Source organism: Epinephelus lanceolatus, chromosome 6, assembly GCF_041903045.1.
Source record: "Epinephelus lanceolatus isolate andai-2023 chromosome 6, ASM4190304v1, whole genome shotgun sequence".
NCBI classification, from domain to species: domain Eukaryota; kingdom Metazoa; phylum Chordata; class Actinopteri; order Perciformes; family Serranidae; genus Epinephelus; species Epinephelus lanceolatus.
Genome location: NC_135739.1, coordinates 662,770 through 920,000, shown reverse-complemented (window position 1 = coordinate 920,000; position 257,231 = coordinate 662,770). Strand labels below are relative to the sequence as shown.

At 43.2% G+C, this 257,231-nt stretch overlaps 8 protein-coding genes across 14 annotated transcripts in view; 3 read left to right on the top strand and 5 right to left on the bottom strand.

The window, feature by feature from the left end:
- efna2b (ephrin-A2b) overlaps positions 1–9,177 on the bottom strand; it is a 134,193-nt gene extending 125,016 nt beyond the window's left edge. The window contains exon 1 of the mRNA XM_033622794.2: positions 8,373–9,177. Within this exon, the coding sequence (XP_033478685.1) occupies positions 8,373–8,536 (164 nt within the window). The 5' untranslated portion in view covers positions 8,537–9,177. The remainder of the gene's footprint in view (positions 1–8,372) is intronic.
- Positions 9,178–35,908: 26,731 nt separating this feature from the next.
- On the bottom strand, positions 35,909–70,604 carry ptbp1b (polypyrimidine tract binding protein 1b). 3 transcript variants are annotated; one of them, XM_033621480.2, is made up of 15 exons: positions 70,514–70,604; positions 62,819–62,852; positions 52,143–52,203; positions 48,744–48,916; positions 48,520–48,666; positions 47,571–47,699; positions 47,286–47,396; positions 47,015–47,192; positions 46,849–46,926; positions 45,933–46,075; positions 43,774–43,807; positions 39,798–39,890; positions 38,119–38,335; positions 37,915–37,992; positions 35,909–36,789 (listed from the first exon to the last, which is right to left on the bottom strand). In XM_033621480.2, the coding sequence occupies exons 1-15, from the start codon at positions 70,519–70,521 to the stop codon at positions 36,657–36,659; spliced, it is 1,617 nt and encodes a 538-aa protein (XP_033477371.1). In that variant the 5' UTR covers positions 70,522–70,604; the 3' UTR covers positions 35,909–36,656. The 3 variants fall into 3 exon arrangements, with proteins under 3 accessions (XP_033477371.1, XP_033477372.1, XP_033477373.1); XM_033621481.2 differs by having other exon boundaries at positions 62,819–62,849; positions 70,514–70,573; XM_033621482.2 differs by lacking the exon at positions 62,819–62,852 and having other exon boundaries at positions 70,514–70,584.
- A 12,006-nt stretch (positions 70,605–82,610) lies between these two features.
- stil (STIL centriolar assembly protein) lies at positions 82,611–99,671 on the top strand. 3 transcript variants are annotated; one of them, XR_004501392.2, is made up of 16 exons: positions 82,611–83,001; positions 86,398–86,505; positions 86,744–86,859; positions 86,942–87,129; positions 87,213–87,460; positions 91,677–91,760; positions 91,999–92,085; positions 92,163–92,316; positions 92,394–92,497; positions 93,138–93,246; positions 93,565–94,476; positions 94,649–94,748; positions 96,554–96,779; positions 96,952–97,042; positions 97,473–97,815; positions 98,106–98,228. XR_004501392.2 is itself a non-coding variant. In XM_033620751.2 (16 exons), the coding sequence occupies exons 1-16, from the start codon at positions 82,823–82,825 to the stop codon at positions 98,662–98,664; spliced, it is 3,531 nt and encodes a 1,176-aa protein (XP_033476642.2). In that variant the 5' UTR covers positions 82,612–82,822; the 3' UTR covers positions 98,665–99,671. The 3 variants fall into 3 exon arrangements, 2 of the variants coding, with proteins under 2 accessions (XP_033476642.2, XP_033476641.2); XM_033620751.2 differs by having other exon boundaries at positions 82,612–83,001; positions 92,397–92,497; positions 97,473–97,741; positions 98,106–99,671; XM_033620750.2 differs by having other exon boundaries at positions 82,613–83,001; positions 97,473–97,741; positions 98,106–99,671.
- Positions 99,672–101,330: 1,659 nt separating this feature from the next.
- serpinc1 (serpin peptidase inhibitor, clade C (antithrombin), member 1) lies at positions 101,331–124,362 on the top strand. The gene is made up of 8 exons (XM_033620767.2): positions 101,331–101,488; positions 104,782–105,148; positions 105,447–105,662; positions 105,746–105,883; positions 106,987–107,205; positions 108,345–108,519; positions 109,478–109,542; positions 122,668–124,362. Exons 2-8 carry the CDS (start codon positions 104,783–104,785, stop codon positions 122,842–122,844), a joined length of 1,356 nt encoding a protein of 451 aa, XP_033476658.1. The 5' UTR covers positions 101,331–101,488; position 104,782; the 3' UTR covers positions 122,845–124,362.
- Positions 124,363–126,095: 1,733 nt separating this feature from the next.
- On the bottom strand, positions 126,096–145,775 carry zbtb37 (zinc finger and BTB domain containing 37). Of its 2 annotated transcripts, none has more exons than XM_033621741.2 (5): positions 145,082–145,775; positions 144,191–144,683; positions 136,851–137,798; positions 136,664–136,763; positions 126,096–134,022 (listed from the first exon to the last, which is right to left on the bottom strand). In XM_033621741.2, exons 3-5 carry the CDS (start codon positions 137,777–137,779, stop codon positions 133,504–133,506), a joined length of 1,548 nt encoding a protein of 515 aa, XP_033477632.2. In that variant the 5' UTR covers positions 137,780–137,798; positions 144,191–144,683; positions 145,082–145,775; the 3' UTR covers positions 126,096–133,503. The 2 variants fall into 2 exon arrangements, with proteins under 2 accessions (XP_033477632.2, XP_033477631.2); XM_033621740.2 differs by having other exon boundaries at positions 144,191–144,704; positions 145,082–145,219.
- A 14,792-nt stretch (positions 145,776–160,567) lies between these two features.
- Positions 160,568–167,995, bottom strand: s1pr1 (sphingosine-1-phosphate receptor 1). Its single transcript, XM_033621089.2, has 2 exons — positions 167,909–167,995; positions 160,568–166,340 (listed from the first exon to the last, which is right to left on the bottom strand). The coding sequence occupies exon 2, from the start codon at positions 166,216–166,218 to the stop codon at positions 165,097–165,099; it is 1,122 nt and encodes a 373-aa protein (XP_033476980.1). The 5' UTR covers positions 166,219–166,340; positions 167,909–167,995; the 3' UTR covers positions 160,568–165,096.
- A 35,746-nt stretch (positions 167,996–203,741) lies between these two features.
- On the top strand, positions 203,742–223,032 carry dph5 (diphthamide biosynthesis 5). Its single transcript, XM_033621866.2, has 7 exons — positions 203,742–204,035; positions 208,440–208,564; positions 209,959–210,067; positions 215,527–215,647; positions 221,131–221,170; positions 221,471–221,577; positions 222,381–223,032. The coding sequence occupies exons 1-7, from the start codon at positions 203,901–203,903 to the stop codon at positions 222,611–222,613; spliced, it is 870 nt and encodes a 289-aa protein (XP_033477757.1). The 5' UTR covers positions 203,742–203,900; the 3' UTR covers positions 222,614–223,032.
- slc30a7 (solute carrier family 30 member 7) lies at positions 223,024–238,421 on the bottom strand. 2 transcript variants are annotated; one of them, XM_078168420.1, is made up of 11 exons: positions 238,245–238,421; positions 237,855–237,956; positions 236,001–236,109; positions 231,200–231,287; positions 230,974–231,103; positions 228,718–228,996; positions 228,338–228,385; positions 227,481–227,616; positions 224,230–224,320; positions 223,961–224,110; positions 223,024–223,523 (listed from the first exon to the last, which is right to left on the bottom strand). In XM_078168420.1, the coding sequence occupies exons 3-11, from the start codon at positions 236,084–236,086 to the stop codon at positions 223,476–223,478; spliced, it is 1,056 nt and encodes a 351-aa protein (XP_078024546.1). In that variant the 5' UTR covers positions 236,087–236,109; positions 237,855–237,956; positions 238,245–238,421; the 3' UTR covers positions 223,024–223,475. The 2 variants fall into 2 exon arrangements, with proteins under 2 accessions (XP_078024546.1, XP_078024545.1); XM_078168419.1 differs by having other exon boundaries at positions 236,001–236,114; positions 238,245–238,417.
- Positions 238,422–257,231: the final 18,810 nt, after the last annotated feature.

Genomic DNA, 257,231 nt, shown 5'->3' with positions numbered 1-257,231 from the left:
CAATACTACAAGAAATACTACAGGAAATATTACAAGAAATACTACAGGACATATTACAGGAAATACTATGGGAAATACTACAGGAAATATTACAAGAAATATTACAGGAAATACTTCAAGAAATATTACAAGAAATACTACAGGAAATACTACAAGAAATATTACAAGAAATACTACAGGAAATATTACAGGAAATACTACAGGAAATATTACAAGAAATACTACAGGAAATACTACAGGAAATATTACAAGAAATACTACATGAAATACTACAGGAAATATTACAAGAAATACTACAGGAAATACTACAGGAAATATTACAAGAAATACTACATGAAATATTACAGGAAATACTACAGGAAATATTACAGGAAATACTACAAGAAATACTACGGGAAATACTACACGAAATATTACGGGAAATACTACACGAAATATTACAGGAAATACTACATGAAATATTACGGGAAATACTACACGAAATATCACAGGAAATCTTACAAGAAATACTACGAGAAATACTACAGGAAATATTACAGGAAATACTACGGGAAATATTACAAGAAATACTTCAAGAAATATTACAGGAAATATTACAAGAAATACTACAGGAAATACTACAGGAAATATTACGGGAAATACTACACAAAATATTACAGGAAATACTACATGAAATATTACAGGAAATACTACAGGAAATACTACACAAAATATTACAGGAAATACTACAGGAAATATTACGGGAAATACTACATGAAATATTACAAGAAATACTACACAAAATATTACAGGAAATACTGCAGGAAATACTACGGGAAATAATACAGGAAATACTACAGGAAATATTACGGGAAATAATACAGGAAATACTTCAAAGACCGCTGCAGGAGTATTATAGGCGCACACACAGGGATACTGTTGGAATATTACAGAAAACACTGCATGATTATTTCAGGAATGCTACAGAAATACTGCAGGAATACACACAGGAATACTGCCTAAAATACTGTGAATGCTGCAAAGAACACTGCAGGAATATTATAGGCACACACACAGGGATACTGTAGAAATACTACAGAAACACCACAAAAATATCACAGGAATACTATGAATAATATTGAAGGAATACTGCAGGAATGTTACAAAAATGACTGCAGGAAATCTTCAGGAATCCACAGTGGGAATACTGCAGAAGGAACTTCATCAATACAGCAGAAAACTATACTATAATAGCACAGAAACAACAGTAGGAATACTGCAGAAAAACACGGACCAGGAAGCTGTAAACTCACACAAGGCAGGCCACACACACACACACACACACACACACAAAGTAGTTTTCTCCGAGGACTGAAACGTGTTTTTGTTCTCTAACTTTAATTTCTCCGGTTTATTTCCTTCCTACTGTGAGACCGCCAAAATAAAACCACAAAACCAGCAAACACTTCAGACTCCTGTTGGACCGTTCAGACAGCAGACAGCCAATCAGAGGACAGAGATCAGAGTTCAGTCAGAACTGACACTGAAATATGACCAAAAACCACAGAAGAAGAGAAGACAGTGATCAGAGGTCAGAGGTCACAGGGCTGTAGGGGAGACCGGGGTCAGATGGAACAGGAAGTACATGTTTAAAACTCTGTGTTTTTATATAAACGTCTGCCGCGTGTTTCAGATTCATACGACGGGTTTTTAATAAAATGAGTTTAGATTCAGACGGAGTCACAGAGTGAAGATCTGAGTCAGGACTGAACTGAAGACTTTTGTGTTGTGGACGTTTGAGGACGTCCTGTTGGACGCTGTCTGACATTTTACAGACCAAACATCTGACTGATGCTTCGAGGAAATCATCAACAATCAAAATGATGGTTAGTCACGACCTGGAACAGGTTAAAGCTCCATGTTTTGGTTTGGTTCATTATCATTATTATTCTTTATTTTATTCTATTTTTTTAAATTAAAGTATCTGCAGCAGGTTTCTGTCCAACACACTGCAGCTGTGAAAAACTGCTTCGAATAAACAGATGAACGTCTGAGTTTTTGTGTCTGAGCGAGCGTGACTGTAAAATATAAAATGTCTTGAGCTGTATTTCTTTTATTTGGAGTGAGGAAGACTGCGGCTCATCATCTCTCTGATTAAACATTAAAGATCTGAAACGGTGAAGACTCAACTGCTTTTATTCTGAAGGTCAGACGAGGACGTTAAAGGCGGTCACATCACAGTGTGACATCATCCTGACAGGTGTTTCTGTTATTTCGGTCACATCGCTGAGGCTGGACTAAATAATAGAAACACCTGTCAATAATCTCACAGTTCCATCACGAACTGAAAATGAAACGGAGGATTATTGTTGGATTGATTCAGATGAATGTTCCTAATAAACTGAACACTGAGCGACTTTCAAAATAAAAAACAGAAACAACAAAAAATCCACACGAACAAATAAATAAATCATTATTATTATTATTATTATTATTATTATTATTATTATTATAATTATCATTATTTACAGTTATTTCACTGATTTTCTAAATGAGCAAAATGAGGCTGAAAAATATCTCTGAACTGATCTGTGATCACAGCACAGAAAATAATATGAATAATACAATAAGAATACTGTAGGAACACACACACACACACACACACACACACACACTGATACTGTAGGAACACACACACACACACTGATACTGTAGGTATATTACAGAAAATAACTGGAGAGAATATTAATAATTATAATTATGATTATAAAGTAGAGCACAAACATACTGCAGGAATATTAAAGGACTAACACAGAAAACATGACAGAGATCTTCAGATGAGGCGGAACGAGTCTGTTTCCTGTCGAATGTTCAACATGTGAAGGAAAGAAGAGATTTATTATTCTGTCCTTTAAAAACTCATTGAGTCAAACTGAAGTTTGAAACTGACGTGACATTAAATCACATGTGAACGATGTAAAGAGGAAATGTTTACAGTTATTATTTTCAGGCATGAAAACTGTTTTGTTGTTCAGGTTTCAGCTGACGAGTCAAGAGAAGAACAATTTTTCAGGTTGTATCGTCGACTCAAGGCCAAAACCAAAAAACTGATTTTTGTGGTTTGATGGAGAAACTGAGTGTTGGTCTGTGATCCAGCCACAGATACAGTCAGAGACACGCCGCTGACAAACGTCGACAGAGTCTCTAAAAGATACTGAAGATCCCTCCAAACACACAGTGACGACACTGAGCTCAAGCACCAGCAGCCTCCGAAAAGGACAGTACCAGGAAGTACCACACAGTACCAGGAAGTACCACACAGTACCAGGAAGTACCACACGGAACCAGGAAGTACCACACAGTACCAGGAAGTACCACACAGTACCAGGAAGTACCACACGGAACCAGGAAGTACCACACAGTACCAGGAAGTACCACACGGAACCAGGAAGTACCACACAGTACCAGGAAGTACCACACAGTACCAGGAAGTACCACACGGAACCAGGAAGTACCACACAGTACATGGAAGTACCACACGGAACCAGGAAGTTCCACACGGAACCAGTAGGAAGTGCCACACAGAACCAGGAAGTACCACACAGTACCAGGAAATACCACACAGTACCTGGAAGTACCACACGGAACCAGGAAGTACCACACAGTACCAGGAAGTACCACGCAGTACCAGGAAATACCACACAGAACCAGGAAGTACCACACAGTACCAGGAAGTACCACACAGTACCTGGAAGTATTACACAGAACCAGGATGTACCACAGAGAACCAGGAAGTATTACACAGTACCAGGAAATACCATACAGTACCAGGAAGTACCACACAGTACTTGGGTATTGAAACACAATGAGGTTATATCAGGTCACAGAAAGTTTCACCAGTTTTCACTAATTGTTCTCAGCGTGTCTCACTTTCACATGAGGAACCACCTGCATGTGTTTCACACGTTCTGTCAGAGGAACCACACTCACAACAGCTGACCCACAAGACCGAGGTCAGAAGACACCAAACCTCACCTGAAATATTACAGGAAATACTACAAGAAATACTACAAGAAATATTACAGGAAACACTACAAGAAATATTACAGGAAATACTATGGGAAATACTACAGGAAATACTACAGGAAATACTATGGGAAATACTACAAGAAATACTACGGGAAATAGTACAGGAAATACTATGGGAAATACTACAGGAAATACCATGGGAAATACTACAGGAAATACTACAAGAAATGTTACAGGAAATACTATGGGAAATACTACAGGAAATACTACGGGAAATACTATGGGAAATACTACGGGAAATAGTACAGGAAATACTATGGGAAATACTACAAGAAATACTACGGGAAATAGTACAGGAAATACTATGGGAAATACTACAGGAAATATTACAGGCAATACTACAAGTAATATTACAGGAAATACTTCAAGAAATATTACAGGAAATACTACAAGAAATACTACAAGAAATATTACAGGAAACACTACAAGAAATATTACAGGAAATACTATGGGAAATACTACAGGAAATACTATGGGAAATACTACAAGAAATACTACGGGAAATAGTACAGGAAATACTATGGGAAATACTACAGGAAATACCATGGGAAATACTACAGGAAATACTACAAGAAATGTTACAGGAAATACTATGGGAAATACTACAGGAAATACTACGGGAAATACTATGGGAAATACTACAAGAAATACTACGGGAAATAGTACAGGAAATACTATGGGAAATACTACAAGAAATACTACGGGAAATAGTACAGGAAATACTATGGGAAATACTACAGGAAATATTACAGGCAATACTACAAGTAATATTACAGGAAATACTTCAAGAAATATTACAGGAAATACTACGGGAAATATTACAGGCAATACTACAAGAAATACTACAGGAAATATTACAAGAAATACTACAGGACATATTACAGGAAATACTATGGGAAATACTACAGGAAATATTACAAGAAATATTACAGGAAATACTTCAAGAAATATTACAAGAAATACTACAGGAAATACTACAAGAAATATTACAAGAAATACTACAGGAAATATTACAGGAAATACTACAGGAAATATTACAAGAAATACTACAGGAAATACTACAGGAAATATTACAAGAAATACTACATGAAATACTACAGGAAATATTACAAGAAATACTACAGGAAATACTACAGGAAATATTACAAGAAATACTACATGAAATATTACAGGAAATACTACAGGAAATATTACAGGAAATACTACAAGAAATACTACGGGAAATACTACACGAAATATTACGGGAAATACTACACGAAATATTACAGGAAATACTACATGAAATATTACGGGAAATACTACACGAAATATCACAGGAAATCTTACAAGAAATACTACGAGAAATACTACAGGAAATATTACAGGAAATACTACGGGAAATATTACAAGAAATACTTCAAGAAATATTACAGGAAATATTACAAGAAATACTACAGGAAATACTACAGGAAATATTACGGGAAATACTACACAAAATATTACAGGAAATACTACATGAAATATTACAGGAAATACTACAGGAAATACTACACAAAATATTACAGGAAATACTACAGGAAATATTACGGGAAATACTACATGAAATATTACAAGAAATACTACACAAAATATTACAGGAAATACTGCAGGAAATACTACGGGAAATAATACAGGAAATACTACAGGAAATATTACGGGAAATAATACAGGAAATACTTCAAAGACCGCTGCAGGAGTATTATAGGCGCACACACAGGGATACTGTTGGAATATTACAGAAAACACTGCATGATTATTTCAGGAATGCTACAGAAATACTGCAGGAATACACACAGGAATACTGCCTAAAATACTGTGAATGCTGCAAAGAACACTGCAGGAATATTATAGGCACACACACAGGGATACTGTAGAAATACTACAGAAACACCACAAAAATATCACAGGAATACTATGAATAATATGAAGGAATACTGCAGGAATGTTACAAAAATGACTGCAGGAAATCTTCAGGAATCCACAGTGGGAATACTGCAGAAGGAACTTCATCAATACAGCAGAAAACTATACTATAATAGCACAGAAACAACAGTAGGAATACTGCAGAAAAACACGGACCAGGAAGCTGTAAACTCACACAAGGCAGGCCACACACACACACACACACACACACACAAAGTAGTTTTCTCCGAGGACTGAAACGTGTTTTTGTTCTCTAACTTTAATTTCTCCGGTTTATTTCCTTCCTACTGTGAGACCGCCAAAATAAAACCACAAAACCAGCAAACACTTCAGACTCCTGTTGGACCGTTCAGACAGCAGACAGCCAATCAGAGGACAGAGATCAGAGTTCAGTCAGAACTGACACTGAAATATGACCAAAAACCACAGAAGAAGAGAAGACAGTGATCAGAGGTCAGAGGTCACAGGGCTGTAGGGGAGACCGGGGTCAGATGGAACAGGAAGTACATGTTTAAAACTCTGTGTTTTTATATAAACGTCTGCCGCGTGTTTCAGATTCATACGACGGGTTTTTAATAAAATGAGTTTAGATTCAGACGGAGTCACAGAGTGAAGATCTGAGTCAGGACTGTTTTTACTGTAACACACTTCCTGTTAACTTCAAATCATTTCGTGTATAGAGAAAAGAAATGAAATGATCAATATCAGTTTAAATCATTCAATAATCATTTTAATTGTCTGAACTTTTACAGTGTCTTCGTTCATCGTTTTTGTTGTTATGAAATGATTTTAGTCGAGTTTTCAGACCAAAGCTTCCGACGCACTTTGTTTATTTATAGATTATTGTCATTTATCAGGGACGGTTGGTTATTTACTGGGGGGGGGGGGGGGGGGGAGGGGTAAAGATTTAATTTGTATTTTTTAATTTATTTTACGGCCAACTTTTAAAGAAAACGCAGTTGAATATTTTCGTTAAAAATCACCAAAGTTACATCATTTATCGACCAGAAACTGTAAAAAACAGAAACTATTGTTGGATTTTAAAATTCCTGACGGTCCTTCGACACATCGTGTCTCATGAACACTTCCATCAGAAAAAATAAAAAGTCTGATCTGAAAATACGTCATCGAAATCACTTTATTTTATGTCTCTTTTAAGATTCGGCCAAAAAATAAACTGCTTGCATGACGACAGTGAAAAACTGACTTTTTTTTTAACGTCAGGAAACGTCAAAGGGTTAGTTTTAAAAATCTAATAACTGGTTCATGGTGGAGGTAGGGTCAGTCAGGGAGCGTCACACCGCAGCACGGGAGCGTCACACCGCAGCACGCCACTTTCTCTGATAAATTAAGAACAGTCCCTAACCTGTCCCAAAGAAATTATTCATTTAGTCAATATTAGAAAACTGTTGAAAATGTTCATCTTGACGTCTCTAAATGTTTTTACTTTTTAAATGACTTCAACAATTAACGACTCATTGAAATTATTTTTGTTGTTAATTGAACTGAATGTTATTCTACAGAATTATTTAATTAATTTGTCACAAAAAAAAAATCAGATTTTTAAAATGACCTTTTTGTCTGAACACTTTGACATTTGAAAGTTTTTGACTGAATAAAATCAATACGTGGGAGATTTTATCTGTTTTTATTTTTATTATATTAATATGACCAATATTGTCAGTCTGTACAGAGTGAGTCCAGAGGGGCCTCAGAGGGGCCTCAGAGGGGCCCGGGGTCACTTTAGCATCAAGGGGGAAGTACATATATGAAACCAGATGTTGGGAGTCGTCCCAAAGAAAATCTGGAGCATCAAACATTTAATTTTCTTCATTGTGGTGAATAGTTTTGCAGCAGTTTAAGACGTCTCATATTTTCACTGAGCACATGCACAAATGCACATGTTGTAAATAGTGACGGGGACGTGTCCCCTGCGTCCCCCCAGAGTCTCCACCTCGGCCCGATGACTCCGACTGATGGTTCAGTTTGTATCTTCGTTACTGAGCTGTTTAACTCTCATTAATCTGGATTATAATCTCACATCAGAGTCGTTAACTCTTTGATTCTGCAGCTGCTTCATCCTGATGATGTTTTTTATTTACAGATGATTTTTTTATGGCTGAAAGATAAAACTGTTTAATTTGACTCTTTTCTTCAGTTTGATTAAAACATTGAGAATAAAAACAGAGCTGAGGTCAGATCAACAAACTGTGTTTGTGGATGAAGAGAAAAAAGAACATCTGGTTCGTGAACTAAAGTTTTGGGGATTAAAGGAGCATTTCACAGTTTTCTGCTCTGCTCCAACTGCTCCCGGTCTCCCCTGTCCCCGGTCGGTCTCACACCGGCCCGGGTCTGGGTCTCACCTGGGGTTGGAGCTGTTCCAGTAGACCGCGTACCGGTCGGAGATGAGTCGGTCGTCGGTGACGGCGGAGCAGAGCCGGAGCAGGAGGCCGAGCAGCAGCGGCAGCAGCGGTCGCCCGGAGCGCTCCATGTGCGGCGGAGCGGCGCGCTGCGTCCCGCCGAACATCCGCGTCTCTTGTCTTCAGCTGTGAGCGCGTGCAGACCCGCAGGGACCGGAACCAGAACACATCAAAGACTCCGAGGCTCACTGACGATGATCTGATCAGATCAATAATCAATACTCATTCTCTGACTGGTGATCAATAATCCATCCGACTGCTTCTTCACCTTAAAACCGGCGCGTGGGTCCCGATCCGGCTCCGGGACCAACTGTCCAAAAGTTTCATGTTTTCTGTGAACCGTCGGAACCGGATCAGAGCCGCTGCAGGCCCGCGTGCGCGCACACCGCCGCTCCGTCCATGTGCGTCCTGATAAGAGTAACCGGTCCAGCGGAGTCCGGATCAGGGTCCCGGAGCTCTTGGTCCGGGTTCAGGTCTTCTTTGTGTCTCTTATGTAACAGCTGCACTTTCAGAGTTTCACACAGACCCGCGGCCCCGCAGCAGGACCGGCTCGGTCTCTGATCCCGCTCTGCCCGGGTCCCTCCTTTCTGCTCCCGGACCCAAACTTTCCGCTCCGCCGCTGCAGAACCAAGCCGAGCCGAGCCGAGCCGGACCGGGTCGGACCAGAAATCAGGACAAAGAAGAAGAAAGTTTGTTGCAGCTGCAGAAGGAGCGTTTGTCTCGGTCACCGGCCCCGTCCTCACTGCTGCTCCCGGTGCGTCCCGCGGGGGGCGGAGCTTCACACACGGTGCCCCCCCCCCCCCCCCCCCCCCCCCCCCCTCTCTCTCTCTCTCTCTCTCTCTCTTTACTACATGGCCAAAAGTATGTGGACACACCCCGGTGCTCATCAACCTGCTGCATGCAGACCGTGACTGTGAGGAGAGGATCAGGTCTGGGATCTGGTCTGGGATCAGGTCTGGGATCAGGTCTGGGATGGTTGAGGTCAGACCAGTAACACTCCTCCACATCACATCATTCTGCTTTGTGTTGAAACAGGTGATGTCCAGGTGTCCCTGTAAACCACCACAGTCAACTCTTTTTACTGTCCTCACTTTATACAGTTTTATTTAGGAACGTGCACACACACACACACACACACACACACACACACACAGAGCAGAAGCTTCAGAGTCTCCCCCTTCACTGTCCTCAGTGTTTAAACATTCAAAGTGTGACATGTATCCAGAATGCTTTGTGTCCCACAGTGGTGACTATAGAGGTACTTTGACTTTAGCTGAGACTTGATGTGTGTGAGGACGCAGCGGCTGCAGGGCGACACAGAGACAGAAAATGATCCCTGTGTTTATTCTGCAGTGCAGTGAGCGCCCCCCACAGGCTGCACCGCTCATCACACCCACAGCGTCCTGCATGTGTCACATTAAAAGCAGCGACGGGCGGACAGGTTCTGTCACACGATCGATTCCTTTGAACTGATTTGTGTTAAGTTATCAAACACTTGGAGTTTGATACTTTTTGCAGAACGGTGTGACAGCCTGTGACAGTGCAGACATGTCCGACACACAAAACCTCTCCTGAATGCATCATCATGATGAGTTTATGTTAATGAAGATAAATGTTTTTATTTTAATGCACCGATTAGAGTCCATGTCATCTCCATTATAATGAACACGCTGAAGTCGGAAGAACATAGATTCCAGGAGCACCTGAATGCACCTTTGGCCTTGACTGACAGAGGTTTCGACTTGAGTCTGATTCAGTCGGTCCTTCACTCAGTGTCTCGACTGCACTACGTTACGGCACGTTGGGGACTGAAGAGCACTCAGACGCTGGACAGGCTTCACACCACACACTGAAAACACTTGTTCAAAAAGACTTGTTGGTTCATTTTCACCCATCACTGATTACAGCCCACAGAGGATTCAGACTGCACCCATAAAATAAGACAAAGTAAACCTTCCTCTGTCTCTTCTCCTCCTCGTCCCTGAGGGAGCTGCTGTACAAGTCAGTACGAGTGCTCGTCAGTCCCACTGTGGTTAGTCTCAGTGGGTGATCTTGGTGGCTGACTGCCAACAGTGGTTCATTTCTAAACTAATTCACCTTTAATTGATCAAACCCTGCTTTGTTTTTAACAGATACGTAAATGAACATTTAATGATCATTTGCTAAAGTGTCCGTGTGGAGCTCTGGTACCTGTCGCTCTGTGCACGTCTGTAACGTCACTATAACAACCAGACCAAGATAAATGTGTTGCTTCAACAACAGTGTTGAAGATGCAGCCAGAACAGAAAGAGATGGTTCCTGTAACCAGCGCTACAGTTTCCATCAGCGACCTACAGAGAGGAATATAATGTCTGACACCAGATCGTCCCCTCCGTCTCTTACTGAATCAACACAGGACAGATTTGTCTCATATTGTCATGCACACTTCTCTAACATATACACTCTGCTCTCACATGTTCACATAAGGAATAATTAAACCCACAGAGTTTGGAGAGCAGAGAAGATTTCAGTCAGAATCTAGTGAAGAGAATGAGAGCTACAGTGACAGGTGTGTCCCTAAACATCAGGACATGATAACTGTTCCTCCAGGTGCTCTGACATGTTCTCCCTGTGTCAGCGTGGGTTTCTCCAGGTGCTCCGACATGTTCTCCCTGTGTCAGCGTGGGTTTCCTCCAGGTGCTCTGACATGTTCTCCCTGTGTCAGCGTGGGTTTCCTCCAGGTGCTCTGACATGTTCTCCCTGTGTCAGCGTGGGTTTCCTCCAGGTGCTCTGACATGTTCTCCCCGTGTCAGCGTGGGTTTCCTCCAGGTGCTCCGACATGTTCTCCCTGTGTCAGCGTGGGTTTCCTCCAGGTGCTCTGACATGTTCTCCCTGTGTCAGCGTGGGTTTCCTCCAGGTGCTCTGACATGTTCTCCCTGTGTCAGCGTGGGTTTCCTCCAGGTGCTCTGACATGTTCTCCCTGTGTCAGCGTGGGTTTCCTCCAGGTGCTCCGACATGTTCTCCCCGTGTCAGTGTGGGTTTCCTCCAGGTGCTCCGACATGTTCTCCCTGTGTCAGCGTGGGTTTCCTCCAGGTGCTCTGACATGTTCTCCCTGTGTCAGCGTGGGTTTCCTCCAGGTGCTCTGACATGTTCTCCCTGTGTCAGCGTGGGTTTCCTCCAGGTGCTCTGACATGTTCTCCCTGTGTCAGCGTGGGTTTCCTCCAGGTGCTCCGACATGTTCTCCCTGTGTCAGCGTGGGTTTCCTCCAGGTGCTCTGACATGTTCTCCCTGTGTCAGCGTGGGTTTCCTCCAGGTGCTCTGACATGTTCTCCCTGTGTCAGCGTGGGTTTCCTCCAGGTGCTCTGACATGTTCTCCCTGTGTCAGCGTGGGTTTCCTCCAGGTGCTCTGACATGTTCTCCCTGTGTCAGCGTGGGTTTCCTCCAGGTGCTCCGACATGTTCTCCTGTGTCAGCGTGGGTTTCCTCCAGGTGCTCTGACATGTTCTCCCTGTGTCAGCGTGGGTTTCCTCCAGGTGCTCTGACATGTTCTCCCCGTGTCAGCGTGGGTTTCCTCCAGGTGCTCCGACATGTTCTCCCCGTGTCAGCGTGGGTTTCCTCCAGGTGCTCTGACATGTTCTCCCTGTGTCAGCGTGGGTTTCCTCCAGGTGCTCTGACATGTTCTCCCTGTGTCAGCGTGGGTTTCCTCCAGGTGCTCTGACATGTTCTCCCTGTGTCAGCGTGGGTTTCCTCCAGGTGCTCCGACATGTTCTCCCCGTGTCAGTGTGGGTTTCCTCCAGGTGCTCCGACATGTTCTCCCTGTGTCAGCGTGGGTTTCCTCCAGGTGCTCTGACATGTTCTCCCTGTGTCAGCGTGGGTTTCCTCCAGGTGCTCTGACATGTTCTCCCTGTGTCAGCGTGGGTTTCCTCCAGGTGCTCTGACATGTTCTCCCTGTGTCAGCGTGGGTTTCCTCCAGGTGCTCTGACATGTTCTCCCTGTGTCAGTGTGGGTTTCCTCCAGGTGCTCCAGCTTCCTCCCACAGTCCAAAGACATGCAGGTTAACTGGTGACTCTAAATTGTCCGTAGGTGTGAATGTGTGTGTGAATGGTTGTCTGTCTCTATGTGTCAGTCCTGTGATAGTCTGGCGACCTGTCCAACCCTGCCTCTCGCCCAGTGTCAGCTGGGATAGGCTCCGCCCCCCTGTGACCCCAACAGGATAAGTGGTTACAGCAAATGAGGGAGTAAATGTTTGTTGTAAACCAGCTCCGACTCCACAAAATTATAACAATATGTTAATGTAGCAAGGGGAGCCAATCACTAACACGCTTGGTCAAAAATGAAACCAACCAGCGCTTTGAGCTGGCGGTCAGAGATGACCGAGGTATAATCATGTTATCCTGTCTGATGTGTAACAGACGGGGTGTTCCACAGTCACTTTATGAAAGAGGGTTAGCATATCATTATTTACTGCTGATATTGGAAAACACTTGTTCTGACTCGTCACACCTATATGAGGAATAAGGTGTCCTTAAATGCAGCTCTTGAAGTATCATCGTATTTGATGAAGCTGACGTTGTTGAATGATTCTTGTATTTTTTGTTTCGTACCCAGATGATGTCGACATGACTCAGCTGAATAAATGTTTCCTTTGAGCCACTTAAAGGCTTTTACTGTGAAATATCTCCACAGGAAGTGTTACATTAATTAGCAGAATAGAGAACAGATCATGACGGGTTGTACTGATGAATCTCAGACACACCTGCTCGATGTTTCTCACCTGTTGTTTCAGACTTGATCTGAATAATAATATAAATGTATCTGCAGCAGTATGACTGTGATGTGTGTGTGTGTTACAGTGCAGCTGTTACAGTCCGTGATGCAGTGAGGAGTCTCCTCCTCTCGTCCAGTGATTCAGCACACATAAATATTTCAGTGTCGGGGGTGGGGGGTGGGGTGGGGGGGATGAATCTTTAATTCTTGCTTTTAAAACTGGCTCACAGATTAATGGAGCTGCACGATTAAACTTTCAGAGGCTCCATGAATAAATGCAGAGAGCACAGTGACCACGGAGACTGACAGTCACAGGTTCAAACATTACATCATCTGTTCTTATTACAGCTGGACCAAACACCTGGAGCAGGTAACACCTGAACACGTTCACTGTCCATCAGCTTGTTTTCCTGATTGTCTTCAATGTCTCTGTGAAGTGCTTTAAGGATTGTTGTTGTTGTTGTTGTTGTCATTAATGTTGGTGAAGAACAGTTTCATAGCAGAAACTTCCTGGCTGAAAAATTAACCTGCAGTTCCTCTAATGTCCACTGGAGGCTGGCTCCAGGAGTGAGTCAGTCCCCACAGACACATGTATAATAATAATATATATATATATATATATATTTACTTTATTAATCCCCCTGAGGGGAAATTCAATGTTTTCACTCTTGCTTGTCAATTACACACAGGTCCGAAAACACACATGCACAAACTGGACCTATACATGCACAAAGTGGAGAGATGTCAGAGTGGGCTGCCCATGACAGGCGCTCCGGGCAGTTGGGGGGTTCAGTGCCTTGCTCAGGGGCACCTCGGCAGTGCCTGGGAGGTGAACTGGCACCTCTCCAGCCACCAGTCCACGCTCCATATTTTGGTCCGGACAGGGACTCCAACAGGCGACCCTCCGGTTCCCAACCCAAGTCCCTATGGACTGAGCTACTGCCGCCCCAATAATAATAACAATAATAATGATGATAATAATAATAATAGTAATTATAATGATGATGATAATAATTTTTGATCACAAAGTAGTCAAGCTTTCACAAACCAATTTTGAAGGCCATCAGATTAAAACTGTCGGAGGAGTCTGTTAAAATACAACACGTGGGGAAACGTAACAGGTCCAAGAGACTGGTTTTTGCACCTGGACATGATACACGTGTACTGATTTTTCTGCATTTCGTGGACGGTTAGCATTTTTGCCAATCAGATGTGAATTTACACAGCAACTGAAGTTTACACAAAAATGGCGCGTTTTCAAGTATGTTAAAACCCCCAAAAAGGTGATTTACTTCAAGGAAAAATAATGAAATCATATTAATGCCTTCAGCACTCAGGTCGGTGCTCGGGCCCTGATAATAATAATATTATTAATAATATTAACAATAATAATAATAATATATTTATTTATGAAGTGCCTCTCAGAACAGAGTTACACAGTTATTTACATGTCAATAATTAAAACAGACCAGACGTATAAAAACACTTTGAATGAACTCACAGCTCCAGTAGCATCAGGAGCAGCTCTCTGATTAAAGTCTGTGTTAGGAAGAGATTTAAAAGACATCACTGACTCGGCTGACCTGATTAACTCGGGCAGATTGTTCGGGAGCCTCGTGGGAACACTGGTAGAATGTAGAAATTAACATGTTTACAAACTGGTACAAAAAACTGTTTTGGTCTCTGCAGTTAATTCCAACATTCGTCTTGTGTCAGCTGTTCCCTCCTCCCCTCTGTTTCTTGTGGTTCATTGTTGGTGTTTCTCGGAGTCCAGGACCCTTCCTTGGGAGGATGAGTCCTCCCAAGGTCCTCCAGAGTCCTTCCTCTCATTCAGTGAACACATTGGATCAGACTAACGAGTGTCCCCAGGTGTGTGTGTGTGTGTGTGTCATTAACCCTCAGACTGAGGAGGTTTCAGGTACTGTGATCAGTTTAACACTCTCTAATGTTGTTGGATAGTTGGAACACATGTGTCAGTGTTTTCAGTCATGTGACCTTTAGGGAGAATATGTTTCTGGATCATAAATGGTTCAAAGGTTCAGAGGTGACTAACATGGCTGCCGTCAGGCTTGCACGCAGTCAGGCAGGTACTGCATGCTCGCCTCAAAAAACCAACCAAAGCCGTCGAGAAACCTCCAATTTCACCACCAAAGTGCTGCTTAACTGGGTTCGTGATCCTATATCTGCTTCTCTGTACGGTACGTCCCTGGTTTATGACAAAAAACTGTGAACAAGTCTACCGCGCAGCTAAAGGGAGCCAGCACCTCTTGCTTTCTCGACTCATGGACAAAGGCCGAACCGGGCCACAAACACATCACGAACAAACAAACACTCCCAGACGTCTCTTGGGACTCATCCACCTCACAGTTATCCTGCTTTTGGCTGGTGACATTGAAACGAACCCTGGACCGCTATCTATGAACACACACAGCCTCGATACTACCAATTTAGCAACGCAACAGCGAACGTGGCTACCAACACAGCTAACTGCCTTACCGCAGCTAACCTGGCCTCCACCTCCAATGCTGCGACAGCTCTCACCGCATCCAACGTGGCCACCTCAGCCGACAATCTGGCCGCTACATACCAACCTGTTTCTCTCGAGCAACAGCACAGCAGCAGCGGCGGGCCCTCCAGCGGGTCCGTGCCTATGGCTTCATGCCCAGCAGCTGGATGCTATCCCCAACCTGGTGCTCCCGGGCAGCAACACGGCGGCGGCGGGCCTTCCAGCGGGTCCGTGCCTATGGCTTCATGCCCAGCAGCTGGATGCTATCCCCAACCTGGTGCTCCCGGGCAGCAACACGGCGGCGGCGGCGGCGGCAGCAGCGGGCCTTCCAGCGGGTCCGTGCCTACAGCTTCATGCCCAGCAGCTGGATGCTATCTCCAACCTGGTGCTCCCGGGCAGCAATGCTGCGGCGGCGACGGCGGCGGCCCCTCCAGCGGATCAGCGCCTACGGCCTCATGCCCAGCAGCTGGACGAACACATTGACCTGTTGCCCTCAGGCGCCACTACAACAGCGGTCCAACCAACGGTCCTGAGGCAACGGCGAAAGGTCCTGCAGCTGGACTCACCGCACTCAATTGATGCACAGACTAGTACAGGTCTGACACACTCATTAGGGCAGGTCACCCCTCAAGCTAAGAACAGCGGGGGTAAGTGTAAAGCTCTTCATAGAAACCCAGTAATGAAAAAATATCGGTCCTTTAAATTATTCCAAACATTAAATCAGGCAAAGATAATATGGGACCCACAATATAAAAGAAAGGGACTACCTGGAGGTCACTTAAATGTAAGGAGCTTGACCCCCAAAAGAGAACAACTGGAGCACTTAATGCTTAATTCCAATATCGATTTTTTGGGCTTGTCAGAAACATGGCTGTCACATTCTTCACCTGAAGCAGTTATTACAATGCCTGGTTACAACGTTTTCAGGAGGGACAGAGTTCAGGGAAAAGGTGGGGGGGTCCTCGTGTATGTGAAAAGCCACCTGAAATGCAATAGCTTAGAGTGGCCGAACACTATCAAATTAGAATGTGTTGGAGTTAATATCTCACTCTCTGTGAACATGTCCTTAACTGTGATCTGTATATACCAAAAACCTACAGCTAAAATAGACTTTTATGAACAACTTAAAGCACTTCTTAACCTATGTGACCAAAAAAATGAGATCATTTTAATCGGTGATTTTAACATAAACTGGGACGACAATAAGGATAGGAAAAACTTGAAATCCATTGCAGATCACTTCAGCCTTACTCAATTAATAGACAAACCTACAAGAGTCACCAACCGGTCACAAACCAGAATTGATCTATTATTTACAAACAGACCTGAAAGAATCACCCATACCCATAATTTTCTGACAGGATTATCAGACCACAATGCAATTTTTTTCACAAGAAAACTCACCAAACAGCGTTTCTCAAACTCATTTAAAACTAGATCTGATACTATGCCACACAATGTAATCCCAAAGAGCCAACAGCAGAATCTAGAAACGGCATTAAAGGAACTTGATTGGAATGACATCTTCTCCTCCGATGATATAAATTACAACAGTGAGAGTTTTTTAACAAAAATTAAAACAGTTATGGGGACTTTCTCCAGAAAAGGGAGCCAAAGAAAAAAAAAAAACAACCTTCCTTGGCTAAATTCAGACTGCTTACAACTAATGAAAGTTAGGGACTACCTTCTTAAATCGGCATTGAAATCGGGTCTGACTATAGACAGACAAAAATTCACATCAGAAAGAAATAAGGTGACTCAGACATTACGTAAGGCTAAAGCTGATTTCTTCATGACTATCATTGAAGGTGCGAAAGGGAATAGTAAAAAAAATTGGCATAATATTAATAAACTAACTGGCAAACAGACCAAAAAAGACAACAAAGAGCTGGAACTTAATATTAACAACAAGTTGGTGAAAAATCCTGTTATCCTTGCTACTGAGTTAAACAACTATTTTATTAATTCTGTACATGAGATATCGCAATTGTTCAATCCACCTGACTACGACTATACTCCTATCAACCCCACACAACCCATCTTCAAGATAAAGGAGATATCTGAAACTGAAGTAGCCAATATCATTGGATCCCTCAACAGCTCTAAAGCCAAGGATATCTATGATCTTGACACCAACTTCTTAAAAGCACACAAGGACGCTCTGATACCACCGATTACACATCTGATAAATCAGTCAATCAAGCTTTCTGTTGTCCCAACTGCTTGGAAAATAGGTGTAGTTAATCCAATTTTTAAATCTGGAGATATAACTGACAAAAATAACTACAAACCAATCACCATTCTACCAATTGTTTCTAAAATATTAGAAAAATGGGTAGTAACATTATTAACTGAGCATTTGAACAAGGGCTATACCCCCTTGCATCCCATGCAATTTGGTTTCCGTGCCCACCACTCAACAGAGTCGGCCATCACTGTGTTTTTAGAGAAAACCAAAAACTTTCTGGATAAAAATGGTTGTGTTGGTGCTGTGTTTTCAGATTTGAAAAAGGCATTTGACACCGTTGACCACAATATTCTCTTAACCAAACTTACCCACTATAACTTCTCGGAACAAGCCATCAAGTGGATGAAATCTTATCTATTAAGCAGAACACAGTGTGTCAAGGTCAACGGAGTCAAATCACCATACCTGGAGTGTCCAGTGGGGGTCCCACAAGGCTCCATGCTCGGTCCAATTTTATTTTCGCTCTACATCAACGATTTACCGTTAGTATGCAAAAACATTCACATACAGATGTACGCGGATGATGCTGTAATTCTCACATCTGCAAAAAAAAACCAAGAAGCCGCCCTTATCCTCACGTCAGCGTTGTCCGATATCCAGAATTGGCTCACGAATTCATGTCTCCTTTTAAATACCAAAAAAACTGTTTGTATGATGTTTTCCAAACAGTCAGTGAAGGTCACACAATCAAATGTATTCCTGAGAGGAGAGGAACTTGAGTTAGTAAAAGAATTCCAGTACCTTGGTGTTGTTCTTGATCCTACTCTCTCTTTTAAAAATCATGTTAAAAAGATTTCAAAAACAATCAAATTCAATCTACTTAACTTCAAGCAGATTAGGCCATCGATGACAGTTAACGCGGCCAGAATGTTTATGCATGCAATGATTTTTTCCCACATTGAATATTGTTTTACAAACTGGTCTCTCACTGGAACAACTACAATTAAACCAATAGAATCATTATATAAAAGGGCCCTAAAAATCCTTGACAGAAAACCGATCTCTCACCACCACTGCCATATCCTTGAGAAGTACAACCTCTTGAGTTTTGAAAATTTTAAAGTTCTTAAGTACGCCTGTATTATTTACAAAACACTGAATGGACTTGCACCTCCTTCATTAAAAGAATATATAAAACTTAAAGTTAGCAGTGGCAGAACCACCAGAGCCTATTCCAGGGGAGATTGCGAAGTACCTTACAGACACACGACTTTTGGACAATCTGTTATGTCGGTTAAGGGCAGTAACATCTGGAACAACATACCATGTACAATAAGAGAATGCCCTACCTATAGCACCTTTAAGGCCCACCTCAAAAACTGGCTCAAAACAAACCAACACTGTACTCATGGCTAGGCGGACCTCTCGCAGAGCCCGATACATATACGTATGTGCCGTGCTCTGTGACTGTCCGCCGTGCTTTGCACTGTCTTTGTTGTTGTTATTGTTGTTGTGCAGTGCATGCCTACATATACGTATGTATGCATGCACTGCACTATACTGCACTGTGATGTATTATCTTTGTGTACCTAAATTGTGAATGGGACTTTTCATCTGCTGCTAAGTATCCGATGTCTTGGTCCACTCTAAGCGGCAGGAGTGGGCCACCACATGTGGATCTATTTAACTATCATGCACTTGCACTTTAACAACTGGCACTTTACACCCGGCACTTTATAGAATCCACACCGCACTTTATGTCTATGTATGAATGGGTATTTTAATGTGAACTCCTTGTGTACTGTTATTATTATTACTCCTTCTTTTTTTCTTGTCTACCTCCTATGTGTCTGTCTGTCTATTACCTGCCAAGGGACTACGGATGTAAATTAGCAGGTTTGCTAACTCCGACACATTTACACGTGTACTCACATACTGATGTTCATTAATGTGTACTGTCCCTTTCAAATAAATAAATTAAAAAAAAAAAAAAAAAATTAAACTTATATAAACTTCTGTGTCACTCAGCGCTCCATCTCTGCTGTAAAACTTTTATGTTTCATCTAAATCATGTGATTTAATAACCCTCATCCTGTGGCAGTGGACACATTGGAGAGTGTAAATGAGATTTCTGTCTGATAAACTCAGGTGGAATCATTAATCCAAATCTAAATCCTGCCAAGCTCTGCTGGCGCAGCTTTCATTGAAGAGGTCCCGCAAATCGTGTGCAAAGCACTGTGGGGATTTTATACCCGCTGAGGACCCACACATGGATCCTTGGGATTTCTCTGAAAGAAGGACTCAGTCCTCAGAGACATTCTGAAGAATCCTTGACATTGGAACAGTCCTTCGGTGGGTCGGTGACGGAGCGTCCTTGAAATTCAACCGTTTGAGGACATGTTTATATTTATATTTATGTTTATATTTATATTTATATTTATGTTTGTGTTCATATTTATATTTATGTTTATATGTATATTTATATTTATGTTTATATTTATATGTATATTGATGTTTATATTTATGTTCATGTTTATGTTTATATTTATGTTTATGTTGATATTTATATTTATGTTTATATTATGTTTATGTTTATGTTTATATTTACGTTTGTATTATGTTTCTGTTTATGCTTATGTTTATATTTATGTTCATGTGTATATTTATGTTGATGTTTATATTTATGTTTATATTTATGTTTATGTTGATGTTTGTTTATGTTTATATTTATGTTTATGTTGATGTTTATGTTTATATTTATGTTTATATTTATGTTTATGTTCATATTTATATTTATGTTTATGTTCATATGTATATTTATATTTATGTTTATATTTATATGTATATCGATGTTTATATTTATGTTCATGTTTATGTTTATATTTATGTTTATGTTGATATTTATATTTATGTTTATGTTTATATTTACGTTTGTATTATGTTTATGTTTGTATTTATGTTTATGTTTATATTATGTTCATGTTTATATTTATATTATGTTTATATTATGTTTCTGTTTATGCTTATGTTTATATTTATATTTATGTTCATGTGTATATTTATATTTATGTTTATATTGATGTTTGTTTATGTTTATATTTATGTTTATGTTGATGTTTATGTTTAGATTTAGATTTATAGTTGTATTTATGTTTATATTTATGTTTATATGTATATTTATGTTTATGTTTATGTTTATGTTTATATTTATGTTTATATTTAGATTTTAGTTGCATTTATGTTTATGTTTATGCTTATGTTTATATTTATATTTATGTTTATGTTTATACTTATGTTTATATTTATATTTATGTTTATGTTGATGTTTATATTTATGTTTAGATTTAGATTTATGGTTGTATTTATGTTTATATTTATGTTTATAGTTATGTGTATATTTATCTTTATATTTATATGTATATTTATGTTTATGTTTATATTATGTTTATATGTATATTTAAATTTGTTTTATTTATGTTTATATTTATTTTTATGTTCATGTTTATGTTTATATTTATGTTGATGTTTATATTTATGTCTATGTTGATGTTTATATTTATATTATGTTTATGTTTATATTTCTTTTTATGTTCATGTTTATGTTTATATTTATCTTTATATTTATGTTTATGTTTATATTTATGTTTATGTTTATGCTTATGTTTATATTTATATTTATGTTTATATCTATGTTTATATTTATGTTTAGATTTATGGTTATTGCGAGGAGTTACGAGGCGTTAGGAGGAGTTAGGGGGAATTAGGAGGAGTTAGCAGGAGGACTCCAGCGGTCATCAGGCAGACTTTCAATCTCAACAAAAAAGTCCTCAACAGACATGATGTAAAACAGTTTAACAGTCTGACAGCTCCTCCTCCTCTCCTGCTCCTCCTCTTCCTCCTCCTCCTCCTCCTCCTCCTCCTTCTGCTCCTGCTCCTCCTCCTCCTCCTCCTCCTTCTGCTCCTGCTCCTGCTCCTCCTCCTCCTCCTCCTCCTCCTCCTCCTCCTGCTTCTGCTCCTCCTCCTGCTGTCAGTGTCCTGCTACTGCTGAGCATGGTTCAGTGAAGCTGTTGGACTCCTGGAGGAGAAATAAAATCTGAATGAGTTTCCAACAGAAATCTTCGTCTCACTGAGCTGCTGCTCCACTGAATGAAGTACAGTCCAGACAGGAAGTCATAATGAGTCCACTGGAGAACAGGTGATGACGATGATGATGATGATGATGATGATGATGATGATGATGACCTGAACACTGTACACAGGTTGGAATCTCATCATCAAAGAGTTGAGGACGTTTGTGTCGCTGGGAAAAAAGACGTACACATAGACGTTATGATGCAGCTCCCCACAAAACAGTTCTCAGAAGTTTCTGCAGCAGTAGCGTCTGAACCAGAACCAGGACCAGGACCAGAACCAGGACCAGGACCAGGACCAGAATCAGGACCAGGACCAGGACCAGGACCAGGTCCAGAATCAGGACCAGGACCAGGACCAGAACCAGGACCAGGACCAGGACCAGAATCAGGACCAGGACCAGGACCAGGACCAGAACCAGGACCAGGTCCAGAATCAGGACCAGGACCAGGACCAGAATCAGGACCAGGACCAGGACCAGGACCAGAACCAGGACCAGGACCAGAATCAGGACCAGGACCAGGACCAGAATCAGGACCAGGACCAGGACCAGGACCAGGTCCAGAATCAGGACCAGGACCAGGACCAGGACCAGAACCAGGACCAGGACCAGGACCAGAATCAGGACCAGGACCAGGACCAGAACCAGGACCAGGTCCAGAATCAGGACCAGGACCAGGACCAGAATCAGGACCAGGACCAGGACCAGAACCAGGACCAGGACCAGAATCAGGACCAGGACCAGGACCAGGACCAGGTCCAGAATCAGGACCAGGACCAGGACCAGGACCAGAACCAGGACCAGGACCAGGACCAGAATCAGGACCAGGACCAGGACCAGGACCAGAACCAGGACCAGGTCCAGAATCAGGACCAGGACCAGGACCAGAATCAGGACCAGGACCAGGACCAGGACCAGAACCAGGACCAGGACCAGAATCAGGACCAGGACCAGGACCAGAATCAGGACCAGGACCAGGACCAGGACCAGGACCAGGTCCAGAATCAGGACCAGGACCAGGACCAGAACCAGGACCAGGACCAGGACCAGAATCAGGACCAGGACCAGGACCAGGACCAGAACCAGGACCAGGTCCAGAATCAGGACCAGGACCAGGACCAGAATCAGGACCAGGACCAGGACCAGAACCAGAACCAGGACCAGGACCAGAATCAGGACCAGGACCAGGACCAGGACCAGAACCAGGACCAGGACCAGGACCAGAATCAGGACAAGGACCAGGACCAGGACCAGAATCAGGACCAGGACCAGGCTGGAGCTGTTGGACATATTTATGTGTGACGGAGCTTCACTGTGACCAATCAGATCACCAGAATCCACACATTCCCTCTCAGAGGTCAGAGGTCAGTCTGTATGCTGACTTCAGTCTGACAGGTGAACTCATCCTGTGGACCAATCAGAAGCCGTCCTGTCACCTCTGAGTGGACAGACGGTCTGGACCCGGTCCAGGTCGCGTCCTCAGATCCAGATCTTTGTTCACCAGTTTCCACTTTAACTCAATCGGAGGTTTGTTTGTGGTTTCGGTTCCACGGAGACGTCAGATCTGAGAGGAGCCCCGCTGCGTCGCAACTTGTGTTTCCTGTTTGTCCTTGCTGAAGGAGACGAAGCGTCTCTGCAGGAGTCCGACAGACAGACGGACGATTTAATGGACTGTCTGCTGATTCGTCCATCAGCCTTTAATTGACCCGCTGGCTGTGTGTGTGTGTGTGTGTGTGTACAGTGTGTGTGTGTGTGTGTGTGTGTGTGTACAGTGTGTGTGTGTGTGTGTGTGTGTGTGTGTACAGTGTGTGTGTACAGTGTGTGTGTGTGTGTGGAGATGTTTCCTGCTCGTGACCAATTAGCGTCATTTCAAAGAGAATTAAAGGGTTAATTATCAGCCGGCGGCTGAAAATGGCCGATTATTTACGTCTCATCTGACGTGGACAGAATTACCTGGCGGCGCCCTGCGGGACGGAGCGGCCCGGGGGGGGGGGGGTCGCTGATGGAGGCCAGTGAACCGAACGTTTGCATAATCCGCCTTTTAGGCAGAAGCTCCGGAGCTGTCAGCCAGATGCAAAGCAGCAGAGGCGGCCGGTTAAATCCATGATGGACCTGTCAGTCGGACGGCCATTAGCCGCACGCTGAGACTCTCCTCTTCTTCTACTCTCTGCCTCTTCTTCTTCTCCCCCTCAAACACGTCAAACACGCGTGACTGCTCGTCGAGCAGCACACGAGACAAACACGCCGTCTCCGGATTAACGGTCTGACAGCCACGTTGTGTTTGTTTGCGGTGGTCACTCGGCGGGAAGCAGCGGAGCGGAGGAGGAGGAAATGTGGAGGAAGAGATTGGCTGGAGGTAGTTAGCTGATATTTGAGGGTGCAGCACGAAGGCGGCGGCTGAATTAGCATTTAAAGTAGTTGCCCACCAGGCATTAGCACACCTTGGTGAGCTCAGCCAATATATTCCCTGCTGGCCTCGCCAAAGTCCCCAAATATCAAAAACATCACTTCACCTCTGAGGAGGAGCACAGTCACATGTTCCACTCAAGTCCAGTCACAACACGCCAGGAAACAGCGCCCAGTAAACAGGAAGCTGCTGTAAAACATCCTTAAATATCATCTAATGATCTGATGATTTATCATCCGCTCTGCAGATGAGACGCGTCTCGGACGCCATCTTTACTGAAAGATGACGACTTCTGTCCAGGTCGTTACTGCACTGTTTTTATTCCTCTTCAGACACGAGAAACAAAAAGTCAAGTGCTTTTTCTATTAACCCTGATCTGATGTCTCAGGGGTCAGAGGTCACACCAAACTGACTTATGATACTTATAATACTGACACCCCCCCCCCCCCCCCCCCCCCACTTCCTGTTAATGCCTTCAGCTCATTTCCAACAGCAGAAGAAGAAGTGACAGCGTGATGGCTGCAGGCGTGATCCTCCTCCTCCTCCTCCTCCATTCTCAGATACTTTAATCACAGCCTGCAGCTGTATCAGAGACGCTGTGGGGAACAGACAAAGGTCGGTACCTGAATGCATCACTGCAGGCTCTGATTAAACCCGACAGGAAACCACAAACAGAACAGGAAGTGGATGAGAGCGGAGGTCAGCAGGTCAAACTGCAGCTCGTCCAACACTCAGCTGTCCTCTGTGACTCTCAGTCTGTTTGAATCTGACAACTTCTACGGAGACACAAGTCCAACAGGACGCGAGAGACTCCATCAGGTTTGTATCTGTCCTCATGTCCTCAGGGTGAAACAGGGAGTTGAATCCGTCCTCGCTGCTCGCTATGCTTTCATGAACGATAGAAAGAAGAAAACTCATTCAGTCAGTGATCTGATGGAAACCTTCAGACGTCTCAACGTAATTCATTCACAGCCTGTGACCCTGAACGCACCCTGAGCTCCACGTTGTCACTCACTGATCATCAGTTTATTGATTCAATCAGGATCAATAAGTGATTCAATGTTCAGAATTATTCTGAGACACAAAGAGCCCGAGAGGAGGAGACGCACCAGAGGGAAGGACAGATGGAAGACAGACAGACAGAAGAGAGGAGGCAAGGAGACATTAGAGGAGAGGAGAGGAGACAAGGAGGGGAGGCGATAGGGGAGAGGAGACATCCGAGGAAAGGAGACAAGGATGGGAGACATTAGAGGAGAGCAGATGTTAGAGGAGAGGGAGGAAAGAAAGAAGACAAAGGAGGTGAAAAAGAAATAAAAAAATCTTCAAGGAGATTAAAACTGAATCAAAGAACTGAGAGAGGAGTCCTCTGAACTGTCCATCATCCTTACAGGAGGAGGAGGAGGAGACAGGGGAGGAGGAGGAGGAGACAAGAAGGAGGGCACTGATGGAAGGGAGAAGACTTTTATTTTGAAGAAATCAGCTGTAGAGGAAGTAATGTTGTAATGAGGTTCAGAGGAGCACGTTGTCACATTCAGTGCTCTGTCGTCTCCGTCTCCTCTGTGGTCGTCTCGTCCGTGTGTCACTGTCCCCGTCATGGAGATCTCGTTTCGTCCCACCAAACTCGTTTGTTTCTTCGCCCAATCAGATTCACAATGCTGATCAAAACAGGAAGTGCTGCAGTCTGAGTCCATCAACGTCTCCACGGCTTCAGAAACCGTAAACGTTTCCATCGGCGCCGGCATTCTCATGTTCAGTTTGTAAACTGCAACATCTTCTTCTGGTTTCCAGCAGATCTTCTTCTTCCTTTGTTTGTGGACACAGCCGTGCTGTTCTATTTCACAAGATGTGTAACAGCGCCCCCTGTCTATAACAGTGAAAACACAGACGGCCAGAAAATCTTGTCATGAGTTAAAGATGTGACATCATTCGTGGGGCGCCAATTTGTAGGATATCATACGCAGCGTTGTGCGAGGATACGTCAGAATCAGACACAAGTTTTCTTCATCCACATGTTTTTATGCAAATTATCCAAAAAATAAAAAGAAATCTCAACATATCAGAAGGAACTTTTGCGTCTTTGGGGACGGGTAAAGTTTGTGTATCGACAAACCAGAACGTGACGATGAAACAGATTCAGTGAATAAATAACGACGTCGTCTTCATCTGCGGATGTTTAACATTTCTGTTGACACGCAGCTGGAACATTAACGTCAACATCAGCTGATCCAACGTGTCTCTGTTATCATACGTCCACTGTTGTCCTTCGTCTGAAGTCTGTCTGGCGCTCTTTTCATGACGTCATCTTGTTGCAACCTCGTCTTCTGCAGCGCCACCTGCTGTTTGTCTCCTTTAAGAGAGTTCTCAGTGTGGCCGCAGACAGAGACAGAATTCATTCACATTTTTCATTCAATGACTTCCTGAAAGTTCAGATAAAATCTGCATCTGGTTTGAACCGAAGCTGGAAACAAAGTTCAGTCTTTAGATTCTCGGCAGAATGTGAAGCTCTCTGATTGAATATCTGTGGGTGAAATGCATCGTGGGAGTCGTAGTTGATCTGTTGTGTGTTTATGTTCAGGTGAACGACAGAAACCTGCTGCTGAACACAGTGTGACTGTTTCTGTTATTCTGTACACACACACACACACACACACGGTCTGTGTTGCAGGATTATGGTAAAACTTTCTGCTTCCTGTTTGACAGCCTGTGAGAGCTGAACCAAGCTGGCGTGCCAGCATTTCTTTTTTTACCCACAATCCCTCTTTGTTCAGCTGCGTGTCAGCGGTCTGCCGTGTTGGGTGGGTCAGAGGTGGGGGGGGGGGGGGGGGGGTGGGGGGGGTAAGAGGACACGGATATGAACTTCCTTCAGTCTGTAAAGCCTCAGATCTTCTCTTGTTCTTCCACAGGACTTAACGCTTCAATTCGTCTTCTTCTGCTTTATTATCTCCATCGCTCCCTCCTCCTCCTCCTCCTGTTCTGTTTTTTTTTTTTTTTTTAATTTTCATTTTTAATCTTGGGAATAATGTTTGGAAATAAATAAATAAACCGGTGGCCTTCCTCTGGAGCCGATACCAACTAGATATAGTTGGGCTCACCTCTAAGCAGAGCGTTGGGTCTGGAACCAAACTCTTGGAGGGGCGCTGGACTCTTCTGGACTTCTCCTCCAGAGTTGTCCAGGGTAAGAGGCGATACTCAGAAGACTCCGGCTGAGCCCCGCTGTGTTCTCCGTGGGGAACAAGACAGTCGCCTTGATACGACTGCCAGTCGCTGAGAGGACTCTGACTGAGACCTTCTTTGAGTCTTTGGGTGGTGTCCTTCAGGGGGTATCAACCAAGGACTCCATAGTTCTTCTGGGGGACTTCAACACTCACATGGACAATGAAGAAACCTGGAGGTGGTGACTGGGAGGAACAGCCTGCTTGACCTAAACTCGAGTGGTGTTTTTTTATTGGACTTCTGTGCTCGTCATGGATCGTAACATCATGTTGGAGCACAGGGAGGGTCATAAGTGTACCTGGTACCAGAACACTCGAGGCCGAAGATCTATGATCAACTTTGTGGTTGTATCATCAGACCTGTGGCCGTGTGTCTTGGACACTCGGGTGAAGAGAGGAGCAGAGCTGTTAACTGATCACCACGTGGTGGTGAGTTGGATCAGATGGCGGGGGAGGCGGCAGGACAGACCTGGTAAACCCAGACGTGTAGTGAGGGTGCACTGGGAACGTCTGGCTGAGGCCCCTGTCCGTGAGCTCTTCAACTCCCTACTCCAGAAGAATTTTTTGTGCATCCCGGGGGGTTGGGGACATGGAGTCTGAGTGGTCCATGTTCAAAGCCTCCATTGTGGAGGCGGCTGCTAAAAGTTGTGGTCAGAAGGTTGTCAATGCCTGTCATGGTGGCAACCTGAGAACCTGCTGGTGGACACCAGCAGTGAGGGAGACCGTCAGGCTGAACGAGGAGGCCTTTCAGGTCTGGCTGGCCCAGGGGTCTCCTGAAGCAGTAGAGAGGTACTGGGTAGCCAGAAGAGCTGCAGCTCTGGTGGTCACCAAAACAAAACCTGGGTGTGGGAGGAGTTCAGTTGGCCTCAAGGAAGCTCTGACAAATCGCTGGACTTATCAGGACGGGGGAGCAGGGCCTGTGTTCAGCAGAGGAGGAGAACTGCTGAGCAGGACTAGGGGTGTTATCGAGCAGTGGAAAGAGCACTTTGAGGAACTCCTATACACAGCCGTCAAGTCCACTGTGGAGGAGACAGAGTCTAAAGAGTCGGGGGAACTCTCGTCCATATCCCTGACAGAGGTCTCTGAGGTAGTCAGAAAGCACCTCAGCACAAGGCTCCATGTGTGGATGAGATTCACCCTGAGAAGCTGAAGGCTCTGGACACTGTTGGGCTGTCTTGGTTGACACAGTGTCTCATGGAGGTCTGGTACAGTGACTGTGGAGCAGACCTGGGTGGTGGTTCCCATTTTTAAAAAAACAGGACCGGAGGGTGTGCTCCAGTTATCGGGGTATCACACTGCTCAGCATCCCTGGCAAAGTTTACTCCAGGGTGCTGGAAAGGAGGCTCCGACTGACTGTTGGACCTCAGATTCAGGAGGAGCAATGTAGATTCTGTCCCAGCTGTGGAACAGTGGAACAGTTTTTTACCTGTGTGGGGCTGCTGGAGGGGTTGTGGGAGTTTGCCCATCCAGTCTACATGAATTTTGTGGATTTGGAGAAAGCTTACAACCACTTCCCCCGAGGAGACCTGTGGGGGGAACTGCAGAAATACGGGGTACCAGGGTCACTGCTACGAGCCATCTGGTACCTGTATCACCAAAGTGAGAGCTGCATCCTCATACTTGGCACAAATTGTTCTCTGATTTCAAAGTGCAGCTGGAGGGTGGAAGGAGTCTGGTTTGGGGACCTCAGATTTGTGTCTCGCTTTTTGCTGAGAGCAATTGTCAGACCATACCCTGGTGCAGAGGGCCCTGGGTTCCTCCTGGTGCAGAGGACCCTGGGTTCCTCCTGGTGCAGAGGGCCCTGGGTTCCTCCTGGTACAGAGGGCCCTGGGTTCCTCCTGATGCAGAGGGCCCTGGGTTCCTCCTGGTACAGAGGGCCCTGGGTTCCTCCTGGTGCAGAGGGCCCTGGGTTCCTCCTGGTACAGAGGGCCCTGGGTTCCTCCTGGTGCAGAGGGCCCTGGGTTCCTCCTGGTGCAGAGGGCCCTGGGTTCCTCCTGATGCAGAGGGCCCTGGGTTCCTCCTGATGCAGAGGGCCCTGGGTTCCTCCTGGTACAGAGGGCCCTGGGTTCCTCCTGGTGCAGTGGGCCCTGGGTTCCTCCTGGTGCAGAGGGCCCTGGGTTCCTCCTGGTACAGAGGGCCCTGGGTTCCTCCTGGTGCAGAGGGCCCTGGGTTCCTCCTGATGCAGAGGGCCCTGGGTTCCTCCTGATGCACAGGGCCCTGGGTTCCTCCTGGTACAGAGGGCCCTGGGTTCCTCCTGGTGCAGTGGGCCCTGGGTTCCTCCTGGTGCAGAGGGCCCTGAGTTCCTCCTGGTGCAGAGGGCCCTGGGTTCCTCCTGGTGCAGTGGGCCCTGGGTTCCTCCTGGTGCACAGGGCCCTGGGTTCCTCCTGGTGCAGAGGGCCCTGGGTTCCTCCTGATGCAGAGGGCCCTGAGTTCCTCCTGGTGCAGAGGGCCCTGGGTTCCTCCTGGTGCAGAGGGCCCTGGGTTCCTCCTGGTGCAGTGGGCCCTGGGTTCCTCCTGGTGCAGTGGGCCCTGGGTTCCTCCTGGTGCAGAGGGCCCTGGGTTCCTCCTGGTGCAGAGGGCCCTGGGTTCCTCCTGGTACAGAGGGCCCTGGGTTCCTCCTGGTGCAGAGGGCCCTGGGTTCCTCCTGGTGCAGTGGGCCCTGAGTTCCTCCTGGTGCAGTGGGCCCTGGGTTCCTCCTGGTGCAGAGGGCCCTGGGTTCCTCCTGGTGCAGAGGGCCCTGGGTTCCTCCTGGTACAGAGGGCCCTGGGTTCCTCCTGGTGCAGTGGGCCCTGGGTTCCTCCTGGTGCAGAGGGCCCTGGGTTCCTCCTGGTGCAGAGGGCCCTGGGTTCCTCCTGGTGCAGGACCAGGCCTCATGTGTCCAGAGTGTAGACAGTTCCTGGATGATGAAGGCAGTGATGTCATTGACTGGCCCTCTCGTCCCCCTGACCTAAATCCAGCTGAGCACCTATGGGACGTTATGTATCAGTGTGTCCACCACAGACTGTCCAGGAGCTCACTGATGTCCTGATCCAGGTCTGGGAGGAGATCCTCCAGGACACCATCCTCCGACTCATCAGGAGCTCAGACGGTGTCAGGAGGTCATACAGGATCAGCCTGTGTGACCTCCTGACACCGTCTGAGCTCCTGGATCAGGACATCAGTGAGCCTGTGGTTTACATGTTTGACTCTGACTTTGACTCCAGTCCTCAGTGGGTCGATGATCTTAGTTGTTACATCACTTTGTTCTCAACTAATTATACAACATACATCAGTAAAGATTTTACACTTCGTTCATCAGGATCTGATGTGAGATTTAAATATTCAATTCAGTTTTTCTGAGCAGTGTGTGTATGTGTGTGTGTGTGTGTTATATGATGTACAAGGTTTTAATATTTCAGTTAAAGCTTGAGTTCATTTGATTTTCTGTGCTGTGAACTTCCTGTTTGTGTTTGCTGCCACCTGCTGGTCATCATCGTCCATCACACTCCTGATCAATACTTCTGATCAGATCTGAGGTCACCGTCCGTCCACCATTTAATCTGTCTCTGCAGTAACACTGTCACTGTGACGTCAACGTGTTTGTTAGATGTTAATATGTGTCAGAGTTTCTAACAGACGCTGCTCCTCATGGACTCTGACTCAAGTACTATTAAAGGGTGGCAGCAGCAGTATCAACAGCAGTAATAACAGCAGTACATCCAACCAACCTCACAACCTCAGACCACGTGTAACCACACCAGCTCAGGACGTCCACATCCAGCGTCTCCACCTGTGACCACCATGACCTCATGTTACAGCAGGATGCTGCACGGCCTCACGCTGCAGGGAGCTGATAACACCCCAGTAGTGTCACATCTCAGCCTGTCTGTTATTGACATGTCCAAACAATGTCAACAAACTTCCAAATAAATGTCAACATATCCGAAAAATATTAATAAAATATCTGGAAAAAATATTATTGAAATGTCCAAAAACAACATTATTAAAATGGCAGAAAAATGTTGATAAAATGGATTTGAACTAATTTGCAACCAGAGTGAGACTCTGAGTTTATCCAGCAAAAAAAGTTTTTATCTTCAACATTTGAAACATGGCGGCAAAAACAAGAGTTGCATTTATATGTTTGTTCAGTGTGAACTCAATAAAATAAAGTTAAAGTATGTTATTACATCTGATCTCAGAGGTGACTGTGACTGTCGGTGGTTGAGCTGGAGCTCATTTTGATCCAATAACTAATGATTCTGTTCATTATTGATCCATCTGCTGATTATCTTTATTTATTGTTAATAATTTCAGCTGGACCTGAACAAACTGATCATAATGAACATTTCATAAACTCTTCATATGTCACAAAGGTCACGTGCCTCTAAACTGAACCCAAGTGAGTTAAAGTACTTTGTTACTTTCCACCACAAAAAAAAAAAAAGTTTATTTTGAAAAGACATGATGCAGCAGGCGTAAAGTGACATGGCGTCCCAGAAGGTCAACAACAGACACCAGAGGACACCTGGTGCGTCATATGTAGACGAGGAGTCCACTGATTGACAAGTTGGGATGAGGACTCGTCGACTCATCTCCATCATGTTATAAAAATATCTGATTGACCAACTTGCATTTAATCGCACATTGAAAACATTTTTTTTTATCTTTTCTAAATTAACCAAGTTTTTAATACTCTGATCAACAAATTGCTGCTTCATGAAAATGCATGTTTATATTATAATGCAAGAGTCCAGATCAACGACACACTGCTCAGAATGTTCTTCAGAATAAACTCACACGTTCAGACTGCTGAAAAAGTGCTGAAAGCAAACCATGACAAGCAACAGACGGACACATGGACCTGAATGTAACACTGACACTATGTAGAGTCCAGTGTCACATCTGTAAAGGTTCAATAAACATCTAAGCAGCTCGTCGCACTCTGGTGGAAACTCAGTCCACATCCTGAAACCATCTGAAGCTCTGAAACTGAATCTGACATGAAGAAGAAACCTTTCTGTGTCCACTTCTGCTGCTTTGATTCTGCTCGCCATCCACAACGTCACTGCTGCATCTCTTCCTGATTTCCCAAAGTACAGGGTGGGCCGAGGGTCATAATTGACCTATGGCTAAGCCCCGCCCTCAAACGCGATGAGCCAATCACAGTGCGTATAGCCATTCCCATACACTGGGACATTCTCTGCCTGGACGTCCATTGAAATGCATTACAGAAAGTCAGTTTGTTGGGTTTTATGAGCTTTTTCTGAGATTTGAAGTTTAAAAATGGTCAAACGGTGTGCATGGGGTACATGCAACTCTGACACAAGGTATCCTGAGAGGCTGGGCGACCAGGTGTATTTTTTACACTTTAAACCACATCTCAAGCGAGAAAAGTGTCTCCTTTGGATAAAGTTGTGTGGTAACGTTAGACCACAACATCAACTCAACGTGAATAAGATTAACAATGATGTCTACATCTGTTCTAAGGTAAGTCAACATTGTGTTTGAGGCAACATATTGTCACTTTGCTGGAAAGAAATATAAAGTTATCTTTAACATCTCTAGCTAACGTTAGCTAAAGTTAGTCTAACGTTAGCTCCTAGCTGCGTTGTTCATCATGTCACCTTGTTTGCTGGGAGTTCATTAGCCTATTTTGTTCTAGTTTTGTACTTTGGTGATCGTACATCATTGTTAGCTGTTGTGCAAAGGGCTCTAGTTAAGCTAACGTTAACTTCTGGAGCTTAGCTTCATTAACTTATCTGTAATGGCAGAGATAACAAAGGTTGGCAAACGTTATGCTGAATGATTCAGTGTAAATACTGCAGCACCAAACTAACGGAGAGACACTCTTGGTAAAGATGGTAAAAAGGCCGTTATCCTTTTCTCATATTCTGAGCCAAAAACCTTAACTTCAGTGGCACTTTAACTTGTTGTCTTTGATGGTGACGGCAACCAGATGCGGTTCACAAGCGTACACTGTGACCTGTAAATTTTGGCTTGTAATTTAAGCTTTTCATCGACCTTCTCAACAATAAAATGATGAATATATCCCTCCAATGCGTAGTTTAGGCCCTTTTGGTTACTTCTCAATGACATCTGATCATTATGTCTCCAAAAATCATCAGTTGCCTCCTGTGAAATGCCGTGTACTGTGACACCTGCCATAGCGCCGCTCACTGAATGTTGATAGTTTGTCCGAGTGAGTGGAGGGGGCGTGGCTTAGCCATTGGTCAATTACAGAAGGTAAATGTGTTTATTGCACATCAAACAAATTTGTGGCATGAACTGGTTATCAACATGTTAACTGTGACAGCCCTGATAAATGTTTTATTTTCACACATAATCTATAAATAAACCATGAAAACAAAATTCAGTTAAATAAGTAAGTCCTTGTTTTATTTGGTATTTTGTCATATTCCAGACAGACAGACGACTCTGCAGTTTGTAGATAAAAAGTGATTTAATGTGTTGTGACACAGACAGTGGAAGGCTCAGGCTCAGGCTCAGAACCGGTCGCTCACTTTGAATCAAAATATACATCAGATAAAAAACCACCAATCAGCTCGCAGACACCAAACTGTGGTATAAAACACATATGTACAGTTCAACCCCCATTCCCCACCCCCACCCCCCACTGACCCTCCACCTCACTGACTGGTCCCAGTCCTGCCTCACCTGACACCTGTCCCACCTGACACTGAAGGTCTGTGATGCATTCAAGTCACCTGGGAAAACCCCTCCCCATGTAAACGTGTGTGTACTTAATGTCATCTGTTGTTCTGATGTCTGAAGAAACTTCTGACAGAATAAACAGCATTCAGCAGGCGTGTTCTCATTGGTCCACATTTATAAACACACCTGGGAGCATGAAGGTCCAATCAGAGCAGAGCGTGTCAATCACATGATAGACAGGAACAAAGAGCTACAGCCTCAGGAGAAACATGATGCTCAGAGAACACACCTCTGTGGTGTCTGAGTACGTGTGCTGTCAGACCTCCATCTGCATCACTTCCTGCTGCGTTCTGATTGGTTGGTCTGAGGGCTGTAGCAGCACAAGGGTGGCTCACTGGTCTCTAAGACTGTAAAATGGACTGCCGATGGTCGTCTGGTCTCACAGTGAGATCTGAAGCGTCCACTGTTTCTCTGACGGTGTTTAACGGACCACAGTCACAGTGTGAACAGGCTTAATAGAAACAGCCGAACCTGTGACGGACAAAGGACGCGAGATCGAGGCTGACCTCCTCTGAACGTCTGCAACGAGTCAGACTCTGAACTGGGTCACAGCAACTGTCTGAAACTCATCTACCAAATCTCCAAGGTGTCTTGAATGCACCACAACAGTAACACACCCCCTCCCGAACCCCCACCCCCCCAGCAGCTCGTTCGGTTCAGACAGTGAAGCTTCGTCGTGTTGAAGTTCAGGCGGACGTCTGAGCAGCCGGAATGTCGACGTAATAAAATTAAGACACACAGATAAACCAAACCAGCAGCGTCTGGTCTCAGCACAGTTGAGACGGCTGCGAGGCGTCTTCTCCGTCCAACCTTCAGAATACAGAGGAGTTGATACCTGATGTGTGACTCAGCGCTACGTTGAAGGCACTCCACGTTACATCTGGTTTTGCGATAGAGACTGAAGTCACACCAGTGGGCTGAATCCAGTGAAGCGGTCGAGAAATTAATAAAAACATTCCCACAGGAAAACACCGTCAGAGCCTAAAGCAGTTCACCATCGTCCAACCTTATGTTTTATTTTAGTCCTTAAACCTTTGAAACCTGAGGCAGGCGGATTTGTTTGCATCTAGAAGGCCGTTTTTGGTTTCAGCTGTAGTGGATCACAAACTTATAAATAAAACCGTTCAGAGAGGCAACGCGACAGATGAGACGATCATGATTCACAAACCCGACAGAACGCGACAGAAACAAAACAACATTCATCTGCGGATTGTAAAGGCGGCACGAGAACTGCCGAGCTCGCAGAGACATTCACAACCAAACAAGTCAAAGTTCAGGAATGATTAAAATATTGCTACAATATCTGATTTGAATAAAACATGATTGCATACATGGAAATAAAGAAATCAAAGGGGAAGAAAAAAGAAGAGCATCTACGGACTAAAGGCCAGCAAACCCGCTAAAACAGAATCTGTTCACATGTTTGACGCTACAGTAACCAGCAGTACAAATAACTAACATAAGGAAAACATCACCAATAAAATACACATAAAATATGGATATATCTGTAATACATCAACAGTAAACCTTTATCAACTGTAAACCTGCTCTTTGCCAATTTACAGAGGCATGATGGGAGATTTCTTTCTTTTTTTTTTTTTTTACATGTCAAAGTCGAGGTCATTCTGACTCCAGCAATAAGGCACAGGGATCATCTGAAGGCCAAACTAAGCCTTTCTTAACGAGGCCTTTCTTAACGAGGCCTGGACTAATTTCTAACAGCTCGAGGGGAAATCCACGACCTCCCAAACCTCGTCAGATCTGATATTTTAAAGACAGAAGTGTTTTTTCAGAGGGGAAACTTCAAAGAAGAGGATTAGGATCACCGGGAAACAAATGTGAACTGAAATCTGAGAATAAAGAAAGAATTCTGAGTTGATTAAGTCAATGTTTGAAAAACTTTCATCAGCGTTGCCGAGACATAAACGTAGAAGGCTGACTTTACCTCTGGGATTAAAGTCAAAAGGCAAGAGCGGCTAAAACATAACTTCAAAACAAGAAAGACACAAATATACCAACAGGATTTTAGTCCAGAATCTGACTATAATCTGTAAAACTCCCAGAATCCTGACAAACTCAGATTACTGACTTTATTCACTAACTTCTGAGACTGAATCCAGAATTCTGACTTCTTCAAGAACTCTGATATTTCTTAAAATGACCCTAATCCTCTTTGAAGGCAAAGAACTTAAAACAAGTTTAAAAAATAATTTAACATCACACCAGACTCCACGGTGGTTTCTGCATCTGCAAACATGCGTTGGAATGATCGGAGTGTAGTGGACACCATCGAGTCAACAATTCAGATGGTGAAGTCTGAGGCTCAGATGGAGGACTTGGAGAAGGAGACCCGCAGGTGGTGGTTCTCTCCCAGGTCGTGGTTGTGGAACTCGATGAGGGACTCGATGGCCTCCTCCACTGAGCCCATCTGGATCAGAGCCATCTTGTGGTCCTTCCTGAAGGAGAAACCGACAGGTTATCAGACTCTACACAGGAAGTCCACAAGTTTACATGACTTAATGTAGTGAAGGGATGGAGTTTGAGGGCAAAGGTGAAGGCTCTGTCCTGGCATCCAAGTCTTTATATTTTGCCCAGAGGGTTTGGGGCCACGACGGGGGCAAAGCAAAACAGACTTCAGGGTAAAGCCGAAAGCTTTAAGGCAGGCATAGGGGTTTGAAGGCAAGGACGAAGGTTTCGCAGCATGGACAAAAGCTTGGGCACAGATGAAAGTTTCAGGGTAAGAAGGCAACGATAAACGCTTCAGGATAGAACAAGTATAGGGAATTCAGAGCAAGGCTGAAAGCTTAAGAGGAGGAATGACAGCTTCAGGACAATCTCAAAGTTAAGGGTTTTAGGACTTGGACAAAGTCTTCAGGACAAACGTAAAGGCTTTAGGACAAAGATGAAGGAATCAGGAAACGATGAAAGCTTCTGGATAGGACAAATGGCAACGTCAATAACCTAAAGGACAAGGACAAAGGCTGCTGGGCAAGACCATTTGCTGCTGGGTAAGAACAGGGGCTGCAGGGGAGGAACAAGTGTTTTAGGGAATTACAAAGCTTTAAAGCAGGGCAAGCACAGGGATGTCAGGGCAAAGAAAGAAAATCAGGGCAAGGAGAGGAGCTTTATGGCAGGAATAAAGGCTCGGGGTAAGTTCAGGGGCTTCAGGATAAAACAAAGCTTGAGGACACAGCATGAACTAAGCACTGCAGGGCAGGGCAGGGATAAGGGCTATGGGGCAAGGAGATGGCAAGAATAAAGACTTAAGCAAGGTGCAAAGGGAGGGACCCTGGGGCAAGGATAAGGGTAAAAATGAGCACATGGGCTCTAGGATGAGGACATGGGGTTACAAGGTGAGGACCAAAAGTTCAAGGCAAAGACAATGGTTTCAGGGCAGGAGCAAAGGCTTCAGGATGGGACGACCAAGCAAACTTCAGAACAACAAAGGGAATTTTAGAGAAAATGCTTCAGAACAAGGATAGAGTCTCTGGGACAAAGGAGGGCAGTCCAAGAGGACGGGCTTTAATGAATAGGGCAGGCATCAATAAGGTTTTGAGATATGAGATAGGAAATTGACTCACTGGAAGAACTTGAAGGCCTTGACTGTGGCTCCTGAGGAGGAAAACAGCATCTTGAGGTCGTCCTCAACCACAGACGGGCTACAAACACAAAAGGAACATCATCAAAGTAATGTTGCAGGTAGTTTCAGTCTGGTGTGTAAGGAACACCTGAGTTTGTACGACAGGTGTGAAAGACGTTCCTGCTCCTGCAGTCGGAGGACTTACGGTATGTTGGAAAGGTGTAAAGTGGCAGAAGGTGGGAAGATGTTGGAGTAGTTTTTGGAGCCGGGTTTCTTGAAGCGGTGCAGAGGGGAGTTGCTGTAGTCTTTGGTCAGGCCCTGGTCCTCATGGCCTTCACGAGGAAGCTGGACACTGGTGTGTTTGGACGGCGTGATGCGCAGAGGCTTCCCGTGCAGCTGCTGACCGCTCAGGTGGCTCATGGCTGCAAACCAGACAGGTGAAGAAGCTGCTCAAGTTTCTCACTGGATTTTTTTTAGGTTTGTATTTTATTTTTATTCTTTTCCTGTAACAGCTGTTAGCATATTTAGTTTTTGTTTTTTTGTTGTTGCTCTTATTATCTTTACAGCAAACCTTTTATCCACCCTGTTTCCTTTAAAACCAAAACACATAATATTTTAGAAATGAGTCGTAAGCACCTGGAAATTTAACTTGTGCAGTCCTGCAATAAAGTTTCCGACTAAAACTCCTATTAATCATCATTAACTTTTCTCTAAGGGAAGTTTGTACTGTGGGAGCTCAGGATAAGACAGAGTAAAGTTAAAACAAATATCACAGGACCGGGTCGCCAATAATGATTGTTGGCTGTTATCTATGTGAACATCTCAGGATCCAGGCTGTTCTCATGCACTGTTCGAATATCTACGAAAAGTTAATGCACCAGAATTCGTATACGACCCACATATAGGAAGCAGATTGTGGTGGTGGATGGGTCACACACGACTTTCCCCCAGGAGACAGCTGTTCATAGCAAACAAAGGGAACTTTGACTTATTTTAAGGTACATCACCATGTTACGTCAAGTACGTACTGTTATTTCATGCAACCAAGATTCTTTACCTAAACTAAATCTACGTGACTCTTTGTTGAGTACGCAACTTCACATTAAGTGCAGAATTTTCAGTAATATGTATCGAACGATGCTGAAACCTGACCTTTAGAACAGCCTTTTGTTAAGTGCTTAAATTTAAGTGAAGTACGTAAGTTTACATTAAGTACATAATGTATGACACTTAACCAAAACTCTTTACTTAAACTTAATCTACATAACTTTTCGTTGAGTACGTGACTTTATGTCAAGTTCATATTGAAGAATGCCCAAACATAACATTTTTCCTAAGCCTGACCTACACAAACTTTTAAGTACACAATTTTACGTTGAGTACGTAACTTTAAGTTAAGTACAACACGAAAAATGCCCAACCATGATTCTTTTCCTAAACCTAACCTAACCTAAGCCATAGCGGTGTTAATACATTAGATATCATACAAATCGTCGGATGAGGATACGTTTTTTTCTTGTATTTTCTCCTTTTATTTTTACTTGCTAATTTTCTCACTAACTCAAGATCGTCGTCTTCTTTGTTGAGATCACAAATGTATAAAACTAAATATTACAGATATCCAGATAATTACGATAGAAGAACACTAACGAGGGTCTCTTCTGATCAGCGTCTGTACGGTGGAACCTGAACTCATCCGTAGGTCAAAACTTTTTATTTTAGGGAGACTTTTTGGAGTTATTACTGAAACCAAACTGTGGACGTTTCTATCACCATTTACAGAATGATTCTAATAAACTGGGCTCTCAGACCCTCCTGAAAAGTCCAGAGAACGTCCTCTTGGTGGAGACCAGAGGAGCCCACTGAACGTGTGCAGAAGGTTACCTAGCTGAGCCTGTGTGCAGTCAGACATCTGAACCAGAGCGTTCTCCTTCTTGTTGAACAGAATCTTCACTCTCATCACGTCGCCATAAACACCTTAACACACAGCCACAAACAAAGACAAAGGTTAGATTCACACAAACATAATAATCTACACTGTTCAACCCTATAGGAAGTGTTCAACCCTACAGGAAGCTGTGTATGAAACTGGTCGACTGCAGCCTGCCAAGACACTGACCCTTATCTATCTCTACGCTCTGATTAGACTCTGATGTATTAACACAATAAACTGAACTTAAACCCTGGAGGAGGAGCAGCGGTGAGATGCTGCCATCAGCAGGTGGGAACAAAAGCTAACAAATTTGTGAATTTAATTTAGAAGGGAGGAATTTCTGGATGTTATGACATGGGAAATGCAGTGAGGAAATTAAGGGTAAGGGTCAGAGAAAATTAAAATGGCAGATTACACCATGTAGGAGCTATGAATTATGGGAGTGCAGCTGATTTAGCACTGACGACATGCAAACTGAAAAAAACCCGACATGCAAACTCAAAACTTGAAACTGAAATAAGATAAAAACACACAATAAATGCAGCTTGGATCAAAAATCACATAAAATCAGTGTTCAGTTTGTGCTGCTCGCAGCTTCCAAACATGACTTTAAAAACTGTGAGCGGCGAGTCGATCCAAGGTGAAGTGTTGTCAGTGTGTTTCCTGGATTATTATCAGCAACATTCTACTGAATCATTTTCTGACCAGATTCATTTAAATTCAGCCTTAAAAAATAACTTAAGTTAGAGGGATAGTTTGGGGTTTTTGAAGTGGGTTTGTATGAGATACAGCCGCCAGACTCAATAAAGAAAACCAGTGATTTAACATGAGTGAACACAGGAGCTGCTGGGCTACTGCTGCCTCCATCAGTCAGTGTGTTTGTGTCACTGTGTGACTTTGGTGTTTTAAAGGGTTAATTGTATGACTCCGCCCACCAGTCCACCCTGTGGTTGTATGACTCCTCCCACCAGTCCACTCTGTGGTTGTATGACTCCTCCCACCAGTCCACCCTGTGGTTGTATGACTCCGCCCACCAGTCCACCCTGTGGTTGTATGACTCCGCCCACCAGTCCACCATGTGGTTGTATGACTCCGCCCACCAGTCCACCCTGTGGTTGTATGACTCCTCCCACCAGTCCACCCTGTGGTTGTATGACTCCGCCCACCAGTCCACCCTGTGGTTGTATGACTCCTCCCACCAGTCCACCCTGTCGTTGTATGACTCCTCCCACCAGCCCACCCTGTGGTTGTATGACTCCTCCCACCAACCCAACCTGTGGTTGTATGACTCCGCCCACCAGTCCACCCTGTCGTTGTATGACTCCGCCCACCAGTCCACCCTGTGGTTGTATGACTCCGCCCACCAGTCCACCCTGTGGTTGTATGACTCCTCCCACCAGTCCACCCTGTGGTTGTATGGCTCCGCCCACCAGCCCACCCTGTGGTTGTATGACTCCTCCCATCAGTCCACCCTGTGGTTGTATGACTCCGCCCACCAGTCCACCCTGTGGTTGTATGACTCCGCCTACCAGTCCGCCCTGTGGTTGTATGACTCCGCCCACCAGTCCACCCTGTGGTTGTATGACTCCGCCCACCAGTCCAGTGTCTCTGACAGTCTCCATCCATGTCACTGAGTGCGTTAACATGGACAGTTTAATTCCCTTTTCATTCAGAATGAAAGTTCATTCCTATTAAAAGTGATCTTGTAAACACCTAATTCAGAATGAAAATGGCCAATGCGATTGAAAATTCAATCCGATGTAAGGGGCTGGAATATTCTGTTTCTAATTCCGAATGAAAGAATCTCTCTCACTTGTATACATTCATTCCTCCTTAAGTTCATTCCGGTCTTTCTGCGCTTGCTCGTTTCCTTGCTCTTCTGGCGCCATGACGTATACATCGAGTGCACAACTCATTGCACTCACCGATTTCCATTCTCCACAGCACGGTCTTCTATCTCCCTTCTTCGACCTTCTACCTCCCTTCTTCGACCTTCTACCTCCCTTCTCCTCCTCAACAGACGAAGCATTAGCAGAACAAGGTTGTTGTCGTACTGCTGCTTCAAGAATATAAGCAAAACAAGCCCGAAAAAGGCACTAAGAACGGCGTCGTCAAGCATCTTGGTATCCGGAGCGAGGACTACAGTGTTTTCTTCCGGTAAACGTAAACATGTAACATCCGCCCCGCCCCCTATCCAATCAGAAACCTTCCCTGCCCCAAACCTTGTGCAGACCTAAATGAAGGCGATTAAACTGATCTCCGTGTAAACCCTCATTCAGAATGAATATTTCCCATGTAAACTACCTGGAAAGACTTTAATTCAGATTTATTTCATTCTGAATGAGAAGCCATCATGTAACCACACCTAGTGAGAACATGGATGCTTCACACACAGAAGATCTATACAATCAGCACAGTTTCAAGATTAGAGTCACCAATTCAGTATCTGACCAAATGTCTCCCCTTCTGTTCCTGAGATATGACGTTAAAACATGATGATGTCACAGTCAAGCTGACCTTTTACCTTAATTATTTTATCCTGTTAGACATTTGTGTTGAGTTTGGTCAGAATTAGTGAATGAATTCTTCAGTTATGAACAAAAACATGTTTTGTGAGGTCACACTGACCTCTTATCAGTTTATTCTTAAGTCCAGGTGAATGTTTGTGCCAAATCTGAGGAAATTCCCTTAAGGTGTTCTTAAGATATCACATTCACAAGAATGAGATGGATGTACATCTCTATGTCTCTGGCTACAGCTGTCGTCAGTGCAAAGGCAGAACACACTAACTGATGGAGGCAGCAGTCGACCAGCAGCTCCTGCTCACTGATGTTAAATCACTGTTTCTGTCGGTGGAGTCTGACTATGATTAAAGAGATATAACAGCTTAATTTCCTCGTGGAAATTACTGTCAGACATTAAGGTGAAGCTGTGGAAATATTCTCAATATAACGTACACTTAAACTGACTTTGAATTTCAAAGTTCTTACAATACATTGCATGCTGACTGACACCTGCTGTCGGTCACACACTGACTTTAAAACATCTGAACTGTCCCTTTACAAATGACCAAAACTCACATTTCAGTTGAGATCAGTTTTTATTTGTTGCCTGAGTAGAAACAGATTTTAGGGACTCAAGTGAAATGAGCTGCAGATGCATCAAAGTCAAACTTGTTATCAAAGTTAATTTTTTTTCATGTAGGGTTGGCTTCTTGATTTCTTTTTCTGTGTTTAGTTGGAGTTTGTAGGAGAGTGTCCTGTGTTATGTGACAGTTTGAGCATCCTAACCTCCAGACAACCTGGAGCTGGGCAATATGTCCTGGAAATTATATCACAATATTTTTAAGTGACACATTATATGTTTCAGATATTTTTAAATCTCCTTAGAGCACCTGCATTAACGCTCGGACTGGGAGACAGAATCCAACCTAACAATACGTCTGACCAGTTCCCCTCTCACTGATGCTGATGCAGAAAGCTGTACGGATCTTTTTTTTTTTTTTTTTTAATATATATATATATATTACAAGATTTTTGATCAATAATCATCGATAATGTGGATGTTACGACTCAGTGGTTTGAGACAAGCGTTAAATTAAAAGTCTGGTGAGTTGATACATTTACATCAGTTTACTGTAACGCAGCCTTTAACATGAGGGGAAACACACTGATGCCACATTACCATACGACGACGTCCAAAATCTGAGACGATAAATAGTTCCATATCTCAATAAGGATATGTCTTCATATTGCCCCGCCCTGAGACAACCTGTTCACATCTCTTACTGAGGAATCTTGAAGCTGCAGATATTGTGAATGAACTCAAATCAACACGCAGAATCTGATAAACCAGCAGACACTCATCGTTTCATTAAAACCAAACTGAAAAAGTGGAAAAACAACTGAGAATAAAGTGACAACATACCGAAGAGAATAAAGAGGCAGTGGGGCGTAACTCTCTTTAGAGACAGCAGAGAAGGCAGCGGAGGGACAGGACAGGTAAAGGTGGGAGGGCAGGACAGGTGGAGGGTCCGAGGCGTTTCCATGGCAACAAATTAAACAGGGGAAAAAAGACAGGTGAGGGGTCAATCAGAAGGTTAATTACCTTTGGAGAGGAGGAGAACACATGACTGGACAGGTGTGTGTGTGTGTGTGTGTGTGTGTGTAGGCATTATAAACATTACAGGTAAAGACATCAAGTGAGAACAAAATCTGTGACATCAGAGACTCAAACAGCCAATCAAAAAGCAGGATAGAAAATGTTTCTATGACATCACTGCAGGACCTGACCTCTCTATGACCTCTGACCTCTCCTGTTGGTTGTGATGTTGATGATGTAAGAGGGTCATAAAGACGGCGTGAGTCCAAACGTTAGTCTGCAGGAAGTAAACTAAATGATGTTCACTGCAGCACGCCACCGTCATCAGGGCGTGCCGCTGCCATGAGGGGCGGTGCCTCGGCTACAGCGGTGTAGGGTGGGTGGAGCCTGTCAGGTGACATCCACATGAATGTCAGGGCCAGAGGTCAGTGGTCTTAATGTCTGACTGATCGAAGTAAAAGACTCAAACTGTGCAGAATAAATACTGTTTGCTGACACGATGTTTGAAGTCATGTGACTATTATGATGAGTGAAATTCAGATGGAGAGCAGGAAGTGATGAAGTGAACATACAGGAAAGTGACAACATAAAAGTGTTGTGCTGATTTGTCCGGTGTGGACACCATCGTCGTTACAGATGACCTCGTCCTCCAGATCTAATGTTACGAACGTTACATGGCGAGCTGATGAAAGCGTACAATAACCTAGAGGACTTTAACTGTCCGGTTTGATCGACTGAAACAACCGACGTCTTGTTTTTGGTTAGTTAATGTTAGGTAACTTTAGTGTCTATTTTCAGTGTTGGTCATCTTTGTCTCCAGTTGTCTCCATCTGGACAACTCACTCCCCCAATCCTAAATGGATCCCTTACAGACTTGTTGACTCAAGCCCTAAGCCCTTACAGACCTAGGACCAATTCCATTTCTTCCCCTTAGCCCTTGTCTTGGCCCGTCCCCTTAGTTCTACGCGTTCATGTGAGGGGAAATGGTGTCCCAATTCTCCGTCAGGGTAAGAGCTAACCTGACGGAGAACTGGGACACCACTTCCCCTCACATGAACGCGCAGAACCTGTAAGGGCTTAGGGCTTGAGTCAACGAGACTGTAAGGGATCCATTTAGGAGTGGGGGAGTGTCTGTGACATCACATGTGAAGAAGTTATAGCAATGTTTCTGAGAATTTTACAACCCCTCTCTGACACGTGTTTGTATCTATGACATGATCATGTTGTAAGAGATGTTACCAATGAACTAGAACAATGGAAACTATCTGTGTGTGTGTGTGTTTTTCTACCATTCTTACTTTTAGTTTCATTAGGGGCCTCCCTCCCTAGTGTAGTGGTTAGAGCACTCACCCTTCATGCAGAAGGTCCAGGGTTCCAATCGTCAGGTCAAGGGTCAACATCAGTAAAGGCATGTGGTCATGAGTGGTTCCCACCTCCGTTTTAAAGGAACAGTTCACCCCAACAATCTAAAGTAAATATTTCCCCTCCCTCCTGTTGTGTTCTTCGGTGTATACTGACACTACACTCAGCAGCTGTATCACTGCACAGAGCGAAGTGTGTATCCGCTCATGGACGCGAGGCTCGTGACAGCGTGAGGTGTAAACATCAATGGTGTCTTCCTCAGCTGAGCTGTAACGTTAGCTAGCTCAGTGATGCTAGGTGAGCGAACAGGATAATAGTTCCTACATCTAAGTGCTCAAGACAAGGTCTGTGGATTCTGCTGAGTGAGCGGGTCAGAGACACTGATGCAGTGATGACATTTCCCACATGTGATTGGCTGTTTGAATCCTCTGTCGTGTCCTCTGTGGACACGCTGGACAGAATGATTAATAATTATAATAATAATGATAGTAAACGGTGTGCAGAGGAAGTGGAGGAGCTGCTCACAGGTGGAAACAAATCAAACTGTGGACGATGTTCATCTTTAGACAACAATGAGACAAGAAGGAGGACATGATGAGGAGGTGGACAGACTGTCCTCTCACCTCGGGGTTGAGGTTGCTGACCAGCAGGACAGAGACTCCAGCAGACATGGGGGGGAAGCCCAGCCTGGTGGCCCCGGGCAGGGACAGAGAGGCCAGGGCTCCGGGCAGAGTGGGCACCGCCAGGCCTGGATAGTGGGAGGACACTGGGAGAGACGGGAGCAGTGAGACAGGACATGTGGACGACAGTTAATGATCACAGTCTGGATTATTGTAGTGGCGTCTCCGTCTGAGAACACATGCCAACAACAGCGTGCTCAGAGATGTGATTGGCTGAGTGCTGACCATGTGACTGCAGCTCCTCGACAGGAAGTAACTGGATTTAAATGTTTGATAAAATTATATTTCAGACAGTGAAGGAAAACGTTAGCCACACAATAACCAGCTGTACAGCAGTGAGTCAGAAAACAGCAAACATATTGATTATTGATTGACTGATCAGCTCCACCTCTGACAACAGCCAAACTATATCAAACCATCTGTAAACAAACTGTCACACAGCTCGTGCAGAATAATCACAGTCTCATTGATCCAGTCAGACGATCAGGACACACGTGACTTGTACCCTGACGTTAGAGTCTGACTGTGCGAACAGCTAACACGGACACAGCTGACAGGTCTCAGATAATCTCAGTACTTAATCGATTATGGATTATTTCTATTCTACATCTCAGTGACATGTGACACGTGACGTGTGACGAGCTCTTCCTCCTTCACTCATTAAATTTTGTCTACAAATATTCTGTTCAAAGATCCTCAGTCTGGTTCTGCTCATATTTTACAGCTAACAATGATCAAGATTAAATGTGTGAAGCTATCTATCTGACTGTAACCTGGTGAATAAACCTCATGTTGTGTTGGAGCTGCATATGTGACACATCTGCAGCTGTGTGACTGGACGTGGACAGGTGAGACTCACCTGCAGGTTGGAGGGTGAAGGCTGGTGGGAATGTGTGAGTGGCTCCGGTGTACGGACCTGCTGAGATGATACCTGGAGCTGTAGAGAACAGACAACACCTGAGTTACACTTTGAGCTTCACATGAGGTCACATGATCACAACTGTTGGTGGGAGGGGCTGGCGTACTGAAGGCTGTGGCCATGGCCGGGTGCTCCATGGCGGGCTGGCTGTCTCCGGTGGGCAGGTCGGGTCTGGTGAAGTCACGGCTCTTCTCATTGTTGTATTTGACGTTGAGGCTGGTGAGTTTGGAAAAGCTGATCCTCAGAGTGCAGCAGCCGTTATAGATGTTCTGTCCGTCCAGAGCCTGAAGGACAGACAGGCAGACAGAGAGACAGACAGGTCAACAGAGCTCTACAGTATTCAGTATCCGTGGCAACCAGCAAGGTGTGGGGCTCACCAGTTTAGCCGCCTGGGCGGATGCTCCGTCAGGATACTGCAGCAGAGCCTGGAACTGACTGTTCTTGGTGAAGACGATGATCCTCAACACTGTGCCGAACTTTGAGAAGATCTGAGGAGCAGACAGGAAGTGGGTCAGACTATTACAGGAAACGCACGTCTGAGAAATCTGAGTCGTGAGGCGTTCACAGCCAGCTGTCTGAAACAGCAGCAGGTTCAGAGTTCATGATGTCTGTGGATCTATGTGTCTAAATGTTGTTGTTGTTGTTGTTGTTGTTGTGTTTACCTGGCAGAGGGCGTCCAGGGTGACGGGGTACACCAAGTTCTCCACCACCACCCTCAGCACGGTGCTCGGAGCTGCTACAGCCCCGTCAACATGAGACGTAGTGAGGGCCCGAAGAGCCGCCTGGGCCCTCTGACAGAGGAGACATGGAGGATCAGAACATGCTAACAGATGCTAACAGCTAGCAGCAGATAGGCCCTGTACAGATGCTAACAGCAGATAGGCCCTGTACAGATGCTAACAGATGCTAACAGCAGATAGGCCCTGTACAGATGCTAACAGCTGATAGGTGTTGTACAGATGCTAACAGCTGATAGACGCCGTACAGATGCTAACAGCAGATAGGCCCTGTACAGATGCTAACAGATGCTAACAGCAGATAGGCCCTGTACAGATGCTAACAGCAGATAGGCCCTGTACAGATGCTAACAGATGCTAACACCAGATAGGCCCTGTACAGATGCTAACAGCTGATAGGTGCTGTACAGATGCTAACAGCAGATAGGCCCTGTACAGATGCTAACAGCAGATAGGCCCTGTACAGATGCTAACAGATGCTAACAGCTGATAGGTGCTGTACAGATGCCAACAGCTGATAGGCGCTGTACAGATGCTAACAGCAGATAGGCCCTGTACAGATGCTAACAGCAGATAGCATCTGTTAGCATCTGTACGGCACCTAACAGCTGATAGCATCTGTACAGGGCCTATCTGCTGTTAGCATCTGTACAGCGCCTATCTGTACAGCTGATAGGCGCTGTACAGATGCTAACAGCAGATAGGCCCTGTACAGATGCTAACAGCTGATAGGCGCTGTACAGATGCTAACAGATGCTAACAGCTGATAGGTGCTGTACAGATGCTAACAGCTGATAGGCGCTGTACAGATGCTAACAGCAGATAGGCCCTGTACAGATGCTAACAGCTAGCTACAGCACTGAGCAAGCGGTACCTCCTGATTGGGGGAGTTGTCGGTCTTGAGCTCTTTGTGGTTGGAGAACTGGACGTAGACGGGATGGTGTCTGATGATGGGCATCACTGTGGAGTAATAACCCACCATGTTCTGAGCTGCGTCCTCCGTGTTCATCTCTAAGAAGGCCTGACGGGGGACGGGGACACGTCAGTACTACAGTAACAGTACAGATACCACAGAGTAAGAATACTGCGTTCCTGCACCTGGTTTTTGGCTTTGAGCATCAGCAGGTTGGTGACCTCTCCGAAGGGCAGACCGAGGCTGATCACCTCGGCCTCAGTGATGTCGTTGGGAAGCTTGCGGATGTGGATGACCCTGGAAGGCACGCCAGGACCTCTTATGTCACCTTTGAACTTCTTAGTGTCGTTGCCATTGGCTACAGAGGACAGGAAACAATCAGGACAAGTTTATCACACAGAAACCTGAAGCAGCGATGAACTGATCTGTGAGTCGTCTGGTCCTGGTGTTCAGGAGGTTTAAAAAAAAAAGAGATGGGATATGAATTGTTGTATGTCTCAACTCCTAAAACTCTGTGTAAAATATTAAGAAATAAATACATAATAGTAGAATGAATGCCATAAAACTTTTTTAATTATTATTATCCAGTGTTGACACAGATCAAGACACAGGTTAAAGTGCAGCCACACAATGTGGTTAAAAAGTCATTTTAAAGGCTACAGTAGAATGCTTTTTAAACACTGCTCCGTTTCTGTTTCGTGTGCCTGTAGCGTGCGTATGCGTAATGACGTGAGGCGTTACGTGGTATCAAATTGGTCATAGGCTGTACTCACCGACACCCAGTACCGCATTTTAGGCAGTATCGGAGGCATTTCTGATACTGGTATTGGTATCAGTACAACTCTATTCACAACACTGAGTGAGGAACATCAGCTTGACAGTTTCACCTGTGTGAGGTGAGCTGATGAAACGTCTGTGGAGATCTGTTTGTCTCAGTGTTATCTTAGTTTAGTTTCTTTAGTATCTGTGTGAACAGATAACGATCTGTCTGTAAATATTCAGCCACCTTACACAAATACAAAGGACTATTCTGTAAATATAAAACAGATCTGCAAATACACAGAAAACCTGTGAATACATTTTAATAATTCACAAAAAAATAAAATTACGTCTGAATATCTTTCCAACAGATATCTGTGAATCTACATTTGTATTTTTACTGATGAAACGTGAGCAGAATGAATTTTGTTAGAAGGAACTTTACGTATAGTTAAGTATTCATCAATATGTTATCAGCGCCAATCTTTTCGTGTGTACTAACAAAATCTATACCTGCATCTGCTCGTAGCACTCGTGTCAATAAGATACTGCACATAAATGACGCATATCACTGTTAGAAATTGTGCTCTGTTGCGTTCACAACACACAGACACTTCTGATACATCCAAGTTAAACATGACAAAAGATTAGAATAAACAAACGCAGATAAATAAGTTGGTATTTAGCAGATTTAAGCTTCAGATTTCTTAAAAAAAATGAATGAGTTATTTAAATCAACTTAATACAAAACTGGAAAACGCTGTTCTCTGAATGAATAAAATAAACCAACACTCTGCTCCTCTGCGCTCTGTACACATCACAGGCCCAAACTGCACCTCATCTTACTATGTAATGAGGAAAACTGTGTGTGTGTGTTCCATGATTTTCTCCTCACTGACTTGGTCAATCCATGTGAAATTTGGCACAGTGGTAGAGGGTCATGGGAGGATGCCAATGAAGCAATATTACATCAATTGGCCAAAGGGGGGCGCTATAGCAACCGACTGAAATGTCAAACTTTGAATGGGCATATCTCATGCTCAGACATGAAACTTTGCACAGAGATGCCTCTCCTCATGAGGAACACATTTGCCTCAAGAACCCATAACTTCCGCTTATATAGATTTTCCGCCATTTTGAATTTTTTGAAAAACACTTCAAATGGATCTCTTCCTAGGAAGTTTGAGCGATCTGCATGAAACTGGGTGAACATAATCTAGGGACCAATATCTAAAGTTCCCTCTTGGCAAAAGTTGGAAAACTTACTAAAACTGAGCTTCTATAAGGCAATGAATATTGCGGAGGGCGTGGCTCATCACATAAAGGTGTATAACATCTCAAGGGTTTCACCCATCACCACGCAACTTTGTAGGCATATGACCACACATAATCTGAGGGGACCCCTCCATTATTGACCCCATCAAACAAAATGGGGGCGCTAGAGAGCTCATTTCTTATCTAGGCCTAACCGCCATATGGATTTTTACTAAACTTGGTAGATATGTAGAACAGGACGCCTCAAGGTGACTGGAGAAATTTAACTCTAATTGGCAACTGGGTGGCGCTATAACAACAGAAAAATGCTTCAAAATGGCTAAAATGCGACCGATCGCTGTGGCTCCCCCTGTGGACCAATGTTGGTGTTGTTTTCTAATGTTTGGTATGACTAAGTCATGGTATGGTATGCTGTACATAATCACGGAAACTGTCAGTGTGTCATTCTGTCTGTCCCACGTTTTTCTACTCACTGACGTGGTCAATCTATGTGAAACTGCACATAGGCATTGAGGACTGGCATAGGTAGAAGGTGACAAAGCTACCAATGGCTATGGACTAGTTATTGTTTAATTTAATTATGAGAGTTGCGACGTGGGAGACGTAAACATTATTTCAAATTAAGTTTTGGTTTAATAAGACCTGTGGACGTGGGAGAACAATTCTGTGTCTGTCTCGGCTCACAGCGGGCAGCTGGTGAACCTGAACCTGTCAGAGAGTCGGAGGGAGACGTGCGATTATGTTACATGTTGCTAAACTTAACGCTGGGTCACTGCTGACATCAGACTGCCTGTATTAAGATGTCTTAATAGTGGTTTCATTTCACAGCAGAGACAAAGAGAACTGAGGCTCAGGGCAAACACCATGGTTACATGTCTGTTCATGGCGGCAGATGTGGGAGACGTGATGCTGCTCTGCAGGGCGCTTGATGTACATGTGGCTGCCGTAAGGGAAGCTGAAGAGGGAGGGGCAGAGCTCGACTCAGATGCAGCTGTCGGGCAAACAATACACTTTAAACTGAGAAATGATGCCTTGGGCCAAATATAAGAACTGAAATATTAAATTATTAAAAAGAAATAGTCACAGCGCTCCATGTGTTCGCAGGTCGACAGGATGCACCTGTCCACAGTAATGATCACCTCCATATATGGTGGTCACTGGATAGTTATGGGCGGGGCTGTATGATAATTACTGACCAGTGGGAGCGCTGTCAGTTTATGATTGATTGACATTCATGAACAAACACACGTGACTACGATCAAATCTGAGTTTTCCTGCAGCGTTCATGAATCCAGTGTAGGTTTATAGTACCAAGATTTTTTATGTGCAGATCTAAGCACACATTTACTGACACCTCATTACTGAGTCTTTTATGTTGTGGAATCTGTTGGTGTGTTTACAGATCTGTTTTATGTTAGTGGAGAGTGTTTCATATTCACACATTACACATTTACACAGATGTTCAATCTGCAAATACTGAGACAGATGTGTCTCCACAGATGGCACATGTGATACTGCAGATTATTAAAAACCAGAGGAATATATCTGACCTGTGGTGCTCATGATATACGGGCCGTTGGAGACGCTGGAGAAAAGCTCGTCAGATCCTCTCTGAAAGACAACATCAGTTTTACCTCCGCTGTCACTGAACATCTTTACATGATTAATAATCAGACATGTTACCAAACCAGCAGTCAGGAAACAAAAAACAAACTGACAAGACACTTTGCTCTTAAGTGTGGGCGCTAATTAACCAGACGAATAATTAATGTCTTCACTGTTTGATCTGTAACATGTCAGAAAACAGAAAATAAAAACATCTTTAATCAGGTCTGACGTGTGCCGAGTCACTGAAGCCCTGAAAGGGGAGTTTTATGTTGTGCAGAGTTCACACACATTTTCATGGACTGAAGTTCAAAACTTTTCCATGACTTTTCAAGGGTGCATCAGTTTTTCTTTTCCTCACTCACCTGGTGTTTTTTTAAACATATCAAACTTTATTCAGACAGAACATCAGACATGAAGGTGGAGACGGAACATGGAGAGAAACTGAGGAAACATACGTGATGATAAACAAAACGTGGTGCACATGTTTGAGCGTCATTACATCATCAGCTCCAGGAAACAAATTCACTGTTATGTTACATCATGTAGATCCTGATTACTGCAACTATTTCATTACACACAACAAAATTCCAGGACTTTTCCAGGTATTCCATGACTGGTGGAACCCTGTTTGTGCACACAAGATAATGATCCTGTGTGAACAGGACTTTCAGGTCTTTGTAGATGTGTCCTCCCAGAAACAAAGACTTATCATCACCTGAAGACAAACAGCTCTGCCTCAAACAAAACTTCAAACCAGCGAGAAATGAAGATTATTTTCTGTCCTCATCTCAGCCCGATCACCACCTTTTCAACCTGCTGCCCTCTGGAGGGCGCTGCAGCTCCCTGAAAGACTCCAGACTTCTGAACAGCTTTGACCTGAGCGCCATCAGAGAATCAAACTGTAAATAACCACGCTGTAGACATGTGCAGGGACAATATCCTGCGTGCGGTACATCTTGAACGTGACTCGTGTCTTTGTAGTCACCTGACTCGACCGTACAGGTGTGCAGTGACGATAAAGACACTGAACTGAACTGAGTGTTTGTGGTGCTGCCACCAGAGGTCAGTACAGATCCACAGACACATCATGGTGGAACTGTCCTTTACATCCAAGGACACGTCCAACAACAGCACCCCCCACCACCACCACCCCTCAGGCTGCCTGCCTGCTGGGGGCTGAAGGGACGGGTGGTGTTGGGGGTGAATTCCTGAGCCGTGGAGCTCAATGAAAACCAGATGTAGACAAACAGGCTGAGCTTCATTCAGCAGAGTTCTTCTGCTGTTTCTCACTGCAGCAGCAGCAGCAGCATCATTAGAAACACCGATCAGCAGGAACAGCAACAATCCCTGTCATACACACAGTATACTCCATACTACTGCAGCCCAGTACTCTGAATACTCTGTACTCTGCTATGAAAACTGATGGTTATCATACTGTGTACATTTGATTTCCATTTGATTGAAAGAAATGCAACTGGATGAATAATCTCACCTACATGTGGATCTCCTTTCCTCCTTGACTGTCTGTCACATACTTCCATATATAAAAGGGTTATGACAACCATTTAAAGGGTCGTAATACGTGAAACCATGAAACTGTGATATTTTCTAAGACAGTGATCAAACCATGAAAATCTCATACCGCTGCAGTCCTACATGCAGGGTCCGAAATTTACTTCCTGACTCACTGGCCAAATGGACTCATTTTTAAGTAATAAAAAGACAATATTACTTTCAACTGATTATACACTAAAGAAAACACAGTGATTAGATTATATTCACTTTAAATACAACATACTGGAGATTTAATGTTTTTTTGTATGAAAACAAATGTAATAAAGTGAAGTACAAATCCTTTTTTAATAAGATATACCAGCGCATCGTCAACACTGTCATCCAGGTCCCTGAAGTTGGGCTCAGACTACACGAGTTTGAAAGTCATCATAACGAGAAACTTCAAAGTTGTTGTTCTTCCTGATCTTAAACACACACACAAGATCTGAAGATAACGGTGCATCACACACTGCAGGCCATTATAAAGATGATTGTGTCAGAGGGAGCATGAACACAACACCTCATGTAATGTCACAGGAAGCAGACTGACATGTAGGGACAGCTTGCTGCGATGTGAACGTTGATTTGCAGTCGGTAAAAACAAAAACAGAAGCTAAATGCTGGCTGCCATTTTGTTTCTTGTGTTTGTTAATTGGTCCAGAGCGGTGCAGCGCTTTCTGGTAGTTATGGGTTTTCTGTCTCTGTCGCCTCTGCTGCCTCTGCTGCCTCTGTTGTCTCTGTTGTCTCTGTTGTCTCCGTTGTCTCTGTTGTCTATGTTGCCTCTGCTGTCTCTGTCGCCTGTCGTCTCCGTTGTCTATGTCATCTCTGTTGCCTCTGTTGTCTCTGTTCATGTAGGACCTCTTTTAAAATATATTGTCTGTTTACTTCAGAGACAGTTTTTAAACAGACCAAAATACTTCTTACATGGAAAATGAATATCAATCAAAAACTATTCTACTAATCAATGGATCTTTTTTCCTTGTCTGTATTTGTAGTAAAATACATGTTGACATTTGAGGATGGATAATTGACGTTTAGGAGAATGAAATGTGTATTTATGACCTTCTGGACAGACCAATGAACAGAGAAGGTTGTGAACAGACTCAACAGCTGTAACGTATGTATGTGATGTTTTCTGTGTTGCCTCAGTTTGTGTGAGAGGAACCTGAGCAGCAGCTCAGATCTTCTTTCTGCTCCTCACATGAATAATACAGCAGAAACCGGAGTCCTGCTCTCTGTGTGGATCTGATCTGCTGCCTGACAGCTGCTGACCGACACACCGACCAGCTGACTGTCTGCCTCAGGCTGAGGAGGAGGACAAAAGACCTACAGACAGATGGACAGACTGACAGGACTGAAGAGTTCAGTTAATATATGTCTGAGGATCTGCTGTGTCTGTCAGTCTACACACTGCAGCAACATCAGCTCAGTTCTTTCTTTTGCTGCACGATATGAGGAAAATATTTTACTCAGTTTTGTTTTTAAAGCTCAATATCACAGATCACAGTCAGCCTCAGAGGACTTTACAGACACGATGTCCCTCTGCCCTCTGACCCTCACAGCTGATGAGGGAAAACTCCCCAAAAAACCCTTCAGCAGGGAAAAATGGAGGAAAATATGACATAACATTGAATACTGCAGTTACTTACAATAAATAAAGAGGTATTAAAGTGTCCTCGGTCTCTAAGTCTGACCTACACAGCACCTGGACTTACTGAAGATATTTGTATTAACTTTGGTGTTCAGGAGCTGCAACGTTTATCCACAGACAAGTTGAAATCTACAATCTAAAGCAGGATTTATACTTCTACGTCGAATTGACACCACAGCCTGACGTGCACCTCCCCAGAGATGTAACTCCACGTCACAGTGACACAGACCTCCTGTCTGTCTCTGGAAGCTGAAACCATTTCCCTCAGTGGAAACAAAGCTTTGATTTACTTTAATTTCACAGATAAGAAACAATAAATCGTGAAGACAATAAAGCCTCCACACACTGTGTGTGATTTATCCTGGCTGAAATATGAGCAGAGGAAATATCTGCTAGCTGCTAGGCTCATTTATACAATGTAAAATGCCATAGGCTTGTGCTAATAACGTTAGCATGTTGTATTTGTTTGGAAAACGTGTTTAGTATCAGACAGTTGTTTTGTCAGTGAACCTTGTGAGTTGTAATGGAGCTGAATTTTGTAACGTTACCTTTGTTAAATGCTGCTGTTGTCCCTGGTTTCATATAAGTAGAGAGAAGTCTGCTAGACGCTAGGCTAATTTATACAATGTAAAATGCCATAGGCTTGTGCTAATAACGTTAGCATGTTGTATTTGTGGGAAAATGTGTCCAGATAAAGACAAGTGTTTGTCTGTGAATGCTGCGAGTTATAGTGAAGCTGATTTGTATTTGACACTGTCTCTATTAAGCCATGTTTAATGTGTGTTTAATGTGTGCTTAATGTGTGTTTAATGTGTGTTTAATGTGTTTAATGTGTGTTTACTATGTTTAATGTGTGTTTAATGTGTTTAATGTGTGTTTACTATGTTTAATGTGTGTTTAATGTGTGTTTAATGTGTTTAATGTGTGTTTAATGTGCGTTTAATGTGTTTAATGTGTGTATGTGTTTAATGTGTGTTTACTGTGCGTTTAATGTGTTTAATGTGTGTATGTGTTTAATGTGTTTAATGTGTGTTTAATGTGCGTTTAATGTGTTTAATGTGTGTTTAATGTGCGTTTAATGTGTTTAATGTGTGTATGTGTTTAATGTGTGTTTACTGTGCGTTTAATGTGTTTAATGTGTGTATGTGTGTTTACTGTGCGTTTAATGTGTGTATGTGTGTTTAATGTGTGTTTACTGTGCGTCTGTGCATTTAATGTGTTTAATGTGTTTACTGTGCATTTAATGTGTGTTTAATGTGTGTTTTGAATCAACTAAACTTTACAGCACTTCACAGAAACCTCTGCCGCTGACTAGTGTTTTGGAGGTGTAACTGCAGAGTGACACAGACACACCACACAAGTATAAAAAGTCATATTTGCATAGAGCTGACATGCAAGTTTAAATCCAACTTAACACTGGACAACTTTACTTTTATTGTAACTCCAACAGCTGTTCACCTGTCTGCTCTGAGCTCACTGCCATCACTGTCACTGTCTCTCTGTCACTACACAGTTATTCTCTGAAGGAGCTGAACTCTTACACCAGTCATCAAGGCCAGAAGAGGAAAAACAGGATTTTGATGTCACTCCAACAGACGAACCCATTTCTGATAAACAGCAGAAAGCGGATCAGACAAATGCTACACTGCTGAAATAAAAACACTTATTCACAGTCATAGGCTGACAGGAAGTCAGTCAAACTTCAGGGAGATCAATAAAGTGATTGTGAATCAGCTTCAGCTGCTTTGGGTCAAATCAAAGAGATAAACAGGAAATGGTTTTACATGTGGTGTCCACAGACAGTTGCTCTCTCCTTATCCTTCCTCACTGATTCTTCTCTAGTTTGGTCTTCTGCTAGTGTCCTTGGCACTACTGGTAGCATGAGGCGGCACCTGCAGCCCAGTCAGGTTGATACCAGATACCAGGAGACAGGCCGTTACACCAGGAGAGCTGCACAGGGCCGTAGAAGGGCATCAACCCAGCAGCAGGGCCCTGGGTTCCTCCTGGTGCAGTGGGCCCTGGGTTCCTCCTGGTGCAGAGGGCCCTGGGTTCCTCCTGGTGCAGTGGGCCCTGGGTTCCTCCTGGTGCAGAGGGCCCTGGTGCAGAGGGCCCTGGGTTCCTCCTGGTGCAGTGGGCCCTGGGTTCCTCCTGGTGCACGACCCGGTCTCATGAGGAGGAGATCCTCCAGGACTCAGATGTTGAACTCATCAGTTCCTGTTTTAACAGGAAACACATCAGACTGAGGAAGTACTGAAACCAGTTCACTCAGACCTGAACCAGAACCAGCAGCTCCAGCTGACCTTAGACCAGCAGGTTGTCTCTGGTATTTTATCTGAACTGTCCCTTTAACAGGATCTGGCCTGACTGTTGAGGTGGTTTCAGATGACTCGCCTGAGGCCAGAGGAGGAAACAGAGCATCAAAGGTCTTCCTCCTCTTCCTCCTTCATCTCAGCCTCTCTCTGCCTTCATGTGGTTTTGGCTCAGATTCTGGTTTTTGTCCTATAACCAGCAGCTCACATTTCTCTGTTTGGTATGCGTCCGGCGGCGGTAGTCACCACTCTGCTGCCGGACGCATACCAAACAGAGGAATGCGAGCAAAGGCTGCTGGGAGATCAGACACAGAAATATCACTTTGACACTGCAAAGTTTTATTTTCACTTTCTCAGATCCTTCTCTATCTGTCTGCAGAGAACACATGAACACATGAACACCTGACCAGCACCTCTGAGCGCTCCATCAGCTGAATCCATCTGTAACAACAAGTTTAATGTTCATTCATTCAAAGTTTGTGCATGAATCCTGGTGAACACCTGCACCACTCATGTTTGTTAAAACACACTGATCAGACAGACACTCACTGCCTTTATGCAAAATCTCCTTTCACAATAAAAGCCCCATCTGTCCTCCCTACATGAAAATATTTATTGTGAAACTCAGTGTCGAGTCACCAAATCTGCTTCTATGAAAGGTCTGTCTGTATATCTCAGGAACATAAAGACCACGCCCACCACAGGTGATCACAGTGATCAGTGACACCTGAGCAGACCGAATGGTTCAGAGCTCACTGACTCTTATTCTGTTATTTCCCGTTGAAGCCACAGTCTCACAGTTTCTCCTCACACTGCAGGTTTTTATCTTGTTGACCAACAGGAGGGGGAGATTCTGCTCAGGTGTCTTCCTTCCAGAGACCAGCTGACCAACACACACTGCAGCCTCAAACAACTTAACACATCTCTGTGCTGAAGGAAGTGACTCTGCTGAGAAACCCTCAGCGTCTTCACCTGGAGGTGACGGAGCAGCAGAGAGGCTGCTCTGAGCTCTCCACTGATGGAGACGTTAGTCACAGCATAGCAGAGCATGTTGTTCTCACACAGGAGGAGACTGTAAGGTGCCTTCAGACTAATTAATTAGCTCATTAATTAATGCAGTCAACTTTGTAAAATAAAAGGCTGCGGAACATTTATCTTACTTGCCAGTTCTATTTTATCTGGTATTTATCTGTAATAGGACACCAGTTAAAGATTTGATGGTTTAGCACATGGGACCACCCACCAGTCCACCCTGTGGTTGTATGACTCCACCCACCAGTCCACCCTGTGGTTGTATGACTCCGCCCACCAGTCCACCCTGTGGTTGTATGACTCCACCCACCAGCCCACCCTGTGGTTGTATGACTCCGCCCACCAGTCCACCCTGTGGTTGTATGACTCCGCCCACCAGTCCACCCTGTGGTTGTATGACTCCACCCACCAGCCCACCCTGTGGTTGTATGACTCCGCCCACCAGTCCACCCTGTGGTTGTATGACTCCGCCCACCAGTCCACCCTGTGGTTGTATGACTCCGCCCACCAGCCCACCCTGTGGTTGTATGACTCCGCCCACCAGCCCACCCTGTGGTTGTATGACTCCGCCCACCAGTCCACCCTGTGGTTGTATGACTCCGCCCACCAGCCCACCCTGTGGTTGTATGACTCCGCCCACCAGCCCACCCTGTGGTTGTATGACTCCGCCCACCAGCCCACCCTGTGGTTGTATGACTCCACCCACCAGCCCACCCTGTGGTTGTATGACTCCGCCCACCAGTCCACCTTGTGGTTGTATGACTCCGCCCACCAGTCCACCCTGTGGTTGTATGACTCCGCCCACCAGTCCACCCTGTGGTTGTATGACTCCGCCCACCAGTCCACCCTGTGGTTGTATGACTCCACCCACCAGCCCACCCTGTGGTTGTATGACTCCGCCCACCAGTCCACCCTGTGGTTGTATGACTCCGCCCAGCAGTCCACCCTGTGGTTGTATGACTCCGCCCACCAGTCCACTCTGTGGTTGTATGACTCCGCCCACCAGTCCACCCTGTGGTTGTATGACTCCGCCCACCAGTCCACCCTGTGGTTGTATGACTCCGCCCACCAGTCCACCTGTGGTTGTATGACTCCTCCCACCAGTCCACCCTGTGGTTGTATGACTCCGCCCACCAGTCCACCCTGTGGTTGTATGACTCCGCCCACCAGTCCATTGTCTCTGACAGTCTCCATCCATGTCAGTGAAAACATGGATGCTTCACACACAGAAGATCTATACAATCAGCACAGTTTCAAGATTAGAGTCACCAATTCAGTATCTGACCAAATGTCTCCCCTTCTGTTCCTGAGATATGACGTTAAGACATGATGATGTCACAGTCAAGCTGACCTTTGACCTTTTGACCTTCATTATTTTATCCTGTTAGACATTTGTGTCAAGTTTGGTCAGAATTAGTGAATGAATTCTTCAGTTATGTCCGAGCTGTCGCCTAACAGCCATACCAGCTGTTTGAGCGGCCAGAGGGAAACACACATGCACTAACATGCAAACACAGCTGGACCGTCTGAACACAACAAACCACAGAGAAGCTCTGATGACATCACACACAATGGAAGTGACCTCATACTCTGCTCAGGACCACATTAAGCTCAGCCTGCGGCCTCGTGCCTACGACTGGATCACAGCTGTGCTGATATACAGAACTACCGCACGACCTCAGAGTCATGTTGTTCAATGACACACTTGGAGATCAGCTCATTACTAAAAGTGTGTGTCATACAGGTGCTGGTCATATAATTAGAATATCATCAAAAAGTTGATTTATTTCAGTAATTCCATTCAAAAAGTGAAACTTGTATATTATATTCATTCATTACACACAGACTGATATATTTCAAATGTTTTTTTTTTTTAATTTTGATGATTATAACTGACAACTAATGAAAATCCCAAATTCAGTATCTCAGAAAATTAGAATATTACTGAAGACCAATACAAAAAAAGGATTTTTAGAAATGTTGGCCAACTGAAAAGTATGAACATGAAAAGCATGAGCATGTACAGCACTCAATACTTAGTTGGGGCTCCTTTTGCCTGAATTACTGCAACAATGCAGCGTGGCATGGAGTCGATCAGTCTGTGGCACTGCTCAGGTGGTATGAGAGCCCAGGTTGCTCTGATAGTGGCCTTCAGCTCTTCTGCATTGTTGGGTCTGGCGTGTCGCATCTTCCTCTTCACAATACCCCATAGATTTTCTATGGGGTTAAGGTCAGGCGAGTTTGCTGGCCAATCAAGAACAGGGACACCATGGTCCTTAAACCAGGTACTGGTAGCTTTGGCACTGTGTGCAGGTGCCAAGTCCTGTTGGAAAATTAAATCTGCATCTCCATAAAGTTCGTCAGCAGCAGGAAGCATGAAGTGCTCTAAAACTTCCTGGTAGACGGCTGCATTGACCTTGGACCTCAGAAAACACAGTGGACCAACACCAGCAGATGACATGGCACCCCAAACCATCACTGACTGTGGAAATTTTACACTGGACCTCAAGCAACGTGGATTCTGTGCCTCTCCTCTCTTCCTCCAGACTCTGGGACCTTGATTTCCAAAGGAAATGCAAAATTTACTTTCATCAAAGAACATAACTTTGGACCACTCAGCAGCAGTCCAGTCCTTTTTGTCTTTAGCCCAGGCAAGACGCTTCTGATGCTGTCTCTTGTTCAAGAGTGGCTTGACACAAGGAATGCGACAGCTGAAACCCATGTCTTGCATACGTCGGTGCGTGGTGGTTCTTGAAGCACTGACTCCAGCTGCAGTCCATTCTTTGTGAATGTCCCCCACATTTTTGAATGGGTTTTGTTTCACAATCCTCTCCAGGGTGCGGTTATCCCTATTGCTTGTACACTTTTTTCTACCATATCTTTTCCTTCCCTTCGCCTCTCTATTAATGTGCTTGGACACAGAGCTCTGTGAACAGCCAGCCTCTTTAGCAATGACCTTTTGTGTCTTGCCCTCCTTGTGCAAGGTGTCAATGGTCGTCTTTTGGACAACTGTCAAGTCAGCTGTCTTCCCCATGATTGTGTAGCCTACAGAACTACACTGAGAGACCATTTAAAGGCTTTTGCAGGTGTTTTGAGTTAATTAGCTGATTAGAGTGTGGCACCAGGTGTCTTCAATATTGCACCTTTTCACAATATTCTAATTTTCTGAGATACTGAATTTGGGGTTTTCATTAGTTGTCAGTTATAATCATCAAAATTAAAAGAAATAAACACTTGAAATATATCAGTCTGTGTGGAATGAATGTATACATTATACAAGTTTCACTTTTTGAATGGAATTACTGAAATAAATCAACTTTTTCATGATATTCTAATTATATGACCAGCACCTGTATAAAAACTAAAGTGATGGTCAAAGTTGTCACAGTGAAATTTAAGGTGTGCTGATGGATTCACGTCATCAACTCATGCATTGAGTAACATTACAAGTTAACGTTCCACCTTAAAAGTTGCCGGCAGTCGGCCCAGTGAATGAAGTTATCTTTTTCTCTTTCATTTTATAGTTGTAGTTTACTGATGTATGAACAGAGGTTACATAAAACCAGAGTGAGCGTCCTCTACTGACCAATCAGACTGCAGGGTTTCTAGCTCCACCTTTTAGTACCAGATCTGTGTGCTAGGTACCCCAACAGAGGGGGGACCAAACATGGGGACGCTAAGGAACGCTTCTGTTGGGACCATCCACAACTTTGAACTATGAGACCGAACTGAAGCGGGCTGCTCTGTGGAAACGGTGCTGTAGTGAACGGGCTGATCGGTGTGACCTCGGCGGTCTGGTCCTTTAAGACGACAACACGTGTGTTGTTGTTGAATAATCTGATTATGGTCAGACTTGTTGAGGAATGTGACTAAATCACTGCTGCACTTTATAATAACTCTGTAACACACTCCACAATAATTACAGAGAAAAGCTGTGATTGTTCCCAGATGTCTCGTCCTGTCAGACTCTAACGATGTTCAGAGACGTTCACAGCAGAAAACAAACCAACAGTGAGGAAGAGGAAGAGGAGGAGGAGGAGGAGGAGGAGGAGGAGGAAGCAGAGGTGCCTACCTTAGTACCAACTGTTATATCTTGGTGGACACTGCTGTGAAGAGAAGACAGCGTGTTAGAAGCAGCAGGGAGAAAAACTCAAAACAACAAGCCCAAAAAAAGGTTAAAATGAGGTTAAAGCCTGAGGAGACGGAGTGAGGGGCAGAGAGAACCCAGCAGGGAGGACAGGTCAACAGCTGCAAATATCAATTCATCAGCTTAACTTATGTCACTGCCTTTCTTCCTGGATCCCAACCTGCACTCTGGCATGATGCATTCACTGTCATCATGTTAAAAAAATATCTGAGAGGGTGCTGAGCTGTGAGGGGATAAAATTCGCTACTTAAAGCCTCACATGTTTCCATGGAGATTAACTGAAATTCCTGACGATGTGACGGGTTATTTTTGGGATTGATTCCTCAGTGTTGATGTTCAGGGTGTGAGCAGCTGTGTGAGGTGAGAATGAGCAGTTATACACACACACACACACACAGCTGATCACTATCTGTCAATGTTCCCAACAAATGACTCACTGTATGGAAATGTGAAAAACAGGAAATGAAACAGGTGAGGTGAATAAATAAATCAGATGTGTCTGAAACCTGACACACAGGTCGGAGGTACTGATACTTTAACCCTTTCAACTCTGCAGTCAGTCCACCAGTGTCTGCGTTGGTATTTTGGCTTATTGTGATGTCATTTCCTGGACCAATCCTCAAATCTTCATATCCCTAAAATGTGTACAGCCTCAGCTAAATGGTTCTTTAAGTATATAAATAAAAGTACTGAAACTGTGATATTAAAAAGAAATATATCCAAAAATCAGATGTTTGCATCAGATTTTACAAAATAAAAAAAAAAAAACACAAAACATTTGGATCAAAATGATTTTTAAACACAGAAACATGAAGGAAATATTTCTTACCCCTTCAGAGACTGTTTACATTATTCAGTTTATGAGAGCTGTTTCTGGAGCAGAGTGAGGTGTTGTGGTAGATTCATCATTCATTACTCTGACAACACCACCGCACGGTTTCATGCAGTCTTACACTGGAACAAAAACTCAGTTCCAAATAAGAAGCGAATACTTAATGCCAAGAACTGGGTGCCCGTGAACAAATGATCAGTTCTGCTTGTCGGCTCCTGAACATGACATTAAATGAAATAGTGCAAACAAAGGCTTCATATATCTGCAAGGCCGCAGCTCGTCTGGAAACCTTCCAGGTCTGCCAGGAGTCAGGACCTGTTACATCACACATCAACACAACAGCGAGCTGGAGAACCAGCGCACATGATACTGGAATTTTCTGCCAATATCGGCTATGCAGGTAGTTAACAACCGATTTGACCCATAATCAATACTGATAAATATATCTACTTATTTCCCACTGAATTTTAGTGATCGAGTCTCTTCTGTCGTGGAGTTAACATCATAATGAACTTAATGAACATAATGAGGCTTTAACCTCATTGTTTCAAATTAAAAGCCCCTTATAACCTCGGCTGAGAGAATCCCTCCGTCGTGAAAGACGACCGGGGATAATTGGTAAGCACCAGCGTGTAGCGTGTCATGTCTGTCGGCCAAGTCACGGCATGAAAAATCTCCGGAGCACTGTCCGTTCTGGTGCCTTCGGTGCCTTCCGCCATGTTTTAAGAGGCCAAACATTGCAGACTGCGCATGCACGCCTGTGTCTGAGGGACTGCTGCTGCTTTTCCAGGCAAGGAGCAGTATCACCGTGAGTTTTTCAAAGTGCGGTAATCAAACACGGTTTTAATGATGATTACAATTTGAAATGGTAATACTAACCATCGGGAATTTTACCACGGTTTATCATTTTACCGGTAATCGTTGCATCCCTAATGCATACATACTCTTAGCAGCAGATGGAGACATGAAACACTGTTCAGTGTCTAATATTCATTCATTGAGCAAAATATCAAAAAAGCACGTTGGCCGATTCTGATCGTTCATTTTAAAGTCGATACTGATGGCGTGCTGATATCATCATGCATCCCTAGCAAAGTGCAACACATGTGGGAAGTTCATTAGCTGCGAGTCAGGTTGCATGTCAAATCTGACAAGACCTTGTTCAGTCACAGTTATTGTTATTATGCTGAATCTTTATTTGCAGGGAGCTGAACATGGCCCTGAATCCAACTTATTTACTTTATGAATGTTTAGTTAAGACTTACAAGAATAAATGTATTTTTGTCATAAAAACAGTTGACCTCTTTTCCCCCCCAACATGGGAATCAAAACTTGAAATCTATTAGAAACAGAATCAATAAGCAGAATCGGCCTGACTCTATCTTGCATCACATGTAACGTAGTGCAATGACATCATAACAAGCGTACAACCCTTCGCTTTCTGCCGCTTAAAGAGTGAATGTTTTATCTGTTATGGTTTTTATTTTAGACTGATTTATATACACAGGATTGTGCAAATAATGACCTCCCGCTGCCATTACAGTGAGATGCCGGCGTAATTCTGATGAAATACTGTCAAGACATGCAGCAAAGGACCGCAAGCCGGAGTCGAACCCGGGCCGCTGCAGTGAGGGCAGAGCCTCTGTACATGCGTGCAGAACTTTCATTTTGGATCACCACTGAAAAACTGCAGATTCTGTTTGGGCCTGGTTCTCATGTGTTTGCGATGTTAGCGAGGTAGCTAAACAGCTCGTCTGTCACTACAGGCATGTCGCAGACTGAAAGGTTAGCATCAGAGCAAGATGCTGACGTCATCATCTGCAATACCTGCAAAGCAAACATGAGCCAGGGATCCAACAAATCCAGTCATCTGTTCATTTCTAGAAAAGGTTTACGGTGTATAATCACATTAAATACTCTTTATTAATAACGTTGTTTTTAAAGACAGCCCCAAACACGCGACCATGTAGAGACAGAAATGACATGCCATAAAAAATATGTCACCACGTGCGCCGCACAATCATGATTTCAATTTTGACCAAAATAATCGTGATCATGATTTTTTCCATAATCGAGCAGCCCTGCTCAAACCTCACAACTAACCAACATTATTGTGATTACTTCAGGTCAGAGGTGAAACACAAGAGTCACAGCTCAGACTCATCTGTCAGTGTTCATGTCGACTGGCTGCTGCCGACTGACAGATCATTTCTGAGAACTGTTTCCATCACAGCCTTAGCCCCTTTTACAATCTGAAAAGTCGTACCCCCCTACTAGGCACTTTTTTCAGGGAAAGTTTGGGGGTGCTGGAAAGTTTTTTACCCGGGTAATTCCAGTGGAAACACAGAGGTTTTTCAAAATCCCAGGTAAATGATAAAAAGTTCCTGCGATGGAAAAAGGGGCTTTTAAGGAACATTTCAAACACTTGTGTATCACTCTGAACAAACAGTTTCCCATAATGCAACAGGGCAGAGTCCTGTCCTGTGACCCTCAGACTGCTGTGTAACAGGTAAAAATATGTCTATATATAAACTGACAGGTAAAAGTTAACTCCAGGTGGGCGGGCAGCAGGTGAGAACAAAAATCTATTTTTTATTTTTCAGAATGAACCAAAGTAAAAAGATGTGCAGTAATACTGTGACAGTGACACCAGTGTAACCTTTGACCCCGTGGTCACATTGGTCACCGACGTGGAGGACTCCAGCCATGAAACTTTGCAGCCCGAGGGTGAGGTGGCAGCCTACATGGAGTTCAAGACACCCAAGAAGGATCCTTTTTTTTTTGACAGCCCTACTAGAGATGATACACCGACTCATCGTGGTCACTTCCTGTGAACCACCAGCTTCTTACAACGTTACAGAACAGAGCTTTGACAGTAGTTGTTTGTTTCAACTCGTCTCGTCGTGAATCTTTGGTCTGAACTGGACTTAACCCTCCGAGCAGAGGACGAGATCAGCCGCCATATAACAGGGATGCTAAATAATTGTTACTGACATGTGATGTCATTGATATTGTTTATGAAGAGCTGCTGACACGTATGTTATATGTCAAACTAGAGGCCGATGCTGTTGTGGTACGTGTCATGTCTATCACGCCTTTTTTGATTCTGTGATGTCACAGCTGTCTAAAATCACACACTGGAGCCACGTGATGCCGCCGTCATTTGGTTCGTAGCGGCTCTACAGCGCCATCTCTGTGTAAAACGAGCTGTTACTGCCAAAGCAGCCAGGTCCCAAACTGAGTCTGTAAAAATACTGTCATCATTTGTACTGTTCTACAATTATTCCTTTAATATTTCATATGTCAGAGATGAAAACAAAAATTTTAGACTTTTAAAAACCAAAATAACATCTACAAACTGAAAGAGACTCATTTTACAAAGACGTCTGTGATGAGAAGGAACTTCACATTATTAACGCCACAGTCACAGTTATAATACTGTGACACAAAACACCACAGTCCTGCTCAAAATCCTCTTTTAAACAGATCAGACATGTATCTGCAGTCAGATCCATGCAGCGGAGTAAAGGGCACTAACGCAGGATTTATAGTTGTGTGGTAGACCCTATGCACATCACCTACACAGGGTGTGTGCTGAGCCCACTACTCCACACCCTCTACACCTCTGACTGTAGACCTGCCCACACCAGTAACACCATAGTGAAGTTTGCTGACGACACGGTGGTGGTGGGGCTGATCTCAGGTGGAGATGAGTCTGCCTACAGGGACGAGGTCCTGAAATTGTCTGTGTGGTGCTCGGCAAACAACCTGGCTCTGAACACCATAAAGACACAGGAGATCATCCTGGACTTCAGGAAGCGCAGGGCAGATCCGTCCCCCCTCTACATCTATGGCAACTGCGTGGAGAGGGTCCACACCTTCACTTTTCTGGGCACCACGATCTCTGCCGACCTCCCCTGGACTGCAAACACCACGGCTGTCATCAAGAAGGCACAGCAGCATCTGCACAGAGTGCTCAGGTAGAACAACGTCACTGAGAAGTTGCTGGTGGTGACCTCCTGTCGCTCCACCATTGAGAGCATTTTAACATACTGCATCTCAGTATGGTCCACGCACTGCACTGAGACAGACCGGAGGAGGCTCCAGAGAGTGGTCAAGATCGGCTGCCCCCGTCGGTGTCATCCTGATGATTCTGTAGAAGAAGACTATGCGCCATTTTTGATTTGTTCCATTTCCTGTTTTTACAGTAAACATGTGCAAACAGTCTGTCAGAGTCCTGATTGGTCCACACAGTCTGCCGTACACTTCTCAGAGTCGAGAACACATGACCTCATTAATGAAGAGCTCATGTGACCCGACAGCAGCACAGATATCAGGTTAAAAGTTTTCTGCAGAGTAACTCCAGCAGCAGCTCAGTGTTTCTGTCAGGGGTCAGAGCTCTGACGCTTCATTCATCAGCACAGCCATGGTTATTATCAACTTTTTAATATTGTGCTGTTCCTCTGAAACAACATGTTACATCTGTGCTGTATGGAGAGTGTAGGTGATCTGAACTGATGAGTCCATTGTGTCTCTGACAGAAAAATGATCAGCAGCTTCGTTAATAATCAAATAATCAGCACAAACTCAGTGCGAGCTGTGAGAAGAGACGTTGTCATGGCGTTAAGTGAAGTGAACCAACTGACACTGACTCTGTTATTTCTGTTATTAGAGCCATGAAATCAAACAAAACAAAACCAACGTCTCACCGAAGAGAAAAACTCTGGTGAAGTCAGTACACGTACACACGACATGTTCATATACGTGTCACATGTAGGGAAGAACACAGGAACACCGAGCTGGACAAACGTCTTCCACGCTAAGATAACACTTGAATGTAAAACCGGCTGGTCGGGCTGAAGCTGACGGAACTGTACAGACTGTAAACCAGCTGGAAGAGGAGGACGACCCCTCAGGGCACGAATGAGCCCTGACAGAGCACAAATATTCACATCAGGAACTCAAACGTCTCACAGTCTGCAGCTCCTCACTGCAGCCATTACATTTCACACTACAGCCAACTGTACAGCGACTGTTACAGGTCAATAACAACAGATTATAATAATCAGTGGAAGACAAACACGTCTGTTTCTCCTCATGATGCTGTCGACAGAATCATTAAACAGCTGCAGGACAAACAGGTTGGTCTCATGTTTCCTCCCTTTGCTAACAACTCAATGGATTTGAGACCAGTTCTGTCTTTAACTGACCTGCCACCAGTGTTCCCAGTTAGAAATACACCCATCTACATCTATATTATTCAACATTCACAATTCTATTTCAGCTCCATCAACAACTTTAATCTAAAATAACAACATCTGAGCACCAGTTACTTCCCTGTGCTCTCACCACAGACGATGTCACACCAAACTCAATATGAAAAACAACAATTTTATAGCTCTCTCTTCCTAATTCTCAAAACCACAAACCTTAAGGAGCATGACTATTACACTTTAAACTAATCTACTGAAACAGCTCTTTAATTAAGCTCACATGCAACACATTACGATACGTTATTTCTAATAAAAATTTCAGTTTTATGAGTGTTTGGTGCCAAAACCTCGAATTTCACCGTAATCAGCTTCAGTTAGGGCCTCCAGTCTGAGTTACACCACTTGTTCTTTATAACTGAACTCCATATGAAATACCACTCTTAAAAGTTCTCTTCTTGATTCTCACAAACACAAACCTAAACATAACTATTTCACTTCAAACTTATCTACTGGGACAACTCTTTAATTCGGCTCACATGCAACACATGAAGCTCCGTTACTTTTGTTTAAAAAAAGAGTTTCATAAGTGACTTGCTTTGATGCAAAAACTCGAATTCAGCTTCTATCAGCTTCAGTTTCAGGCCTCTAATTACTCCCGTTTGTTATTTAACAAGTAAAACCAAACTCCATTTGAAATACCACCACTTTGAAGTTCTCGTCTTAATTCTCAAAAACACAAATCTGCAGAACATGACTATTATACTTTAACTAATCTACTGGGACACCTCCTACATTCGGCACACATGCAACACATGAAGTCAGCTTTGTAAATAAACACTTCAGTGCAAGTTTCTTATTTCTTGCTAAAAACTTGAATTTAACTGTAATCGGCTCAAATCAAGGCCTTCAGTCTGAGTTTTCCAAACATCTGACCACCAGATACTTCCGTTCGTTCTTAACACCTGAAGTGCATCTGAAACACCGTATTTTTTATGTTTTCATCCAAATCCTCGAAACCACTGATTTATTAAAATAAGACTTTACATCTCAATCGAATCACAGAGGATCAAATTTTAATTCGGCGTACATGCAACACATGAAGCAACATTAATATTAACAAAATCTGAACTTGTATAAAACAGGGACTGTCCGGCAAAACACCACAGTGGGCGTGAGAACATGGTAGAGCTGTGCTCAAGTTCTGCACGTTGCTCAGTGATTCTTCCCAAAACTTATTCACCAACAGGACCTCGGACACACGGACAGGTGTGAGATACGTGTGCTCTCGCAGGTGAACGATGCCACGTTTAAATGTCAGGCTGTGTTCCTGGAGTTAGGTGAGCAGTTGTGCCCGCAGAGAATGGCCCGTTCCCAGGCTAACAGCTAACAGGCTAGCTTCCTGCTACGACCACAAACACAACTTTAGCGACAGTTAAGCGAACGACGAGGCCAGCAGCAGCTCTCCGGAGAAACATTATCGGCCGACATGTTTCTGTTGCTGCTCTAAGGCGCCACTAAAACACACACAAACTGCATTTCATCAGAGTGAACACGTAAAACGATGGAATAACTCACCCGTCCATTGCACAACACGGAACTACGGAGCAACAGGTTCCATACCCCAACCACCGCTGTTATAAACTGACAAAATGGCGTCCGGCTGGAGGAGACCTCTGATTGGTCGGCTGGAGAACATTGTGGGCGTTCCAGGACGGATACGGCCGCTGATTGGCTGGGTGGACAGAGAGCGCAACAACAAAGACCTGAAATTCCTGCGATCAAAGATTGTGTATGAGGAAGATGTCTCTACGGAGGCTCACCTGTGTCAATATTATTTATGTAACCGAGACAACGTGTACCTTAATGTGTTCATGTGTACCTTAATGTGTTCATGTGTGCTTAATGTGTTCATGTGTACCTTAATGTGTTCATGTGTACCTTAATGTGTTCATGTGTGCTTAATGTGTTCATGTGTACCTTAATGTGTTCATGTGTACTATAATGTGTTCATGTGTACTATAATGTGTTCATTTGTACCTTAATGTGTTCATTTGTACCTTAATGTGTTCATGTGTAACTTATTGTGTTCATGTGTACTATAATGTGTTCATGTGTACCTTAATGTGTTCATGTGTAACTTAATGTGTTCATTTGTACCTTAATGTGTTCATGTGTGCTTAATGTGTTCATGTGTACCTTAATGTGTTCAAGTGTACTATAATGTGTTCATGTGTACTATAATGTGTTCATGTGTACCTTAATGTGTTCATGTGTACCTGATTGTGTTCATGTGTACTATAATGTGTTCATGTGTACCTTATTGTGTTCATGTGTACTATAATGTGTTCATGTGTACCTTAATGTGTTCATGTGTAACTTATTGTGTTCATGTGTACCTTAATGTGTTCATGTGTACCTTATTGTGTTCATGTGTACCTTAATGTGTTCATGTGTACCTTATTGTGTTCATGTGTACCTTAATGTGTTCGTGTGTACCTTATTGTGTTCATGTGTACCTTATTGTGTTCATGTGTTCCTTAATGTGTTCATGTGTACCTTAATGTGTTTGTGTGTACCTTAATGTGTTCATGTGTACCTTAATGTGTTCGTGTGTACCTTATTGTGTTCATGTGTACCTTAATGTGTTCATTTGTACCTTAATGTGTTCATGTGTGCTTAATGTGTTCATGTGTACCTTAATGTGTTCAAGTGTACTATAATGTGTTCATGTGTACTATAATGTGTTCATGTGTACCTTAATGTGTTCATGTGTACCTGATTGTGTTCATGTGTACTATAATGTGTTCATGTGTACCTTATTGTGTTCATGTGTACCTTATTGTGTTCATGTGTACTATAATGTGTTCATGTGTACCTTAATGTGTTCATGTGTAACTTATTGTGTTCATGTGTACCTTAATGTGTTCATGTGTACCTTATTGTGTTCATGTGTACCTTAATGTGTTCATGTGTACCTTAATGTGTTCATGTGTACCTTATTGTGTTCATGTGTACCTTAATGTGTTCATGTGTACCTTATTGTGTTCATGTGTACCTTAATGTGTTCATGTGTACCTTATTGTGTTCATGTGTACCTTATTGTGTTCATGTGTTCCTTAATGTGTTCATGTGTACCTTAATGTGTTCATGTGTACCTTAATGTGTTCATGTGTACCTTAATGTGTTCGTGTGTACCTTATTGTGTTCATGTGTACCTTAATGTGTTCATGTGTACCTTAATGTGTTCATGTGTACCTTATTGTGTTCATGTGTACCTTAATGTGTTCATGTGTACCTTAATGTGTTCATGTGTACCTTAATGTGTACCTTAATGTGTTCATGTGTACCTTAATGTGTTCATGTGTACCTTAATGTGTACCTTAATGTGTTCATGTGTACCTTAATGTGTTCGTGTGTACCTTAATGTGTTCATGTGTACCTTAATGTGTTCATGTGTACCTTAATGTGTTCGTGTGTACCTTAATGTGTTCGTGTGTACCTTAATGTGTTCGTGTGTACCTTAATGTGTTCGTGTGTTCCTTAATGTGTTCATGTGTACCTTAATGTGTTCGTGTGTACCTTAATGTGTTCGTGTGTACCTTAATGTGTTCGTGTGTTCCTTAATGTGTTCATGTGTACCTTAATGTGTTCGTGTGTTCCTTAATGTGTTCATGTGTACCTTAATGTGTTCGTGTGTACCTTAATGTGTTCGTGTGTACCTTAATGTGTTCATGTGTACCTTAATGTGTTCGTGTGTACCTTAATGTGTTCATGTGTACCTTAATGTGTTCATGTGTACCTTGATGTGTTCATGTGTACCTTAATGTGTTCATGTGTACCTTAATGTGTTCATGTGTACCTTAATGTGTTCGTGTGTACCTTAATGTGTTCGTGTGTACCTTAATATGTTCGTGTGTACCTTAATGTGTTCATGTGTAATCTGGAAATTTTAAACTTTCTCTAAGAAAGCAAAATACCTTATAAAACGGACCTGCACACACACACACACACACACACACACACAAATTCCAAACATTAAAATAACAGGCAAACAAAGAAAACTTACCGAGTGCTCACAGGTGAGAGGTAGTGGACTCCAGGTGAGTTCCAGGTGCTCTTTAAGTTGAAAATAGTCAATTGTAGAAAAAAAGCACAAAGCTTGCTTCAGGCACACCGACAGAGCGTGACGCCCTGACGAAGACCCTGCGTGGTCGAAACCGGTCGGCATTTCCTAGTTATTTTATATTGACATGTCCTAATCAATAAAGGCATTTTATAATATCCTTGGCTCTGTCGGTGTGCCTGAAGCAAGCTTTGTGCTTTTTTTCTACAATTAAAATAACAGGACTCAGCTGTCGACAAACACATTTATTTATTTTTTAAAGAATGAATTTTTTTAATAAAGACTAGTGTGTATGAAATGCAAATCTGTGAGCCCACACTTTACACACAAATTAAAACTGGATTCACAAATATCTCTTCCAAAGATGTAAATGTTAGAAAAATATTTACAAATGCTTTTAAGTTATTTGTAAATTAATCAAACATATTAACCTTTTTTATTTGTGATTTTAGTTTATTTGCAGACCTCTGTTTTAAATTTGCAAAATAGTTTCTGATATCTGTAAATACACAAACAAATACATCTAATTGATTTATAAATAAATGAAAAGCATTTGTGAATATTTTCGTAACGATTACAGATATTTGTGAATCCAGTTTTTATTTCTGAATATCAATCAATTATACAATAAAATACTTTGTTTATAAATTTGTTTCATCTTTAAATGATTTAAAGCCAAAAAACATTTTTTATCCATTTTTCAATTTTAAACCTAAAAATATTGTTTAAATGTTGAGTTTCTTTCAAGTTGTTTCCGGAGTCACAAAAATAAAAAAGAACCAGAAAAAATTTGTTTGTTTGTTTATTTGTTTGTTTGTTTTTAAATACTTGATCACTTTAGTTCAGTTCTGTTGTACACTCTGTGGCCCCTGTACGCTCTGTGGCCCCTGTACGCTCTGTGGCCCCTGTACGCTCTGTGGCCCCTGTATGCTCTGTGGCCCCTGTACGCTCTGTGGCCCCTGTATGCTCTGTGGCCCCTGTATGCTCTGTGGCCCCTGTACGCTCTGTGGCCCCTGTACGCTCTGTGGCCCCTGTATGCTCTGTGGCCCCTGTACGCTCTGTGGCCCCTGTATGCTCTGTGGCCCCTGTACGCTCTGTGGCCCCTGTATGCTCTGTGGCCCCTGTACGCTCTGTGGCCCCTGTATGCTCTGTGGCCCCTGTATGCTCTGTGGCCCCTGTACGCTCTGTGGCCCCTGTATGCTCTGTGGCCCCTGTATGCTCTGTGGCCCCTGTACGCTCTGTGGCCCCTGTACGCTCTGTGGCCCCTGTATGCTCTGTGGCCCCTGTACGCTCTGTGGCCCCTGTATGCTCTGTGGCCCCTGTACGCTCTGTGGCCCCTGTATGCTCTGTGGCCCCTGTACGCTCTGTGGCCCCTGTATGCTCTGTGGCCCCTGTATGCTCTGTGGCCCCTGTACGCTCTGTGGCTCCTGTATGCTCTGTGGCCCCTGTACGCTCTGTGGCCCCTGTGCGCTCTGTGGCCCCTGTATGCTCTGCAGTCAGTAACTTTCAGATGAGTTCTGATGAGCTGTTTGGGCTCAGAGGAAACATCAGCTGATCTGTTCCACATGCAGGACGATGAGTTTGATTATTAGGACTCGTCTGTCCCCTGAGGCTGCAGCAGAGACGAGTCCCACTGTGTCCTGAGGCTGCAGCAGAGACGAGTCCCACTGTGTCCTGAGGCTGCAGCAGAGACGAGTCCCACTGTGTCATGAGGCTGCAGCAGAGACGAGTCCCACTGTGTCCTGAGGCTGCAGCAGAGACGAGTCCCACTGTGTTCTGAGGCTGCAGCAGAGACGAGTCCCACTGTGTCCCGAGGCTGCAGCAGAGACGAGTCCCACTGTGGCCCGAAGCTGCAGCAGAGACGAGTCCCACTGTGTCCTGAGGCTGCAGCAGAGACGAGTCCCACTGTGGCCCGAAGCTGCAGCAGAGACGAGTCCCACTGTGTCCCGAGGCTGCAGCCAAGACGAGTCCCACTGTGTCCCGAGGCTGCAGCACAGATGAGTCCCACTGTGTCCCGAAGCTGCAGCAGAGACGAGTCCCACTGTGTCCCGAAGCTGCAGCAGAGATGAGTCCCACTGTGTCCCCAGGCTGCAGCAGAGACGAGTCCCACTGTGTCATGAGGCTGCAGCAGAGACGAGTCCCACTGTGTCCCGAGGCTGCAGCAGAGACGAGTCCCACTGTGTCCCGAGGCTGCAGCAGAGACGAGTCCCACTGTGTCCTGAAGCTGCAGCAGAGACGAGTCCCACTGTGTCCCGAGGCTGCAGCAGAGACGAGTCCCACTGTGTTCTGAGGCTAAGCAGAGACGAGTCCCACTGTGTCCCGAAGCTGCAGCAGAGACGAGTCCCACTGTGTCCCGAAGCTGCAGCAGAGACGAGTCCCACTGTGTCCCGAAGCTGCAGCAGAGACGAGTCCCACTGTGTCCCGAGGCTGCAGCAGAGACGAGTCCCACTGTGTCCCGAAGCTGCAGCAGAGACGAGTCCCACTGTGTCCCGAAGCTGCAGCAGAGATGAGTCCCACTGTGTCCAGAGGCTGCAGCAGAGACGAGTCCCACTGTGTCCCGAAGCTGCAGCAGAGACGAGTCCCACTGTGTCCCGAGGCTGCAGCAGAGACGAGTCCCACTGTGTCCCGAGGCTGCAGCAGAGACGAGTCCCACTGTGTCCCGAAGCTGCAGCAGAGACGAGTCCCACTGTGTCATGAGGCTGCAGCAGAGACGAGTCCCACTGTGTCCTGAAGCTGCAGCAGAGACGAGTCCCACTGTGTCCTGAGGCTGCAGCAGAGACGAGTCCCACTGTGTCCCGAGGCTGCAGCAGAGACGAGTCCCACTGTGTCCCGAGGCTGCAGCAGAGACGAGTCCCACTGTGTCCAGAGGCTGCAGCAGAGACAAGTCCCACTGTGTCCCGAGGCTGCAGCAGAGACGAGTCCCACTGTGTCCTGAGGCTAAGCAGAGACGAGTCCCACTGTGTCCCGAAGCTGCAGCAGAGACGAGTCCCACTGTGTCCTGAAGCTGCAGCAGAGACGAGTCCCACTGTGTCCCGAAGCTGCAGCAGAGATGAGTCCCACTGTGTCCTGAGGCTGCAGCAGAGACGAGTCCCACTGTGTCCCGAGGCTGCAGCAGAGACGAGTCCCACTGTGTCCCGAGGCTGCAGCAGAGACGAGTCCCACTGTGTCCTGAGGCTAAGCAGAGACGAGTCCCACTGTGTCCTTTCATCTCTGGACTTCAGCATTCAGAGGAAAAAGAGACATTTGTCTCCTGTGAACTTTAAACCACATCAGTCAGCCGTCCGTCCACTCTGTCCTGTGACTGCAGCTGCTCACAGGCTGTCAGCACGTCGGCTCGTCTCCGTCAGACCTCTGCTGCTGGACTCAACCTGGGACTGTTCATGCACAGGGGACGCTGTGCAGGGGACACTGTGCATGGGACAGTGTGGACAGTGGGGACAGTATGGAGGGGACAGGGTGGACAGAGTGGAGGGGACAGTGAGGACAGTGGACAGTGAGGACAGTAGACAGTGTGTGAGCAGCAGGCAGGTCTCAGCCCATCTGTCTGGACTCAGTGTCCAATAACAGGCTGATAAATAATTTGTCCACTCGCTGCTCTTCAGGAGACGACTGTGTGTTGGAACAAGAGACGGCTGCTTACACATAAATAATTCACACACACACACACACACACACACACACTCGCTGTGATCATTAACATACATCAACTCATCTGAAGAGTTAAAGTTCTGGGTCGTGTTCACAAAGCTTCCTCGAGTTGCTCCGAGCGATGAAATTCTAAGAAACTTCTAAGAATTGTGCCTTTTTTTTAGAGTTTCCCCTTAAAGTTAAGACTTAAAGTTAAGACTTTAAGTTAAGATTTAAAGTTAGGACTTAGAGTTTCGCCTGAAAGTTAAGACTTGAAGTTAAGACTTAGAGTTTCCCCTTACAGTTAAGATTTAAAGTTAAGACTTAGAGTTTTCCCTTAAAGTTAAGATTTAAAGTTAGGACTTAGAGTTAAGACTTAGAGTTTCCCCTTACAGTTAAGACTTAGAGTTTTCCCTTAAAGTTAAGACTTGAAGTTAGGACTTAAAGTTAAGACTTAGAGTTTCCCCTTACAGTTAAGACTTAAAGTTAAGACTTAGAGTTTTCCCTTAAAGTTAAGACTTGAAGTTAGGACTTAGAGTTAAGACTTAGAGTTTCCCCTTACAGTTAAGACTTAAAGTTAAGACTTAGAGTTTTCCCTTAAAGTTAAGACTTGAAGTTAGGACTTAAAGTTAAGACTTAGAGTTTCCCCTTACAGTTAAGACTTAAAGTTAAGACTTAGAGTTTTCCCTTAAAGTTAAGACTTGAAGTTAGGACTTAGAGTTAAGACTTAGAGTTTCCCCTTACAGTTAAGACTTAAAGTTAAGACTTTAAGTTAAGATTTAAAGTTAAGACTTAGAATTTCCCCTTAAAGTTAAGACTTAAAGCCCCTACAAGGAACTTTCATTTTGAGTTGATTTTGGCGACCCTGTGGACAAAAGCAGTAGTGTTTTGCCGGAATGAAGCCTACATTTCCCATGAGCTCTAGCGCGTATTGTCGTAAAGACACTTACCTGGCTCGCGCATGTGTTTGTTTTGGGGATGAATGAAACAACAAGACGGGAAAACTTTGCCCTCGCTCCTATCGGGGATCCCAGCTCACCTCTGCCGCGCCCCAGCTCCACCTCTCTGGCGTAAGCGCCACCGCCGCCGCCGGGGTAAACGCAGCGGTTGGCTGGTAAGGCTGAAGGCCTGTTTGGCGAGCACTTCCACAGCTTCTTGGACTGAGAATGGAGCGGTGCCTCGCCTCTTTATTTCTCGGCACTCGCTGGACCCTGTTGACGCCTGGCTGGTACCTGCCGTCGGCCCGGATGAGGTGTTCCAGCCCTGCAGCCCCTGCTCTCCTCGTCCCCGAGACCTGCAGCCTCTGTGTGTGGCTCCCCGGACAGCTAACGCCGTGGACCCGCCGGCTCCTGCCAGGATTGGGCTGGTAAATGCTAGATCGCTAGCAAACAAAACGTTTATCCTGAAGGATTTCCTGACTTCCTGAGGATTGGATTTTCTCTGTGTGACTGAGACGTGGCTGACTGTTGGTGAGTCCAGTGCTTTCACAGAACTTTTACCCGATGATTGCTGCTATTTTAACTCCCCGCGGACGTCGGGTCGAGGAGGAGGAATAGCGACTATTTATAAGAGTCACTATAAATGTAAGCAGCTAGGTAAGATGACGTGTGCCGTCTGAGTGCCGTAAATCGTTTCGTCCTGGAAGCGACCTGGGGCGGACCCGGAGACAGTTTCCCAAAGGTATGGATATACACTATATAGAAATAGCTTATCTTCACACAGATGGTCTCATTTGCTGTTGTAGGTCACGCACAGACATCAGCAGAAACCAGAGACTTTTGCATATCCAGTTAAAAGTTCCTTGTAGCGGCTTTAAAGTTAGGACTTTAACTTAAGATTTAATGTTAGGGCTTAGAGTTAAGACTTAGAGTTTCCCCTTAAAGTTAAGACTTTAAGTTAAGATTTAAAGTTACAGTTTTTCTCGATTGCTTAGACACATTTCTCGAAACTAAGCTCCATTCCTCAAAAACCTAAACACAAATCCAAAACTGCACACTAAACTTCCCAAACGTCAAACTTCCAGGTCAAAACCAAACGTTGCCTTCACACATCACACAGTAGTCCAGAAAAACACACACATTACAACATAGTCTTAGACACTGCGGAGATCAATTCATAACACTGCCACAAAAACCTAAAATAAATAATGTTGCTTCTGGTTCTCCCCCACAAAAATATAAATACAGAAAATGGCAAAATAAAATGGCAAATACAGAAAATATTTCACTCTTGTACAGCATCGCGTCTCTGGTCTGGGTCAGGCCAGAGAACCTCATCCTCATCACATGCTCCACCAGGTGGTCGTCTCTCAGTTCTGCAAGAACAGAAGTAGGATGGGATACTGTAACTGTAAACCATCCTTTTACTGTAACAAAATGGGAGCCTACAGTAATTCCACATTACATACTGTAACTGAGATGCATACAGAATGATATAGCAAACAGCTACAATAAATATTGTGACGAGCGGCAGGTTCAAGTTCATCAACACCGGATTTCTTATAACTCACAGCTCCTTTTTATTGGTCGTTCCTGAACATCAACAGAGCATGGCATCCTGCAACTGACGTGAAGCCGTCTTAACACATACCCCGAGACTCGAGGGAACAAAACTCTTCTGCATGAGACTCACACACTGGCAGATTGAACACTGAAAAGAACATGCACTATCAGAGCGCACGAAACACATAACAACACACACTTCTCCTGAACACAGTGCATTCTGGGTAGTGCCCTTAAGGGACCATTCATCATTTTACAGTTCATTTATCACAGTCACAGCCCCAGTCGCTACAATATATACACGCTGTACAGTAGTGTAAGAGCTCAGGGTACAGCAATCTAAAGTAGAGTACAGTAGTGTAAGAGCTCAGGGTACAGCAATCTAAAGTAGAGTACAGTAGAGAGCAGGATGTACATAAAACACTTACTTGTTTTCCTGCCTGAAGGTCCGTATGATGAGGCAGCAGTGAAGCGGCTAAGGTTTGGCTGCACTCGTTGCCCAGCCTCCCTCATTGTCAGGCCATGCACAAGGACATGGTCGACAAGAGTGGCACGAATTTCATCACTCACTACTTGTCTCCTCGGCCTCGGCCTCCCTCTTCCTCCTCTTCCTCTTCCTCCTCTTCTTTGACCTCTTCCTCTTTCTTGCCGTCCAGGATCCATTGTTCTAAAAAGTGAACTGACCCAGGACCCTTTTAGACGTGTACTGGACGTTCTGATTGGTGTGTGAACAATTTTGTCTCCTAGTGTTTTCATTCAGGTAATTGTGTGCTAACTGGGTTCAGCCTTTGCTGACTGAGTGAACAATATCGAATGCTTGTGCTTTCTGAATGAACACAAGGTGCAGGCAATGATAATTAAGGGGATTTGAATGTACAGTTTTGCACTAAAGGTTAAACTAATTTGAAGTTTCCCCTTAAAGTTAAGACTTAAAGTTAGGACTTTAAGTTAAGATTTAAAGTTAGGACTTTAAGTTAAGACTTAAAGTTAGGACTTTAAGTTAAGATTTAAAGTTAAGACTTAGAGTTAAGACTTAAAGTTAGGACTTTAAGTTAAAACTTAAAGTTAGGACTTTAAGTTAAGATTTAAAGTTAAGACTTAGAGTTAAGACTTAAATTTAGGACTTTAAGTTAAGATTTAAAGTTAGGACTTTAAGTTAAGTTAAGACTTAGAGTTTCCCCTTAAAGTTAAGAGTTAAAGTTAAGAGTTAAAGTTAAGGCTTAAAGTTAAGGGGTGGTCCTGGTAAAGATAAAAGTCGTCCACAGAGCGTGTCAGACCTGATAAGAGGAGACAAAGTGTTGGGAGCAGGAGGAGGAGTTTAAGAGTTTCTGAATCAGAGGAGAAAATGGTGGAAACACAAAGAGGTCAGAGAAATATTCTCCAAACACTGGACGACAGAGGAAATGAGACGCTGCAGATCAGATGATGTCATCAGGGATACACACACATTTCCCAGCTGACTCTGTAACGTCAGAAACAAAATGATGACATCATCACTGAGGTATGTGAGGTCAGAGCAGCAGTGATGAGTTGAGTCTGTCTCAACCTTCATCAGCAGTGATCACACTAACACTGACACTGTCACAGTCTGCAGTTCATCTCATGTCCACTGGGTGTCCTCACACCTTACAGGCTCACAGAGGGGCGTGTCTCTGACAACCAATCACATCACACCTAACAACAGGGTCGACCACACCTCCTCACTGAGGTCACAGTTTCTGTCCCTTCATGACTCACAGAACTTTCCTGAATCACTCCTGACCTCTGACCTCTGACCTCTGACTGCTGGCTAAAGGGTTTTAGGCTGAGTTAAGGAGCTCTGTGAGACACTTCTCAGGCTCTTTGTGTAAACGGCTCCTGACGTTACAAAAACCTTCTGATAAAATCACAGAGCAGTGATGACGATGAATTTTTCTCTGCAGCTGAACCATTTAGTCCCAGAAACAGTCAGCGTAGAGTGAAGCTGCTCTGAGGTCGAGACAGAAATGAACTTTCTCTCAGATTTGTGACGTGTGACTGATGAACGATGATGTCATCACAGCAGACAGTTTACTTTAAGCCCTGTTGTTTATAAATTTATAACAGTTTAATTTTACTGGTTGTTTATTTTCAGTCTGCCTTATGATTTTGTCTCATGAGTTTATTCATTGGTTCATTAGTGAATCACATGTTCATCAGTCTAATGTGATTTGTTTGTTGCTGATGTTGAGGTTAGCTGTCGTCATGACGACACTCAAACAGCTCACTGTCCCCAAACTGTCAGACTCTGTAACCTGAGCTGACACAATCGTGATAACACAGCTGGTTTCTGCAGCTCAGACTCTGCAGGATCACCTCAGTCTGATCCCGTCACACAGGCTGTTACTGTCTCTGCGTCACTGTGACTGTGTGAGCACGTCTGAGTGCACAGAGCTCAAACTACAGCTCGTCCAGCTAAACTCCAAACCAGAGCACATTCTCTTCATGGGCTCCCTGTGAACTGATGTTTAGATATGACTGATGACCTGTACGACTCGCTCTGGACTCACACCTGAGGACATGTCACATCTTCTGACTCCGTATGTGTCTCCATGTGACCTGAGGTCCAGGCTGAACACAGAGGAACAACCAGACTGGCTCCTCTTTTGTCCCTCTGAACAACACACTTTATATATGTGCATTCAACTCAACTTTATTCATACAAACACGCAGCCCAGAGTGCTTCACATGGCGACACACAGACACAGTTTAAAAGAGAACACAAACAAATATACATAAAGCTTTGAGCAACTACACAATGACAACAAATTAAAAAACAGCAAACAGAACAATCTAATAACAAACATGATCAAAGGTCCTTTAAATAAAGAGAAAGGAGGGATTCACAGAGTTTTGGGCCCGACTGACGTTTATCTGTGAGTCACTTGTTGAAATGTGTTTGTTTACAGAGGTGTTCTCGTTGTCACGTGGAGCTCCTTCTGTCCACTCTGTCTGTCACTTTTCATTGTGGTAAAGAACTTTCTAACTTGGTTTTGCAAAGTGCTGAATAAATAAAGTTTATTATTACAATCACAATAATAATATAGATACTTTATGAATCCTGAGGGGCATGAGGACACCAGTAGCTTATTACACAATGTGTACACAAACACAGCAACACATCTGGATAGAGAAAGTTAGTGTAAGAATAAAGACACACAGCAGGACGATGACGACAGAGAGCCGTCACCACAGTACATGTGATGACGTGCTGACAGCGCAGGTGTTGTGACGTAATGTGAATAAGAAATACTTGGCTATGACACAACCTGTGTGACCTGAGGGGGCGGTGTCGAGCTTCAGTCCGTTTAATCTGCTGCTGACGTCACGAGCAGGACCAGAAAAAGACAGGAGCGGAAGCGGCACGCCATTGGTCAGAACCGCTCCGGCGGAGCTTCCTTATTGGCTGGTGGAGTCGCCCCGCCACTGAGTGTAGAAACAGCGCCATAATTAAACAGCTTGTTGTTTTGTGCCGAATCAAACTTTCACAGATCGGCTGAACTGAAGTTAACTCAGAGTTTGTGACTTCATTTAACGTTCCGTTACCGACCGAGAGGCGCGAGCTCAGTTCCGTATGTGACGCTAACGGAGCTAACGGAGGGAGCCGATCCTCTGATGCTAACCAGGCTAACGTTAGCAGGTGTTAGCAAGTCACCGCGGTGTTTCCGGCGTTTAGTGACCGTTAACAGTTCCAGTGTGCCGGCCGCAGCAGGGATGAGCTGCCCGGTGAAGTTCCAGGCTCTACCGACCGGAGTGTTTGACACGGTCTTTACACCGGAGAACGTGAGAGGAAGGTGAGTTCATGTTTGCACACGTCACGGTCCAGGTGAGCTACACCTGCTGCTAATGTACCGTTACCGGACAGTGAGAGTCAGATCCACATCCTTCACCTCAGTAACAACTCTCATACTGCAGCACGAAATACTCCATTACAAATACAAGAGCTGCAGGAAACACGTTACTCAAGTTACAGTACCGAAGTCTGAACATCAGGGGCGTTTCTATGGTCGGAGGAGACTGGGGCCCCAGCCCTGAGCTCTGTAGGGGGGCCAGCCTTGAGCTCTGTAGGGGGGCCAGCCTTGAGCTCTGTAGGGGGCCCCAGCCCTGAGCTCTGTAGGGGGGCCAGCCCTGAGCTCTGTAGGGGGGCCAGCCCTGAGCTCTGTAGGGGGGCCAGCCCTGAGCTCTGTAGGGGGCCCCAGCCCTGAGCTCTGTAGGGGGGCCAGCCCTGAGCTCTGTAGGGGGCCCCAGCCCTGAGCTCTGTAGGGGGGCCAGTCCTGAGCTCTGTAGGGGGCCCCAGCCCTGAGCTCTGTAGGGGGCCCCAGCCCTGAGCTCTGTAGGGGGCCCCAGCCCTGAGCTCTGTAGGGGGCCCCAGCCCTGAGCTCTGTAGTGGGGACCAGCCCTGAGCTCTGTAGGGGGGCCCCAGCCCTGAGCTCTGTAGGGGGGCCAGTCCTGAGCTCTGTAGGGGGCCCCAGCCCTGAGCTCTGTAGGGGGCCCCAGCCCTGAGCTCTGTAGGGGGGCCAGCCCTGAGCTCTGTAGGGGGCCCCAGCCCTGAGCTCTGTAGGGGGCCCAGCCCTGAGCTCTGTAGGGGGGCCAGCCCTGAGCTCTGTAGTGGGGACCAGCCCTGAGCTCTGTAGTGGGGACCAGCCCTGAGCTCTGTAGGGGGGCCCCAGCCCTGAGCTCTGTAGGGGGGCCCCAGCCCTGAGCTCTGTAGGGGGGCCAGCCCTGAGCTCTGTAGGGGGGCCCCAGCCCTGAGCTCTGTAGGGGGGCCAGCCCTGAGCTCTGTAGGGGGCCCCAGCCCTGAGCTCTGTAGGGGGCCCAGCCCTGAGCTCTGTAGGGGGGCCAGCCCTGAGCTCTGTAGGGGGCCCCAGCCCTGAGCTCTGTAGGGGGGCCAGCCCTGAGCTCTGTAGGGGGCCCCAGCCCTGAGCTCTGTAGGGGGGCCAGCCCTGAGCTCTGTAGGGGGCCCCAGCCCTGAGCTCTGTAGTGGGGCCTCAGGGGATCCTACCCCAGGAAATTATTGATGAACAAGCAGTGCTTTGATGCATTTTTTACTCACTCTGGCGTCTGATTAACCTTAAAATGTTTTTTTTTCCAGATTAATTGCAAATTGTGATGTTAAAATATGAGTAGTTGTTCGGCCCTGATCACACAGACTGTGTTTTAATAATAGTTTTTAATGAGAATAAAACTTTGCTCCCTGTCTTTGCTTCACGCCTCATGTCTCTGGGCGCATGGTGTTTTGCGGGAACGCTCTGAATTCCCTGAGTTGAAAAAACTTCAACTCAGAGTGGCGCCTCACGCTGGGGCTGGGTGATATGGCCCTGAAATAATATCATGATATTTCATGGTATTTTTGCGAAAACAATATTCTTGACAATATGACAAATTAGTAAATAAATATTAAAGTATTACTTTAAGAAAATAGAAGCTCAACAAAATCAGTGATGCAGAGGAGAAACTGGTGGTAGTGGTTGCTGGATACCCAGAGCTATACGACTTTACAAAGCACAGTTAGCACCATGTCAATAGAAAACAGCAGATAAGTGCAGTACTGTGAACGTCCATGATGGAGGAGAAGCTCCTGGACCAACTGGTGGTACTCCCCATGATCCAGCCTCTTTTTTAGGGTCTCATGTACCCACACAGATCTCTGTTTATCTGCTGACAGCCTCTCACCCTCAACCAGAGCTACAGACAGCACCCTCTGCCTCAACATGGCAGCAGCTACACACTGATTACTGCAGGATACACAAACTGTAGACTGATCAGGTTGAGGCGGCAGTAGCTCAGTCCATAGGGACTTGGGTTGGGAACCGGAGGGTCGCCTGTTCGAGTCCCCGTACGGACCAATATATGGAGCATGGACTGGCGGCTGGAGAGGTGCCAGTTCACCTCCTGGGCACTGCCGAGGTGCCCTTGAGCAAGGCCCCGAACCCCCCAACCGCTCGGGGCGCCTCACCAAGGGTAGCCCCCTCACTCTGAGAACTCTCCACTTTGTGCATGTATAGGTCCTGTTTGTGCATGTGTGTGTGTTCGGACCTGTGTATTAATGACAAGCAAGAGTGAAAACATTGAATTTCCCCTCAGGGGGATTAATAAAGTAAATAAAGTAAAGTAAATAAAGTGATGAGGTGGTTGCCTGGCAACAATAAAAAGTCGCAGCAAGTGTTTTTTTAAAAAAAATTTATTAGTGGCATTTAATTTAAAAAAAAAAAAAAAAAAAAAGGCAGTGTGGTGCACCTCGCTGTAACTCTCTGTGTGATCAGGCCTAAACTGCTGGATTTGCTTCACTCACCAGCCCAAAAGAACAATGGTGATCTGATGAGGGCGAGAGACACTGGACTCCAGCAGCCACAGTGGTGGGTGGACAACACTGGTTAGGGACAAAACACAACATCTGAGGACGTGTTTTTGGGGCTCTGGGAAACACTGATGCTCATGTGTTACCATTTCCTGTCATTTTACAGAGAAACAACTGATCAGCTGATTGAGAAAGGAAACCGATGAATGGCGATCAAAATAAAAGCCAGAGAGAGAGAGAGAGACCCCATTAAAGTCAAAGTTAGAGGAGAAGCAGTGAACACAGTAGAGACAGTGAAGCTCAGTGTGCAGTTGACACAGTTGGTGTTCATCAGTTCGTTGATACAAACAGCTGCTGCTCCATCAGTTAATCTGATATTTGATGGTTGGAGTCATTCTTTAACTCAAATGTTCAGTTTCAGCCTCTGAATTGGTTTTTTCTTTGGTGTGATTGGCTGAACTGTGAATCACACCACTGTCACTGTTTGTACTTTGTTTTTGTTGTATTTCAGTTTATAGACTTTATTTATGTTTAATCAGATCTTATTTGTGTCCGTGTGCTGCTGCAGCGACTGAATTCATCTGATCTTAGAGTGAATATCTGAAGTTTGGAGAGCAGTCTCGTCTCATTACTTTATCTCCATCACATGTGAAAAATAAACGGAAGTGTGGAAGTCACTCTGTTAGCGAGCTGTTTAAGGATGAAGCTGAGACTCGGATATCTTTAGGATGTTTGTGATGTTGGTTTGAATAAACGAGTGACGTCACCTGTAGGAAGGTGTGATGATTCGTTAGTATCTGTTTGACAGTAGGTTGATCAGAAGGTGACTGAGCTGATGAGGAGAACAAGTTTGGAAATAAAGAGAAGTAAAAGAACCTCTTTTGTTGTTCAGAGCCTCGATGAACTCCATCACTCCGCTCAGTTTCCCCAAATCCAGATTGGCTCTGTGGGACGGCAGCCCTGCTGGAGAGAAGCTCCGCCTCCAGCTCTGCGCTCACAGGTAAACACACACACACACACACACACACACAGATTCACTGATGGGCTCTGCTGTCGCCGACACTCATCCAACAGGCTGAATCAGCTGTTTCATGTGATGACGAGTCAGGACCCTGATGTCTGAAATATGATCTGTGTGTTGGAGCGTCACTGTGCATCATTAATAACAGTGTGTTACAGCTTCTTTACCACAGTGTGTGTGTGTGTGTGTGTGTGTGTGTGTGTGTGTGTGTGTGTAGGAAGCCTCGCCTGGTGCTGTCAGAAAAAACTCTGCGTCTGGCTCAGCGTCACGCCCGTCACAGCAACAAGCCCCGCCTCCTGTGTTTTCTCCTGGGATCAGTGTGTGTCGATGCAGGTAAGAGTTCCCCTGTGTCTCAGCCTCAGCTCTGATTGGTCCAGTTCCACGCAGTAGGATGATTATGACCTCTTGTGTCCAGATGAGGAGGGCATCACTGTGACTCTGGACCGCTTTGATCCGGGTCGGGACCAGGGCGGAGCCTCAGGCAGGGTCCCCTCTGCTCTGCTGCCTGGAGACGTCCTGGTGCCCTGTTTGTTCTCCACACAGACTGAGGCTGCGTCTGACACTGTCGTCCAATCAGAGGCTGAGCTACATCACTGCTTCAAGGTGAGTTAGACACCCACAGCGCAGAGGTCAGAGGTCGGCGTCCTGTCTGTCTGTCTGTCTGACTTTCTGTCTGTCTGTCTCAGGCGTTGCAGCAGTGTGTGAGCAACAGACAGACTCTGGGACTATCTCAGCTGATGGAGGTCAGAGGTCATGTGATCGTGTCTCACCAGTCTGACACTGCGACATTCGTCCTCAGCTGGTCGGCTGTCTGTCCATCTGTCAGCGTGGATGTTCAGCCGGTCCGGGCCGTTCCCATCATCCCCACCGCTCTGCTGAGGAGTCTGACCAGCATCCACCGGCCGCTGCCGCACGCCACCAATCGACAGAGAGGGTAAGAGCCACATCGTCTCAGACACAGTCTCTGCAGCTCCTTAAAATGTCTCAAATTGAATTTTAAATATTAGGTCTTAACGTCATTAGTGTGAGGACGGACGCATCACTGATGTTACTGCGTCCCTGCTCAGTGATGATGATGATGATGATGATGATGATGATGACGTGCTGAAGGATTTTAGACTCCTTCCTGGATGGAAATGATAATCGTCTTGAGGAAGAAGCCTCCACCTCTTCCTCCAGCGTTTGTTCTTTAGTCAGAAGGTTTAATGTCGACACCATTTTATGGAAATGTTTTATTCTTTTTTTTATTGAGTTTGTTTGAACTTTTTGTTTTTTATCTGCTGGTTTGAGTCTGAAAAAGGACGGTGTTGGAGGTCATAGTGAGACCTGTTACCACCTGTTTTCATTCATCCATTCGGCTCCACCCAAAAAATATCATCTGAAGGTTGTTGTGTGTCATCGTGTCACTATACGCACCATTACAGGCCCAGCAGGGTGTCGGTGATCGGCACATCTGGGACTGTGTGTTGTCATGTTCAGTGTGTTTCCATTTACACACCTACAGCGCATCCTGTTCCGCTTCTGCGGCCTGAGGCTGTATGAAGACAGCGGCATCAGGAGCTGACCTCCGGTTTGTTTTTTCCTCCTCCTGGTGATCGGCACGTCTGGGCGATGTTATGGGCCTTTTCCACTGTCACTTTTGATCGTGCCGACTCAAGCCATGTTACGCTAATTTACGCTTCCATTATCAGTTAAGACACGCCGTTTCACGCCGAGCTGTGCCAGAGATGGACCATTTCCAGCGTAGGTCCAAAAGCCAGGCCGCCTGCCTTCAAGCAGGTAACAGTGATATCTCACTGACCACAGCCAACCCCCGACCCTGCTTATGAAACAAGCCGTGTGTGTTGTGTGTGTCTGCAGCAGACCAGAGAGACAGGTGTCTATAAAAGTCTGTGTGTGTTCAGCTCTCAGTGCGTCTGCAGCTTCTGACTGAAGCTCTGTGGTTTGAAGTTTAGGTTCTCTCCTGCTTCCTGTTTTTACTTTAGAGATCTGATTTATTTCACTGTTTCATGTTCGCTATCAGCTGTGTGAGAAGTTGTGTGAAGTTGCTGCTCAAAAACTCAACATTTCCTTATTTTGCTGCTTTACAATAAAAGTTTTTCCATAACAAAATAAATTGGGGCTTTTATTGTGAAGAATTTTTTTATTTATTTATTTTTTTATTTTTATGTACTTTATTAATCCCCCTGAGGGGAAATTCAATTTTTCACTCTGTTTGTCAATTACACACAGGTCTGAACACACACATGCACAAACAGGACCTATACATGCACTAAGTGGAGAGATGTCAGAGTGAGGGGGCTGCCCATGACAGGCGCTCTGAGCGGTTGGGGGATTCAGTGCCTTGCTCAGGGGCACCTCGGCAGTGCCCAGGAGGTGAACTGGCACCTCTCCAGCCACCAGTCCACGCTCCATATTTTGGTCCGGACGGGGACTCGAACAGGCGACCCTCCGGTTCCCAACCCAAGTCCCTATGGACTGAGCTACTGCCGCCTCAATGTACAGGAAATGAAATGTGTGAATTAGCAAAACTTTATCAGCAGCTTTCTTCAATAAAGACAAGTCTAAAAATACGGCAGGAAGAGTAAAAGCAGAAACAGCCACAGTGAGATGATGATGATGATGATGATGATGATGAAGAGCTGCAGACAAACAGCTCACCTCCAACAGGTAGACTTCTTTTACCTGCTGTGATGGAAAAACACCTGCAGCAACAATAACAGGGACTGTAGCTGTGGATCAGCCCGTTGCTGTTAACACTATGGGCCTGAACGACGCATAGTGCGTCCAAATTCACACCTGTTCTTCTCTCTGGATTTTCTCCACAACCGTGCGTCATAGTGAGAAGCCACGCATATCACGTGAAACAGCGGAACCGCACCTTTGGTAGTTGGTAGTCCAATGTTTTCACGAGGAAAAACAATGATAAATTTACACTAAAATTATGTATAACAGAGCTTTCATACAGCTTTGCACACACATTACTGTTGGATGGATTACTCATGAATGCAGGCTCACACAGAAATGCCACGCATATCACATGAAAGCGCAGGAGCAGAGCTTTCCAATGATAATTGTCTACAAAATAAAAACCTGACGAATTTCTTTACAATCCATGATACAGATCTTGTTATCAGTCACTTCATATAGTGAGGAATAATATCATTACTATTTTTCTATGATCTTAGATGTAAATATTGCATGTTTCTTTCAGATAAAACACATTTTTGACTTGTGAATAAGTCAATGGAATTTCTTGCAATAATGAAAAAATACTGGCAATCATGTCCGCCTGGCACAACCCACATGTTTTGGACAGCTGTGAAGTGACAGAATGTCCCAGCATCATGGTTCTTATATTGCCAGATTCCAGAGAGTCTCCCCTCTTCAGATATGGCAGAATATGTCAACTTCCAACTTGCTATGGTGAGATACATGTAAAAATGTAACAATTTAGTTACAGATTTATTTTTTCATTCAAATTTCAATTTTATTTATAAAGCCCAATATCACAAATCACAATTTGCCTCACAGGGCTTTACAGCATACGACATCCCTCTGTCCTTATGACCCTCACAGCTGATCAGGAAAAACTCCCCAAAAAAACCCTTTAACGGGGAAAAAACGGTAGAAACCTCAGGAAGAGCAACTGAGGAGGGATCCCTCTTCCAGGACGGACAGACGTGCAATAGATGTCGTACAGAACAGATCAGCATAATAAATTAACAGTAATCCGTATGACACAATGAGACAGAGAGAGAGAGACAGAGAGAGAGAGATGCAGGTAATGACAGTAGGTTACAACAACATTATTGAAAGTAATAATATTATAGTTATAGTTCTGGCTACTGTGGTACAATATGTTGAAAGTATGTATTAATATCTGGCAGTATACATGTGTGACAATAGTCATGTGTATAATAACAGTAGAAGTATGACTAATGACTAATGATGGCAGCAGCAGCAGGAGGCATCTGGCAGGACCACGGCAGCAGCACAACCACACACGTCACGCTGTCCAGGCACCGCTGTGATATGAGTTAATCTGAGAGACAGTGGAGCACAAAGGCTCATTGATATAAAAATGAATATAAAATACAGGCACATAGAAGGACATGGATGCAGCTGTAGGAGATGTAATGGTGGCAAATCTGGTTAGCCCAGACTGTCCTGAAAATAACAAGATGTAGCATGTGCATATAGCCTTTATAATGACTGTGATATGAGCTTAAAAGTAAAGGCAGGAAAATAACCCCAAAAAAGACACCTTCAGCAGGTAGATCTGTTGTCATGGAAATGTAAATCCCTGCCGCGCTGGGCTGACGGCCTAAAGTCAGTTTTAAAGTTGTGTGTCAGGTCAATGCTGAGCCTATGCCTCTGTGAGCAGTTATACCTGTGCGATGGTGTGTCTGTGTCACTCTGCAGTTACACCTCCAAAACACTAGTTGGTGGTGGGGTTTCACACTTGTCTTTATCTGGACACATTTTCCCCACAAATACAACATGCTAACGTTATTAGCACAAGCCTATGGCATTTTACATTGTATAAATGAGCCTAGCAGCTAACAGAGATTTCCTCTGCTCATATTTCAGCCAGGATAAATCACACACAGTGTGTGGAGGCTTTATTGTCTTCACGATTTATTGTTTCTTATCTGTGAAATTAAAGTAAATCAAAGCTTTGTTTCCACTGAGGGAAATGGTTTCAGCTCACAGAGACAGACAGGAGGTCTGTGTCACTGTGACACTGTGGAGTTACATCTCTGGGGAGGTGCACGTCAGGCTGTGGTGTAGATTCAATGCAGAAGTATAAATCCCTCTTCAACCAAACCAAGCCAGCCCATGACTGTCAAAAAGGGGTGTCAGTATATGTTGGATGTGTTTCCACTCACATCTCCTACAGCTGCAGAGCGGCGCAGACGCACAGTCCTGTTCTTATACATAACTCTCTGTGGTGCTGCTGGAGCTGACAGACAGGTGTCTTCAGCTCTAGTGTTTTCCTCTGCGCTCGTCACAGTGACGACTGGCACGCCATTCTGTTTGTTGAGAAGGTTTTGAAACATGAAACATAAGAGTCTGCAGCTGCAGACGACCTGTCAGAGGCGAGTTGTTCTGTCACATGACGTGGATCATTGTGTTTGTGTCTATAGGTTTCTCACCATGGATCAGAGCAGGAAACTGCTGCTGCTGCTGGAGTCTGATCCCAAAGCCTCCAACCTGCCGCTGGTCGGACTGTGAGTAACTGATCCTGTCTCCGTCCCTCAGTCTGATTTATTAAATATTACACTCATCAATCAACCAGAGTCGGCTCAGATGAGACGTTTGACACACGTACAGTTCAGTGTGACTTTTAATCAGTAATAAGATGGGTTATTATGGAAATGTATGAATACAATCTGAACTGCTCTTTAAATGTACCAAAACACTGATGTTTAACCTGCGTGGTTAACTGTACTTCCTGTCATGTGACAGCTGGCTGAGTGGGGTCACACACGTCCACAACCCTCAGGTGTGGGTCTGGTGTCTGAGGTTCCTGTTTAGCTCCGCCCTCCAGGACAGGTGAGTTTACCTGATGAGTTCACGTCAGTAGATGTTGAGTTGTTGTGGAGTCACTGAGTGTTCCTCTGCTGTTTCAGAGTTCTGTCAGAGAGCCGCTGTTTCCTCCTCGTCCTGTTTGGCTCCACCCACAGAGCTCCTCAGTTCTTCCAGTGTCGAGGACCAGGACCAGGACCAGGACCTCAGCTGGACTACCAGCTGCTGACGGCCTCCCACAGTGTCACACTGTACCAGGTAACAACACACCTGAGCCCTCAGCAGGTTCCTCTGAGAGGCGGCGGGGCTGATTGTTGATGACTGTGGACCTCCAGCAGGTGGCGTCGGTGGAGGGTCGGACTCTGCAGTGTGAGCTGGACTCAGAGGATCACAGCAGACAGATGGACATCTTCAGAGACGCTCTGACCTCCTTCAACAGGTACCACTGTTTAAAGGAACAGTACAACATTTACTGAGCTCTGCTGTCTACAAAGCTTCGTTCCCACCAGCAGTAAGCCTTCAGACATGGTACCTAGACCCTCGGTGTGTTCAGACAGTCCTCTTAAATGTGGGCGGGGTTGTTGTCACTCACTGCTCCGTCCAGCACTCACTGTATTTCCTCATCAGCGGTGACACAGATGGAAGTCTGCACCTGGTTTATCGTCCACAGAACGAGGCTGCTGTTGGGTCAGGACAGCGCCGCTAACAGTAACTGCTGAATGAGCAGCTGTGTTAGCGACTTCCCGCCAGACGCAGCTGGTCCGCATCGCAGAGCATAAGGCTAACTGAGCGGTGGAGAGCAGAGGGCGGGGCCTAACACACATGTTGTATCTTCATGTCTCTGAGTGTTCACAGACCATCACTCCACTCTGACATCATCATTTATAACTTTCAGTTATTTATGCAGATAAAATAAGTTGTGAAAAAAACTCTCCACAACTTCTGAGATTTTAGTTTCTGTTCTGGCTGTTGAGTGTCTCAGTGGACCGACGGTCCCTGAAGGCATCACTGTGGACTCTGACATCAGAGGACATGTTGGACGCAGCTGTTTGGTCTGAACTGGTCCTCTCTGTCCACAGAGCCGTCCCTCCAGCTGTCGGTCTGTCTGTCAGCGATCAGGACTCCGGAGTCGAGGACGAAGATGTGTCTCCACGACCGTCCCCGAGTCCCCACCCCCCTGCTCAGCAGGTCAGACGTGCATCCATCACATCACTGCAGTTGTCATGACAACAGGATCACTGACACATATCCCTGCAAACAGTGTGAATGTGAAGCTCTCTGATTGGCTGTCTGTTGGTGAAATGCACTCTGGGAGTCGTAGTTGACTTCTTCAGGATTCTTTTTAGCAAAGAAACATGTTTTAACGTTTTGTTCTGATGATTCGACTCGAGTGTTTCATGTCCATCTGTGACATCACCACAGTGTCACAGCAGACAGCCAATAAGCAGCAGGACAGTCGAGCTCCTGATTCATGTATTGATCAATCGATTGATTATTGTGTCTCAGGTTCGGAGGGTTCAGCCGTCTGTTCCTGAACTCTCTCTGCTGATTGACGGCAGCTTCGCCTCCAATCACAGCGGCTGGCAGGACCCTGGCTCCGCCCACAGGCCTCCTCCTGCTCCTCCTGCCGCTGACAGGAAGTCTGCTCCTCCAACCGGAAATACCTCTGCCTCCTCCTCAGCTCCCAGACCTGCTGCTCCTCCTCACCTCCACAGCACCCCCAACTCCAACGTGCAGCAGCCCTGCACCTGCTGCTCCACCCAGACCTACAACTGCACCTCCATCTTCTCCTCCTCCCCGGGGCTCCACCCTGCCACTGCTCCTCCACCTGCTACTTACTCACATCGTCACCACAACACTCCTCCTGCTCCATCCAGTCTCCACTCTGCTCCTCCACCTCCACCTGCTCAGTCCCATCACAACACTCCTCCTCCTCCATCCTCCTATCATCACACTCCACCTCCATCCTCCCATCGCCAAACTCCTCCTCCATCCTCCCATCGCCAAACTCCTCCTCCATCCTCCCATCATCAAACTCCTCCTCCATCCTCCCATCATCAAACTCCTCCCCACTCCAGCGACCATCTGACCACTCCTTCTGTCCCTCCTTCCTCCAGTGACGATACTCCTCTGTCCTCCCATCACCATACTCCACCTCCCCCCTCCACTGCTCCTCCTCTCTCCACACTCCTCCCTACTCCTCCCTGTCTCCGCAGCTGCCCTCCTCCCACCCTGTGGTGCAGTGACCTCCCCTCTCCTCACCCCTCCTGTCCGGCATCAGAGGCTGCGTCTCCCCCCTGGTTCTCCCGCCCCTCCTGCATGAATCAGGTTTGTGATCAGGTGGGCGGAGTCGTCCCGTCTGACGCCTACCAGCTCCTCCTTCATCAGGACCGACAGCTCCGCCTCCTACAGGCGCAGGTGAGAACAACACCTGGTTCATTTAAAGGAGCGCTCCACAGACTCATCATGTCACTCCCTGAACTCCTTTTTATTCCACACATTCTTCTTTGTCAGGTTGTCATGGTTACAGCTGTTGTCATGGTTACAGTCTTGTTTGAAGGTGAGCTGACTGTTTTCTAAACGTCCTCAGGTCCAGATGTTGCTGGAGGCTCAGGGGAAACTTCAGTCCTCCAGTCGGCAGGTCGACACTCACGCACCCCCGAACACTGCCAGCATCGCTGTAGGGACAGGTGATTCTCCTTCTTCTCCTTCTTCTCCTTCCTCTCCTTCTTCTCCTTCTTCTTCTTCTTCCTCTCCTTCTTCTTCTTCTTCTTCTTCCTCTCCTTCTTCTTCTTCTTCTCCTTCTTCTTCTTTTTTCCTTTTCTTCTCCTTTTTCTTTTTCCTTTTCTTCTCCTTCTTCTTCTCCTTCCTCTCCTTCTTCTCCTTCTTCTTCTTCTTCCTCTCCTTCTTCTTCTTCTTCTTCTTCTTCTCCTTCTTCTTTTTCCTTTTCTTCTCCTTTTTCTTTTTCCTTTTCTTCTCCTTCTTCTTCTTCTTCTTCTTCTTCTCCTTCTTCTTTTTCCTTTTCTTCTCCTTTTTCTTTTTCCTTTTCTTCTCCTTTTTCTCCTTCCTCTCCTTCTTCTCCTTCTTCTTCTTCTTCCTCTCCTTCTTCTTCTTCTTCTTCTTCCTCTCCTTCTTCTTCTTCTTCTCCTTCTTCTTCTTTTTTCCTTTTCTTCTCCTTTTTCTTTTTCCTTTTCTTCTCCTTCTTCTTCTCCTTCCTCTCCTTCTTCTCCTTCTTCTTCTTCTTCCTCTCCTTCTTCTTCTTCTTCTTCTTCTCCTTCTTCTTCTTTTTCCTTTTCTTCTCCTTTTTCTTTTTCCTTTTCTTCTCCTTCTTCTTCTTCTTCTCCTTCTTCTTTTTCCTTTTCTTCTCCTTTTTCTTTTTCCTTTTCTTCTCCTTTTTCTTCTTCCTCTCCTTCTTCTCCTTCTTTTTCCTTTTCTTCTTCTTTTTCCTTTTCTTCTCCTTTTTCTTTTTCCTTTTCTTCTCCTTTTTCTTCTTCCTCTCCTTCTTCTCCTTCTTTTTCCTTTTCTTCTTCTTTTTCTTCTCCTTTTTCTTTTTCTTCTTCTTTTTTTCTTCTTCTTCTTTTTCCTTTTCTTCTTCTTTTTCCTTTTCTTCTCCTTTTTCTTTTTCCTTTTCTTCTCCTTTTTCTTCTTCCTCTCCTTCTTCTTCTTCTCCTTCTTCTTCTTCTCCTTCTTCTTTTTCCTTTTCTTCTCCTTTTTCTTTTTCCTTTCCTTCTCCTTTTTCTTCTTCTTCTCCTTCTTCTTCTCCTTCTTCTTCTTTTTCCTTTTCTTCTTCTTTTTCCTTTTCTTCTCCTTTTTCTTCTTCTCCTCCTTCTCCTTCTTCTCCTTTTTCTTTTTCTTCTCCTTTTTCTTCTCTTTTTCTTTTTGTGATGATCATACTGACATCACACCATCTCTCACCACAGTTTCAGTGTTTCTGTCATAGACATAATAAAACTAAAAGTATTTACTTTGAACTCAACATTTCCTGTTTCTGTTTCAAAATAAAAGTCCCCAGACAGCATTTCTGTGGACAATCCCTTCATTTGTTAGCATGAGGCTTTTATTGTGAAGTATTTGCAGGACCATGTTGTTGATGATGCAGCAGCTGCAGCATTACATAAACTTGTAGTGTTCCGACTTTTAGTTGTGAAAATACTTCAGTTACAGCAGCAGGCGGCACCACCTGTGTGAACACTGCACGCGTCAGCGTCTGGAGTTGTTTTAGTGTTTTAGTGTAGACGGAGATATTTTGTAAAACGAACACGTGTGGACAGAATTCTTTTTTAAAACAGAGGGAAAAAAATATCAGTTTGTAAAAACATCTGGATCCGGACAGATGGGAGCTGAGAGTTTGTTTTCATTTAAAAAGTTTTAAATTGTTCTGCTGACGAAGCCTCCTCTGTTTTCCTTTGCCTCCTCCTCCTCCTCCTCCTCCTCCAGTACTGACTCACCTGTGTGCAGCAGGTATGATTTACATCTGATATGCTCTTGTTCTCAGGTGCCAGTCTGTTCTGGGGGGATCCTGTCCAGTTCCCCCTCCCCCATCAGGAGGGACAGGCTCCTCTCCCCTCCTCCCCCACGCCTCCACACTCGTCCTCTCTCAGCCCCTCCTCCTGCAAACCCCCATCACACGCTGACCTGTCTGTCATTGAGCCAGTGGATGGAGCTGAGGATGGTGACATCACAGGTCAGGGGGCTGCCTGCTCCCCCTCTGGTCAGCACAGGTGAGACTCTGCTAACGTCAGGTAGCATCCCAAGGCCTGTTTCAGTACGTCAGTCAGGTTGTCCCCACCTGTCTGAAACCACTGACTGGATAAAGGTGTCAGTTAAAAACATGAGATGTCAGACTTGTGACTTGAGACTGTGAGTTGAATTCGGACCTGTGGTGTGTTTCAGTTTCAGCCGTCTGCAAAGTCCAGTTCTGGGAGAGAGTGTCAGCATGTACGGAGCTGCAGACGACCAGCAGAGCTTCTTCCACAGCCTAAAGGTAACATCCTCGACAAACAAACAACAATAACAAACAACAACAAAATTAACAAACGACAACAAAATTAACAAATGACAACAACAGTCAACAAGAACAAAAATAAGAACAACAAAAAAATCAACAACAAAAGTTGAATAAAAACAATAACAGAAAAAAGAACAATATCACATGATAAAAACAAACATGGGGTCTGTGACATCATCACATGATAAAAAGAAACATGGACTGTGACATCATCACATGATAAAAACAAACATGGGGTCTGTGACATCATCACATGGTAAAAAGAAACATGGACTGTGACATCATCACATGATAAAAAGAAACATGGACTGTGACATCATCACATGATAAAAACCAACAATAATAAACAAACAATAACAATAATAAGTGTTAAATACTCAGGAAGTTCTTCTCTGTGTCTCCTCAGAATCAGCTGACCAGTCGTCTCCAGGAGTCAGATGGTAAACAGGAAGTGGAGCAGGAGGAGTCCAGGAGGAGGAGCCTGTCTGCGGTTTCTGGCCACTCCCAGTCCTCCCAGTGTTCCCAGTTCTCTCAGTCCAGGAGCAAACAGAGCTGTGGTGGAGACCTGGTGGTCAGTGCCACCGTGAGGCAGCTGCAGCAGCTCGGAGTCGACGTAGATCGAGAGGATCTGACGGCGTCAGACAGACGAGTGCAGCAGACTGTGGAGAGCAGCAGGTACTGACCTCACCTGGACACACCTCAGGGCTCCTTCATGCTTCTGCTCAGGTCTCAGGCTGAGGGCGACACAGGTGACCCTCACTCACTCACTGTCTGTGTCGCTGTGCAGTTACACCTCCCACACAGCAGGTGTCAGTGGAGTCTCTCTGAGGTCTGACTGATTCAGCCGACAGTTTTAATTTATTCATAAAACACATTAATGTCAGTTTTTAGTTAAAAATGAAATAATGTTTTTTTTTTTTAAGAATCTCACTGATTTATTTTAATGATCAGATCTCAACACTTTTTACAGTGTGTGAATCTTCCTGACGGCTCAGATCAGCTGATGTCACATGACCCCTGTGCGTCTGTGTGTTTACAGCACTCTGGCGAGCATCAACCCGGCGGCTGTTCTGTCTCGACTGAGCGTGAGTGAGCCGACAGCGAGCTCGCTGTTCCCAGGAGGCAGCGTGGATCTGAGTCTAGAGGCCAACGCCATCGCCCTGCGCTACCTGAGTGACTCTCAGCTCAGCAGACTGTCTCTGGGAGGCCACACCCCCTGCACAGGCCCCGCCTCCTCCAACGACTCCCTGCTGTCGCCCAGCAACATGTCTCTGGCCACCAGGAAGTACATGAGGAGGTATGGCCTGATAGAGGAGGAAGAGGAGGAGGAGGAGGAGGTCGATGCTCAGAAGGTGTCGGTTCGCCAGCCACTGACCAAAGGTCTGAATGTGAAGCTCCTCCCACAAAGTCAGCTGATCCGGGACCTGAGGCCTAAAATGCAGCTGTTAGCCGGCGGCACCAAACCGACCGCAGCCGACAAGGAGAACTGTTCCAGCAGGCGGCCATCTTTAGTGAGTGCGGGCAGCCTTGAGACGGAAGGATCAGTGGGAAACATCCTGGACCTGAGCCGCCTTAGACAGCTGCCCAAACTCTTCTGACTCTCTCGTATTTAAAATGGAGTCTGGTCTGAGCTGCGGAGACCGATGAGACTTTAAACAGCCACCAAATACTTTACACTGAAATTTAAACTTTTACTTTGGAAACACTCTGAATTCATGTTGATATAAAATCTGAAATTTCCTGATTTGCAGTTTTAAAAGTTGATGTTTATTTTATTTTTCTCAGTTTTCAGAAATTCAGATGCAAAATTTCAAGTTTCAGGATAAAAAACAAAAAAGATTCACACTGGTCAAAACGTGTAACAGGAACACCTGGGCTCCGTGTGACAGGACAGGTGAAGGAGTCGAGTGCAGTCAAACCAGCCTCTGACCTATCAGAGCGCAGCGTGTCCGTGATGTCAGAGGCTGACGGAGCTCTGACGGGTCGTCCTGTTTGTCGTTTGTCATGCTTGTTTCTGGATCTGAATACGACCAATCAGATTACAGCAATATCAGTCTTTTTAAATTCTTTAACTTCTTAAACTAAAACAAATCTGTGAACGTTGTGGAAGGAAATGATTCAAATTGAGCTTTTTAAGATCAAGAAATATAAAAATCTAAATTCAGTTTTCAAAGACAAAGTTTTAAATAATTTCAGTATCAAACATTCAGTGACTGTTTGAATTGAAATCCTTGTGTCTCTGATCAGCTCCCGTACGAGCTCTGTGCTGGTCTGACTTGTGTCCTGCTTCGTGGTGGAACTGGTTTTACTGGAAGCCCTCCATCTTCAGTCAGCTGTGAGAACTGGTGTGAAACACTCTGTGTCCGACCGGCTGCAGCGTCTCAGAGCTGATCTTATTAAACGTGCTCACGTCCTGGTTTTTATGGACTTACTGGTTTTACTGGAAATCTGCCACCTTGTGTCTGTTTTGACTCTTTTTATCGGAAGTTTGTGTGTTTGAGCTTTTTGTCGTCACTTCCTGTTTTAATGTGAAAAGTCTTTTGCACAGATTGTTTTGTTTTTTTAATATTTATGATTTCACAAATAAAACTCGTCACACTTTTAACACCTGAACAAGTTTCTATGTGACGACGTCAGAGCCGCGCACACGCCTCGTTTCAGTGTGTCCTCAAGTCAGTTGTCGATGTGCAGCAGGCGTGATCAGAAGCGGTGTGAGCAAATGTGGGACATCTGAGCTCTGGTTTCCCAGGCTGATGAAGATGCTGCTGATGAAGATGCTGCCCGTCAAAGGAAAAGTTTAATATTTCCTGAAATGTTGAACATTAAAGGGACAGTTCACACGTTCACACGTTGACATGTTCACATGTTGTGCTGTGTGAGGCACTGATCCACAGTCAGTGTGTTTCCTACAGCAGACGTCAGTCAGCAGTTTGGAGTCTGACATGGAGGATGAAGGATGTCCTGCTGTGGGCGGAGTCAGAAACTAAATGTGTTTTAGACTCCTTAAAAATCATCCTCAGTTTAAGTGTACGTTATATTGAGCATATTTTCACTGCTTCATCTTAATGTCACACTGATGATAGACGGGACAATGAAGCTGTTTTCTCTCTCGTCACAGCCAGACTCCACTGAGAAAACCAGTGATTTAACACCAGTGAACACAGGAGCTGCTGGTCTGCAGCTGCCTCCATCAGTCAGTGTGTCAGATTAACTCATATCACAGCGGTGCCTGGACAGCGTGACGTGTGTGGTTGTGCTGCTGCCGTGGTCCTGCCAGATGCCTCCTGCTGCTGCTGCCATCATTAGTCATTAGTCATACTTCTACTGTTATTATACACATATGACTATTGTCACACATGTATACTGCCAGATTTTAATACATACTTTCAACATATTGTACCACAGTAGCCAGAACTATAACTATAATATTATTACTTTCATTAATGTTGTTGTAAGCTACTGTCATTACCTGCATCTCTCTCTCTCTCTCTCTCTCTCTGTCTCTCTCTCTCTCTGTCTCTCTCTGTCTCACTGTGTCATACAGATTACTGTTAATTTATTATGCTGATCTGTTCTGTACGACATCTATTGCACGTCTGTCCGTCCTGGAAGAGGGATCCCTCCTCAGTTGCTCTTCCTGAGGTTTCTACCGTTTTTTCCCCATTAAAGGGTTTTTTGGGGAGTTTTTCCTGATCAGCTGTGAGGGTCATAAGGACAGAGGGATGTCGTATGCTGTAAAGCCCTGTGAGGCAAATTGTGATTTGTGATATTGGGCTTTATAAATAAAATTGATTGATTGTTTGTGTCACTGTGTGACTTTGGTGTTTAAAGGGTTAATGCAGATTCACCAAAGTCACACAGTGACACAAACACACTGATGGAGGCAGCAGTCGACCAGCAGCTCCTGAGTTCACTCATGTTAAATCACTGGTTTTCTCTTCAAACTGCTGACTGACATCTGCTGTAGGAAACACACCGACTGTGGATCAGTGCCTCACACAGCACAACATGTGAACGTGTGAACATGTGAATGTGAACTGTCCCTTTTAAGGCAACAGGAAGTTAAATTTGTGGAATGATGTTGATCAATAACTGACAGAGTTGAGCTGAAGATATTTTACAGATTCTTATGAATCATCATCTGGATTAAAATAACGTGTCAGACTGAAGCAGTCAGGTCTAAACACAGAGTGTGTGTGTGTGTGTGTGTGTGTGTGTGTGTGTGCGTTATTGATCAGCGATCGGTGATGGCAGCTGGTCTGAGTCCAGATGTTTGCTGGAGCTCGGAGCTGTTGACGAACACACGATCAATGTCTCAAAGGTTAAGTTGATGTTTCAGCGCTCTGCAGGACACTGACCTGAGTTCAGCTCACTGCTCACATTTATGTGACTGAACACACACGTCTCTGTCTACCTGCTCAGGTAAGAGTCTCCTCTCATTAACCCTCAGTGTGTCTGCGTCTGATCCGTCGTCCTTTTATCCTCAAACAGTTTGTTCTTCTGTTTATATTTCAAATTTCTCTCTGGTTTTTATTTTCAGTATAAAACATTTAAAATCAGAGTAAAGTCTGAATTATTGATCAAGTGTAGAGACGTGACTCCACAGCAGGGTTTATATTCACAGCTCCATCTGCTGCTGCTCATTCATTATGTTTAATTTGATCTCAGTATTCTTGTTTTTGTCTTTGAAATCTGACGTTCATTAACGTCTGTGTGTCACACACTTTATCACATCTCTGAACTCTGACTTTAAGTTTCAACAAGTTGAACTTCAGCGACTGAACCTGGAGTTAACACACTGTTTGAGAGCAAATGAAAACTTTGAAGCTAAAAGTGTTGACGAGAGACTGCACGTCATGGTGTCTGTGTGTGTGTGTGTGTGTGTGTGTGTGTGTGTGTGTACCTGAGTTTAATGTTTGGGGGCAAACTGAAGAAACTTTTCTCTGAACAGACACAAACAGGAAACAGTCCCCTCTGAGGTCACACAGTCAGAAAACTTCAAGTTAACAAATTACAAAAACTGTTGATTTATTTTAGAAAAGTTCTGAATCATTGTTTCGTTCATGTTCAGAAACACGTGATGTGGTGCAGGATGAGTTCAGGGTCCTTCACATATTGGTAACATTAAGGAGGCAGTGCAGATGAGGCTCCGTGTAGTTCATGCAAAAAGTTTTTCCAAACTCTGCACGATGGATCTGAAGCAGCAACAGAAACAAAATCACCTGTGAAGCACCAACAGGCTGTTTTTGTTCAGACGTCTTAAACAAACAGTGATTTCACATTGATCTGTGTGTGTGTGTGTGTGTGTGTGTGTGTGTGTGTGTGTGTGTGTCCGGCTCGGTCACATCCGTGTGTTCGTGCTCATTTTCCTTCAGTGCTGGTTGTTGTCAGATTGGTCTCAGCTTTAATTTAAAGTGGCACGAAAAAGCCTTAAAGTCTTAAATCTTAAAGTGTCTGCTCCCCTTTGCTGCTGTCACAGGAGCTCTTAAGCTCCCCCACACACAGCTGGAACAACCTTAAGAAGCCTTAATGTTTAAGAACTTTCCTGTCTCAGTAATTTAACATCCAGCGCTGCGCTGTGTGACCGTTGAAACGTCACCTGTATCACATGTTTGATGTTTGCAGCTGGTCGGCCGCGGCGGTGGCGGTCAGAGTGTTTGACGTGGGCGTGAAGCTTGTAGGCGCCAACAGTTGTTTACCCACAATTCAACATTTAAGATTCAAGATGAACTTTATCGTCCCACACAGTGTGAAACTTGTCTCGGGCTCTTCAGTCACGCTGCAGCCATAAAGAATACAACAGACAACACATCAACATGATGCACAAGACAGAGTAAAACAAACAAACAAACAAACAAATAGAAAAATAAAAAACATCAAGCGCTAAAACTCAGATCGTCATGATCCAGTTTCTGCTCTGGTTTATCTGCTGTTATCATCCGTCCACGTTTCAAAGCCTCGTGTGACGACAGGACTGTTCGTGCCAATAAAGCTTTTTGAATTGAAGACATCTTAATTTTTTGCTTTAACATCATGAGACTTTCAAACCACAAATAAAAAACGGGACTCAACCAAACATCATTCATGTGACTGAGCTCTGAAGCGCCTGCTGTCAGAGGCCAGTCCAGGTCGCATGTTTAAACTCCTTTGAAATGTGTAGACGTGTGGGAACCCTGTGATCAATAATCAGCTGATATTGATCTCCTGTAATGAAACAATCTGATCTTCTGACTCCACAAACACCAACTGAGACCTGCTGTTCTTTAGATCTGCTGTTTGTCACGTGTTTGATGTTCTGAGCTCTGAAAACTTCATCACACGTTTTTCACTGTTTTATTTCTTATTTTCTCGGCTGCTCGTCTCTCTGACCGTCTCCTGCCCTCACCGTCTGCAGCTTCTTCACAACTTCACAAATTCAGTTTTCACAGCTCCAGGGTGTCAGATTCAGGAGGGTTCAGTGTTGTCCGTCAGTGAGGATTACAGATTACAGATTACAGATTACAACCAGATGAAACTTCTCCTGGTCAGAATTCCTTCAGAGCTGATTGTTGAGGAGCTGAATTATCCTCAGGTCTCTTCCTCTCAGAAACACACACACCTGGAGTCTCATTAATAAAACTGTGAAAGATCCAGACTGAAAATGTTCGTACAGACAAAAGACAAAAAATGGCGTGCACCAAAAAGATTGAAAGAAGGCTCATTCACAACCAGTACTATTTTCACTAAAGGAAGCAGACGTATTACATTATATTGACTTCCTGCTGACAGATCCTGACTCTGACACACTGGAGCTCTGAGAGTCGTTAACACTCTGAGATCTGAATCTGTGAGGTTTCAATCACCGCAAACATTTTATCGAATATCTTAATTTCTTCTGTCAGAATGAGCTGAACTCGTCCTCTGAGAGAAAATTCACATTTCTGTTGTTACAAATCTTTAAACCATCACTGAACCTCAGACCTGTTTACTAAAGACAATAGATTCACTTGACAATAATTAAAACACATAAACTTCTTCACCTGGAGACATTATCACGTCTCCAACCTGTGGAGGATTCAGCTGCTGTCAGCCCTAGAGTGGTCTCCTCTGGTCTGAATCAGGGACTCATGTTGTTCCAAAGTTGTATAATTGCCTAGAGTTGGTTCGTGTTCTCACGGCAGCATTTACAAGAGGACCAGATCAAATGCCTTGTGTGAGAAAGCTGCTCTTGATTGGTCAGAATTTCCATGTGGGAAAAATCCAGGAAGTAAAGCAAACGTTGAAGAAGAGGACACTTGCAAGATAAATGTGACACTTTCTAATGTCACAATGGAGGGACAACTACGCAGACAGTGTCCAGAGTGCGCTCTGCCACTCTGAGAGTGCGCTGCTCTGGATAACCCAACGCTACATTCAGACAGCGCTCCCAATTTATCAACGCTCCAGGTTGTGTCAGAGTGCGCTCCCACACTCACAATGAGTGTTTCTGAACGCACCACTCACATCATCTTCCTCCATCATCTAAAACAAGACAACACAACTTGTTAGCTAGCGCTAGCTAATGTCTGTGGAGAACTGTTTTGGCTCCAGCTAAGCCCCGCCCACCAAAAACCACCACACTGTTCACTAAGAGTTAAAGGGTGTATAAAAACAATATATAAAGTGATAGAGGAGATGGTCTCTGACAGAAATATAACTGGACACTCAGTCTAACCTCTGATTGGCTCTCTGTGCAGAATGAGGGCTGCTCATTGGCTGTTGGTTATGACGTTCCTGCCGCTCGTCTCCCCCACCGTTCATCACGATATCTGCAATGCCAAACCCAAAGACCTCGCCCTGGAGCCGCGGTGCATCTACCGTAGCCCCGACCCCGATGGCCCCGAGGACCCGACCCTGACGCCCGAGCAAGTCCCTGAGTCCACCAATCCCCGAGTGTGGGAGCTGTCCAAGGCCAACAGCCGCTTCGCCCTGTCACTGTACAAACAGCTGGCTCTCAGCAAGACCCCCAACTCCAACATCTTCATGTCCCCCATCAGCATCTCCACTGCCTTCGCCATGACCAAACTGGGAGCCTGCAACGAGACGCTGCGGCAGATTATGGAGGTCATCTTCATCATTATTCATTAGTATGATTATTATTGGTAGTATTATTATTAATTATTGTCACAATTATTTATCTTTATGATGATGACTAATTTATTATTATTATAAATTATTATTATTACTATCATTTATTATTTTGATGATGATGATAATGATTATTATTATTATTTATTTTGTTACTACTGTTATTATTATGAACAGAGCTGTATCGGGTGCGGAGCTCAGACAGGAAGGCAGAAACAGTGACTGTGAAGCAGCTTCAGATGCACCTGACAGGTGTGTGTGTCTCCGTCTGCAGGTGTTTGAGTTCGACACCATCAAAGAGAAGACGTCGGATCAAGTCCACTTCTTCTTCGCCAAACTCAACTGTCGTCTGTACAGGAAGAAGGACGAGACCACGGAGCTGATCTCCGCCAACCGACTGTTCGGAGACAAGTCTCTGATTTTTAACGAGACGTACCAGAACATCAGCGAGACAGTGTACGGCGCCAAACTGCTGCCTCTCAACTTCAAGGTAACCTGCTCCATCACACATCCGCGTCATCACCTGATCCAATCAGGGCTCAGGTATCTAATAACCATTGCGCTGTGCTGCAGGAGAACCCGGAAAAGGCCCGCATCACCATCAACAACTGGATCTCAAACAAGACGGAGAACCTGATCCAGGACACGCTGCCTGCAGGAGTGCTGGACTCCAACACTGTCCTGGTCCTCGTCAACACCATCTACTTCAAGGTACCTGAGCTGGGACCCCATTCACATCTTCACTTCATTCACACCTGCTCCTGTCACACCTTCACCTCATTCAAACCTGCTCCTGTCACACCTTCACCTCATTCACACCTGCTCCTGTCACACCTTCACTTCATTCACACCTGCTCCTGTCACACCTGTACCTCATTCACACCTGCTCCTGTCACACCTGTAAGTCATTCACAACTGCTCCTGTCACACCTTCACTTCATTCACACCTGCTCCTGTCACACCTGTACCTCATTCACACCTGCTCCTGTCACACCTTCACCTCATTCACACCTGCTCCTGTCACACCTTCACTTCATTCACACCTGCTCCTGTCACACCTTCACTTCATTCACACCTGCTCCTGTCACGCCTTCACTTCATTCACACCTGCTCCTGTCACACCTGTACCTCATTCACACCTGCTCCTGTCACACATTCACCTCATTCACACCTGCTCCTGTCACACCTGTACCTCATTCACACCTGCTCCTGTCACACATTCACCTCATTCACACCTGCTCCTGTCACACATTCACCTCATTCACACCTGCTCCTGTCACACCTGTACCTCATTCACACCTGCTCCTGTCACACATTCACCTCATTCACACCTGCTCCTGTCACACATTCACCTCATTCACACCTGCTCCTGTCACACATTCACCTCATTCACACCTGCTCCTGTCACACCTGTAAGTCATTCACAACTGCTCCTGTCACACCTGTACCTCATTCACACCTGCTCCTGTCACACATTCACCTCATTCACACCTGCTCCTGTCACACCTGTAAGTCATTCACAACTGCTCCTGTCACATCTTCACCTCATTCACACCTGCTCCTGTCACATCTTCACCTCATTCACACCTGCTCCTGTCACACCTGTACCTCATTCACACCTGCTCCTGTCACATCTTCACCTCATTCACACCTGCTCCTGTCACACCTTCACCTCATTCACACCTGCTCCTGTCACACCTGTAGCAGTCCCACAGTGGCCAGACGTTCTTTATGTAATATTTGAATGTGTAATTATTTTGTTTGAATGTCGGCTGATGTCCACTCGTCTCTTGTCCTCTCATCTCTGGTCTCAGGGTCAGTGGAAGAGCAAATTCGACAAAGACAATGTGTACGTGTCAGACTTCCAGGTCAGCGACAGTCAGACCTGCTCGGTCACCATGATGTACCAGGAGACCAAGTTCAGATACAGGCACTTCCCCAATGACCAGGTGCAGCTGCTGGAGATGCCATACCGTGGAGATGACATCACCATGGTGATAATCCTGCCGAGTAAAGAAACCACACTCAGAAAGGTAAACCTGTCCGTCAGTCTTCTGACGGTCCTCTGGTGTCCTGCTTGTCTGGTTTTTATTTTACTTCACTCGTCTCGTCTTTTCAAAGCGTTTCATCCTTGTTTCTTCTTCTGTGACGTTTCTGATAAACTCCAGTTTATATTTCCACATAAAGTTATTTACAATGACTCTGCCGTCACCCCCTGCAGGCTGCACAGTTGATTGCAGTGACAACATCCTGATGATTGATGTGTTCATAGAGTCAAAAGAGATAAACATGTAAAGTTTGTCCAGAAGGTGGCGCTACAACAAAAACCACACAGCCATCAGGAAGTAAGGAGATGATTTAATTGTAAATTCAAAGTGTCTGAAAACACTTTACGGGTGTATCTATACAAGATATAAAAAGACAAATGTAAATGTAAAATATATAGAATTGTTCCTCATTTGCAGGAAAAAATTGTGACCACAGAAAAAAACAGAAGTTTATAACTTTATTCATCTGGAGGGAAATTTCTGTGCAGCAGTTTGTGCAAATCTAAAATATATAAACCTGGGATCACCTGGGAACACAAATCTGATACAGTCTGTGTAACATCAGAATAAACAAACTGATTTATTAAAAGTAATCACATAATTAAATCAGAGTTGATCTTTTTTTCAGCTGGTGAAGCGTCTTCTGACGGATATATAAATCTGAATGTCGTCTGCATAACAGAGAAATTAAATTTAACATATGGAGAATGTTTCAGAACGGGAGCATGAACACAATGAACAGAGCAGTGGTCTGCACACGGACCCTTAAGGTACTCCTCAGGAGACAATGTGCCAATCAAAGGAAGTTGTAGATGAACATGAGCGCAGAAACGGGTCAGATCATCTGCGTCACTGCAGACGCACCACAGACTTCCTCTGGCTGAACGACTAACTTCCTGTTTAGCCCGTCACTAAACTGGGAGGAGATAAAAGGATTTATTTGTGTGGCTCTTTCAGAACTTTTGAAATGTTATCGGACCAACGAATCTAATATCAAGTCATCAGAGAGAGTGTGACATCAGAGGGGGTGTGGCCATTAAAAAAATGTATCCACTGATTTTGTGTTGTGTGTGTTTGAATGTGTATTGTATATTATGTGATAATGTGTGTGTGTGTGTGTGTAGGTGGAGGAGAGTCTGACGTTGGACAAACTGACCAGCTGGTTTGATGAGATGACAGAGACCACTGTGGCCGTCAACATCCCTCGCTTCAGGGTGGAGGACAGTTTCAGTGTGAAGGAGAAACTTAAGGCCATGGGACTGACCGACCTGTTCACCTCGGAGAAGGCCAGTCTGCCAGGTGAGGTGGCGAAGACACACACACACAACACACCTGTGGTCTCAAGAGATTTATCGATCTAACCATCTGATGAGAGGAGGAGGAGGAGGAGGAGGTGGGGCCTGTGTACAGTACAGGTGAGTGGAGGAGGTGGGGCCTGTGTACAGTACAGGTGAGTGGAGGAGGTGTGGCCTGTGTACAGTACAGGTGAGTGGAGGAGGTGTGGCCTGTGTACAGTACAGGTGAGTGGAGGAGGTGTGGCCTGTGTACAGTACAGGTGAGTGGAGGAGGTGTGGCCTGTGTACAGTACAGGTGAGTGGAGGAGGTGTGGCCTGTGTACAGTACAGGTGAGTGGAGGAGGTGGGGCCTGTGTACAGTACAGGTGAGTGGAGGAGGTGGGGCCTGTTTACAGTACAGGTGAGTGGAGGAGGTGGGGCCTGTTTACAGTACAGGTGAGTGGAGGAGGTGGGGCCTGTTTACAGGTCAGTTTGTTTTGAAACATTTTTAGCCAGTGTTTCAAAACAAACTCTGACAGCTTCCTGCCTGATGGTGTGAAAGTGACTCTGGTGGATGAAGTGTTGTGTGTTGTTGGTTATGGGACAGTTTAAGTGAACTAAAATAAGCATGGGCCATTTGGGAACTAAAATGAGTGCTGGGCATTAGGGAACTGAGACGTATGTGGTTTAACCTCGTGTCCTATGATCCTCTGTTAATAGCACTGACTGTTCGTCTTTGTTTCAAGACTGTAAATCCTTCATATTTCAGTTTTTCTGACGACTGTTACAGATTTATTATTTGTTCAGTTTTGTTGTCCTTATTTTCAGCTGTATATTTATTCTGTGTAAAAACACTGAGAGTCCTAAAGCTGATTCTGGTTCTGAGAAGTTTTTATGTCTGTGTTTATCATCCTCAGTAAAGGAGGCACAAACTGACACACATGTAGTGTGAGTCATTCATAAAGTTTGTCTGTGTGTTTCAGGCATGTTGGAGGACGGCAGTGATGGTCTCCACATCTCAGACGCCTTCCATAAAGCCTTTCTGGAGGTCAGTGACATACTGCTGACATCACTGACACATACTGACATCACTGACACATACTGCTGACATCACTCACACATACTGACATCACTGACACATACTGACATCACTGACATACTGCTGACATCACTCACACATACTGACATCACTGACACATACTGCTGACATCACTGACATACTGCTGACATCACTCACACATACTGCTGACATCACTCACACATACTGACATCACTGACACATACTGCTGACATCACTGACACATACTGCAGACATCACTGACATACTGCTGACATCACTCACACATACTGCTGACATCACTCACACATACTGCTGACATCACTGACACATACTGACATCACTGACACATACTGCTGACATCACTGACACATACTGACATCACTTACACATACTGCTGACATCACTCACATACTGACATCACTGACACATACTGCTGACATCACTGACACATACTGCTGACATCACTCACACATACTGCTGACATCACTGACATACTGACATCCCTGACACATACTGCTGACATCACTGACACATACTGCTGACATCACTCACACATACTGACATCACTCACACATACTGCTGACATCACTCACACATACTGCTGACATCACTCACATACTGACATCACTGACACATACTGCTGACATCACTCACACATACTGCTGACATCACTCACATACTGACATCACTGACACATACTGCTGACATCACTGACATACTGACATCCCTGACACATACTGCTGACATCACTCACACATACTGACATCACTGACACATACTGCTGACATCACTCACACATACTGCTGACATCACTCACACATACTGCTGACATCACTCACACATACTGCTGACATCACTGACACATACTGACATACTGCTGACATCACTGAAACATACTGACATCACTGACACATACTGCTGACATCACTGACACATACTGACATCACTTACACATACTGCTGACATCACTGACACATACTGCTGACATCACTGACACATACTGCTGACATCACTCACACATACTGCTGACATCACTGACATACTGACATCCCTGACACATACTGCTGACATCACTGACACATACTGCTGACATCACTCACACATACTGACATCACTCACACATACTGCTGACATCACTCACACATACTGCAGACATCACTCACATACTGACATCACTGACACATACTGCTGACATCACTGACATACTGACATCCCTGACACATACTGCTGACATCACTCACACATACTGACATCACTGACACATACTGCTGACATCACTCACACATACTGCTGACATCACTCACACATACTGCTGACATCACTCACATACTGCTGACATCACTCACACATACTGCTGACATCACTCACACATACTGACATCACTGACACATACTGCTGACATCACTCACACATACTGCTGACATCACACACATACTGCTGACATCACTCACACATACTGCTGACATCACTCACATATACTGCTGACATCACTCACACATACTGACATCACTGACATACTGCTGACATCACTCACACATACTGCTGACATCACTGACACATACTGACATCACTGACACATACTGACATCACTGACACATACTGCTGACATCACTCACATATACTGACATCACTGACACATACTGCTGACATCACTCACACATACTGACATCACTGACACATACTGCTGACATCACTCACACATACTGACATCACTGACACATACTGCTGACATCACTCACACATACTGCTGACATCACTGACACATACTGCTGACATCAGACACATACTGACATCACTGACATACTGCTGACATCACTGACACATACTGACATCACTGACACATACTGCTGACATCACTGACACATACTGCTGACATCACTCACACATACTGACATCACTCACACATACTGACATCACTGACACATACTGCTGACATCACTCACACATACTGACATCACTGACACATACTGACATCACTGACATACTGCTGACATCACTCATACTGACATCACTGACACATACTGCTGACATCACTCACACATACTGACATCACTGACACATACTGACATCACTGACATACTGCTGACATCACTCACACATACTGACATCACTCACACATACTGCTGACATCACTCACATATACTGCTGACATCACTCACACATACTGACATCACTGACATACTGCTGACATCACTCACACATACTGCTGACATCACTGACACATACTGACATCACTGACACATACTGACATCACTGACACATACTGCTGACATCACTCACATATACTGACATCACTGACACATACTGCTGACATCACTCACACATACTGACATCACTGACACATACTGCTGACATCACTCACATATACTGACATCACTCACACATACTGCTGACATCACTCACACATACTGACATCACTGACACATACTGCTGACATCACTCACACATACTGCTGACATCACTGACACATACTGCTGACATCAGACACATACTGACATCACTGACATACTGCTGACATCACTGACACATACTGACATCACTGACACATACTGCTGACATCACTGACACATACTGCTGACATCACTCACACATACTGACATCACTCACACATACTGCTGACATCACTCACATATACTGACATCACTGACACATACTGCTGACATCACTGACACATACTGCTGACATAACTCACACATACTGACATCACTGACACATACTGCTGACATCACTCACACATACTGCTGACATCACTCACACATACTGCTGACATCACTCACACATACTGACATCACTCACACATACTGCTGACATCACACACATACTGCTGACATCACTGACACATACTGACATCACTGACATACTGCTGACATCACTGACACATACTGACATCACTCACACATACTGCTGACATCACTCACACATACTGATATCACTGACATACTGCTGACATCACTCACATACTGACATCACTGATACATAGTGCTGACATCACTCACACATACTGCTGACATCACTCACACATACTGACATCACTCACACAGTGCTGACATCACTCACACATACTGCTGACATCACTCACACATACTGACATCACTCACACATAGTGCTGACATCACTCACACATACTGACATCACTCACACATAGTGCTGACATCACTCACACATACTGACATCACTGACACATACTGCTGACATCACTGACACATACTGCAGACATCACTGACACATACTGCTGACATCACTGACACATACTGACATCACTGACACATAATGCTGACATCACTCACACATACTGCTGACATCACTCACACATACTGACATCACTGACACATACTGCTGACATCACTCACACATACTGACATCACTGACACATACTGACATCACTGACATACTGCTGACATCACTCACACATACTGACATCACTCACACATACTGCTGACATCACTCACACATACTGACATCACTGACACATACTGCTGACAACACTCACACATACTGACATCACTCACACATACTGACATCACTGACACATACTGCTGACATCACTCACACATACTGACATCACTCACACATACTGACATCACTCACACATACTGCTGACATCACTCACACATACTGACATCCCTGACACATACTGCTGACATCACTGACACATACTGCTGACATCACTCACACATACTGACATCACTCACACATACTGCTGACATCACTCACACATACTGCAGACATCACTCACATACTGACATCACTGACACATACTGCTGACATCACTGACATACTGACATCCCTGACACATACTGCTGACATCACTGACACATACTGCTGACATCACTCACACATACTGACATCACTCACACATACTGCTGACATCACTCACACATACTGCAGACATCACTCACATACTGACATCACTGACACATACTGCTGACATCACTGACATACTGACATCCCTGACACATACTGCTGACATCACTCACACATACTGACATCACTGACACATACTGCTGACATCACTCACACATACTGCTGACATCACTCACACATACTGCTGACATCACTCACATACTGCTGACATCACTCACACATACTGCTGACATCACTCACACATACTGACATCACTGACACATACTGCTGACATCACTCACACATACTGCTGACATCACACACATACTGCTGACATCACTCACACATACTGCTGACATCACTCACATATACTGCTGACATCACTCACACATACTGACATCACTGACATACTGCTGACATCACTCACACATACTGCTGACATCACTGACACATACTGACATCACTGACACATACTGACATCACTGACACATACTGCTGACATCACTCACATATACTGACATCACTGACACATACTGCTGACATCACTCACACATACTGACATCACTGACACATACTGCTGACATCACTCACACATACTGACATCACTGACACATACTGCTGACATCACTCACACATACTGCTGACATCACTGACACATACTGCTGACATCAGACACATACTGACATCACTGACATACTGCTGACATCACTGACACATACTGACATCACTGACACATACTGCTGACATCACTGACACATACTGCTGACATCACTCACACATACTGACATCACTCACACATACTGACATCACTGACACATACTGCTGACATCACTCACACATACTGACATCACTGACACATACTGACATCACTGACATACTGCTGACATCACTCATACTGACATCACTGACACATACTGCTGACATCACTCACACATACTGACATCACTGACACATACTGACATCACTGACATACTGCTGACATCACTCACACATACTGACATCACTCACACATACTGCTGACATCACTCACATATACTGCTGACATCACTCACACATACTGACATCACTGACATACTGCTGACATCACTCACACATACTGCTGACATCACTGACACATACTGACATCACTGACACATACTGACATCACTGACACATACTGCTGACATCACTCACATATACTGACATCACTGACACATACTGCTGACATCACTCACACATACTGACATCACTGACACATACTGCTGACATCACTCACATATACTGACATCACTCACACATACTGCTGACATCACTCACACATACTGACATCACTGACACATACTGCTGACATCACTCACACATACTGCTGACATCACTGACACATACTGCTGACATCAGACACATACTGACATCACTGACATACTGCTGACATCACTGACACATACTGACATCACTGACATACTGCTGACATCACTGACACATACTGACATCACTGACACATACTGCTGACATCACTGACACATACTGCTGACATCACTCACACATACTGACATCACTCACACATACTGCTGACATCACTCACATATACTGACATCACTGACACATACTGCTGACATCACTGACACATACTGCTGACATAACTCACACATACTGACATCACTGACACATACTGCTGACATCACTCACACATACTGCTGACATCACTCACACATACTGCTGACATCACTCACACATACTGACATCACTCACACATACTGCTGACATCACACACATACTGCTGACATCACTGACACATACTGACATCACTGACATACTGCTGACATCACTGACACATACTGACATCACTCACACATACTGCTGACATCACTCACACATACTGATATCACTGACATACTGCTGACATCACTCACATACTGACATCACTGATACATAGTGCTGACATCACTCACACATACTGCTGACATCACTCACACATACTGACATCACTCACACAGTGCTGACATCACTCACACATACTGCTGACATCACTCACACATACTGACATCACTCACACATAGTGCTGACATCACTCACACATACTGACATCACTCACACATAGTGCTGACATCACTCACACATACTGACATCACTGACACATACTGCTGACATCACTGACACATACTGCAGACATCACTGACACATACTGCTGACATCACTGACACATACTGACATCACTGACACATAATGCTGACATCACTCACACATACTGCTGACATCACTCACACATACTGACATCACTGACACATACTGCTGACATCACTCACACATACTGACATCACTGACACATACTGACATCACTGACATACTGCTGACATCACTCACACATACTGACATCACTCACACATACTGCTGACATCACTCACACATACTGACATCACTGACACATACTGCTGACAACACTCACACATACTGACATCACTCACACATACTGACATCACTGACACATACTGCTGACATCACTCACACATACTGACATCACTCACACATACTGCTGAAAGCACTCACACATACTGCTGACATCACTCACACATACTGACATCACTGACACATACTGCTTACATCACTCACACATACTGCTGACATCACTCACACATACTGCTGACATCACTCACACATACTGACATCACTGACACATACTGCTGAAAGCACTCACACATACTGCTGACATCACTCACACATACTGACATCACTGACACATACTGCTGACATCACTCACACATACTGCTGACATCACACACATACTGCTGACATCACTCACACATACTGCTGACATCACACACATACTGCTGACATCACTCACACATACTGCTGACATCACTCACACATACTGCTGACATCACTCACATACTGACATCACTGACACATACTGCTGACATCACTCACACATACTGCTGACATCACTCACATACTGACATCACTGACACATACTGCTGACATCACTGACATACTGACATCCCTGACACATACTGCTGACATCACTCACACATACTGACATCACTGACACATACTGCTGACATCACTCACACATACTGCTGACATCACTCACACATACTGCTGACATCACTCACATACTGCTGACATCACTCACACATACTGCTGACATCACTCACACATACTGACATCACTGACACATACTGCTGACATCACTGACACATACTGCTGACATCACTCACACATACTGCTGACATCACACACATACTGCTGACATCACTCACACATACTGCTGACATCACTCACACATACTGCTGACATCACTCACACATACTGACATTCCTGACACATACTGACATCACTGACATACTGCTGACATCACTCACACATACTGCTGACATCACTGACACATACTGACATCACTGACACATACTGCTGACATCACTCACATATACTGACATCACTGACACATACTGCTGACATCACTCACACATACTGACATCACTGACACATACTGCTGACATCACTCACACATACTGACATCACTCACACATACTGACATCACTGACACATACTGCTGACATCACTCACACATACTGCTGACATCACACACATACTGCTGACATCAGACACATACTGACATCACTGACATACTGCTGACATCACTGACACATACTGACATCACTGACACATACTGCTGACATCACTGACACATACTGCTGACATCACTCACACATACTGACATCACTCACACATACTGCTGACATCACTCACATATACTGACATCACTGACACATACTGCTGACATCACTGACACATACTGCTGACATAACTCACACATACTGACATCACTGACACATACTGCTGACATCACTGACACATACTGCTGACATCACTCACACATACTGACATCACTCACACATACTGAATCACTCACACATACTGCTGACATCACACACATACTGCTGACATCACTGACACATACTGACATCACTGACATACTGCTGACATCACTGACACATACTGACATCACTGACACATACTGCTGACATCACTCACACATACTGCTGACATCACTCACACATACTGCTGACATCACTCACACATACTGACATCACTGACATACTGCTGACATCACTCACATACTGACATCACTGATACATAGTGCTGACATCACTCATACATACTGCTGACATCACTCACACATACTGACATCACTCACACAGTGCTGACATCACTCACACATACTGCTGACATCACTCACACATACTGACATCACTCACACATAGTGCTGACATCACTCACACATACTGCTGACATCACTCACACATACTGACATCACTCACACATAGTGCTGACATCACTCACACATACTGACATCACTGACACATACTGCTGACATCACTGACACATACTGCAGACATCACTGACACATAGTGCTGACATCACTCACACATACTGACATCACTGACACATAATGCTGACATCACTCACACATACTGCTGACATCACTCACACATACTGACATCACTGACACATACTGCTGACATCACTCACACATACTGACATCACTGACACATACTGACATCACTGACATACTGCTGACATCACTCACACATACTGACATCACTCACACATACTGCTGACATCACTCACACATACTGACATCACTGACACATACTGCTGACAACACTCACACATACTGACATCACTCACACATACTGACATCACTGACACATACTGCTGACATCACTCACACATACTGACATCACTCACACATACTGCTGAAAGCACTCACACATACTGCTGACATCACTCACACATACTGACATCACTGACACATACTGCTGAAAGCACTCACACATACTGCTGACATCACTCACACATACTGCTGACATCACTCACACATACTGACATCACTGACACATACTGCTGAAAGCACTCACACATACTGCTGACATCACTCACACATACTGACATCACTGACACATACTGCTGACATCACTCACACATACTGACATCACTGACACATACTGCAGACATCACTGACACATACTGCTGACATCACTGACACATACTGACATCACTGACACATAATGCTGACATCACTCACACATACTGCTGACATCACTCACACATACTGACATCACTGACACATACTGCTGACATCACTCACACATACTGACATCACTGACACATACTGCTGACATCACTCACACATACTGACATCACTGACAAATACTGCTGACATCACTCACACATACTGCTGACATCACTCACACATACTGATATCACTGACACTGCTGACATCACTCACACATACTGACATCACTCACACAGTGCTGACATCACTCACACATACTGCTGACATCACTCACACATACTGACATCACTCACACATAGTGCTGACATCACTCACATACTGCTGACATCACTCACACATACTGACATCACTCACATAGTGCTGACATCACTCGCACATACTGCTGACATCACTCACACATACTGCTGACATCACTCACACATACTGACATCACTGACATACTGCTGACATCACTCACACATACTGACATCACTGACATGCTGCTGACATCACTGACACATACTGCTGACATCACTCACACATACTGACATCACTCACACATACTGACATCACTGACACATACTGCTGACATCACTCACACATACTGACATCACTGACACATACTGACATCACTGACATACTGCTGACATCACTCATACTGACATCACTGACACATACTGCTGACATCACTCACACATACTGACATCACTCACACATACTGCTGACATCACTGACAAATACTGCTGACATCACGCATACTGACATCACTGACACATACTGCTGACATCACTCACACATACTGACATCACTCACACATACTGCTGACATCACTGACACATACTGCTGACATCACACACATACTGCTGACATCACTCACACATACTGATATCACTGACATACTGCTGACATCACTCACACATACTGACATCACTCACACATACTGCTGACATCACTCACACATACTGACATCACTGACACATACTGCTGACATCACTCACACATACTGACATCACTCACACATACTGCTGACATCACTCACACATACTGCTGACATCAGACACATACTGACATCACTGACATACTGCTGACATCACTGACACATACTGACATCACTGACACATACTGCTGACATCACTGACACATACTGCTGACATCACTCACACATACTGACATCACTCACACATACTGCTGACATCACTCACATATACTGACATCACTGACACATACTGCTGACATCACTGACACATACTGCTGACATAACTCACACATACTGACATCACTGACACATACTGCTGACATCACTGACACATACTGCTGACATCACTCACACATACTGACATCACTCACACATACTGAATCACTCACACATACTGCTGACATCACACACATACTGCTGACATCACTGACACATACTGACATCACTGACATACTGCTGACATCACTGACACATACTGACATCACTGACACATACTGCTGACATCACTCACACATACTGCTGACATCACTCACACATACTGCTGACATCACTCACACATACTGACATCACTGACATACTGCTGACATCACTCACATACTGACATCACTGATACATAGTGCTGACATCACTCATACATACTGCTGACATCACTCACACATACTGACATCACTCACACAGTGCTGACATCACTCACACATACTGCTGACATCACTCACACATACTGACATCACTCACACATAGTGCTGACATCACTCACACATACTGCTGACATCACTCACACATACTGACATCACTCACACATAGTGCTGACATCACTCACACATACTGACATCACTGACACATACTGCTGACATCACTGACACATACTGCAGACATCACTGACACATAGTGCTGACATCACTCACACATACTGACATCACTGACACATAATGCTGACATCACTCACACATACTGCTGACATCACTCACACATACTGACATCACTGACACATACTGCTGACATCACTCACACATACTGACATCACTGACACATACTGACATCACTGACATACTGCTGACATCACTCACACATACTGACATCACTCACACATACTGCTGACATCACTCACACATACTGACATCACTGACACATACTGCTGACAACACTCACACATACTGACATCACTCACACATACTGACATCACTGACACATACTGCTGACATCACTCACACATACTGACATCACTCACACATACTGCTGAAAGCACTCACACATACTGCTGACATCACTCACACATACTGACATCACTGACACATACTGCTGAAAGCACTCACACATACTGCTGACATCACTCACACATACTGCTGACATCACTCACACATACTGACATCACTGACACATACTGCTGAAAGCACTCACACATACTGCTGACATCACTCACACATACTGACATCACTGACACATACTGCTGACATCACTCACACATACTGACATCACTGACACATACTGCAGACATCACTGACACATACTGCTGACATCACTGACACATACTGACATCACTGACACATAATGCTGACATCACTCACACATACTGCTGACATCACTCACACATACTGACATCACTGACACATACTGCTGACATCACTCACACATACTGACATCACTGACACATACTGCTGACATCACTCACACATACTGACATCACTGACAAATACTGCTGACATCACTCACACATACTGCTGACATCACTCACACATACTGATATCACTGACACTGCTGACATCACTCACACATACTGACATCACTCACACAGTGCTGACATCACTCACACATACTGCTGACATCACTCACACATACTGACATCACTCACACATAGTGCTGACATCACTCACATACTGCTGACATCACTCACACATACTGACATCACTCACATAGTGCTGACATCACTCGCACATACTGCTGACATCACTCACACATACTGCTGACATCACTCACACATACTGACATCACTGACATACTGCTGACATCACTCACACATACTGACATCACTGACATGCTGCTGACATCACTGACACATACTGCTGACATCACTCACACATACTGACATCACTCACACATACTGACATCACTGACACATACTGCTGACATCACTCACACATACTGACATCACTGACACATACTGACATCACTGACATACTGCTGACATCACTCATACTGACATCACTGACACATACTGCTGACATCACTCACACATACTGACATCACTCACACATACTGCTGACATCACTGACAAATACTGCTGACATCACGCATACTGACATCACTGACACATACTGCTGACATCACTCACACATACTGACATCACTCACACATACTGCTGACATCACTGACACATACTGCTGACATCACACACATACTGCTGACATCACTCACACATACTGATATCACTGACATACTGCTGACATCACTCACACATACTGACATCACTCACACATACTGCTGACATCACTCACACATACTGACATCACTGACACATACTGCTGACATCACTCACACATACTGACATCACTCACACATACTGCTGACATCACTCACACATACTGCTGACATCACTCACACATACTGACATCACTCACACATACTGCTGACATCACTCACACATACTGCTGACATCACTCACACATACTGACATCACTGACACATACTGCTGACATCACACACATACTGCTGACATCACTCACACATACTGACATCACTGACATACTGCTGACATCACTCACACATACTGACATCACTGACACATACTGCTGACATCACTCACACATACTGCTGACATCACTCACACATACTGCTGACATCACTGATACAGAGTTACCTGAGGAGTGACACCAAGCTGTGTTTTGTAATGATGCTGGAGCGACCCGTGACGCTGCTTCACATGTAGTTTCTGGAATATCAGCAGAAGGTCCAACAGATGTTTTAAGGCCTTGTGAATAAAAATATGGTGGATAAATACTACTAACATAAACACTTTATTTTTTATCAGCCTGACAGTGAAATTTAAACGTTCTCAGTCTCAACATGTTGGAACGAATTAAACATTTACACCAACCGTTTTTGCTTTTTTAGTTTTTCTTCTTTTTAAATTGTAGAATGTACATCTGTGCCTGGACATTTGAACACTAACCTCCACTGAGTTATTAGAAAACACATTGAGGACTCAGACATTGATCCAGACTCAGGTCAGACCGGATCCTGAAGGAACCTGTGTTGTGGTTTGCAGGTCAACGAGGAGGGCAGTGAGGCGGCAGCAGCCACCGCCGTAGTGGCCATCGGACGCTCCATGAACTTAGACCGGGAGATTTTTCTGGCCGACAGACCGTTTCTGTTGCTCATCAGAGAGTCAACCATCAACGCCATGCTGTTCACCGCCCGAGTGGCCAACCCCTGTAACCAATAAAAACTGCCCGGAGCCCTGCTTCAACAGCAAATTCAGAAAATAGCTAAAAGTTAAATCCACGTTTTTTTCCTTTTGTAACGGCACAACAAACAGTTGGACATGAAGACATGATTTAATTTTCTCTCTGTGACTGTATCTTCACAGTTCAACACTTATGTTACTGGGTGTGAATGATTTCCACCTGTGACCATGCAAATGACTTTATATTGAGATTATTAATTAGCTTAAATACATTTAATGACTATAACAAAATAAATTTTTCTGAAAAAAAGAAGGTATTTTTTACTCATGTTAATCCACAACTTTCAGTTGACTGTTTCAGCCTTTCATTACTTTTAGCTGTTTCAGATATTTAGGCTATCTGTTATATTTCAACTCATTACTTTCAGCTATTTGAACTGTTCAACTAGCTATTTCAAGTGTTTATTACATTTAGCTAACTATTTTAGCATTCAGCCATTACTTTAAGCTATTTTAACAGCTTATTATTGCTTTCAACTGTTTCAACAGTTTATCCGTTACTTTCAGTTAGGAGTTTCAACTGTTTACCTGTTACTTCAAATTATTTTAATTATTTCAACTGTTTGTTACTTTTCGCTAACTATTTAAGCATTTCAGCCATTACTTTTAGCTTTTTCAACTGATTGTCATTACTTAACTATTTTTTTATTTATCTGTTACATTTACACATTTCAAATATTTATTGCTAACTTTTTAGCTAAGTAACTATTTTACATTACTTTTAGCTAACTATTTCAAGTCATTACTTTTAACTATTTCTACAGTTTTTCCATAACTTTTAGCTAACAGTTTCAACCATCAATTTAGGCATTTCAAATGTTTATTGCTTAACTTTTTAGCTCAGTAACTGTTTTACATTACTTTTAGTGAACTATTCCAGCTGTTTATTCTTTACTTTTAACTATTTCAACCACTTATCTGTTACTTTTGGCTAACTATTTTAACCATCTTTTATTGTTAGCTATTTCAACCCATTCCTTTTAGCTCAACTGTTTTTCCATTACATTTAGCTAACAGTCTCAACTGTTTATATGTTACTTTTAGCTAGCTTTTTCAACAGTTTTTACTTTTAGCTAAATATTTCAAGTGTTAGTGTTACTATTAGCTAACTAGCTTCAGTGGTTTTTCATTTACTTGTAGCTAACAGTTTCAACCATTTATCCGTTACATTTAGCATTCTATTTCAACTGTTTGTGTTTCTTTAAGCTATTTCAACAGTTTTTCATTTCTTGTAGCTAACAGTTTTAACTGTTTATTACTTTTAGTAAACTATTTTAGCAGTTCAGCCGTTACTTTTGACTGCTTATCATTACATCTAGGTCACTATTTTAATTGATTATCTGTTACTTTTAGCTAACCATTTCCACTGTTTACCCATTATATTTCAGGCATTTCAAATGTTTATCCGTTCCCGTTAGCTCACTGTTTCAACCACTTATCCACTGCTACTAAATATATCTAACCATTTATCTGTAACATTAAACTATTTCAACCATTTACCCGTGACCGTCACCATGTGAGCGGAGTTTGTGCTGCATTGTGGGTAATGGTGTGAGTAAAGAAAGAGGCGAGTCGGTGCCGGTCGACACTTAAAGTGCTTTATTTCCTCTGGAGGAGATGCGACCTGTGAGTGATCTAGTGGTCATGGTGAAAGAAGCTTCTTCACATTTTTCTAAACTAATAATCAACCTTTGGCCTCACCCCCCCCCCCCCCCCCCCCATGTTTTAGCAACAGAGACATGCAACATAAAAGATCTTCACATAAAACCTTTCAGGTTCCTCGACTACAGGACTTGTTAAGTACCTCCTCTTTTAAAAAAATGTACAGTATTAAAAGTTAATTTACTAAACTTTTTTCTTCTTACTCATTTTCTGCTTTGATATATTAGGATATACTTTGAGGAATCAACAGTAAAGAGTAATCTCATTAAGTGAATATATCTAAATGATCTGATTTATAATTAGGCATGTTGTGGTCAAGGTTACTGGATATTCATATAATAAACATTTGATTCACACAGTAAAAAGTACAAAATAAAAAGCCAGAAGCTGAAGGAACATGAAACCAACCAAAGCAACTGAGTTGATCAGAGAAGAGGTGGAGCCTCGACCGACTCAGAAAACCTTGAAGACCAGAGGGTGATGATAAAGATGAAGATGATGATGATGAGGTTGAGCTGTTTTCACAGTATGACTGAAGATGAAACTGAAATGAACTGAAGAAACGTCAAAGAGGAAAAGTTGGAGTCTGAGCAGTGAGTTCATTTAAATCTCTGCAGTTTGTCCAAACTGTGTTTTGAACATTTATTTCAAATTTGATTGTAAAGTTTAAATTTGAACAAATACGTCAAAGAACACTTACTGATTTTGTCTGAAGCTACAATTCAAGGAAACATCATACATCAGATTGTTAATATGAATATTGTGCGTCCAAACTTAAGGTGTTGAGTCGTCGTCACATTTAACGGCTCGTGTTTCCACAGATTCTCTCAAGACGAGTGTTTTTTTGTTTTGACTGAACCTAATGAAAGAAAACAGTCTTTGGTTCAGTTCCTGTGTTCAGACTCACCTCAGGTTTAAAACCCTGACGCTTCAGGTGCAGTCGGGCCTGAATGCAACTCTGATCCAACTTTTCCTCCTCTCTAGTTTCCTCCAGGAGAAACGGACCAGATCAGACCGGACTGGACCGGCTGATCTGGCAGCAGCGTTGTTTTGAGTTTAACTGGCTTGAAATGAGCTGTTCATTGAAAATAAAAAGTCACTACAGTCAGTGCAGAGAGAAGAAACAGAGTACTGAGGACATGACCCAGTCTGAACTGGTGGTCCAGTCTGGACCAGTTCAGTCTGGTTTAGGAGCTTTAAGTTTCATTAACGTGACAGGTAGCTTTCAGATGTTACTGGTGACCAAACTAACTAATCTACAGTTTCCTGTATAATCTGACCAGCAGCCTTTGAGAAGAGATTTGGATGAATGGGTTAATTCATGTTTTCATCTCTTTGCTGCACTGAGAGTTAGGTCAGTCTGTTTGTTCACGTGTTTCTGTCAGAGCTGGGCAACATGTCCACATTTCACTTCTACAGCTGGGACAAAATCATGTTTTAGGATTTCTGGCTTGTTTTTTTTATCTTGATGCAGAATTTCACTTTGATCTTTATCGATGCCACACGACGATGACGTCAAATGACTCCGAGGATTTCTTCAAATACAATGTTAAGAAACATGTTTCATATTTTTATCTTTTCCAAGTTTAGTGCTCTAAACTTCTGCTCGGATCCACGAGGCAACTCAACAGTTTTGCACACTGATGAATCAGGAAAATATTCTTAATGTGAGCACGTGTTCGAGCCGAGTGTGCGATGTCACCTCACGTTACGTCAGCCTCCTTTCTTTTTTTAGGGCTGCACGATACTGGATTTTTTGCAGATATCTGATATGTCAATATGGAACAACTCATTTGACCAATAGCCAATATCGATATATCCACTTTTTCCCTCTGATGTCAGTCAGATCATCATCAAGTCTCTTTTGTGGTGGAATTAACATCATCTTATACGGACAGACTGTGATGGTGACGGCCGAGCAGCAGAATGCCTGTCAGTGTCTGTAGTATTCAGTCATTGTGCTGAATAAGAAAAAGCATGTTGCTGATTCTCATGGTTCATTTTAAAGCCGATATTGGCCGATACTGACGACGTGCTGATATTATCGTGCATCCATACTTTTTTCATGTTACATTGAGATAAATGTGATGATTGAAAAACAAAAGAAATGTAAAGTTTTCAACTTTTCTGGAGGCCATTTGTCTGTTTGTAAAAGAAAGTACTTATTTAATGATAAAAAAAGCTTTTAAACCAGGAACCAGTTGGAACCAAAGCCTGGTTCTTACATGTTCCCCTTTTCTACCAAACTTAACTCATGAATGCAGCTTTTTTTTTTTCTAAACACAGGAAAACCTGCTAAATATCAGCTGTAACGTCCTCTCTCATTGCCAGAAGACTGGAGCGTGCAGGCAAGCAGGCATTTCTTTGTTGCTCTTTTTTTCCTCTGGTGTGTCACGTTGAACATCACACAGGTTAGTAAACAGCAGACAGCAGCATGAAGGCTGCCACAGAATAACAGAGGGCAGCACAACACTGCTTTTCAGCCGACACCCTGTAAATCATATCTAATGCAGAAGTCACAGTGTGCAAACTTTTCAGTTGGCTTGTACGGAGCGAAAATACTGCAGTTATTATTTTCTGGTTTTGTGAGATTTACAGACGTGAACAAAGTTCTGTGAAGATAAAAATAAATCTGTATATTTGTATCATAAACAGCAAACTAAATTAACATTTGTAGATTTCTGTAGAGAATATTTGCTGCATTTGTTTTGGGACTTCTTAAAAAAAAAAAAGCTGGCTGAAAATTCATTATTTCAGGACTTTGTTTTTACACAATTATAAAATTCATGAACCAGATGAGCTGAAGTGAAATCTGATGTGAGCAGAAATAAAACAAGACGTCCTCAGTTATGAAGACACATCTGGTTTTGCCGCTGCGTCTCTTCATACAGGAGTTTTACAAATATCTGCCAGCCAATCAGAAAGCAGTATTTTCTGCTGCAGTGGTACACTGATAAGAGGTCTTGTGGTTGTCATGACAACTGATTTTTATTCTATGTTGCCCAGCCCTGTTTTGTGTTTTCTGTCGTCCTCTGCAGTGACTGGCAGGAGCTCTTCCTGCTGTTGAGTTTATTTACAGGTGAGTTTTATTTCTGCGGCCTGAAGCTCGCACTGAGGTTTAGCTGTTAGCATTCTGCTACGTAGGGAAAGGTAAACGTCCGATTCACTGAATAAAACAAAGAGTCTGTATACCTGATAGTTCCTGGTTTAGCCTGAAGAGTGAGTGCGGCGGTGGCGGGATCTGGGAGGAACACTTGAGTCCAGCCAGCCAGAGTGAGGACCATCGAGTCCAACCAGCCGGAGTGAGGACAGTCGAGTCCAGCCAGCCGGAGTGAGGACAGTCGAGTCCAGCCAGCCGGAGTGAGGACAGTCGAGTCCAGCCAGCCGGAGTGAGGACCGTCGAGTCCAGCCAGCCAGAGTGAGGACCGTCGAGTCCAGCCAGCCAGAGTGAGGACCGTCGAGTCCAACCAGCCGGAGTGAGGACAGTCGAGTCCAGCCAGCCGGAGTGAGGACAGTTGAGTCCAGCCAGCCGGAGTGAGGACAGTTGAGTCCAACCAGCCGGAGTGAGGACAGTTGAGTCCAGCCAGCCGGAGTGAGGACCGTCGAGTCCAACCAGCCGGAGTGAGGACAGAGCCGCTGGCTTCACTTGCATAAAAAAATTTACCGTCCACTGAGAATCTGTTTCACAGCTCCGTAGAAAAACAGTAACAGCCGATCCATGTGCTACCTGCCTACCTACCAACCATACATCTGAATTTAACTCCTAGCTTACTTACATTATTCATATGCAAAAAAACATCTTAGTAGTTTAAATATGTCTGATAATATGTGATTTTATATTGTTCTGTTTTTTATAAAAACTTGTTTTTGATCCCCTGTCTCTCTGTGATAAGTGCTGAAGTTGTTTTGGAGGGCCAACGTGGCCACCTCGTCTTTCCTTTGGTTGCCAGGTGGTCCGACCTGCTCCCGCCCTCCGGCAGGTGAACTTGGAGGGTTCTGTTGTGGTCCAGCTCCGTGGCCTGGCTCCTACATCCATCTGGTCTGACAGGGTCCTCCACCTGTCGCTACCCGATCAATGACCGAATCAGAACCTTCTGTGCTGATGACACATTACCTCTACTGCACATGTGTGACTGTGCTCAGCACAGAGGGGGAAACACAGTATTTTATCGATATCATAAGAATAATATCCTGATTGGAAAAGTTAACTTCCTGTTAGCTAGCGAGCAAACATTAGCTAAAGAGCTTGAGTCAACATAGCATATTGCTAGGATACTAGTTTTCCCTTTTTCCAGTCTTTGTGCTAAGCTAGGCTAACACATCCTGGACCTACAGAGCACACAGAGAGATGAGACTGATGTCGTTCAGTTACACTATCCACCCCGAAAAACACTTAAGTTTTCCTTAAAGTTTCCATACCGTGAAACATTAGCAAACTAACATTAGCTATCTAGCTCACATACGTTAGCTTTTAAAAATGGAGGTCTATGTGTGTAATTAAGGGTGCGTTCATGAATTCAATCTGGCGCTGTACATTTAAATGGCAGTGTGAATTGACAAACTATTAAGTTAATCGTATGTTCACTCCGCTCGGCGCTCTGCTGCTCAGACTGTGTTCTAGAGAACCGAACGGTGCATTCCCACAGCGAGTATTTATGAACGCACCCATAATTGTACATGGTGAGGAAGCAAAAATTCACTTAGCTTGCAAGCTAACGTTAGCATAACAGCTAACACAGCTAATAGAATGTTGACTTTCTGTGTATTTCTCTTGGAAATATTAATGTTTGACAACATCAGCTTAGAAAACAATGGATAAGCCAAAAAAATCAGTTTGCTTTCAAGCTAACGTTAAACTGTGTGTTAGCCTACAGAAAACTATTCTTAATAATTAATGTCATTAATAGTAATAGCTCTAAACGACTGGAATACAAATTGTATATGCAAAGTTAAAAACAAACAAAAATGATATGAGTAATAAGTAACCAAAAATCTGTTAGCTTGTGAGCTAATGTAATTTTTCTGTGTCTGCCTAAGGAAAATAAAACTAACTAAAATGGAATAATTTCTGTTAACTAAATAACTCACAAATATTAGCTCTTTTAGCAGATTTAGAATAATTATACTGTGCTACTGGAGATAATGCAGAAAAAAAAGAAAAAAGCTAGCTAACGTAGATTTTTAAATCTGTCTACGAAAAAAATAATACTAACTTAAACAAACTAAGCTCAGCTTACCAGCTCACAATTAGCCTATTAGCATGCCTGAATAAATTATAGGGTGTGTTCGTCCAAACAAATTCATATAGCCTACTTTTTATACGTAGCTTGATACGGTTCTTAAGTGTTGTTTTATCATACCTTATTACACAGCTCTATTAAATGCTGTATTCTAATTGGTCAGTCGCGGCATTCAGAGGTCTGATATTACTGTGTAATGACCGTTGCTATGTAGCCCAGCGTTGCTAGGGACGCTGCCCTGACAACAGTTACTTTATTATCGGGCTAACGTAGCCGTCACCACTTCAAAATAATAATTTACAAGATACAAAGATGGACTATTTTCATGATAAAACTTTTAACATATTTGGTGAGCATGAAAATCTTGAGTCATGGTTACTGTCTGAAGATGAGAAGAATGCCGGAGAAGAGGGATGCTCAGAGGCACATGGAAAAGAGAGGAGACACAAGATTGTGGACGACAGGGAGGTTGATCATTGATCTTGATTCCCTGTAGCTACTGTAGCGCAGATTCAGCCGTTGCCGGCAGTTTTTTTTTCTCTCCTCCCGATTTAATTTATAAATCAATAAAAATCATATAATTAATCAATATTCTGTCTCAAATTATTTATTTAACTGATAATTAGCCGTGTAATAAGCGGGATAATGTATAATGAGCCGGTGAATACTGGGAACACAACTTCGCTGCGCGTCGGGGTTCTATTCCCCTGTCGGGAGTTATTTTCCCAGTATACACCGGATCATTATACATTATCCCTTACATGACAGTTTCAACGACTGCGTCTGTCGTCATCATCAGAAGTGTCACGTGATGTTGTGGTGACGTGTCCTGTAGATGTTTTATCCAGGTTGAATTACAAGCCTGTAATAAGAACCATATCAAGCTATAGGGTGTGTTCGTTAATCCAACCTGACGCTCTCCACTAAAATGAGAGCGCTGTTGTTTAAGAAACAGAGCGAAGGGTTAGGCTAATCACACGTTCCAGTTTGTGCCACAGAATTGTTTTGAAATAGAAAACAAAGTGTTCATAATGAGTAATCAAGTAAATTAATGTTTTCTTAGCAAATATTAACAGTTAACTAAAAGGTAGCTGACTAGGACACGATCATTAACTCTTTGAGCAACAGAGATCTCTGGTTTAACGTTATGATGAATGTAATAATAGAACCACTGGAATATTATTTGTAAAGTTACATGATCAGTAAGGAAAGAACTGAGTTAGCTGGTGAGCTAATGTCAATTTTAATGTTGTGTCTGCCCTTTAGAAAAAAATGTTTGTGGTGTGGAACAAAATAACACTACAGAACAATGAGTGAGCAAAAACTTAGCTAGCTAATGTTGATTTTTGAGTCTGTCCAAGACAAATGAATACGAAACTAAGTCAGCACACTTCCAGCTAACTAGCTTATAATTAGCCTATTAGCACAAATGAATGATTTATAATTGTCCTGAAATAGAATACAACATGATACAGGATACATGATAAGTAAGCAAAAAAGAGTTAGCTTGCAAGCTAATGTTAGCATAACCTGTCTCCATTTTGATGATGACAGCTAATGTACTCATCAGCTGGCAGTAGTTTTCTGTTAATTCTCCCTGACTGAATTCAAAGTTATTTTATCAGTTATGTTTATTAGTTTTGAGTCGTTGATGTGCAGCAGATTTAATGCGACACTGACAGACGTTACTGATCGGACGTGACATGTCTCCTCGAACGTGAAGCTCCTGTCGTCCGTCACACACATTGTCAGAGCGAAAAAGTGTCCAAGAAAAACAAAGAAAAGATAAAACACATGCTTGTTTATAAAAATATCTGAGAAGACAGACGGAACGCCCTGTGTGAGTGGGTCAGAGCGCCCCCCGGTGGTGCTGTGCTGTGCAGTGCAGCAGCTGTATTGCGTAGTGATGAGAGGTAACTGAGCTGTGTAGCTTATCTGAGGCTGGACGCCGTCCAGGTTTCCTGCTGTGAGTCTGTTCAGTCAACAGGCTGCCAGATGGTCCTTTCTAACCGCCAGATCCTTAAAACTCACTTCATTAATATCATCAAACCATAATCTTAAGAATTTACTTTACTGCCAAATTAATTATTCCAGCGTGATCAGAGTTCTTCACCTTGTACTCAAGACTGTTTTTACTGCATCATGTCAATACCTATTTGTTCCCAGAGCTTTCAGATGCATCCCATGATCTTCTTCTGGTGATGTAATGGGGGGCGGGGGCAGTGGGGGGCCGTCCTTGAGCATGAACGAGGGTTGTAATGTCCCCCCACTTAAGCCCACCTTTTACCACGTGACCCAAGTCCTGATGACACCTGAGCAGGTTTGATTTGCTGGGGAAGGTCATGTGATACAGTTGAAAGCTCTGGGAATAGTTGAGTAAGCAACCCTTTTAGAATCTCTAATACAGATGGTCTTTCTACATCAAACCATCACTCATTAAGAAAACGTCACACATTTTGAAACAAGATGGTGCCAACGCTTCATATTAATGCCTCTGATGTCTATGATTTTATTATTTAAATCTAGAATTTACAGATTATAATCACCAGATTATTTCACTAATTATTTTGTAACTTTTCCACAAGGTTCAGTCATTAAACTGACACTAAGGTTTGGCACGATTCAACTTTAAACTGCTGCTGAGAGGAACTCAACCCACGCTGACACGGGGAGAACATGTAAACTCCACACACTGGGCTCCCTTAACTTATATTTATTTGTTTTTATTATGTGACGACGAACAGTGAATAATTTTGACTTTTCTGCTTCTGAGAACAAAGTTCAAGAATCCCAAAGCAGCAAAAGTGAAACGATAAACTGATTTAATCACTTTGTTTAAATTAAGTTTTTTGATCATGATTATAAACTTTAGACGATTTTGGAAAAATTAAATTAGAAACATGTTCTGGTTTGAACGTCTTTATCTGCTTCTTGGGTTTTACACTGTCGATCACAACAAACAGACATCTGAAAACAAGACTGAAGACTTTATTATATTTTCTAATATTTTATAGAATTAATAATTAACATACTTATCAATACACTTGACTCCTCATTAATGTTTAGCTGCAGCCCTGCAGGTGTTGGTGAAATCTCTGCATGATGTGAAATGTTTTCAGCTTCATGAGAACATAAAGATATTAAATTGGTTCTAACGTCACAAAGACTGAGGAACTCTGATCACAGCTGAACTTTAACAGTCGTAGTTTTTTCTCATTGAATCTTTTTGTGCAACTAAACTTTTTAATGCCGCTGTGGCACGTTAAAGAGCGCGCAGGGTTCTTGTTATTAACCAGCTGCTCCAGATTGTCTCAAGGCAAATACGAAGGATTCTACCTATTAAACTGGCACTGAGAAGTTTGGCAAAGTTTCCACCAGACAGACTGTTGTGACGCTGCTTTGTGAACCTGTAGGACCTGTAAATATAAAAGTAGAAATCTGTAACATAAAGTAGACGGAGGCAAACGAGGACCACGTCATCGTGTGGTGTATGAGGTTGTAGGAGTGTGTGGCATTTCTTCATTTTCTCTCGATCTGTTCGGTTTGGTTAGTGAAGGTAGATGCGGTTTAAAGCGGAAAAATCTCAGTTCAGACTCTGAGGCGTCTTTTCAGTCGCTGCTTTGACTCGACGCCTTCAGCGTCCCGTTGGCTTCAGGTGCAACAGGATCAGAGCGGCCTTCCACGTCTGTCACTCCCCACCACAATCTCCATCCTTCCCCCCTCCCCCTCCGCGGGGTCAGTCAGGCCCTGTGGTGGAGACCGAGGCCTGAGGACCCTCACTGTACTGGCCTCCGCCACCGCTGCCCCCACCCTCGGGCTCCTCCTGGCTGGGGGAGGCCTCGTCGCTTGGCCCTCCCCTGGACGTGACGGAGGCGGTGGTGGTCTCGGGGGAGGCGCTGTGGGCCTCCTGCGGGGCGCAGCCCGGGTGGTTCTTGCGGAAGTGCTGGTTGAGGATGGCCTGGAAGGGGAAGCTCTTGCCGCAGACGTGGCAGTGGAAGGGCTTGTTGCCGGTGTGCTTGCGGATGTGGTACTCCAGCTGGTCCTTGCGGGTATACTTCTTCCCGCAGATGCGGCAGACGAACGGCGTGATGCCCATATGTAGGCGCATGTGGCGGTCCAGGCTGCCTTTCTGGTTAAAGGACTTGCAGCAGTAGATACAGGTGAGGCGGGGGTTGTAGCGGAACCAGCGGTCGCCTACCTGCTCCCTCAGGTAGTCCTCGTAGCCGCCCATATCAAACGCTGCATGCTCCTCCCCCTGACAGACAGGAAGACACGTTAACACAGGAACAGATGACATCACACTGAACACTCTCTGGACACACTGCTCTCAGTTACTGATGAGGTTCTAGGGTTCCTTCAGGAGTTTCTGGGGGTTTCTGACATGTTCTAGTGGTCGATGGAGACTCAAAAGGTTCTAGTAACCACTGATACCCCTCTTCTACCAAATCAGCTCTGGTTCTTATGATGTGTTCACACCAGCAGCACATAAAACAATATGCGTGAGTGAATTACACGTAAAGTCAAGTAAAGACGCGAACAGACACGAATTCCCACGAGTGCTGCAAAGGACGCAATCTGAATGACCCAAAAAACGTGAATGAAGTGAGTCGCGTGATTTCACATGATACGCTTATTCACAAGGGTTGAAAAATCTGAACTTCAGCGACCAATTCGTGCTGCGATAGCCAATCAGCATTGAGATGCTCCAGGGGTGTATAATCCAGAGGACACACTGGTGGAAGTTCATTCATGGATTCAGTAATTTTATGAGCGTATGATGTGAGTCAACACAAAATATTCTAGCATTCAAACTTCGAGAATAACTCAACACAGCTGTAGCCAGTATCTCACTATCACTATCCTCATTCAGATTCTAAGAAGCTACAAATTATATTCAGCCACAAAATAACTCTGAAAAGCTGCAAATCAGAACGAAGCACAGAGAGTCGTTGACTAGAGATGATACGCTGTCTCATGGTGGTCACTTCCTGTCGACGTTACAGATCAGAAGTACAGAGAGTCGTTGACTAGAGATGATACGCCGTCTCACGGTGGTCACTTCCTGTCAGCGTTACAGATCAGAAGTACAGAGAGTCGTTGACTAGAGATGATACGCCGTCTCACGGTGGTCACTTCCTGTCAGCGTTACAGATCAGAAGTACAGAGAGTCGTTGACTAGAGATGATACGCCGTCTCATGGTGGTCACTTCCTGTCGACGTTACAGATCAGAAGTACAGAGAGTCGTTGACTAGAGATGATACGCCGTCTCATGGTGGTCACTTCCTGTCGACGTTACAGATCAGAAGCACAGAGAGTCGTTGACTAGAGATGATACGCCGTCTCATGGTGGTCACTTCCTGTCAACGTTACAGATCAGAAGCACAGAGAGTCGTTGGCTAGAGATGATACGCCGTCTCACGGTGGTCACTTCCTGTCAACGTTACAGATCAGAAGCACAGAGAGTTGTTGACTAGAGATGATGCGCCGTCTCATGGTGGTCACTTCCTGTCAACGTTACAGATCAGAAGCACAGAGAGTCGTTGACTAGAGATGATACGCCGTCTCACGGTGGTCACTTCCTGTCAGCGTTACAGATCAGAAGCACAGAGAGTCGTTGACTAGAGATGATACGCCGTCTCATGGTGGTCACTTCCTGTCAGCGTTACAGATCAGAAGCACAGAGAGTCGTTGACTAGAGATGATGACGTAGTTGTTTGTTTCTACTCGTTGTGAATCTTTGGTCTGAACTGGACTTTAGTTTCTGTTGTAGTCTTCTCCATTGTCTCTGTACAACCTATAGAATAAGACACGCCCACTGATGTCGTCACAGTTCAAACAAGGTAAAAGAAAACCTGATATTTTTTGGTTCCAGCTCCTCCGGTTCTGAATCAGTTTATTTTGGGTCGTAGTGCTCTGAACGGTTCAAAATTAGGTACCAGAACAAAGCTGGTTCCATGTTGGTGGAAAAGAGATATATGAGGAACTATGACATGAAGAACTGAAGTTTACTTTCAGTTTTCACCATCTGAATGTTATTCAGATCAGTGGTTCCTGACTGGCCCGGATTCCTTCTCTGTCATTAGTTCAAGGTCCACATGGTTTAATATATTCAGTGGCATACCTGTGTTTGGACATCGTTAAGATAGCAGCTGTCTGGTAGTCACTGACTCTACGGCAGGAAACAGCACTTCAAAATAAAGTGTTTTTTACAAACTTGACACATCTGCAAGTGACCTGCGATTCATTCAGAACAGACCTGAGACCCACTTTTGGACCATGACCCACCAGTTGGGAACCACTGCTTTAGAGAACCTACAGGAGGTTCTGGGTTCAGTGGGGGCTGTAAGAGTCTGCTGGGAGGTTTTATTGAGCTGTAAAGGGACAGTTCATGATGGACTCTTGGAGAGCACCATTGCTCGAACATCATCACCATCACCATCATCATCATCATCATCATCATCATCATCGCCACCGCTGTTTAAGTCCTGAAAGCGACAGTCCAGATGTTCTGCAGTGGGGCTTTATGAGGTACTGATCCACAGTCAGTGTGTTACCTTCAGCAGATGTCAGAGAAAGCTCCGTCAGGAAGATTCAAACGCTCATGAATAAATATAATATTTAATATTGTGTACATTTGAAATTATTATTTTTTTGTGTCTAAAATCAATTTCGATTCTGAAACTGCTGACTGATGTCTGCTGTAGGTAACACGCTAACTGTGGATCCCTCGGGACTTAACCAGCGGTGGGAGATGATGATGGTGGTGGTGATGATGATGATGATGTTGGAGTGATGTGTCATGTTGTGGTCATCAGGTTATAAACTAAGCAGTGACTGACAGACAGAGTGTAACCATAGAACCTGTTTCCTGTCACAGAGCGCTGGTCGTCAGTACCTGTGAGCTCGGCTGTCGCAGCTCGTCCGCCCTGCTGGGAGACTCGCTCTTCGCTCTGTGACGCTCCGCCAGGACAACCACGCTGCCAGTGGGACTGAACCTGCCAGGTGAGCACATGAACACTGTGGTCAGTTGTTTACAGCTCCGTCAGAACGGCGCTCTGAGGCTGGTCGTCACTGTGACTCACCTGTCTGTCTCACTGAAGCTGGAGGATGGCTGGGCGCTGCGGGTCCCCAGCCCTCCCACCGGCCCCGTCACCAGCGTGCTGCGTCCCGATGTGTCGATCATCACGGTGGTCTCCTCCTCCACCGGCCCCCCCTCCTCCTGGTGCTCCCCCGCTCCGATCCACTCCTCCATCCTCTCTGTTTTGATCCTCACCCGGTCCATGCCGCTGCCCTCTTCGGCACTGCCGGTGCGCTCCGGCTCGCTGCTCGTCTCCACATACCACTGACCGGCCCGGTTGATGCGAAGGATGGGTTCTCTGCCCGCTCTGCCGGAGGCAGCCCCGGGCCCCTCCAGCCCGCTGTGCTCCACTGTCGGCAGCGGGCTGAGTGGCTCCTCGGCAGGGCTGACTGCCTCGCACGCCTCCACACCTCCCCGTGCACTGATCAGCCGCAGGCCGGTGTGATGACCGCCGGCTCGCACCACAGCCTCCAGAGTCCTGCTGCTCCTGGAGCTGCGCGCCGCCTCCTCCTCCTCCCTGGGCTCCTCATCCAAGTCAGCCAGGCTGATCTTCAGGTGGATGCCCTCCAGGATCTGCGTGCATCGGTCGATGATGTGCTGCATCTGCAGGAAGCTGGCGGCCGTCAGGTAGCTGATGATGTCGGCGAGCTGCAGGCAGAGGCGGCCCGTGTAGCAGAAGGACAGCAGCTGCTCGAACACTGACGGGTTGCGTATCACCGTCAGCGACACGGTGCTCATCTGGCCCAGAGACATGTGGTCTCGGAAGTACGGCGAGCTGGCGGCGAGGACCACCTTGTGAGCCCGGAAGCTCTGACCCTGTACGTTGACCACGATGTCGCAGAGGCGGCCCTGAACACGCAGCTGGTTCAGGTGGGATAGAACGGAGTTACTGAAGTCCGGGATGTCCAGCTGGATGCTGCCGGAGCGCTCCATGCTGCCGCCTGCAGGGACGCTGCAACGACAAGGACACGGGTCAAACAGCTGAAGTTACACTTCCTGCATTCTGATGAATGAGGACGAAACATATGATGATAGATGTTTCACTGCCGACAGGGGAATCTGTCAACACACTTCCTGACAGCAGGGGGTGTCACTGAGTCAGGTGTCACTCAGGTGTGCTGTTATTGTTTGTTCTGAGACGTTCTGTGTGTTTGTGAACATGTGAAGACATTTAGTCTCGACTGTGTGCGGCTCTGTTGGATTTGTCCTGAGTGACAGAGACATTTACATGGACACTATTCTACACTTTATGGACATTTGGGACGGTGGGTGGTTCGAATCCAGGTCATGTTAATAGTGTTTCTGTCTCTTGATGTTCGGGGAGTTCGTGATCCGTTTTTTTTATGAGGTGGTTATGTGCTAATGTAAAACAATCAGCACAGTTTCAAGATTAGAGTCACCAATTCAGTATCTGACCAAATGTCTCCCCTTCTGTTCCTGAGATATGATGTTAAGACATGATGATGTCACAGTCAAGCTGACCTTTGACCTTTTGACCTTCATTATTTTATCCTGTTAGACATTTGTGTCAAGTTTGGTCAGAATTAGTGAATGAATTCTTCAGTTATGGACAAAAACATGTTTCAATGAGGTCACACTGACCTTTGAGCACCAAAAATCTGATCAGTTTATTCTTCAGTCTGAGTGGATGTTTGTGCCAAATAGAGGGCACTCTTTGAGATACACAGTGACCGTGACCTTTGACCAGTGTCTGTACTTGGAGTTGGCGGAGTTTATGATGGGAGTGGGTTGGGTTTAAATTGAAAGTGGGTGTGGCCTGATCAGAAGCTGTTGTTTTAAGCCTGATATTGATACAGTTTGATCAGAAGTTGCTTCATTTGTTATTATTAGAAAACTATTGACAGAACAACCTCAGAACTTAGATCTTTTAGGTTCACAGTTACTGACAAGTTTAAAGTCCAGTTCAGACCAAACCAACACCCTCTGTCAACGACTCTCTGTGCTTCTGATCTGTAACGTTGACAGGAAGTGACCACCATGAGACAGCGTATCATCTCTAGTCAACAACTCTCTGTGCTTCTGATCTGTAACGTCGACAGGAAGTGACCGCCATGAGACGGCGTATCATCTCTAGTCAACAACTCTCTGTGCTTCTGATCTGTAATGTTGACAGGAAGTGACCACCATGAGACGGCGTATCATCTCTAGTCAACGACTCTCTGTGCTTCTGATCTGTAACGTCGACAGGAAGTGACCACCATGAGACGGCGCATCATCTCTAGTCAACAACTCTCTGTGCTTCTGATCTGTAACGTTGACAGGAAGTGACCGCCATGAGACAGCGTATCATCTCTAGTCAACAACTCTCTGTGCTTCTGATCTGTAACACTGACAGGAAGTGACCGCCATGAGACAGCGTATCATCTCTAGTCAACAACTCTCTGTGCTTCTGATCTGTAACGTTGACAGGAAGTGACCACCATGAGACGGCGTATCATCTCTAGTCAACGACTCTCTGTGCTTCTGATCTGTAACGTCGACAGGAAGTGACCACCATGAGACGGCGTATCATCTCTAGTCAACAACTCTCTGTGCTTCTGATCTGTAACGTTGACAGGAAGTGACCGCCATGAGACAGCGTATCATCTCTAGTCAACAACTCTCTGTGCTTCTGATCTGTAACGTTGACAGGAAGTGACCGCCATGAGACGGCGTATCATCTCTAGTCAACGACTCTCTGTGCTTCTGATCTGTAACGTCGACAGGAAGTGACCACCATGAGACGGCGTATCATCTCTAGTCAACAACTCTGTGCTTCTGATCTGTAACACTGACAGGAAGTGACCACCATGAGACGGCGTATCATCTCTAGTCAACGACTCTCTGTGCTTCTGATCTGTAACGTCGACAGGAAGTGACCACCATGAGACGGCGTATCATCTCTAGTCAACGACTCTCTGTGCTTCTGATCTGTAACGTCGACAGGAAGTGACCACCATGAGACGGCGTATCATCTCTAGTCAACAACTCTCTGTGCTTCTGATCTGTAACGTCGACAGGAAGTGACCGCCATGAGACGGCGTATCATCTCTAGTCAACGACTCTCTGTGCTTCTGATCTGTAACGTCGACAGGAAGTGACCACCATGAGACGGCGTATCATCTCTAGTCAACAACTCTCTGTGCTTCTGATCTGTAACGTCGACAGGAAGTGACCGCCATGAGACGGCGTATCATCTCTAGTCAACGACTCTCTGTGCTTCTGATCTGTAACGTCGACAGGAAGTGACCACCATGAGACGGCGTATCATCTCTAGTCAACAACTCTCTGTGCTTCTGATCTGTAACGTCGACAGGAAGTGACCACCATGAGACGGCGCATCATCTCTAGTCAACGACTCTCTGTGCTTCTGATCTGTAACACTGACAGGAAGTGACCACCATGAGACGGCGCATCATCTCTAGTCAACAACTCTCTGTGCTTCTGATCTGTAACGTTGACAGGAAGTGACCACCATGAGACGGCGCATCATCTCTAGTCAACGACTCTCTGTGCTTCTGATCTGTAACGTTGACAGGAAGTGACCACCATGAGACGGCGCATCATCTCTAGTCAACGACTCTCTGTGCTTCTGATCTGTAACGTTGACAGGAAGTGACCACCATGAGACGGCGTATCATCTCTAGTCAACGACTCTCTGTGCTTCTGATCTGTAACGTTGACAGGAAGTGACCACCATGAGACGGTGTATCATCTCTAGTCAACGACTCTCTGTACTTCGTTCTGATTTGCATCTTTTCAGACTTATTTTGTGGCTGAATATAATTTGTAGCTTCTTAAAATCTGAATGAGGGTAGTGATAGTGAGATACTGGCTCCAGTGATGAAACAAAACCAGCATCAGATGGACTGTATTCATAATCAATACGCCACAATAATATAAATAACCAGCGCCAATTCATCAGTCAATGAGAATGTGTGTGTGGGCGGGGCATAAGCACATACAGCCAGCAGCAGCAGCGACCCACCGTCTGACACCGGCACACTGTGAGGACAGAAACAGAGGGCTCTGTGGGGACGGAGCACCTGCTGCAGCAAGCCAACACGCCGTCTGCGGTCATTTTGACTTGACCAGCTGACCTCACTACAAGCTGATTGGCTGTTGAAACAGGTGATGTGCTTTAAAACCAGCCGCCGGCTTGAGTCGAGCTCAGACAGGCCAGTTCACACCACTGACATTTTTATCTAACGGTTTCGTCTCGTTGCTGATGTTTGGTCTGAACTGGACTTTACTCTTATGATACTTGTACTCGTAAAAACTAGAATATCTGGATCGGATACTCGTTTCCTCCGAGTACTTGGCTCCACTCCAGTGGCTTCATCTGAATATGTCCTTGAATAAATGAATGAATAAACCATTCGTTGTGTTGCATCTTTTTACTGTGCAGGAATTTTGAGGTCGATGTCGATATACTGGCCGATATTACACACACACACACACACACACACACACACTATATTTCTATACACAAACACACATTTCTCTGTGATCAAGATGCTGAGAATTTTTTTCAACATCACATTCTGTTAAAAATTCATATTGGTGCATATCTGACAATGAAATATATATATGTATATATATATATATATATATATATATACACAAAAAAATGTTTTGAAACAGGTGAAATACCCTCTATGTGGCTTAGATGTATCATAACTCTGGTTCCTAAATCTCAAAGCGATGACCCAGTTTGTTAAGCACTGTTTACAAATTATACTCCTCCATACTTAATATTAGACTTATGTCATACCTTGAGAAGAGACAACTCCTTGTCGATGAACAAAATGGATTCCGTAAAGACAGGGCTTGTTTGGATCATCTCTATACTTTGAGCTCGACAGTAAGGGTAAGGTTAAAAGAGAAGAAACCCACATTTGTGTATTTTGTTGATTTTAGAAAAGCTTTTGATTTTGTGAATAGAGATCTTTTGTTGTACAGGTTATTTAAATATGGAGTAAATGGGAAGTTCTATAAATCTATACAGTCATTATATAGCAATCCCATAGCTTGTGTAAAAATAAATGAGTCTTACACAGAGTGGTTTCCGACACCTTTGGGGGTGAAACAAGGAGACAATTTGTCTCCTACTTTATTTGCAGTTAACATTAATGATCTGGCATGTGCAATTAAGTCAATGAACTGTGGTGTACAGTGTGGGGAAGAAATGGTTAGCATTCTTTTGTATGCTGATGATATTATTATAATGGCTGAAAATGAACTCAATATGCAAAAAATGTTGTCTTACACAAATGAATGGTGCAAGAAATGGAGGCTGTCCATAAATGAAAGAAAAACTGAAGTTATACATTTCAGTTTTATTTTGGTGACAAAAAATTATTTTTGTTCGCTCTTATAAATACTTGGGTCTTTATGTAGATGAGTACATGAATTTTGTTCAAGGCACAACTGTCCTCTCTGATTCGGCAGGTAGAGCACTTGGCAGAGTTATTGGTAGAATTAAGATGCTCAAAGATATTGGTTTCCTTACATATACCAAACTTTTTCAGGCTTGTGTCTGTCCAGTCCTGGACTACGGGCTGGGATCTGGGGTCATGATAGTTATCCTAAGAGTGTAACATATTTGGGCCATTCAATATTTTTTGGGTGTGCATAGATACGTTCCAATGCTGGCGGTCACAGGGGATACGGGCTGGGAACCCAGTGAAGTCCGTTGGAAGGTTTGGGTTGCCAGATTATGGAATAGGTTACTCAATATGGATGATAATAGATTAGCAAAAAAAAAATATTCAAATGGGATATACAATGGAATGGATTTTGGATAATGGACATGTGTGATTTGTTTTGTAAATATGGATATAAATGAAAAAAAACTGACATCGTAACTTTAAAGGAAAGGCTGCTTTATGAGGTTCAGCAACAGTGGGCAGGTGAGATTTGGAGTAAACCAAAGCTACGTACCTACCGTGAAATAAAATATGAGTATTTTACTGAAAACTATGTTCTGTATAACCTGTCAAAGAAACAAAGATCACTCTGTGCACAGATTAGAGCAGGCATATTGCCACTTCATACTGAAACCGGGAGGTATGTAGGGTTGGAAGAAGACAGTGGAATCTGCCCAGTGTGTGACCTTAAAGAAGTACACTTTCAGTTCACTTTGTCTTGCACTGTCCTTTTTATTGGAAGATCCGCAAAGAGTTGTTTAGTACTACAAAGATTAAGGTAGATTGGATAAAATTCGGATGATTCACAACGACTGACTTGGCTGTTTGAAAAAGAAATATTTGGACTGGCAAAGTATTTGGAGAAAGCTTGGGACATGAGAAAGGGAGCACTGTATCAGCAGATGTTTAACTTTACTTTTGTACTGCTGTAAATTGGTTTTCTGTTGCTGTTGTTATCAAATGCTCGACCAGCACGACTGGAAATTTTACTTATGTAATGGAATATGAAATGTATATTGTTATTTTGTTTGGCAAAGGTGTCATATAATCCCGTGGGGGATGGGCCGCTAGGTGGCATGACACTAAAATAAAATAAAATCATTCATTTCTATATATAATACTGATTTATCTGTGAAGGGCCAATATCAGCCGATTTTATATTATCAGTCAGGTTCTCGCAGGAATGTCTTCTTCTGACATTCTGACACTGGGTAACTAGTAATCTGTAACTTTCCAGCTCAGCTGTCGTGTTCACACACTGTTAAATTCATCACTTTATAGAAAATCTGAATTTTATGACCTCAGTGTTGAATATCGATATTTCTTAAGATACTGAAATTCTGAATGATTGACAGCGTGGTGACGGCACAGGTGCAGTAAAGGTTCAGTTTCTCTCTGAGATGTGCTGCGGCAGGAGTTTAAGGTCAAATAGAAACACTGAGGTACTCGGTTACTTCCTGTGACACTGAGCAGCTGGAGATTCTGTTTCCTGTTTATTAAAACTTTGAGTGTTTGTGCAGCAGGTGAATCCTGACGACCTTTAATACAACATTTACTTCTGTTTACAGCATCTGATACACACAGGTGTGTGTGTGTGTGTGGTTCTACACCTGTCCTAAAGGTGAGCCTGTGACCTGTCAGTCTGGGACGTCACGGACTGATGACTGACAGGTGTGTCAGGAGGGTCTACAAACACACCTGTCAGTCACGTGACACATGAAAACACTGTGACCTGGATCACATCAGACCCACATGGAGGCTTCAGGTTCCAACATCACAGAACCTGAACCAGACCCACATCAGGACCAGACCCAGCAGGACCCGGAGCGGACCCGGACCCCGGACCCCGGTCCTCGGCCCGTGCCGGCGTGTCTCGGAGGAGCAGGTAAACCTACAGGTGTGCAGCCTGACTCACCTGAGGGGGGGACAGGGGGAGGTCGGCTCTGGTTTCAGGGTGCGGTGCAGTCGAGGCTTCAGTCCTGCAGCTAGCTGAACATCGTTAGCAGGGCGGGAGACGACGGCTCAGCACGGCTCAGCACGGCCCGGCCCGGCCCGGCAGGCTGCAGCTCCACCCGCCGCTCCTCCAGGCTCCGCAGCTCCGGGACTCCAGCGGCTCCAGCGGCGGTCGTGACGGGTTCAAGGCCGGGGAACAGCAGCTGCGCTCGGGCTCCGGTCCGTCAGCAGCCGCTCTGCCGCCATTCCGCTGGAAGTCAGACTCGGTTTAGTGTCGGCTCAGTGTCGGCGGACCGCCGCTGCTTCTCATCTTCCTTTTTCACGGCAGAAGGGCCGAGGCTGCAGGAAGGAAGGAGGGAAGGAAGAAAACTTCGGGGCATGTCGGGAAATGTAGTTCAAGGCCGCGGAGAGAGCAGGCTGTCCACCGCTGTAAGACTTTACTTCCCGGCATGCACCTGTGAGGCGAGGGGTCATCACTGCACTCAGAGTTTGGCAAAGTGGAGAGCACACACACACACACACACACACACACACGCACACACAAGTGTCATTTATGTCAAATAAATTTGTAATTTGTATTAAAGTGTTTTTGTTTTGTTTTTTTCTTGTTTCATAAAAACACATTTAATCTTTTATCTTTAACTTGAACAGGAAAACAACGTTTACTTTTAGGGACTGTTCATTATTTATGGGGGGGGGGTTGTATTTATTTTACTGCTGATTTCTTTTGAGAAAAAATGCGTTTCAAACCTGCATGTTTTCTGTAAAAATCACCAAAATTACACCATTTACCAACCAAAAACTATAAAAACAGAAATTATTGTTGGATTTTCACATTTCCAATTGTTCTCACCAGAGCGGACCTGGTCCCCGGCCCGTGTCGGTGTGTCTCAGAGGAGCAGGTGCAGCCTTTCTTTCTGCGGCCGTGTGACTTGGACACTCGAGTGAAGAGAGGAGCAGAGCTGTCAACTGATCACCACCTGGTGGTGAGTTGGATCAGATGGCGGGGGAAGCTGCCGGACAGACCTGGTAAACCCAAACGTGTAGTGAGGGTGAACTGGGAACGTCTGGCGGAGCACCCTGTCCGTCGGGTCTTTAACTCCCACCTCCGGGAGAATTTCTTGTGCATCCCTGGGGAGGGTGGGGACATGGAGTCTAAGTGGGCCATGTTCAAAGCCTCCATTGTGGAGGCGGCTGCTAGGAGCTGTGGTCAGAAGGTTGTCGGTGCCTGTCGGGGCGGCAACCGAAGAACACCAGTAGTGAGGGAGGCCGTCAGGCTGAAGAAGGAGGCCTTTCGGGTCTGGCTGGCCCAGGGGTCTCCTGAAGCAGCAGACAGGTACCGGCTGGCCAGAAGGGCTGCAGCTGTGGCTGTCGCTGAAGCAAAAACCTGGGTGTGGGAGGAGTTCGGGGAGGCTATGGAGAAGGACTTTCGGTTGGCCTCAAGGAAGTTCTGGCAGACCGTTAACCAACTCAGGAAGGGAAAGCAGGGCTTGTCTCAGGCTGTGCTCAGCAGAGAGGGAGAACTGCTGACCTGAACTGGGGACATCGTTGGGCGGTGGAAGGAGCACTTTGAGAACCTCCTGAACTCGGCCATCACGTCCACTATGAATGAAGCAGAGCCTGGAGACTCGGGGGAACTCTTGCCCATATCCCTGGCAGAAGTTGCCGAGGTAGTTAAAAAGCTTCCCAGTGGCAAGGCGCCGGGTGTAGATGAGATCAATACACATCCAGGGCGCATGCTCGTGCAGCGACCAGCAGCTTGTTGCTTCTCTGTTGTTTGTTTGTTTGTTTATCTCTTTATTTCACCTATCTCGTCACCCAGCACTTCAAGAGATGATCTGGTAGATCGACAAAGTTGTTCGTGAGATCTGCACTTACTGTCGTCTCCTGTAACGTCGGAATTATGGAGTTAAAAGTCATATTCTTACTGTGGTTGGCATTTCTGCTGGCAGAGAGCTAGCGTGATTTACCTCCAACTCCTTGGATCCAGTACAGCAAGGAGTTCCTCCTTCAATGGAGCGGCCGCCCAGATTATGCACAGACTTCAGTCTCTGTCCCCCGATGCTCCCAACATTATACTTGGGGATTTTAATAACTGCACCATGTCGAACTCTCTAAGGAACTTTTATCAATACGTCAAATGCCCGATGAGATATAATAAGACTCTGGACTTGTGCTTTGTGTCAGTTAAAGGCACGGACAAATCCATACCGCTACCCCCACTGACCACAGCTGACCACAACTGCGTGCACCTTATCCCGGTGTACTGCACTGCTCTGCAGAGGGGAAAAGTGATCACTAAGCGGGTTAAGATCTGGACAGAGGATTCCTCACTGACTCTGCAGGGATGCATGGACAGCACTGACTGGAATATGTTTGTGGACTCTGCAGAGACATTGATGAATTAGCAGATGTTGTCAGTTCATGGGCGTCATATTGTGAAGATATTGTGCTCCCTGATAAAATTGTAAAAATTTACCCTAACAGCAGGCCCTGGGTTAGTAAGTCCTTGAGGATTTTGTTGAACAAAAAGAGACAAGCCTTTAAACAGGGTAAACTCTCTGAATTTAAGAGACTGCAAAAAGAAGTGAAATTTGAGGTTAGGAGAGCCAAACAGACATATAAAGAAAAAGTGGAGGACAAACTTAGCAGCAATAGCCTTGGTTCAGCATGGGATGTAATGGAAACTATGACTGGTCTGCAGGATAGTAAATGCAGGAAAAAAGTGGTTTAAGTCACTGGCTGATGAGCTGAATCAGTTTTATCTTAGGTTTGATGTTAATGATTTTTCTAAGGAATCTGAATTTTTAAAGGCCAATCTCTCCAACTCTTCTCCTGTCACTGCATTTGATGAACGCTCTGTAGTTAACATCTTCAAGCATTGCAAACGTAAGACTAGCCCTGGCCCTGATAACATTGGGAGACGTTTGCTTTCCAGTTGTGCAGAACAGCTGGCTCCCATTTTTCATCAGATTTTTATGTTATCACTTTGTCAGCAGAGGATTCCACAAATATGGAAACAGTCCATTATAGTCCCTGTCGCTAAAAACAACCATCCTAAGGTTCCAAATGACTATAGGTCAGCTGCTCTTACTTCCCTGGTCATGAAGTCATTTGAGAAACTGATTAAACATGAACTTCTGGTTAATACACAACATCTCCTTGACCCCCTTCAGTTTGCATATAGGATGGGGCGGGGCGTTCAGGATGCTTCCATCACATTGCTAGATCTTTTATTTAAACACTTGAAGGGTAGCAAAGCGCACGCTAAGCTCTTATTTGTGGACTTCTAGTCAGCTTTCAACACCATCCAGCCACACCTGTTGGTGAAAAGGCTTCTTAACAACTTTGGTGTTGACTCCAGTCTGGCTGGCTGGATTCTGGACTTCCTCTCTAATAGATCTCAGAGGGTGAATGGGTGTATGTCAGGAGTGATGTCTTCATCCACTGGCTCACCTCAAGGGTGTGTCCTCTCACCACTCCTTTACATCTTGTACACTGATGACTGTAGGAGCCAGTTTTTAAACAGACACATCTTGAAGTTCGCAGATGACACAGTTATTGTTAGTCTCCTGCATGATAATGAATCTAGCCATGGCCCTGTGATTGACTACTTCTTAAACTGGTGTAAAAACTCTTTTCTTAATCTTAATGTATCTAACACAAAGGACATGTGCAATGACTTTAGACGCCATGCTCCTGCAACTCAGTGCACTGTTACTGATGGCCAAGAGGTGGAATCTGTTGTCAAGAACAAATATCTTGGGTCCATCACTGATAATAAGCTCACCTTTGAGGATAACACGGAAATGATTTGCAAAAAAGGCCAACAACGACTTTTTTGTTTCAGGAAACTTGTCAAATTTCACGTTGACCAAACCCTGATGACCCTTTTTTACAAATCTTACATTGAATCAGTTTTGACATTTTCTTTTATCTCGGTATCTGTTTGAACACTAAAAACAAGAATGCTCTGTCAAAAATTGTTACCATTACCAAAATCATCGGTGTCCAGCAGAGTAACCTGTCTGTGTTGTATAATAGTCAGGTGGTGAAGAGGGCAAAGTCCATTCTCTCAGACCATTCTCACCCTCTTCATCAGGAGTTTCAGTCCCTCCCCTCTGGTACCCGTTTCAGATTCCCCTCAGTTAAGTCTTTTTTTTTTAAAGATATTTTTTTGGGCATTTTAGCCTTTAATCGACAGGGCAGACAAATGTGAAGGGGGGAGAGAGAGGGGGAGTGACATGCAGGAAATGGCCACAGGCTGGAGTCGAACCTGGGCCCCTGCGGCAGCAGCCTTGTACATGGGGCGCCTGCTCTATCACTAAGCCACCGACACCCCCTCAGTTAAGTCTAACAGATACAAACACTCATACATTCCCTCAGCCATCACCCTCCTTAATGCAGGGAAAAGGACTTATAGCCTCATACATGCACATATTTATATTTATTTACTTATTTATTGCTGTTTTTGTATTACACTGTGGATAATGTCGTTTGTTTGTAAGATCTGACTAAGCTGTCAATTTTTAACTATGAAGATGGCAGAACTGTTGTTGTTGTTGTTGTTGTTGTTGTTGCCGTTGTTGTTTCCTTGTGTGGTTTGTTTTTCTGCCTGTCATTGATGTAGTGCTGTTGTGCTTGTTCTGGTGTCTGTTTCTTTGTCTTTCTTTTTATGTCAGTACCATGCTGCAGCACAAATTGCCCACTTAGGGACAATAAAGTTTAACTTGAACTTGAACTTGAACTTGATTCACCCTGACATGCTGAAGGCTCTGGACACTGTTGGGCTGTCTTGGCTGACACGCCTTTTCAGTGTCACATGGAGGTCGAGTACGGTGCCTGCAGAGTGGCAGACAGGAGTGGTGGTCCCCATCTTCACACTGCTCAGCCTCCCGGGTAAAGTTTACTCCAGGGTGCTGGAAAGGAGGCTCCGACCGATTGTCAAACCTCAGATTCAGGAGGAGCAATGCGGATTCCGTCCTGGCCGTGGAACAATGGACCAGCTCTTTACCCTTGCGAGGCTGCTGGAGGGGTCGTGGGAGTTTGCCCATCCAGTCTACATGTGCTTTGCGGACCTGGAGAAGGCTTATGACCGCGTCCCTCAGGGGGTCTTGTGGGGAGTACTACGGGAGTATGTGGTGCCAGGCTCACTGCTATGAGCCATCCGGTCCCTGTATGACCAGAGTGAGAGCTGTGTCCGCATACTTGGTGTAAAGTTGAACACGTCCTCGGTGGGTGTTGGCCTCGGCCAAGGTTGTCCCTTGTCACCAATTCTGTTTGTGATCTTCATGGACAGGATTTCAAGGCGCAGCCGGGGGGAGGAAGGGGTCCAGTTTGGAGACCTCAGAATTGCATCTCTGCTTTTTGCAGATGATGTGGTTCTGTTGGCTCCATCTCACCGTGACCTCCAGCATGACCTGCGGCGTTTTGCAGCCGAGTGTGAAGCAGTTGGGATGAGAGTCAGTGCCTCCAAGTTTGAGGTCATGGTTCTCTGTCAGAAACCGGTGGTTTGCCCTCTCCGGGTTGGGAGAGAGTTACTGCCTCAAGCGAGGGAGCTCAAGTATCTCAGGGTCTTGTTCACAGTGAGGGTACAATGGAGCGTGAGATGGATCGGCGAGACGGTGCGGCTTCTGCAGTGATGCAGGCGCTGCGCTGGTCCGTGGTGGTGAAGAGGGAGCTGAGCTGGAAAGCAAAGCTTTCAATTTCCTGGTCCATCTGCGTCCCAACCCTCACCTATGGTCATGAGCTCTGGGTAGTGACTGAAAGAATGAGGTCACAGATACAAGCGTCTGAAATGAGTTTCCTCTGTAGGGTGTCTGGGCTCAGCCTTAGAGATAGGGGGAGGAGTCAGACATCCGGAGGGAGCTCGGAGTAGAGCCGCTGCTCCTTCACGTCGAAAGGGGTCAGCTGAGGTGGTTCGGGCATCTGACTAGGATGCAGATCACAGAACATTCAGCTCATGTGTTTCAGTGAAAAAGGAGATTTTAATAATCAATATTGGATGATTCAACTTGTAGAAAAAACAAAGAACAGATCTGAAATGTTTTATTTTCATTCTGAAGTTCAGTTAGAAACCCTCTGAACAGGAAGTGTCCAATTATCTTTAACACCGTTTATTCAGACATTCTGTTATCTGGTTTATTTTACAGCTCAGCATTAATCAATACATGAAAACAATCAGACCTGATTATTTATCTACAGAAACCCAGATGAGAGCAGATCTGTATGTTTTTATATGTTCTTCTCTCTGACCTCTGACCCTCTTAGTAACATTTAATCTCATTAGCCGCAGCTGAAGGCATAATGTTTTTAGTTCCATCCCATTCTTGTAGACGCAATAACTCAAGAACGCCTGGAGGGAATTCTTCAACTTTGGCACAAACATCCACTTGGACTCAAGGATGAACTGAGTAGAATTTGGAGGTCACAGGTCAAAAGTCAAGGTCACTATGGTCTTGTCTGTTCTTTCACACGCAAAATCTCAAGAACAGATAGAGGGATTGTTTTCAAGTTTGGCACAAATGTTCACGTGGACTCAACGATGAACTGATTAGATATTGGTGGTCAAAGGTCACTGTGACCTCGTCCGTCTAATTCTTATGAAAACGATATCTCAAAAATGTCTTTCATCAAATTTAGCGTAAACATCTCCTTTGAGTCAATGATGAACTGATTAGAATTCTGTGGTCAAAGGTCAAAGGTCAATGTGACCTCAAAAACTGAAGAATTCACACACTCATTCTGACCAAACTTGACACAAATGTCTAACAGGATAAAATAATGAAGGTCAAAAGGTCAAAGGTCATCTTGACTGTGACATCATCATGTTTTAACATCATATCTCAGGAACAGAAGGGGAGACATTTGGTCAGATACTGAATTGGTGACTCTAATCTTGAAACTGTGCTGATTGTATAGATCTTCTGTGTGTGAAGCATCCATGTTTTCACTGACATGGATGGAGACTGTCAGAGACACTGGACTGGTGGGCGGAGTCATACAACCACAGGGTGGACTGGTGGGCGGAGTCATACAACCACAGGGTGGACTGGTGGTATATATATATATATATATATATATATACATAGTATATATACACAGTATATATACATATATATATATATATATATATATATATATATATATATACTGTGTATATATATATATATATATATATGTATATACATGTATATATACAAAAACACACTGACTTCAAGATGAAGTGCTGATGTGCTAACATGCTAATGTGCTAACATGCTAATGTGCTAACATGCTAATATCTAACTGATTCCTGCAGAACTTTGTCACTTCTGTACTTGAAGAACAGGACGGTTGTGTTTGGTGTTCTCATTGCTCTCTCAGCTCCACAGGTGTTCACCTGAACGCTGGCTGTGATTGACTGTGAGTGTGACTCAGGATGAATCTGATTGGCTCCTTACCAACAACAAACAGCATGTTGTGGTTGCTGGGCTCAGAGCGGACATTACGGCGAGCGTCTGGATAGTATTTGCATGTCAGCTTGATGGTAAGCAGCAGGGTGGGTTTCTCCCAGATGGCGAGCTGCTTGCTGGTCAGGTTCTGGCTGCAGGACCCCTCTGCGATGCGGAACTGGTCTCACAACCCACAGAGTCCTCACAAGGACCTTACAACCCTCTGAGTTCTAACAACGTACTCACAAGGTCCTCACAACCCTCAGAGTCCTCACAAAGTCCTCACAACCCTCAGAGTCCTAACAACGTCCTCACAACCCTCAGAATCCTCACAAAGTCCTCACAACCCTCAGAGTCCTCACAAGGTCCTCACAACCCTCAGAATCCTCACAAGGTCCTCACAACCCTCAGAATCCTCACAAGGTCCTCACAACCCTCAGAATCCTCACAAGGTCCTCACAACCCTCAGAGTCCTCACAAGGTTCTCACAACCCTCAGAGTCCTCACAACGTCCTCACAACCCTCAGAGTCCTAACAACGTCCTCACAAGGTCCTCACAACCCTCAGAGTCCTAACAACGTCCTCACAAGGTCCTCACAACCCTCAGAGTCCTCACAATGTCCTCACAACCCTCAGAGTCCTAACAACGTCCTCACAAGGTCCTCACAACCCTCAGAGTCCTAACAACGTCCTCACAAGGTCCTCACAAGGTCCTCACAACCCTCAGAGTCCTCACAATGTCCTCACAACCCTCAGAGTCCTCACAATGTCCTCACAACCCTCAGAGTCCTCACAATGTCCTCACGACCCTCAGAGTCCTCACAATGTCCTCACAACCCTCAGAGTCCTCACAATGTCCTTACAATCCTCAAGGTTTAGCATTAACACTGATAGCAAGGAAGGGCATAAACCTGGTAGCAGAGATAAGGGCATTGCTAGCTTAGCTTAGCACAAGACTAGAAGCAGGGAAGGGGGTGACTGCTAGCCTATCTTAGCATAAAGACTGGTAGTATGTGTAGCAGCACACTCACCCCAGACGGTCACACCTCTGATGTCACTGAATGGTGAAGTGTACTGCTGCAGGTGATAGTCACACTTGAGGTAGACGTGACTGCCCACCTGGTGTGTCCCCAGTAGCTCCTTTGAGGTCACGTAAAAGGTGCAGCTGAAAGCCGCCGTCGTAAACACTTTGAAGGGTTTGTGGGAGTGTTCTCTCCACAGGCGACAGTCGCCTCCGGTGTAGTCAATAGGAAGAGTACAGACGACCTTCACTGTTCTCTGTCCTCAATCTCGTCAGTGGCGATGAGGATCTTAGGTGTCTCTGCAGAGAGACGACACGTCACGACACAAAGTCTTCATCATGTGGACGAAGACTACATAAAGATAATTCTGTTCGTGAGCAGCAACTCAGAAATAACTGAAGTCACAAAGGAAAATCTAAGGTTGGACATTTGTTTAGAGACAATGTTTATATTTCCTAACCCTTAACTGACCCTAAATACACCCTTAATTTACCTTAATCTGACCCTCAACTAGCTCTAATCTCACCTTTAACTAACCCAGATCTAAACAACTCTAATCTTACTCTGAAATGATCGAGTACAGAGTCTGTCAGAATTTCTTCAGACAGCTTTTATCAAACTTTGGTCTCCACTCACCGCTCCATAGTGACCTGCCAGCCACCGTCCACCCTGTCAACCAATCAGAGACGAACAGGAAGTCAGCCGTTCATTAGTTAATCATTATTCGTGTTTCTTTCCTGTCTTACAGAAAACAAGTCATAGATACAAACACTGTTTATAGTTCTGTTAAAGTTCCTCTGATTTCCCCTTAAACAAATAAAAACCCTGAGTTCCTCCATTAATCAGTTTATAAACATGTAATTAATGATTAATAACAGATGATCATAGATGCTGCCAAACAACACGTTCAGTGTTTGTTAAAACGTAAACAGGATTCACACACTCATGGACACACTTTTCAAACCGTACGTGATGATCAAAGCTACAGAAATAAATCTTACCTTACTTTTCCAAACTTTCAATGACTTTCACTAATTCCAGGTCTGGAAAATGTGATTGTGAAATTCCATGTCTTTTCCAGGTTTTCCATGAGCTGTGTTTTATTGAATTCTATCACCAACAGGATATTATAGGTTTTTATAAAGTTAGTTAGGAAACTTTTTATTTGGAAAGTCTGAATATTGATAATATCATAATTCTTTACTTATTGATATAAATAAGTGCAGAAAATAGATTTTACATATTTTTACAGATTTTATTAAACAGAAAATTCAATAAAAAAAGTTACTGAAGAAAATAAGAAATAAAAAGTGAACTCACAGCAGAGCGACAGAGTGAAGAGCAGCACCAGGTCCATCAGATGGTGACAGGGGACAGACAGACAGACACACAGACACACAGACAGACACACAGACAGACACACAGACACACAGACAGACACACAGACAGACACACAGACAGACAGACAGACAGACAGACACACAGACACACAGACACACAGACAGACACACAGACACACAGACGGACAGACAGACGGACAGACAGATGGACAGAGACAGAGGTCTGTGTGGTTTACACATTAACTATTTATTTACTGATGAGCTCTGTCCTCAAACTCAGCGGTCGACACCAACAAACAATAAAACCAGCTGGTTTCAACACGTCATCGTCGTGTCTCCAGCAGAAACTGTGACCCCTAAAAAAAACAGGTGTTTTCAGCCAGAACATGTTTTTTTCTGAAACATAACCAGGTGGTGTTTGTGCCTAAACATGAACTCATGTGAGCCACCGCGTTGTTTCAACATGTCTGCTACATAATAACATGCACATGAAACCTATCTGTACAGACTTTATAACTTTTTAGATGAAGTTGTTCTGAACATTGTAAATTATTGATCTTTTTTTCTGCTGCTTTGAAACTGCTGCGGTTCAGCCTCTATTGAAACGAAATCATTTAGACGCCTCGGTAAAGTAAAGTTTTAGAGAAGCTTGTTTTTAATCAGTTCAATGATTTTATGATCTCCCACAATATTTTTGAAAAATACCAGTCTGGCTTTCGAGCCAATCACAGGACGGAGACGGCACAGGTTGGGGGTTAAAGACCTGAGGTCAGATATGGACTTGATCTGACTGCAGCCTCTGATACAGACGACCACTCAACTCTTTTGGACTCCACAGTCTGTTTCTGTTTCTAACTGCTTTACATCTGATCTTTCTGACAGAGAATATTGATGTTCATCAAACAGCTGTGAAATAGAGTGTGGTGTCCCCCAAGGTCCGATTTTAGGTCCAAAACTTTTTAATCTTTACATGCTGCCACGTTGAAACGTCATCATGAGGCTCAGCATCATTTCATTGCTTTTATTGTGTGAAGCACGTTGTGCTGTGTTCTGTTTGTATGAGAGCTGAATAAAGTTCAGTTAAACAGAAGTTTATTTATCCAGCAGGAAAATATTATGCCAGAAAATGCAACAACTAATGTTCACAAACAAGAACCACAAGAACCACCAGAACCACTGGTGGGTCCTCGGTCAGGGTCACTCACTGGGTCCAGTTTGTAAAACAACAGAGTTTATTAAATATGTTTTATATTCATTTTAACTGAGCTGCCGGCTGAGCGAGCGATCGTCAGAGTCACACTGTGAAAAATTTAAGAAAACAAAGTGAAGGATCAGTGTTTTTATTGTGACGTCCTGATGTGACCACAAGGAGGCGGCAGAGACTCACACAGGCCTGAAGACCACTGATCGTCTCCTTCTCCACCTTCCTCTCTATCTATCTGTGAATCCGTGACAGGTGTTGGTGTGATGTCATCGGGGCCTCCAGGGGCCTCCAGGGGCCCGGCCCTCTGCTGTGACCTGACTCTGATGGATCCTGGATGAAGGAGGTGAGTGTGGAGCGTCTCCTCCTCCAACATGAGACAGACGCTGCTCTGCAGACACCTGAGGGGAGATTTAAGGTGGAATGAGGTCAGCTGTGATCTGTCACTGAGGTGATTATTGATTATTAATACGATACCATATGCTTTATTGTCTCCATAGGGAAATTGGATTATTGATTATTGATCAGGACTTTGATGCAGATCAGACATGTTTTGTCACATCTGCCAGATGTTTGTCAGGTGACTCCTGATGTTTGATTTGATGAGTGAAATGATGTCATGTTGTCAAACTGACTCCAGGTCAGACACTGACGTCATCAGCTGACTGTGAACTGGACGTCCAATCAGAGAGCTGACATTTATGTGAATGTTTCCCTTTAGACTCAGTGAGGCTCTGCCCCCTGTTGTCAGGTCAGAGGTCACGTCAGAGATAAAACAACTGATTCTCTGATGATGATGATGATGACGATGCTCTGACACGTCGACCAGCAAACTTTAAAACTTCAGAGAACAAAATGAGTCAAACAGTCGTAATGAGAACGTTTCAGATTAAAGTCTCAACAAACTGACGCTTTGATCAGTTTATAAAGTGAAAAATAAAACTTTAAACTTCTTCACTTAAAAAGTAAAAATCTTTGAAACATTCAGTTTCATTTTCTCAAAGTGATGTTTGAAACAAGTGAAGAAGATTCAGATCAGATTTAAATCTCCTGTTGAGTCTGACAAATACCCAGCATGCACTGTGGCTTCAGAAACACATCTGTTCAGGTGACTTCCGTCCCAACATGTTTCATGTTTGCAGAGCTTTTAAAGATGATGTGAAGCAGCTCTTTGTGTGACGTCACTACAGACGGCTGAACTCTGCCAACTCAACACGTCACAGCTGAGCCGACATGTCAGGAACACGCTCCGTCTGAAAACACCTTTAACCACATGATGACGTGTGTTTTCTCTGGTTTGGTGCGTGTGTGTGTGTCAGAGGTGTCAGCCAATCAGCAACCAGGTGGATATGAACCAGATTCCAACAAATTTTTACTTATTGAACAGTTGTTGTTTTTTTTGTTTTTTCGTTTTAAACCTGCTTTGGTGGTTTAATGTTCAGTTTTACAGGACGCCAATAAACCGCCACTGAACTGATCCTGCCATACTGAAAGGTAGCTTGCCTGTATAACACAACAGGAAGTTCAACGCAGCTGAACGCAGCTCACATTTGAACTTCTATCAACTGAATGCGGACTGATTTCACTTCATTCAGCAAAGGAGCAGAAACAAACCCTTTTGCTATTGTCGATTTAGACCTGCTGAGCCACGCCGAGCTGCGCCAGAGATGGGCCTTCTCTGAACTAGGTCCAAAAGTGTAAAAGCCCACCTTCAAGCAGGTAGCGGTGATGTCAAATGAGCGTTGTCATGTTTAGATACCAGTTGTTACTGAGCAAAAGCAGAACAACAGCCTAAGAATCTGTCGTCACGCCCGACTGCAGGGGGTGCTCCTTTTAAACATCACAGACCCACTACCAGCACGTCATCAGAGGGAACACGCCGTCACACAGGAAGCATGGTCAACCTCTGCAGCGCCGAGCTGAGAAGAGCCGACCTGATTGATCCTCCTGTCAGCTCTCTCAGTGCTTCTTCTTCTTCTTTTCGTGTCTTTGAAGCTGGTTGGTTATATGACAGTTTCCCATTTCTTTACACAGTCCTTTGCATTTTTATTGAACACTGCAAGATCCTTTGAGCTGCACTGGTTGGGTAGTAAGGGGCAGACAAGGCAGTGCTGCATTGTATGGTCCTCTTCTCCACATTCACAGGTGGTTTGGCCAGTTTCATAGCCCCATCTGGCCATGGCAGCTTTTGATCGCCCTGTTCCTGTTCTCAGGCGGTTGAGCATCTTCCACTGGACCCATGGTGCTTCTAAGCCCAGGGGGAGGGCTTCAGATGGAGGGATACCCATGTCAATAGAAGGGGGGTCATCCTCAAGCCTTTTTGTCCATAGTTGGAGTCTGGTTTCTTCCCGTGATGCTATTAGGGGCTGGACATGGCTGAGAAAGCTTCTCTTGGACTTCAGCTGTTGGGCCGGGGGTACACGTCCGTAGAGGAGGTGGCGTTCATCACTGGTGGTCTTGGTCATCTCTACTCGGCTGGCGGCTCCCTGTCTCACATCAGCAGGGGCAATGCCAGCGAGGAGGTGCAGGTTGTTTATGTTGGTGGACTTCAAGCAGCCAGTGATTGAGTGGCAGGTGTTATTCAACGCTGGGTCTAGTTTCTTGGTGTAGGATGATCTCTTCCAAACAGGACACACATACTCCGCAGAGGAGTAGCACAGGGCCAAAGCAGTAGATCTTAATGTTTGTGCTGTGGCTCCTCATTTGGAGTTGGTCGGCTTCCGGAGGATGTTATTTTGGGAGTTAACTTTCAGTTTGGTGTTTCTGACGTGTTCCTTATAGGAGAGAGTGGGATCCAGTGTTACACCAAGGTAGACAGGGTTGGTGCAGTGCTCAAGGGGTGTTCCAGACCATGTGATGTTAAGGGGTCTGTTTGCTTCTCAGTTCCTGAGATGGAACGAACAGGATTGGGTCTTCGCAGGGTTTGCGTGTAGGTGGTTGCGCTTGTAGTAGAGGTGTAGCTCATCTAGGGCTGAGGTACAGCTTCAAACGTACTCTCTTGGGATGTTACACAGAGGTTGTCAGTGTAGATGAGCCGCTTAGTGTTCTGGTCCATTGGCTGGTCATTGTGTAGATGTTATATAGTACTGGAGCCAGCACACTACTTTGAGGCAAGCCGTTCCGTTGTCATTGCCAGCGACTTTGCTTGTTGTTAAGGACAAATTAGAAGCGCCTATCTTTCAGGAGGGCTCCGATGAGGTCTGTGAATGCCAGGTCTTTGGTATTCTCCAAGATCTTTCTCAGGAGGAGGCGGTGGTTCACAGTGTCAGACGTGGCAGACAGACCAACAAAGATGGCTCCTGTCACCAGTCCTTTCTGGAACCCATCTTCAATGTGCTGATTGGCTCACACACAGAAACTTAAAGGATCAAGCTGGAATTTGATTTTGGAAATACAACTGTTCTGTTTTATAAATCAAACATCCATACTGCCAATAATTTAAACTAGAATCACCACCCTGTGGTTGTATGACTCCACCCACCAGCCCACCCTGTGGTTGTATGACTCCACCCACCAGCCCACCCTGTGGTTGTATGACTCCGCCCACCAGTCCACCCTGTGGTTGTATGACTCCGCCCACCAGTCCACCCTGTGGCTGTATGACTCCGCCCACCAGTCCACCCTGTGGTTGTATGACTCCGCCCACCAGTCCACCCTGTGGTTGTATGACTCCACCCACCAGTCCACCCTGTGGTTGTATGACTCCGCCCACCAGTCCACCCTGTGGTTGTATGACTCCGCCCACCAGTCCACCCTGTGGTTGTATGACTCCTCCCACCAGTCCACCCTGTGGTTGTATGACTCCTCCCACCAGTCCACCCCATGGTTGTATGACTCCGTCCACCAGTCCACCCTGTGGTTGTATGACTCCACCCACCAGTCCACCCTGTGGTTGTATGACTCCGCCCACCAGTCCAGTGTCTCTGACAGTCTCCATCCATGTCAGTGAAAACATGGATGCTTCACACACAGAAGATCTATACAATCAGCACAGTTTCAAGATTAGAGTCACCAATTCAGTATCTGACCAAATGTCTCCCCTTCTGTTCCTGAGATATGATGTTAAGACATGATGATGTCACAGTCAAACTGACCTTTGACCTTTTGACCTTCATTATTTTATCCTGTTAGACATTTGTGTCAAGTTTGGTCATGATCAGTTTAGGAGCTCTTGAGTTATGGACAATAAACTTGTTTTGTGAGGTCACACTGACCTTTGACAGTCAAAATCCAATCAGTTCATCGTTGGGTCCAAGTGGACGTTTGTGCCAAATTTGATTTTTTTAAAATTCCCTTCAGGCAATATGTTTACAAGGACCTGAAAACATGATGTCACCGGCGCAGAGGCAGAAAAATTCATGTGATGTTAAGAAGTCTTCACAGAATAAAAATGTATGAAAAACTGCATTTTGACAAGAACGTCAGAACTACAAGTTCAGGGTGACTCGGTGCGTTTGTCGTCTGAGTGCAGAGAGACAAAGAAACAACGGTTTGTGCCGGCAGTGAAGATGTTAGAATATTTCATCAGATAAAAACCTGTTGATGTTCATTAAAGAAAGAAAACACTCTCCTGTGATCGGACCGACATTAATTCATTCAGCTCTGAAAAAGAAAACAAACCAAATGTTATTCAGACTTTAAACCAGACAAACGTGTGTCAGATTGAAGCTTCTGTTCACGTGTGGATCATTAAACCATCTGAGGTCGTGTTAGAAACATGTCAGAGCTTTTCTTCAGGCAACGTTCACCTTAAAACACAAAACCTTTCAGAGTGTTTTCACATTTAGTCCTTTTTAAACAAACTGAACTCTTAAAGTGCACCAAAAAGTGGAGCAACAGAAGAAGGACTCAGTTCTTCCTGTTCACACTGTAGCCTGAATATAATATATACTGACAGTTTTGTTTTTACATTAACATGTCCCTGCAGTGCGGTTATGAAGCTCCGCACTTTCAGATGAACTTATTGTTCCTGTTTGATGTATTCTATGTTCCACATCTGGAGACGTGCAGTATCTTCTGTGGACCAAAACATGGTTTCGTCTGTTTTTTTCAAGCGTCCCAGGTCAACAGCATGAGATCCAGAGGGTTTAATACAACTGCAAAGAGCAGAGTGAACCTGGAGCATTTGTGTTCACAGGTCACAGGTTCAGCGAACCGCACCACGGACTTGAAGCAAACCAAACTCAGACTATGTCCCGAGGTGGTCTGAGTTCAGTTCACCCCTCTGAGTCTGTTTAGAGTGCTGAAAAGACGAAGTGTGAAAACAGCCTCAGAAACGGTTTCCTTTTCTTAATATTAATATTAAATTTGAATCAGTGACTTTTGTTGAAGGAATGTTGGAACTTTGTGTTTCTATTTCTGTCTTTATTAAACTAACGAACCAACATCAGGAGTTAAACAGTGCAGACAGACACACAGACACAGGAGTTAAAGGGTTAATCCATCAGCTCCTGATACAAAAGGACTGGTCACCATGGTAACAGAGCCAGATCTGTACGGAAGCCCGTTCCTGCCAAAAGTTAAATCCTGACATTTCTCTGAGACGTTCTGAACAGCAGCTTTCAACCACGTCACATGATCCTCCTCCGCAGACGGAGTTCATCCAGCCGTCTGAAAACTACATTTTAGATTTCCTATTTTTTTTAAACAAACTGTTTATTCATAATCAAATGAAGAATTATTCAACGTTCAGAAAACAAACACACAGATTAGAAATGTGTGTTTTTAAAGAGACGAATCTCCAAAAATAAAATTGAATTTCCTTTTTTTTTTTCCACTTGTTGATTTAAAAACTTGAGACTTTGTTCTTGTCCTGTAAATCTGTCGATGCAGATCATGTGATGTGATCAAAAGCTCAGGAGGAGCCATTAAAGGGTGAGATTATTCTTCACAACTTTTGTTGTCAATGTCAGTTGTAAACTCTGAGTTTTTTTAAAATTTGATTTAACTGTTAAAATATATTTCATTGAGTTTTTTTTCTTTTGATGTTTTGTGCGGGCAGGAAGGAGCCTCCATATGTCTGAACCTCAACAAAACCTTGTGTCATTTATGTGACAAACAAAATGAAGTTCTTCAAATATAAATTAATGCGACTACACTGACGTCTCTACTGACAACAACAATGACGACGACAACACAGACAGGAAGTAGAAAATACATTCTGACCGACAGTTCCTACGTTTACACGTTAACTTTTTACAAAATGTCACAGGAACAAAAACACGTCAGGTCAAAGTTCAGGAGCTTCTCAGAGGACAAATACTGACGAGATGTTGTTTGTCTCCACACACACACACACACACACACACACACACACGTTTCAGCATGTCGTTCTCTTCTGGAGAAAATCCAGCGGTCGCCTGATGACATCACAGGAAGTGTCAGAGGAGGTTTTTCAGCCACAAACAGACAAACATTAATGAAACAGACTCTGACTGTGTTTTCATGATGACACAGAAACATTACACATGTAAAGTAAATTCTTATAATTAACACAAACTCTGCTCAGCGTCTCCAACACACCCTCAGGGTCAAAGGTCAAAGTCTGACTTTAATGTTTTATTCTCTGTTGTTATTTCATATCTGTAGTGTGTGTGTGTGTGTGTGTGTGTGTGTGTGTTTGTGTGTGTGTGTCAGTAGTCACATGTTTGTAGTCGGGGCGTTGCACCAGATTCTGGACTCTGTGCATCAAGGAAAGACTTGATGGAGTATGTTAGTGCTGCAGTCACTCACTCCCTGCACTCTACCTGTGTTTAGAGACCAGTCCAGGTGCCGGCGGACTGAGCCGCACCTTAAAGCTCCAGAGCAGCTGAATCTGATCTGATGGTTGTGTCTTCTTTAATCAGCTCAGAATGGTTGTGAATGAGCAGTTTATATCTCCACAGGCAGCAGGTCCTCGTCTACAGAGATCACCATGTTGCACCGCCATGTTTCTACAGTAGCCCAGAACGGTCAAACCAAACACTGGCTCTAGATAGAGACATTCATGTGTTCATAATCAGCTGGTGTGTTTGTTTCTGAGAGGAAGAGACCTCTGACAATAATTCAGCTCCTCAACAATCAACACTGAAGGAATTCTGACCAGAAGAAGTTTCAGATGGTTGTAATCTGTAATCTGTAATGTCATCTGTAATCTGTAATGTGTCATCTGTCATGTGTAATCTGTCATCTGTAATGTCATCTGTAATCTGTAATGTCATCTGTCATCTGTAATCTGTCGTCTGTAATGTCATCTGTAATCTGTAATGTCATCTGTCATCTGTAATCTGTCGTCTGTAATGTCATCTGTAATCTGTAATGTCATCTGTCATCTGTAATGTGTCATCTGTCATGTGTAATCTGTCATGTGTAATCTGTCATCTGTAATGTCACCTGTAATCTGTAATGTCATCTGTCATCTGTAATCTGTCATCTGTAATCTGTCATCTGTCATGTGTAATCTGTCATCTGTAATGTCATCTGTCATCTGTAATCTGTCATCTGTCATGTGTAATCTGTCATCTGTAATGTCATCTGTCATCTGTAGTATGTCATCTGTCATCTGTAATCTGTCATCTGTCATCTGTCATGTGTAATCTGTCATCTGTAGTATGTCATCTGTCATGTGTAATCTGTCATCTGTCATGTGTAATCTGTCATCTGTAGTATGTCATCTGTCATGTGTAATCTGTCATCTGTAATCTGTCATCTGTCATCTGTCATGTGTAATCTGTCATCTGTAATGTCACCTGTAATCTGTCATGTGTAATCTGTCATGTGTAATCTGTCATGTGTAATCTGTCATCTGTCATCTGTAATCTGTCATCTGTCATCTGTAATCTGTCATCTGTAATGTCACCTGTAATCTGTAATGTCATCTGTCATGTGTAATCTGTCATCTGTCATCTGTAATCTGTCATCTGTAATGTCACCTGTAATCTGTAATGTCATCTGTCATCTGTAATCTGTCATCTGTAATCTGTCATCTGTCATGTGTAATCTGTCATCTGTAATGTCATCTGTCATCTGTAATCTGTCATCTGTCATGTGTAATCTGTCATCTGTAATGTCATCTGTCATCTGTAGTATGTCATCTGTCATCTGTAATCTGTCATCTGTCATGTGTAATCTGTCATCTGTAATGTCATCTGTCATCTGTAATCTGTCATCTGTCATCTGTCATGTGTAATCTGTCATCTGTAGTATGTCATCTGTCATGTGTAATCTGTCATCTGTCATGTGTAATCTGTCATCTGTAGTATGTCATCTGTAATCTGTCATCTGTCATCTGTCATGTGTAATCTGTCATCTGTAGTATGTCATCTGTCATGTGTAATCTGTCATCTGTCATCTGTCATGTGTAATCTGTCATCTGTAATGTCACCTGTAATCTGTAATGTCATCTGTCATGTGTAATCTGTCATGTGTAATCTGTAATCTGTCATCTGTCATCTGTAATCTGTCATCTGTAATGTCACCTGTAATCTGTAATGTCATCTGTCATGTGTAATCTGTCATCTGTCATCTGTAATCTGTCATCTGTCATCTGTAATGTCACCTGTAATCTGTAATGTCATCTGTCATGTGTAATCTGTCATCTGTAGTATGTCATCTGTAATCTGTCATCTGTAATCTGTCATCTGTAATCTGTCGATCACATGGAGGCGCAGAATGTTAAAAGCAACAGCGATGTGTTTCTGGGACGAACATGAAAAGTTTGGGAGGAAAAATGAACTTGAGACACGCTCACATTGAAACAGCGACTGGTTACGAGCCTGAGATCTTCATCAGGTGACCTGAGGGTGGAAACCAGTCGGTGTTTTAATGCGTTTGTGGTCCCTGAACACACCGCCGCCTCCTTCTCCAACATATAAAGTTTAACTTTTTATGTTTTATAAATAAATAAGAATATTGTTCTAATGAGAAGGTTTTTTTTTTAACATGAAAAGTTTCTTGCTCTAAAATGACATCATTTTGTGAAAGAGTGAAAAACATCTTCTTATAACAAGAAACTTCATGTCATCACCTGACTCTGATCAGCTGTTGTGTTTCTGTAGACTGTAAAAACTTTTTCCTTTCAATGTTTTAACCTTAAAAAAGTGTTTTATGAACAAAAGTTATTATTAAAGTTTGTTGTAACATGAAATATAGATGATGAAGTTTAGAGTTGCAGATTTGATTTTTACTTCCTGTTTTTCTGTTTGTTGGTTGTTTGTTATGATGACGTGTTTCTGTGTCAGTCAGGCGATTTGATCTTTAATCATGGATTCACCTCTGACGTCCTGCAGAGACGCCGTCAGTCGTCAAAGCGTCAACTCACGAGGAAACAGAAAACTTCAAACGACAGATTTCAGACTGCAGCTCTGCAGCTTCAGTCTCTGATGTTCGTCACCACAGAAACTTCCCTTCATCTTTAAACAGGACGTGTGGCGTCACGTGTGGCGATGAGGTCATGAGAAGCACCCGAACTCTGACCTCAGGTGTGATTTTATTTTGAAGGGACAGAATGAATTAATTTGTCGTCTTAAATATTTTCCAGCGGTGTGTTTAACATCTACAGATTCTACTTGTTCTTAGACGGTCAGTAAAACGTCTGTCACTTTCTACGGAGCTCAGATCTGTCGATCACTGATATTGATTATTGGAAACCGTCATCCCGCCTCAGTCATGTGACCTGGATCCTCACTGACAGCTGCAGGTGAGCTGATGACATGTTACAGGTGTGAGCTTCTTACAAAGTGCAGACCTCCTCTGTGGGCGGGGTCACTGGTCCCAGTTCAACCAGTCTGAAATTCTCTGTAAGTGCTGAAGGTTCCGTGAAGACACCGCCTGGCGCCATTCACACCTGTTTCCTGTACAAACACAAACTCTACGTCTGACGTGCTATGACTCATTTAGGACGACGAGGTGACGTTCCCTGAGGACGCCACTGTTGTCTCCCTCGGCGAGTACTCCGCCTCCTCCTTGTTGGGATGGGAAGAGTTATCCGACTTGCTGCGGCTGAACTCTGCCCCCATGATTGGACCTGTGAACTTGGCATTCGGCCGGACGCAGGCGGTGCAGCACAGCAGCGTCTTGAGGAAGGCACGGCGCATCTCGTTGCTGGTTAGCGTGTAGATGAGCGGGTTCATGGCGGAGTTGAGGACGGCGAGCGCCAGGAACCACTCGGCCTTGTAGAGGATCGGGCAGCTCAGCGTCTCACAGGCCGCGTCCAGTAGCAGGAGGATGAAGAGCGGTGCCCAGCAGGCGATGAAGCAGCTCAGGACGATGATGACGGTCTTCAGTAACGCCATCGACTTCTCCGAGCTCTTGATGTTGGCGCCGGCGTTGCCGCGGCCGTTGGACACCTTGCGGAAAACGAGTTTGCGGCTGCGAGTGCGCACCAGCGCGTAGATGCGAGCGTAGAGCACCACGATGGCCATGAGGATGATGCTGAAGACGGTGGTGCAGAACAGGATGTAGGTCTTGTGGTAGAGCGGCAGCACGGTGGAGCACTGCGTCATGCTCTGGATGCAGTTCCAGCCCATCACCGGCAGGCCGCCCAGCACCGCCGCGATCATCCACACTGTGCTGATGAGCAGGAAGACGCGGCAGGTGTTGCCGTTGTTGTGGAGCTTCATCTTCAGCATGGTGAGGTGGCGCTCAATGGCGATGGCGAGCAGGCTGAAGACAGACGCTGCTAGCGCCACAAACATGCTGCCCTCCCTGAAGAACCACTGCGTGGGTGTCAGCTTGTAGGTGTTGGCGCCCGACAGCAGGATGTTGGCGGTGTAGACGATGCCGGCCAGCAGGTCGGACAGCGCCAGGTTCCCGATGAAGTAGTACATGGGCTTGTGGAACTTCTTGGTCCTCCAGATGGTGGCGAGGACCAGGATGTTCTCCAGGATGATGAAGCAGCACACGATGATGAAGACCACCGAGTCGGCCTTCAGGCCCGAGTCCTGCTGCGTCTTGCGGAACTTGCCGGTGTAGTTGTAGTGTTTGGCGATCAGGTCAGAGTAGCTGGGCTCAGCCATGGCCTGCAGGTGCAGCAGGAGTCCAGCGGGGGGCGCTGCGTCCTCACACTTCAGTCCTTCATGTCAGGTAGTAACCCTGAAGAGGAGCAGAGACAGTCCTGCTGCTGGAGGGGGACATGGTCCTGCAGGGAGACAGACAACGTCACGTCAAAACACTCTCTTAAACCTGGGACTCAATTCGACACCAAAACACTTTAATCTGCTTTTAGTAAAAAATCACAGGCTGTTAATGAACGTCTGCGCTCGACTGAAGAACATTTACGTCATCATAAACCAGCTGAAGGTTCGTCCAGTTGAACCTTCAACATCTGATCTGTGATCAGCTCGTTAGAAACAAACTTTAACCTCCTCCAACACTCAGAGTGTCTCTGAACCCTCCTGTTACCTGCAGGTCGGTCTGACCACAGAGGACAGACGTTGCATCGTCAACAGGAAGAAAAGAGCAGGTTTACTGTCAGAACTCAGCAGTTAATAAAAACTTCTTTTTACTGAAGAACATTTACATCATCACAAACCAGCTGAAGGTTCGTCCAGTTGAACCTTCAACATCTGATCTGTGATCAGCTCGTTAAGGAACAGACTCAGAGTGTCTCAGACCTCTGACTTTATTTATCACGACTGTTCTTTCAGCAGGTTTGACTTTAGAAAGCAGATTTAAGACACTGAGTGTTGGAGGAGGTTAAAGTTTGTTCTCTAACGAGCTGATCACAGATCAGTTATTGAAGGGTTAACTGGACGAAGCTTCAGCTGGTTTATGATGATGTAAATCTATAAGATAAATGTTCTTCAGTTATTAACTGCTGAGTGACTCTAGCTCTAAAGAATGTTTATTCAGAGCGCAGGCTGTTAATGAAGATCTGCCTTCTGCTGGAGAACATTTACATCATCATAAACCAGCTGAAGCTTCGTCCAGTTAACCCTTCAATAACTGATGTGTGTCATCAGCTCTTCAGAGAACAATGTTCCTCAGAGTCTGGCACGACTTCATGACGTGCTGAGGAAGATTTGAATCTGTTCCTGGATCAGCTCATGAAAAACTAAACGTCCTTCACACTCTTCATCTGTACCGAGGTCAGACTGAGGAAGCTTCAACCTCACTTTGCTTCATCAGTAAACTGAAGTGATGTGTGATCAGCTCGGCAGAGAACAAACAAACAAACAAACAAACAAACAAACATCCTGATAAACACGTTAATGTTGAATGAGTTCAGCTGCAGAGAAAAGAACCGAAACTTCTCTGATCAGATGAAACATGAAGCTGATCAGTTATCGATCACTTATCACTTTTAGCTTCGTACAAACACTTTTGTAAATAATCGGATTTAAGTTTGGTGAGAAATCGATCACGTATCAGTGTTTATTAACGGTTACATTGTCTTCAGAAATTCGATCATTCGAGTTATTTTCGACAGAAAAACAAATAAAAGATACCCTGACGTCACTTCGTCACTTTAGTGTGATTAGTAAATAATGTAAAAGGCTTCCGTTAAGTCTTTACTGTGACTCTGACTCTCCGTTAAAGCGGGTTCCCGTCGACAGGCTGAAGCTGAAGCTCGTGAGGCTCCGCACATTGAATCAAATCAAACTCAACATCAGCTTCATGAAATAAACGAGATCAAACAGCTGATGATGAAGATTCACCGGAAGTTTGAAATCAAAAATCAGTTCAGAGATTAAAGAGAATTTTTACCTTTAGAGTCCGAAGAGAGGAAAGAGTCCGACACACCGCAGCTGAGACACTGCACAGAGACAACGCGCGCGCGCGCGCACACACACACACACACACACACACACACACACACACACAAACACACACTGAGGAGGAGGAGCAGGATGAAGATGCTGCCCTCCTCCTGCTCTCCTCTTTGTGTTTCTGTTTCTCGGTGATCAGATCAATAAAGTTAATGATTATCTAAAACAGCAGATCAGAATCTGATAAAGAAATAAACAATAACAAACCTCAAGTTATGAGTTTAATAACAGAAAGATATTCTGACAGCTTCAGTCCTTACTCATCTGTAAATTTATAATTCATCTGTAAATCTATAACTCATCTGTAAATTTATAATTCATCTGTAAATCTATAACTCATCTGTAAATTTATAATTCATCTGTAAATCTATAACTCATCTGTTAATTTATAATTCATCTGTAAATCTATAACTCATCTGTTAATTTATAATTCATCTGTAAATCTATAACTCATCTGTAAATTTATAATTCATCTGTAAATCTATAACTCATCTGTTAATTTATAATTCATCTGTAAATATATAACTCATCTTTAAATCTACAACTTCATCTGTAAATCTATAATTCATCTATAACTCATCTGTAAATCTACAACTCATCTTTAAATCTACAACTTCATCTGTAAATCTATAACTTTATCTGTAAATCTATAACTCATCTGTAAATCTATAACTTCATCTGTAAATCTATAACTTCATCTTTAAATCTACAACTTCATCTGTAAATTTATAACTTCATCTGTAAATCTAACTTTATCTGTAAATCTATAACTGATCTGTAAATCTATAACTTCTTCTATAAATCTATAACTCATCTTTAAATCTACAACTTCACCTGTAAATCTATAACTTCATCTGTAAATCTACAACTTCATCTGTAAATCTATAACTCATCTGTAAATCTATAATTCATCTGTAAATCTATAACTGATCTGTAAATCTATAACTTCTTCTATAAATCTATAACTTCATCTGTAAATCTATAATTCATCTGTAAATCTATAACTCATCTGTAAATCTATAGTTCATCTGTAAATCTATAGTTCATCTGTAAATCTATAACTCATCTGTAAATCTATAACTTCTTCTATAAATCTATAACTTCATCTATAAATCTATAACTCAACTGTAAATCTATAATTCATCTGTAAATCTATAACTAATCTGTAAATCTATAACTTCTTCTATAAATCTATAACTTCATCTGTAAATCTATAGTTCATCTTTAAATCTATAACTCATCTGTAAATCTATAGTTCATCTGTAAATCTATAGTTCATCTGTAAATCTATAGTTCATCTGTAAATCTATAACTCATCTGTAAATCTATAACTTCTTCTATAAATCTATAACTTCATCTATAAATCTATAACTCATCTTTAAATCTACAACTTCATCTGTAAATCTATAACTCATCTGTAAATCTACAACTTCATCTGTAAATCTATAACTCATCTGTAAATCTATAGTTCATCTGTAAATCTATAACTCATCTGTAAATCTATAACTCATCTGTAAATCTATAATTCATCTGTAAATCTATAACTCATCTGTAAATCTATAACTTCATCTGTAAATCTATAACTCATCTGTAAATCTACAACTCATCTGTAAATCTATAACTCATCTATAACTCATCTGTAAATCTATAACTTTATCTGTAAATCTATAACTGATCTGTAAATCTATAACTCATCTATAACTCATCTGTAAATCTATAACTTTATCTGTAAATCTATAACTGATCTGTAAATCTATAACTTCATCTATAAATCTATAACTCATCTATAATTCATCTGTAAATTTATAACTCATTTGTAAATCTATAACTTCATCTGTAAATCTATAACTCATCTTTAAATCTACAACTTCATCTGTAAATCTATAACTCATCTGTAAATCTATAACTTCATCTGTAAATCTATAATTCATCTGTAAATCTATAACTCATCTGTAAATCTATAATTCATCCGTAAATCTATAACTCATTTGTAAATCTACAACTTCATCTGTAAATCTATAACTCATCTGTAAATCTATAACTGATCTGTAAATCTATAACTTCATCTGTAAATCTATAACTCATCTGTAAATCTATAACTCATCTGTAAATCTATAACTTCATCTGTAAATCTATAACTCATCTGTAAATCTATAACTTCATCTTTAAATCTTTAACTTCATCTGTAAATCTATAACTCATCTGTAAATCTATAACTTCATCTGTAAATCTACAACTCATCTGTAAATCTATAACTCATCTTTAAATCTACAACTTCATCTGTAAATCTATAACTTCATCTGTAAATCTATAACTCATCTATAACTCATCTGTAAATCTATAACTTTATCTGTAAATCTATAACTGATCTGTAAATCTATAACTTCATCTATAAATCTATAACTCATCTATAACTCATCTGTAAATCTATAACTTTATCGGTATATCTATAACTCATCTGTAAATCTACAACTCATCTTTAAATCTACAACTTCATCTGTAAATCTATAATTCATCTGTAAATCTATAACTCATCTGTAAATCTATAATTCATCTGTAAATCTATAACTCATCTGTAAATCTATAACTTCATCTGTAAATCTATAATTCATCCGTAAATCTATAACTCATTTGTAAATCTATAACTTCATCTGTAAATCTATAACTCATCTGTAAATCTATAACTGATCTGTAAATCTATAACTTCATCTGTAAATCTATAACTCATCTGTAAATCTATAACTTCATCTGTAAATCTATAACTCATCTGTAAATCTATAACTTCATCTGTAAATCTACAAGTCATCTTTAAATCTACAACTTCATCTGTAAATCTATAACTCAACTGTAAATCTATAACTCATCTGTAAATCTATAACTCATCTGTAAATCTATAACTTCATCTGTAAATCTATAATTCATCTGTAAATCTATAACTTTATCTGTAAATCTATAACTTCATCTTTAAATCTAGAACTTCATCTGTAAATCTATAACTCATCTATAACTCATCTGTAAATCTATAACTCATCTGTAAATCTATAACTTCATCTGTAAATCTATAACTCATCTTTAAATCTAGAACTTCATCTGTAAATCTATAACTCATCTATAACTCATCTGTAAATCTATAACTCATCTATAACTCATCTGTAAATCTATAACTTCATCTGTAAATCTATAACTGATCTGTAAATCTATAACTCATCTATAAATCTATAACTTTATCTGTAAATCTATAACTGATCTGTAAATCTACAACTTCATCTGTAAATCTATAACTTCATCTGTAAATCTATAACTCATCTATAACTCATCTGTAAATCTATAACTTTATGTATAAATCTATAACTTCATCTGTAAATCTAGAACTTCATCTGTAAATCTATAACTCATCTATAACTCATCTGTAAATCTATAACTCATCTGTAAATCTATAACTTCATCTGTAAATCTATAACTCATCTTTAAATCTAGAACTTCATCTGTAAATCTATAACTTCATCTGTAAATCTATAACTCATCTTTAAATCTAGAACTTCATCTGTAAATCTATAACTCATCTATAACTCATCTGTAAATCTATAACTTCATCTGTAAATCTATAACTGATCTGTAAATCTATAACTCATCTATAAATCTATAACTTTATCTGTAAATCTATAACTGATCTGTAAATCTACAACTTCATCTGTAAATCTATAACTCATCTATAACTCATCTGTAAATCTACAACTCATCTTTAAATCTACAACTTCATCTGTAAATCTATAACTTCATCTGTAAATCTATAATTCATCTGTAAATCTATAACTCATCTGTAAATCTATAACTCATCTGTAAATCTATAACTTCATCTGTAAATCTATAATTCATCTGTAAATCTATAACTCATCTGTAAATCTATAACTCATCTGGAAATCTATAACTTCATCTGTAAATCTATAATTCATCTTTAAATCTATAACTCATTTGTAAATCTATAACTTCATCTGTAAATCTATAACTCATCTATAACTCATCTGTAAATCTACAACTCATCTTTAAATCTACAACTTCATCTGTAAATCTATAACTCATCTGTAAATCTATAACTTCATCTGTAAATCTATAATTCATCTGTAAATCTATAACTCATCTGTAAATCTATAATTCATCAGTAAATCTATAACTCATTTGTAAATCTATAACTTCATCTGTAAATCTATAACTCATCTGTAAATCTGTAACTTCACCTGTAAATCTACAACTCATCTGTAAATCTAACATTATCTGTAAATCTATAACTCATCTTTAAATCTATAACTTCATCTGTAAATCTATCATTTCATCTATAAATCTATAATTCATCTGTAAATCTATAACTTTATCTGTAAATCTATAATTGATCTGTAAATCTGTAACTCATCTGTAAATCTATAACTCGTCTTTAAATCTATAACTTCATCTTTAAATCTATAACTTCATCTATAAATCTATAATTCATCTGTAAATCGTTAACTTTCTCTATAAATCTATAACTTCGTCTGTAAATCTATAACTCATCTGTAAATCTATAACTTTATCTGTAAATCTATAACTTCATCTGTAAATCTATAACTCATCTTTAAATCTATAACTTCATCTGTAAATCTATAACTTCATCTTTAAATCTGTAACTTACCTGTAAATCTATAACTCATCTGTAAATCTATAACTTCATCTTTAAATCTTTAACTTCATCTGTAAATCTATAACTTCATCTTTAAATCTTTAACTTCATCTGTAAATCTATAACTTCATCTTTAAATCTGTAACTCACCTGTAAATCTATAACTCATCTGTAAATCTATAACTTCATCTTTAAATCTGTAACTTACCTGTAAATCTATAACTCATCTGTAAATCTATAACTTCATCTTTAAATCTATAACTTCATCTGTAAATCTATAACTTCATCTATAAATCTATAATTCATCTATAAATCTGTAACTTCATCTGTAAATCTATAACTTCATCTATAAATCTATAATTCATCTGTAAATATGTAACTTTATCTGTAAATCTATAACTTCATCTGTAAATCTATGACTCATCTGTAAATCTATAACTTTATCTATAACTCATCTGTAAATCTATAATTCATCTGTAAATCTATAACTCATCTGAAACTCATCTGTAAATCTTTAACTGCTATATGCCCATAATAAATAATAAAGGGCATTTCTGACATTTTCGTCATGTCTGTTAGACGACGACAGAAATGTGATTCTGTTGATTTAAAAATAAAACAAATGATATAATTAAATAAAGCACGTCGTATAAAACTAATAATGACATATAAGACTGTGACATGTTGTTATATGTTGGTATTATATGTTGGTATTATGTTGTTATTATATGTTGTTATTATATGCTGGTATTATGTTGTTATTATATGTTGGTATTATATGTTGGTATTATGTTGGTATTATATGTTGGTATTGTATACTGGTATTATATGTTGGTATTGTATGCTGGTATTATATGTTGGTATTGTATACTGGTATTATATGTTGGTATTGTATGCTGGTATTGTATGTTGGTATTATATGCTGGTATTATATGTTGGTATTATATGCTGGTATTGTATGTTGGTATTATATGTTGGTATTATATGCAGGTATTATATGCTGGTATTATATGTTGGTATTATATGCTGGTATTATATGTTGGTATTATATGTTGGTATTATATGTTGGTATTATATGCAGGTATTATATGCTGGTATTATATGTTGGTATTATATGTTGGTATTATATGCTGGTATTATATGCAGGTATTATATGCTGGTATTATATGTTGGTATTATATGTTGGTATTATATGCAGGTATTATATGCTGGTATTATATGTTGGTATTATATGTTGGTATTATATGCTGGTATTGTATGTTGGTATTATATGCAGGTATTATATGCTGGTATTATATGTTGGTATTATATGCTGGTATTATATGTTGGTATTATATGCTGGTATTATATGCTGGTAGTATATGTTGGTATTATATGTTGGTATTATATGCTGGTATTATGTTGTTATTATATGTTGGTATTATGTTGGTATTATATGCTGGTATTATATGCTGGTATTATATGCTGGTATTATATGTTGGTATTATATGTTGGTATTATGTGTTGGTATTATATGTTGGTATTATATGTTGGTAATATATGCTGGTATTATATGCTGGTATTATATGTTGGTATTATATGCTGGTATTATATGTTGGTATTATGTGTTGGTATTATATGCTGGTATTATATGTTGGAATTATGTGTTGGTATTATGTGTTGGTATTATATGCTGGTATTATATGTTGGTATTATATGTTGGTATTATATGCTGGTATTATATGTTGGTATTATGTGTTGGTATTATATGCTGGTATTATATGTTGGTATTATATGTTGGTATTATATGTTGGTATTATGTGTTGGTATTATATGCTGGTATTATATGTTGGTATTATGTTGGTATTATATGCTGGTATTATATGTTGGTATTATGTGTTGGTATTATATGCTGGTATTATATGTTGGTATTATATGTTGGTATTATATGTTGGTATTATGTGTTGGTATTATATGCTGGTATTATATGTTGGTATTATATGTTGGTATTATGTGTTGGTATTATATGCTGGTATTATATGCTGGTATTATATGTTGGTATTATGTTGGTATTATATGCTGGTATTATATGTTGGTAATATATGCTGGTATTATATGCTGGTATTATATGTTGGTATTATATGCTGGTATTATATGTTGGTATTATGTGTTGGTATTATATGCTGGTATTATATGTTGGTATTATATGTTGGTATTATGTGTTGGTATTATGTGTTGGTATTATATGCTGGTATTATATGCTGGTATTATATGTTGGTATTATATGCTGGTATTATATGCTGGTATTATATGCTGGTATTATATGTTGGTATTATATGCTGGTATTATATGCTGGTTTTATATGTTGGTATTATATGCTGGTATTATATGCTGGTATTATATGTTGGTATTATATGCTGGTATTATATGCTGGTATTATATGTTGGTATTATATGCTGGTATTATATGCTGGTATTATATGCTGGTATTATATGTTGGTATTATATGCTGGTATTATATGCTGGTTTTATATGCTGGTATTATATGCTGGTATTATATGTTGGTATTATATGCTGGTATTATATGCTGGTATTATGGTATATGTTGTTATGAAGGTTTAAATAAACAAATATTTTTTCCTTTGTTTGCTGTGTGAGAAACAAGCAGCTGATGCACCCCCACAGCTCTGCGTGTTACTGACCTCTGACCTCCATCCTCTCTGTTAGGTCAGCAGGGGCAGAGCCACAGAGGCCCTGCTCAGGTCAGCCTGTGCTGCAGGTGGAGGTCACTGTTTATTAAACAGCAGCAGAAGAAGAGCTGGCCATCTGATATCATCTTCATCATCATTATTATCACCATCACCATCACCATCATCATCACCATCATCACCATCACTATCATCACCATCATCATCATCATCATCATCACCATCATCATCATCATCATCATCATCATCACTATCATCACCATCATCATCATCATCATCATCACCATCATCATCATCATCATCATCATTGTCATCAGCTCATTTAAAAAGAGCTGTTTGTTTGTTTGTTTGTTTGTTTGTTTCACTCATTAAGCACAAACTAAAAAACTGTAACATTAAAGAAACAAATTTGTTTTGATCAGCTGAGGACGCCATCTTTACATAGTAATCTGGATCGGGACCAGGACACGTATCATGACGAGCTGCCGCTGTGAGTCACGTGTCACATCAAGAAAATAAAAACGTGTTGATGCTTCACAGCAGCTGTGACATCACAGACGGAAGTGATGACATCACACACACCTCACATCTCTGTGTACTGATGATGTTTTTATCTCCATCAATAGGAGCATGCTGACACTGCTCAGAGAGGTGCATTGTGGGATCAGCTCCATGGGACGTCTGTGATGTGACCTCACTTCCTGTGCAGGGCAGGCAGCATTGTTGTTTCAGACCCTCAGGTCAACTGGTCAAACTGGAACAGCTGGTTAACTGGCGCCGCCACCGTTGCCATGGGTCAAGGTGACCACACTGACAGATTGCTCTGTGCAACATACTGGGAACACTGGGAATATGTACTGGAATTATACAGGTGAGGCCTCACTGTAAATATATGGTAATACATAGGGATCATACTGGGAACACTGGGAATATATACTGGACATAATGGGAATATATTTGGGGACCAAAGTGGTAAAATACAGAAATAATTATGGTGCCATACTGGAAAAATATTGAGAATATACTCACTAGCAATACATGGGAATATACTGGGAATACACTGGCACCAAAGTGGAGCACTGGGAGCACTGGGAATAAACCAGGGATATACTGTGAATATATTGAGAATTTGTTTAATGTTATATATGTATATAGCCAGCTTTCATAGTCTGTACTGGGAATTCATCTAGGCACATACTGGGAATAGAGTATATTCAAACTGGCATCAGAGTGGAATCTTACTGGGAACACTGGGAGTATACACTGGAGACAATGGGAATATACTGGAATCATACTGGGAACAGTGGGGATATTAATCTTACTATATACTGTAATGACAAAAACTCATTACAGAATCAGGATTCCAGTTTTATGCAGCTAAAATCTGGAACAGTCTTTCTGAAGATGTGAGACAGGCCTCTACTCTGACAATGTTCAAATCTAGACTCAAAACAGCTCTATTTCACTGTGCATATGACTGAAAGGATCTTATCTGCACTCTTCTCTTTTAAAGTTCATTTTATAATGATTATTTATGTTTTTATTTTGTATTGTGATTTCAATGCATTTTCTTGTTCTGTAAAGCACTTTGAATTACTTTGTGTACGAATTGTGCTCTACAAATAAACTTTCCTTGCCTTGCCTTGTGTGTGTGTGTCTGTTCCATGTTTTTCTCCTCACTGACTTGGTCAATCCATGTGAAATTTGGCACAGTGGTAGAGGGTCATGGGAGGATGCCAATGAAGCAATATTACATCAATTGGCCAAAGGGGGGCGCTATAGCAACCCATTGAAATGTCAAACTTTGAATGGGCATATCTCATGCCCCGTATGTGGTAGAGACATGAAACTTTGCACAGAGATGCCTCTCCTCATGAGGAACACATTTGCCTCAAGAACCCATAACTTCCGCTTATATAGATTTTCCGCCATTTTGAATTTTTTGAAAAACACTTCAAATGGATGTCTTCCTAGGAAGTTTGAGCGATCTGCATGAAACTGGGTGAACATAATCTAGGGACCAATATCTAAAGTTCCCTCTTGGCAAAAGTTGGAAAACTTACTAAAACTGAGCTTCTATAAGGCAATGAATATTGCGGAGGGCGTGGCTCATCACATAAAGGTGTATAACATCTCAAGGGTTTCACCCATCACCACGCAACTTTGTAGGCATATGACCACACATAATCTGAGGGGACCCCTCCATTATTGACCCCATCAAACAAAATGGGGGCGCTAGAGAGCTCATTTCTTATCTAGGCCTAACCGCCATATGGATTTTTACTAAACTTGGTAGATATGTAGAACAGGACGCCTCAAGGTGACTGGAGAAATTTAACTCTAATTGGCAACTGGGTGGCGCTATAACAACAGAAAAATGCTTCAAAATGGCTAAAATGCGACCGATCGCTGTGGCTCCCCCTGTGGACCAATGTTGGTGTTGTTTTCTAATGTTTGGTATGACTAAGTCATGGTATGGTATGCTGTACATAATCATGGAAACTGTCAGTGTGTCATTCTGTCAGTCAGTCATTCTGTCTGTCCCACGTTTTTCTACTCACCCATATGGAAAAGATATAGATAAATCTTATAAAGTTTGTATCTCTTTTGTCTGAAACTTGTATGTAATGCATATGACAGTGAAACCAGATATAAGATCCTTATTAAATTTGTACAAAATGAAACTTGTATGATTTGGGTACTTATAAGAACATTATATGACAGTAATTCCACATACAATATCCTTAGTAGAAAAATGTAATATCAAACTTATATGAGTTGGACAATAATCAGTGAAACTAAACTCTTGTAAGTATTATAGAAAACACTTACAAGATTTATTTGTGGTGCCACAAACATGAAACAACACAATCTGATAATAAAATTGAAGGGAAAAGCATATGAGTTGACTGAAAGCAGGTTTTCAACATGTAATGACAAAGGACTGTTAAAATGTTGCCAAGTTTAGCATTTTTGCAAAACCAGGCATCATAATTTCTCTCTAAACTGATTAATTTTCCTAAAATTATTACATGGGTAATATTGTTTAACATTTTAGGAGCAATTATATCCAATAAGTTAGGAAAAATGATTAAATCAACACAGCAAATATTCCCTGTCGAATGTATTCAATGTAACGCAGAGATTGAAAAGGACTATTCATCCCATTCTTGTAGAAATATTTATATATATATACTGTAGATGCAACTCTTAAGAGGTGGCAGGGACCCAACCCTCCAGCATTGGCATGGCTCCATGCCAAAAGTAAAGCATCCCCTTAAATTGAGCTTTGTTGCTGTTTGTTGTTTGTTGTGTAATTTCAGTACTCAGATTGTTGAAAAAAAAACACACTGTTCCATGTGAAATGATTATTGTTCAGCAGTGGTAAATATTAGTCAATATAAGTGACTAAGCCTAATTTGTTTTGCAAATAAAGTTCGTTGAATTAAAAATTTGCCTAACAGCCATTTTTTCAGTATTACAGGTATTGAAAGACAACATTTATGTAATTTGAATGGTAGACAGTAGTTGTTCTGGGAGCTGACCAAGCAGTTAGTGCACTGCTAGTTTGTTACACAGTTTGATCCAATTGCAGTAGTAAAGGGACAAATTAAGTCTTATCACTTTCATATGTGAGTCATGTGTTTCTTATGACAGAAACTTATATGAAACTGACTGTATAGATTCGTATATATGTATTATACGTATGTATTTTTTATAATCTTATTTCAAATTTCATAGGCTGACATTTAAGAATTCTTATAGAAAAAACATAAAGAAAACATAGTTTATCATGACATTATATCCCTTAACATACAAAAAAACTATATGTAATGTTACATATTCATATATGTTTTTATAGCCTACTGGTTTTCATTAAATGACATATAACCAGCTTGATGGCCTAGTGGTAGAGTGTCCACCCTGAGACTGGGAGGTCGCGGGTTCAATCCCCGGCCGGGTCATGCCAAAGACTATAAAAATGGGACTCATTGCCTCCCCGCTTGGCACTCAGCATCAGGGGTTGGAACTGGGGGTTAGATCACCACATGATTCAAATGCGGAGAACAAATTTCACACACTCAGGTGTGTGACAATCAGTGGAACTTTACCTTTAATGAGCTTATATAAATAAAGCATAATTCCCCTGCAAAATATATTTACATACTTTACATACAGAAAACATATATATAATGGTATTTGTTCATATATGTAAAGCATATGTCTTTAAAACAGACATAGGAAAAACTGCAAAAATTATATGTAACATGTATGGAAAACATACTTTGACATGTACTTTCCTTATATACCACATACATAGATTTCATATGATTCTTATGTAATTCTTTTTATTTTCTTGTATGAAAAAAATGCAAAAGTGGCCACTTTCAAGAGTAAATCATATAAGCCTGATATGATGCACAATACATAAAACATAAACTGAAGGTGATGGAACTTCTTATAAGTTTTTTCTATTTTTTTTCCATATGGGCAGTGTTCCCACTACGATCCAAATATATTTCCAGTGGATGTTTAGTATGTTTCCACTTTGACTTCACTATGGTCCCAGTATATTTCCACTATTTCCCAACATATATATCCAGTATGGCCCTGCTATTATTCCTGTGTATTCCCACTTTGATCTCAGTATACTCCCATTATACCAGCTGTATCATTCCAGTGTTCCCAGAATGACACAGTATCAGCATATTCCCAGTTAGATTCCACTGTGGTGCCAGTATAACAGGGATCCATTCCCAGTATGATCCCAGTAATAAACTTAGAGATTCTCTGAACTGGAAATGTTTCAGGAGACGTGTTAAAGAGGGACTACAGTGAAATCTTAGTGGGAGCATAATGGGTCCATACTGGTTGTCGGCCATGTGACCAGTCCACAGTTGGTTTCCAGTTTGTTGCTCAGAGTCTGAAAATGGAGCCGAGATGAGGAGACGCTGGATGGGAGAGGAGAGGGGGGAGGGGGGAGGTGAAAGGGGTTGTGGGTAACAAAAGGCTCTTTCCTCTGAGCTGCTGACTGTATTCAGACTCTGCATAGCTGAGTGTCACCATGACAACGGCTGGAGGGAACCAGGGGGAACCGAGACGGAGAACAACTCCCAAACTGAGGAACAGGATCACCTACAGACCCACAGACACACAGACAGACTTTAACACCAGTTTAACACCAGGTTAACTTCCGATTAATTTCAGTTTGATTTCGGTTTAATTTTAGTTTAACTTCAGATTAACTTTAGTTTAACAGCAATTTAACTTCAGATTGATTTCAGTTTAACTTCAGATTAACTTTAGTTTAACTTCAGATTAACTTTAGTTTAACTTCAGATTAATTTTAGTTTAACTTCAGATTAACTTTAGTTAAACTTCAGATTAATTTTAGTTTAACTTCAGATTAACTTTAGTTTAACAGCAATTTAACTTCAGATTGATTTCAGTTTAACTTCAGGTTAACTTTAGTTAAACTTCAGATTCATTTTTAGTTTAACTTCAGATTAATTTCAGTTTAACTTCAGATTAACTTTAGTTTAACAGCAATTTAACTTCAGATTGATTTCTGATTAACTTCAGATTAACTTCAGTTAAACTTCAGATTAACTTTAGTTTAACTTCAGATTAATTTCAGTTTAACTTCAGATTAACTTCAGATTAACTTTAGTTAAACTTCAGATTAACTTTAGTTTAACTTCAGATTAACTTTAGTTTAACTTTAGTTTAACTTCAGATTAACTTTAGTTTAACTTCAGATTAATTTCAGTTTAACTTCAGATTAACTTTAGTTAAACTTCAGATTCATTTCAGTTTAACTTCAGATTAACTTTAGTTTAACAGCAATTTAACTTCAGATTGATTTCAGTTTAACTTCAGATTAACTTCAGATTAACTTTAGTTTGACTTCAGATTCATTTTTAGTTTAACTTCAAATTAACTTCAGATTAACTTTAGTTTAACAGCAATTTAACTTCAGATTGATTTCAGTTTAACTTCAGATTAACTTCAGTTTAACTTTAGATTAACTTCAGATTAACTTTAGTTTAACGTTAGTTACAGAGGTTAAACTAAGCCGTTTAATTACTGTCTCAGGCTGCTGTCAGCCCTAGAGTGGTCTCCTCTGGTCTGAATCAGGGACTCATGTTGTTCCAAAGTTGTATAATTGCCTAGAGTTGGTTCGTGTTCTCACGGCAGCATTTACAAGAGGACCAGATCAAATGCCTTGTGTGAGAAAGCTGCTCTTGATTGGTCAGAATTTCCATGTGGGAAAAATCCAGGAAGTAAAGCAAACGTTGAAGAAGAGTACACTTGCAAGATAAATGTGACACTTTCTAATGTCACAGTGGAGGGACAACTACGCAGGTTGATTTTAGCGCTGCTCATCGTGGACTATATTGCTGTCATTGTTCATTTTAGTCAAAGCATACAGTTTGAAAACGAGGCGCGGCTCCAACTAGAAAACAATGTTTTGATGCATTGGATGTGCTGAATGTGCATATTAAGGCAGTACAGGAGGAGGTGCACTGAGGGGGCAAACCAACTGGAGTTAGATTGAACTGAACCAAACAGTTCAGGTGTGAACTCACCCTCATTTTGCTGGAATTAAAATCTGTGCAGCTGAATTCTGGGTAAATGTGCCTGAAATGAAGCAGCAGACATGTTGAATTTTTCCATCTGATGGAACGATGCAGTTATAATGACATCAGGGGATCCTGTATGTGAACTCAGAGCAGGTTCTGGTCCTGGTCTTGGTTTTGTTCTTTATCCTGGTCCTGATCTTGGTCTTGGTTTTGTATTGTATTGTTTTGCATCATGGTATTAGTCCTGATATTTGAACTTTGACCTTGTTCTGAACCTGATCCAGGTCCAGGTCTTGGTCTTAGTTTTGGGTCAGGACTAGAATCTGTGCAGACTAAGGGGTCAGGAGTCCCCTTTGTCCTGGTCTCAGTCCTGGTTCATTTTTCTGCAGTGAAACTTGAAGTGAACATCGGCAGCCTGTAATTATGGTTTGGACTCTGTGAGTGTGTAACAGGAAAGCATTAGCCAGCTTCTTCCTCTCCCACTTCCTGTGATGTGTTCCTTGTTTCCTCAGCGGTGAGGAATGTGGCAGCCCGCCATTGGGGGGGGGGGGGGGGCAAAGTCAATATGTGTGTGTGTGTGTGTGTGTGTGTTGTGTGTGGAGCTTCTGTGTTCACAACAAACACCACAGAAGAAGATCTGACCCGAGTGCAGCAGCTCTGGACCTTCAGATCGTATCATGTGGTTCTTGGTCTGGATCAGTTTCAGACCAGCAGAATCATTTAAACCTCTCAGTCCAGTTTCTGCTGCCTGAACTCTGTTACAGTTACTGACACTGAAAATACTCCATTACATGTGAGTCAGACACATCTGGCTGGAGATACGTGGTTTTCACTGGACAGGAAGGAGCTAATGTAGTGCAGTAAAAAGTAGATTTTCCTCTGAGGAGGAGCAGGAGGAGGAGACGGAACAACGGACGGATATGAAGGTGAAAAACAGAAGCAACAGAATCAGTTGTCAGCAGGAGAGATGGGAGATGATGTCATCACAGTGACTGACCTATCAGCTCTTTTCACACAGAGACGCTATGACATCTCTTCTTTACGCCAGCAGCATCATGTGGCTCCAGTGTGTGATGTCAGACAGCGTGATGATATCACAGAATCTAACGAGGCGTGACATGTAACAGAACAGCATCTTCCTCCAGTTTGACATATAACATACGTGTCAGCAGCTCTTTATAAACAATAACAATGACATCACATGTCAGTAACAATCATTTAGCGTCCCTGTTATATGGCGGCTGATCTCGTCCTCTTGGAAGGTAAGGAGCTCCTGGACCTCATTGTTTGAGTTAGCTGCTAACTGCTAACAGCTACTGTTCTTCTCATCTGAGTTAGCTACTAACTGCTAACAGCTGCTGTTCTTCTTTGAGTTAGTTGCTAACTGCTAACAACTGTTGTTCTTCTTCTTTGAGTTAGTTGCTAACTGCTAACAGCTGTTGTTCTTCTTCTTGGAGTTAGCTGCTAACTGCTAACAGCTGCTGTTCTTCTCATTTGAGTTAGTTGCTAACTGCCAACAGCTGTTGTTCTTCTTCTTTGAGTTAGCTACTAACTGCTAACAGCTGCTGTTCTTCTTCTTTGAGTTAGCTGCTAACTACTAACAGCTGCTGTTCTTCTTGTTTGATTTTGCTGCTAACTGTTAACAGCTGCTGTTCCTCTTTGAGTTAGCTGCAAACTGCCAACAGCTGCTGTTCTTCTTCTTTGAGTTAGCTGCTAACTGCTAACTGCCACTGTTCTTCTTCTTTGAGTTAGTTGCTAACTGCTAACAGCTGCTGTTCTTCTTTTTTGAGTTAGCTGCTAACTACTAACAGCTGCTGTTCTTCTTGTTTGATTTTGCTGCTAACTGTTAACAGCTGCTGTTCCTCTTTGAGTTAGCTGCTAACTACTAACAGCTGCTGTTCTTCTTCTTTGAGTTAGTTGCTAACTGCCAGCAGCTGTTGTTCTTCTTCTTTGAGTTAGCTACTAACTGCTAACAGCTGCTGTTCTTCTTCTTTGAGTTAGTTGCTAACTGCTATCAGCTGCTGTTCTTCTTCTTTGAGTTAGCTGCTAACTACTAACAGCTGCTGTTCTTCTTGTTTGATTTTGCTGCTAACTGTTAACAGCTGCTGTTCCTCTTCTTTGAGTTAGCTGCTAACTGCTAGCAGCTGCTGTTCTTCTTCTTTGAGTTAGCTGCTAAATGCTAACAGCCGCTGTTCTTCTTCTTTGAGTTAGCTGCTAACTGCTAACAGCTGTTGTTCTTCTTCTTTGAGTTAGTTGCTAACTGCCAACAGCTGTTGTTCTTCTTCTTTGAGTTAGCTGCTAACTGCTAACTGCTAACAGCTGCTTTTTTTTTCTTCTTTGAGTTAGCTGCTAACTGCTAACTGCTAACAGCTGCTGTTCTTCTCATTTGAGTTTGAATTGAATTTATTTATTTATAGGGACAATGCAGTTAACATAGTTTCAATACAAGGCATGAATCTGATGTGCTGCATATAGTTATAGCTACAGCTAATTTTCAACTCCTGTCCCTAGTTGGGCTTTTAAACACATACAACATACAAAATCAAAATCCTATAAAAATACAATATACAAATACCCTATACAAAAACAAGTACAACCTATATTACAGAATTAAGTTCAAAATCATCACAACTGTATAAACTTAGAAACCAATACAATATACAAAATATCCTGTACAAATATAACTTAAACTACAAAGATTAAATTCAAAATCATTACAAATCTATACAACAATAGTTAGCCGCTAACTGCTAACATCTGATTACAGATTACAGGTCACAGATTACAGATTGCAGGCAACAGATCACAGATCACAGGTCACAGATTACAGGTCACAGATCACAGATCACAGGTCATAGATCACAGATTACAGATTACAGGTCACAGATCACAGATTACAGGTCACAGATCACAGGTCACAGATTACAGGTCACAGATCACAGATTACAGGTGACAGATTACAGGTCACAGATCACAGGTCACAGATTACAGGTCACAGGTCACAGATTACAGGTCACAGATCACAGGTCACAGATCACAGATTACAGATTACAGGTCACAGATCACAGGTCACAGATTACAGGTCACAGATCACAGATTACAGGTCACAGATCACAGATTACAGGTCACAGATCACAGGTCACAGGTCACAGGTCACAGATTACAGGTCACAGATCACAGGTCACAGATTACAGGTCACAGGTCACAGATTACAGGTCACAGGTCACAGATCACAGGTCACAGGTCACAGATTACAGGTCACAGATTACAGATTACAGGTCACAGATTACAGGTCACAGATCACAGGTCACAGATTACAGGTCACAGGTCACAGGTCACAGATCACAGGTCACAGATTACAGGTCACAGATTACAGGTCACAGATCACAGATCACAGGTCACAGATTGCAGGTCACAGGTCACAGGTCACAGATTACAGATTACAGGTCACAGGTCACAGGTCACAGATTACAGGTCACAGATCACAGGTCATAGATCACAGGTCACAGATTACAGGTCACAGATCACAGATCACAGGTCACAGATTGCAGGTCACAGGTCACAGGTCACAGATTACAGATTACAACCAGTTGAAACGTCTGTTTTTACATAAAAAAGTCCCAACAATGTGATGTGTGTATCTTCAGAGATGATGAAGTCGTCAGTCACAGTTTCCTCATCGTCAGGCTGCTTCAGGAAGTTCGCTGATGATCCTCCCTCAGAACAAACAAACAAACAAACATCGACAGGAAGTCAAAAATAAACCTTCACTGGGACATCATGAACCGCTCCTCTCTGCTCTCAGTTTGGACATCTTCAGTTCCTTTCCTCACCTCCTCTCCTCACATCTTGGTCCCTCTGTCTGTTGTCTCCTGTCTCCTCTCTCCTGTCTCCTGTCTCCTGTCTCCTGTCTCCTCTCTCCTCTCTCCTGTCTCCTTTCTCCTGTCTCCTGTCTCCTCTCTCCTGTCTCCTGTCTCCTGTCTCCTCTCTTCTGTCTCCTCTCTTCTGTCTCCTCTCTCCTGTCTCCTGTCTCCTCTCTCCTGTCTCCTCTCTCCTGTTTCCTCTCTCCTGTCTCCTGTCTCCTATCTGCTCCAGATGAATTTATGAATTAAGAGGAGATGAGGAGACGAGGAGGCATAGAGTAGATACATGAGAGGAGCCCAGAGTTTTTCCCTCCAGAGGAAAGGTCAAAGGTCAGCAGCTGGACTCACCTGTCACCTCATGATGGTGTTGATGATGATGGTGATGATGATGATGATGAAGACTGACAGTATCAGGACCAGCTGAAGGTTAAAGTTTATCTGTCACTGAGTGTTGTTGGTAGTTTTACTTTGGTAAATCCTCTGAATCCTTCCTCTATTAAACAGGAAGTTTAGTTCCCTCGCAGCACATCTTGTTCCACCATAAAATAATATTGTGTTACCTTCTTATACGTTTTATGTTCCCTCACAATACTTCTATGTTCCAACAAAAGACTTGTGCGTTCCCTCACAATAAAGTTTGTGTTCCCTCATGAAGTAATGTTTTGCCCCCTCTCAGTAATTTAAGTTCCCTCACAATACATTGTGCTTTCTGTCATAAAACAATGTTGTGTTCCCTTGTTATAGGTTTTATGTTCCTTCACAGTACTTCTGTGTTCCCTCAAGAGACTTGTGCGTTTCCTCAACATAAAGTTTGAGTTCCCTCATCAAGTAAAGTTTTACTTCCTCTCAGTAAGTTCAGTTCCCTCACAATATATTTTGAGTTCCATTATAAAATAATGTTGTGGTCCCTCATGATAACTTTTGCATTTCTTCACGGTACTTTTGTGTTCCCTCAAAAACTTTGGCTCTGGGCATTTCCTCACCATAAACTTTGTGTTCCCTTGCAATACATTTTGCATTCCATCATAAAATACTTTGTTCTTTAGTAATAAGTTGTGTGTTCCCTCACAATGCTTTTATGTTCCCTTAAAAGAGTTGTGCATTTCCTCACAGTAAAATTTGTGCTCCCTTGTGAAATATTGTTGTGTTCCCTGTCAGTATGTTCCCTTCTGTGTTCCATCATAAAATAATATTTTGTTCCCTAGTCATACTTGTAAGTTCCCTTAAAAGATTTACTCACAGTGAAGTCTGTGTTCCCTGATGTAAATGATGACAGTCTGACAGAATCAGTACCCGACCGGAGAGAAAAACTTTGGCGTTTTCTCGTCTCAGAGTGTTACTGCGTGTTGTTGGCAGTTTTCCCTCCATCATACAGTTTGAACACGTGACGGAGACGAGGCCTGGGTGTCCGACTGCAGGGGCGTATTGGGGGGTGGGGGGGTGGGGGTGTTTGGGTATGTGTGGTGGGGGCGTGGGGGCAGGTGGGGGGGGGGGGGGTGTTGAGGCCTCTTAGCATTCAGCAGAGCACTCATTAGACATGCAAAGCTGCAGTGTTGGAGCTGCAGCCTGAATGAGTCGCCTTTGTCCTGTAATTGGAGATGTTTCTGTGGGAGCCACAAAGAAACCAGGGCCTCCTCATCCTCCTCCTCACCCCCCCCCCCCCCCCCCCCCCCCCCCCCCCCCCCCACTGCTCTCTGATTCAGCCTCTCCTCCCTCCACGCTCCTCCCTCCTCTCCTCCCCCTCCTCTCCTCCTCCTCCTCCTCACCTCCTCCTCTGTTGTGTCACTTGTTGCATAGAGATCCAGTTTTCAGGAGATGATGTCGTGAAAGTGGGGAAATAGCAGAACGTCACAGGATCCAGATGACCCAGTCAACCTGCACCTGTTTAACATCACATGACATCATCATCATCATCATCATCATCACCATCATGATGTCCCTTTACTGTCCCACAGACTCCACAGCTTTTCTGAAACAGACAGTAAGATGTCAGCGGCCATCTTCTTTAACACTTTTAAACAATATTTTTTCATCCTCTCACAATACCTCTTTGTTCCCTTACCATATGCCTGCCTTCCCTCAGAGTACTATTGTGTTCCCTCACAATAGTTCTGTATACCCTTGCAATACTTCTTTGTTCCCTCACAAATTTTGCGTTCCCTCATGATATAATGTTGTGTTCCTTCTCAGTAACTTTTGTTGTCTCACAATGTGTTCCATCATCAAATAATGTTCCTTGTAATCAGTTTTGCTATACTCACTATACTTTAATGTTCCCCAACTATACTTTAATGTTCCCTCACTATACTTTAATGTTCCCCGACTATACTTTAATATTCCCCGACTACACTTTAATGTTCCCCCACTATACTTTAATGTTCCCCCACTATACTGTAATGTTCCCCGACTATACTTTAATGTTCCCCCACTATACTATAATGTTCCCCCACTATACTTTAATGTTCCCCGACTATACTTTAATGTTCCCCGACTATACTTTAATGTTCCCCCGCTATACTTTAATGTTTCCCGACTATACTTTTATGTCGCCCGACTATACTTTAATGTTCCCCGACTGTACTTTAATGTTCTCCCACTATACTTTTATGTCGCCCCACTATACTTTAATGTTCCCCGACTATACTTTAATGTTCCCCGACTACACTTTAATGTTCCCTGACTATACTTTAATGTTCCCCCACTATACTTTAATGTTCCCCAACTATACTTTAATGTTTCCCGACTATACTTTAATGTTTCCCGACTATACCTTAATGTTCCCCGACTATACTTTAATGTTCTCCCACTATACTTTAATGTTCCCCGACTATACTTTAATGTTCCCCCACTATACTTTAATGTTCCCTGACTATACTTTAATGTTCCCCGACTATACTTTAATGTTCTCCCACTATACTTTAATGTTCCCCGACTATACTTTAATGTTCTCCCACTATACTTTAATGTTCCCCGACTATACTTTAATGTTCCCCGACTATACTTTAATGTTCCCCGACTATACTTTAATGTTCTCCCACTATACTTTAATGTTCCCCGACTATACTTCAGTGTTCCCCCACTATACTTTAATGTTCCCCCACTATACTATAATGTTCCCCGACTATACTTTAATGTTCTCCCACTATACTTTTATGTCGCCCCACTATACTTTAATGTTCCCCCACTATACTTTAATGTTTCCCAGCTATACTTTTATGTCACCCCACTATACTTTAATGTTCCCCCACTATACTTTAATGTTCCCTGACTATACTTTAATGTTTCCCGACTATACTTTAATGTTCCCCAACTATACTTTAATGTTCCCCGACTATACTTTAATGTTTCCCGGCTATACTTTAATGTTCCCCCACTATACTTTAATGTTCCCCGACTATACTTTAATGTTCCCCCACTATACTTTAATGTTCTTCGACTATACTTTAATGTTCCCCAACTATACTTTAATGTTCCCCCACTATACTTTAATGTTCCCCGACTACACTTTAATGTTCCCTGACTATACTTTAATGTTCCCCCACTATACTTTAATGTTCCCCAACTATACTTTAATGTTCCCCAACTATACTTTAATGTTCCCCGACTATACTTTAATGTTCCCCAGCTATACTTTAATGTTCCCCCACTATACTATAATGTTCCCCCACTATACTTTAATGTTCCCCAACTATACTTTAATGTTCCCCGACTATACTTTAATGTTCCCCCACTATACTTTAATGTTCCCCAACTATACTTTAATGTTCCCCGACTATACTTCAATGTTCCCCCACTATACTTTAATGTTCCCCAGCTATGCTTTAATGTTCCCCAGTTATACTTTAATGTTTCCCAACTATACTTTTATGTCCCCCCATTACACTTTAATGTTCCCCGACTTTGGTCAAAACCAATTTATGAACCAGTTGCCTGTCGGCCTCATGGTGATGAACCCCTGGGGGCGGGGCCAATATTTCAGGCTGATCTGAAGTCAGCAGATATCAAAGCTGAGACTTTCTCCTCTGTGTGTCGGTCATTTCAGCTGATGTCTGTAAAGGACAAGCTAACGTAAAGCTAATGCCTCGTCAGTCACAGCCAGTGGGTTACCAGGTGGGTCAGCTCCCCTCAGAAACCAGAACACCTCTGAGTCTGTTTATAGAGACGACGAACACGTCACCTCAGTGCACCTGGACAAACCTCTGCAGGTAGTTTCACCTCCTGATCCAGCTGAACGGTTCAGGTCGACGTCCTGCTGATGTCTGATTGTCACCTCAGCTTCCAGCAGAAGATAAAATCAGCTGTGAGGACACAAACCTTAAACACACATCTCAGACTGTTCTCTTCCTGTCGTACTGACGTGTTTTCTGACTAAGTAAAGAAGCTTTTATTGTGAAACCACACATGATTTATAGTCAGACTGTGATGTATGACTTCCTGCAGTGATGGAGCATCACATATATTAAATCTTTACGTGTCAGAGGCTCAGTAATCATCACAGCCACAGTCAGAACCAGAGTCATAATTACAGCTGCAGCAATGCTCAGAGAAATAAAACCAACATCCACTTCCTGTCACATCACAGCCGTCACACTGACCGACTCTGTCCCTACAACACCTTCATCTGTGGACGTCAGACGTGAGGCTGAAGATGCTGATGGTGACTAATCACAGCTGATTTTTTCCCCCCGTTAAAGGGTTTTTTGGAGTTTTTCCTGATCAGCTGTGAGGGTCCAAAGGACAGAGGGATGAGGTCTGCTGTAAAGCCTCTGAGGCAAACTGTGATCTGTGATATTGGGCTTCATAAATTAAATAAAATTGAATTGATTTGAAATTATTGTGTCATGTGACTCCATGTCTCTCAGTCTGTCTCACCTCTGATGTCTTTTGTTGTAACGATGATGACGTGCTCTGCTGTGTCAACATCTGAGTTTTACATGGATAATCTGAGTCTGCAGAGAAACTGAAGTCATCAGATCAATTCAGAGCAGTGACACGATCAATATGTCCCTCTGAGCTGTAGGAGGGTCGAAGTATGAAGGACCTGCAGGTACCTCACAGTCCGTCTGTTTCTTCACTGACTGACTAAAGTCTGAGGACCTGTGATGTCACTGACGTTATCTGTCAGCTGATCAGAGGTCAGACAGTTTTAATCCTCCTCAGATTCTTTATCTGTTTAATCCTGTTTCTGTCTGTCATGTGACCTCACACACCCGGGACACGTTCAGTCGGCTGAACAACATGTTTCCTAAAAACAGAGCTCACACAGGTTTTGAGGTTTTCTCTCGTCAGGTGTGTCGAAGGTGTCGGCCAATCAGCATCAACATGTATACAAAGAAAAGTCTACAAGATCTTTATTGTATATCCTTTGTTTATATTTCACACCTGCTTTGGTCACGTAAAGATGCCTTTCCCATGATGCCAATGAAGCTTCTTTGAACTGAATTAAACCCCGCTGTACTAAAAGACAGAACCCCTGCACAACACAGCAGGAGGCCCAACACGCCTCTGTTCTCCTATGAGCAGACGTTTTGTCGGCGCTGAACGCAGCCGTGAACTCACCTGAGAGGTGATGTTTAAATAAAGAGTGTCACATCCTGTTGGAGCTTCCTGTACAGACTTTTCAAAATAAAATCTAAATAAATAATCAGACGCCTTGAGTCATCATGAGTCCCAAACATTCACGTTTCCATGGAAACAGTGAAGTGTAGCTCCAGTCCCAGCTGGACGAGGACATCTAACTGGCCTACTGTCCTTGTCCCAGTATACAAGCACGGGAGGGGAATCCATTTATTGAGCCAAGTATGTGCGACTCCTCTACGATAGGTGGAGATATGCCCCCTTTCAGCTTGTTAGTATTGGACCTTTTTCCTGTTGACCTATTACGTCACAGACCAAACAATGGACAAACACGTTAGCTACGGTTAGCTAGCAGCTAACTGCTACCATAGTGGACAACTTTACAGCTCTGTACATTTGGTCCGTCCAAAAAGTCACGGCTCTGGATGTAGATTTCTCCATGTTGTTACCGGCTTCTTCTTCTCTTACACATTTAATGCTATTGGACTTCCGGGTCAAAGCCCGGGGCGGAAACTGTGGAGCATGCTCAGAGCGCCTCGGCCAGTTTGGGTCTGATTGACTGTATACATGCAGGAGTACTATAAAACTTGAATTAAAGGCCAAGTGTCTTTAACAGCCCGCTGTGACTACACATTTTGACAAATAAAGGCCTGTCTCGATCAGAGGCCTGGTCTGTTAATTTAAAGAAGTTCTTTGGATGTACAAAACTGGCTGTTGGCTACCAACAGTTGCTTGATTACCCTCTGTTATTCATATTCTGTCATATTCTGGAATCAAATAAGTTTTTCATAAAAATGAATCCAAGTTGTGAGGATTGTTTTAACAGGTTAAAGTTGGGTGTCGTGATCTTCGAGTGCTGTAACTCTCTGATGCTCTGTCAGCGTTAGATCAAATCAATGATTCATAACTGATGTATTATCTGAAACCTATTTTTTATACAGTAATATTGAGACTGGTTTAAATAAACTAAAATTTTGATTGTATTTCCTGATCTTTGCTGAGCAACCGTTTTGTGTGAAAGGAATAAAAGACCTGTCTCAAATACAGGCCTGTTGAGTTCAGTGATTGAAGCAAATCTTAGCCTGGGGGGCCACTAATAAAAGTTTTAGGGTAATTCGACTCCCAGTTCTCTGGGTGTGTTAGAATTCATTTAAGTACGATTTCAGCGGGACTGACACGTGTACATGGATTTTAAAAAGTCCCGCTTTAATAAATCATTTTCTCTGATGTCATAAAAACAGACTGTGGGTGTTTAGTGTTGCAGCAGTCAGAAGAAATATATTTAAAATCAGCTGATGATTCACATTTAATACAGACTGTACGTGTCAGTGTCACCTGACCGTCTCCTTCTGTAGGTCATCATCCAGCCTGTTCTCACTCCCAGCTCGTCAAACAGTGCTGCTTTGTCAGTGGATCTCAGCGACGTATGGAGGCCCCCGTAGTGGAGGTATGATACGCGGCGGGTGGCAGTTGTTTGTGACGCTGCAGTTGAATACTGTCGTACACAGAGCGAGAAGGTCTGCACCAGGAGCGCAGGTGGATTGATTAAACTAACTCTGGACTTTCACCCTGGAGCTGTTTGTTTCCTGTGAAACCGAAAGTCAGTCGAATTCATGACAACGCAGAGTGTTAGGATGTGAAGTGTGCAATGCAAGTAACTATATCATGTGATGTTACATGCTGTTAATAACAACCGTATTTATTTTAAGTCAAACCAAGATGTTTGTTTCTAAACTGAACCTCCTGCTTTTGTTGCCTGAACTGAAGGAACTATGTGTTTCAAGTGTTTTGTCTGTGTAGTGAGTTTATTTTGATAAAGACTGGATGGATGTGACGAGTCTTTGGAAAACCTTCAGCTTTCAGTCTGATGTCTCTCCTCCACCGACACTTTCAGGACAATCTGAAGACGTACGTGTTTTCAGCAGCCTTTGGTTGTGCAATTATTATATTGCTTTGTAATGTCTACTGCCATTTATTGTAGTGACAGTGTTGATTTTAATTTGAACTACACTCAGTGGCCACTTTATTAGGTACACCTTGCGGGTACCAGGTTGGACCTCTTTTTAATTCTTGGTGTCATAGATTTAACAAGGTGCTGGAAACATTCCTCAGAGATGTCGGTCCATATTGACATGATGACATCACACAGTTGATCCATGATGAGAATCTCCCGTTCCAGCACATCCCAAAGGTGCTCTATTGGACTGAGATCTGGTGACTGTGGAGGCCATTGGAGTACAGTGAAGTCATTGTCATGTTTGAGATGATGTGAGCTTTGTGACATGGTGCGTTATCCTGCTGGAAGTAGCCATCAGAAGATGGGTACACTGTGGTCATAAAGGGATGGACACGCTCAGCAACAATACTCAGGTAGGCTGTGGTGTTTAAACCATGCTCAGTTGGTACTAAGAAAATCTCCCCCACACCATTACACCACCAGCAGCAGCAGCCTGAAGCGTTGATACAAGGCAGGATGGATCCATGCTTCCATCTGAATGTGGTTTTTCCAATCTTCTATTGTCCAGTTTTGGTGAATTGTAGCCTCAGTTTCCTGTTGTTAGCTGACAGGAGTGGCACCTGGTGTGGTCTTCTGCTGCTGTAGCCCATCTGCTTCAAGGTTGGACAAGGTGTTGTTGCTTCAGAGATGCTCTTCTGCACACCTTGGTTGGAACCAGTGCTTATTTGACTTCCTGTTGCCTTTCTATCATCTTGAACCAGTCTGGCCATTCTCCTCTGACCTCTGGCATCAACAAGGCATTTTGGCTCACTGGATATTTGCTCTTTTTGGGACCATCCTCTGTAAACCCTAGAGATGGTTGTGCTGAAAATCCCAGTAAATACTCAGAGCAGCCCGTCTGGCACCAACAACCATGCCACGTTCAAAGTCACTTCAATCACCTTTCTTCATCATTCTGATGCTCCGTTTGAACTTCAGCAGCTCGTCTTCACCATGTCTACATGACTGAATGTTAATGAGCTGCTGACACCTGATTGGCTGATTCAATTCAATCAATCAATCAATTTTATTTATAAAGCCCAATATCACAAATCACAATTTGCCTCACAGGGCTTTACAGCATACGACATCCCTCTGTCCTTATGACCCTCACAGCTGATCAGGAAAAACTCCCCAAAAAACCCTTTAACGGGGAAAAAACGGTAGAAACCTCAGGAAGAGCAACTGAGGAGGGATCCCTCTTCCAGGACGGACAGACGTGCAATAGATGTCGTACAGAACAGATCAGCATAATAAATTAACAGTAATCCGTATGACACAATGAGACAGAGAGAGAGACAGAGAGAGAGAGAGAGAGAGACAGAGAGAGAGAGAGAGAGAGAGACAGAGAGAGAGAGAGAGAGAGAGACAGACGGTAATGACAGTAGCTTACAACAACATTAATGAAAGTAATAATATTATAGTTATAGTTCTGGCTACTGTGGTACAATATGTTGAAAGTATGTATTAAAGGGCCAGTGTGTAAAATGGGTTGAAAACAGTGACATCAGTGGTCAAATTCTAGATTGCAGGGCTCACTCGCTCACCCCTCCCGTCAGGTAAATGATGGTGGCCTCGTGGGGACAAAAAGCCTTGCGCACGAGTTTTTCAGGAGTAGGTCTATCTAGCGACGAGGTGAATGTTTATTTAGAAATCTAAACCATGTTACGATATTGTAATGAATCCCTCACGAGCAGGAGACCAGAGGAGCGTTCCGGAAAAAGGCCCGTTTATTTGAGCATTCCAAAAACTCCGGTAACACTCCAGAGGGTAAAAGACTCCGTCCCAAACTCTGACTCTTCTAGCGTAACACACACACACACTTCATACACACATACTCGTTTACCATACTGAGTGGGGACCCCCCTCCCCTCTCTGCTCCACCAATCTCCAGCCCGCACACTGACTGACAGCGTAGCCTGTAAACAGAGCTCAGCTGTTTATTTAGCCTAGCAATATCTCCGGACTATAGTAGCTGCAATGGACGACTTTGAACGCGATTTTGAAGAGTTTCTTGTAGCGGACACAGACCCAGAGCCATACCTGTTTGAGCCGGAGCATACAGATGAGGAACTCCATGTGTTTGATGCTGAGCGGGTGAGAAGAGAGGCTGAATGCACAGAATGGGATTCGGTGCTACTGCTGCCATCGTTGGGGAGATATATCATCAGGAGGAAAAGCGCTGCAGAGAGTGCATCACAAGGAGTGAAGTTGCGTCTTCTTTTCCTCGCAGATGATGGTTCGGGTTCATTCTCTCCTGTTGCGTGGTAAGTGTGGTCCATTCACAAACTTTATAACTAAAAAAACTTTTCACTACTCTCTATCGACGAACTACTAACACTCTCTGCTGTTTCCTCCTCCTTCTTCCTTCCTTCCGCTGTCTTCGTTGGTTCATTTATACACGTGAAACGCGTTCTCTGGCTGGCTGGATTGTCCATTCGGTCTGCCTTACATACAAGATGGCGACCTCTCTAAAGCAAGGCCCTTGCTATATATACACAGTACAGGCCAAAAGTTTGGACACACCTTCTCATTCAATGCATTTTCTTTATTTTCATGACTATTTACATTGTAGATTCTCACTGAAGGCATCAAAACTATGAATGAACACATGTGGAGTTATGTACTTAACAAAAAAAGGTGAAATAACTGAAAACATGTTTTATATTCTAGTTTCTTCAAAATAGCCACCCTTTGCTCTGATTACTGCTTTGCACACTCTTGGCATTCTCTCCATGAGCTTCAAGAGGTAGTCACCTGAAATGGTTTCCACTTCACAGGTGTGCCTTATCAGGGTTAATTAGTGGAATTTCTTGCTTTATCAATGGGGTTGGGACCATCAGTTGTGTTGTGCAGAAGTCAGGTTAATACACAGCCGACAGCCCTATTGGACAACTGTTAAAATTCATATTATGGCAAGAACCAATCAGCTAACTAAAGAAAAACCAGTGGCCATCATTACTTTAAGAAATGAAGGTTAGTCAGTCCGGAAAATTGCAAAAACTTTAAATGTGTCCCCAAGTGGAGTCGCAAAAACCATCAAGCGCTACAACGAAACTGGCACACATGAGGACTGACCCAGGAAAGGAAGACCAAGAGTCACCTCTGCTTCTGAGGATAAGTTCATCCGAGTCACCAGCCTCAGAAATGGCAAGTTAACAGCAGCTCAGATCAGAGACCAGATGAATGCCACACAGAGTTCTAGCAGCAGACCCATCTCTAGAACAACTGTTAAGAGGAGACTGCGCCAATCAGGCCTTCATGGTCAAATAGCTGCTAGGAAACCACTGCTAAGGAGAGGCAACAAGCAGAAGAGATTTGTTTGGGCCAAGAAACACAAGGAATGGACATTAGACCAGTGGAAATCTGTGCTTTGGTCTGATGAGTCCAAATTTGAGATCTTTGGTTCCAACCGCCGTGTCTTTGTGAGACGCAGAAAAGGTGAACGGATGGATTCCACATGCCTGGTTCCCACTGTGAAGCATGGAGGAGGAGGTGTGATGGTGTGGGGGTGTTTTGCTGGTGACACTGTTGGGGATTTATTCAAAATTGAAGGCACACTGAACCAGCATGGCTACCACAGCATCCTGCAGCGACATGCCATCCCATCCGGTTTGTGTTTAGTTGGACCATCATTTATTTTTCAACAGGACAATGACCCCAAACACACCTCCAGGCTGTGTAAGGGCTATTTGACCAAGAAGGAGAGTGATGGAGTGCTGCGGCAGATGACCTGGCCTCCACAGTCACCGGACCTGAACCCAATCCAGATGGTTTGGGGTGAGCTGGACCGCAGAGTGAAGGCAAAGGGGCCAACAAGTGCTAAACACCTCTGGGAACTCCTTCAAGACTGTTGGAAAACCATTTCAGGTGACTACCTCTTGAAGCTCATGGAGAGAATGCCAAGAGTGTGCAAAGCAGTAATCAGAGCAAAGGGTGGCTATTTTGAAGAAACTAGAATATAAAACATGTTTTCAGTTATTTCACCTTTTTTTGTTAAGTACATAACTCCACATGTGTTCATTCATAGTTTTGATGCCTTCAGTGAGAATCTACAATGTAAATAGTCATGAAAATAAAGAAAACACATTGAATGAGAAGGTGTGTCCAAACTTTTGGCCTGTACTGTATATATATATAAAAGCATAATTATAAGGCTACGAAGGCCAAATGAATTTTATTTTATAGCGATTATACACTTGTATAAACATATTAATGGGTAGAATATTCAGATTCAGATTCAGATTGACAATAAACCATGCCAAATATTACACACTGGCCCTTTAATATCTGGCAGTATACATGTGTGACAATAGTCATATGTGTATAATAACAGTAGAAGTATGACTAATGACTAATGATAGCAGCAGCAGCAGGAGGCATCTGGCAGGACCACGGCAGCAGCACAACCACACACGTCACGCTGTCCAGGCACCGCTGTGATATGAGTTAATCTGAGAGACAGTGGAGCACAAAGGCTCCGGAGAAGAAGCCGAGTTAGTGACATCCAGAATGGCCGAGTTAGCAAGATGCAGTAATCCACCTTATTTGTCACGGAAACACGGAGGCAAAACAGAACGCAGCCGGCTTCCGTTTTTTTGTGCGACACTTCCGGTCCAGCACTCTTACCATTGTGTAAATGGGAATCGCCTTGTTGTTTACCTTGCTGAGTTTAGCTATATATATGTATCTCACATTTTTCACGTCACTATATCACCGTTTAGACTAATCTGATGTTTGTAAAGTCTATAAACACAGTGACTGAGCAAACATTAGTATTTTCTCTGTGTAATTAATAACATGGTTATTGTAGATTAGCTGGGCTAAGCGTTAGCTGTTAGCCGTTAGCCGTGTCTGTAATAACTCACTAAACTCACAAAGTGGCCCGTGAAAATAATATTTTCTCCAGCAGATGTCTTAGTTACAACATGATTGAGCTAACTGGAGTAGTTTCATGTCGTATCCGACAACGGGAGGCTTTTAACAGATGACGATCCTGATGCTAGCTTTGCTGCTAGTGTTAACGTTAGCTGTCCCTGTCAGCTGCAGCCACTGATGCTTTCTAGACATCGTGATTTCCCAAAACTGAATAAATACCACACATAGCAACACAAAACTGCTTTGCTAGCTCAATCATGTTGTAACGGCTGGATGGTTGATGCGTACATGCTGATTCAGGTGCTATCAGAGCCGATCCGCGCATCACTATGGCTTAATGATCAACTCAGTCAATTAAAACAACCCGTCCTGTGTTAGGAGTGTATGTCGCTGACAGAGAGAAAGAAAGAAAGAAAAGGGAAAAAAGATAGAAAAGCAGCGTACACCTCACATATTTATTTCTCACAGTTGCGCACACGTGTGGCTGGCATGCAGAAGCACCGTCTGTGTGTCTGTGTGTCGAGGGTGTGAGCCGCAGCTTCAGCTGCTCAGGTAGAGAGGCTGTGTAGCCCGGTGTGTTTTTTCACTGATTCGGTTCTGCAGGTTCTCTGCTGGTACACTGGAGACGGGGATCAAGCAGTTTGTCTCACTCGGGATAGATTGTGCTTTTTTGGTTCATAGTTTTTGATTGACATGCGATTTATTCGCATTCAGGGGGAATAAATTTCCGTTATAACGGAAACGTGGGCACAGTTATCTAACGTTATACAAAATACACAGACTAACTAACTAACTAACTAACTAACTAACTGATTGACTAACATAAACAACTGAAAATTGAAAAAAAATTAGCTTGCACTGTTAGCTCCGGTAAGGGAAAGCGGCTGACCGGAAGTCACGCACAAAAAAACAGAAGTTGATCACTATTTACTTCCGTGTTTGAAAATAAGGTGGATAGGATACGAGAGAGAGAGAGAGAGAGAAGGAGAGAAGGTGCCCGGTGTATTATAGGGGGGTCCTCCGGCAGACTAGGCCTAAGTCAGCCTAACTAGGGGCTGGTACAGGGCAAGCCTGAGCCAGCCCTAACTATAAGCTTTATCAAAGAGGAAAGTCTTAAGTCTAGTCTTAAATGTGGAGACGGTGTCTGCCTCCCGGACCGTAACAGGAAGATGATTCCACAGGAGAGGAGCCTGATAGCTGAAGGCTCTGGCTCCTGATCTACTTTTGGAGACTTTAGGGACCACGAGTAACCCTGCGTTCTCAGAGCGCAGTGTTCTGGTGGGATAATATGGCACTATGAGCTCTCTAAGATATGACGGAGCTTGACCATTTAGAGCTTTATAAGTTAACAGTAGGATTTTAAATTCAATTCTGGATTTTACAGGGAGCCAGTGCAGAGAAGCTAAAACAGGAGAAATATGATGTCGTTTCTTAGTTCCTGTTAGTACACGTGCTGCTGCATTCTGAATTAGCTGGAGAGTTTTTAAGGACTTACTAGAGCTACCTGATAATAGAGAGTTACAGTAATCCAGCCTTGAGGTAACAAAAGCGTGGACCAATTTTTCTGCATCTTTTCGGGTCAGGATAGGCCTAATTTTCACAATATTACGCAGATGAAAAAATGCAGTCCGTGAGGTTTGTTTTAAATGAGAATTAAAAGACAAATCTTGATCAAATATTACTCCGAGGTTTCTTACGGTAGCGCTAGAGGCCAGAGCAATGCCATCCAGAGAAACTATGTCATCATTCGATTCGATATGTGTGTTAACGAGCAGTTGAACAGGTGTACCTAATAAAGTGGCCAGTGAGTGTATATGTGTGCCACTGACTTTGCATTACATGTGCTGTATGAATGAATTTGATTTGATTTTTATTAAAGGAGCAGAAACTGAGTGTTGGACACGCCATCCCTGAACATGTAAAACTGACACAGGAGGGAACAGACAGCGTCAGATTTAGAGTTGGGATGAGAGCTGTGTTGTCAGTGGCACTTTTCACACCTCATACTCTGAGCAGGCCAGGCTCACTTTCACAGTAAAAGGATTCTGGGTTTAACGCTGAGACGTTGGCGTTGTCTCTGCGCCGGTTGTCGTGTCCGTCCTCAGACTCGTCAGATGGATCCAGATCAGCAGCTGAAGAGAAACAGTTAACAGAGAAGAGACGCAGTGCTGCTGATTCTCTGGATGACTGAAGCCGAACAAGCCCCGAAACACAACAACAAAAGACCACAATCCTCCTCTGCACCCCCCATCCCCCCCCTCCCCCTCCACTTCCCCCCAAAAAGGAGAGGAGCCCATTATGTAACACCCACCAACCCTCCCAATCATTAACTGGTTCCCAGTTGAAGGAGAGAAGGGGAATGGGGGTTGGGGGGGGGGGGTGTCACGTGGTCCAAAGAGGCTTGTTTACCACAACAAGGGGCGAACGAGGGAGAAATACCCTGTGAAGAGAGAGAGAGAAGCAGTTTTTCCCACCAACTCATTCACAACTGCTTTCACACGCCGTGCTGCCGACCGCCGTCACCATGGCAACAAGCAGAGAGAGGGAGAGACAGCTCCTCTGAAACAGTCTGACATCTGAGTTAACCCCTGTGGAGGTACAAGATGTGGCCAAAAGTATGTGGACAGTGCAGCAGTGTAACATGTGACCGTCACACCGTCAACATGTCATAGACGCCGTAAACAGCTGCTGTGACGTCACGCATCAGTTTGTAGATTCCCATTTTAAAGCTTCCAGTCTGGCCTCATGGCCGTCGCCCTCATGGATCTCTGGAGCCTGAACTGATCATATTTGGAGAAGAGGGCGGAGCTAACCATCACTGTTGATTTACAGCCTGATTAACTGTGATGATGCTGATTTTGTTTATGAGCAAAAACATGTTAAAAACTATTAAAACAAAAAGGAAAAACTGAACATCTGAAATCTGGGGGAGACTCAGGGTCGGGGCTTCATCTAGGTGTTCCTCCACCTGAGCTGACTACAGATGGTACCGACAGGGAGATGATGGAGAGGTGCACAGTCGTTACAGGCCGACGTGGTTTTGTCTGATTTTTGTGTCCCAGGTCAACAGCATGTGATCCAGAGGGCTGAATACGACAGCATGAGCAAAGTGAACCTGTAGCAATTAAAGTAAATCAAAGCTTTGTTTCCACTGAGGGAAATGGTTTCAGCTTACAGAGACACACAGCAGGTCTGCGTCACTGTGACGTGGAGTTACATCTCTGAGGAGGTGCACGTCAGGCTGCAGTGTGGGCTACGGCGTAGACTCTGCGTCAACATGGAGCCTACAGCGTTGATTCAGTGCATGAGTATAAATTCTGCATAACATGGAGGTCTGTGGGGACTGACTCACTGTTGGAGCCAGCCTCTAGTGGACATTAGAGGAACTGCAGGTGTTTGGAAATAGCAGAGGCTTTAGATGACGTCATCATCAGATTTCATCACAGTAATTAAAGAGACATTGTGTAACATTTTCAGTTGTTTATTGGCAAAAATTGATGTCTGCATTCATAAATATGTCATCACTGGTGTACTATTACCTCCACCAATAATCTGACTTATTCTCGTAAAAGGAGAATTTCAGATTTGTTTGTACATTGTGCGGGTAAGTCGTCTGTGGGCTTCCATTACGTTTCGCCATCTTGAGAATACACCCGCCAGCAAGGGACATACAGCACCGCCTTCGGCGTTTTTCGTTGAGAGCCAGGCCAGCACTGCGTGACTGAGGAGCCGAAGGAGAGGAGCAAGAGGCGCTTCGCTACTACCCTGGCAAATTTGAAACACAGTCCCACTCTTTGAGCATAATGCAGGATCATGTATATGCAGCATCATGGGAGACGGAATCCTTGTCGCCAAGAAAGCGCAAAAGGGAATAGAAAAGGCAGCGTGACCGGCGAATAAAAAAACGAAGGCCCACATCAGGGTAGCCTTTCCCAGGTAGAGAGAGCTGCTGAGGGAGAATGGTAATGCAATCACAGGCCAGCGCTAACAGCTAACAGCGGCGCAGTGATGCGAGGAGAGGGATGAGGCTGTTAGCGACTGGCCGCTAACAGCGGCTAACAGCAGCTAGCAGCTAACAGCTAACAGCGGCGCAGTGATGCGAGGAGAGGGATGAGGCTGTTAGTGACTGGCCGCTAACAGCGGCTAACAGCCAACAGCGGCGCTGGCCTGTGATTGTATTACCATTCTCCTTCAGCAGCTCTCTCTACCTGGGAAAGGCTACCCTGATGTTGACCCTTGTTTTTTTAATTCGCCGGTCACGCTGCCTTTTTGATTCCCTTTTGCACTTTCTTGGCGACGAGGATTCCGTCTCCCGTGATGCTGCATAATACATGATCCTGCATTATGCTCAAAGAGTGGGACTTTGTTATGCGGCAGTAGTGCCTCTGGCCACTAACAGTTGTTAGCGGCGCAGTAATGCGAGGAGAGGGATGAGGTGTGTGAGGTTGAGCCACTTGTCAGTTGTCAAAGGACAAGACGTGATTGGTTTGTTTCAATTTACATCCGCCCCAACAGTCCTATGTTGTAAACACAGCCAGCATGGTGAGGAGGGGGTTTGTCAACTCGCGTTGTGTGTGTCTGTGTAGGAGCCTGAATGAATACTCCATGTAGTATCAGATGACATGGTTTCATCAGTGTTATCATAGCTTTTTGGTACACAGCGGCTACAGTTGTTGCAATACGTGTTTGAAACAGTGAGGCGCTAGAGTGCACCATCTGTTTGAATGCAATATATGATTTCAACGTCAGATGGGAGAAATTCCTACACACTGTGGCTTTAAGGCAGAATATTTGTGTCACAAACTAACATTCATTAAAAAAGAAATGCCTGTTTTATAAATCAGAAACTGTTTCAGACCGTCACCTGAATCTGATCCAGTCTCTGAGCTGGATCACGTTTGTCTCATAAGTCCTTTAACTGAACAGCCCAGAGCGACTTTAACAAACTATCACACTGAATTCATAGCTGCAGATTTATTACTAACAAACTCAATTATTTATTATTATTGTTACATTTCACTAAAATTGTATTGTATATAATTTAAGGTGACAAATTAATTGATTGATTGAATCAAACTGTAGATTTGTTATTACCCATTTTAGGACGTGAATCTGCCCCCATTCGTAAATTTACATTTATAGCGTGTGTTTCTTTTTAATCGCTACTGTATCAGGTTTTATGTACCGACTTTGTACTGTGTGATACATGCAGAAAGTCTCCTCAGTTCGGCTCTGAAAAACCACCATACTCTTCTCCCTGGACTTAGCTTCACACTGAACACAGACGGCAACGAGAGTATGGAGAAATTATGAATCAGTATTGTATTGTTTCATAAAATGAATTATTCTATATGTACGCCGAATTAATAACAGATGTATAATGCACCAGAATATACAGATACTGATATATCTTACTTACACAAAGCCCTACAGACATCCAAGGCTTTATTAAATACACAGATTTATCAGTGGAGTCTGGCCTAACATCCGTCTGGAACAGAACGTAACGCGGATGGAGCTGTCGTGACAAGTAAACAGTTTACGGCATACCGTATTCCGGTCAGTGCAGAGAGACTGCACGTGAAACCAGAGGAACAGTGAGTTAACACACTGATGAGACTTTTTAATGACGGTTTGTTGACGGTTAGTGAAGCAGCAGTGACACCGAGTCGCTGCGGAGAGTGAAGCCGGCAGGATGCTGTATCTGATCGGCCTGGGGCTGGGAGACGCCTCGGACATCACGGTGAAGGGTCTGCAGGCGGTGAAGAGCTGCTCCAGAGTTTACCTGGAGGCCTACACATCCATACTGACGGTGGGGAAGGAGGCTCTGGTGAGTCCACAACACACACAGCTCCATGGCTCTGTGGACAACCAGGGGTTATGTCCAGAAATGTCTCAGCTGGATTTAAAACACCTGCTGTCTGTGGACTTTAATATATTTCTGTCCTCACAGAGGAGACTGTCAGACATCTGTCTGTCTGTCTGTCTCATGTCTGTCTGTCTCATGGTGTGTCCCTGTGTTTTTGTCACCAGGGGCCTGTATCAGGAAGCAGGATTAATGTCTTAGCGAGGTAACTTCAGGGTTAACTCTGGGTTTTCGGTCTCACGAAGCCGGTTCAGTTCTTATCGGGGTAGATCACCATGGTAACTTACTCTGAACGGCTATCCTGCTCCGGAGCAGGGTAAGTTCAGGGTTGAATCTGATCCTATAAAAAGCACCACCCACTGGCCAATCAGCTGTTGATGGCTGACAGAAATGCAGCCCAGTCATGACGGGAAGTTTAATTCATTTGATTGATTTTGATTTGAAAGTTTATTTTGAACATTAAAAAAGAAAAGAAAGCAACAACAACAGACAATGAAAAGATTGTTCAAAAAGGAGTGGAAAGAAGTCGAACTTTCATCCCACCCCTTCATAAGAAAGAAACTGATCATTTGCAGACACTTAATAGCACCATTAATTAGTGCCAACATTTTGTTTTGTTGGAGGAAATGATCCCTGTTAAAGATAATGGGCCTAATTGACAGCTTTGCTGCTGGAAATGTGGAAAGTAGCCTATCATGTCTACACTTCATGGTGTTTGAGGGATTTTCCTTTTTGTTTTTTAAAGAGGGACACTAGCTATATTTTTGTGCAGCTGTTAATTTCTAACACAGCTCAATATCAGGATGATTTTATTCAGACTATCACTTTGGTGTTGATATGATTTAATTGTGGCGTCAGCTTTAAGCTTTATTGTAGCATATATAATGTTATGACAAAGAAGACCAATTTATCAGATGCAATGATGTTAGATGATAATTGTAATACACACAATTCATCTGCGCAGCATTGATTTCATGGGATTCAAGGGTGTGATCAGTGTCAGATGTACAGGTACAGGTACTGTAGCTACTTGAACCAGTGATGAGTCATTTAACCTACACATCATTTTATTTGCTGCCTTGTGTTGTCTTGATTTTTCCCTCTCTCCTCCTCTATTTCTTCTTTCCTCACCCGTTTCTTTTTCTTCTCTATCATGTGATTTCATTGATGTTTTGACAGGGGAATTTCTTTGATAAGCTTTTAGTGGCTTCTAACCTCTCCGGCACTTTTCTTTTTTTAATCTTGTAAATGTTATACTGTCTGTTTTTAACATTATGTGCAAATAAACTAATCTAAACTAAAACTAAACATTATTCATCCCGTTATGTGTTGCCACGCATGTTTCCTCCTCCTGCAGCTGCCACGGTGTTGGCCTTTTCTCTAATGTTGCTTTTCTCCTCATATTTTAGTAGAATTAATCTCTGATCCTCACATGAGAAATACTTTTTTCCCCTCACATACGGCGCTCTGTGAGGACGCTCAGTGACGCTCAGTGACGCTGCGCTTCTCTCATGATTGTGATTGGTCCGCTGCGTGCGCGTTCACGGCTCTTGATAAAGCAACCCTGGGTTGAGTTACCGAGTTGATATCCAGCGCGTCGTGATACCGATTATCTTGATTGCCATTGTTAGGGTTAGTCAACCCAGGATAGGTCTGGGTAACCCAGGAAAGGTTGATCTCGCTTCGTGATACAGGCCCCTGGTTCATCAAGTCCAGACATTAAAAACATAAACAAGTGCAGCATAAGTTAGCAGAATAAAACAGAATATATTTAAAACAGAGAAGGTACATATATATGAGGAAATAAAGTGAGGAAATGTGTGTTTGGTAGATTATTTCTTTGTTGTAACAAAGCTTCTCAGCAATAAATCTTATACCGTTGGAAAGCCTGTTTATTTCCCTTTTAAATGGAGCCACATTTGTAAGGATCATGTATTTGTGGGATGAGCAGCAGAGCTGAGTTTGAGAGTTGTGCCCATGAAATATATCGCATGGGCCCTATCCAGATCAAACATGGCGTGCCGATTCTTGGAGCAGACACCAACTGACCACTGTAGCAGGGCCCATGCTCACAGGTCAGCACCTGACTGTCAGCACCTGGTTGACTGTCAGCACCTGGTTGATTGTCAGCACCTGATTGATTGTCAGCACCTGGTTGATTGTCAGCACCTGGTTGATTGTCAGCACCTGGTTGATTGTCAGCACCTGGGGGTACCAGAAGCTCAAAACAACAGTCAATAGCAACAGCAAAAAAAAAAAAAAGCTGTTTGGCATTGGAAGAGAAGATTTGGCAAATTTTCCATAACTTGTTCCCAGAGTCTCCTGGTTTAATCACCAAAACCAGTAAAGAACCTTTTGTGTCCCAGTATAAACTGGTTTGCAATGCTGGTTAATTCTCCGTTAGTTCAAGGAGACATGAAACTAAACAAAAAAAGTCATTTTAATTTCTAAGTGTATTAAACGTCACTGAATCAGCTGTAACACAGCAGAGTGTCAGTGAGCCACAGGACCGAGACAAAAAACGTTAAATTACTATCAGTACTGATTCTGTCAATAAAATGACATGACTGATTACTATGTGGATTATTTGACACACATCTAACTGATGTTGAAACCTAGCAGTGTGTTAGCTCCTTCAGCAGTGTGTTAGCTCCTTCAGCAGTGTGTTAGCTCCTTTATTGGTGTGTTAGCTCCTTTATCAGTGTGTTAGCTCTTTCAGCAGTGTGTTAGCTCCTTTATCAGTGTGTTAGCTCTTTCAGCAGTGTGTTAGCTCCTTCAGCAGTGTGTTAGCTCCTTTATTGGTGTGTTAGCTCCTTTATCAGTGTGTTAGCTCTTTCAGCAGTGTGTTAGCTCCTTTATTGGTGTGTTAGCTCCTTTATCAGTGTGTTAGCTCTTTCAGCAGTGTGTTAGCGCCTTTATTGGTGTGTTAGCTCCTTTATCGGTGTGTTAGCTCCTTTATCGGTGTGTTAGCTCCTTTATTGGTGTGTTAGCTCCTTTATCGGTGTGTTAGCTCCTTTATCGGTGTGTTAGCTCCTTTATCAGTGTGTTAGCTCCTTCAGCAGTGTGTTAGCTCCTTCGGCAGTGTGTTAGCTCCTTTATCAGTGTGTTAGCTCCTTCAGCAGTGTGTTAGCTCCTTCGGCAGTGTGTTAGCTCCTTTATCAGTGTGTTAGCTCCTTTATCGGTGTGTTAGCTCCTTCAGCAGTGTGTTAGCTCCTTTATTGGTGTGTTAGCTCCTTTATCAGTGTGTTAGCTCCTTTATCAGTGTGTTAGCTCCTTCAGCAGTGTGTTAGCTCCTTTATCAGTGTGTTAGCTCCTTCAGCAGTGTGTTAGCTCCTTTATCAGTGTGTTAGCTCCTTTATCGGTGTGTTAGCTCCTTCAGCAGTGTGTTAGCTCCTTTATTGGTGTGTTAGCTCCTTTATCAGTGTGTTAGCTCCTTTATCAGTGTGTTAGCTCCTTCAGCAGTGTGTTAGCTCCTTAAGCAGTGTGTTAGCTCCTTTATCAGTGTGTTAGCTCCTTCAGCAGTGTGTTAGCTCCTTCGGCAGTGTGTTAGCTCCTTTATCAGTGTGTTAGCTCCTTCGGCAGTGTGTTAGCTCCTTCAGCAGTGTGTTAGCTCCTTTATCAGTGTGTTAGCTCCTTCGGCAGTGTGTTAGCTCCTTCAGCAGTGTGTTAGCTCCTTTATCAGTGTGTTAGCTCCTTCGGCAGTGTGTTAGCTCCTTCAGCAGTGTGTTAGCTCCTTTATCAGTGTGTTAGCTCCTTCGGCAGTGTGTTAGCTCCTTCAGCAGTGTGTTAGCTCCTTTATCAGTGTGTTAGCTCCTTCAGCAGTGTGTTAGCTCCTTTATCAGTGTGTTAGCTCCTTCGGCAGTATGTTAGCTCCTTCAGCAGTGTGTTAGCTCCTTCAGCAGTGTGTTTGCTCCTTTATCAGCGTGTTAGCTCCTTTAGCAGCGTGTTAGCTCCTTTAGCAGTGTGTTAGCTCCTTTATCAGTGTGTTAGCTCCTTAAGCAGCGTGTTAGCTCCTTTATCAGTGTGTTAGCTCCTTAAGCAGTGTGTTAGCTCCTTTATCAGTGTGTTAGCTCCTTTAGCAGTGTGTTAGCTCCTTTATCAGTGTGTTAGCTCCTTAAGCAATGTGTTAGCTCCTTTATCAGTGTGTTAGCTCCTTAAGCAGTGTGTTAGCTCCTTTATCAGCGTGTTAGCTCCTTTAGCAGCGTGTTAGCTCCTTTAGCAGTGTGTTTGCTCCTTTATCAGCATGTTAGCTCCTTTAGCAGCGTGTTAGCCTCTTTAGCAGTGTGTTAGCTCCTTTAGCAGTGTGTTAGCTCCTTTAGCTAGCTTACTCTACTAGTGCGGTAACTGTTATTTGTGTGTCATCCTCAGGAGGAGTATTATGGGAAGGAGCTGATCATGGCCGACAGAGACTTGGTTGAACAGGGGGCTGATGAGATCCTGAAGGATGCAGATGTGACTGATGTGGCGTTCCTGGTGGTGGGCGACCCATTCGGGTGAGTCATGTTGTCCACGTATCAGGAGTGTGTGAGCAGCAGCTCATATTGATCCCTTGGTGCTGAGGGCTGCTGTGTCAGCACAGGCAGAGTTTGATGTGACCACAGAGCTTCTCTCAGAGCAGCTCGGCCTTCATTTCTCCACATTTCTCCCCAAAACCACCAGATTTAATAACAGAGTGCTGAGCGTCTGCAGCTTGCCGCCTCAAACTCTGTTGACATTTGTTCATGTGAATGTTGGTTTTACAGTTTACATGAAAAGAGAAGCTGCTTCTTTTTTTATTCTGCTGAAGACTAAAAATGATCTTTCTTTCATCACTGTAGGTTAACCCGTCTGTGACCTCAGCATCTGTATGTTACTCTGTCATTCAGTCACTCTGTGTCCCCAACACCACTATGAAATAATATTTCTCTCAGCTCGTCTTCTTCACTGGACGCACATTAAACTATGGTGTTTATCATCTCGTCATTAAATGTTTATGTTCAGACTCAGCCCAACAGACACATCTTCTTCTTCCACTGGTGTTAAAACATGTTGTAGTTTATTTGGACTCAGTCCCACACACACTAACAGCTCAGGGCTGCAGCTGCATATGAAGATCGACTGTGTCACATCGGTGCGACCAAGAGTGTCCCATTTCCAAGGCTCCTTCTGATGCAGCCTTCTTTCCCAGAATTTGGAGGATGCAACGGATGAATCCTTCGTGGCCCAGCCTATCCCAAGATGCATTGCGTGCTGGGGATGATTATATATTAAGTAAAGTTAACTAACAGTTGTTAACTAGCTGACGATTAACTGTTGTCAACATTATGTTAGCTAAAAGCAAACAGCTTAAACAGTCTTAGTTTAATAAGTTCACCTGAAAACGCTCCATCAGCCTGAAATGAATCAGACGGCGGCATCTCCGGCGGCAAATCATCTTCCAAATGATTCAACTTTAACTTACAAGCTTACTCCTCTTTTCGTCAAGAGCCGCTGGTTGCTAGGTAACAGGAACACCAACAGGAACCAGGAAATCCTCTGCAGACCAGACCATCTCATTTCTCTCTCAGCATCACACTCCTCTCTCTGTGGAGCTGAACTGTTGCTGTGACGTCACATGAACCAGATTAACAGAGATGAAAACAGACTGATACATGAAACCGTGAACTAAAAGTTAAAACTGAAATAAAGCTTGTGTTTATTTGTTTAATGGTGCTGATGTTGTTATTGACCTGTTTTTGGAGGGAAAAGAAGAAGTTATCAGACTGATTGATCCTGTACGGCGTTGATATCAGATATTCAGCTATATTGAGAGGAATAAGATGTTTATGTGCACAGTCACACGTCACTCTTATTATTGTTCTGTGTTCTTATTGTAAATTAATAATTTAACCTGTGTGTCATCCTGCAGAGCCACCACCCACAGTGACATCGTTCTCAGAGCAGTGCATGCTGGGATACCGTACAAAGTCATCCACAACGCCTCCATCATGAACGCTGTGGGCTGCTGTGGGCTGCAGGTACCTTCACACACCTTTATACCCCGAACAGGGTCGTTTATTTGTCATGTAGCCAGAGCTGTCTCCACAGCGCTGGTCAGTGCTGGAGAGAGGTCAGGAAGCACATGGCATCATTCTGGTACAGGGGCAAATAATGCTCTGGGTTGATGAAGGCCAAAAAGTTGCACCTGAACACACCTCAAAGACTTTAACAGACAGAGGAGGAAGTAAGTCTCCACAGCAGCAGGCGGCGGTCGTCTGTATTCGTCATTGAAAAAGGGAAACAGGAAGAGCGTCTTGATGCTAGTTAGCCAGTTAGCACATGAACAACACAATCAGAGCAAATTTACCGTGCGCCAGGGAACAATAACACAAACCATCAGGAAACGTTTCTGCTAAAGAGAAAAATAATCTGATCTGATGGAACAAGTTGGTTTTGGACTTTAGCTCCTCCTTTACTCACTGACGCTCCTCTGTTCATCACCTGAGCTCAGCCGACAGTCACTGACGGGCTCCGATGGCTCTGGCGCCTATTCAACAAGAGCTGACGAGGGCCAGCGTTCACTGGCGGCCAGCAGTTGCTTTGGTGCATCACGGCCTTAACTACATTAACACGACCTCTCACAGAGAGACGCAGCAGTCTGTAGGGCTGGGTATCGATTCAGATTTTCCAGATCGATTCAATTTGATTTTCAAGGACTCGGTTCGATCAGATTCACGATTCGATTCGATTCGATTTAATTCAGTTTAATATCAATTCAGTCAAGTACAGTACAGGCCAAAAGTTTGGACACACCTTCTCATTCAATGTGTTTTCTTTATTTTCATGACTATTTACATTGTAGATTCTCACTGAAGGCATCAAAACTATGAATGAACACATGTGGAGTTATGTACTTAACAAAAAAAGGTGAAATAACTGAAAACATGTTTTATATTCTAGTTTCTTCAAAATAGCCACCCTTTGCTCTGATTACTGCTTTGCACACTCTTGGCATTCTCTCCATGAGCTTCAAGAGGTAGTCACCTGAAATGGTTTTCCAACAGTCTTGAAGGAGTTCCCAGAGGTGTTTAGCACTTGTTGGCCCCTTTGCCTTCACTCTGCGGTCCAGCTCACCCCAAACCATCTGGATTGGGTTCAGGTCCGGTGACTGTGGAGGCCAGGTCATCTGCCGCAGCACTCCATCACTCTCCTTCTTGGTCAAATAGCCCTTACACAGCCTGGAGGTGTGTTTGGGGTCATTGTCCTGTTGAAAAATAAATGATCGTCCAACTAAACACAAACCGGATGGGATGGCATGTCGCTGCAGGATGCTGTGGTAGCCATGCTGGTTCAGTGTGCCTTCAATTTTGAATAAATCCCCAACAGTGTCACCAGCAAAACACCCCCACACCATCACACCTCCTCCTCCATGCTTCACAGTGGGAACCAGGCATGTGGAATCCATCCGTTCACCTTTTCTGCGTCTCACAAAGACACGGCGGTTGGAACCAAAGATCTCAAATTTGGACTCATCAGACCAAAGCACAGATTTCCACTGGTCTAATGTCCATTCCTTGTGTTTCTTGGCCCAAACAAATCTCTTCAGCTTGTTGCCTCTCCTTAGCAGTGGTTTCCTAGCAGCTATTTGACCATGAAGGCCTGATTGGCGCAGTCTCCTCTTAACAGTTGTTCTAGAGATGGGTCTGCTGCCAGAACTCTGTGTGGCATTCATCTGGTCTCTGATCTGAGCTGCTGTTAACTTGCCATTTCTGAGGCTGGTGACTCGGATGAACTTATCCTCAGAAGCAGAGGTGACTCTTGGTCTTCCTTTCCTGGGTCGGTCCTCATGTGTGCCAGTTTCATTGTAGCGCTTGATGGTTTTTGCGACTCCACTTGGGGACACATTTAAAGTTTTTGCAATTTTCCGGACTGACTGACCTTCATTTCTTAAAGTAATGATGGCCACTGGTTTTTCTTTAGTTAGCTGATTGGTTCTTGCCATAATATGAATTTTAACAGTTGTCCAATAGGGCTGTCGGCTGTGTATTAACCTGACTTCTGCACAACACAACTGATGGTCCCAACCCCATTGATAAAGCAAGAAATTCCACTAATTAACCCTGATAAGGCACACCTGTGAAGTGGAAACCATTTCAGGTGACTACCTCTTGAAGCTCATGGAGAGAATGCCAAGAGTGTGCAAAGCAGTAATCAGAGCAAAGGGTGGCTATTTTGAAGAAACTAGAATATAAAACATGTTTTCAGTTATTTCACCTTTTTTTGTTAAGTACATAACTCCACATGTGTTCATTCATAGTTTTGATGCCTTCAGTGAGAATCTACAATGTAAATAGTCATGAAAATAAAGAAAACGCATTGAATGAGAAGGTGTGTCCAAACTTTTGGCCTGTACTGTATATCTCAATTATGATACAAAATTTGCTTGGATATTAAGATATTTTCTGAGAACTAACAAAGTATATTTAACAAGGAACCCTCTGACCTGGTGCGTTACTATTAAAAATACTGTTCACATTAAGAATTGGCCCCAAAGCAGCACATTAGTCATCATGTACATTTATTTAACATTACCTGACACATACAAAATAAATATTTTAAATTAAATCTAATCACAAGGCAGACAATGTAAATGAAGTGGCTACAAAAAATGTAAACAAAGGACATCCACAAGTTTGCTGCCTGTAACCGTCTTATAAAGCTTTTGTGCAACACACTACAGTGGTTGTGATGCACACATTGACTGTATCAGAAGAGAAACAATATACGTAGGTGAACCCTGCAGCAAAGTGAGCCTTCTTCCTCAGAGAGGATCTTTGCCTCCCAGTTTGATCCTGGCGGCAGAGCAGAGTGAACCGTCTTTCTTCTCAGAGGATCTTTGTCCCATGACAGCAGGCAGCTGTTCTCCGTGTCCACAGTGTAAACAACTTCGCTGGCGATTTGACAGTCACTAGCAGCACATTATGACCCTTTGTAAAAGTTTCTGTGTGGTACCTGTGTTGTACATGAGCTAACGTTAGCGGCTAAGGACTGAGAGGCTGTCCGGTGTGTGTGTGTGTGTGTGTGTGTGTGTGTGTCTGAGTGTCTGAGTAGCGTCAGTACGTTAGCTTGTTAGCCGTAACGTTAGCCTTGCTGTTTGTCATGTTAACGTTATCGTCGGCAGCCCTGAATAGCTTGTAAAGCTTTAGCATAGTTAGTTAGCACATTTGTTTTCGGCCCATGTGTTTACTGCTACAGAAAAATAATAAATCTTTGGTTAATTTGCACAGCGTCGCCTCTCTGCCGTCTTTTATCACGCTTGCTAACGCTAAGTTAACTTTACCAGCAGATGTGTATGAGGCACAAACTGAGGCTACAGTCAGCAGTGTGCTGATGCTTAGTGGTATTTCTTAATCTTTTCTGTGAAACTGATGTGCATTTAATAAACACGCGTACATTATTAGCGTTATATTTTTAGGAGAAAATACGAGTGCAAATACTCGCACCGTAGACCCATGCCTTCAGTGGACGCGCTCCCACCATTGTTTGCTGCTCTGTCTTCATTCAGTGTCCGGCCGTCTCGCGAGATCTCTCTCCATGACCTTAGGTGCTAAATGCTGATCTTGCGAGACTACCTGGATTGATAGTACTGCTGCTGCTGCAGGCTGCTACCGGCTGTACAACACGTCCACGGAGGAAAATGGTTATAGTAAAAGATCGATTTTTTAATTAATGAATCGATATTGTGCCATTTAAAGGAAAATCGATTCGGATCGATTAAATCGATTTTTTTCAACCCAGCTCTAGCAGTCTGCAGGTTTCTGTGTTGGACTTCAGTTCTCAGCAGGACGGTCAAATGAAACATGAATAAAATATATTAAATAAAATAAATTATTTAATGTTTATTGTTTTAATTATTTGCTTAAAGTCCAATAATTGATCAGATGGCTGTGTTTTCTCCTTGTGTGACGGAGCTGTGTAACATCATAATTCTGTCATGGAGGACGACAGAAAGATAAAACATTTCATCTTTAATCAGCAGCTCTGTCTGTCGCTGGGTTCCTCTCCTCATTGAACCGTCCTGCTCTCGTCCACTAACATCAAGTCCAGTTTGCCGTCTGCCTGATTCCACGTGAACGCAGCATCAATAGTTCTGAAGAAACAAATTTAACAGCAAACTTTTAGCATTTTCATGCTTTTTATCATCGACATGTTCTTTGTAACAGGAGCTTTAGATTAAAGCTGAAACAATCAGTTGATTGATTGATCAGTAATCTGTGAATCACCTCTGATGACGTGTCACTGCTGCAGATCTCCACCTGGTTATTTAGTGTCTCAGCAGTCATTACAGACGGTTTAATGTTCAATACTTTGAACTAAAGCTTCATCAGATGTGTTTAGGTAAAGGTCTGTTGTCTCTGTCAGCCTGGGAGTCAGGACTCAGGGCAGAAACGCCCTCAGGCCGTGGCCCCATCTGCTGCTGGAGCTCATTAATCTGATCATGGTCATCAATAACTGACCTGTCAGAGCAGCCAATCAGAGAACAGGACCCAGCTGTCCACACACACACACACACACACACATTAGAATGAATGCTAACGGAGCGGGCAGCATCTCCACTGGGAGGTCGTTAAAATGCTAATGAGGGGTGGGATATGCAAATGAGCGTGTGTTTCCTCCACTGGGAGTCAATCCCATCAGCCCCTGCTGTCTGTGGGACCCGCCCCCTCACCACATGACTCCCATAACAATCATCATGGGGGGTAAATACGCTCCTGATGTTTCACTTCATTACAACAAACACAGGTGATGATCTTCTTCTTCTGTGGTATCAGACGTAAAAACAGTGTCATTCAGACAGCACACGTTTTAAAGTTCAGCAGCGCTGAAAACTATTTAAAAAATCTGTCCCACAGTGTCTGATGACCTGATAGTGTCCCCACAGTGTCTCATGACCAGTTGGTGTCCCCACAGTGTCTCATGACCAGTTGGTGTCCCCACAGTGTCTGATGACCTGATAGTGTCCCCACAGTGTCTCATGACCAGTTGGTGTCCCCACAGTGTCTGATGACCTGATAGTGTCCCCACAGTGTCTCATGACCTGATAGTGTCCCCACAGTGTCTCATGACCTGATAGTGTCCCCACAGTGTCTGATGACCTGATAGTGTCCCCACAGTGTCTCATGACCAGTTGGTGTCCCCACAGTGTTTCATGACCTGATAGTGTCCCCACAGTGTCTCATGACCTGATAGTGTCCCCACAGTGTCTCATGACCTGATAGTGTCCCCACAGTGTCTCATGACCTGATAGTGTCCCCACAGTGGACTACTGGATCAGTATTGAAGCACAGTAATATTGAGTCGACTGAGGGGTCAGACTGAAGAGGTTAAAACTGTGATGTCATGTTCACACAGTTCCGTCCCTACAGACCAATCGTCTGTCTCTGAAGTTCATTATTGAAATCTGGTGTGTGTTTGTGTGTGTGTGTGTGTTTGTCAGCTGTATAACTTCGGGGAGACGGTGTCGTTAGTGTTTTGGACGGAGACGTGGAGACCTGAGAGCTTCTATGACAAAATCTGTAAGAACAGAAAAGCTGGACTGCACACGCTCTGTCTGCTGGGTGAGACACACACACACGCACACACACACACACACACACACACACACACACACAAGATACGTTTACTTCACAGCACGCAGGGCGTTCAGTGACCAAAATGAATGCTCACCTGTTAAATTGAACCTTTTTTTTAAGGTGCACTGGTTGGATTAAATCAAACTGGTTAATTTAAGATGGACTGGGAGATTTGTTCTCTGAAGCTCACAGAATCAGATCTTGAATGCAGCAGCTGGATGATGCGTTCAGGGTCGAGCAGGTTTGAGCGCCACCAGGTGTCTGGTCATCCAGAGCAGACCACCATCAATCAACACGCAGACAGAGACAGACAGAGAGATGGACAGAGACAGACACCCCTGGGACACCACCAACACTATCAGTCTTGAGGGAGCTGATGACCTGCTGGTGACTGTTTGTGTAATGAGCTGAATGTGTGTGAGTCTCAGCTGGTTCTTAATATTTATTAGAGGAAATAAAAGAATAAAAGACCTTGAATACACAGACCGACAGACAGACAGACGGACAGACCGACCGACAGACAGACAGACAGACAGACAGACAGACACTTATCCATCAGCTGCCCTCTGTTTCACAAACTGACTCAATTTTCATTTCAGGTATTTGAAATCAGATTAAAGACTCAGTCACATTTATCTGCCTCTGTTTTATTTCACAATAAACTGACTCTGTTACTGTTTAAACTAATTTCACAAACTTTAGTATTAGAGGTGTCCCTGTTAACAAAATTCACAGTTTAGTTGCACACGAACGTTATATGTAGGAGTATGGTATGGGATGTGATTACAACAAAAAGTTTGAAAAAGGTCATGTAGAGTATGTAATGAAAAGGTCTTACTATAGGATGTAATTAGAACAAAATGTAAAATATGATTTAAAAAAAAAGTAATACTTTAGTATTCACGAAAAAAGTCAGTATAGCATGTCGTCAAAAACCATGAAAAAAAGTCAATATAGTATGTCGTCAAAAATCATGAAAAAACGTCATGTTTTAGCATGTCGTCAAAAACCATGAAAAAAAGTCAATATAGTATGTCGTCAAAAATCATGAAAAAACGTCATGTTTTAGCATGTCGTCAAAAACCATGAAAAAAAGTCAATATAGTATGTCGTCAAAAAACATGAAAAAACGTCATAGTACAGCATGTCGTCCAAAATCGTGAAAAAACATCATAGTATAGCATGTCATCAAATATCATGGAAAATCGTCATAGTATAGCATGTCGTCCAAAATCATGAAAAATCGTCATAGTATAGTATGTCGTCAAAAACCATGAAAAACATTCATATTTTAGCATGTCGTCAAAAATCATGAAAAAACGTCATAATATAGCATGTCGTCAAAAATGATGGAAGATCGTCATAGTAAAGCATGTCGTCCAAAAATCATGAAAAATCGTCATAGTACAGCATGTCGTAAAAAAACGTGAAAAACGTCATAGTATAGCATGTCGTCCAAAAATCATGAAAAATCGTCATAGTACAGCATGTCGTAAAAAAACGTGAAAAACGTCATAGTACAGCATGTCGTCAAAAATGATGGAAAATCGTCATACTAAAGCATGTCGTCCAAAAATCGTCAAAAATCATGAAAAAATGTCATAGTATAGCATGTCATCAAAAACCATGAAAAAACGTCAGCATATCGTCAAAAACCATGAAAAAAATTATAGTATAGCATGTCGTCAAAAATCATGAAAAAACGTCATAGTATAGCATGTTGTCAAAAATCATGAAAAAACGTCATAGTATAGCATGTCGTCAAAAACCACGAAAAAAATTATAGTACAGCATGTCGTCAAAAACCATGAAAAAAATTATAGTATAGCATGTCATCAAAAATCATGAAAAAACGTCATAGTATAGCATGTCGTTAAAAACCATAAAAAAAATTATAGTATAGTATGTTGTCAAAAATCGTGAAAAAAATTATAGTACAGCATGTCGTCAAAAACCATGAATAAAATTATATTATAGCATGTCGTCAAAAATCATGAAAAAAAGTGATTCATAGTATAGCATGTCATCAAAAATCGTGAAAAAACATCATAGTATAGCATGTTGTCAAAAAACGTGAAAAAACGTCATAGTATAGCATGTCGTCAAAAATCATGAAAAAAAGTGATTTATAGTATAGCATGTCATCAAAAATCGTGAAAAAACGTCATAGTATAGCATCTTGTCAAAAAAGTGAAAAAACGTCATAGTATAGCATGTCGTCAAAAAACGTGAAAAAACGTCATAGTATAGCATGTCGTCAAAAAACGTGAAAAAAATTATAGTATAGCATGTCATCCAAAACCATGAAAAAAATTATAGTATAGCATGTCGTCAAAAATCATGAAAAAAAGTGATTCATAGTATAGCATGTCATCAAAAATCGTGAAAAAACGTCATAGTATAGCATGTCGTCAAAAATCGTGAAAAAACATCATAGTATAGCATCTCGTCAAAAACTGTGAAAAAAGTCATAGTATAGCATGTCGTCAAAAACCATGAAAAAAATTATAGTATAGCATGTCATCAAAAATCATGAAAAAACGTCATAGTATAGCATGTCGTTAAAAACCATGAAAAAAATTATAGTATAGTATGTTGTCAAAAATCGTGAAAAAAATTATAGTACAGCATGTCGTCAAAAACCATGAATAAAATTATATTATAGCATGTCGTCAAAAATCATGAAAAAAAGTGATTCATAGTATAGCATGTCATTAAAAATCGTGAAAAAACGTCATAGTATAGCATGTCGTCAAAAACCATGAAAAAAGTCATAGTATAGCATGTCGTCAAAAACCATGAAAAAAAGTGATTCATAGTATAGCATGTCATCAAAAATCGTGAAAAAACATCATAGTATAGCATGTTGTCAAAAAACGTGAAAAAACGTCATAGTATAGCATGTCGTCAAAAATCATGAAAAAAAGTGATTTATAGTATAGCATGTCATCAAAAATCGTGAAAAAACGTCATAGTATAGCATCTCGTCAAAAAACGTGAAAAAACGTCATAGTATAGCATGTCGTCAAAAAACGTGAAAAAAATTATAGTATAGCATGTCATCCAAAACCATGAAAAAAATTATAGTATAGCATGTCGTCAAAAATCATGAAAAAAAGTGATTCATAGTATAGCATGTCATCAAAAATCGTGAAAAAACGTCATAGTATAGCATGTCGTCAAAAACCGTGAAAAAAAAGTCATAGTATAGCATGTCGTCAAAAATCGTGAAAAAAAGTGATTCATAGTATAGCATGTCGTCAAAAACCGTGGAAAAAAGTCATAGTAGGCCATGTCGTCAAAAACCGTGAAAAAAAGTCAGTATAGCATGTCGTCAAAAATCGTGAAAGAACGTCATAGTGTAGCATGTCGTCAAAAACCATGAAAAAAACGTCATAGTATAGCAAGTCGTCAAAAACTGTGGAAATAAGTCATAGTATGCCATGTCGTCAAAAACTGTGAAAAAAAGTCAGTATAGCATGTCGTCAAAAATCGTGAAAGAACGTCATAGTGTAGCATGTCGTCAAAAACCATGAAAAAAACGTCATAGTATAGCATGTCGTCAAAAAAACATGAAAAAAACGTCATAGTATAGCATGTCGTTCAATATCATGAAAAAAATTATAGTATAGCATGTCATCACAAACCGTGAAAAAAAGTCATAGTATAGCATGTCGTCAAAAATCGTGAAAAAAAGTGATTCATAGTATAGCATGTCCTCAAAAATCACGAAAAAAAGTGATTCATAGTGTAGCATGTCATCAAAAATCATGAAAAAACGTCATAGTATAGCATGTCGTCCAAAACCATGAAAAAAATTATAGTATAGCATGTCGTCAAAAATCGTGAAAAAAAGTGATTCATAGTGTAGCATGTCGTCAAAAATCATGAAAAAACGTCATAGTATAGCATGTCGTCAAAAATCGTGAAAAAAAGTGATTCATAGTATAGCATGTCGTCAAAAATCACGAAAAAAAGTGATTCATAGTATAGCATGTCGTCAAAAATCATGAAAAAACGTCATAGTATAGCATGTCGTCAAAAACCATGAAAAAAACATCAGTATAGCATGTCGTCCAAAACCATGAAAAAAACGTTATAGTATAGCATGTCGTCCAAAATCGTGAAAAAACGTCATAGTGTAGCATGTCGTCCAAAACCGTGAAAAAACGTCATAGTGTAGCATGTCGTCAAAAATCGTGAAAGAACGTCATAGTATAGCATGTCGTCAAAAATCGTGAAAGAATGTCGTAGTGTAGCATGTCATCAAAAATCATGAAAAAACGTCATAGTATAGCATGTCGTCCAAAACCGTGAAAAAACGTCATAGTATAAAATGTCGTCAAAAACCGTGAAAAAACGTCATAGTGTAGCATGTCGTCAAAAATCGTGAAAGAATGTCGTAGTGTAGCATGTCGTCAAAAATCATGAAAAAACGTCATAGTATAGCATGTCGTCCAAAACCGTGAAAAAACGTCATAGTATGCCATGTCGTCCAAAACCGTGAAAAAACGTCGTTGTGTAGCATGTCGTCAAAAATCGTGAAAGAATGTCGTAGTGTAGCATGTCGTCAAAAATCATGAAAAAACGTCATAGTATAGCATGTCGTCCAAAACCGTGAAAAAACGTCATAGTGTAGCATGTCGTCAAAAATCGTGAAAGAACGTCGTAGTATAGCATGTCGTCAAAAATCATGAAAAAAGTCATAGTATAGCATGTCGTCCAAAACCGTGAAAAAACGTCAGTGTAGCATGTCGTCCAAAACCGTGAAAAAACATCATAGTATAGCATGTCATCCAAAACCGTGAAAAAACGTCATAGTGTAGCATGTCGTCAAAAATCATGAAAAAACGTCATATTATACGTCGTCAAAAATTGTGAAAAAACGTCATAGTATACATGTCGTCAAAAATCGTGAAAAAACGTCAGTGTAGCATGTCGTCAAAAATCATGAAAGAACGTTGTAGTGTAGCATGTTATCAAAAATCATGATAAAACATCATAGTATACATGTCGTCAAAAATCGTGAAAGAACGTCAGTGTAGCATGTCGTCAAAAATCATGAAAAAACGTCATAGTATACATGTCGTCAAAAATCGTAAAAAACGTAGTGTAGCATGTCGCTATGTAACAGTTCATAAAGTTGAAAGTTGCCTTGACAGGGTGTTTCATGTTTGGTTCAGAAAGAAAAAGTAGAAACATCAGAGATGATTCACTGATTTTCAAAATGTTTTTTATTACATTTTATTTCACTTCATCTTTTATTACAAGTGACATGATGCAGCATGATGTTGTTTGACTCTGAACAGTGATGGAGGTGAAACCCGTCCTCTGAGGTGTCTTCAGCAGCCTGTCAAAACCAGCTCCTCATACAATATTAAATGTAGTTAAACTAAAAGAAACAAACTGAATGTAGTGTGTGTGTGTTTATTGTGTGATTATTGTGTTTATTGTTTCTTTATTGACAGATATTAAAGTCAAAGAGCAGAGCGTCGAGAACATGATGAGGTGAGACCCAGCTCATCCTCTCTGTGGTTTCAGCTTCTCAGGCTGATGATGTCATGATGATGTCATCCAGCTGGTATTTTCTAAGCGTGTGAGGTGGACCTTAGTGAGCATGTGTGTCGGCGGCAGGTTGATGTTGCAGGAGCTGCTGATTTTCAACCATGTTTGTCCCCACATCACAGTGTCTCAGCCCTGAGTTCAGTCTGACAGGCGCTCACTAACCTTAATGCTTCACTTTATCTTTAACAAGTCCAAACATTGTCATCAGGTGATTGATTGATTGATAAGATTGATTGATTCCAGGGGGAAGAAGATCTATGAGCCTCCTCGCTTCATGACGGTCAGTCAGGCTGCAGATCAGCTGATCCAGATCATACAGAGGAGGAGGGAGGAGGAAGGGGAGGAGCTAGGTGAGTGTCAGCTCGTAATCTGCCATCTGATTGGCTCAAGAGTCACTCATACACACACAACCATAACTGAGCTAAAGATAAAGAGCAACTGTTGGAAAAAAAAACAATATGCAAGGAAATGTGTTATACTTTAAGGTATCGTAGGTTTGAGCAAAAAAAAGGCCCAAATAATTTGTAAATAAAAAAGTGATAATATTTTAAGAAAAAAAATTACAATAGTTATTTTCATTTTTTGAAGCTATTTTATAGGATGAGGTCGTTAAGTGTACGAGTAAAATCATCATTAAAGTTCAACAAAAACTAAAAGTGAAAAATCATAAAATTGTGAATCATCAAAAAAGTCAAATATATTAAGAAAAAAGTAGAAAAATGTACAAAAAATATTCAAACGTTGAACTCATCAACACATATTTTGAGGAAAAACATTAACGTCATAAATAAAATTGATTACGTTGATACGCTAATAAAAAAAAAAATCATTTTGGCTAAGCAGCTGATGTGTTATCATCCTGTTAGCACAGAAAGCTAACAGCTCAGCACTGAAGTGACTCCAACATTACATCATTGTTAATTTCTGTCAATCTGCTCATTAACTTATATTAGCATGCTAACATGTTAGTTAATGCTAATGACTGTGAGTAAACTAAAATATGACCCTGTGCTACCCAGGGTTACTCTGCTGTATTTAACTCACTGTTATAAGCTGTTAGCAAGCTAACGTGTTAGTTGGTAAATGTTAATGACTGTAAGATGAAATATGACCTTGTGCAAACGGATGTTACTTTGTAATATTGTTCCCCCAGGTATGACGGAAGACACGGTGTGTGTGGGCGTGGCCCGACTTGGCGCCAATGACCAGACCATCCGCGCAGCGACATTACGTCAGCTGGTGTCGTGTGACCTCGGCGGTCCCCTCCATTCGCTGGTCGTCACCGGTCACCTCCACCCGCTGGAGGTGGACATGCTGCGAGTGAACGAAGAATCAAACGCACTGCAACACCTGCACATGATCGACAGCTCCACCTTCTGCTCCTAACACACACACACGCTCGTCTTACTGTTCTTGTGGGGACCGTCATTGACATGGTGTATTACAAGGATCCTAACTCAAAACTTGACCTGATTTTAATCTGACCTTTGAGAAAAAGTCTGAACCTTCAGACAAATACGAGTGAGAGAGGAGAGGCCAGGATGTCCCCACAATGGAGAAATGTCCTCACTGTGATGGTTTACAGCTGTGGTCCTCACAAAGACAGCAATACAAGCTCTCACACACATACAGAGGACGTTTATTGATCATCAAAATAATATAAAAACATGAATGACCCATAATCCTCCTCTGAACTGTTAAAAACAAATGAGATTCAGTCTTTTTATTGTGTCATTAATTAATGAGGTCATCTGTTTGTACTCTGTGATGTCATCAATAAAGATTCAGATCAATAATCAGAGAAACAGAATTATTTATTACAGTTGAAAAAGACTGAAACCCACCGACTGGTCACATGGATTGGCACGTTAAGAACACAGAGTGACATCACACACTCACAGACCAATCAGCTGGCAGCAGTCTGGTCCCAGCAGTGATGTCAGAGAGGGGTTGGGCGGGGGGGCCGTCCGGACAGGAAACGGGCTCTCAGATTGTCTCTGATTCATGATGAAGGCACTTACCCAGAATGCTTTGCTCCAGTCTACAAAGTGCGGAAGGGGGGGTCATCACGGTGCCCGTCGACACGGACAGGTACGATTAAAAAAGGGGGGGGGTTGTTTGAGTTGGGCTGGAGCATCATGGGAGATCAGTCTAGTTCCCCTCCCCCCGCTGGTCTCAGTCTGTCCAGTGACTGTGGGAGGGGGCGGGGTCAGAGGTTGGTCCCAGGTGTTCAGAGGAGCAGGAGCTTCTACATGGCGGCCGTGTCGATCTGAACATACAGCTGTCGAACTCCAGCCTGCGCACACAGTCAACACAGTTAAAACTTAAAACTACAAATACCACAAATACTAATAATAACACTGCAGAGTGAACGCAGGTCAATAAAACCACCACCATCATGTTCAGGTACCAGTGTGAAGATGTGCTGCGTTCAGGGTACCTGTGTGAAGATGTGCTGCGTTCAGGGTACCTGAGTGAAAATGTGCTGTGTTCAGGGTACCTGAGTGAAGATGTGGTTCATTCAGGTAACTAAGTGAAGATGTGGTGCATTCAGGGTACCTGAGTGAAGATGTGGTGCGTTCAGGTACCTGCGTGAAGATGTGGTGAGTTCAGGTACCTGTCTAATTATGTAGTGCATTCAGATACCTGTGTGAAGATGTGGTGTGTTCAGGTACCTGTCTAATTATGTAGTGCATTCAGGTACCTGTGTGAAGATGTGGTGCATTCAGGTACCTGTGTGAAGATGTGGTGCGTCTGGCTGAGGATCCAGCGGGTGTCGGCGTCGGGGGCAACCAGCAGCTTCAGCGTTCCGATGTAAACGTCCGTACACAGAGTCCAGAAATGAGGCTCCTGCAGGTTGTAGACGCCCTGTAGCTGCTGCACCTGAACACAACACAATAAACCAGGAATTAGATGCGTCCCTGCTGTACAATGAAAGCAGACCAGGTGCTCTGGGTGGCTTGTGGGTGTGGTTTAACTTGCTGGGCGTGGCCTGTACTCACTCTCTGGTAGCACTCTGGGAGGGCGTGGTCCAGTGACGGAGGCGTTCTCTGCATCAGAATCCCGATGGACTCCTTCAGTAACGGCACCACGCTGAGGGTCAGAGATCATAGAGACAACACACTGAGCATGTGTGAACACCAACAGCTGATTCAGAGGCTCCACCCCTCACTGACATCACAACCTGGGGTACGTTCCAAGTCTCTTATTTTATACTGCTAACTCCTAACTCCTTACTTGAACCGGAAGTTGTTCGAGGTCCGCCATCTTTAAGGCCATCTCATGTCTCTTATTCCTGCCAGTAAGGAGTCAGCATTAGGAGTTAGGAGGGATCTGTTAGGTGCGATGAGTAAGGTAACACGAGAGGTTCCTAACAGGAAGTCTTTTCAGCTTGAGGCCATGACGTATAAATACCCGCCCCCTTTATCTGGCTCATTTGAACGAGATGGCGGAGAAACAGCTCAAGTGTACCCGTTACATGCATTCTTTGCAATGACACGCTGTAATTCACATGCCTACGTGACTACAAAGAGTAACGTTGATGATATTTTCTGCAAGACTGTCATGTTGTAATTAAGTTTATTTCATTCACAACCTGTTGCGTTGTTCAGCGGACTGTCTGTGATGCGTGGCTGTTAAATGTGCAGCTGCTCATGTCCAGAACCACACACACACACACACACACACACACACATTTGCCCATCATTAATTGTCCTGCATGTCATGTGAGTGGAATAATGTTTAATAGCCTGTAGGTAATATTAATATTAATTATTATTACTTTCATTAATGTTGTTGTAAGCTACTGTCATTACCGTCTGTCCTGCATCTCTCTCTCTCTGTCTCTCTCTCTCTCTCTCTCTGTCTCTCTCTCTCTCTCTGTCTCTCTCTCTCTCTCTCTCTCTCTCTGTCTCATTGTGTCATATGGTTTACTGTTAATTTATTATGTTGATCTGTTCTGTACGACATCTATTGCACGTCTGTCCGTCCTGGAAGAGGGATCCCTCCTCAGTTGCTCTTCCTGAGGTTTCTACCATTTTTTTTCCCCGTTAAAGGGTTTTTTGGGGAGTTTTTTTTGATCAGCTGTGAGGGTCATAAGGACAGAGGGATGTCGTATGCTGTAAAGCCCTGTGAGGCAAATTGTGATTTGTGATATTGGGCTTTATAAATAAAATTGATTGATTGAGGCAGACTGACAGGTTTGATATGTCTTATTCACTCAGCAGCTGACTTGTTGAATGATGGTGAGTGGATTTAATAATAGTGATAATAATAATGATGCTCATCACAGTGACAGTGGCAGGGCTACAGAACGTTCTGTAATTGCTACAAACTTTGGCAAATGACTCACTAACAATGGTAATACATGCAAAAGTGTGTGACCAGAGTCATGGGGGGGGGGGGGGGTGGAGGGGGGTTTACAGCTTTGATCAGTGAATATAATGTGACTTGGGATGTACGCCAAACGCTGGCTCCGTTATGCAGCAGATCCAGCTGTGCCGCCGTCATCAGAAAAGGACGTTGCTTTACGTGACGCTTCAGAGTAAGGCCGTCTCATGTCTCTTATCAGCAATCCTCGCTCCTCACTCCTAACTCCTGACTCCTTAAATGTTTTCCTAAGTGGGAGGAACTAAACAGTTAGGTAAGGTGGCTAACAGTAATTTTAAGGGACTTGGGATGTACCCCTGGTGGGTTAGGGTTAGGGTTAAGGTTTAAAACTACTTCAGGTACAACAAACACATACGATTCTATTCAGCTGCTGTTACATGTAAAACATCAGGAACTGCTTCAGTTACTATGGTAACTAAAAATACCTTCTGTAATGAACACATAAACACTGCTCTGTTGCTACAGTTTGAGACACAGTGTGCGACTGCTGCTTCATCAGGAATCCAGAACGTGTAGATTTGTGTCTGAGCTCAGGCTGGTGGAGACTCTCAGTGGAGTTCAGCAGTTTCCAGCTGCAGTAATCTGATGCCTGTGGTTAAGTGAAGGCCTCTCAGCTGACCACAGCTCTGCTCTGCTGATGGTTTAAATCTGCAGCTGCGTTCACTTCCAGCCTATCAAACCACATCAGCACACATCACATCCATTTATCACCGGGGCTTCTGGGAAATCTGACCACTGCATTTACATCCAGAGGACCGGCGTGCCGAGGCCGGACTCCAGCACCGCTCCAGTTCCACAGCGGTGGTTTGGCATGTTGGAGCACATTAACTGCTAATTGCACATTCTTGACATTAGTGGAAACCATTTTCCAAAATACCTCATCAGGTTCTAGATGGATCGCCTTCCTTCCAGGCAGACGGAGAGAAACCTGAGAGATAATCCACCAGTCACTGTTTACGTTTCTCTCAAAAGTCTGTCCACGTCATACGGAGAACGTTAACTCAGCGGTGTGTTCAGGGACACTCTGACATCTTAAAGCTTCAGAATCCTCACAGTTGATAATGTCTGATTATTTCACAGAGAGTTAGTTAGTGCTCATTGAAGATGTTCTAGGTGTCACTGAGGAGGTTCTGTGAGTTCCTCAGGAGGTTATAATGACTGGAAATGTTCTGACAGTCAGTGTGGAGGATGTAGTGATCATTAAGGAGGTTCCAGGGCCCTTTAAAAGGTTTCTTTAGAAGTTCCTGATGTGCAGTGAAGGAGTTCTGTGGAAGGGGCCATTATGAGAGGTTCTCCTGGTAATTAAAGAGGTTCTTTGGGTTCTTTAGGCGGCTATGGTGGCCATCCTTTAGCGTGTTCTAATGGTCAATAAAAAACATACTATGGGTTCTTTGAGATGTTCTTTGTGGCCTTTAGACAGTAGCAGTGGTCACTGAGGAGGTTCTATGGGTCCTTTCAGATGTTCTGCTGATCAGATAGAAAGTTCTGTGAGTTCACGAGGTTCTAACGGTGATGGAAGAAGTTCTTTGGGATGTTTAGTGTTCATTAAAGAGGGTTATCTCCTCACAGCGAGACAACTGTGACGATGTTCTGTCTGAAGGTTCTTCAGAGAAACCATCGTCAGGAAATTAACCTCAACAGTTTCAGACTTTCTGTGAGAAGAGCAGGAGGCAAACAGGAAGTGACCTCACTCTATTGTTCAGCTTCCTGTTCCAACTCCTGCTGAACACGCACGCACGCACAGTGATTCTGCTGTCTGTCACCACGTCATGTTTCATGTCTCTGATTCTTCTGTGTTCTCCGTGATGTGGCGGCTCTGTGGGCGGAGCCTGAGAACAGCCACAAACACAGAGCGTGAACTCACCTGACTCCGATGAGGAGGGCGATCAGCATGGAGCAGATGGGGTCGGCGATCATCAGGTCGTATTTCTGCATCAGCAGAGCGGAGATGATCACGCCCACGCTGCCCAGAGTGTCGGCGATGATATGCAGCAGGACCCCTGTAACACACACACACACACACACACAGGTCATATTTAACACACACATCATACAACACACAGACAGATGTTTCACTGGGAGTCATGTGACCTGAGGACAAACTGCTGGACAAAAAATTTGATCATTTTATTCTGAAAGTCACAGGAGGAGATGGGTGGATGTGAGAGGACGAGAGGACATGATGGTGTGTGAGCGCCTCCCGGTGGTCAGAGCAGCTGCACTTACAACTTGGTCACAGGCCGATGTGACTGCACTGAAGCCCATGTACTCACTTTATAAACTAATCCTAAAAGTACTAAATAAAAACCAAAGGATTATCATCACTGTAATAATCATCACTGTAATATCCTGAAAGTATATGATTTTCTTGACAACAGATGTAAATTAGCTGTTAGCTAACTGTGGTGCAGTTACTTTTAACTGTGTGCTGTCCCTGTAAAAACAAACAATAAATGAAATGAAACTTTGATCAGCTGTGATTATTGATCATTAGAACATGATGTCACTGCATCAGCAAACAGACGACTCACAGAGCGTCCTGCATGTCTGAGGTCACTCAGCTCAATTATTCCTTTGGTCTGTTGTTGTGATGTTGTGTTGTTGTGTTGTTGTTGTGTTGTTGTGATGTTGTGTTGTTGTTGTGTTGTTGTGATGTTGTGTTGGTGTGTTGTTATTGTGTTGTTGTGATGTTGATGAGGTGTAGTTGTGATCAGTTCTCACCCTGCAGGATCTGTTTGCTGGATCCTTTCCCCGGAGTGTGCAGCTCGTCTGGAACAACACACACACACACACACACAGAACAGTCTTTTATCAAAGATAACACACGGCGGCTGCGGCTGTACGATATGAGGAGAACATGTGATTGTCGTCATAGTAACATAAAGTTGACTCACACATCACAGTCACATTAAAACAAATGAAGTATTTTCTACTGATAAAAATCAACATTTAAATATATCAATGAAAAGAGTGAGCAGTGTTAATCAATGACATCGTCATGACGACACCTGACCTCATGTTAAAGAACATACTGATGATGGAGACAAAGAACACTGGGACACAGACAGGACTGTAGAGTCTTCATGTTTCAGTACTCTCACCCTGACAGTGTGACTCATCACGGCCGCCGTGGCTGTGTCCATGTCCCCCGTGTCCTCCATGACTGTGTCCGTGTCCATCGTGTCTTCCATGACTGTGTCCATGTCCATCGTGTCCTCCGTGACTGTGTCCGTGTCCATCGTGTCCTCCGTGACTGTGTCCGTGTCCATCGTGTCCTCCGTGACTCTGCCAGTCTGCGTGTTTGTGTTGGTGGTCGTGTCCTCCGTGACTGTGTCCATGATTCACACTGCCGTTAAACAGAGAGTGGCTGTGACCGTGACCTGAGGGACACACGGGTTAGAGACGTGAGGTTCTACTGAAGTACAGAGGGGTTCTACTGAGGCCCAGAGAGGTTCTACTGAGGCCCAGAGGGGTTCTACTGAGGTACAGAGAGGTTCTACTGAGGCCCAGAGAGGTTCTACTGAGGGCCAGAGGGGTTCTACTGAGGTACAGAGAGGTTCTACTGAGGCCCAGAGAGGTTCTACTGAGGCCCAGAGGGGTTCTACTGAGGTACAGAGAGGTTCTACTGAGGCCCAGAGAGGTTCTACTGAGGCCCAGAGGGGTTCTACTGAGGTACAGAGGGGTTCTACTGAGGTACAGAGGGGTTCTACTGAGGTACAGAGAGGTTCTACTGAGGCACAGAGGGGTTCTACTGAGGCCCAGAGGGGTTCTACTGAGGCACAGAGAGGTTCTACTGAGGCCCAGAGAGGTTCTACTGAGGCCCAGAGGGGTTCTACTGAGGTACAGAGAGGTTCTACTGAGGCACAGAGAGGTTCTACTGAGGCCCAGAGGGGTTCTACTGAGGTACAGAGAGGTTCTACTGAGGTACAGAGAGGTTCTACTGAGGCACAGAGGGGTTCTACTGAGGCCCAGAGGGGTTCTAGTGAGGTACAGAGAGGTTCTACTGAGGCCCAGAGAGGTTCTACTGAGGCCCAGAGGGGTTCTACTGAGGTACAGAGAGGTTCTACTGAGGCCCAGAGAGGTTCTACTGAGGCCCAGATGGGTTCTACTGAGGTACAGAGAGGTTCTACTGAGGCCCAGAGAGGTTCTACTGAGGCCCAGAGAGGTTCTACTGAGGTACAGAGAGGTTTGACTGAGGCACAGAGAGGTTCTACTGAGGCACAGAGAGGTTCGACTGAGGCACAGAGAGGTTCTACTGAGGTACAGAAAGGATCGACTGAGGCACAGAGAGGTTCTACTGAGGCACAGAGAGGTTTGACTGAGGCCCAGAGAGGTTCTACTGAGGCCCAGAGAGGTTCTACTGAGGCCCAGAGAGGTTCTACTGAGGCCCAGAGAGGTTCTACTGAGGTACAGAGAGGTTTGACTGAGGCACAGAGAGGTTCGACTGAGGCACAGAGAGGTTCGACTGAGGCACAGAGAGGTTCTACTGAGGTACAGAAAGGTTCGACTGAGGCACAGAAAGGTTCTACTGAGGCACAGAGAGGTTCTACTGAGGTACAGAAAGGTTCTACTGAGGCACAGAGAGGTTCTACTGAGGCACAGAAAGGTTCTACTGAGGCACAGAGAGGTTCTACTGAGGCACAGAAAGGTTCTACTGAGGCACAGAGAGGTTCTACTGAGGTACAGAAAGGTTCTACTGAGGCACAGAGAGGTTCTACTGAGGCACAGAAAGGTTCTACTGAGGCACAGAGAGGTTCTACTGAGGTACAGAGAGGTTCGACTGAGGCACAGAGAGGTTCTACTGAGGTACAGAGAGGTTCGACTGAGGCACAGAGAGGTTCTACTGAGGTACAGAGAGGTTCGACTGAGGCACAGAGAGGTTCTACTGAGGCACAGAGAGGTTCTACTGAGGCCCAGAGAGGTTCTACTGAGGTACAGAGAGGTTCGACTGAGGCACAGAGAGGTTCTACTGAGGCACAGAAAGGTTCTACTGAGGCACAGAGAGGTTCTACTGAGGCACAGAAAGGTTCTACTGAGGCACAGAGAGGTTCTACTGAGGCACAGAGAGGTTCTACTGAGGCACAGAGAGGTTCTACTGAGGTACAGAGAGGTTCTACTGAGGCACAGAGAGGTTCTACTGAGGCACAGAGAGGTTCTACTGAGGCCCAGAGAGGTTCTACTGAGGCACAGAGAGGTTCTACTGAGGTACAGAGAGGTTCTACTGAGGCACAGAGAGGTTCTACTGAGGCCCAGAGAGGTTCTACTGAGGCCCAGAGAGGTTCTACTGAGGCACAGAGAGGTTCTACTGAGGCACAGAGAGGTTCTACATGGTTCTGGACGCTCTGCAGGTAGCATACCTTCGTCTCCATGAGAGTGTCCGTGTCCTCCGTGCTGGAACACAAAGATCCCGACCAGGTTGACGAGCAGACCGGCGACAGAGACAGGAAGCAGCCGCTCGTGGTGAACGTCTGGAGGCTCCAGAGCTCTCTGACAGACAGACAGACAGGTTCAGGTGTATCTGTCAGTGTGTGTGTGTGTGTGTTCGTGTGCTCGTGTGTGTGTGCGTGTGTGTGTGTGTGTTACCTCGACTCCTTCAGAGAAGATGAAGAAGGCTGTGAAGATGAGGAAGAGTCCGTTGACGAAGCCGGCCAGAACCTCTGCTCTGACATAACTGAAACACACACACACACACACACACACACACACACACACACACACACAGGTCAGTGAGACCACGACATCATCAGGTGACTGTTTACTTTTTCACTAGGTTCGTTGGAGATGAGCCAGGCCTGCGCAGATTCGATCACCGGCGATCAGCTCACAATGCATGCCGGTTAGTTTTGTGTCCGACTTCATCCCGACTTGCTCTGACGTATTACAAAAGTGGACGGCGATAAAACCGCGAGAGCGAGGCGGCGGCAGTTTTTAGAGCCAGGCGCTGCAGTTGCTCTCCACTGACTGCACCGCCTGGCTCTCACCTGATCTAACAGCTGATTGGTTCAGATGTCGACTCAACAAGATGACGTTTTAGATAAACTACTCATTTTGTTAGAGATTAAGATTGTATTTGTCTGATTTGAAGGTTTATTCTGTGAACAGAAAACATGTTGTGTGACTGATGGTGAAAACAAACTGATATATGGGTCTGATCACTTTTTTAATGAACCGACATCATTCAGACAGGATCTAAGTGTGTCTGTGGCTTCCTGTACGGACTGAAGGCTGCTGGAAACTGTCGGGAAACTGTCCGACTTCACTGCGGCTTTTTGTCACCGCCCCCCGCTGCGGCCACCTGCTCTCATCTACTTTCCAGGCGAGGCGCAGTTCATCTCGAACGAGCCTATTGACTTCTATCCAATCAGACGGAGGTGCCCCCTGCTGGTCAGAGCCAGAGGCCACCTCAGATAAGGCCCCTTCCACTTCTGCATAATGAGCTGTCAGACATCAAAGCCTGATGATTGGCTGCCTGCTTGAGAGGGAGAAGAGGGGGCGGAGTCTCTCAGTGTTTTTAGAAGAGTGGTGTTCAGACCCTGAGAAGTGTCTGACAGAGCTCCTTAACTCAGCCTAAAACCCTTTAGCCAGCAGTCAGAGGTCAGAGGTCAGAGGTCAGGAGTGATTCAGGAAAGTTCTGTGAGTGATGAAGGGACAGAAACTGTGACCTCAGTGAGGAGGTGTGGTCGACCCTGTTGTTAGGTGTGATGTGATTGGTTGTCAGAGACACGCCCCTCTGTGAGCCTGTAAGGTGTGAGGACACCCAGTGGACATGAGATGAACTGCAGACTGTGACAGTGTCAGTGTTAGTGTGATCACTGCTGATGAAGGTTGAGACAGACTCAACTCATCACTGCTGCTCTGACCTCACATACCTCAGTGATGATGTCATCATTTTGTTTCTGACGTTACAGAGTCAGCTGGGAAATGTGTGTGTATCCCTGATGACATCATCTGATCTGCAGCGTCTCATTTCCTCTGTCGTCCAGTGTTTGGAGAATATTTCTCTGACCTCTTTGTGTTTCCACCATTTTCTCCTCTGATTCAGAAACTCTTAAACTCCTCCTCCTGCTCCCAACACTTTGTCTCCTCTTATCAGGTCTGACACGCTCTGTGGACGACTTTTATCTTTACCAGGACCACCCCTTAACTTTAAGCCTTAACTTTAACTCTTAACTTTAACTCTTAACTTTAAGTCTTAACTTTAAGTCTTCACTTTAAGCCTTAACTTTAAGCCTTAACGTTAAGCCTGAACTGTAAGTCTTAACTTTAAGCCTTAACTTTAAGTCTTAACTTTAAGCCTTAACTTTAAGCCTTAACATTAAGCCTGAACTGTAAGTCTTAACTTTAAGCCTTAACTTTAAGTCTTAACTTTAAGTCTTCACTTTAAGCCTTATCTTTAAGTCTTAACTTTAAGTCTTAACTTTAAGCCTGAACTTTAAGCCTTAACGTTAAGCCTGAACTGTAAGTCTTAACTTTAAGCCTTAACTTTAAGCCTTAACGTTAAGCCTGAACTGTAAGTCTTAACTTTAAGCCTTAACTTTTAGGGGAAATTCTAAGAAAACGTCACAGTTCTAAGAATTTTCTTAGAATTTTGTCACTAGGAGGAACTCTTAGTGCGAGGACGCTTTATGAATCCGACCCCTGGTGAAGTTAAGCTACTACGCTTCATCGGGCGCCAGCGTGACGCTGTCAGTACGACTTGCAGCAGCAGGCTGGCAGCCAATCAGAGGTGCTTATTGTCTGATAGCCTGTTTGATAACACAGGAGTGGGTGTGGCTTCAACTAAAGTGGGCTAGAAAAACATCTGACCTACAGGCTCCGCCCACTTCCTCTATACAGTTTGATCAGACCTGACATAGGCCCAATTCCAATCCGGCCCATAAAGACTCAAGCCCTGAACCCTCACTGACTTAACTGACATCAGCTGGAAGTGATTGAGTATTTGAGTGTACAAATAGGAATGGGACGGCACTTATCCCCCTCTCTACAAAATGTTGTTGACACTGGCGGCTCTGGGCGTGATCATTTATCGGTTAATGTCAGCATATATTCCACACACAAAGAAAATATATATATATATATATATATATATATATATATATATACACAGTACAGGCCAAAAGTTTGGACACACCTTCTCATTCAATGCATTTTCTTTATTTTCATGACTATTTACATTGTAGATTCTCACTGAAGGCATCAAAACTATGAATGAACACATGTGGAGTTATGTACTTAACAAAAAAAGGTGAAATAACTGAAAACATGTTTTATATTCTAGTTTCTTCAAAATAGCCACCCTTTGCTCTGATTACTGCTTTGCACACTCTTGGCATTCTCTCCATGAGCTTCAAGAGGTAGTCACCTGAAATGGTTTCCACTTCACAGGTGTGCCTTATCAGGGTTAATTAGTGGAATTTCTTGCTTTATCAATGGGGTTGGGACCATCAGTTGTGTTGTGCAGAAGTCAGGTTAATACACAGCCGACAGCCCTATTGGACAACTGTTAAAATTCATATTATGGCAAGAACCAATCAGCTAACTAAAGAAAAACGAGTGGCCATCATTACTTTAAGAAATGAAGGTCAGTCAGTCCGGAAAATTGCAAAAACTTTAAATGTGTCCCCAAGTGGAGTCGCAAAAACCATCAAGCGCTACAACGAAACTGGCACACATGAGGACCGACCCAGGAAAGGAAGACCAAGAGTCACCTCTGCTTCTGAGGATAAGTTCATCCGAGTCACCAGCCTCAGAAATGGCAAGTTAACAGCAGCTCAGATCAGAGACCAGATGAATGCCACACAGAGTTCTAGCAGCAGACCCATCTCTAGAACAACTGTTAAGAGGAGACTGCGCCAATCAGGCCTTCATGGTCAAATAGCTGCTAGGAAACCACTGCTAAGGAGAGGCAACAAGCAGAAGAGATTTGTTTGGGCCAAGAAACACAAGGAATGGACATTAGACCAGTGGAAATCTGTGCTTTGGTCTGATGAGTCCAAATTTGAGATCTTTGGTTCCAACCGCCGTGTCTTTGTGAGACGCAGAAAAGGTGAACGGATGGATTCCACATGCCTGGTTCCCACTGTGAAGCATGGAGGAGGAGGTGTGATGGTGTGGGGGTGTTTTGCTGGTGACACTGTTGGGGATTTATTCAAAATTGAAGGCACACTGAACCAGCATGGCTACCACAGCATCCTGCAGCGACATGCCATCCCATCCGGTTTGTGTTTAGTTGGACGATCATTTATTTTTCAACAGGACAATGACCCCAAACACACCTCCAGGCTGTGTAAGGGCTATTTGACCAAGAAGGAGAGTGATGGAGTGCTGCGGCAGATGACCTGGCCTCCACAGTCACCGGACCTGAACCCAATCCAGATGGTTTGGGGTGAGCTGGACCGCAGAGTGAAGGCAAAGGGGCCAACAAGTGCTAAACACCTCTGGGAACTCCTTCAAGACTGTTGGAAAACCATTTCAGGTGACTACCTCTTGAAGCTCATGGAGAGAATGCCAAGAGTGTGCAAAGCAGTAATCAGAGCAAAGGGTGGCTATTTTGAAGAAACTAGAATATAAAACATGTTTTCAGTTATTTCACCTTTTTTTGTTAAGTACATAACTCCACATGTGTTCATTCATAGTTTTGATGCCTTCAGTGAGAATCTACAATGTAAATAGTCATGAAAATAAAGAAAACGCATTGAATGAGAAGGTGTGTCCAAACTTTTGGCCTGTACTGTATATAGAGAGATATCTATCTATCTATATCTATATATATATAGATATATATAGATATATAGATATTTATGTATGTATATATATGTATGTATAGGCCAATAGATATATAGACATATATTCTTTGTGTGTGGAATATAACCACTGGTATTCCTCTGACTTCATGTGTGTTTATGTACCATCTTAAATCCTTGTTAATATAATGTTTCATTGTTTATCTATCTGTTTTTTCGCTCTCCTTCCATAACGTTACCGTTTGCATATCTGCCGACCGTGTTTTCGGGGTTTTTTTTATAACGCTTCCAGTGTTCCGAGGGCAACCCCTGTATTTGACGTCACAACGCTATGAACTGTGGGTAATTTCCTTACCGTAAGTCTGCATCGATGCTGACCTATGGTAAGGGGGCATAAAGGGCTCACTCACTGACTCACTGACTTGACGATTTGACAATGGGACAGCCCTCACACACTCACGCACTTCACATGAACGCGCCTCTAAGTCAGTGACACAGATCATCAGACCTGACTAACAGAGCACAGATCAGACCTGACTAACAGAGCACAGATCAGACCTGACTAACAGAGCACAGATCATCAGACCTGACTAACAGAACACAGATCAGACCTGACTAACAGAGCACAGTGCTGGTCTCACCCATAGGAGAAGCTGTCGTTGGATCTCCACCTGGAGATGACGGAGGCTGCCAGACCTGCCAGCAGAGCGGTGCAGTCAAAGAACATGTGGAAGGAGTCTGAGATCAGACCTAAACTGGAGAGAAAACACACAACACGCACATCAGTTACACACACAATCACTGAAACCCTAAGTGTGTTCGTCGGATCGTCTCAAGGCCTCTACAACATCATCTTTATTTCAAAACAGGAAACAGCGTGACTTCTGTTTGACCATGCAGACAGACACACAGACACACAGACAGACACACAGACACAGTCACACAGACAGACACACACACAGTCACACAGACAGAGACACACACACACACACACACACAGACAGACACACAGACAGACACACACACACAGACAGACACACAGACACACACACACAGACAGACACACAGACAGACAGACACACAGACACAGTCAGACAGACACACACACAGACAGACACACAGACACAGTCAGACAGACACACACACAGACAGACAGACACACAGACACACAGTCAGACAGACACACACACAGACAGACACACACACAGACAGACACACAGACACACAGACACACAGACAGACACACAGACACAGTCACACAGACAGACACACACACAGTCACACAGACAGACAGACACACACACACACACACACACAGACAGACACACAGACAGACACACACACACAGACAGACACACAGACACACACACACAGACAGACACACAGACAGACAGACACACAGACACAGTCAGACAGACACACACACAGACAGACACACAGACACAGTCAGACAGACACACACACAGACAGACAGACACACAGACACACAGTCAGACAGACACACACACAGACAGACACACACACAGACAGACAGACACACACACAGACAGACACAGACAGACACACACACACACAGACAGACAGACACACAGACACAGTCAGACAGACAGACACACACACACACAGACAGACACACAGACAGACAGACACACACAGACAGACACACACACACACAGACAGACAGACACACAGACACAGTCAGACAGACAGACACACACACAGACAGACACACAGACACACAGACACACAGTCAGCAACTTCAGATGCAACCTGCGTCTGCAGCCCTGACAGTTAGCACAGAGTAGCACCCAGCGCTCCACCTCGTGTTTTCTGGGTGGTTAAAGACGCAGCATGTAAAGACCCAGGAAGAATCAATCTCTGCTCTGAGCTAAAGTTCAGGTCCTGAATCACTTTGTGGTTTTCAGCAGTTTAGTTTAGTTTATTAAGGATCCCCATTATCTGGTACCGTAGTAACCAACGAGTCTTCCTGGGGTCCAAAGTACAGGTGAGGTGAACATGAAAACTCACCTGTACTGAATGATTAGTGAAGACTGAGCCACCCAGCATCATTAAAGCAGGAGAAGTAGTTTAACTGTGTCTGTCCACAGAGACATTCACAGGTATGAAGAGAACACTTCTCAGATTTTCAGCCTTTTTTTTCAGTTCTGTCGGTAACCATGGTAACGGTACACATCAAAGATGGCGACAGCTGAAGCATCAAAATTAAACAGAAACTCAAGTTTGAGCGATGAAGCTGAACTGAGAGAAGTTTACACCTCTGTTACTGAGGACAGGAGAATAATCTGATCACTGATCAATAAACACATCAAGCCTGTCTGATCACTGCTCGACAGGAAGTGTGGAGGCGCGCGCGCATACACACACACACACACACACACACACACACACACACTAACACTAACACTAACACTACGTGGCACATCATGAGCAGAACAAACAGCTGATGCTAACGGATGCTAACAGTGTTAGCTCACCTGTTGCTCCAGAGGCCGTACGTCAGCTCCACGAAGGCGAACGAGAGGTTGAGACAGAGGAAGAAGAACAAGTTCCGCGAGGTTTTATCCGCGAGGATCGACCTGAAAACACCAAACAATCACAACACCTCCATCACCGGACAGACCCGACACAACCCGACACAGGAAACCCGACAGAAACCCGGGTTATTCCCTGCTGGTGGTCCCGTTCACACACAGTAACACATGCAGTAACAGCCTACAGTGAGCTGAGACACACTTTAATAAAGAATCCACACATCTGTTAGCATCAGGCTAACCGGTTAGCATCAGGCTAACAGCTCATCCTAACTGTTAGCTGCTTGACCGTTAGCTCCGCCGTTAGCATTTAGCTCCAGCAGGTGAGTTTACCTGAACCATCCTGAGAGCTTGAGCAGCAGGTTGAACTTGGCGGGTTTGTACTCGTCGTCTTTAATAGATAAAGGTAACATGTTCACACCTGAACACACACACACACACACAGACACACACACACTCACTGGAGACACCGAGCTACGGTATGCTAACTGTCAACTTCCGCTCTGCTCCGCTTTCACAATAAAGGCGCAGCGCAGATAGATATTACTACATCTACACACCAGCAGTGGCGGTTCTAAGCCAGTTTCAATGGGGGGGCAAGCTAGGGCCAGTCCTTTTGATACGGGGGCAAATACAAGCAGGGTCAAATATCGAAGTCTGAACAATAAGACATATATGTATATATATACATATATATATATATATATATATATATATGTGTGTGTGTATATGTATTAGGGCTGTCAAAATTGCTCAAAAATGACGTTTGAATATTCCTTCTAAAAATAACTCATAGGTTCGAACCATTCGAATATTTTTTTTTTCCGCATTATGTCCACAGAAGGGCAAACTAATATCAATCAATCAATCAATCAATTTTATTTATAAAGCCCAATATCACAAATCACAATTTGCCTCACAGGGCTTTACAGCATACGACATCCCTCTGTCCTTATGACCCTCACAGCTGATCAGGAAAAACTCCCCAAAAACCCTTTAACGGGGAAAAAAACGGTAGAAACCTCAGGAAGAGCAACTGAGGAGGGATCCCTCTTCCAGGACGGACAGACGTGCAATAGATGTCGTACAGAACAGATCAGCATAATAAATTAACAGTAATCCATATGACACAATGAGACAGAGAGAGAGAGAGAGAGAGAGAGAGACAGAGAGACAGAGAGAGAGAGACAGAGAGACAGAGAGAGAGAGACAGAGAGACAGAGAGAGAGAGAGACAGAGAGACAGAGAGACAGAGAGAGAGAGAGACAGAGAGACAGAGAGAGAGAGACAGAGAGAGAGAGAGACAGAGAGAGAGAGAGACAGAGAGAGAGAGAGAGAGAGAGACAGAGAGACAGAGAGAGAGAGAGACAGAGAGACAGAGAGAGACAGAGAGAGAGATGCAGGTAATGACAGTAGCTTACAACAACATTATTGAAAGTAATAATATTATAGTTATAGTTCTGGCTACTGTGGTACAATATGTTGAAAGTATGTATTAATATCTGGCAGTATACATGTGTGACAATAGTCATATGTGTATAATAACAGTAGAAGTATGACTAATGACTAATGATGGCAGCAGCAGCAGGAGGCATCTGGCAGGACCACGGCAGCAGCACAACCACACACGTCACGCTGTCCAGGCACCGCTGTGATATGAGTTAATCTGAATACAAGGAAACATACTTGTATATGTATTAATACAAGGAAACATAACTACTTGAAGGTATTTTTATTTCAACATAAACGTCTTAAAGACATTTACATACCTACACATTAAAACACATAAAACAATTATCTATAACATTACGTTATAAACGACCGCGGACCTCTCACTCACCCCCCCTTTCTGACCCGTGGCCACACCGCCCGCAGAAGCGCTGCGAATAGCCTCGAAGCACCGGACCGTGACCGGCTCGCACCCTGCAGCGATCGTTTCGGCGTCTGGTCTATTTTCTGCGCGAGCCGCAAGCGAATGTGTCAAGTCAGGTGACGGAGACAACAGCTTGGAGCAGAAAGGCTTGTCGACCAGGCTGGAGAAATGCGCGTCTGATGCCAACGCCCACTCGCAAAGAAGACAGCTGCGGTGGTGTTTTTTTTTTTCTCCACAATCGAATATCAATTTTCACATTCGAAGGTCCATTTTTTTTTTTAAATTCGAATTTAGAATATTCGTTGACAGCCCTAATATGTATGTGTAAATATATATACTACACACATATATATATACATATATATTTATATTTAATCTGGACAGACAGTCTCAAAACTTATAAGAGGGGCCTCCGCAATGCCAGAGCAAACTATTACTCGGCATTAATAGAAGAAAACAAGAACAACCCCAGGTTTCTTTTCAGCACTGTAGCCAGGCTGACTGAGAGTCAAAGCTCTATTGAGCCTTGTATTCCTTTAGCCCTTAGCAGTAATGATTTTATGAGCTTTTTTAATGACAAAATTCTAACTATTAGAGGCAAAATTCATGACCTCCTGCCCTCAGATAGTACCTATCTAACCTCAAACACAGCTGTAAGACCTAATATATATTTAGATTGCTTCTCCCCAATTTCTCTTCAAGAATTGACCGCAGTGATTTCTTCATCTAAATCATCAACGTGTCTCTTAGACCCCATCCCAACTAGGCTACTTAAGGAGGTCTTTCCTTTAGTTAACACTCATATATTAGATATGATCAATATATCCTTATTAACAGGCTATGTACCACAGTCTTTTAAGGTAGCTGTAATTAAACCTCTACTAAAAAAGCCCACCCTGGATCCAGAGGTGTTAGCCAACTATAGACCAATATCTAATCTTCCCTTTATGTCAAAGATCCTTGAGAAAGTAGTCGCAGACCAGCTGTGTGATTTTCTCCAGGATAATAATTTATTTGAGGAATTTCAGTCAGGATTTAGAGTGCATCATAGCACTGAGACAGCACTAGTTAAAATTACAAATGACCTTCTGATTGCTTCAGACAAAGGACTCGTCTCTGTACTTGTTTTATTAGATCTTAGTGCAGCATTTGACACAATTGACCATCAAATTCTACTGCAGAGACTGGATCACTTAATTGGCCTAAAAGGTTCTGCACTAAGCTGGTTTAAATCTTATTTATCTGATCGTTTTCAGTTTGTTGACGCTCATAATGAATCATCCTTACGTACCAAAGTTTGTTTTGGAGTTCCACAAGGTTCTGTGCTCGGACCAATCCTATTTACTCTATATATGCTTCCTTTAGGTAACATCATTAGAAATCACTCTATAAATTTCCATTGTTATGCAGATGATACTCAGTTGTATTTATCGATGAAGCCAGAAGAAAGTAATCAATTAACTAAACTCCATAACTGCTTTAAACACATAAAAACCTGGATGAGCACCAATTTCCTGATGTTAAATTCAGACAAAACTGAAGTTATTGTTCTTGGCCCCAAACGACTCAGAGACTCTTTATCTGATGACATAGTTTCTCTAGATGGCATTGCTCTGGCCTCTAGCACTACCATAAGAAACCTCGGAGTAACATTTGATCAAGATTTGTCTTTTAATTCTCATTTAAAACAAACCTCACGGACTGCATTTTTTCATCTGCGTAATATTGTGAAAATTAGGCCTATCCTGACCCGAAAAGATGCAGAAAAATTGGTCCACGCTTTTGTTATCTCTAGGCTGGATTACTGTAACTCTCTATTATCAGGTAGCTCTAGTAAGTCCTTAAAAACTCTCCAGCTAATTCAGAATGCAGCAGCACGTGTACTAACAGGAACTAAGAAACGAGATCATATTTCTCCTGTTTTAGCTTCTCTGCACTGGCTCCCTGTAAAATCCAGAATTGAATTTAAAATCCTACTGTTAACTTATGAAGCTCTAAATGGTCAAGCTCCGTCATATCTTAGAGAGCTCATAGTGCCATATTATCCCACCAGAACACTGCGCTCTGAGAACGCAGGGTTACTCGTGGTCCCTAAAGTCTCCAAAAGTAGATCAGGAGCCAGAGCCTTCAGCTATCAGGCTCCTCTCCTGTGGAATCATCTTCCTGTTACGGTCCGGGAGGCAGACACCGTCTCCACATTTAAGACTAGACTTAAGACTTTCCTCTTTGATAAAGCTTATAGTTAGGGCTGGCTCAGGCTTGCCCTGTACCAGCCCCTAGTTAGGCTGACTTAGGCCTAGTCTGCCGGAGGACCCCCCTATAATACACCGGGCACCTTCTCTCTCTCTCTCTCTCTCTCTCTCTCTCTCTCTCTCGTATTCTATTACTACATCTTGCTAACTCGGCCATTCTGGATGTCACTAACTCGGCTTCTTCTCCGGAGCCTTTGTGCTCCACTGTCTCTCAGATTAACTCATATCACAGCGGTGCCTGGACAGCGTGACGTGTGTGGTTGTGCTGCTGCCGTGGTCCTGCCAGATGCCTCCTGCTGCTGCTGCCATCATTAGTCATTAGTCATACTTCTACTGTTATTATACACATATGACTATTGTCACACATGTATACTGCCAGATATTAATACATACTTTCAACATATTGTACCACAGTAGCCAGAACTATAACTATAATATTATTACTTTCAATAATGTTGTTGTAAGCTACTGTCATTACCTGCATCTCTCTCTCTCTCTCTCTCTCTCTCTGTCTCATTGTGTCATATGGATTACTGTTAATTTATTATGCTGATCTGTTCTGTACGACATCTATTGCACGTCTGTCCGTCCTGGAAGAGGGATCCCTCCTCAGTTGCTCTTCCTGAGCTTTCTCTATTTTTCCCCCGTTAAAGGGTTTTCTTGGGGAGTTTTTCCTGATCAGCTGTGAGGGTCATAAGGACAGAGGGATATCATATGCGGTAAAGCCCTGTGAGGCAAATTGTGATTTGTGATATTGGGCTTTATGAATAAAATTGATTGATTGATTGATTGATAAACTATACCTGTTCTTAAACTATACCTGTTTCTAAACTACACCTGTTATTAAACTATACCTGTTACTAAACTATACCTGTTATTAAACTACACCTGTTACTAAACTGTACCTGTTACTAAACTGTAGCTGTTATTAAACTACACCTGTTACTAAACTATACCTGTTTCTAAACTATACCTGTTACTAAACTATACCTGTTACTAAACTGTACCTGTTACTAAACTGTACCTGTTGCTAAACTATACCTGTTACTAAACTACACCTGTTACTAAACTATACCTGTTACTAAACTGTACCTGTTACTAAACTGTACCTGTTACTAAACTACACCTGTTACTAAACTGTACCTGTTACTAAACTATACCTGTTACTAAACTGTACCTGTTACTAAACTATACCTGTTACTAAACTACACCTGTTACTAAACTGTACCTGTTACTAAACTATACCTGTTACTAAACTGTACCTGTTACTAAACTATACCTGTTACTAAACTATACCTGTTACTAAACTACACCTGTTACTAAACTATACCTGTTACTAAACTACACCTGTTACTAAACTGTACCTGTTACTAAACTATACCTGTTACTAAACTACACCTGTTACTAAACTACACCTGTTACTAAACTGTACCTGTTACTAAACTATACCTGTTACTAAACTACACCTGTTACTAAACTGTACCTGTTACTAAACTATACCTGTTACTAAACTGTACCTGTTACTAAACTACACCTGTTACTAAACTACACCTGTTACTAAACTATACCTGTTACTAAACTGTACCTGTTACTAAACTATACCTGTTACTAAACTACACCTGTTACTAAACTGTACCTGTTTCTAAACTATACCTGTTACTAAACTGTACCTGTTTCTAAACTATACCTGTTACTAAACTGTACCTGTTACTAAACTATACCTGTTGCTAAACTACACCTGTTACTAAACTGTACCTGTTACTAAACTATACCTGTTACTAAACTACACCTGTTACTAAACTGTACCTGTTTCTAAACTACACCTGTTACTAAACTACACCTGTTACTAAACTATACCTGTTACTAAACTGTACCTGTTACTAAACTATACCTGTTACTAAACTGTACCTGTTACTAAACTACACCTGTTACTAAACTGTACCTGTTACTAAACTATACCTGTTACTAAACTACACCTGTTACTAAACTATACCTGTTACTAAACTGTACCTGTTACTAAACTGTACCTGTTACTAAACTACACCTGTTACTAAACTACACCTGTTACTAAACTGTACCTGTTACTAAACTACACCTGTTACTAAACTGTACCTGTTACTAAACTACACCTGTTACTAAACTGTACCTGTTACTAAACTACACCTGTTACTAAACTACACCTGTTACTAAACTATACCTGTTACTAAACTGTACCTGTTACTAAACTATACCTGTTACTAAACTATACCTGTTACTAAACTACACCTGTTACTAAACTATACCTGTTACTAAACTGTACCTGTTACTAAACTATACCTGTTACTAAACTACACCTGTTACTAAACTGTACCTGTTACTAAACTACACCTGTTACTAAACTATACCTGTTACTAAACTACACCTGTTACTAAACTGTACCTGTTACTAAACTATACCTGTTGCTAAACTACACCTATTCCTAAACTGTACCTGTTACTAAACTATACCTGTTACTAAACTATACCTGTTACTAAACTATACCTGTTACTAAACTGTACCTGTTACTAAACTATACCTGTTACTAAACTACACCTGTTACTAAACTGTACCTGTTTCTAAACTATACCTGTTTCTAAACTGTACCTGTTACTAAACTGTACCTGTTACTAAACTATACCTGTTGCTAAACTACACCTGTTACTAAACTGTACCTGTTACTAAACTATACCTGTTACTAAACTACACCTGTTACTAAACTGTACCTGTTTCTAAACTATACCTGTTACTAAACTACACCTGTTACTAAACTATACCTGTTACTAAACTGTACCTGTTACTAAACTATACCTGTTACTAAACTGTACCTGTTACTAAACTGTACCTGTTTCTAAACTATACCTGTTACTAAACTACACCTGTTACTAAACTGTACCTGTTTCTAAACTATACCTGTTACTAAACTACACCTGTTACTAAACTATACCTGTTACTAAACTGTACCTGTTACTAAACTACACCTGTTACTAAACTGTACCTGTTACTAAACTATACCTGTTACTAAACTACACCTGTTACTAAACTACACCTGTTACTAAACTACACCTGTTCCTAAACTATACCTGTTCCTAAACTATACCTGTTCCTAAACTACACCTGTTACTAAACTATACCTGTTACTAAACTACACCTGTTACTAAACTGTACCTGTTACTAAACTACACCTGTTACTAAACTACACCTGTTACTAAACTATACCTGTTACTAAACTGTACCTGTTACTAAACTATACCTGTTACTAAACTACACCTGTTACTAAACTGTACCTGTTTCTAAACTATACCTGTTACTAAACTGTACCTGTTACTAAACTATACCTGTTGCTAAACTACACCTGTTACTAAACTGTACCTGTTACTAAACTATACCTGTTACTAAACTACACCTGTTACTAAACTGTACCTGTTTCTAAACTATACCTGTTACTAAACTACACCTGTTACTAAACTATACCTGTTACTAAACTGTACCTGTTACTAAACTATTCCTGTTACTAAACTGTACCTGTTACTAAACTACACCTGTTACTAAACTGTACCTGTTACTAAACTGTACCTGTTACTAAACTACACCTGTTACTAAACTGTACCTGTTACTAAACTATACCTGTTACTAAACTGTACCTGTTACTAAACTATACCTGTTACTAAACTATACCTGTTACTAAACTACACCTGTTACTAAACTATACCTGTTACTAAACTACACCTGTTACTAAACTGTACCTGTTACTAAACTATACCTGTTACTAAACTATACCTGTTACTAAACTGTACCTGTTACTAAACTACACCTGTTACTAAACTATACCTGTTACTAAACTACACCTGTTACTAAACTGTACCTGTTACTAAACTATACCTGTTGCTAAACTACACCTATTCCTAAACTGTACCTGTTACTAAACTATACCTGTTACTAAACTATACCTGTTACTAAACTACACCTGTTACTAAACTATACCTGTTACTAAACTGTACCTGTTACTAAACTATACCTGTTACTAAACTGTACCTGTTTCTAAACTATACCTGTTTCTAAACTGTACCTGTTACTAAACTGTACCTGTTACTAAACTATACCTGTTGCTAAACTACACCTGTTACTAAACTGTACCTGTTACTAAACTATACCTGTTACTAAACTACACCTGTTACTAAACTGTACCTGTTTCTAAACTATACCTGTTACTAAACTACACCTGTTACTAAACTACACCTGTTACTAAACTATACCTGTTACTAAACTGTACCTGTTACTAAACTATACCTGTTACTAAACTATACCTGTTACTAAACTACACCTGTTACTAAACTATACCTGTTACTAAACTGTACCTGTTACTAAACTACACCTGTTACTAAACTGTACCTGTTACTCAACTATACCTGTTACTAAACTACACCTGTTCCTAAACTACACCTGTTACTAAACTACACCTGTTACTAAACTACACCTGTTCCTAAACTATACCTGTTCCTAAACTATACCTGCTACTAAACTACACCGGTTCCTAAACTATACCTGCTACTAAACTATACCTGTTCCTAAACTATACCTGTTACTAAACTATACCTGTTACTAAACTATACCTGCTACTAAACTATACCTGTTGCTAAACTACACCTGTTACTACACGATACCTGTTGCTAAACTACACCTGTTACTAAACTATACCTGTTACTAAACTATACCTGTTACTAAACTACACCTGTTGCTAAACTACACCTGTTGCTAAAATGTACCTGTTACTACACTATACCTGTTACTAAACTACACCTGTTACTAAACTATACCTGTTGCTAAACTACACCTGTTACTACACGATACCTGTTGCTAAACTACACCTGTTACTAAACTATACCTGTTACTAAACTATACCTGTTACTAAACTACACCTGTTACTAAACTACACCTGTTACTAAACTGTACCTGTTACTAAACTACACCTGTTACTAAACTGTACCTGTTACTAAACTACACCTGTTACTAAACTATACCTGTTGCTAAACTGTACCTGTTACTAAACTACACCTGTTACTAAACTGTACCTGTTAGTAAACTGTACCTGTTACTAAACTACACCTGTTCCTAAACTGTACCTGTTAGTAAACTGTACCTGTTACTAAACTGTACCTGTTGCTAAACTGTACCTGTTGCTAAACTGTACCTGTTACTAAACTACACCTGTTCCTAAACTATACCTGTTACTAAACTACACCTGTTACTAAACTACACCTGTTACTAAACTATACCTGTTACTAAACTGTACCTGTTACTAAACTATACCTGTTACTAAACTGTACCTGTTACTAAACTGTACCTGTTTCTAAACTATACCTGTTACTAAACTACACCTGTTACTAAACTGTACCTGTTTCTAAACTATACCTGTTACTAAACTACACCTGTTACTAAACTATACCTGTTACTAAACTGTACCTGTTACTAAACTGTACCTGTTACTAAACTACACCTGTTACTAAACTGTACCTGTTACTAAACTATACCTGTTACTAAACTACACCTGTTCCTAAACTACACCTGTTACTAAACTACACCTGTTACTAAACTATACCTGTTACTAAACTACACCTGTTCCTAAACTATACCTGTTCCTAAACTATACCTGCTACTAAACTACACCTGTTACTAAACTATACCTGCTACTAAACTATACCTGTTCCTAAACTATACCTGTTACTAAACTATACCTGTTACTAAACTATACCTGCTACTAAACTACACCTGTTCCTAAACTATACCTGTTGCTAAACTACACCTGTTACTACACGATACCTGTTGCTAAACTACACCTGTTACTAAACTATACCTGTTACTAAACTATACCTGTTACTAAACTACACCTGTTGCTAAACTACACCTGTTGCTAAAATGTACCTGTTACTACACTATACCTGTTACTAAACTACACCTGTTACTAAACTATACCTGTTGCTAAACTATACCTGTTACTACACGATACCTGTTGCTAAACTACACCTGTTACTAAACTATACCTGTTACTAAACTACACCTGTTACTAAACTACACCTGTTACTAAACTGTACCTGTTCCTAAACTATACCTGTTACTAAACTACACCTGTTACTAAACTATACCTGTTGCTAAACTGTACCTGTTACTAAACTACACCTGTTACTAAACTGTACCTGTTAGTAAACTACACCTATTCCTAAACTGTACCTGTTACTAAACTGTACCTGTTAGTAAACTGTACCTGTTACTAAACTATACCTGTTGCTAAACTACACCTATTCCTAAACTGTACCTGTTAGTAAACTGTACCTGTTACTAAACTGTACCTGTTATTAAACTATACCTGTTACTAAACTACACCTGTTACTAAACTGTACCTGTTGCTAAACTATACCTGTTACTAAACTAAACGCACACTGCAATAAAAATAATCAAAAAGTTTAGAAAGATAAACATAAAAAGTAAAATAATTTTTCAGGATAAAAAATCTTTTCAGATGATTTATTGTTTCTGTTTGTCTTTAAACAACATGACGACACAGTGACAGTTTGTAATTTAATATCTTCATTTTAATAATTTAATAATTAAATTTAAATCTCCTCTTGTTGTGTCATAATTTATATTAACGATGTATGTTTGAGGAGAAACTTCCTGTTGCTGCTTCACAAAGTTATGATGTTTTTTTCCTTCCTGTTTGACAGTGTGTGTGTGTGTGTGTGTGTGTGTGTATTTCAGAATAAGAGCGTTAGCAGAGACAGATGTGAACAGCAGGGGGCGTCACAGCTCAGTAACTCTCAGTGTGTGTGTGTGTGTGTGTCCCCTCTGAGGAGCCTCTCTGTCTGTTGGCTCTGAGTTTCATCACAAAGGACAAAGTCCACTGGGTGCTCCTCAGTCTGATCACTTCCTGTTCCACAGCCGCTCTGTGACGTCACGCAGCAGCAGCAAAAAAACCAGTCATATAAACATGTTTCGGTCAATATCACAGAGAGTCCCTTTAATAAGGACCCACATTCACACGGGTTATACTGGTTATACTGGTTAAACTGGTTACACTGGGTATACTGGTTATACTGGTTATACTCGTTAAACTGGTTACACTGGGTACACTGGTTATACTGGTTACACTGGTTATACTGGTTAAACTGGTTACACTGGGTATACTGGTTATACTGGTTACACTGGTTATACTGGTTACACTGGTTATACTGGTTATACCAGTGGTTATACTAGACAGACACACACAGACACACACAGACACACACACAGAGACACACACAGACACACAGACACACACAGACACACACACAGAGACACACACAGACACACAGACACACAGACACACAGAGACACAGACACACAGAGACACACAGACACACACACAGACACACAGACACACACAGACACACACACAGAGACACACACAGACACACAGAGACACACAGACACACAGACACACAGAGACAGACAGACACACAGACACACAGACACACAGAGACACAGACACACACAGACACACAGACACACACACAGACACACAGACACACACAGACACACACGGACACACAGAGACACACACAGACACACAGACACACAGAGACACACACAGACACACAGACACACACAGACACACAGACACAGAGACACACACAGAGACACACAGACACACACAGACACATAGACACACACCGACACACAGAGACACACACAGACACACAGACACACACAGACACACAGACACACAGACACATAGACACACACGGACACACAGAGACACACAGAGACACACAGACACACACAGACACACACAGACACAGAGACACACACAGAGACACACAGACACACACAGACACATAGACACACACGGACACACAGAGACACACACACACACAGACACACACATACACACAGACACACACAGACACACACAGACACACAGACACAGAGACACACACAGAGACACACAGACACACACAGACACACAGAGATACACAAACACAGAGACACACAGAGACACACAGAGACACAGAGACACACAAACACACACAGACACACAGAGACACACAGAGACACACAGACACACACAGACACACAGACACACAGAGACACACAGAGACACACAGACACACAGACACACACAGACACACAGAGACACAGAGACACACAGACACACAGACACACACAGAGACACAGAGACACACACAGACACACACAGACACACAGAGACAGACACACACACAGACACACGGACACACACAGACACACAGACACACACAGAAACACACAGACAGACAGACACACAGACACACACTGACACACACACAGACACACAGACAGACAGACACACAGACACACACAGACACACACACACAGACACACAGACACACACACAGACACACAGACACACACAGACACAGACACACACACACACACACACAGACACACACACACAGACACACACAGACACACAGACACACACAGACACACACACACACAGACACACACACAGAGACACACACAGACACACAGACACACACACAGAGACACAAACACACAGACACACACAGACACACACAGAGACACAGAGACACACAGTCATCCATCATTTGTAATCTGTCATCTGTAATCTGTCATTTGTCATCTGTAATCTGTAATCTGTCATTTGTAATCTGTCATCTGTAACCTGTAATCTGTCATCTGTAGTCTGTCATCTGTAATCTGTAATCTGTCATCTGTAGTCTGTCATCTGTCATCTGTAATCTGTCATCTGTCATCTGTAACCTGTAATCTGTCATCTGTCATCTGTAGTCTGTCATCTGTAATCTGTAATCTGTCATCTGTAGTCTGTCATCTGTCATCTGTAGTCTGTCATCTGTCATCTGTAATCTGTCATCTGTCATTTGTAATCTGTCATCTGTCATCTGTAACCTGTAATCTGTCATCTGTAGTCTGTCATCTGTAATCTGTAATCTGTCATCAGTAATCTGTCATCTGTCATTTGTAATCTGTAATCTGTAATCTGTCATCTTTCATCTGTAATCTGTAGTCTGTCATCTGTAATCTGTCATCTGTCATCTGTAATCTGTAATCTGTAGTCTGTCATCTGTAATCTGTCATCTGTAGTCTGTAATCTGTAGTCTGTCATCTGTAATCTGTCATCTGTAATCTGTCATCTGTAATTTGTCATCTGTAATCTGTCATCTGTCATTTGTAATATGTCATCTGTCATCTGTAATTTGTCATCTGTAATCTGTAATTTGTCATCTGTAATCTGTAATCTGTCATCTGTAATTTGTCATCTGTAATCTGTCATCTGTCATTTGTAGTCTGTCATCTGTCATCTGTAATTTGTCATCTGTAATCTGTAATTTGTCATCTGTAATCTGTCATCTGTCATCTGTAATCTGTCATCTGTAATCTGTAGTCTGTCATCTGTAATCTGTCATCTGTAGTCTGTAATCTGTAGTCTGTCATCTGTACTCTTTCATCTGTAGTCTGTCATCTGTAATCTGTCATCTGTTATCTGTAATCTGTCATCTGTAATCTGTAATCTGTCATCTGTAATCTGTAATCTGTCATCTGTAATCTGTCATCTGTAATCTGTCATCTGTCATCTGTAGTCTGTCATCTGTAATCTGTCATCTGTAATCTGTAATCTGTCATCTGTAATCTGTAATCTGTCATCTGTAATTTGTCAACTGTAATCTGTCATCTGTCATCTGTCATCTGTAATCTGTCATCTGTAATCTGTCACCTGTCATCTGTCATCTGTAGTCTGTCATCTGTAATCTGTAATCTGTCATCTGTCATCTGTAATCTGTAGTCTGTCATCTGTAATCTGTCATCTGTCATCTGTAATCTGTAATCTGTCATCTGTAATCTGTAGTCTGTCATCTGTAATCTGTAGTCTGTCATCTGTAATCTGTCATCTGTAGTCTGTAATCTGTAGTCTGTCATCTGTAATCTGTCATCTGTAATCTGTCATCTGTAATTTGTCATCTGTAATCTGTCATCTGTCATTTGTAATCTGTCATCTGTCATCTGTAATTTGTCATCTGTAATCTGTAATTTGTCATCTGTAATCTGTAATCTGTCATCTGTAATTTGTCAACTGTAATCTCTCATCTGTCATCTGTAATCTGTCATCTGTCATCTGTAATCTGTCATCTGTCATCTGTAATCTCTCATCTGTCATCTGTAATCTGTCACCTGTCATCTGTCATCTGTAATCTGTCATTTGTAATCTGTCATCTGTCATCTGTCATCTGTAATCTGTCATTTGTAATCTGTCATCTGTCATCTGTCATCTGTAATCTGTCATCTGTAGTCTGTCATCTGTAATCTGTAATCTGTAATCTGTCATCTGTAACCTGTAATCTATCATCTGTAGTCTGTCACCTGTCATCTGTAATCTGTCATCTGTCATCTGTAGTCTGTCATCTGTAATCTGTCATCTGTAGTCTGTAATCTGTAATCTGTAGTCTGTCATCTGTCATCTGTAGTCTGTAGTCTGTCATCTGTAATCTGTCATCTGTAATCTGTAGTCTGTCATCTGTAGTCTGTAATCTGTAGTCTGTCATCTGTAATTTGTAATCTGTAATCTGTCATCTGTAATTTGTCATCTGTAGTCTGTAATCTGTCATCTGTAATCTGTAATTTGTCATCTGTAATCTGTAATCTGTCATCTGTAATCTGTAATCTGTCATCTGTAATCTGTAATTTGTCATCTGTAATCTGTCATCTGTAATCTGTAGTCTGTCATCTGTAGTCTGTCATCTGTCATCTGTCATCTGTAGTCTGTCACCTGTCATCTGTAATCTGTCATCTGTAATCTGTCATCTGTAGTCTGTCATCTGTAATCTGTCATCTGTCATCTGTAGTCTGTCATCTGTAGTCTGTAATCTGTAGTCTGTCATCTGTAATCTGTCATCTGTAATCTGTCATCTGTAATTTGTCATCTGTAGTCTGTAATCTGTAGTCTGTCATCTGTAATCTGTCATCTGTAATCTGTCATCTGTAATTTGTCATCTGTAATCTGTCATCTGTCATCTGTAATCTGTCATCTGTCATCTGTAATCTGTCATCTGTAATCTGTCATCTGTAATCTGTAATTTGTCATCTGTAATCTGTCATCTGTAATCTGTCATCTGTAGTCTGTAATCTGTAGTCTGTCATCTGTAATCTGTCATCTGTAATCTGTCATCTGTAATCTGTCATCTGTAGTCTGTAATCTGTAGTCTGTCATCTGTAATCTGTCATCTGTAATCTGTCATCTGTAATTTGTCATCTGTAATCTGTCATCTGTCATCTGTAATCTGTCATCTGTAATCTGTAATTTGTCATCTGTAATCTGTCATCTGTCATCTGTAATCTGTCATCTGTAATCTGTAATCTGTCATCTGTAATCTGTAATCTGTCATCTGATGATCTGTAATTTGTCATCTGTAATCTGTCATCTGTCATCTGTAATCTGTCATCTGTCATCTGTAATCTGTCATCTGTCATCTGTGCTTTAAACCCACTGAAGAGATTTTCACTCCGTCTCCTGCAGGACTTTCTCCTCCCCGTCAGCTCTGCGGCGCCCCTTGTGGAGACATTGTGTTTTTGTCCCGCTGAATGTCCATGTCTTTTACAGGCCATAATATCCAGTCATGTTACCATGGTTACACTATTAAAATATGTAATCTCTCAGCTCCTCTGGTGACTTGAATCCTCAGAGTGAAAAAATAGACTCAACATTTATTCTGCAAATCACAAAATGATCAAACTCTGTGTTATGAAATCAGTGTTTATATGTGTGTGTGTGTGTGTGTGTGTGTGTGTGTGTGCACGCAGTGATGAGAGGAATTACTCATCAGTTTCCATGGTGACCACAAACCTCAGCGATCTTATCAGAAGAAGACGCCGACGCTCCATCAGCAGCAGCTCCATCGTCCTCCACGCTGAGAGGTCACAGCAGCCACAGGAAGTGGAAGTGATTGATTGGCTGGAGGTCATCGCTGCTCATTGTTGAAGTGATGGTGGAGAGAAACATCCTGCAGAAAAGTTTAACACTGAAAATCTTCCATCAGACAGACAGTAGAAGAAGAAGTGAATCAGTCATGGATGTTTAAACAGACCTGGATACAGCGTTGGAGGCGGAGCTCCGTTCATTGCTATCGTAGCTGCTCAGTGATGCATGAAGCCATAAAGCTCTGTTTTGGGGAGTCGGTAGTGCAGTGGATGGTCCTGTACATTAAAGGCAAAAAGCCCGAAAAAATAATCTTTAAGAAAAAACAAAAACCTCTGTTTCCTCAGTATGAAGCCACCTAATGATCGATGCTGTGTCTGCATCATTAGGCCCACAGAGCGGACGCACTGAAGACCTACAGCCACCGAGCACGGCTGAGACTTTTGTGTTTGTGCTCCGTTAACTTGAATGGTGACCAAATGACCTGATTGTGTGGCTCATCTAGAATTTCCAATGTTATCAGACTGAATGGATCAAATCCTGATGGTGAAAGGAAACACTTCTCAGGGGTGGTGATGCTCAAAAAAATATTTCCTCTGATTTACAGGTGTCTGTGTAACAATGTAAGTCAATGAGGAAAGGTTTTTCTGGGCCGCAGGGCGTCACATGCTGGAGCCCGAAAACTGCAGTACGACTGTTTGGCCAAAACTAAAATTGGCTTCAAAGCACAGTGCAGAGCTGAACTCTGTGTGTTCCCCGTCCTGCCAGACTGTACAGTATGCCAGCAAGAAATTCAGTATGTCAAAATACAGAGTAGGTCAGATGCAGTACGCCACAAATACCAGGATGTTCTACTGCATCTGGTCGTATTTTGCAGTCTCTTATAATGGCGGTTTTGGGGGGGGCCAGCAGGGGCCAATGCCCCCGTAACTCCAAGTCCAGCCCCCAGCAGTTTTCATGGGTGTTTTATTGTGAAAATTGACCGGATACTCTCGTCTGCGCCTGACTTCCTGTTTGACTCTGGTCTGTGTAAACTGACGTGCCGTCGTGCGGCGTCTGTCAGAAATAGACCCGGCACGTGTTTTTAGCGGAGCGGAGCGCCGAGCTGCTTCTAGGCCGCAGCTGGTGGAGCAGCTTACATTGACTTGAATTGCTGCTATTAGCTCCGGCACCCGCGCCTCGGCCGGATCGCGCACGCCATGGATCCAGTGGGTTGCCATAAATGGGCCTGTCTTAGAGAGCTTTTGAAATCTTATATATATATATATATATATATATATTTAAATATATGTCTTATTGTTCAGACTTCGATATTTGACCCTACTTGTATTTGCCCCTGTATCAAAAGGACTGGCCCTAGCTTGGGCCCCCCATTGAAACTGGCCTAGAACTGCCACTGGGCTCTTACCCAGCATGCTTCACTGTCTGTTCTGACCCACAATCCTCTGCACAGCGGACGATACTTCAAACTGACTGAGCCACAGACATGTTGCAGCCGATCGACAGCTGTCTGAGGTCACAGTGACGGACAACAGCACATTCAACTAACTGACAACTAATCGAACAGTAAAGACAGGAATATTAATTGTTTAAACAAACAAAATAAGAAACCAACAAACAACAACAACAGGACAGAGGTATAAAAAAAACACTGACAGAGAACTGCAGATGTAATTTCACCGTCACAGATATCATGTGTTACAATCTGAAACTACACATCACACAGTAACAGCAGCAGAGCTCTGAGGGTCGACCTCTGTCTCTGTGAGTGCCGTTTGTTTTATCTCCATGGTAACGGATCTAAAAGTCAGAGGGTCAAAGTTCAGGGTGTGATGTCAGGAGACGGTCTCTGTTCTGGCTGTGAGCAGACTGCAGGTAACGCTCCGAATTATTTAAGGATACACTGAGAGTTAAAAAAAAAAGTATGTGCTCCAGAAGGAACCCTGATGGGTCTCATGCAGTGACTGACTTTATATCAGGTGTAGAATTAATCTGCAGATTCTAGGCTTCAAAATGAGACAAGCCTTTTCTACAGACGCCAGTTTTTGATCCATGATGAAGGTCAGAATGTGTCGAATGTTTCCTGTCACAGGCGCTACGGCTTGTTGTTATCGGCTGGGACAAAGTCTGGAAAAGTCGTTAAAAGAGGGCAGAGTCAGTGACGTATAAAACAGTCAATGAGCATACAGTCATACAAAATATGAAGCTGACAGGTCCAGTAATTTGTGAGATTAGCTGCTGTTGTTGTTTTTCAGGAAATAGTTTGTACCAAACAGAGGCCTGACTTAGTGTTGTGGTCAGTGAGTCAACGGATAGTTTATTTCATTGAGCTGACAGTTCCTTGGGAAGACTCAGTGGAAGAAGCCTATGAAAGAAAAAAGCTTAGATATGCAGACTTAGGAGCAGAAGCTGAGCAGCGAGGATGGAAGACTAGGATTTGTCCAGTGGAAGTGGGGTGTAGGGGATTCATAGCAAGATCAACTGTCTCACTCCTGGGGGAACTCGGAGTGCGGGGACAGAATTTGAAATGTCACAATCAGTGAGGGAAATGTCAGATGAAGCAATTAAATGTAGACAGTTTATCTATAAGAGAAGAAATAATGTCAGTTGGGGGGCAGCAGGGGGAACTACTAAGCAGGGCACATAACTCCTTGAGATCAGGTGGAGAGATCCACTTCCTGTCAGGAGGAAATCCAGGAAGAGGAAGGTTATTTAAGTGTGGGAGTGGCCTATTTGAATCCATTTTGTTTGAGGCCATGCGGCAAGGTGAGTGTGTTTGCTGATCCTGTAAGTTTATTTAGCTCCTTTAACTTTAGCTTATATTGTAGTTATGCTATGTAGCGTGTGAAATAGAGTATGGTGAATGTGCTAGGAAAGGTAGTATCAGCACTGTCTCTACCTGGAGCTCGCATGTACGGAGCCTGGGTTTGGTTGAAGGTGGCAGTGCTGTTTGGGCCGAGAAAGCCATGTGTAAGTAAGGTAAAGGAGGTTGTTGGGTTGGTGTGGGGAGCAGTGAGACCTGGCATTAGGGGAGTGTCTCTGGGACGCCAGAGATCACTGTCTAGCCTCCTGGAGGTGTCGTGGGACTAACTAGATGAAACACTGGTGAAAGGAGGTTCCCACCCGATGACCCCAAAGACATGCTAGTTATCACTGCTCACTGGTCTGTATAGTTAAGCCTTGCCATAATAGCTTATCGTAGGGCTTAGGAG

Excerpts from the sequence above, each read along its gene's own strand:
- ptbp1b (XM_033621480.2), bottom strand. Across the intron at positions 48,917-52,142 it reads GTATATCATGAGCACCACAG|CCAATGGCAACGACACTAAG; the intron begins GTCAGATATATT and ends TGTCCTCTGTAG. Across the intron at positions 38,336-39,797 it reads CTGCACACAGGCTCAGCTAG|CCATGAGCCACCTGAGCGGT; the intron begins GTAACCTTCTGC and ends TCTGGTTTGCAG.
- stil (XM_033620750.2), top strand. The coding sequence starts at position 82,823 with ATGCTAACCAGGCTAACGTTAGCAGGTGTTAGCAAGTCACCGCGGTGT. Across the intron at positions 91,761-91,998 it reads AACCTGCCGCTGGTCGGACT|CTGGCTGAGTGGGGTCACAC; the intron begins GTGAGTAACTGA and ends GTCATGTGACAG. Across the intron at positions 92,317-92,393 it reads ACAGTGTCACACTGTACCAG|CAGGTGGCGTCGGTGGAGGG; the intron begins GTAACAACACAC and ends GTGGACCTCCAG.
- serpinc1 (XM_033620767.2), top strand. The coding sequence starts at position 104,783 with ATGAGGGCTGCTCATTGGCTGTTGGTTATGACGTTCCTGCCGCTCGTC. Across the intron at positions 105,149-105,446 it reads CGCTGCGGCAGATTATGGAG|GTGTTTGAGTTCGACACCAT; the intron begins GTCATCTTCATC and ends CTCCGTCTGCAG. Across the intron at positions 105,884-106,986 it reads TCAACACCATCTACTTCAAG|GGTCAGTGGAAGAGCAAATT; the intron begins GTACCTGAGCTG and ends CTCTGGTCTCAG.
- zbtb37 (XM_033621741.2), bottom strand. The coding sequence starts at position 137,779 with ATGGAGCGCTCCGGCAGCATCCAGCTGGACATCCCGGACTTCAGTAAC. Across the intron at positions 136,764-136,850 it reads AGCTTCAGTGAGACAGACAG|GTTCAGTCCCACTGGCAGCG; the intron begins GTGAGTCACAGT and ends CTCACCTGGCAG. Across the intron at positions 134,023-136,663 it reads TGCGACAGCCGAGCTCACAG|GGGGAGGAGCATGCAGCGTT; the intron begins GTACTGACGACC and ends CCTGTCTGTCAG.
- s1pr1 (XM_033621089.2), bottom strand. The coding sequence starts at position 166,218 with ATGGCTGAGCCCAGCTACTCTGACCTGATCGCCAAACACTACAACTAC.
- dph5 (XM_033621866.2), top strand. The coding sequence starts at position 203,901 with ATGCTGTATCTGATCGGCCTGGGGCTGGGAGACGCCTCGGACATCACG. Across the intron at positions 208,565-209,958 it reads GTGGTGGGCGACCCATTCGG|AGCCACCACCCACAGTGACA; the intron begins GTGAGTCATGTT and ends GTCATCCTGCAG. Across the intron at positions 221,578-222,380 it reads GGAGGAAGGGGAGGAGCTAG|GTATGACGGAAGACACGGTG; the intron begins GTGAGTGTCAGC and ends TTGTTCCCCCAG.
- slc30a7 (XM_078168419.1), bottom strand. The coding sequence starts at position 238,324 with ATGTTACCTTTATCTATTAAAGACGACGAGTACAAACCCGCCAAGTTC. Across the intron at positions 237,957-238,244 it reads AAGCTCTCAGGATGGTTCAG|GTCGATCCTCGCGGATAAAA; the intron begins GTAAACTCACCT and ends TGGTGTTTTCAG. Across the intron at positions 236,115-237,854 it reads TACGGCCTCTGGAGCAACAG|TTTAGGTCTGATCTCAGACT; the intron begins GTGAGCTAACAC and ends TTTTCTCTCCAG.